Here is a 247,374-nt window from a genome sequence, read left to right on the forward strand (position 1 = left end):
GAGAAATAGTTGGGTAATATTTAAGCTGAGATCTCCCTCATGATAGAAGAGTCTGGGCATGATGAAGTTTGAAGGCAAGGCATTCCAAGCCAAAGGACCCGTCAATGCAAAGTCCCTGAGGTGCCTTGGTAGAAAGTGGAAATGGCCCCACCCACACAAGAAGGAACACGCTAGCTTACACGTGGTGTCTTGAGGTCTTGGTGTGGAGTCCGCTTTTGGGAGGACTTTTGTTTGCTTGTTTGTTTGTTTTATGAGGGCACCGGTGAGCCAAGAAGAACTTTGAAGAAGAGAAGGCCCAGCTGCGTTCTGCCACAGATTGGTGTCCCCGATCGGAAGTGTCCCACTGAAGGACGCAGCATCTGAGGAGGAAGGAGGGCGCTTCGGTGAAGTCCAGCCTGATTGGCCCGGAACACACTCCTTACAACACCTGGGGCTAATGCCCGGTTACTACAGCCTCGCTGTGGCCAGCAGGCGTGCGTGTATCATCAGGTACTGGCAGCCTTTGCCAAATGGTGGCTGCAATCTGCCAGCCGCAAGCACTTTCCCTCTCGCAGCCGACTGCAGCCCTGCTGAGTTAAATGGGGACTTGTGGTTCTTCCTCTTTTTAATCACAGGCCAGCCCTGCCTGCCAGATTTCTCCGAGGCCCAAACCCGTTTCCTTCCTCGCTCAGTTTCTTCTCGCCCCGCGGGCCCGCCCCAGTCCGGGTTCCCTGGGAGCCCTGCGCAGTCTTCTACTTATTTACATTTTTTCCTTCGAAGAGCAAAGGGCTCCCAGGCCATTGCTGCTGGGCCCACGATGAGACCCCGGGTTCTGCGCCCCTGGGGACCCGGATCCTCCCACCCAGGGGGGGGGGGGGGGGGAGAGACGACGACAAGCAGTTCCCACAGCTGGCGGGGGACTGCCGGAAGCTGACTGACCACTCCCAGGGGCCGGGCCATCCGCCCTTCCTTCCTGCTGAGGGCAGGCAGCGGCACTAGGTCCACCTGCCAGGGACCCAAGTGGCCAGGTCAGAAGGAGTCCAAACCTGGTGTAGCAGGTTCTCTAAGTCAGCAAGGTCAGTGACACAATAGTCGCCTTAATGTCAGCCAGGTGTGGTGAGTGACAGAACAGCATTTAGAGGCTGGGACCAGAGGATCAGTTCAAGGCCAGCCTTGGCTACCTAGGGAGTTGGAGGCCTTTCTGGGCTTCATGAGATACCTTCTCAAATCAAACAATACCAGTGGAAGTTAACGATCCAAGCCGTTCATATGAATACCAACAAACATTGACCAGATAAGACCTGGGGGGTGGCATGACAGGTAAAGTGCTTTGCGTGCAAGCATGAGGACCTGAATTCAAGGCCCGGCACCCAGGCAAGGACCACTGGAACTTGTAGGTCAGCCAGCATACCCCATCAAACTGGTAGTCTACTGAGATACTCTCCAAAAAAATGGGTAAAGTGAACAAAAACCAAAACAAGAAAAGCATCATGTGTGTCCAGTGCCTTTACAGCATCATGTGTGTATGTCCAGTGCCTTCACTCCCAGCACGTGGTCATAGAGACAAGCAGAACTCTGAATTTGAAGCCAGCTTGGTCTACATAGTGAATTCCAGGCTAGCCAAAGCCACATAGTGAGATCCTGTATCAAGAAAAATGAAGTGAGAAATAATAAATGCTTGACACACCCGCCCACGGGTCAAAGGCCCATTGCTTCCACCAGGGTGCTGCAGCCTTACCCTGCTTTTCACTTATTCTGAGGCGAGTTCTTATTCATTGATTTGCCTGGGCTAGCCTTAGACTTAGCCCAGGGAAGCCTTGAATGTTTAATCCTCCTGCCTCAGCCTCCTGAGTAGCTGAGTAGCTAGCTGTACTGCCAGGGTTGGCTTTGTTTTGGGGTTTTAAGACAGAGTTTTGACATATTGCCCAGGTGGCCTCAAATGTGTGATTCTCCAGCCTCCGCCTCTCCAGTACTAAGGGTTAATAAGTGTGACCCTCCAAACCCACCTGATACTTATCATTTTTTATTGATATTTATTGAGCTTTACATTTTTCTCTGCTCCCCTTCCTGCTTCTCCCCTCCCGTTTTCAATCCTCCCCCAAGGTCCCCATGCTCCCAATTTACTCAGGAGATCTTGTCTATTTCTACTGTCTACTTCCCATGTAGATTAGATCTATGTAGGTCTCTCTTAGTGTCTGCATTGTTGTCTAAGTTCTCTGGGATTGTGGTTTGAGGCTGGCTTTCTTTGCTTTATGTTTAAAAACCACCTATGAGTGAGTACATGTGATAATTGTCTTTCTGTGTCTGGGTTACCTCACTCAAAATAATGTTTTCTAGCTCCATCCATTTTCCTGCAAAATTCAAGCTGTCGTTATTTTTTTTTGCTGTGTAGTACTCCATTGTGTAAATGTACCACATTTTTCTTATCCATTCGTTGGTCGAGGGACATTTAGTTTGTTTCCAGGTTCTGACTATGACAAACAAAGCTGCTATGAACATAGTTGAGCACATGTCCTTGTGGTATGATTGAGCCATCCTTTGGGTATATACACAAAAGTGGTATTATTGGGTCTTGAAGAAGGTTGTTTTCTAATTTTCTGAGAAATTGCCACATTGACATCCAAAGGGGTTGTACCAGCTTTCATTCCCACCAGCAATACAGAAGTGTTCCCTTTTCCCCACAACTTCTCCAGCACAAGTTGTCATCAGTGTTTTTGATCTTGGCCATTCTTACAGGTGTAAGATGGAATCTCAGAGTTGTTTTGATTTGCATTTCTCTGATGCCTAAGGATGTTGAACATTTCCTTAAGTGTCTTTCAGCCATTTTAGATTCCTCTGTTGAGAGTTCTCTGTTTAGGTCTATACTCCATTTTTTAATTAGATTATGTGATCTTTTGGTGTTCAATTTCTTGAGTTCTTTTCTTTGTATATTTTGGGGTTAGTGAAGATCTTTTCCCATTCTGTAGGCTGTCATTTTGTCTTGTTGACCAAGTCCTTTGCTTTACAGAAGCATTGCAGTTTCAGGAGATTCCATTTTTTTTTTTGTTTGTTTGTTTTGTTTTGTTTTTCGAGACAGGGTTTCCCTGTAGTTTCTAGAGCCTGTCCTGGAACTAGCTCTTGTAGACCAGGCTGGCCTCGAACTCAGAGATCCGCCTGCCTCTGCCTCCCGAGTGCTGGGATTAAAGGCGTGCGCCACCGCCGCCTGGTGAGATTCCATTTATTAATTGTTTCTCTCAGTGTCTGCGCTGCTGGGGTTCTATTTAGGAAGTGGTCCCCTGTGCCAATACGTTCAAGTGTACTTCCCGCTTTCTCTTCTATAAGGTTCAGTGTGGCTGGCTTTATGTTGAGGTCTTTGATCCATTTGGACTTGAGTTTTGTGCATGGTGATAGATATGGGTCTATTTTCATTCTTCTACAGGTTGATATCCAGTTATGTCAGCACCACTTGTTAAATATGCTTTCTTTTTTCCATTTGATATTCTTTGCTTCTTTGTCAAAAATCAGGTGTTCGAAGATGTGTGCATTGATATCGGGTCTTCTGTTCATTTCCATTGGTCCTCCTGTCTGTTCTTATGCCAGTACCAGACTGTTTTCAGTACTGTAGCTCTGTAGTAGAGTTTGAAGTCAGGGATTGTGATGCCTCCAGAGATACTTATCATTTTTAATGTTAATTAAAATATGTAGCTCAACCTAGCTTGATGGCTCAGCACTCTGCAGGCAGAGGCAGGAGGATCCCCCTGAGGTCTAGGCCAGTCAGAGCTACACAGTGAGACTCTGGTACAGCTGGTGTGGTGGCACACACTTACAATGCCAGCAGTAGGCAGGCAGAGACAGCACTTCAGTGTGGGAATTCCAGCTGCTTCATGAAGAGGCCACAGGCCACCAGACAGCCTGTAGCAATGACAGGAGGATGCCATCTCGGGCCCTGAAAGAGGACCCACCAAAGACCATGTCAACAACCCCCACTTATATTTTTTGTTTTTGTTTTCTCAAGTTGTCTTGTTGTGTAGCCCAGGCTGTCCTCAAGCCCTTGATAATCCTCTTGCCTCAACTTCCCAAATATTAGTTTTTATAGGTGTAGGCTACCATGCCTGACTTCTAGCCCTTTTACAAATTAGTATTTATGGGCTGGAGAGATGGCTCAGAGGTTAAGAGCACTGGCTGCTCTTCCAGGGGTCCTGAGTTCAATTCCCAGAAACCACATGGTGGCTCCCAACCATCGGTAATGAGATCTGGCACCCTCCTCTGGAGTGCCAGATACATGGAGGCAAAATGTTGTATACATAATAAATAAATAAATAAATACATCTTTTTTAAAAATTAGTATTTATAAAGAGAAAAAAAATGAAAAGAAATTATATATGTATGATATTTTCAAAGAAAAAATTTTAAATATTAAGAAAATGTTTATGGGGATTGGAGAAGATGACTCAGCAGTTAAGAGCACTGGCTGTTCTTGTAGAGGACCTGGGTTCAGCACCTAGCATCCACATGGCCACTCATAACCTATAACTCCAATTGCAGAGGATCCGATACCCTTCTGGCTTCTGCAGGCACTACACACATGTGACGAACTTACTGAAAGCAAAAAACTAGTATACATGAAATAACAATTTCTTGAAAAATATTTATCTATTTATTTTGGGCTGGCGAGAAGGCTCAGCAGGGCAGGTGTTTGCTGTCAAGGCTGATGAGCTGAGTTCCATCTCTGATACTCACACAGTGGAAGGAGCCATTGGCTCTCATATGTTGTTCTCTGACCTCCACACAGTGCCGTGACACATTACCCCACATACATACTAAATAAATGTAAACGTGTGTGTGTGTGTGTGTGTATGTGTGTGTGTGTGTGTGTGTGTGTGTGTGTGTGGTGTGTTTAAGACAGGGTTTCTCTGTGTAGCTTTGGTTGTCCTGAAACTCACTTTGAAGACGAGGCTGTCCTCAAACTCAGAGAGATTCACCTGCCTCCTGAGTGTTGGGATTAAAGGTGTGTGCCACTGCTCTGCGTTAAATTTTTTAAAAGTAAAATTTAAGTGGTTTTTTTTTTTGCGACAGAGTGTAACTGTAGCCAAGCTGACCTGAAACTCCTGATCATCCTGTGTCAGCCTCCCCGGATGCTAGTGTTATGGGCGATGTCCAGTTTCTACTTTTAGACTTCAACCTCCTTTGTGACCTTGAGTCACAGCTGACCAAACTGGACCTGAATTATCAAAACTTTGAGACAGTGAAGGAGTGTTATCTAGGGAACCACAGGGGGTGGGGTGGGGTTGTTGTTACACAGCAGTTGCTAGCTATTACAGAGCTTAAGAATGTCCCAGAGGCGCTGATGAGATGGCTCAGAGGATAAGAGCACTGCCTGCTCTTCCAGAGGTCCTGAGTTCAATTCCCAGCAACCACGTGGTGGCTCACAACCATCTGTAATGAGATCTGGTGCCCTCTTCTGTCCCACAGATATACATGCAGGCAGAATATTGTATATATAATAAATAAATAAATCTTTTTTTAAAAAAAAAGGTCCCAGAGTGTTCATCTAAACTGTTCCCCATACAAAGGATTCAGCAAAGCTGGGGCCTCTTTCTACCAGGCACTCGAATCCCCCCGCCAACTGGATTTCTGAGCTGTAGGTCCGATCTGCTGAGGTCAGGGGCCTGGCACTATCTTTTCCCTCTGTTTCCTCTCTGGGGCTACGGTTCCCTTTTCTGTGCCCCTTTCATGTGAAAAACTGCCACCAGTCCTTGCTCAAGACAAGTATAGTCCGGCCTTGTGCTCAGAATTCTGTGTGCCCAGCCAAGGCCATGACTGCCATTTCATGCCTGTTCATTTGCCCTATGCAGATGAGGAGGGAGATTGGAGCCCCAGTGCTGGGACAAAGGTCATACAGCTGCTGAGGGACAGAAGCAGCCAGTCTAGACTCTTGACCAGAGTGTGACTTCGGAGCCCAGGGCTCCCTCACCTACTGTACCCAGCACCAGAAATAAAGACAGCTATAGGAGAAAAATGATGTGTTTATGTTTGTTTTGAGGCTGTCCTGCAACTCACTAGCCTAGGCTGGCTGTGAACTTGCAGCCTCCTGCCTGAGTTTCTGAGTTTTCAAGTATGGACCATCTCGTCTGGTTCATGTGGAAACGATTTTTAAGGGTTTTCCACAAACAGTTTGCTTGGGCAACAACCATAGGAGAAAGGGGCAACCCCGTTCCACTTGGCAAGGGAGGAAACTGAGGCACGGAGACGCAGGTGCCCTGGCCACGACCTACAGAGCGGTGGAATGGCCAGCAGGAACCTACTCCCCACTGGCCCCGAAAGGTTCTGGTCTTGGCTTCTGCCCAGTCTTGGCCAGCGCCCGGCCGGGTCGCAGGGAAGCGCAGCCACCCCCTTTTCCGCCAGCCCTGGGAATCTGGTTACTGGGGAAGTGACTCAGTGCCCTGAGGCCCCGCGAGGTTCATCCACTTCCAATCCTGATAATTAAAGGCCCTAATTGCTCCACAACTCCGAGACTCGGGTTGCCTCCTGGATCCACGCGCGCTTCCTGGGCTGGAGCCTGGCGATAGTGGCGGACACGAGGCTCGCGCGCCCCCTGCTGGTCACGGGCGGCCGCGCAGCTGCAGCCTGGGGCCCAGAGACTTGGTCCCCTCCAAGGAGGAGGACGAGGGGTTTCAAGCTGGCCTTTCTCCCTTAGTGGGCTGTTTTTTTTTTTTTTTTTAAAATCAATTATTTGGTACACTCCTCTCTTTTATTTTATTTTTTTTTGGAGGGGAAAGTGAAGGGATAGATCCCAGGGTCTCGCATGGGCTAGGCAAGAAGTCTACCACTGGGCTGTGCTCCCAGCGACTTAGGATCATCTAGCCTTCATTTCCTCATAAAAAAAAAAAAAAAAAAAGATAAAAAAAATCCAGGTGGTGGTGGCGCACACCTTTAATCCCAGCACTAGGCAGAGGCAGGCGGATCTCTGTGAGTTCGAGGCCAGCCTGGTCTACAAGAATAAGTTCCAGGACAGGTGCCAATGCTACACAGAGAAACCCTATCAAGAAAAATAAATAATTCTAAACTGAGCATGATGGTGTACAACTTTAATCCCTGCACTCAGGAGGTAAAGGGAGGTGGATCTCTGTGAGTCTGAGGCCAGCCTGGTCTACACAGTGAACCCAGCACAGCCCAGTGAGAACCTGCCAAAGCAGAGCAAAAGCACAGATGTGTAAATAACTCTACTTGATTGGGCTGTAGTGACAACTGAGTCAAAGATTTCATGTGGAAGTCTGTTGCACAGGAAATGCTCAATAGCAGCTATTATATTTTTAATAATATTTATTTATTTATTATATATACAATATTCTGTGTGTATGCCTGAAGGCCAGAAGAGGGCACCAGACCTCATTACAGATGGTTGTGAGCCACCATGTGGTTGCTGGGAATTGAACTCAGGACCTTTGGAAGAGCAGGCAATGCTCTTTTTTTAATTTATTTTTTTATTATGTATACAATATTCTGTGTGTATGCCTGCCGGCCAGAAGAGGACACCAGACCCCATTACAGATGGTTGTGAGCCACCATGTGGTTGCTGGGAATTGAACTCAGGACCTTTGGAAGAGCAGGCAATGCTCTTAACCGCTGAGCCATCTCTCCAGCCCCTGGCTATTATATTGTTATTATCAATTATCTGGCAGCAATTGAGTGTGCTCCCTGAATGCACCCTAAAACCCTCCATAGCTCCCTATTACTTCAGCCTCAGTAACCTCATCTTTCATCAGGAACCACAAAACACCTATGTCCTAGCCAAGGGACTTTGCTCCTGTCTCGTTCTCCCAGACGTTTTGCCATCCTTTCCATTCCCTTTCCCTTTCTTCTGCTCAGTAAACTCCTATACACCCTTCAATACCATCTGAAATGTGACCCCCGCCTAAAGATGGTCCTAGCTCCCTGGCAGTGTGGCTTTCCCTGACTGAGGGTCGCCTGTCTCTCATGCAGGACTCCTTCACTTGCTGTGTTCTCTCTCTGAGTCCTCAGGTTCCCAGGACGAGACTGGTACTTGGCACGGAGGCACACGTGGCCTCTGCAATCCCATTTGCGTTCTCTGGCATCACCCATGCTGTAGCAATATGTCATGTGTCACACGCCATCCCACTGTGTATCACCCTGGTATTGAGGCCTCGGGGTGCAGCCCAGTGCTACAGCGTTCCCCTTGTAAGAACAGGGCTTGGGTTCATCCTCAGCACTGCAGGAACAAACCACTATAGCGGTTGTGAATACACAGGTCAGTGTTGGAAGCTGGTGACCCTAAAGCCCAGGCTTGTGAAAGCAGCTTGGGGTCCGTGACCTCTGTAAGCTACAATCTCCTTATCTATAAAATGAGGGCGTGAACAGCACCTTCCTGTCCTGCACAGGGTCACTATGACTGCCGTGGAGCACCATGACCAGAAGCAAACTGAGGAGGGAGGGCTGATTGGCTTACATTTCTACATTTTAGTCCAACACTAAAAAACGTCAGAACAGGAACTCGAGCAGAGCAGGGACCTGGAGGCAGAGGCCATGAAGGGAGCTGCTTTCTGGCTTGCTCCTCGTGGCTTGCTCAGCTTTCACTTTCTTTCTTTCTTTCTCTTTCTTTCTTTCTTTCAATTTTTCTTCAGGTTTTTTGTTTGTTTGTTTGTTTTTTTGGAGGCAGGGTTTCTCTGTGTAACAGTCCTAGCTGTTTTGGACCTGACTTTATAGACCAATCTGGCCTCGAACTCACAGAGATCCACCTGCCTCTGCTTCCCAAGTGCTGGGACTAAAGGCATGCGCCACCACCGCCTGGCAGCCTGCCTTCTTATAGAACCCAGAACCACCAGCCCAGGGATGGCACCACCCACCATGGGCTGGGCCCTCCCACAATAATTACTAATTAAGAAAGTGCTCTACAGCTGGATCTCATGGAGACATTGTCTCAACTGTGGGTTACTCCTTTCAGATGACTCTAGCTCATATCAAGTCAACATAAACCTAGCAGGATGCCATCTCACACAGTGTTTGTGAGGATTTGGTGAACCCACTGCAAAGCTCTGACACAGGACATTCAAAAAAGGATGAATCTTAGCCCCGCCCCCTCCAGACTGGGTCTTCCTGTGTAGCTCTGGCTGTCCTCAAACTCATTCTGTAGACCAGGCTGACCTTGAACTCACAGAGATCACCTGCCTCTGCGTCCAGAGTGCTGGGATTAAAGGCATGCGCCACCACCGCCATGCTTATTTTTTTTTAAGATTTATTTTATCTCTGTGTGTGTGTGTGTGTATGTGTGTGTGTGTCTCCCTGGAGGCCAGAAGAGAATGGTGTATTCCCTGAAGCCGCGGTAATAGGGAGTTGTGTCTGTACTGGGTGTTATGGAGTCCCAGGTGGCAGCTGTAGGCAAGCAGCAAATGCTATGAAGTCCCAAATGGTGGTAGCAGGCCATGTCGCGGCAGACAGCAGGCCCTGCGAGCAGCCAGTCCCAGGCAGAGATGGCTGCCGGTCTTAGAGTGGTGGCTGGTCCCAGGCAGGGAGATACATGGCGGGCTGGCAGAAGACAGAGACATGGTGAGGTTGAATATTTATTCAGGGGAGTTATGAAGGGGGAAGGGGGAGGGGGAGAGAGAGAGAGAGAGAGAGACAGAGACAGAGAGAGACAGAGACAGAGAAGGGGAAGCAGAGAAGTGGGGAGAGGCAGAAGCGAAGCTGCCTCTCCGAGAGGAAGATGGAAAAGAGAATGAGCTCAGGCCGGAAGCTTAAGATCAGCCTGCCTCAGCGGATGGGGAGGGAATGGGCGTGGCTTGTCTCTTAAAGGGACAGGGACCAAAACCATAACATTCCCAGGTCTTCCTTATAATAAAAAGCAGATTAGACACCACAGTTTGAAGGAATTGGGGCGGCGAATTCTCAAGACTGCTTCCTGCTGATTGTGGGCGTCGTCTTTGGGGGGGAACCCGAGAGAAGGCTGGGTGCTGGTCCCATCCTGGCATAGCTGGTCTCTTTGCTTCTGACTGGTGTCTGTGGCATGGAAATGTCTGGTGTCTCTAAGGTATTGGCAGAACAAAGAACAAAGTTAAATTAAGGAAAAAATTTTTGGACCAGGGAATTGAGCAGGTATCTGACCTGTTTAAGATGGATTCCTTAATTTGGCTCCCTGGAACTCACAAGAACTCCTTGAATTTGTGAAGACAGAAGTTTTAGACAGATAATGACTGTAGCATAAAAGATAAAATTGATTTGAAATTTGTTTGGTGAGGTAATCTGGGTAAACCTCTCAGCTATCAAACTGTCAGAGATCTTTGAGAAGGATAAGATTTTACTTGAGTTACCGATTAAAAAATGACAGGGAACTTACTTGGTTGGCACCCAGAGCTTCTCTTTTTAGGTCCTCCACAGTCGCTGAAGGTTGCACTTGACCTTTGTTGGTTGGCGCAGGCCTGCCAGGCTCCAGAAGACCCTGTGGGCTAAGAAATCTGTAGGAAGACAGGCCTACCTTGACCTGAGCAGCTAGGCTGTCAATTCCAGCGATCCCGTCCACGTCTAGAGGTCTTTAGTTTAGATGAAAGGAAGTTTTGCCCAATGGTCAGCGCTCGGCAGTCACTGTGAACTGTAGAAGGATGTTGTTCTGTGCGTGTCTGTCTTCTTTGGAGGGAGCAGAGAGCTGCTGCTAGGAGCCAACCTATCTCTTTTTGTTATGAAAAGTTTTTAATAATTAAATATTTAAATATCACATTCCCCAGATCTCTGAGCAGTTGAGGGCTGGATTAAATATAGCTGTAGTATACTGGCTCTTAACAGGTAAGATCCAGACTTGTAAAGAGGCAGAAAGAATGTTAATGCCAGGATTGAAAATGGTAGAGAACAGCTTAAGGCATTTTTGTAAGAGACTTAAAAGTACATACCAGTTTAAAATATGAGACTTAGGATTTTGTTGTCTGAAATGAGATATAAAGAACAATTATTATATATAGATAGAAAGTTAACACTGGAGAACCAGACAGTTAGTACCTCAGTAAAGATGGTGGAACTTAGTCACCTGACCTAGCCCTCAGCCAAGATGGCTACAAAGTCACCTGACCCCAATCAACATGGCGGCACCCATGTGTTATATGAAAAAAGTTACAATTTTTGAGCTGTAAGGATTTTAAGCTTAATGAGAGGGACCGAAAGGCGTGATCTTCTCTATTGGTGAACCGCCGTGCCATAACACAAGCCACAGAGGGGAGCGAAAGGCTAGAAATGAAAAAACTGCACCATGCCATGGCTGGAATTGAAAAGTTCCGGGGAGCTGGTTGCTAACCAGAGCCAAAATCGTGAAAACCCGCGAAACAGCGCAAACACCCAAGACCACGTGGAAGAGCATCCTCTGTCCATAGGTGGGGTGCTATGGCCTAGCTGGATCTGGTCGGATGACCCAGAAACCAGGGAGGCTGGGGGGCCGACAAGAGAAAAGTAATTGAGGACCCCGGGCCCCCAGTCGAATGCACTGTACATAGAGTGTGCAGTGCTAATGTGTGGTCGGACTGACCTCCAGGATCAGTCCAAACACGATTCCAGTAAAGGAAAGCAACTGTAGCAGAACGGGGAGAGACTCACTGATTGAAGCAGCCAAGGTGGCAACAAAGTCACCTTATTCCAATCAAGATGGTGGAAAAGTCACTCAGTTAAGATGGCGGTGAAGTTACTTGACCTCAGTTAAGATGGTGGTGAGGTCACATGACCTCAGTCAAAATGGCAGCAGTCACATGCTGCATGAAAAAAGCCTTAATTTTTTAGGTCACTTTTTTGAAAAGAGACAGATAATTGTAAGGCATTAAAGCATGAGGCCAGAGTGATAGGTCTGGACGGCTTGGCTCCCATGGTCAAGCCCGTGAAAACACCCGCAAAAAACCGTGGCACTTCAAGCCTCACAAGGACCATACCCCGTTAGGCGAAATGCGTGCAGATGGTGCGAACATTCAAGACGCATGGGCAGGCGTCCGAGCCCATGCGTGGAATGCTAGGGGGCCTGGCTGAATCCTCAAATCAACAACGAGGACCGTTCCTCAGACAGGAGGAATGCAGCAAAGGGCAAGCCGCACCGTAGCAGCTGCAGCCGTCCCGGGGACGGAGAGGCCACGTGAAGAGACAGAAACAAAAGGAAGAAAAGAGAGAGAGAAGAACCAAGGACCCTGGGCGCGGGCGGAGTGAAAGGCTTTCGCCGTCTCAGGCATGGGCTAAGCCAAGAACGCAAGCCAGATTGAACGCTGGCGAAGGGGACCAGAGACGTCTCCCCAACCCTAGGAACAACCAACAAGTTGCCGAGAGCTCAGCAGCAACTAGTGTGTTGGTCAGGGTCGTTTGACTAGCTGGAAGAGGAAAAACTCACGATTAAAGCTGGTGTTGGCCGCAGAGCCACGTACAGGCAGATAGAGCGCACGTGATCGTAGTCCGTAGGGCCCCCAGTCCTCGGGTCCTCAACCGTGTCCCGGCATGGTCTGGAAGCTCCAGGCTGGCGCTATAGCCCGGCACTCCAGCCCCGAAATCCGGGAGAAGCGGCTGTAGGGTTTTCGGCACCAATGTTGTGTTCTTTTAAACATGCTACGGAGTCCCAGGCAGCAGCTGTAGGCAAGCAGCAAATGCTATAAAGTCCCAAATGGTGGTAGCAGGCCATGTGGTGGCAGACAGCGGGGCCCTGCGAGCAGACCAGTCCCAGGCAGAGATGGCTGCCCGTCCTGAGCAGTGGCTGGTCCCAGGCAGGGAGACTCATGGCGGGCGGTCAGAAGACAGAGACATGGTGAGGTTGAATATTTATTCAGGGGAGTTATGAAGGGGGAAGGGGGAGGGGGAGAGGGAGAGAGAGAGACAGAGACAGAGAGAGACAGAGAGACAGAGACAGAGAAGGGGAAGCAGAGAAGTGAGGAGAGAGGCAGAAGCGATGTCCTTCCATTTTTTGTTTGTCTTTTCCTCCATTTCTTTGAGGGAATTTTTCATTTCTTCTTTGAGGGCCTCAAACATTCTCCTAAAGTTATTTTTTAGATTATTTTCTTCTGCTTCATCTATATTTGGTTATTCAAGCCTTGCTGTTGTAGGGTCACTAGTTTTTACTGGTGTGTTGCTCTTTGTGGTGTTGCATGTGTTCTTACCTTGTTTACCCATCTTTTCCTCTGTATGGTGTAGTTAGGGATGTCTGTGACTTTGGTGATCAATCTTCCAGGTGCCAGTGGATCCAAGGCTCAGATGGTTGCTCCTTGTAGTGCAGTCACTGCCATGGTTGCAGTCACGCTGTTGGTCACTCGGTGTTCCTAGAGGTCGCTAGGTGCTCCCAGGGTTTGCTCTGTAATACCAGGGTTCAGTCGGGCATGCTTTCACAGAGATTGCTTGCTTGGGGCTCTTTCTTCAAGGTTGCTGCCTTGGGCCTGCTCTGGCAGAGGTCCTGGTTCAGGCCCACACCCTCAGAGGTCCCAGACTCACGCCTTGACCCACAGAGGTCTCTGGTTTCAGCCTACTCCCTCAGTGGTTGCTCCCTTGTACCTGCTTCTGTGGAGTTTGCTGTCTCAAGCTTCTGGATTTTTAAAAAAAAAAAAAAAAAACCAAAAAAAAAAAAAAAAACCAAACAAAAAACAGGATTTCTCTGTGTAGCCCTAGCTGTCCTGGGATTCATTCTGTAGACCAGGCTGGCCTCAAACTGACAGAGATCTGCCTGTCTCTGCCTCCCACGTCATGGCCACTTTTAAAAACTTCTTTTCTGAGAACCTGGGACAGAAGCTCTCTAAATGCTAAAGTCTCTGTGAATGTCTGAAAGGAAAGAAGGTACTGGACTCAGTACAAAGGGCTGGGGTTCGTCTGCTTCTTTGAAGAGGAAGTGGCCCAGTGAAGCCTCGGGAATCAGATGGGGGAGCCGCGTCTTGGAGGATGTGGGGAGTCTTCTGGAACAGTAGACAGGAAGAGGTCTGGGGCACAGTGTGTCCTGGAAGACAGGGAGGGCAGGTAGTGATGGTGGGAGAAGGGAGAAAGGGAACCCTGTGGAGGAGGTTGGAGGAGTGGCCAGGGCCAGCACAAGGAAGGCTTCGTGGCTGGCAGGGAGCACTCTGGATTTGGTTCTGAGGTGATGAGGAGCCATGACATGCCTTTGACTGAGAGAATGGCTGGATTTGTTCTGAGGCAAGTTTCAAAAGGAGCCCTGAGGCTGCTTAGAGGACCACGGAGCCAAGAGCCCAGGGGGCTCCAGGGAGGAGGAGGAGAGGTGAAAGGACCCGCTGCACTGAGGAGGAAAGGGCACTGAGACAGGGAAGTGGTGGCAGAGATGGGGTGTGCTGCACTGGAGACGCGGTTTGGAGGCAAAACCTTATCTGTGGCCACAGCCCAGTGTAGGTTCCCAAATTCCCCTTTCTGAGGTTTCTGATTCATAATCCTTTCCACCCATCTTCAGTCCTCGGCCACACACGTATTGGCTACTCATGGGTGGAGACAGCCGAAGGCCCCTCCATGGATGGGCAGATAAGCAACAAAGAGACGTTACTCAGTCACGAAAAGGATGGAGATGCCATCAGCTGCAGCACGAACTGCTCTGGAGCCCCGGAGAGCAAAATGCATGGAGAGAAACCAATGCCATGGGTCCTGCAAATCCACATGGGGAATCCACACAGAGGGGAAATTGGCTGAGGAATGGGGACTAAATCTCCTTTATCTGGTGGTGCTGGGAACTGAACCTGGGGCCTCAGGCATGCTAGACTGACTGGGACAGACTGACAGATGATGGACAGAAGACCGATTGACCACTGACTGATGACTGACTTCAGAACGCTGACAACGGATCCCTAGACTGACTGACAGCTGGGTGGGTGGGGACCGACGACTAAGTGACCGAGACTGAGGACTTCTGATGACAGATGTGACTGGACTGGCTGAGGACCTGCTGACCACTGAGAACTAATTGATGACTGACTGATCAACATCTGACTAGTGATTAATTAATCAAGAACTTCCCTTCTTCCCTTCCTCCCTCAGTGAGGCTGGGACTTCCCTCCCACCTGGAGATCTCACCAGGGCCTCATGCCAGTGTTCTCCACATCAGGCCTCTAGAGGTTTTCAGGGGCCTCTCTCATACTGAGGTCTGTTGGTATCAGTCTCAGTCTGTGGTGTGAGGTAGGGTGGCCTTTATTTTTCAAAATGGATCCCTGCTGGCTCCATGTCAGTTTGGTGACAGCTTCTCTAGACGGCCAGACTCTCCTGTTTTGTCCATTTCTCAGGCCCATTTCAAACCCTTTTCTGAGTCTCTCATTCTCCACATAGAAAGCCATCAGGAAAATGCGTGTATCTCTTAAAACCAGCCACAAAATTTTCCCACTGCCCATCTCTGCTGTCCCAGTGCCCTCCAAGGTGCCACCAGCATTTACTCATGCTTGTCCTCCAGCCCCTGAAGACCGCATCTCAGCTCAAAATCCCCCCCAGGCCAGGCATCATAGTGCCCGTCAATAATCCCCCCCCCCAAGTTGGGAGGAGGACAAGATGCTCTCTGTGAGTTCAAGGCCAACCGGATCTACTATATTAATTAAAAAAATATTTTTAAGACAGGGTCATGCTATGTAGTTATGGCTTTGCAGCCATCCTCCTGCCTCTTTCTTCCAACTGCTGGACTTACAAGTGTGTGCTACCTCACATGCCTGAAAGCAACGTTTTCCCCTAATTGCAGTGTTCTCTGCAATGCAGCCTGCGGCCTTAACTCTTTTTCCTCCCCTTGCACACTGGGCCTGTTGGACTTGCTGTTCGGGGGACTCTTCCCGCAGGTCTCCCGCTAGGTCGCTGCTCCTGAATGGCTGTTTCTGAGACTTTGTCTTAAGGCTGTCCTCCTGCTCTTGCCTATTCTCTTCCTCACACCACACATTTAGAATTGTTTGTTGATTGACTTCTGGCTACTTCTCTCTGGATCAGGCTGCACATAGTAGGTGCTGGTGAGCGGATCTGGACTGGAGCGGGGATCCCGGTCTGTCCTGTTTTTCTCTAGTCCTTAGGCTGGGAGGACCCGGGATAGGAAGGTAGAAGGAAGTGAGGAGGCCAGAAAGAATAGGAAGTAAAGAGTTCTGGAAGGTGGAACTGTGTTATTTTGGGAAGAGGAGGGGAAAAAGTAAAACTCCAGCAATTCCTATTTACTGAGAATGCCTGCAGCTGAATCACACCCTATAAATAAGTCACTTGTCTTTCTATTTTACGGACAAAATATGGAAGCCCATCGATGCTGAGCTTCTGTTTGGGAGAGCACACAAAGGTGTAGTGGTTCCGCGGACCTCTGGCTTTGTTACTTCTAGAACTTTCCCTTTTCACTTGGGCAAATGTAAATGTGCCTTGCACATTTACAACAGACCTGTTGACTTTGTCTGGAAACGCCATGGGTTAATTTTTTAAGGACAGGTTCTCCTTTTGGGAGTCCAGGCTAGTCTAGATCTGGACGTGTTGAGCAGACTGGCCTTGAACTCACAGAGATCCACCTGCCTCTGCCTGCACTGCGGTGGGATTAGAGGTCTGCATTAGCACACCCATCTCTTACATTTCTCTCTCTCTCTCTCTCTCTGTGTGTGTGTGTGTGTGTTCCTGTGTGAACACACTCGTGCCACCGTGCGCTAGTGGGAGTCAGTGCTCTGGAGCCTTCCATATTTTAGGTCTCAGAGATTGAGCTCAGGACCTCAGACTAGGCAGCAAGCGCCTTTACCTGCTGAGCCGTGCTCAAGCTTTGCGTCTTTAACATCTGAAGCTGCACTAGTTTTTCCTTGGCTGAGATCCTCCGTTTTTCTAGGACAGAACCCTGAATTCTCCAAGTGACTTCAGCACGGTCGGTCCCTTTAAGAGTGATTTCCACGCTCGCGAGTGGGGGCGTGGCGATCCCGGAGGCGGGGCCTGTGGGGGCTGGCCAATGGGAGGGCGTGTAGGGCTCGGGGGCGGGCCCCTCCAGGGCGGGCCGCTCAGGGTTAAAGGGGCGCCCGCAGGTCGCCGCAGCTCGACAGTGAGGAGACAAAGCGCTCCTTCGCCGCCGCTCCCCAAGCGGTTCCGGGCCATGGGACGGACAGACGAGCGCGCCAGTCCCTCTACCAGGTGAGACCCGGTGGGCGGGGACGGCGACGGGGACAGGATCTGCGCGGCCGTCGCACGGGACCCGCCCGCGGCCTCCATCGCGGTCTGGCCGCGCACCGCCCGGGCTTGAGGTTCTGCGGTAGTGCCTTGCCTCAGTTTCTCTCGAGTCCTAGCTCAGGAGCCAGCTATAACCCCACGGATAGGGGACTCATCACTTGTCTTATAATTTCTAATATTTATTTTTGTTTACGTGCGCGCGTGTGGAGGTCAGAGGACCACTTGCAGGAGTCTGTTCTTTGCTTCTACCATGTGGTTTCTGGTCATCGAATTCCCGTCAGAAGGCTTGGTGGCAAGCACCTTTATCCACTGAACTGGTTTGTTGTTTTTGAGACAGGGTCTTGAGACTATGTAGCTGTAGCAGGCCAGGAACTCTATATGTAGACCAGGCTGGCCTCTAACTCAGAGATCCGCCTCCTCTGCCTCCCGAGTGCTGGGATCAAAGGTGTACGCCACCATACCCGACATGTGTCGTTTTAATTTTGTTTTTAAACAGGGTCTTGCTCTGTAGCTCAGGCTGGCGTCTACCTTCCATGTGCTGGAATGACAGGTGTGAGCTACCACAGCTGGTGCTCTGCCTGCTTTAGAATGTTTCCCCTGTAGTTTGTCACAGAGTTTCCTTATTTTTATCTTCTGAGCCTCCTTGAAGCCCATTGAAGAAACTGAGGTCTTCCACCCTAGACCAACTTGGACAGGAATCTGGTTACTAGAGCATCATGCCTAGGTAGGCCCTGTTGATTCAGTAGTGTGGTGCCCTCAGCAGACTGAACTTGAGGGAGCTCAGGGTGGTTAGAAAATGGGGAGCAGTTGCTCCCTCCAGGGGAAGCTAAAACCTGTGTCTCAGCCTCTTTTTCTTTGCTCAGCTGGAGCAGGCAAGGGTCAGGGACTTGGCTGGGCTTTCTGTCTGCTAGGGCTAGCTAGGGTGGCCCCATCTGAGCAGTCAGGGTGGGTAGGTGATGGGCACTGGGCAAGTTATTGTCAGTCTTAGTGGGGTAGAATGACCCCAAGGTTAGTGCCCCACTTGGACTGTTTGCTCTGAGCCCTGTTCTTGAGGCAGGTCAATTTTCCCATCCATGAATGTGGATTGGGGACTACTCCTCGTCACAGCGCCCTCATCTTGACAAAGGTTTGCTTTGCACTGTAGGCTCCCAGGAGTACCTGCTACACACTGGGCTCTCACATCCAGACGGAAAAACCCTCCCTTCCTGGAGCAGGCATGAATGAGCCAGGTAATGGGCTGGGGTGCAGTAGAGTGCCTGGTGGTGTCTTGTAGTCTGAGGATGCCTCTCCCAGGCAGTGGTGAAGCCCGCCATGTGGTAGGGAACGGCACCCCAGGCAGAGAGTAACAGTTAGGGCAAAGGTCCTGATGCAGGAAAGTGTCTGGTGCATTTGGGGGACAGAAAGGCAGTCAGAGTGGCCGAGGTCTAGGGACAAAGGCAGGAGATTGGGAAAGGAGCTGAGATGGGGGGAGCTGAGAAGTGGGTAGAGGTTATGGGAGATAAGGGCCCCTTTGTGGGTCTAGGAGAGGGCCCTAGGGAGGTGATCTTACCTTGAAGTGGCAAGATAGGAAGGGGCAAAGGTGGAGGCAGGCGACAGCTGTAGAGGCTACTGCAGTGGTTCCAGCAAACAGAGATGGGGACCTAGACAACCATTGCTTTGGAAGACTGGGGTGACCTGGCCTCAGTGATTAGATGTGGAGGTGAGGGAGACACCAGGGGCCAGTCACTGAAACAGGATAGACCAGAGGGAGGCGAAGTACACTGTTAACAGCTGCCGTGGCAGACGGCCTGGTTCCCCGGGTCCTGATCTCATTGCCATAAACTTGACTTAGACACTTTTGCTCTCATTTTATAGATGAAGAACTAAAGGTCCAGAGAGGCTGACTGTGCGCACCGAGGTGGCCCAGCCTGGAGACTGAGCTGACTTGAACTGAGTGAGCAGGTTCGGGTGGGCACGACGGGTGTTTTGGGAGGGATTCATGAGTCACTTATGCAGAAACAGGCTTAGAGAGGGACAGCGGATATAAGAAGCCACACAGCACAAGGAGGCAGAGTGAGGATTAAACACACCAGAGCCTTCAGGGACTGATGGGAATAAGCAGGTCTCAGCCTCCAGCTCGGCAGGAAGCTGTCCCTGACTGCAGTGTGGGTGGCAGGAGGTGGCAGGAAAATAAGTATTTGTTTGGCAGCCGCTTCTCCCTCCACCTATCAGGTGGCACAGCCTGGCCCCACAGAGCCACCACCCAGGCAGAAGGGGTGGACACTGACTGAGTGCTTACTCAGCCCATGCTCTTTACTTACTCTTGAGAATTATGGCCGTGGCAGGGGCAGCAGGGCACAGGACCTCCTCCAAGACGCCACACTGGGCATCTGTGTGCCACCGCCCGCTAGGCCCTCCTGCCCACTGCTGCCCCCGTGTGCACTTTTTGGGAGGCCTATGTTAGAGTACCCTGCCCCTCCCTGTCAGTCTGGGCTGGGCTCCTATTTTCCCTAGACTATTTGCTGACAGCTGCTTGAGCACGCTGGGTGAGTTTTCCTCCACCTCCCACCCACTCTGGTCCCCATTCCTCACAGCAGTGGGGTTTCAGCACAGGGCCTTTGTGTTCACTCTCCCCTACCTGCCATGGTCTATGGCTCACCCTCTCACCTTCAGGGACCTCCTGGGGCCAACAAAGGCTCTAGCCAACTTGTTTTGTGACCTTGGCTTTGTGGTTGTTTCCTCAGTGTGCCTCTGTTTCCCCAACTGACAAGTGGAACCATAACACTAGCCTGGGCCCCCCAAGATCATTGCCTGCTGGAGCTAACTTGCATGGTATCAAGAGAGCTCAGAATGCTTAATGTTCTTTCCTGAATTAAGGGCAGCGGGAGGGCTCCGGTGGCCACGTGAGACTTGTGTTCGAGTCTTGTCTCCCTGTGCTCACTGGGTGGCTGGTGTGGGTGTGGTGGAAGGTGGCTGCTGGTGGCCTGGGAGTTGGTGATCTTAGGAGTAACATCAGCTCTGGTGCAGGGGACAAGCGCAGGCTTTGCGGCCATGAAGCTGAACGAGCGCAGCCTGGCCTTCTACGCAACGTGCGATGCGCCAGTGGACAATGCTGGCTACCTACACAAGCGTGGTGGACGCGGGGCGGGCTCCCACCGGCGCTGGTTCGTGCTTCGTGGCAACATGCTCTTCTACTTCGAGACAGAGACCAGCCGCGAGCCGCTGGGCGTCATCCTGCTCGAGGGGTGCACGGTGGAGCTGGTGGATGTCCGGGAGGAGTTTGCCTTCGCCGTGCACTTTGCCGGCGGTCGCTCTCGGCCCTACGTGCTGGCAGCTGATAGCCAGGCAGCCTTGGAGGGCTGGGTGAAGGCGCTGTCACGAGCTAGCTTCCACTACCTGCGCTTGGTGGTGCGTGAGTTGGAGCAGCAGCTGGCAGCCATGCGGGAGGGAAGCCCTGCCAATGCCTTGCCGGCCAACCCAAGCCCGGTCTCAAACCTGCGACCCAAGGAGAATGGCCGGGCAGTATGGAGTACGCTGCCTGAGCAACCCACTGCAGCCCCCCAGCGCCCACCGCTACCACCCCGTCGCAGGGCCTCTGCTTCCAATGGGCCCTTGGCATCATTTGCCCAGCTGCACGAGCAATATGGACTGGAGGTGCGGGCCCTCAGGAGCCAGTGGCGTGGAGGCCACACTGGCCTAGCTGACCTGGAGGTCTCCCGGCATCCTTCTGGTTCAGGTGGGCCTCATAGCCAGGACCAGCCCTAAGGGGCCTACTGGCTGTGAGGGAAGCCTGAGTACAGTACCACTTGGGCTCAAGACAGGCTTCCAGGGGACATAGGACATGTGACCCAGAAGACCTGACCTCTGGGCTCAGTGGCAGTTACTGCCAAGAACCTGGGACCTGAACATTCTATAAGAACTCAAGGAATTGGTTGCTAGAGAACCCTGCCCCAGGACAGCCCTGGAGTAGGCCACAGGCCCATGGGGCCCAAGGTCCATCTGGTGCCGGTCCTCACAGGGATCAGGAAGCCTGGGCCCAGTGGCTGCTGCCTGGGCTTCTCATGTGGGTCAGAAGCAGCAGGTAGAAGGTGGAGTTAAACGGGATAAATCCCCAAGGCCCTGGCCTGGAACCAACTGAGGCAGGACTTTGCCCGGCCTTGGCAGGCAGGGCCTCTTAGAGCCAACTAACCTCCAGTCCTGGGCTGTGGCCGAGCTTCCTCCCAGGTTCACCTCTGCCTGATTCCAGACAACCAGTGGGCCTCCCTGCTGGGTCTCTTCTCAGTGCTGGCTCTCTTCCAGAGTGTTGGGCGGGACAACCTGCCCCACCTGGGTCTTGTTTACAGTCCTCCTCAGTGCCCTGCCCTGGGGACTGGAGGACACTCACTCCAGTCTCTGCGTCAGATGGACAGATTTCACCCTGGCCCCACTCCTCTGTCCCGGGAGGCCCTGTGTTGGGGTTCTGTAGGTGATTCTGCCACCAGAGCCTCTTGGCTGCCTGCTGGCTCAGGCGCCAAGGGCTTGGCTGTGGGTTTTACTTTGAAGTATATAAGGTATTGCATTTGTCTTTCTTCCAGCAGTGAAGTTTAGTGTCCGCACCGCCCTCCCGTTACTGTTGACTGGAGGGAAGGGGTGGCATTGTCCCTAGGGAGTCCGGCCCTACCAGGAGACACACTGACGCCTAGCTGTCCCCTGAGCTCTGCTGTCTGCACAGGTGCCTCTGGGGACTTGGTCCCTATCTTTTTAACTCTCCCACTGGGTGGGGCTCAGGACTCCCTGGTGTGACCCAGCTGAGGCATAGACTCTAGTCTGGGGTGGGTTTACAAACGCTAAAGGTACAGGGCAGGAGGTGGGGAGGGGAGAGGTTCCCTTTTCTCCCAAAGCACAAAGGTGGTCCAGCTGACTCTAGGGCTAATAAGAGATTTTGCCTTGAACAGGGTACGAGGGCCAAAATAAAAGCTGGTCAAGGAATGGCTGCTTGTATTATTTTCCTCCCCACGGAATCCCAGTTGATATGCCTGGTGGACCCTAGAAGGGACATGAAGTGTCCTTCAGCCAGGCTGGAAGACAATGACCTCATCTTGTGAGGGGGGAAAAACGGAGGCCCAGTGAGGTTGCCAAGGCCACACAGCTCGAGTGTCAACTGAAGTATCAACCTCTGACCCTGTGGCTGGTGGTGCCTTTAGGAGGTACATGGAGGGCCACAGGCCATACAAAAAGATGGGCAGGTGATTGACATGTGTGGGGGCCCAAACTACCTGATGGTTAGGAGAGGGGCGGGTCCAAGCCTGATGATAGTGCACACCTGTCCCAGCATTCAAGGGTGAGGCAGGAAGCATGCTAGCTGCAGGCCAGCCTGGGCTACATAGTGAGACCCTGTCTGAACAGACCCTGGCCCTTCTTACTGGCCTGTTCCTGTTCCTGTTAGCTCAGGGGTGGACTACAAAAGATCCTGGCACTATGAAAATTGAGAGAAAGAGTCTGTAGTTGATTAGTAATGTGTTGTGTTTTTTCTTTTGGGGGTTTTTGTTTAATTTTTTTGAAACACAGTTTCTCTTTGTAGCCCTGGCTGTCTTGGAACTTGCTCTGTAGACCAAGCTGGCCTTGAACTCAGAATTCCACCTGCCTCTGCCTCCTGAGTGCTGGGATTAAAGGTGTGCTCAACAACGGCACAGTGGAATAAATATATATATGTGTGTATATATATATTTCACTTTATATGCATTGAGGTGAAAGTGTCAGATCCCCTGGAACCAGAGTTACCGACAGTTGTGAACTGCCATGTGGGTGCTGGGAATTGAACTCGGGTCCTCTGGAAGAAGTGCCAGTGCTCTTAACCACTGAGCCAGCCCTGGAAGATGGTTTTTGACTGTAACACTGTCTACAATGTTATGTGTACCTGCCCCTAAGACAGTAACACCTGTTGTTACTGCTGAGTCTCCACTTCATTGAGCTCATGGTGGCTTTACAAAGGAGAAGAGGCAGGCCCAGGGTGGCCCAACATGGTGGTTAAGGCCCAGGGTCTTAACCAGATGTAGACTCAGGATGTGCCTGCCACAGCTCTCCTTCAGCAGCCTAGAAAAATTAAGTACCTTCAGGAACATTTGGCTTCAGCGTGAACTGAGCAACCCACATAACTCATGTTTAAGTTTACAAAATAGAGCATCAAGGTGCCAGGTGGTGGTGCCCACGCCTTTAATACTGGTACTTGAGAGGCAGAGGCAGGTGGATCTCTGAGTTTGAGAATAAAGCTAGTTCCAGGACAGCCAGGGCTACACAGAGAAACCCTGTCTTGAAACCCCTCTCCCAAAAATAAGCATCAAGGTCGGGACCATGTGCAAGGGAGGGAGGCTGCCTCAAGAGGCAGGGTCACAGGTATGCCCTAACCAGAATATTCCTTGGAGTGGCAGGTGGCCTTGGGAGCAGTTAATCCATGTTAGGGTGACATGCAGGGTACAGATCTAGAGGCACTGTGTGGTCAGGAATATTCTAAGTTGCCACTAGGGATGGAGGACCACTCACTCGGGCTAGAGGTTACGGTTGTGCAACATCCACCCACCCCGAGTGACTAATCCACCTGGATCAGCCACACTGCTGTCATTTGACTGCCAAAGAATGGCCCCTTGACCCAGTTTTGGGCAATGAGATATGAGTGGGGTCACCCAGTGTCCATCAGAGAGCTGCTATGAAGAAAGTGACCAAGGTCGATAATGGGAATGTGGAGGGATTGGACCCCAGTGCATGGATAGTTCCTCAGATAAGACAGAACCACGGGGAGCTGGAGCAGTTAAGAGCACGGACTGCTCTTCCGGAGGTGCAGAGTCAATTCCCAGCACACACATGACAGCTCACAACTGTCTGTAACTCCTGTTTCATGGGATCTGATGCCCTCGTATAGACATACTTGCAGGCAAGAAACCCAAATTTACAGGAAAAAAAAAGACAGAACCACGATGTCACGCAGGGACTGAGAGGGTCTCGGTGTGCGTGTTTGCTCATTGCCGCACTATTTACCACAGCCACATGCAAGCGAACCTCAGACCCATTGGGATGGTGGTGTACTTGCGGTCCTGTGACCTCAACGGATGAAGATGGCTGTGATGTTCAGATTTAGGGTGAAGAGGGGCAGCCCCACTGGGTTGAGGCTGAGGACCGGGTGCCACTGAGGGTGAGCAGCTTCCAGCAGTACCTGTAGCCAGTGGGTTCTCTGGCCACAGGCATTTCACAGATGAAGAAATGGAACCCCAACTGGCTGCCTGGCTGTAAAGCTGGCATGTGGGTGCGCAGGCTGGCTCCCCAGTGGGTTAGCCCAGTCCTGCGGCTCTTGGGTCTTAGGGTGGTTTCAGCATCTGGGTGCTGTGAAGGCCTGGTTTCTTTTATTTTTTTAAGATTTTATTTTATTATGTATACAACATTCTGCCTCCATGTGTGCCTGCAGCCCAGAAGAGGATGCCAGATCTTATTACAGATGGTTGTCACCCACCATGTGGTTGCTGGGAATTGAACTCAGGTCCTCTGGAAGAACAGTTAATGCTCTTAACCACTGAGCCATCTCTCCAGCCTAGGGCCTGGTTTCTATAGCAACTAACACTACCAAGGCTGTAGAGAGCTGAACTGTAGAAAGACAGACCCAGCAGGAAGGTGGTGCACACCTTTGATCCCAGCACTCGGGACGTAGAGGCAGGTGGATCTCTGTGAGTTCTAGGTCAGCCTGGTCTACAGACTGAGTTCCAGGACAGCCAGGGCTACACAGAGAAACCCTGTCCCAAAACAAACAAAAGATGGATTCTGCCAGGGTGGGAATGGGAGAGGTTGAGACAGCCATTCACTTGGGTCCCTTAATGAATGGAAGGGACTAAACGAGAAGGGGGAGGGGTGAGTCAGGACAGGCAGGTGGACCACCTACCTAAAAGTGCAAATCCAAATGCAACACCCCTGTCTCAGGCCTGCTGTGGCTCCCCAGTACCCTCAAGAGTAGCATGCTTCCCATCATGCCCCATGGAGCTTCTCAGTCAGGTTTCTGTCTTCCTCCCATGCTCCCCTTCACCGCAGTGCAGGCTCCTCTGACCTCTTTTTGGTGGGTTCTTAGCCCCAGCATCTCCTCTACAGCCACCTCCCTCCAGACCCTGTCTATCTCTTGTCACCGTTCATTTGTCACGGTGTCCTCTTCACCATGCAGGATTCCTGGACCCCACACCTTTATGCTCTTTTGTACCCATCCAAACCTTCTTCCTCCAGCAAGGCCTCCAGTTTTCCTCAGTCCATCCCAATCCCTCTGCCCTCCCTCCTTCAGCTCAGAATTCTATAGTTTGGTGTTTTCCTTCAAGTTTCTACTTCAGGGCAAGGGACATCTGATGGAATGGCAAAACCCAAGCTGGTGACCCACAAAGGAACCTCAGTCCCCAGAGCTGACAGGGCACTGGCTTGTTTAGGGTCTCTTGTAGGGGCCCCAGAATGTGGATTTTTTTCTCTGTGTGTCTTTGGAGCCTGTCCAGGCACTCGCTCTGTAGACCAGGCTGGCCTCGAACTCACATAGATCCGCCTGCCTCTGCCTCCCGAGTGCTGGGATTAAAGGTGTGCACTACCACTGCCTGGTTCAGAATGTGGATTTTTGACTAGGTTTTTGTTTTGTTTTGAATTTTCAAGAAAGTGTTGCTGTGTTGTCAAGGTTGTAATCCCCCGCCTCTGCTTCTTGAGTAGCTAGGATAACAAGAGTACATCACCTTGTCCTATCAATCTCTCAACCTTCCTAAGAGTAGTGACCTGGGACCAGATGGTCAGTCCCCAGTAATTAAGGAAATGTATAGCCACCTCCACTTTACAACTTAGGGAGTTTCTGGCATTCCCTCATGTACACCAAGTTCTCAGAAGTGGGGTTGGCATGGAAACTAAGCAGTCTAGCTCCCTGACTCAGAGAGGCCTGGGCCAGCCTGCAAGGTCACCCTTTGTGGGGCAGCTCTGGTTATTGCTTCCCCACCCCGACCTGTGCTGTCTGGGAGCCGGCCTTTGGGATTCAGGCAAGTTCTCCTAGCCATGGTGGGGATAATGAGTCAGCCAGTCCTCCCGCAAGGAGCTGTGTGGAAACCAGGGGTTGTGGAAAGGTTTACCGATGAGCCATCTGAGGCACTGCATGTGGCTCTGGTTCATGGGTGAGTGATGGCTGAGGCACAAGGCAAGACACCCCCACCCCTACCTTCTGCTTCAGATGACAGTCACATGATTGTCAAGCTCCTGGTTCAGGCTCTGGACAGGTGTACCCATGTTCCACACAATTCCAAGACGCCACTCCAGAATGCACCATGAGTCACTGCTGCAACACCCTATTTTACAGATGTGGAAACTGAGGCCTGCATTACATATCTGGGAGTGGGCAGCACTGTGCCAGTCTGGGGAAAGCCCTTTTGGTACAGACCGATTCCCCACTCCATTTATAGACTGGTTGATGGTTGTGGTTTGTGGTCACAAGTATAAAAAAGCAAGGCTCAATCTTGACCCCTAGTCCCAGGCTCGAGTCCAACCACCCTTAGGCCCCTGGCCTTCCAGTCCCAGGCTGTCTTCAGAGCATCTGGGATCCTGCACTCAGATGCTACCGTAGCCACTCAGGCCGTGGGCAAGAGAGGCCACTCCTCAGCTGGCTGTTGTCACAACAGATGGTGGCCCAGTACAGCCAGAGTTTAGAGTTTTTAGAAGTTGGCATCTACAGAGCTTAAGGGATATACCCCGTATTTGACTGCTGGGACTCAACTGATAAATGGTATTTGTTGGGCGTGGTGGTGCATGCCTATAATCCCAGCACTACAAAGTGAGTCTGAGGGCCTGGATCACATGAGACTTAAAACCAAATCATGGAGCCAATGGTGGTGGCGCATGCCTTTAATCCCAGCACTCAGGAAGCAGAGGCAGGTGGATTTCTTGAGTTCCAGGCCAGCATGGTCTACATAGCAAGTTCCAGGTATCCAGGGCTATACAGTGAGACCTGTCTTGATAGATAATAAACAAATAAACAACCCAAAAAGCCTAAGCTTTAAATATGTGATTTTGAGCTGGTGAGGTAGCTCAAAATGATAAGGTAAAGACACTTATCATGCAAGCTCATGGCCCAAATTCAATTCCCTGAAACCCACAGAATCAACCCTGGCAAGCTGCTCTCTGATTGCCACACAGGTATACACACTCACACACCACACAAACCCTAATAATAGTAAAGAAATTAATCCTAACACTCAGGAGGCAGAGACAGGCAGATCGCTATGAGTTCTAGGCCAGCCTGGGCTACACAGTGAGACCTTGTCTTAAAAAACAAACACACCACCACCAAAACGCCGCAAAACAAAATTTTTTTAAAAAATTCCTAATTTTGTACAACACTTCTGAGAGCCGACTCTGCACCCACCTTGCACCCCAACTCCAGAACAGATGGGGACACCTGGGATTATTATACAATTCTGTATTTAGGGACGTGTTTACAGAAGGTGTCCCTTTATGTAAAATTTTAGACAAAGTTCATCAATATCTCATAGAAACAGTTCGTGTGTTTGTGTTGTCGTGTTTCAAACCGTTGTAGGATGTGAACCAGACAGATCTGTTTGCAGACCTGTGGGCTTCTGCACAACCAGGCTTCTGTGTTCAAAGGTCACACTGAATCCCGTCACACTAAAGCCACGGTGAATTCTTCTGAGTAGCATCGATGTGTGGCATGGATCACCTCAACATGTAGTTTCAAGACGAAAAGTGTCAGGGTCTCCCTGTGGGTGTGTGTGGCAATGGAGGTGGCAGAGGCCAAGACAGGCTTTGTTTGTCCCAGAATGGATTCCTCTGAAAACTTGACATGGTTTCCTAGTGTCAGAATATAAAAATACCCTCCTCTGGATAAGATAAAAATGTATACAGTGGAAAGCTTCTTGGTGCATAGCCAGGGCTGTGTGTGGAAAAGAGGTTTTCCAGGGCCTGTTTGATGTTGACTGTCTGCAGCCTGGCTGGGCGCACGAGAATTAGAAATTCCGGAACATTCTTTTTTCTTCCCCTTTCTGGTTGCCAACTTTTTGGTTCACATGATTTCAAGAGAGTCACTGCGCCGAAGAGTGGTTTGTCCCTCGAGCACTGAACGGCAACAGAGATGACCCCACGTTTATCATCGTCACCAGTGCAGCTTCCACAGCTTGGGGAGAAAGGAATAAAAGCAGCAGACTCAACCACTGACATGATATGGAGGCCACATATCTTTCTCCCTGGAAGCCACAGTCAGAATGCTGGGAGAAGGCTGCTTCTGAGTCAGGGGAGTCACATCTTTGATCCCAAGCAGGTCTTGCGTGGGGATGTGGTGGCCATGTTGTGGTGACTTTGGCCTTTCCAAGTTTCACAGACTCATGGACACATTCCAGGGATGCACTGACGTCAACTTGAGAAGATGGTGAGAAACTGAGTTGAGGTTTCTGGCTGAATGGATCTAGTTTTTGGAGCTGGTTGCTAAGCTTTGGGGGCTATGGTGGATCAACACTTTCCTTTTCTAGGAAAAAAGGCCTGGCTCAGACCGTAGGAGAAACCTTCCAAGTACGGGCACCAATCAGGATGGGAGTCAGGGTCACTCTGACATAAACAACTCTCTTTGAGTAACTCCCCCACACCGGCTTCCAAAGGTTCTGGAAACACTTTGTTTATACACAGGTTTCTAACTCGGGGCGTGGAGGCCTTTGTGAAACACTCCATTCGCTAAGGGCGACATTTTGACCAGCAACAGGATCTCCTGTGACATGGAGGCTGCACACAGGCCACCAGCATGGCCCACCCTCAGCAGCATGGAGGCCACCAGCATGGTCCAGCCTCAGCAGCATGGAGGCCACCAGCATGGTCCAGCCTCAGCAGCATGGAGGCCACCAGCATGGTCCAGCCTCAGCAGCATGGAGGCCACCAGCATGGTCCAGCCTCAGCAGCATGGAGGCCACCAGCATGGTCCAGCCTCAGCAGCATGGAGGCCACCAGCATGGCCCACCCTCAGCAGCATGGAGGCCACCAGCATGGCCCACCCTCAGCAACATGGAGGCCACCAGCATGGCCCACCCTCAGCAACATGGAGGCCACCAGCATGGTCCCACCCTCAGCAGCATGGAGGTTTTCACTTAGAGTCTTTTGGACTTTTTCTTTGCAAAACGCGGATTCTGGAAGGGCAGCAGCATCGTGCTGTGTCTCACAGACAGGCATTGGGGAAAAACACCAAGCCGCAGTCCAAGGGTTCTCTGAATTTGGTCCGTCTTAGAATGCTTCGTGATGGCTTTGAACAGTTGTCTTTTAATCTCATCTCATGGCAAAAAAAATGACACAGCTTCTGTGTCTGCTCCACAGCAGCAGTGACAGCATCTGATTTTATAACTCTTTAATATCAAAACAGCATCAGCTGGGAATAAATTCCAAGGATCCTTTATTAAAATAGCTAAAAGAGGTCTATAAATATTTCTTTATTTTTCTGAAAGAGTTTGGAGTTTTGGGGGCGAGAATGTGGTGTTGTTTTGGTCCTGCCTCCCGTGGGGGAGGGGACAAAGGCAGGATCCCAGTGCCTCCTATAAGCAGGGCTGGCAGCATCTGCTCACACGCGACTTCAGGTAACTAGTGTTACAACAATAAATGTAAACGGCTTAACATTGCTGTCCATATTTGCATGGCTGAGTTCTTGCCTCTCTGGCCCCACCCCATCTGGGAGAGAGAAGGAAGAGGGAAAGGTGACCACTGGGGTATGTCCCTCACCCCTGGTTCAGAATTCCCACTCCAAAGACTCTTCCCGGTTGGCAGCCCTCTCCAGTCGGTAGATAATACTGTTCAAGTTGGCCATTTTCTCATGCCGCCGCTGCAAGTTGGGATTCACCTTGGTGCTGGGGTGCAAAACTGCAGCTGTGTCAGCAGTGGGGCTGGCACTCGGCACTTTGGCAGGTGGGGCACCAGGGAGGGATGGGGAGATGGGGGCTGAGGATGAGGGAACAGGTGACACGCATGTCATGAGGTCTGGTGAAGAGATGGCAGAGGGAGAGTTCGGTGGCCCCTCCAGGCTGCAGCATGAGGATTCTGAGGTGGACTTGAAACTGAGGGGTTCTGAGTGAACCTGCTCCCCAACCTCCTTTTCTTGAGAGATGTGCAATGGGGGGCAGTCTGGGTTGGGCGTGTCTGGGAGTTTGTTATTCCCCAGAGGATGGGTATTCTCCTCTTTGGGGCTGCCTTGTCCTCTGTCTGGATCCCCTACATCCAGGGGCTGGCTGTCCTCGTCCTCCTCCTGCTTAATCCTCACCAGAGCCCTATCTGGGGCTGCTAGGGGTGCAGGGCTCCCAGATTCCTGCAGCTCCAGGCTCTTCATTGGGGGCTTTTGGTCCTCAGCCTCTGAGTCAGGGCTCTGCGGGGTGGGGTCTATGTGGGTGTGGCCTGGTGGCAGGACACTGGGACCCCCACTTGGGTCCAAGTCTGGGTCATCCTGTGTTCCTTCCACCAGCATCTCACGACGCATCCTGGACCTGTGGTAGAGACAAGGGTGAGGGTCTGGAGCTCGACAGGGGCTGCTGACCCCAGACTCAGCCCACAAGAGCAGCGACCACCCTGGGCAACACCTATGTCTACAGCTGTGCCTTCCAGTCCTGTTCTTTAGCAACATCCACTGTTCCTCCTTCCCACAGCTCACTGTAGACTGTCACACTGTGTAACTCAGCAGCTGATGGGGTAGTGCCTGCCTCCCTCCCTTTAGTACCTGGGACAGAGGAGGTGCTGAGCAAACACCAGGTAATTAATGTTTCTCTCTGCCGCTGTAACGAGACTTCTGTGTGTATGTGAGTGTGCACGGAGGCCAGAAGTCAACACTGGCTGATGTGTGGTTAGCTTTTATTGTCAAATTGACACAACCTGGAATTGACCCGCCTTGATTGGACTGTCCCATGCCGTGTTCGTGAGAGACTGTCTTGACTGTTATCTGATGTAGGAGGGTCCACTCCACTGTGGGTGGCATCCCTAGGATCTGCACTGTATTAAAAAAAAAAAACCTAGCTAAGCATGAGCTAGCAAGCCCCCATGTCAGCAGGCCAATACGCAGCTTCTCCTATAGGTTCTGCTTCAGTTCCTGCCTTGACCTCCCTCAATGATGGACCGTGAACTGAGGTGTCAGCAAAATGGCCCTTTCCTCCCCAAGACATTTTCAGTCAGTGTTCTGTCACAGCAATAAGAAAGGAAGAATAGGGAGGTAACTTCATCAATACACATACATCTTATTTTACCTTCAATGTCTTGGGGAGCCATGGGGGTCAGAGGTCGGCCTGGTGTCTTTTTCAATCACTCTTCACCTTAGCTTCTAAGACAGTCACTCTCTCAGTGAACTTGGTACTCACACTGGCTGGACTGATTGCCCATTGAGCCCAGGAGCTTCCTGTCTCTGCCTCCCCAGCTTTGGGATCGCAGGTGTTATGTGTCTTTTCTTTTTAAAATTTTAAATTACATATATTTATCCAGTGTGCGTGCATACACTCCAGAGTGTACGGATGTGTGAGAAGTCAGAGAACACCTTGGGGGACTTGGCACTCTCCTTTAGCCTTGTGGGTCCTGGGGATCAAGCTCAGGCTGTCAAAATCATCAGGAGGCTTGGGTGTCCTCTGAGCCCAGCTTGCTGGCCCAATGCATGGCTTTAAAAAGAGTGAGAGTTGGGGATCACAATCAGGTCTTCATGATGGTGCGGGCAAGCTCTCTTGTCAGCATCACCCGGCACCTTCTTTCTCGTGGTGCATTTGGAACCCAGGCCCCTACTTATGGAAAGCGTGGTTTTCTTCTTTTCTTTTCTTCCTTTTTTTGGAGACAGGGTCTCATTAAGCAGCCGTGGCTGGCTTGAAATTCACTACGTAGATCAGGTTGGCCTTGAACTCACAGAGATCGCTCTTTTTTTGTTTGTTTGTTTTTGGTTTTGGTTTTTCGAGACAGGGTTTCTCTGTAGCTTTGGAGCCTGTCCTGGAACTAGCTCTTGTAAACCAGGCTGGCCTTGAACTCACAGAGATCCGCCTGCCTCTGCCTCCCAAGTGCTGGGATTAAAGGCGTGCGCCACCACTGCCCAGCTGAGAGCACTCTTATTTGTTCTTCCAAACCCACCTCAAATCATCACGACCTCTTTGTTCAAGCTTTCTAGAGACAAGATGCCCTTTTCCCTAAGCACCTGCTCCTTCTCACCTTCTCTTTGCCATATTAATCAGGCTGAAGTGAAGTGACGTGGCCCATGACGTATATATGCTAATCAGGCTCAGGGAGGGTGGCTTTCAACCCCTGATCTCTGGGGCCCAGCTCACTGTGGATATGTTTTTAAAGAATGTGATGGATGATGTTAGAATGCTCAGTTCCTATGATAAATGAGCAGCAGAGATGGTGTCTCCATTGCCACTCCGAAGGGGAGGAGAGAAAGCTGTTAAAACCCATGTCTCCTGCTGTGCTATAGTATGGGTCTGCACTGGGTAGAAGCTCTGCGTAGGGTGCTCACTCCCACAGTTCCTGATTTGGCACTGGGGGCGGGGCAGGAGTGACACGTCTCATCTTGTAAAATCGTCACGAGACTCTGAGAGGTCAGTGACCTGCTGAAGGCCACACAACTAAGGTGTGTATGATGCCAACGTGCAGGCCGGGAACAGGTGAATGTGTATCTTGCCCGTTAACCTTTTTCCCTCTTGGGGATCTTGGGACAGCTCTCTGCCCCAGAACAGATGGATAGACCCTTCCATAGTGCCACATGGACCCTGGCGACACTTCTTGCTCAGAGAGTGGGTAGGATCTCAGACATGATCCTTACAGTCTCCACCAAGCCTCCTTCAGGGCGTTCTAGGCCTGCCTCAGGAAACCATGTGGCCTCGCCAAAGCCACAGCACTTGGGACCTCTGAGACCCAGACTGGAGGATGGAAAGGAGCTGTGCTTGGAGGAGCTACCACACCTGAGGCTGCAGTGGGGCAGGTGTTCCTTCGTTCTCACAAGTAAGAGAGACCACGAGATCCTAGTTAGCTCCAGCCGGAGGTGCCTCAGGTCTACTCCTGATCTATTCCTTCCTAGAGGCCACTCTGCACAGAGCGGGTGTGACATTAGGGTCACACTGTCAGTTATGGCTGTACCAGGCCTTTACATCAACACTGACAAGGGGATACACTGTAGTCTTGTTTACAGCTTACAACACGGGACTCAGGGGAGGGCTCAGGTCCCTCAGCTAGAGGTGACAGAGTTAGTGCATCTGGGAATCTAGAAACAGCTTTGCGATCCAGCGCAGCCCCCAGGCCCAGACAACCCTCAGGTGTTCCCATGAACCTCCTGGCCTTCCTTATGTCTGTGTCCTGTGACCCTCTGTGTTCCCATGACCTACTGGGTCCCTCTGTGTCTGTGTTCTCAGGGCCTTCTCTCTGCCAATCCGTGACTACCTGTAGTTGTGGAACCAGTTGATGACGGTATTGGTCTTGAGGTTGAGCTGGAATGACAGCAGCTCTATGGTCTGCTGGGAGGGATAGGGCTCCAGCTGGTAGGCCTTCCGCAGCACCTCCTTCTCGGCGGGTGCCAGCACTACGCGCGGCTTCTTGGCCTGCATGAGGCTCAGCTCCTGTGGCTGCTGATAGGGGCTGGGGCACTCGGAATGCGCTGCTGGTGACTCACTGTCCGAGCCTGTGCTGATGAGCCCATAGCGGCGCTTCAGATAGGCTGGAGAGAGAGGGGGCAGGGTGAGAGGCCATTGCCACTTGGCAGGGATGGTAGATCTACAGGGGCAGTGGCCAGCCAGCCCAGCAGAACCCTCCATGTCCCCACCCCTGTCCTGTTCCTGCTCCCTTGGCTCTGCAGAGAAGCGGCCTGTCTCCTATGCTATTGCTTGTGAGGTTGGCCGAGGTTAGGGGGTATTCTGTAATACAGCCACTCCAGAGGCCATGAGGGGGTGCTTGCAGTCAGAGGGCGCTCAAACCAGGGAGCTCTGTGGCTGGCAAGGCTGTTAGAAGTGCCACTAAGTTTCACAAGAGTTTGCTGTGTGAGGGGCCACTCTGAATAAGCCCTCTTACGGTAGGAGGCATGGTGACCTCACAACAAAACATCAGCAAAAGCTCTGCTGCTGTTTAGATCTAGAAGGTTCTCCAGAGGCAGCTGTGGTATGGTCCTTTACGCTGTGATTGGTTTAGTAAAAAGCTCAACAGTCAACAGCTAGGTAGGGTTTTCAGAGCAGAGAAAATGCTGGGAAGACGAAGGCAGAGTTGCCAGCCAGACATAGAGCAAACAGGATGGGTAATAGGAAGATGAGTTAATAAAGCCATGAGGCAGAAAGTAAACTAAGTTACAAGAGCTAGTTAGAAACAAGCCTAAGCTATCAGCCGAGCTTTCATAATTAATACTAAGTCTCTGTGTGGTTATTTGGGAACTGGCTGGCCATACAGAAAAAGACTCACTCTAAGAGGCTTAGGCCCACCTGAGCGATACTGGGAGGAGGAGTTGGGAACTTTTTAAAAATTAGTTAATTGGGGCTGGAGAGATGGCTCAGTGGTTAAGAGCATTGCCTGCTCTTCCAAAGGTCCTGAGTTCAATTCCCGGCAACCACATGGTGGCTCATAACCATTTGTAATATGATCTGGTGCCCTCTTCTGGCCTGCAAACATACATAGACAGAATATTGTATACATAATAAATAAATAAATATTTAAAAAAAAACAAAAAAATTAGTTAATTAATTTATTCATTCATTATGTATACAGTGTTCTGCCTGCATGTATGCCTGCAGGCCAGAAGAGGACACCAGATCTCATTACAGATGGTTGTGAGCCACCATGTGGTTGCTGGGAAATTGAACTCAGGACCTCTGGAAGAGCAGGCAATGCTCTTAACCGCTGAGCCATCTCCCCAGCCCCGAGGAGTTGGGAACTTTAAGCAGTGGGGTCTAGCTGGAGTCTCTAGGTCCTTGGAGGTGTATCTTATTTTGACTTGAGACAAGGTCTCACACAGTTCAGGCTGGCCTTGAACTCACTATGTAGCCCAGGATGACACTAAACTTCTGATCTTCCCACCTCCACCTCCTGGATGGTGCTGAAATTGTAGATGTGTGATACCATGCCTGGTTTAGGCAGTGTTGGCAAATGAATCCAGAGCCTCATAAGTGCTAGGTAAGCACCATCAGTGGTGACACTTTCCCAGCACGCCCTTGAAGGAACTACTGGGCCTGCTCTCTGCCCATAGGCTAGGTAAGGGGCAGAGGATGGAGCTCATCTAGAGGAGAGAGAGGCCTGACAGGGAACTGGGGACAGCATGCTGCTGAAGTTGGCAAGACCATGTGCCATCTCTGGATGTGTGGATGGCATGAGAGATGCCACATGTGATTTTGGTGGGGGATGTGGGTATCTGGATTGTTGCCAGATGGGGGTCTTCAGCGAATGGCAGGTACCTGGCTATCCAGCCACCCCGACCTGGTCTCACCTTTCTTCTCCAGCTTCTTCATGTCCCGCAGCTTTTCCACATTGTGCGGGTCGCTCAGCCACAGCTGCATGCGCACGAAGGGCTCCCGGCCCTTCAAGCTCAGCTTGTGCCAGGGTTTGGGCCTCGACAGCAGGTCTGACACGGAGCCCTGTGTCAGGCCCAGGATGCTCTCACCAAACAACCGCTGCCCTGGGGACAGGGCAGAGGGCAACTGTCACCTCAGGCCAGGCACAGGGAGCCACTCCCAGGAGAGTCAGAGGAGGAGAAGGCCAGGGAGGGTGGCTCAGCACTCTTTCTGCACAAGAGACTGGGGAGAGTTGGCACTGGGCAGTAACACAAAAACCAATTTTCTGTAGGATGGTTCTTCGTTCCCAGGGGACCGCCCCCCAACCTGCCAACACACACCCTGTATTGTACACAAGCTTGTACCCCACCCCCAGGATACCCTAGAGGATTCTATCCGAATTCCAAATGTGTCTGACCTCTGACCCATTAATACTACCCCCAGGATAAGCCTAGAGGGACACCTGCCAAAGGTCACCAGGGTTATAGACTGTTTTTGGTGGGACAGATGCCGGGATCAAACCACAGGCCCCATGCATGTCAGGCAAACTCTGTACTACCGTTTCTGCCACCCCTGTCCCTTTCTAGCTTCTTGTGTGTTCTAAAAATCTTGCTTGGTAGCTCAAACTTGTGATCCTCTTGCCCCAGGCTCTCAAGTACTGATGACTGGGATGAAGGACACACCTGGTTCCAACTGTCTTCCCGTGGAGGCCACAGATTAACCTTGGTCTTCCTCAATTGCTTTCTAAACCTCAGGTTTTGGAGACGGGATCTCTGACTGGCCCTGGAGCTCACCGTTTCCTGGCGTCTCTGCCCTAACGCTAACTCTGAGTTACAGGTGTGCATCATCGTGTCCAGGATTTTGTTCGTTTGTTTTTATTTTTTATTTATGTGTCTGGGTGTTTTGCTTGCATGTGTGTCTGCACAATACTGCCTGCTTGATACCCTAGGAGGTCCGAAGAGGGCACTGGATTCCCGGAACTGGAGTTGTAGCGGGTTGTGAGCTACACATGTGGGTGCTAGGAACTGAAAGAGCAGCCAGTGTCCTTAGCTACTGAACCATCTTTCCAGCCCCCACGCTTTTTTTGTTTGTTTTTTGTTTCTTTGTTTTTCAGACAGGGTTTCTCTGTGTAGCTCTGGCTGTCCTGAAACTCACTCTATAGACTGCTAGGCTGGCCTCAAACTCACAGAGATCCACCTGCCTGTCTCCCGAGTACTGCTAAAGGTGTGGGCCACACGCTGGGCCAGCCTTTTTTTTTTTTGTTGTTTTTGTTTTTGTTTTTCGAGACAGGGTTTCTCTGCAGCTTTTTTAGAGCCTGTCCTGGAACTAGCTCTTGTAGACCAGGCTGGCCTCGAACTCACAGAGATCCGCCTGCCTCTGCCTCCCGAGTGCTGGGATTAAAGGTGTGCGCCACCACCGCCCGGCTTGGGCCAGCCTTTGTTATTGACTTTTAACTTTTTTTTTGAGAAAAGGTCTCACACTGTAGCCCAGCCAGGCTTCGATCTTGTGGCTATCCTCCTGCCTCAGCCTCCTACAGTGCTAGGATTACTGAATAAGTACCGTGCTCAGTTCGTGTTGGGTATTGGGACAACACTATCTTTCTCTCATAATAAAAACGGTGGTGACAGTTGTTGGACTTGCATGTGTCCCTGGTGGGGTGCTGAGCTGGCATGCACCTCTGATGCAGAGGAGCGAGTCACCCTGCTCCCATGGGCAGGCATCATTATCAGTGCTCCAGGAAATGGAATTTTTTTTTCAAGACATGGCTGTCCTGGAACTCACTGTGTAGCCCAGGCTCAACTCAGAGATCCTGTCTGCCTCTGCCTCCCAAGTAGTGGGATTAAAGGCTTGAGCTGACTGGGGCTTCTTAAAGCCTGCCGCAAGGCAGTTTTGAGAGCCAAGCTGTGCCACCTCCCTTTTGTTCCTCAGCAGGAGTCTTGGTCGGAGCCATGCGTCTCCCATGAGGTCCTACATGCTCAGGGCTGGCTGGAAGCTCCGGGCTGGCCCTGAGGTCACTGGAGAACCCCAGTGACACTTTGCTCCAAGTCTAGGGCTGCGGGCAGCACCCCGGCCTCACCACGTACCTAGGTTGTTGTCAGTGAGGACCTCCTTGACCCTCTTGGTGATGGAGTATGTGTCCAGCTCTGGGGACATGGCCACCATCTCCTGGATGCCCCCTGCAGCCTGGCTGCCTGAGAAGGGCTTCCCACCCAGGGAGGAGCTGGCCCGACCCTCAGGCTGCTGATTCTCTTTGCTGCTTTCCAGAGACAGGCCCAGGGGCTCCTGGGAAGTCTTTTCAGGCTCCGTGGGGCTTGTGGGAGGTGATGGTGAGGACCTCGGCTCAGTGGGACTGGCTGTAGGCAAGAGACAGTGCGGTGGTCACTGCCACTGGGCATGGCTGGGCAGGATGGCTTGTCAGAGCTGAGACTGGAACCAAGGCATCTTGCAGCCACTATAGTGCATCCCAGGAAGGGACTGTCCAGGGGTCCTCATGCTACATAGCTTTTCCTTTTTCTGTCGGACTGGGAGTTAAACCAGGGCCTTGCACATCCTAGGCAAACACTCTACTGATGAACAGTAGTTCAACTCTTTTCAACAATTCCACTTGGAGATACAGGCCTTCATACATGGCTAAAACTGGCCTTGAGCTCACAATCCTCCTGTCTCCGCCCCAGAGTGCTGCTTGCCTGTCTGTCTGCAGCCTCTCTTGCCCATCAGTCTCTGCCAGATGTCTGTCTGTCACTTGCTTTGCCTGCCTGCCTGTCTACCAACAGCCTGTCCGCGTTTTGTAGCCACGAGTTGACAGGAGAGCTCTAGTCCGATGGCTCAAGTGAAACCGTCACCTGGGACTTGCGATTCTGTCACCTAACACTCGGTCCTGGTTTGTAGCCCTCTGGCAGTCCTGGTTATTTCTGTGACTCAAGGTATGGCTTCCCTGGATCCCCACCAACAGGTGAGATTATCAAATCTGGGCTCTGGTCCTGGGCCTTTTTGGTCTCTGGGGCAGGTAAGCCTTTCTGCCTGCAGCTACAAGTTCTGAAATGAGTGCCACGCACAGGGTGCCAGCAGCCTTGTACACTGGCCCTGTGACTCTAGGAAACTCTCTGAGCCTCCATTTTCTTCCCCTGCTAAGTTCAGGCTCCACCCTGCCGCTGCCCTCATTAATGACCAGTTGACTGGCCCAGGCCTGTGCTAGGACTGACTGAAGAGCAATACTGGGTCTTTAGGGAGCTGGTGAGTTTGATCCTGTCGGGGGAGGAAGTACAGGGCTCCAGTGGCTTTGTCTGTCCCAACTGCTCTAAATTCTTGGGCCCAAGCCTTCAGCACTTACTTCTGCTGGGTAGGACAGAGGAGGGCAAGCGGGTGTGGGTTAGGAACACGTGTCCCAGGTGACAGCACTGGGGGCTGTAGAATGGTGTGGAGGATGGAGAGGGGCAGAGGTGGGCCAGCAAGGCCCTGGTTTGGGGTAGAGCCTATGGAGGCCCTGTCCCCTGTACTCACCCTGTGTGGTGCTGGGCTGCTGGGGTGGGGCCTGTCCCTGGCCCAGCTGGTCCGATAACCACAGCTGCATGCGGATGAAGGGCTCTCGGCCCTTCTGTGTCAGTTTGCTCCATGGCTTCGGCCGTGACAGCATGTCACTCACGCTGCCCTGGGACAGTCCCAGGACCTACAGTGGAAGGCAGATTAGCAAATCCCGTATGTGGCCTTCCTGGCTGCTCCCAGGCCCTTCAGAACCTTCTCTCCACCCTCTGCACGGCCCTGTGTGCAGAACTCCCACGTGACCTTAAGGGCCACTGTCCCCTCCAGGATGCCACTTTGTGCCTCCCACTTAAGTCTTCTCTCCCAGCTCTGGTTTCATAACCCCTTCTTGAATCTCTGCTATTTAAACCTGAGGTTCCAGCACCAAGGACATTAAGGTACTGGACTGGGCTGAGTCCTTAATCTTCAGGGGCTGGACCATGGGACCTCAAGAGGAGTGTGGGAGGCAGGGGACTGGCTGTTACCTGGCTTAGTGTCCAGGGATGGCTAGATACCAGACAAATATCTGACTGGGCCCCTGAGGAGTGGCTTCCCACCCGGGTCACCCTCCAGACTACAGATCTTAGGGCCACGGTCTCAGTGGACCTTATTCTTGGGTCCCCAGGTCCCCTGTGGTCCACACCTTCTCCCCAAAGATGCGCTGGCAGATGCCATTCTTGGCCAGCTTCTCCTTGACCTGTCGGGTCAGCTCCAGTGTGTCTACCTCCCGGTACATGTATAGCTCGTACTGTTCAGGTGTCAGGGGTGGCACCGTGGGCTTGAGTGTGCGGGGCACATAGGCCGGGTAGTATGGCAGTCGCCCGCTGCCCACCTCCGGGACCCCGGCCTCAGCCTTGAGCTCTCCCACCCTGGGGGGCTCATCCTCGCCCATGGCTGCTTCGTCCTCAGGGGCGATGGCTGCCTCATCTCCACGGGACCAGGCTCTCCCGTTGGGCTGTCCAGAGTGGCTGGAGGAAGAGGAGGAGAGGGAGGGCGACACCGAGGCGTGTGGACGGCTGAGCAGGCCGCGGCCCGACGCCCAGTGGTGGTCAAAGTAGCCAGCATCACCGATCTCGGACTTCACCTTGCGGATGATCCGCTGCACAAATGCAGCCGGGGACAGGACAGCAAGCGGCGCCTGTGCACTGCTACTGCTGCTGTTACTGCTGCAGCTGCCACCGCCATCCTCCTGCTTCACACAGGCCAGGGCCCCATTCTGGCTCACGGTGGCCAGTGAGGGCCGCTCCGGAGGAGAGGGAGGCACAGAACGTCCCCTGGGTCCCGACTCCATCTCCAGCAGGGCCTGCTGCTGGGCTTGCATCTCACGGCGGGCTTGTTCCAGAATGTTCTTGATGGCGTCTTCCGAGGTGCTGGAGGAGGCTGTGCCGTTGGGGATGCTCACAGAAGCTGTGGAGTTCTTGGGCTCACCTGTGGGGAGGGTGACAGGGTGAACAAGGGCACATTATCAGACAAGTTGTGTTTATACCATATGAATGTGGGGGCAACCTCTGTGTCCAACAGTGGGGAACTGGCCAAGCAGTAGTGCTCTGGTGGAAGATTAGGCAAGCATCTAAAAAAAATCAGACTGATAGTAAAATCTTAGTACATACGGGAAAGGTGAAGATGGAGCCAAGACTGTGTCCAAGGCGAAGCCCAAACCTACACCTGCCTTTTATATATGCCATGAGCCCACCGTGTACAAGTTCAAGGTTAAGAAAGAGGTGGTAGGACAGCAGAAAGTAGCTCTTCCGAGTATTCCACAGCAAAATCATGGCACAAACCCAAATGTTCAAAGAGAAAAGACTGGATAGTGAGCGATAGGTGGACACAGTGGAACACAGCAGAGAAACGGGAGTTCCCCGCAAAGCCAGGCAGGAATCTTAGTGACACACCAGGACAGAAAACAAAGCTCTGGCAGATGACCTACAGGCTGGGCATGGTGGCGCACACCTTTAATCCCAGCGCTCAGAGGTCAGCCTGGTCTACAGACAGCCAGGGCTACACAGAGAAATCCTGTGTCAGATTAAAATTAAAAAAAAAAATTGATTGGAAGTTAACATGTCTCCAAGAAGCACCAAGCAAGTAAAGTAAACAACACGATTTAAGGAAAAATCTTATTGAATGGCAAACATAATGGACTGATAGGAAAAAAACCAGGTTGATAGCTATGGAGGGGAGGAGAGGAGAGGGGAGGGCCGGGCCACAGGCACACAGACTCTCTAAACTGGGTGGAGGCCATAGTTCCCAGAGGCTCAGTTGGCTACATGATTAAGCGAATGAACACATACAAGGAGAAGGCCACACAGGAAGTGAGCAGGACTCATCTGTGCCCTAGGAACAGCAATTGATCAGGACATGATCAGGTGCAGTGTCTGGGCCAGACAGGTCCCCACGACCTTCCTCTATGACCCTTCTATGCCATCTGCATTCTGGGGACCACCATACAGCCATTAATTTTTTTCTCAGTGAAAAGTGATAGAACAGTATTCAGTCACAGTCACAAGAGGAACACAGCACGGGTCCACGCTGTGACCTAGAAAACATTTCAAACAGGAAGGGATGACAACCCACATGACTTCAAAGAACCGTCCAACTCAGGCTGAGTCGGAGAGTGCAGCTCTTCGGGTTGGGAAGGCTTCCCCTCCCCTTCAGTTTTGAAGACAGGATCTCTCTGTGTAGCCCTGGCTGTCCTGGAACTCACTCTGATCACAGAGATCCATCTGTCTCTGCCTCCTGAGTGCTGGGATAAAAGGGATGCACCACCACCACCAAGCCAGCCTGTCCCTGTCATAAGCAGGTCGTATAAACGCCCCTCCCCCCATTGTGGACAATTCTTTTGGTTCTCTCAAAGACACCTGGAGCTAGCAGTGGGCCAAGAATCCCTCCTCCTTGGCGAGGGCTAGTACTCTCTACTTGGTTCTTTCCAGCTGTTTGGGGCTTGTGGAGGTAAGAGCATGAACATTTTCTCAATCCTGTTGCTAACTTTAACACTGCCAGTTAACACAGTTTAACAGTCTGTCACCCAGACTGACTGCTGTGGCCTTGCTGCTAAATCTCACCAACATCTGTAGCCATGTCTAACATGCAGTAGGAGCTATAAGATGTATCATGAGTGGCTCTGAGAATTAGATAGTGGGGCAGTGCAGACAGCCCACTGGGCATGTGCCCTCAGTTGGAGACACATTTTCCTTATACGGCTTTGCAGCCAGGACACTTGCACTGATCTTCCACCAGGGGGCAGGAGACACCGCACAGTGGGGTGGGAGCGCTGAGCCTAGCATCGCAGGCAGCCAAGGTTTATACTGAATGGTGTTAAGTGTGTAACTTGGGCCTGAGGGCAGAAGCCCCCTAAGTCAGTGGCAGGGACAGCCACATAGTCAGAGCTACTGACTGCAGAATCACAAGGAAGAGGAAGATTTCTTCCTTCCTTCCTTCCTTCCTTCCTTTCCTTTCCTTCTTTTTTCTTGTTTTTTTTTTTTTGAGACAGGGTTTCCTTTTGAAGCCCTGATTGTTCTGGAACTCGCTTTGTAGACCAGGCTGGCCTCGAACTCACAGAGATCTGCCTGCCTCTGCCTCCCAAGGGCTGGGATTAAAGGCATGTGCCACCACCTGGATGGAAGATGGTTGTGACTGTATTGCTCTGTCCACGTTCTGTGTACCTGCACTCCCCGCCACTGGTGAGCACTGACCTCACTTGGTCCCCACACAGCTTTCAGAAAAGTGGGCTAATACCATCCCTATCTTAAAGATGAAAGGACAGAGGCAGAGAGAGAGAGGCCAGGTTACTAGCCCAAGGTCACACAGCTAATCAGCTAATCACAGCAAAGCCAGAACTTGTGGCCAGTCCAATTATTCCGTACTCAGTACTGTAGGTCACAGTGGGAAGACAGAGCAATGGGTAGCACCCCAGCCCATCTGAGTAAGGTGGGGGCTTCCTGGAGGAGGTGACGCATCAGGAAGTGAATGGGAGCGGGATAAACATCCTGGGCAGGGTGTAGTGTTGGGTTCTATAGGAGTCTTGGGAGAGGTGTGGAGGGCATGAAGACTCTGGTCTGGAGGCCTTGCTAAACGGCTGGGATATCTTCTCGGGAGTAGTCGGGAGCTGCAGGAGATACCTGAACGGTGGCATGCCTGTGTTTGTGCTCCAGAAAGGTCCTTCTGGCCCTTGGAATGCTCTAGGGTGACAGATGGAGGAGGCCCTGCCTCCTGCTCAGAGCAGCCTTGAGGTGCAGACAAGGGTCAGAGGTCATTGGTTAAGGCCTACTCACCTCCCTTCTGAGACTCAATTTCCTTCTTGGCCTGCTCCAGGATACTCTTGATGGCGTCGTCTGAGCCCGTCTCAGGTGTGCGGATTCTCGGGGTGATGCTGCCTGGGGGAGGCATGAAGGTGGCGGCTGTGGGGCCTGTAGGTGGGGGGGTCAGGCCCCGGAGGTGGGCAGGAGGGTGTGGACCAGACTGTCCTTGGGAAAAGCAGGGCCACAGCTTACTCTATGGGACACACGGTTGATGGCACAGTGACTCTGAGCCTGGAACCCAGGGCCTTGGGAATGCTAAACCAGTGCTTAGTTAGCACTGAGCCATGTGCCCAGCCAGACTTCGGCTTAACAGTAACAGACCGTGATGATGACGGCAACAGCTAACGCTTTCCTTTTCTTTTTCTTTTTTTTAAGATGGAGTCTTTCTGTGCAGCTTTTGCTGTCCTGGAACTCACAGAGATCCACCTGCCTCTGTCTCCTAAGTGCTAAGATTAAAGGCGTGCACCTGACCAGTTTCCACTCCTTGAGCAGTTCTGCCATCCTGGCGTTCTGGATCCTTTAAGCCCCTCTCCAGAGAGCTGACAGATGGGGAAGTTGGGGAACTGGCCTAGAGCTTAGGCTGAGCTGCCCTGGGGTAAGTCTGGGGGAGTAAAAGTAAGGGGGTGGCCCAGTGAAGGAGGGAGTGAGGTCATACATCTTTCCCTCAAAAGGGAGAAATTGAGGCACAGGGCAGCAGCTCACCTACCCCGGGTTACACATGGCGCTGGACGGTGGTGGGGCTGCTTCATGGCTCACCTCGCTGCCGCACCTGGATGGTGCGCAGGGCCAGCACATTCTGCTCATCTGACAGGAACTGCTTCATCTTGATGAAGGGCTCCTTACCCTTCACCGTGAGCTTGCGCCAGGGCTTGGGCCGTGCCAGGATCTCACTCACCGAGCCTTGCGACAGTCCCAGCACATAGTGACCGAACACACGTTGGCCAATGTTGTGCTTCAGCAGCTGTTCCTTCACCTGGAAGGCGATCTCCGCCGTGTCCAGCTGCTCCTCCTCTGGCCCAGCCCCGTCCACAGGCTCCGGGGCCCCAGTGGGCTCAGGGCCGAGTGCTGAGGTGGCGGGAGCCGTTGGAGGCTTGGCACCACCATAGAAGGCAGGTGGGCATGCCAGCAGATTGCCTGCTTCCCCTTTGAAGGCAGCCGGGCCCATTATGTTCTTGGGCAGCAGTGGGTCCCCAGCCAGCCTCTCCCCAGATGCCAGGCTGGGGAAGGGGGACAGTGAGAAAGTCCTTGGCCCATCAGGACCCAGGCTGGAGCCCAGCAGGGGCTGCCCAGGGCTCGGGGACAGTGGGTCTTCCAGGCCTGGCGGAGGCGGAAGCTGAGGGTAGGGGGGCTCCGTGCCCAGTGAACCCTTGATAGAGTCATCCTCTGAGGGGTCCTCCTCTAGAACACCAGGAGGGATGCACAGACAGACAGAGGGACAAAGAGGCCGATGGTAAGGGAGAAGAGGGATATGCAGAGGCAAGAGAGATGGTTAGAGTGACAGAGAGCGAGAGGATAGAAATGGGTTCAGAGAGTGGGGACAGGAAATATGGGGTAGTAGAGGGACAGGGAGAAGGAAAGGCTATAGATCTCAGAGATAATAAACACCCACGCTGGCTGTTTCCCCTCCATTCTCAAATTCCACCTCCTTGGACCCCCTTCAAATGATGGTTTATGGGTGCCATCTGCTGCCATTGGGAAGATTACTCTAGCAAGCAGGGATGGGCTCACTGTCACACAGGTGTCCTATGATCACTCAGGCCACCAGCACTTTCAGTTTAGAAGTGAAGGGATGACTAATGACCCTGCTGTATTCTTGGGGAGGGTCACAAGGTTAAAAGGTCACTGAGCCACTTGTAGGAAGAAGGCAGTTTTAAGCTGTGCGCCATTCCTTGACGGCTGGCTGTGGGGTGGGGTACGGATACCTCCCTGTCCTGACTTCTTATTAAAGTCCAGCTGGACTCAGGGTCAAGGGAGATCAGGGGAGCCTTGGGATTCCCTAGCACTTTGGATATGAGGAAGCAGGTGTTCTTCATCTCCCGCACTTGGTCTTGGATCTCCTGCCTCATAGATAGCAGTGGCCCTGGGGAGGAGGTTAAACAGTCCAGGGGCATCCCTGCCCAGACCCCAGCCCAGGTGGCCCTCAGAGTGTCCCTTGTCCCCTACCAGGGCTGGCCAGCAGTGCCGGCTTCTCCATCAGGAACTTCTGGCTGGGAAAGAAGGTCTCCTTGGCCATGTGCAGTGGGTCGTCTGGCTTGGTCAGGGCCTGAGGAGACAGGAAGCAAGGCTGAGACGGCATGGTTGGTGCGGGCTCGGTGGCAGCTGGCTTCTGAGGACAGGGATGGAGGCAGGGACATGTACCTGCGGGAGGCTGCAGGTGCTGGAGGCCAGCTTCATGGCTCTCAGGATGCTGCCAGAGAAAGCAGAGAGGCCTGGGGTCAGCACCCCAGCAGGAGGGGAGGCCCCAAGTGCTACTAGACTCTCCCCAGGCAACCTTGGGTCTGTGGGTCTCAGGTAGCCCAGGCTAGCTTCAAACTCATTATGTAGCTGAGGCTGGCCTTGAAGTCCTGATCCTCCTGCCTCCACCTCTCAAGGGCTGGCATTACAGGTCTACAGTACTATCAACCTCTCTCCCCCTTTCTCCTAGCTTTCTCTTGCTTCCCACCCCTTCTTCTCCATTCCTTTGTGGTTCTAGGGAAGGGACCCAGGGCTTCTTGCATGCCTCACAAATCCTCTGCCATTGGGCTACCCAGCCTTGTGCGTTTAGCAAACATGGATGGAAATGATAGAATACATTGTTTTTCAGAAAGTGAAAATTGGATTTGCCTTGGGCCGTATGCTAAGCACCGAAGTAGCTCCACAGGAATGGAGGGATGTGCGGCCATGGGGCTAGGGTTCACAGGAGAAGAGAGGATGAAGTCACAGGAGGCTGAGCCTGGGTTCCATGGAGTACACTACCACAGTCATACTGGGGGCTTAGGCATCTGACCCTGGGGACATCAAGGGTCAACTGTCTACTGCAAACTATGACAAGGTGACTATCTCCATGTCTTCACGGAACAGGACGAGGCTAGTTTCTCTGGCAACGTGACACAGGCTAGAATCACTGGAGAGGGAACCTTAACTGAGAAAATGTCTCTGTGAGATTGGCCTATAGGCTATGGGGGTATTTCCTTGATTAGTGATTGATGTGGGAAGGAAAGCCCTTCTACAAGCAAAGTGGTCCTTGGTGCTCTAAGAAAGCAGGCTGAGCAAGCCATGGGGAGCAAGCCAGAAAGCAGCGTCCTCCATGGCCTTTGCTCCAGCTCCTGCTTCTTGCCCTGGCCTCCCCTGACGACGGCCTGGAATCTGTAAAGCTACAAGATGGCTGGCATTAGCCACAGCAGTAGACACCAAACTAAGACAACTAGTTTGCTTTGTTGAAGACCAGGCTGGGGTGACAGCCAGACCAGGCTGGGGTGACAGCCCCCTCCCCCGCCTCAGCCCCCTGAATACTAGGCTAACAGGTATGCATCACCATGCCTAGCTTGAACTGGACCAGTTTTGATGGGCCAAGTGCTAACTGGAGGAGATGTGGACACCGCAGTGGGAAGATGAGAGGGGAGGTCATGGGCTTTGCACGCAGTCCCGGCCAGCGCCGTTCAGCCCCATACCTCAGCTCTGTTTTAATCTCTTCATAGTCAGCCTGGGCCTCGAGCTTTTCTTGTAGTTTCTAGAAGACAAATGGGGTCAGTGACACTGGCCCCGTGCTCCCAGCCACCAACCCTGCCACCCTGGGACCTGCCTCTATGGCCTCAGATTTGGCTGCCAGTTGCCGCTCCAGCTCAGCGATCTGGTTGGCTGAGACCTCCTCCAGCTCCTGCAAGGAGTGTCGTAGCTGCTGTGCATCCTTCAGCAGCCTCAGGATCTCTCTGTCCTTGGAGGCCAGTGCTGCCTCCAGCCGGGGACCTGAGCACAACGCGAAGCTCACCTTCTCCTGGGGACGGAATGGGTAGTGAGCGGCTTTGAGAGGCTGAGCCAGGGCAATGCCGTCCCTGGTGGCCAAGTAGAAGGGAACATTCCGTCTGGTGATTCAACATCCCAGGCATCTCCTATCTCCTATGTATGGCCTGCACAGTTTCCTCTACATAAGCCATGCCCCATTCAAAAACTTTCTTGCCAAAGAACAACCGTGGCTGGGTGTCAGAGGCAGGAGGATGACCACAAGGTTCCAGGTCAGCTAAGCCTCTGTTGGTTAAGTAGGGGGCCTCAGTTTCATCTCTAGAGCATGTGAGAAAAGGCTGGGCGAGGCGGCCTCCTTGTGAAGCCCAGTGCTGGGCAGGTGGAGGCAGCTGGATCCCTGGAGCTCACTACCCAGCCAGCCTAGCCTAGTCCCTGTGGTCCAGGCCACTGAGAGAAATTATCTGAGACAGTAAGGTGGACAGCCTCCAGGAAACAGCATCCAAGTTTGTCCTCTGGCTTCAACACACACGGGAACATACACATACACATATATGCCCATATGTGTACATGTAAACGTACACACAAAGAAAGGAAAATAAGGGGAGGGGGGAGCTGAGCAAGGAGGAACTGTGGCAAAGGAAATTCCAAAACAGGTTTGAGTTGCCTGTCTCGGTCCTACCCCAAGGGAATTGACCCATCCAGGGAACCAGGGAGCCTCGGGGCTAGATCAAAGATACCCCAGGCACAGGCCACATTACTGTGGCATCTTCTATCTCCTAATTTGTTCCAGGCCTGTCACCCATCTAGAGTCTTGGAAACTGCCTCTGTGTCCTTATGACAAGGGACAGGGTGCTATCTGGGGGACCTGGGTCATGCTAGTCTCCGGCTCAGTTACACAATCTGAGAAGTACTTAGAAAAAAAAAAAAAAAAGAAAACCTTCCTGCACAAAAACAGCCCACCACTACTAATCCTGCTTTCTTCCTTGGAGATAAATGCCAATTAAAACAGGAAGCGGATGCCATTAATACATTAAATTAATTAGCATCAAGCGCCACTGTTGTGCTCAGAAAAACTGCCTCCCAAACCAGCCAGGCTCCCTGTGGCTGGCTAGCCATTTGCAGGCTCCAGGGGGGTTAATTAAGAACCACTGGTAACTCCTCCCCAGACAGCCACCAAAGCTCTGCCACTCTCTAGATAATGCTTCTCTGGGACAGTCACCTGGCAGGTCAACAAAGGCACTGTCTCCTGGGAGCCAGTCACATGTATCTTCTTGGAGTCTCACACGGACAGACAGACAGACAGACAGACACACACACACACACACACACACTGAACGTCTCACATCAAAGATCCACAGTCACTGATCCAAATCATCCCAGACACGCACACCACGTGGGTGCAAGAGGCCATGAACTCTGATGAGCAGAGCCACATGCTCATCATAGCAGTCAAAAGCATTGGCTGGTTCCCAGCACCTTCTGTGAGCCACACAGTCCTCTCCATAACGCTGTAAGGTAGGTGAGGATGGGGGAGGAAACTGAGGCACAGTCTGCACACACACTGTCACCGCTATAGACAGAAACGCTGTCCAGTATACACACTGAAGGAGTGTTCTGACATAGTGCCCACATGTTAAGGACGGCATGAACACCGCATGCAGAAACATGGGGAGGGGGCAGACCGGAGACGGCATAAGGTCAGAATGGTGGGTGGTGACTAAAACCTTTAGGCAGGCAATGACCCCAGAACCCTAGGAGGTGCTGGCCAGGGAAAAGGGTAAAGATGGGCTGACTTGTTCAGGGACCTCGAGGTAGATTCTTTATAGCATGTGGCTGGCAGAAGGGGCAGGACCCATGGGAGTCACCTGTAAGTTTTAGGACTTAAGGGCTAAGGGCTAACTAAGTACAAGCCCCAAGCCTTCTTCTAGTGCCTGATCAGGGCCATAAGGTCCTAAGCAGCCACCAACCAATACGAGACCGATGTTCAACAGTACCCCCTGGTGGCCACTAAATGCACTGCACTTCAATCACGTTGCCCAAATCTTGGCACACCTTGCAATGGGTGTGACTCTCTCTGACCTGTAAACAATTCTAGCATTCCCGGGCAAGATGAGGGAGGCATCAAGGTAGATACAAAGCTTTTCGTTAATCAAGAGTCGATGGAAGCTGAACCACTTAAAATGGTGGCTACAGCATTACCAGCATTACTGGTACAACAGGTTGCAAGTGACCATCTTAGGAGGCCAACCTTAACAATGCCAGCCCCCATGAGTCCCTGCTCACATCCACAGTGCCCTCTAGGGCCACCCACTTTTCCCATGGGCAGAGATGTGGCCTCCTCTAGTCTTTCCCTCTGCCACACTCCCTTCCGAGGTATAGCCTTACCCCACTGGGTCCCTGAGGGGAACAGCAAGCCAGGCGGATGGAGCTGTTGACTGAGGCCAGCTGCTCCCGTAGGCTTTCCACCTCCCGCTGGGCGGCCTCTGCTCTCTGGGGAGGGAAAAAGGGAGCAAGTGAGAGGCAAAAAGCGAAACCTGCACCATCCTGGGGCTCCCAGGATCTAGGTGCTCATGTTGTGGGTCCTGACCCAGGCCACAACCTAGGAAGCCACCACTGAGCTCGTGACTGGGCACCTTTCCTTTCCTGGTGAGATGGCATTATAGAGCAGAGGCTGCCAGGGGCATCTCTAGATGATGCTGGGGTGCCTGGGGTGCTGGGTGCCCAAAAGCAAGCATACTCCTTCTGCCCGTGGGGGGAAGGGCAGGAAGTGGCTGTCCTCACCCATTCCCAGGTGGCTCTAGACTGGGTCTAGATTGTGCCCAGAGGGGGCATCTGCAGAGGTGGCCTGGTTCACCGGTTGTGATAGGCCTCTGGGAGAGCCACTGGCCTTCTAAGGCCTCAGCTTCCCTTTTGCAAAATGGAGGTATTAAAAGCATCAGAGAAGGCTTGAGTGCTTAAAGACAGAGCAGGGTAATTTGCTAAAAGGAGTCTATGATAGAGCTTAACCCACTCTTGTAGTTACTTGGTTATTTATTCCAGAATCTTCTATAGCCTGGACTGGCTCTGAACTTGATATGTGGCTGAGTATGACCTTGAATTCCTGGTCCTCCTGTCTCTACAACAGGTGTATACCACTTTTCTAAAGCCCATGCCATTGGCCAAGATCTGAAAGTTTGGACACATGGCACTGGCTTCATTATCAGAAAACCAGACTGGTCCCTGCAAAAGGGGAGCGGGGAAATCAGTGTGACTCCATTTGCCATGTCTGGAAGGCACAGACCCCTTTCCCAGTAATCCCACTTTCGGGAACTGTGATACCCATTGGCTCATACATGTATGAGATGCTGTCTGCCTGAGGTTAATTGTGAACGCATTGGATGAGAGGAGGGGAAAGGTTGGCATTAACTATAAACAGTCATCCACAGTGGCCTGGGTAGAGCAGAGTCAGCAATCTATAACCCACTACCTGTTCTTATTAATAAAGCTTTATTGGCACACAGGCAGGCTCACTCATGGACACAATGTCCAAGCTTTCCTGCTGCAATGACAAAGTTGCCTCTGTGCGACACAAACTATGACTGAAGGAGCTAAAATATTTATTTCCTGATGTTTGAAACAAAACCTGCTGCCTGCCTCTGGGTTAGATGAGCGCATGCCAGTAGGCACAGGGCAGACTCCACCGGAGGCATAAGGAGCATGTGGGCTCATGTCCTAGACATGTGTTCACTTGTGAATGGGTAGCATCTCTGGAAGAAGCGCCCAGAAACTGGTCAGCAGGCTGCTGGGGAAAGGGGCACTGCTCCAGAATTTGCTGAGTTATCTCTCTCTCTCTCTCTCTCTCTCTCTCTCTCTCTCTCTCTCTCTCTCTCTTAAATTTTGAACCATGTGAGTGAATGAGCTAATTAAAAGTATGAGATAGGCTGGGCATGGTGGTGCTTTTAGGCCCAGAGACAGGCAGCTCTTGTGAGTTCAAGGTTTGCCTGGTCTTCCTAGTAACTTCCATGCCATTCAGGGCTACAATGAGACCCCGTCTCAGAAAACAAAAACAAAAACAAAAACAAAACAACAAAAACATGAACAAAAAACAAGCTGTGGTAGTACAAGCCTTTAATCCTAGCACTCAGGAGGCAGAGGCAGAGGGATCTCTGAATTTGAGGCCAGCCTGGTCTACAGAGTGAGTTCCAGGACAGCTAGGGCTTCACAGAGAAATCCTGCCTCAAAACACTGGAAAAAAAAAAGAAAAACCACTAAAAATACTATAAATATAAGTACTAACAATAGGGATCGTTTAATTATCATTAAAAACACACAAGAGCTGCCTAAGATGTGGCTCAGTTGGCAGTGCTTGCTCAGCACGCATGAAGCCACAGGCTCCAATCCCCAGCACAGGTTATATGAAACATAAATTTAATGTGGGGCACACACCTGTAATCCTAGCAGGAGGCGCAGGACTTCAAGGTCATTGTCAGCTACTCTGGCAGTTCAAGGCCAGCCTGAGACACAGCAGATCCCGCCTCAAACCAAACAGGAAGTCCAAGCAACCAACCACAGGAGCGGAGCTCAGGAAAGCCACTGTCACCACTGCCCTGGCCCTGCCTCCTGGGGGACACTGATCCCATGGTGGCTAGAGCTGAGGCTCACGAGGTGTGAGGAGTGTGCACTGTGCCCACAGGGACTGGCCTCCCAGCAAGCTCTGAAAGCCAGCCCCAAGGTGCCCAAGGTGTCCCCTCCCACAGGGCCTCCTGTAGTGCCCGGAGGAGAATTGCCACGTGTCTTGCCACAGGACAGCCAGCCTGCTCACCATGGGGATGTCCATGGATGAGGAGTTTGTAGGCCCTTCCTGGTCAGGCCTCAGCTGTGGCATTTCAGGGAGCCTGGCAAGCTGGGCTCACACATCTCCCAGCCAGCCCTTCTCCCTCAGTCCTGCCCCCTATCCACACCCACTGGAAGCTTGGGGGGCTTTCCGCTTACCTGGTTGGCTTTCTCCAGGTTCGTCATGATCAGGCCGACCTCATCTGCCCTAGACACAAAGGAAAGGAGCCCTGAGACTGGCTGGCAGCCTCCGCCTGTACCTCTGCCCCACAGTGCGGGCCATGGAGGCTGTGCTCCACACTCCCCACCAGAGTCAAAAACAGGCAGGGTGGAAAAGAATCCTGACTGCTGGGAATCGGGGACTGCGCCTCAAAACTCCTCTTGAAGGCAGCCCAGCCCCCACCACCCTCAGGGCCCCCATCTCTGGGGAGCCACCACCAGTGCTGCCCCCCACTGTACCTCTACTGAGCACCCTTCCCCCTAAGAGTCAGCTCCCCTACACAGTGGTACTACTTCTTCCACACTGAGGGCCAGGACAAGTCTGCCTAGCTGGGTGGGACTCTGGGATCTGGGGACACTGCTGGTCACACCTGTGTGCACAATGCTCTAGGCTTTCCCTGCACCGGCTGTCCCGACTGGGCCACACCTGCCTTCAATGCCCCTGCCTCAGCAAGCTCTTCCCTTGGAGACAGCAATCACAAGCTCAGCACAGCACCTGCACACGGCGAGTGCTCAATAGTAACTATGAATGGACGCCTCGTGGCTGTTACTGTCTGTGTGGGCTCTGACTAAAGACGGGGCAGCCTCGTGGCTGTTACTGTCTGTGTGGGCTCTCACTAAAGCTGGGGCAGCCTCGTGGCTGTTACTGTCTGTTGAGGCAGGAGTTCATGGTTCCCCCAGGGTCTCAGAGGGACAGCACCAGATAAAGAGTAGGCGCTTGATGCTTATGGAGTGAGCAATGTCTTAAACCTGAAGAAAGGCTTCCACTCTGAGTCATTGCAATGCTGTCACATGGCCTCCATGGGTCGGGTCGTACTGTGAAGCTGAGGAGTGGGGACAGCTCCCGGGTCAGGGGTTAGGGTGCCCAGTGGCCTCATTCAGGTGGGTCCAAGGGTGTCGTTCCTGTGGCGTGTGAGTGGGATGGGAAGCTGGGTTGGGTGCATGCCTGGGAATGAGGGACAGAGCCTCTCAGAGAGTGGAGAGTCAGAAAGAGGTTGCCTCTGTACGTGCGTGTGCGTGCGTGTGGTGTGAACAGGGGGAGAAGGCTCACTTACTTGGCCGCAGCCTCCTCATCGTATTTCCTCCTCAGCTCCAGCAGCTCCGTCTGTGTGGCCTTTAGCGCTGGGAGGGGTGAAGATCCGGTGAGGAGCAGAACTGGCCAGTTTTCCTCCCCCTCCCCTTCCCATACACGCTGGAAGGCAGTTTGGGTGGAAAGGGATTGAAGAGCTGGCAGCGGGGGACCCTCCTGTCTGGGGCAGATGAGGGCCTTTTAGAGCAGTGGGTTCTCAACCCGTGGATCATGACCCCTTTTGGGTCGCGGATGGCCTTTCACGGGGTCACGTATCAGATAATTACATTAAGATTCATTACAGTAGCAGAATTACAGCTTATGAAGTAGCAATGAGAATAATGTTATGGTTGGGGGTCACCACAACAGAGGAACTGTATTAAAGGTCCTGCAGCATTAGGAAGGCTGAGAACCACTGTGTTACAGCCTGAGAGGTCAGGGAGCAGAGACTTAGTGGGGCTGTCCACTGCCCTGCACTGCAGGCCTGGGTGGGGCCATTCAACCCTGAGGCCAGCCTTGCCAGCAAAGCCAGGAGCTTCAGTCTGTGACTGACACTGAAAGATTTCTAGAAAAGTCCAGTGGTTTTTTTGTTTGTTTGTTTGTTTTTGTCTTCTTTTTCTTTGTTTTGGTGTGTAGGGACAGTATTTCACAGTATGTCTAAGGCTGGTCTGGAACTCACTATGTAGCTCAGGCTAGCCTTAATCCTCCTGCCTCAGCTGCCTGCCAGTTACATGGAGAAATCTAAAGGGTAGGTTACTCACTCTGAGCCACCAGATCCTGCCTCGTGGCCCAGGGCAGTAGTCACCTTCCTGGCAACCTGGTTCCACCAGGTGCCCCCCACAACGTCTCTGCCACTGCCTCCAGGGCTCAGTGCTGTCAAAGAATCACCCCACTTGGTTCCATCCAAGCTTACGGCTTTGGGCTGTCCCCTGCTTAATGAGTTGTTCTCTATACCCTATTTCTGGCTTCCTTTCCATCTTGGAGCACACCCAACCCATCTCCCCAAGTTCATGGCTTGACCCCCACACTGTTTCCAGCCACCTGGTTTGAGGGCTGCCACCTGAGCCGGGTCATACCTGAATGTAACACCTTGATTTTCTCCTCTGCCTCCCCCAGCCTGGCTGCCAAGGTGATGTGGACTTCTTGGAGGCCCCTGCAGAGACAGGACTGCTCATGCTGGTTGCAGGAACCAACCTGGTCCCACCCTGAGCTATGCCCTCCCCACTGTCTGCACTTTATGAGGAATCCAGACCTGATTCATCTACTGCTCCCATAGTCTGCTCCGCTGCTACAGTCCCCTGTGGCTGGCACTGACGCCCTGGGCCTCAGTGTGTTGTCTGCTGGGGAATATTCCTTTATATCACTATGAGTGGTTTAATAAACAAGCTGACTGGTCAATAGCTGAACAGAATAAAGTTAGGTAGGAAAGCCAAACTGAGAATGATGGGATGAGGAAGGGTGGAGTCAGGAGTTGCCAGACAGATGCAGAGGGAGCAGGAGATAAACGTGCCATGCTGATAAAGGTCCTGCCATGTGGCAGAGCATAAATAAAGAATACCGTTAACTTAAAATGTAAGAGCTAGTTAGTAACAAGCCAGCTATTGATTGAGCATTTACAACTAGTATAAGCCTCTGTGTGGTAATCTGGAAGCAGCCCTGGGACAGGTAACCCTGTCTACGCTATCTACAAAGCAGAGCTCTTGATGGGCTCCACCACAGTGGGTGTTATGGGGCCTGCAATATCAGTCTGCTGCCTTCCTGGTTTTATTCCTGTTCCACGGGGTCATTTTGCTGCCTATGGCAGGAGCTTGGATGTTCAGCCCACTGAGGCCTCTCTCAGGTGGAGCAGCAGTGAGTCTGCTGGCAGTGAGTTGGGGAAGGGTGATACACACAGAGCTGGGGCCGACACTCCTAATGAGCCCTTGAACTCTGGTCACCTTCCTGCTCAGCCATTGTTGCTCCAGGCTTCTACCTCAGATCCTTCAAACAAAAATCCTCCCTGGGCCTGTCACACCCTTCCCATCTACCCCTACAGAAGTCTCACTGACTGACACCCTCCCCCACCATGCCCTCCTGGGGCTCTGGAAAGACCATCCCATCTTATGCCCTCCCTCTTGCTGGATTTTTCTTTACTGTTTTATCGACATGGCTTGTCTTTATTTCTTCCTCTTGTCCAGCTCAGAAGTGTGTATGTGTGTATATATATATATATATATATATATATATATATATATATATATATATATATATCTCCACCCTCTGGGTAAGACTAATGAATGTACCCAGACCAGCCCATTCCTCAGACAGGGTAACTGAGGCCTAAGAGTGATGAGGTAAGAGTCCTAGGGTCAGCCTCAGGGTCCTCACCCTTCCCCATCTCCCACCTGCCCTTGACTGCCCCAGGTGGGCTTCCTGGTGGCCCTCCCTCCCCATCCCTCTCTCCGTCCTTCCCTCCCTCCCTCCTCACTTCTGTCTCTCGGCCTCATCCTTCTGCAGCAAGGTGTCTGTCAGGAGGGTATGCTGGGGACCTGGCAGGTGGCTGCCGTTGGCTGGCGTGTGCCCAGTAGGACACGTCCCCTCGTTCTGCTCTGTGGAAGACAGGGAGGACCACACTCATCACTGAGATGCAGTCACAGAAGTTTCCCACAGGCCACATGGACCCCTGGGATCAGCCCCTCACTGGCTTTTGGGCTGGCATGCTCACAAAGTGAACTGACTGGTTTTTATGTCACTGTGACACCGGCTACAGTCATCGGAGAAGAGTAGGGAGCCTCAATTAAGAAAATACATCTATAATATAGGGTTGTAGACAGGCCAGTAGGGCATTTTCTTAACTAGTGATCAATGGGGTACGGACCACTCCATGGTGGATAGGGTCATCCTTGGGCTGGTGGTTCCCTGAGCAAGCCATGGGAAGCAAGCCAGTAAGTAGCACCCTCCATGGCCTCTGCATCAGCTCCTGCCTCCAGGTTCCAGTCCTGCTTGAGTTCCTGTCCTGACTTCCTTCAGTGATGAACAGTGTAAGCCAGATAAACCCTTTCCTTCCCAAACTGTTTATGGTTATGGGGTTTTGTTACAGTAATAGTGACCCTGGCTAAGACACAAAGACAAATTCCCGAAGTTCCAGCCTCAGACAGCACACTCAGGGGCCCCTTCTGACCAAAAGGAGTCATCTCCCTTATCACTGGCGTAAGGAACAAACAGCTACCTGTGGTGCCTATTAGCACACCAACACACTTGCTGGCCTTCGGCTCCCTCTGTGCCACAAGCACCTACAGCCCTCTCACCTCCTCCTCCTCCACTACCCTGCACTCCCCTCCCTCAGCTATGCTTTCTCTTGCCTGCACTCTTGCTCTCCCTCCCTCCCTCCCTCCCTCCCTCCCTCCCTCCCTCCCTCCCTCCCTCCCTCCCTCCCTCCCTCTCCCCTCCCCCCCTCCCTCTCCCCTCCCCTTTCTCTCTCTCCCTCCCTTTCTCTCTCTGCCTCCCTTCTTCCCTCTCTCCCTCCCTAGCTGTCCTGCTCTCCCAGATGCCTCTGGCTGTTCTCTCCCATATCTACAATACAAAACCTTCCACTTAATCATGCCATGGAGTGATCATGTTATCAGTTTATACAAGTTTTTTTTTTTTTTTTTTTTTTTTTTTTTTTTTTTTTTTTTTGAGACAGGGTCTGCATAGCTCAGGCTGGTTTTTGGTCTCAGCCTCCTGAGGGCTGGAATGTTCAGGCATGGCGGTCAGCACTGCTCTGACTGGATGCCATGAGTACAAGGTGACAGGGCCCCAGAGCACAGATTCTGAGCCCTGCTACCATAACCCACTCTCACCGGAGGCAGTGAAGCCCAGCTCCCGTCCCACGACCCAGGCTTGGCTGAAACTCCGACATCCAGGTTTGTCCCACCATGATCCCATGGTGGCATTGTCAGTACCTCTGATGCTGGGTGGCTCTGGGCACCTCTTCCACAAGATGTGCAGGTCTTGTAGGCGCTGCCCACTGGGGTCAAAGCTGGGGCGCTGCAGTCTGTCGTCCAGAGTCTGTGCCACCTCAAACGAAGGAACAGCGTCTGCAAAGAGAGAGAGAAGGGGGGAGGTGGGGGTCAGGGGATCAAGGCAGCCTTCCACAGAAAACCGGGGGAAGTATGTAATAACCACTCGGAGTCATTCTGACAGCTATGGAGAGGAGAGATAACTTCTTTTTTTCCATTTATTTTAAAGATTCAAAACATTTTAAAATTGTGTGTGTGTGCATGTGTGTGTGTGTGTGTGTGTGTGTGTAGGGGGTATGTGCACATGAGTGTGGGTGGCTTGAGGTGTCAGCAGCCCTGGAGTTGGAGTTACAGGTGGTTGTGAGCCACCTTACAAGGGTGCTGGAAAACAAACTTGGGTCCCTGCAACTGCTGGTTTGAATGAGAATGGCCCTCATAGGCTCCTATGTTTAAATGCTTGGCTCCTAGTTATAGGAACTATTTGGGAAGGATTAGAAGGTGCAGCCACGCTGAGGTTTGTCAGTGGGTGTGGGCTTTGAGGTTTCAAAAAAGCCTTTGCCAGGCCCAACCTTTTAATTTATTTATTATTTATTTTTGTTTTGTTTTGAGATGGGGCATCTCTATATATCCCTGGTTGTCCTGGAACTTAACTCTGTAAACCAGGCTGGCCTCAAACTCAGAGATTCACCTGCCTCTGCCTCCCAAGTGCTGGGATTAAAGGTACATGACACAGTACCCAGCTGCGGCCATATCTTATTCTCTGCCTGCTGCCTGTGGATAGAATATAACATTCTTAGTTCCTTCCCTAGCACCATGCCCGCAAGTTGTCATACATTTCTAAGGTTGGGAGGCCCCTCCAAGTCTTCTACAATACTTGTCCATTTGGGGAGCTTCTTCTCCCCTGCATAGTGTCTCAATCAGCATGTAACTGACTTCTGCTATTATGGGCGGACTCACAAAGCCCCCCCCCCCACTTGTCGCCACACATACAGAGTGACTACATGAGACAGCAAAACCGCGAGGGGAGCAAGCTGAGCAAGGACGCTCCGACCTGGGGGGACTTGGATCCCCCCTTTCCAGTCCCTTGCAGTCAAATGACTATCAGTTCTATGGCTCTTCCACTGCTCCTGGAGCCCCTCCCTGCCTGTCTCCAGTAAAGCTCTCTCTCACCCCTGGGTGGACACACCATGGGCTGTGACACTCCAGGACGTAAGCCTTGCCATCACACCCAATGCACCTGAGAGGTCAAGGGGAGAGACACCTTGCAGGGGACAGATCCCAGCACAGGAACGGCAACCACAGTTCTCAGTGCACCCCTAAGGCTTGCTTGGATCCAACCCATTGTCATATGAAAACAACAACAACAACAACAACCGAGGCTCGGGGAGTCAGGTGATGTGACACTGGGGTCAGGGTCTCTGGTGGGAGCTTACGAATGTGGCTGGACCCAGCGTGTGCAATTACGGCCTCAGCAGGTGCATGCAAGGCTCATGGATGTGGCCTGGACCACGGTACCCGAGGCCCTAGTTCCTTCTCATCCCAAGCCCCTTTCCCATTGACCCACACACTCGATTCTCAGGATTGTTGTGCAACTTTGACAAGCAGTTGTCCCCTTCTGTGCCTCACCATAGGAGGCAGCACCCAGGGGGCTCAACACAGCCCCCAAGACCTCATCAGACACAGAAACCCCAAATATTCCTTCTTCATGACACCCCAGCCCTCACCTCAGAGGCTATGCACAGGAGTGCCAGCAAGGACATGCTTCCCCCTTCCAGCACCTCAAATGCTACCTCTTCCGGGAAGGCCTCCACATTGAGCCCATCCTGACCCTGTGTCCCCTTCAAAGGTCCCAACACAGTCTCATTCCTCTCTAAGTCCACGTTTGCTATCCCTTGGTCCACACTGGAGTCACAACCATTTGCTTCTCCCTTCTCACTGAACCTGGCTGAAGCTTGGCAGTCTAGACAAGCACCATGCCTGCATGGGGATGCCTTCCCATCTGGCCGGAACAAGGTGGCTCCTTGTTTTATTCTTTGTCTCCTGTTTGTTGGGGTGGTAGAAGGCTGGACGATGCATGCATCGAGGTGAGCAGGTGTGAGGGACTTGGCAGTGGCTCTCCTCTGTCAGCACCCCCCCCCCCCACAACGCCTGTCATTAGGCCGGGCCTGCTCAGCGGGGTGTGCCATTATGCCTCCCCGGGCTGGTGTAATTATACATTGACATAATTAACCCAGCAAGCGCATTAGGCAGGCCGGCTAAAAATTCATCTCTAATTATTTGTTGTGTGCATGCTAACGAGCCCATCTGCACTGCCTTTGTACAACACGAACAAATTAATTTACAAGTCTAGATTTTTTAATAAGTTCAAGGAATTGCTTTCTATTGTGGCCTGGTTTTTGAGGAAGGAAGAAAAAAGGCGCTGGGCGTTTGCAGGGGTCAGGGAAGTTAGATAAACATGGGAGAGCAGTGGCAAAAGAGGCCATGGGGCAGGAAAGTTTCAGATTGGGGCCCAGAGGCCCAGAAGGCAGGCCAAAGGAGTGCACCAGGGCAGGAAAGGTGTCTGCCACCTGCTGTTCACAGAGACCAGGGGCTCTTCCTGAGTTCCTGGCTGATGTGTGTATCCCACCCTGGGAGTCTGGCCTCCACACAGGAGAGGTGGAAGGGATATGGGCTGGGAAGTTCTTACTTCCCAGGAGGCATTAAAGGGGAGATTCAAAAGAAGACAGAGAGCTGGCGACCTGGTGATGAGGCTTGTCAGCTCAACCTCTCTGGAGGCCACGGCAGGAGGATTGCAAGTTCAAGGACCACCAGGGTGACTAAGTAAAAGGAAGTCTGGGGATGTGGCTTGGCTGGTTTAATACTGGCCTCATGTGCATGGAGCCCAGGGTTTCAACACTGACTCCTCATAAATCAGGAGTGATGGCACACAACTCTAATCCCAGCACTCTGGAGATGGAGGCAGGAGGATGAGGCCAGCCTGGGCTGCATAACACCCTGTTCAAGGCCAGCCTGGGTTACATAAGACCCTGGCTACGGGGTGGGGTGGGGGGCTGGAGATGCAGCTCAGCAGTGGAGTGCTTGCCTAGTGGGTGCAAGGCTCTGGGTTTGACCCTCTGCACAACCTACTCAAATGGATAAAAGACAGGGAGGGAGAGATGGTGTGACTCAGGTTGGCCATGTGGCTCTGTGCAGTTACCACTGACCGAAGTCTGGAGGGTAGGAGTGTGGGAGCTGAGCAAGGCAAGGTGCTGGCTGCTCACGGGGGCTCAGGTGTCCTGGGGCCAGCCAGCCTACAGTGTGGAGTCCGGAGGTAGAGGGTGACCCCACATGCTGTCGTCGGTTCCTGGGAGAAATGGATCCAAGTCTCCTTGCTCTGAGATAACTCTGCTCTGGAACTCCTGAGACCACACAGAAGGCTCCCCTGGAGACAGGCTGGCTTGCTTCATTTGCCACTTAATGCCAACCCAGTGCTGTAACGGAGTTCTCCCAGCCACGTTGGGAGGTAAGCAATGTATCTTTGTTGTACAGATGGAGAAACTGAGGCATGAGGTACTACCCCTGAGTAAGGCAATGGGGGAGGGGATCCCCCCACAGTGGACCTCCAGGGCAGGCTGAGATCCCCAGTCTTCCAGCTGGTGGGTATGGAGGAACCCTAGAGCTCCCCAGGGAGCCTGCCACCCTCTTACTTGGTCACTTCCAGGACCTGTGATGAGGAGAGCAGTGAACTCAAGGCCATGGAAAGTGGCTTAGGGTCCCTTGAGCCTCAGTTTCCCTATAGGCAGTTGGAGATAGGAAGGGGACATACTACATGGGGTCAGCAAAGGACAGTCAGCTCATGGAGCCCCAGACAGTGCAGACCTCAGGTCCAGGCACTGCACTGTCATGGTTCCAGTTAGTGAGATTATTTTATGTCCCTTCTGCAACAGAGCACCTAAGAGGAGAGGTGGAGGGGGAACAGTGTCCGGCTCTCCGACTGAGTCCCCTCAAGGCCACAAGAGCCAAACTGCTCCCAGCAGTGACTGAGAACATTCAAGGCTGTCACACATACCCGCTCTGCAAGGGACCAGGTGCACGGGCCAAGCTCTCAGGTGGACGCTGTGCAGGAGGCGGTGCTTCTGCCCTGACCCTTAACTTGCAACCTCTAGAACCCTGCGCATATTCGTAATCCAGTCCTCCCTGGGGATCAGGTAACTCAGAGCTGAAAGTCGGGCACAGGTATGTGGGGGTGTGCACACTGGTCAGTACAGGGACTGCACCGAGCACTGTGGCAACTCAGGGCACGACACAGGCCAACACTCCTGTGGCTGAGTCCATGGGCAGTGGGAAGAATCACACGCACTATGTGCAATGTGGCTGAAGGGGGAACAAGATGGGAGGCCCCACACTGGTCCCAGTAGCTGTGGGTGGTGACCGCGGCAGGAGGGGAGACAGTCAGCCAGGTGCAGTCCTGGGAGGCAGGCCTTGAATTCTGACCTGCAGAGCTGTAGGGCACAAGCCTGTTGCAGCAGTAGCCACAAGCTCATGACTGTTGAGCCTGTACTAAATGCCAGGCATGGTTCTCCCTCCTGTCATACACTGCCAGGGCCTGCTGGGTACTACAGGAGCATCGAAGGAGAGGAGCCCTGGCCTCTGCAGTCGCCACTCAGATGGGACAGAGAGCCAAGAGACAGATGAGGCCATGACAGAGATGGGGCCCATGCCATCGAGAATGGACGTCTGGGGGAGACACTGAGCAGAGGCAGCATGGTGATGAAGCAGAATGTTCTAGTCAACAGGATATATCTGGAGAAACAGTCCAGGTCAGGCTGAGGAAGGGGGGGTACTCTCCGCTCCCCTAGCCTCTGGAGTCACCATCCCAGTAACAAGAGCTCAGTGGTTCCTCATAACTACAGTTCTCAGTCACAGATGAGGCCGTGGGGCTCAGAGGGGCCACTAGCACCCACGACAGTCCCCTCCACTTCCTTCTGCCTGGTTTAGTTTCCTGGGACACCAGGCTAAGGACACAGTGCTGGGCATTGCCTCCCCCAGTGGCTCTTGCAGCTAGGTCCCGTGTGGAGAGGATGGGGCTGCAGTCCTGGGGACACATGAGCTTTTTGATCAAACCTAGATGTCTCAAAAGCATAAGCTGGGAACCCCCAAATCCAAAGTATATGAACAAGCAAGGTTGTGGATAAGCTGAACTGTCTGGATTTCTACAAAGGGTGAGGGTGGCCCAGATGTGGACGGGGGCAGGTGAGGGTGGCCCAGATGTGGACGGGGACAGGTGAGAGTGAGTTTTGGGTGGCTAATAAAAGGGACGGAGGGCATTCTTATTGCGGGAGGACACCTGGCCTATTCCTCCTGGTGCTCATGGTGGGAGGACACAGGGAAAGATTTCTGGTCCTTCCCTCCTTTTGCATCCACACCAAAGTGACACACAGAGGAATTTTGGGGATGCTGAAGCCAGAAGGCCAGCCACAAGGCTGCTTAGAAACATATATGCAGAAGTATGCATGCGCCCTCCAAGCTCCCATCTGGGCTTGGGCGGTGCCTGTGTGGGTGGCACCAGAGTCCTAACTTTTCCTTAGCAGATGGGTTACAGCTCCCTCCCTCCACAACAGCCATAGGCCTACCCTGCCGGCTCCTTTCTCCCCACAGTGGCCTGAGCTGACCGGCTCAGAGGCCTCTGGAAACTGGGGAGGGGAGGGTCTTGAGGGTTCCCTCCCTGGCACTGGGTATTTTCAGTGGCAGCAGAAGCCACTATTAGCTGAGCAGCTACAAGCCAGGCACCTGAAATGCCATCCCCTTCAATACTTCTAAGATAGCAGGGAATGAGTTCATACGTCCAGAGGAAAACAGCAGCCAAGAAAGGGAGAGAGTTTCTCAAAGTCACCCGGTCACAAAACATGTCACAGTGCAAACACGGCTCCATGTGTGAAGCACACAGATGTCCCAGGAGGGCAGGAAGGGGTCCATCTTACTCAACACTGTGCCTCTGTGGCAAACAGCAGGTGCTCAATACTTGCCAAAGCAGTGGTGCAGGAGCCACGGCAGGCTGGGTGGTCTGCGCCACAGCCCCATAAAAGGGGTACCACTCTACATTTTATGTGTCGGGGAAACAGGCTGGGGAGGATCCAGGCATGGAGGGAGACACAGAACGGCAGAGGGATCCTGGCCCATCACTGTAGAGCGGAGCCCCCTTCTTCCTCTGTCGTCCCCCCCGCCCCTGCATTTGTAGCTCTTTGCTACCCTCAGCACTGGGGGATCACACAGGAGACACTGGGGCTCTGCTAGTGAGAGCAGCTGGTTTCCAGCAAGAGTCTCCCTATCCTCCTGGTCCAGCCCCCCAAAGGACTGGCAGTAAAGCCTCTTCCACAGTGTCCCCTCTTTCCCTGAATCTCCCATGGCCATTTTTCCGAAGTCCTTCGATTTACGAATGAATTCAGCAGCGAAGGTGGACATCAGAAACTGCCAGTCTTAGATTTCAGTTCTTCTCTGCTGTGTGCCCTCCAGTAAGAGACATGACCTCTCTGAGCCTACCTTGAAGGGGGTGTATGAGTGTGTGTGTGTGCCTTTGAGAGGCTAGCATAATGCCTGTCATACAGGCAGCACCCCGAAACAGCACCCTAGAAATGTCCTGGCAAGATGGCACCTCTGTCTTCCATTAGAGCTCAAATAAAGTGTTTCTCTGTGTTCTTATGACTCCCTACAGACACAAGCATGGGGGAGGGAAAGGGAGGGAGGGAGGGAAGGGGGGTGATACCGGGAGCAATAGTGGGCACCACTATTCCCGATTATACTAAAACCTCTTAGCCATGGCCATCACTAGATGGCGCTAGAATTAGTCATTTGGGACAAATCTCAAAACTAGCTATTTTACTTCCTGCTTCCATCGAACATATATTGTATACAGTTCAGATTTAAAATTTTAGAAGATCACAAAAATACTCAAAACCCCCTTCCAACATTCAGGCGAAAATGTGTTTAAAAATAGGACACAGAAAGAAAGATTTGGTAAGACTCTCTACTTTCTAGAAATCGTGATTTACACATCTGCTAGGTACCGTATATAAGAGAGGTTATGAACAAAGTTAAAAAGCAAAAATCAGTTTAGGAGAGAAAGTGCCAAGCATGTCTACCAGTACCAACACTCCCATCCCTAATATGCAAAGAGCATCTACACATCAACAATCCTAAAGTCCCGATATGCATGAAGGAATGACACAAATGGTCCATTTGCAAAATACAATGTCTGAGAACACAGAGTAAATAAGGAGGAGCTGTGCAGAACAACAAGGAGAAGCAGCCTCGTCTGTTCTGACCACAGGGTTTATGATCAAGACGTGGACTTTTCCTTCCTACATTCTGTTCTTCTCATCCAGAGAAACCTCGCACAACAGCACTGAGCCCTCGGCGCATGGGCAACGTGGGAAGGGGCTCAGGACACCCGAGAACAGCTACATAGGAGACAGAACCGCAGCCAAGTCTGGGGAAGGGGACCCGGAGGGCCTCTGTAGAGGTTCACATGGGGTGACACAGTGAAGTGACAAATGGCTCCTCAGTTTCCCTCCTTCCACTTGCTGTTATCTAGCTGCGTGTGTGTACAGCAGAGCTACTTTCTTTCTTCTTTTTTTTAGGCTTGGGAAGACACACGAAGAACCCTGAAACCTGGCCAAGTAGCTCCCTGTTGCTCAGACCAATAGCATCACCCACACGGTGTCCCCAGGGTCCCGGACAGGTGACAGCCCTGTGTGATCCACAGCAGACACTTGCAACCCTTGGACCCTGATGTCCACAGGCTATGGGATGTTCCTTAAAATCCCCTCACATGAAGCATCAAATCCTCATGCCAACTAACCAGAAGGTTCTGTGACCTCTTTTTTAAAGACATAGAGACCAGAGAGGGTGAGGCTCTGGGCAAAGGCCATGCAGCTCAATACACTGAGGACAGAGTCCTGATTATGTGCACTGCAGCCGAAACCTTCCCCCTCTCTTCCCCAAGCGGTCTCACCCCAAAAGGACACTGCAGGGCAAGGCACACAGCAGGGAAGTCTCAAGTCTTGCACCCAAGTTTTAGAAACCCAAAGAAAATACAAGAAGCCGTTTGGGCCACTCACCTGTCTTGCAGTGGGCTCAGTCGTGTGTCCACGTGTGCCCCTGGCCTCCCTGGCTCTCTCCTCCTCCTGTTCCCCTTTTCTTTTCCCTGTGTTCTAGTCACTGGGTCCCCAGGTTCTCCTGCTGAGGCTGGGCCGGGTCCCCCCACGACTTGGCTTGTGCACAGTGAAGACATGAGCTATCAACACGGCACGCTGAAGCCAAGGAGTTTAAATCAAGCCTTCCCTCACAACAATGACATTAATTACGCTTTTAACACATTTTACTGGTTTTTTTTCTCACTTCATGCCACATCTGTGCGAACAATATCCAAAAGATTTACGGTTTTCTTCCGTAATTACAGATACACGGACTGCGCACTTATCAAAATAGTTGCTGAGCAATCAGCCCGCGTCTCGCTGCCTGCCAAGGGCTCGTGCTGGCAGCAGCCAGTCATTCAGACGGAAATGTTGAATCAGGACTTGGGTGGGGGTAACTGCGACAAATAATTTGCCTGTCAAGACACAGACCAATGGGGAGTCGGTGCATCCCGGCTGCGTAGGGGTGTGAAGAGTGTGCCAGTTGAGTGTGTGTGCCTGCATGCTCAGAGTCCCCCCAAACCTCTACGTCTGACATTTTTGCTTCTCGTGTCTGTGGATAACATTTAATGAGCACAAAAATACGTCTTCTCGATTCCCTGAAGAAATCATTAAAACATTGTGTTATTCTTAAATGTCTCGAAAATGAATTAGTGCCCCTAAAGGGGCTGTTTGTGTGGTGCATCTCCATCCGTTAAGGCTCCTCGTTTTCTAACTCGGTGACAGCTGGGATATGGCACCCCCTCCCTCCCCTTCTTCAGGGGAGGATACCTGAGAAGGCATGGGGTCAGTGCTGGGCTCCCCAGCCTCCCCATGACCTCTGAGTACCCAGGCTTTGGGGACAGGTGTAAGAGGCAATGAGGATTTTTTTGGAAGGTTCCACACCAGTCTCAGGGGCTCATGTGGCTCTTGGCTGAGCCCACAACTGAGTCAAAACAGCCTGGGGTTCCAAAGATGAGGGTTCCATGGTGAATCTGAGAAGTGAAATATTGTTTCCTCTTACATGCATGCACACGTGTGCATGTATACTTGCATATCTGCCTGAGTGTGCATGCATGTGTGTGCCAGGTGGAGGTCAGAAGTCAGCCTCAGGTGTACTTCTGCTTTGTTTTTTGAGATAGGCCTCAGTGTCCTGGAGCTCCTCAAATAGGCTAGAGGCTGCCTGTTCCTGAACCCCCGGAATCGGCCTGGCTCTGGATTACCAGCTTTTACCACCACACCCAGGATGTCACGTGGTGCTAGAGATGAGACCCAGGCAAGCATCATACCAACTGAGCCACCTCCCCAACTCTTTCACTTTGTTGTTGAGACAGTCTCACTGTGTAGCCCAGGCTAGCCTCAGCCTTCTGAGCGCTAGAGTCACAGATGTGAACTACCACGCCCAATTTGAAGCCTCATGTCTGACCTGAGTCAGGATACTCCAAGTGTCAGAATGGCTGGTACCCCCTACAAGCTTAGCAAGGCAGTCTATTGGGGTGGTGAACTTGTGGCCCTGACATCTGCCGTGTGAGGGGAGGTATGGGCCAACACATGGGGAAGCAACAGGAATCATGTACTTTAAGCCAAACATCCTCAAAAGGGTCACCATGCCAAGACCCACAGCCAGACCAAGGCCAGCATTGCAGGCAGAGTACTGACCTCGGATGTGGAGACTTGCAGCAGCAGAAGGCTGCTGTGTTCATCTGAGGTGACGCTCGTCTCGTTGGAGGTTTGTTGTTTAAGGAAACCCTCCAGTAGCACACAGTTCACCTACAGAGCACCCTTGCCTTGCCTCCCTCAAGTTCTAGAATCTTCTCCACCCAGAAAGAAAGCCCATACCCCTCCCCTGGCCCCTGCAGTCTCACAGTGAATCTAGATGCCTGTTCTAGATGTTCCTTAGAGTGTAATCAGACATGGGCACAGCCGTCGGGTGGAGCACACTTCTGACAGACACGGGGCGGGGGTTGGCCCTAACCACTGTGAGCAGGTCAGTAGATCCTCCCCTGCTTTGCCCACGTTGTCTGGAAGGGGAATGCCCCCTCAGTACTGAGATTCTGAGGTTGGCCTTCGGAAAGGTGGCATTATCCCTCTATTGTCCCCTGCTGGCGGAGTCACCTGCGACTCTGGATGAGAAGACCCAGGCAGGCATCACGTCAAAGCTGCCCTCCAACTTGCAAGGCAGAAATCAGGAAGGAGCCATGAAGACACGTCATACCAGGTTGATTAAGTCTCTCTCTTTCTCCGTCTGTCTCTGTCTCTGTCTCTGTCTCTCTCACACACACACACCACACCACACCACACCTTCACCTGCACCCCACCCCACCCCACCCCAACCCCAGTCCAGGCCTTTCCCCAGACCCCAGCGCCAGGAAGCAACCGTGGTATCTGTGTCAGCACTCACCGTGCTCCTCAGTGGTAATTATTCAATTATGGAGTCCAAGAGCTTCTTACCTGGCGCTTCAATTAATTGCTTATAAACACTCAGGAGCTCTGCCTCTGCTTCCTGACTCCTCTTACTCAGGGACACCACCTTTGGGAAGAAGAGAAAGTGTCACGTGTAGCCATGGCCCTGAACCTGCAAGGGGACCAATACCTTCCTGTGCAAAGGGGGAGAGGAGGTTTGGCAGTTACAAGTTGAGGCTCCCATATTCTCAGAGTCTCCCATATTAAGGACTCTGAGCTCACAGCCAGCTGCACTATGCCCAGGCTGTGTGGCTGTCCTTCTCTGAGCCCAGTGGTGGGGTGGGAGCTAAATCATAACCTCACTTTCTAACCAGCCCAAAATATCTAAACATAGGGAAAGGCAACAATAGGTTATTAATACATTGGTTAGTAATCTTTACTCGAGGGCAATGCTGTTGAGTTCAAACTTAACCTGTTTTGGGAGAAAGGGGGACATGCTTGGCAAACATTGTGCAACTGCTAGTTCTTAGAAGACACTGACAGCTTCAACCAGCATCAGAGAGTAACAGAGTTGATACCAAAGTTCCTGGTATACTGATGTTGCTCAATAAATGCTTCCTGACTGGCTGAACACACAACAGCCAACCGAGTGGCGAGGAGCTAAGCTCACCTCGCCTTTCTCATGTTCTCATTCTGCCGATGAGACTTTGTGGAAGATGAGTGTCACCTGCATCATGTGGCCAGGTGACCTTGGCGGGCCGACAGCTGTGGAACTTCTGGGCTCAGGATCCTCTCGTTTCCCCACTTCGGACAGTGAAGTCCAGTGGCCCTGATCCTAGCTCTTGCTGGTCAGTTGCAATGCAGAGTCCTGGGCCTTCCATTCTGAGGTCAGTGCTGGGAGGCACCAACAGCAACCCCACATCTACAGGACCCTGGCTGGCTGGGTCACGGTGGGCGGCAGTGGGCCTTATGCTGCAGGCACCACACGTGTCCCTCCCAGTACCAACTCCCTGTGTGGCGGGTGGGAGTGTGGACTGTCTTCACTTCCCATAACTCTCAGCGAGGGAGTGAAAACGACAGGTTCAGACCTGTGGCTGAGGCCTTCCCTTAAACAGCCCTCAGAGCTCTTTCTGGCTCAAAGTCGGTGCCCAATATAAGCATTTTTCTCAGAGGGAGGCAGAGCAGGGTCTTATGTCATCCTGCCCAGCCTCCCGAACACTAAGGCTACAGGAGCGCGTCACTCGCTTAGTTTATGCAGCGCTTGCGATGAACTCAGACCTTCATGCATGCTCTTCACCAGCTGAGCCCCACCCCTAGCCCATCAGTGCCGTTTACCAAATAAACAAACTGAGTGTGCAGCACCAACCCTATTCCCCACCAAATGATGCCAGGGCTCTTTTGCTTCCCAATGGCGGAGGCCATTTCTGAGACAACCTGTCCAGAGAGGAGGATATCAGGGTTTCGAACCCCAGTTCTAGCATGGGCTAACTGAACTTAAGAACTCATGCCCCCATTTCCTCACTCACAAAGAGGGGGAATCTAATAACACAACCCCTCAAAGGGTCCTGGCATGCCTGAGGCCTCACAGATATGTTTACCACCAAGCGTGACCAATTTCTGCCTTGACTCTGCCAGTTCTGAGTTCTTGATTGTGTTCCTCTCTCTGGTGTTTCACAAAAACAACCTAAGAGAAAACCTATGCATACCAGTGCACCAAGGGAAAAACAATCTAAAAACCACATTTAATATAGAGGTTCTCACTGCCCAGTATGGCTGCCATGCTGCCCAATATGGTTGTCAAAGCCATGTGTGAGTCTGGATCACTTGAACCATGGGAAGTCTAAATCAAAACATATAACACATATGAAATACGTACAGGATTTCAAAGACTTAGCATAAAAACAGGATAGCATAGCTCACCACCATTTTAAAAATTGAGCTACACTCTGCTGTGATGACACGTGGACCCTTTATACCATTTAACAACGTGGTTCCCAGAAAGGGTCAGACTCTGCCTATGATCATTAGGTTTCTAGCTAATAGAGATGGGCCACAGAAGCCTTGTGGAATAGGGGGAGTTACGTTAGAGAAGTGGAGAGAAACGCGCGGTCAGTGTCAAACATGGACTTAAAAGGCCAGTGACTGCTGTAGTTTCACCCCATTGTTCTCCTGAGAAGAGACTCTGCTCTCCGACCTTCCAGGGTGACAGACAGTCTTTGATCCGCTCAACCAACATTCCAGGAGTACTGAGGACTAAGAATAGTCCTAACTGGTGGGGATGGACCTTCAGGCATTCCCCAGATGATTTGTTAATTACAACCACTAACTGTTGGAAGGAAGAGCATGGGCTGAGGTGGGGGACGGGACAGGCAGGAAGTGTGGGGAAACGTCATCACCCATCACAGGTGGCTTGCCCTCCTCCCAAGACTGACTATTCCAAGCAAAAGGGAGCCACAGCAGGGAGGTGGTGAAATACCCTGTATGTTGGGAGTGTTGGGGTGCAGTGAGTTTGAGAGTGTCCCCAAGAGGACGGCAATGACAGTAAAATGTTGAGGCCAACCACATATTCTCGCTTGTGAACATCCATCTTCAAAGACATGGCAAGTTACCAAGTTGCTGCCACCATTGTCTGACCGGGTAGGCAAGCAAACAGATGCCCTTTGTCCCTGAGAAGGCAAGAGTCCCAGGCGGCGGCGGTGTGTGTGTGTGTGTGTGTGTGTGTGTGTGTGTGTGTGTGTGTGTGTGGTTGGTTCGTAGGAATGGTGGTGGTCATTTTGACTCCTCTGGATGCTGCTGTGTCCCCAGGGTCCTGCAGCTGCTTGAGGCCAGAAGCTGTAGCACAGTTGACACAGCTCACGGAAGCCACAGAAGCAACACTTCATCACCCATCCTGTATGAAGAATATATACATATCATATATATCCAGACACTCTGGCTCCCAGTTGTCCACGCTGAACACGGTCCTGGCTGGGATTTGCAGGAGGGTGAGGATGTTTCCATGAATTATAAAAGCAGGTGTGGGGGAAAAGGGCCGGCTGAGTCCTTCACAGTTACCCCAGCCTCAGCCACGCTCTCCTTTCCCATCATGGTGTTCACCAGTTTGTAGTGGTGTCCCTATCTCTTTAGTGTCTTCCTATAATGTCCCCGAGAGGTGATCTGTCCAATACACTGACCACCATCCATGCACCATTGACCACTTAGATAGAAGTGGCCATTCGGTGCCATTAACCCACAGGCCTTGACCGGGGAGCTTAGCAGGAGAAAGGCTGTGTCCTGCTTGTGGCTATGCCTGGTCACAAGGAAGGGTGGAAGTAAAGTATCTAGACTGGGCTCGTGACAGCAGCAATCTGGAGGTCATGTGAGCAACACGGAGACAGTCGTGGCCAGCCACACCCTATAAAGTTCACTGTTAGAAACATCAATAGCACGCACGGTACTTACAAGGCCTGCTCTGCAGGAACCCGACAGGACCCTGGCAGTGAATCCAGGGGAGGAAGGGCCTGTTGCTACCATCTGTGTGGCTCTTGCCTGCTGGGGGTTAAAACCTAGCAAATTTGGGTTCCTGCAGTCTATGCTTCCCTATCTGGGTTTTACGAGGGCGCTAGAGATTTGAACTCAGCTGCTCACACTTCCATGTCAAATGTTCAAACCACTGAGTGGCCCCCCAGCCCTCGAAGGGCTTTCCTGATTTAGGTGCATTAATTCCCGCCGCCCAGGCAGGCAGACAGCATTGTCTCTGCACTCTTCCCACCGTGTGTCACTGTTCCCAGGCCTGATGCAAGGCCAGAGGGGGACTTCGGCTGGGGCGGGAGGAACCACGGGGAGTTTTATTACCACATTTATTAGCCAGGTTAAAACTAAAGCAGAGGGCCATGTTTTCAAATGTTGGCACTAAGAACACTTTCCAGGAAACACAATGTGGTCCCCAATGTGTTTATGCCAGGCTCTGGGGACCCAGCAAAATGTACCCCCATGTGGCTCAGCAGGCCTGGCTATGGTCACTATTAGCTACAGTATAATCACCAATTACTCTAGCTGGGAACTCCTGATTTCCTAACTAAATAGCTCAAGTTGGACTTTTCAACTCATGCAGGGGGGAATGCAGAGTTCCTCAGCTCTTCTTGTTCGTCCTACCATTTTGCATTCCCCAACCCCCATTCTGGGGTGGAAAAAAAATTCCCTGGACTCCGTATAATACTGCATTTAAATTGCCTGTCACTCAAAACAAAGGCGAACCGCTCATTTGTAATGCGCCAGCCACCTGAATGCTGCCGGTTTTCCTCCAAGCCTCCACGCATTGGAGCGCAAAGATCAGTTTTCTATTGTTAAAATTGTATAAGCCGGGGCTTTTTTTAGCAGCAAAATACACGATTGCACTCCTCTGCTGAGGGCTGCCGGCATAAAAGGGACAGGAGGCTTCCTTTAGTACCTGACAAATAAATTTTGCTTTGGGGGTAATAAAAAAAAAGAAAATAAGAGAAAAGAGAAGAGAAAGAAAAGGAAAGAAAGAAACTGTTCCTTGGCAGGAAGAAGGAGATGGGAATTCCTCAAAGCTGTGTCTAGATAGGAGGGTGGGATGCCTCCTGCTGTGCTAGGGTGTGGCCAAGGGTAGAGCAGGAGCCCTTGTCTAGGGTGCTGAGAGGAGTCCAAGACCTCCCGCCCTGTTTGGGTGCCCCTGTTGGGTGAACATGACTCAGTGGCATGGGCCTGCTGGCCCTGCCACCTTCACAGCTGAAGTGGCCACTTGGAGTGTGACCTCGCATCCCAGGAGGGTGAACTCACAAACCATTGCCACCAAGTTCCGGTTTATCTTCTTTCTCAGCCTTGGGCTAGACCTCTGTCCTCCGGATAGAATGATAATCATAATACCTTTATAGAGCAATTTTACAGAGCACAAAGAGCCTCCAAAGGCTCCGTGGGGCAGCCATGAGTGAGAGAGAGGTCCAGAGAGGCTGAGACAGTGGCTTGAAATATCACAGGAGGACTAAGGCAGAGATTGTCTTTGGACACAGAATTAGTTGTGTGACAGGGAATGGGGGCTGGAATTTGTGTGAACCCCTAGCAACCTAGGTGGGTGATGGTGGCTTCCATGTCAGGTGTGCTAGAACCATGGCCAGCTTACCTCTACCAAGTCTGTCCTTCAGCAGAGTGAGACATGCTTTCCTGCTGTCAGGAGCCTACCACAGTGCCAAGAGTGCCACACAGTGCCACGTAAGGCAGGGGGGCTCATCAGCGTGGCAACTGCCGTGAAAAGCTTCCAGTGAGTGGTGGGACATGTGGAAGTTTGGAAGTCCCAGTTCTAATTCTCTTTCAACATCAAACTGCTCTGATTTAAAAAAAAAAAAAAGTCGACAAACTAAAAGACCACATCTCAAGATTTTGTCATGCATTCGAAGTTTTGCTAAGACCTTGTCACGTGGACTTCCTTAACCTGGACCAGAGTCCCCATGTTAACAACTAGGGTTCAGAGAGCCGTGGAGCAAGCAGTGACAAGCCACACAGCAAGGGGCAGAGGTGGAAGTTGCAACTGGGCCCCAGAGCCCAAGCCCTTGCTTATCCTTACCTCCCCAAGGCCAGGCCCTAGCATGGACAAGCGTGAGATCATGTGGCACGTGGCAGCTGAGAAGGCCATGAAGGGTAGGCTGGAGCTGCCCTGCAATCCTATTTTCTTGGACACTCCAGTGTTTAAAAAATATTGGAGCTGTCAGAAGCCATCAAGCCAGACACTCCCGATTTGCACATTTGACTGTGGTATGTAAATGACACCCCAGAAAGGACCGGAGTATGCAAATGTGTGCATATAGAGGGAGCCAAACTGCCAGCTTCTCTGGGGAGCTGGAGGATCTGGCCACCCGGGACCCACGCTTCCATCAACAGCAGCCACCTGGAACCATCTGGGCCGTCTGTTCAGATGGCCGGAGCTGAAGTGCCCCCGTCCCAGGCCTGGAGCACCTGCCAGATTCATTTTAACCTCTGGTACGTAGCCCTGCACACGGTCCCTGCCTTGTTTTGCTGGCTGCCTCACACCCAAGCTACCTCCCTGAGGCAGGCGCAGCAAGCCACGTAATACTACAGGCCCCACCCAGAAATCCAGGCCCTGCCCACCCATCCCTCTGGGCCCCCAGATGACTCTGGAAGCCAAGTCCTGATGAGGTGGAAGGGTGGCTGGCTCGGTAGGAGGACAGTCAGGGCCAGGAGGGAGGACAGTCAGTCAGGGCCAGGCAGGAGGCCAGGAGCAAGCACGGGGCATGCATGCAGCTGGTGCTTAATACAAGTGTGACGATTCAAGGAAGGGCTAGGAAGAAAGTGGGCTTTGGAGTCAGGTCTGAGCTACCGAGACCTCAACCCCAACCCCCAGCTGTGTGGTTTCCTGGTACCTCAGTTTCCCCACTTACAGTGCAGTGACACGAAGGCTCGGCAGGTGTCCCCCCAGACTAATAGTTAAAGGACAGGTTTTATCTGCTGTTTCTTGTTGTCTGGCAGTGCTAAGAACGCAACCCAGGGCCTCTGCACATGCTAGACAAGGGCTCACCCTGGAGCCCCGCCACAGGCCCGCCACTCTTAAGTATAAGGTAATGTGGGCCAAGGCATCGCCAAAGGGCACCCGAGAGGTAGAAGTCGCCAGAACCTAGAGACAAAGGTGAGGGCACAGAGGCAGAGATGCTGGGTCACAGGTGCCCTCTGGCCTTGGGCTGTCCCTCGTGGGTTCCATATCACACCTCCTGGCCCACGCTAGCTGAGGGAAACCAAGCTCTCTCAGCTACATGTGCCATGGCCTTGCCCTGGAAAGCTGGCGTTGGGGGGGTGAGGAGGGTCCCCAGTAGCAGTGCTTTCTCCTCTCAATTCCATTCTGGCACATTCTCCAAAATGCCAGCCCAGAAAAGAGAAGCTAAAGGAACATGTGTGCCCTTTAAGGAACAGCGACCACGCAAATGCCATCAAAGTGCTGTCCTTCCCAGGCTTTTAAATATAGCCATGTCCTTTGGAAGGTCTCTGAGGAGTGGCTGCAGGAAGCCCTGAGGGAACCTCAGTCAGATGGGGGCACAGCTGAGGTGCCCAGCTCTAGCCAGAATAAATATTTTCAGCGCTTTAGCCCGTATACATTGGTCTCTATGGCGGCCACTGAGCTCCGCCCCATTCCTACAAAAAACGGTGTCCAAATGTAAAGGAGGCTGTGTTCTATTAAATCTTTCTCTATGAGGGCAGGCAGTGAGCTCAGAATTTAGCCCACAGTCTGTGATTTGCTTACACACATCTGCCTCACAGAGAAGGTTCTCCATTGTTTATTGGCTGTCGTGACACTATGATCCCAGGACTCAGGAAGTGGAGACAAGAGGATTAGGAGTTTAAGACTAACCTGGGCTACATCAGACCCTGTCAAATCAAAGGAATAAAGGAATAGCTCAATATCTGGTTTGGGTTGATGGTGTGAGGAACAGACAGAGGGTGGCCCAGCATCAGGGTGAGCAGGGCCTCTATAGACAGCAGGCAACATGGCACAGCTAGGTGGAATGTTTTGCTCAGTGCCCAGGATGGCATCTGGCATGTCGGAGAAGCCCAATAAATATTTGCCGAAATGAAGTTTTTGTCCAGCCAGAGACGGAAGCCCATGAGGGAAAACAGTCCCTCCTGTTGTCCCAATTGCAAGGTTTCCCCACCTTGTAGCTAACAGGGTGACTTCAGACCTGAAAGTCCCTTCCTCCCACTGTGAGAAGTCTGCTGCTGAGACTAATTACCACAAGGTGCAGAGGAAGGCCGAGGCGCCAATGCACCAGCAACATGGCAGAGGTGATGGGGAACTGTCTGGGGCTGACCAGAAACAGGACCTTGGGTTGGAGAAGCTGAGACAGGAGAAATGTGGAGAGGCTTCATCCAGTATCCAGTGCCATCTTGTTTGGAAATGAACTTGGTCAGTGGGCCAGAGCTCCTTGGTATGTGGGCCTTTCAAAGAGGCCATGTGTGCATGTATGTACACGTGTGTATGTGCATGTGTGTGCACGCGTGTGTGTGCATGTGCGTATATGTGCATAAGTGTGTGTATGTGCGCGTGTGTGAACCCAGCACTTGCAGAGGCCAGAAGTGTCAGATCCCCTGGTGCTGGAGTTACAGGCTGTTGTGAGCTGCCATATGGGTGCTGGGAACTGAGCCCACGTCCTCGGCAAGAGCAACATAGGTTTGTCACAGTTGAGCCATCTCCAGACCCCGGCTGGCCTTGAACTCACAGCAAACCTTCTCCTGCGTTGGGACTACAGGCCTGAGCCACTCCTGACAGGCCACCAGGGTGGCAGTCTCCAACCACCTGTCTGTCCAAGTTTCTGTGGTGGTCAGGTGACATCTCTCAGGTCTCTGAGATAGAATGTGCCTGTCACTCTTTGCAGACAGTGTCTCCTTCCTTTCTTTCCTGCAGGGAGGGACACCCCTAATGGCTTTAGGACGCGGCTGGAAGGAGGCGGAGGGGGGGGGGTAGCAGTGTGGCAAGGACGGACTTCATCAAAGACACTCATCCAATTGTTCAGGAGCTTCTATGCCAGGCAGACATAATCGATATGAGGCCGGGAGCCAGCTCTGCAGGCTTCCTCTTTCTTTCCGTGAGGTAACCGGGGCCGCCATGTTTACGCTAAGGTTGACTTCTGTTCTGGAGCCGATTGGATGAAACTGATGGGCTGCACAGGCCTCAAGCTGAGCCAGGGAGCTCAGCTCAGACTTGGATGATTAATGCTTCTTGCTCGATGTGAACCTGGTCCATCCAGAAGTGTCTGGAGGCTGAGGAAGCTGGCCTGGAGAGAGGCACCAGGAGGTCTTTGCCTTGTGCATGCTTTGTCCTGCCCTCGGGGAGCCTACCTCTGCTTTCTCACCCCTCAGGATTCTGGGTTCAAATCCCAGCTACCCCATCAGCTGTGGGACCAACTCAAGCCATCCCAGCCAACCTTCATCTGTAAAACAGGCAGCACAGAACCAATCGCCAAGACACCAAACACCAATGGGTGCATTTAACCATGGTGGATACTCTCTTAAGCGTGACAGCTGCCACTGGATGGGTTTCAGGGCACATGCTCACCCTCAGGGATCTCTGTTTCCTGGTTAAGATTGGACTCTGGCTGCGTCTGCCACTGACACCTCCCACCCCAGGTCACTGAGGGCAGGGCTGGAACCTGGGTGGAAGCAGAGCACCAGCAGAGAGGCCTCCCCTGACGGGCCAAGAGCAGTGATGGAGATGGTGACAATGTCTCCCCACAAATGACAAGGTGGGAAGGCGGAGGCGGGAAGGCGGAGGCAGGAAAAGATGTCCCCAAGACAAATGGCCATTTTCAGTTTGTTTCTGTGCTGTCCCTGGGACCAGCCGGTGAACCCTCCTGGGGCTGGATGAGGAAGGGTCTGGCCTGCTACTGCCTGTCACTGGCATCATTCATTTCTTTTTGTTTCCTGCTGAGGTACTGGCTCAAGGTGAGCGGCTGCATTGTGCTGCGGCTCCAAGGATTGATAGATTGCATTTCTTTGCCGGGTCCGTTTCATGCTTGGTGACTCCACAGCAAAGCAATTATCACCGTGGAATGCATAATGGTCTAATTAATAACTAATGTCAGCTTGGTCTCTGAGCCATGATTATACCTTAGCATGTCAACCCCCCCTTAAACATTTGGAGAGAAAAATATTATTATAATTGACTGGTTAGACTGTTAAAGTGTCCCTGCCCTGTGGACAGGGTGTGCAGTAGGAAGCATACAAGGCACGGAAGAAGGAAAGGACTATGCCCCCAGCTGTCTGTGTGACCCTACTCAATGCCTGGGCATCTCTGCCTGAAGAGGAGCCATTTTCCATGTGTGCATGTATGCATGCACACTATGTGTGTATGCTGTGCACACACATGTCACTTAGAGCTGCACTTCTCCTGCTCTATAATTCATCCTTAGGATCTGGCACATAGTGAGTGCTCAATAAATTATGGTGAAATGGCAGGGCAGCCAATCAGAAGCAGCTGTGTGGCTCTGGGCATGTCACTAACCCCTTTGTGTATTATAAAATGTTGACAATGACAGTCCCCAGCTTAGGTGGGTCACGGAAATAACTCGGAGCCACAGACCATTCAGAATGCTGCCTGGAACAGAAACACCAAGAACCGCATCTGCCAATCTAATCACATGTCAATCAATACTCACTTCATCAATGCTCCCCCAGCTCCTGCTGAGTGGGGACTATGAGGGACTGCGGAACACAGGAGTCTACAGTGTGTGTGTCTTCGGCATCTGGATAATTAAGCAAACAGGCACAGGGAAGAACTGTGCCACGCTCTGTGAAAGGGACAAGGAGTCTTAGTGGTTTCCCAGTAGGAGTGACATGTGACCAGAGCTCTGGAGGAGTTGCAGGTGTCAGGGGAGCCTAGCGGTGCATGAACTGTCTCTGAGGGGGAACTGTCATGGAGGGAGGTGCTGTGGGCGATTAGTGGGGACATCCTAGTCAGGCTGCTGAACACCCTCCCACCTGACCCAGAACCTCACAGCACCCAGGCTGGACGTCTTCCCTCTGGGGGTAATGCAGGTGGAGCAGGTGCAAAGGCCCCGAGGCAGAGAACAGGTGATCAAGAAGTATTTAAAAAGGGAAGGGGAGGGTGCAAAGAGGGTGAGCGGGGAAGATGCAGAGTTCTAAATGGATGCCAAGAGGACTGAATTCCATCCTAAAAGTTGCTGACGTTGTCAGAGGATTGTAATAGGGTATGGGGTGGGTTCTGTCAGCCCTGGAGTTTTTCAGGAGCTTGTGAAAAAAGAACCATGTGCTCAGGACAGAGGGTCACAGAATCTCATGCTAAGTCCATTTGGGTGGACGCTTGCAGGACACGTGGACATTTACATATGGAGTTGGGGAAGGAAAAGTATTTTTGGGGCAAAGGAACAGAATATGTAAAGGCTCAGAAGCCCAGCACTACCACCCTTCTCTGTCCCAAGTGGTTCTGGATGCTGGGGAAGTCTTTTAGACAACTAAAAAAATATCATCATCATCATCATCATCACCATCATCATCATCATCATCATCATCAGACAGGGGCTCATATAGCCCAGGCTAGCTTTGAGCTTATTGTGTAGCCAAGGCTGACCTTGAACTGACTAAAGAGCTTCAGACTCAGGAGAGGGGCAGGGAGAATCTTTCCTCCCCTTGACTCCTGATGCTGCAGTACCTGCTGAAGTAGCACAGACTGGCCTTAAATTCCTGATCCTCCTTCCTCAGCATCCTGAGCACTGGGATGACACCTGTGTCACTATGCCAGCTGGGCCCTTCTGGACCAAAGCCCACAGCAGTCCAGAGACCTCTTTGACTCTGGACTTTTGAGCTAACAGAACAGACAGAGATCCACACAGAGCCATCTGCACAGGCAGACCCGGATAAACTGAGGTGCAGGGTGCTCAGCCCACCTCACAGATCCACCTACCCCTGGCTCCCTAGTGCTGGGATTAAAGGTATGTGCTACCACCACCTGGCTCAGGACCCAGTTTTAAAGCCCTAGGAAGACTGCCCCAGGTAGTGAAAGTGGGGAGCTGGCACATGAGGTTGGGCAGTCCAGCCCCAAATTCTCCCTGTGGTGGTCCTGTCAGCCTTCCACCCCCACTGGCAGGGATAAAGAAGGTGGGGAAGCCACTTCCCAGAATGGGGGACTGAAGCTGGAGGTGAGTTGATGGGATCCGGGACCTTTCTTCTGGCTGTGTGACCTTGGGTAGGTTCCTCAGCTTCTCGGGACCCTATTCCTGATGCATAGGGCTGTAGAAAGGCTGGGCTATGATATGAGAATCTGGGGGCCTGGCTGGTGTTCCCCTTACTGAGGCACCCCAATGCAAGAAGGACCTGACTCCTGTGCCTGCACTTAAGGGCCAGGGTGCAGGCCCCATTCTGACTGTAACCCCAGGGGTCATTGGATCCAGGCCTTTGTGTTAGAAATGGGGCCTTTGGGGGTGTGATGTACGTGGCCCTGGCAGCACCGGCACCATCCGTCCGTTCCGGAGCCATGTTCCCTTTCACTGTAGTCATGGCCACTGCGATCTCGGACCTTCCCACTCTAGCCTTCCTTTGCTTTTGGGGGTGCTTGGGATGAACCCCCCCTCAGTCCCTGTGCCTCTCCTAATCCTCAGCTTGAACTACTGCAAATCCCAAGTCCCCACTCTACAAGAGAAGACATGCAGCCACACATCAGAAACAGGCGGGTGAGGGGCCAGGCCTGGCGGTTGGGCTCCGGGGTGCACCAGGAACATGGGGCCAAAAGGCTAATCACATGTGCAATGTGTACACATGTTCCCTGCACTCGTGAGCTGAGCTAGGGTGCTGGTGCTGCACGGCTCAGAGGCAGGACCTTGGGAAGTAACTGGATAAGGAGGGCTGGGATCTAGTCTGTGGATTCATCCATTGGCTGGCTCTCAGCTATCTGGTCTCTGAAAAGTGTAGCTTATTCCTGCTATTTTGTCTGTCTTTTTGTTTCCTGGCTGCCATGAGGTGAGCAGCTGTTCCACCATCCTCTTCTGGCACAATGTTGGCTCAGTTCAGAAAGGCAGGGCCACGGGGCCACAGACAGAGGCCTCTGAAACCCTGAGCCCCAGTAATCTTCCTCCCTGCTTTACTCGGGTAAAGTCACAGCGATGGGAAGCTTGACCCAGGGAGGCTGCATCTGGTACCCCATGGTATCCCTAGGGTCCCCAGGGGCCCGCTCAGTCTTTCATTATCCACTTAGGCTACAAGAACCTCAGTGAGCACTGCTGGACAACACTGGCCAATGTCTACCTCTCTCCCACAAGGCCACAGTGCCTCAGGAGCAGGAAACGGAACTTCAGGGACCAAGGGGATGGCACAGTCAGTAAAGTACTTCCTTGTAAGCAGGAGGACCCCAGTTTGATGTCAAGAACCCACCTCTAAAAAATAGAAATAGAAAAGAGAGCTGGGAGCACAGTTGTAACCCCAGTGTGGGGGAGGCCGGCCCTGCAGAGCTCAGATGTGCACCTGCTGGCCAGCCTGGGCTAAGGGGCAAGCCCAGTTAGCCAATCCCAGTGAGATTCTCCACATACACGCTCACATGTAGGCTCACACATACACACAGTAGCTGGCCACTCACCCTGGTATGCAGCAGGTGCCAAGTCAATGTTTGCTGAGTGAGGTCTGCATGGAGCTATGAAAAGCAGGGGCCTCCTCACAAGAGAAAAGGTGTTGAGAGCCACTGTGAGCAACAGGGAGAAGTCGGGGGAGCCTTCAGTGAGTTAGGGAAGGTATGTAGAATTCAGCAGGCAACAGGCTGAATAACCAGGTCCCAAGCATCATTATTTTGGTGACTCTTCCCTACCTCCCCGGGGGCACAGGTGCTGTGCTTGCCCCATTCTACAGCCAGGCAAAGTGAGGCTCAATCAGGAACCTGGTCACAAGCAGGGCCACCACATGAACTCAGGTCTGTATGACCCTGGGTTTATGCCCACTCTGTTCCATCCTGGGCACCAGGCATGGAAGGGACCTGAACTCTCGTGTACTTCAGCACCTAGCTCCATGTCTGGCATACAGCAGGCACTCGATAAGCACCGACTGAGCAGCTGAATGTGTGCCTGTGTGTTGGGCCACACAACCCCTGTTGAAGTGAGTGATCTGTGTTTCCAGTAGTTCCCCCCTCCCCACCCCTACCTCCGTCTGACTGAGGCGGCAGCTCAATGGATGTACACCCAGTGGCCTCGTCTGCCCGGCGCCAGGCCCGCCCGGTCCCAGAGCTCAGTCTATTAAAAGGCTTGTAAATTTTCATACACGAGCGTCTGGGCAGCAGGGTAGACTAATTGCTGTTAAATGTGCGGGAATGTTCCTGCCACGCGGCCAGAGTCATTGCTCTTCGTGGCTGGGCGCAGCCAGTTCCTTTGCCGGGTGGAAAGCTTACAACGTGCACACAAGGCCAAAAAGCAATTCGTGTCAAAAAAGGACCAATAATATAAAAATAAAGCACAAGAATTGGAGTTAAAGGGAATGCCATGTAAATATGTGGTTCACGTCCATGATTCCAAGATTAAAAAAAAATCAATCAATACCCTTCCTTAGATGATGTTATTTCTAATGAGAAGGACCCGTAATGGCTGCAAGTATCTGCTTAACTGGGGGGCAGGAACATTAATAATTTACTTGATAAGGCAGAGGGAGTGAATCAAAGAGGATGGCTGAGGGTTCTTAATTTGGTTGTAACTCGGCATCACAGCCCGAGGATGCTTTGGTGGGCTGACAGCAAATCCAGATGGACGTGTGGGTTAGTGGGAGCCTCGCCTCCAGCCGGCAAGACCGCCAAGGAGGCATGATGGGTCCTCAAGATGACACCACCTGAGAGGGCGGTCAGGGAGCGGGGAGGGTGTGGGCCATTTGCACCTGCCTCGTACTGCAGGTGACACTCCTGTCTGTTGAGAATTTAGTATCACAAAACTCAGTCCCAATTTAAACTCCCCATCTAGGCCTTCGCAGCAACTCTTGGTCCCCTGGATGTCGAGGAACCCAGGTAGCTCTCCAAATGAGGCTTGTAGTTCCCATCCGGAAGGCTATGGGTGGGGGGCTATGAGGACCTGGACAAGCACTTTGCCCTCTCTGAACCAGCTGAGATCTACAGAAGTGTACATACAATCTGGGCTGTGCCTTGCTCGCAGTGTTGAGCCATTGAGGCCATACTGGTTGCTGTCCCCGGCTGAGTCAGGTCTTGTATGCCGTGGCTGAGTCTCAGTTAGCTCACCAGAGGAACTGGGTGAGTGGCTCCCACACAGGACTTGTGGGAGGCACAAGTGTGGCATGGCCAGCCTCTTTTCTATAGTATATTCTCCCTGTATCAATATCAGTGTATTGAGCTCTCCATGAGCCTCAGGGGCAGCCATGATTCGGATCTTCATTTCAAAGCAGAGACCAGAGGGTAAATCTCTAGCACCCACAAGGTGGAAGGGGAGAAACCACGCCTGCAAATCCTCCCTTGGTTAGCACCCATGTGCTGTAACGCATAGGCACGCGCGCACGCGCGCACACAAACACACACACACACACACACACACGCGCACGTGCGCGTGCATGCGCAGACACACACACCAAATAAATATAGATAAATCAAATCTTTTGAAGGGGGAAGAGCAGGGACCAAGAGAAGTTAAGTGACTCTTGATCAAGGTCACACGGCCAAGAAAAAAATGGGGTTGCTCCTTTTATCTTCGGAATTAGCCACACTCCTAAACAAGCCCTTAGCAAAATCACTCACAGTTTGGCAGCATGTCTGGGCTCTTCTTGACACCTTAGGTCACAGGTGGTGGTGCTGAGCCTGCAGTCAACAGAGCTCAGACACCAGCTCTTGGCTTTGCTTCTTTAGGTAGCACTGTTTGACCTGGCTTCTCCCAACAGGGAGTGTGCTGGCCGGCAGGACATGTCAGGAGGTAGAACCACCAGGCAGGCTAAGGGCCACCTTGGTCTCTTGTGAAAGCAGGCTCAGGCCCAAAGAGATACAGATGTCTGGTTTGAGGGGGGCACTCCAGGGCATATGTGTATAGATAAGGGACATAATTAATGGCAGTACAAGTTCAGGGAGAGCGCACCAGGTCCCCTTTGGCTCTGGACAACTTCCCCCGGGTTGAACAAGGTGGCAGGATTTCCCCAGGGGTAGGGACAGTGTCTCACCAGCTCTGAGCCGTCTCCAGCCTCATGGGATCATAACACAAACACTGGACCATTCAAAGACATATGTAGAGGGCTATGTGGGGAGGTGGTTTGTCTTCCCTGGCAAGTCTTTGAGTGTATTGCAAAAATGTCTGCTGCTCCCATGCCAAGAGGGGTAGAGGTGATGACTGGATGTAGCCCTCCCAAGGGTGAAATCAGATGCTTTTAACACGCTACAGGTGAGAGTACATGTACGTGTGTGTGTGTGTGTGTGTGTGTTTGTGTGTGTGTGTGTGTAAGTACGTGTATCTGTGTGTGCATGTGGAGCCAGGAACAACTTGCAATGCCATTCCTCATCAGCTGCTGCACACCTTTTGACAGGGTCTCTCACTAGCCTAGAACTCACCTAGCAGGCCAGGCTGGCCAGTGAGTCCCAGAGCTCTGTCTCCACCTCCTCAGCACTGGGGAGTTACCATGACTAGCTGCTTTTTTTTCTTAAATGTGGGTTCTAGGGATCGAACCTGGATCCTTGCACTCCTAAGTCACGTTACCACCTTCCTTGGTCCACTGAGTGTTTGCCGAATGATAAAGGCCTGCAGGGACCCTGCCAGCCATCTGAACTGTCTCCTGGTACCAGTGGTGGTCACATGTGCTCCTCAGTTCCAGGGAGAAGGAGGGCACTGTTGGCTGCAGGCTGAGGTACATGATGCCTGCTATGTTGCATGCTAGTGACATGTCTGCCACCTGGCACTCAGTAACTCACTGACTCAGACACAGGAAATCACTCACCAAAGTCATATATGTCCCATTCAGGGACAGTCCCCAAACTTCTATGTTCCCACTCTGCTCAGAGAAACTGAAAGGGCTTCTGTCACTCCTCAGGCCACCCTGCAAAGAGGAAAATGCACGAGAGGGGCCTGCTGCGGTGGCCCTGAGGTCTAGGGGGCAAGCTGGTGCACATAACGCTTGGAACCGTCTCACCTCGAATTTAGCAAAAACAAAACTTTTAATTTAGATGTTTGTATCTCTCTGTCTCCAAGCAAAAATAACTCTAAGATAATGACTGTAATAAATGAAGGTAATTAATTGTGGTTTGTTCCTTTAGTGTCTAGTCAGCTTAATTTTACCTTTTCAACTAATAATGAGAAAATAATTTTTGTGCGTGGAGGGTTAATGACATGTAACTGTGAGAGCCGCTAATTGCATGTTGCAATCCATCCATCAGCGGCCCCATCTGCGTGGCTTGATTATGTTTGCTAAATTACTGCTTTGAATTATCTTTCATAAAAGCAACTTTTATAATTAGTGGGGCTTTCGGGCTGGCTCCCTTTCTCCGCGTGAGGATTTTCAAACTTCGGCCATTTCAGGCTGGTTCCCAGAAACCACCTTCCCTGGCTGGCATGTTTTCCTGGGAGGTGTGTGTATGGGGTGATCTAAATTGAGCAATCAAGGAAGCCTTGATTCATGGCGGTCCAAGTCCACTTCCTCCCTACCACACCTCCCATGCAGTCAGGAAAAGGATTTGGGGTGAGGGGACCCCCAACTCTGCATACACCAAGGCTGCTGGACTGGAAGGCAGGAATGGATCTGACCTTGATTTGGCTCTGTGGCTACTTCCCTCCCCATAGGGGTGAGGTGGGACCTACAGCCATGGCATTTTAGTGCAGTGACCACGAGGCAGGCAGGGGCTTGGGGAACATAGTCAAGATAAGTCCTGTAGGTGCGTGGCCAGAGAGATCCCTCAGAACAACTGTCTGCACACCGTACCACGTGCCTCCCAGCAGCTTCCTCTTCCTTTGGATTTGCAAGCTTGTTTTTGTGTCCGAGGAGGAGAGTTGAGGTTCAGAGAGGTCCTCCCCAGGGCCACACAGCTAAAGAAGCAGGGCTGAAACTCCAAGCCCACACTACCCATGAGGCTGTGCCTCGGGTCTGCTCACCACTTCTAACGTCCAAGTATTTCTTCTGCGGCAGAGGGAAGACATCATCTCTCCTCGCAGGCCAGGATGGCCTCCACTTTCCCAAGCACTGGGATTACAGGTGTGTGCCACCACTCCCAGTGGTCTCCAGGCTTTGAACACCTAAGGCACTATTCCAAACACTTCCTTGCACCCCCCTCGGCCTCAATCTTGTTGAGAGAGAAAATTATCACCAATTTGACAGAGGAGGACACAGAGGCACAGAGAGGCCAAGTAACTCACCTCAGGTCACACACACAGCCAGTAAGTGGTAGAGGCAGGGTTCCAAGCCCAGCTACATTCCTGTGACACTGAGACAGAGGGCCAGGTGGGCGTATCCCCCTCTTTTCTGCGGTCTCTCTCACTATCCATGTCCAAAACTACACAGGAGGACTGCAAGTCTCTTTATTCCCGTGGTACAGAGAGGGACATGCAGGTTCAGGCATCTAGAACCCTGCCCACACCAACATTCATGTACAAACAGCCGAGGCCTACATCTTATGTGGCTCTGAGCAAGAGATGGCTGAGGAGCTGAGGAGTGGGGAACAAGCAGGAGCCCCCCCCCTTCATCTCAAGGGCCGTGGGAGGGTTTTCTGGGTCCACCTGAGCTCAGGGGGAGTCCTTGCCCGTGGGGTATTAGAGACGGGGGCTCCCTTCCCCAGCCCAGCATGACCCCAGCATCTTCTCAGGCAGGCGAAGGGACAGTACCAGTGCTGTAGATGGTACATTTGACTGTCATGGGGTGGATGGGAGGTAGAGGCAGCCACTGCCAGATGGCTTCAAAGGCCGTGAGCAAGGCTGACTTCACCCAGAGAGTGGTGGGAGGTGGATGTGCTGGGTGGGCCGGTAGCCCCTGGGCCTTATCCACAGGATGCCTTACAGGGCAGTAGACCTCAGATTTCAGTCTGGGGAGGGGCAGCCTGCGGGGAGGGAAGCCTAGTGCACGTCGCCCCACCTCCCCAAGCGCTTGGCTACTGGCTCTTACCTCGGCTTGGAAGCTCTTCAGCACAGGAGCCACCATCTCTCTGATTCCCTGAAAAAGAGATGATGGAGGATCTGCACAGTGCAGGTGCTCCCCAGCCCACCCCAGCTCCTCTCACCATCGTGCTCTGTGAGGATCTGCACAGTGCAGGTGCTCCCCAGTCCACCCCAGCTCCTATCACCATCGTTCTCTGTGGAACCTGAACTGTGATTTTGTAAGGAACACACACACACACACATACACACACACACACACACACACACACACGCACGCACGCACGCACGCACACACGCTTATGTACACATATGCATATGTACACACACTAGATTCTGTCCATGCAGTGCTTTTTAGGGTCTTCAATGTCACAGAACTGGGCATTCTGGAGAGAGAGGCAGGATGGCTATTTCCTAAATGCACACCTATTTTTTTTTTAATGGTACTGGGGATGGAGCAAAGAATACCACATTCCACCCCTGAGCTACATCCCCAGCCATTAGCATTTTGAGATGGGGTCTTTCTATGTAGCTCAGGTTGGTTTGAACTCAAGAATTCCCTGCCTCAGCCTCCTGAATATTGCAATGATGGTACTCATGACATCCTTGGGCATAGCAAGGTTGGTCCTGTGGCCTAGTTCAGAAGGATGGGGGCTGAAGAGCTGGCCCTGATTCTCCACTCTCAGTGCTAGGTGGAAAAAGTCCTCCCCAAGAAGTCCCTTTGTCCTTCCGGGTGTGACATGGGACTGGCTGCTTTTTCCACACGGCCATCTCCCATGAACCTGCACCCTGTATTTCACCAAATGTCTGTCCTTCCTCACCAGAGCACGGAATGATCTCTAGAGATGTGGCTGTGGACCAGACCAATAACTTCACCAATGCTCTGAGCACACAGATGGGCTCAGCTCTACCCACCGATGTCCCAGTTTCTCAGACCCAAGGAGTGGTGTCTGGGGCTCCCCCAGCACTCAGCAAAGGTGAGTATCCCAAGGTGCTAACCCTGAAGCCTGTGAGTACCTCAGGGATCCACTGGGGATTCTTCCTCCTGCCACAATCAGTCAAAGTCACAAGGAAAACCCCATGGGAGCAGTAAAGAGGCGGGATGAATGGCACGGAAGCAGGAGGAGGAGGGCTGGAGGTTATGGAGAAACCCATAACCATGGCGACATGCCCTGCTGCTTCTCCCTCTGGTCCCAGCTAGCCCTCTACACCGACTTCTGTCTCTGGGCCTTCCTAGAGTAGCTGCTGGCTGGATGTAAGGTGGGCTTTTACGGGACACACAGACAGTGCCTGTGGCTTTTGTTTCAGGAGCCAGGTTGTCAGGCTGAGCGACGGCAGACTTAGAAGGCTCAAGGCCATAGTCTCAAGCCTGGCGCACAGAAGCAGGAAGCCACCAGGAGGAGGTGGTTGCACACCACAGCACTGATTAAAGAGGCTGGTTCTCGGGACTGCGGTTGAGCCTCGGGCAGCGGGTTGGATCTAAAAGCCTCAGAGAAAGCATGGGGAGCTAACACAAAGTTTAACTTAAGCCCGATTTTATAAAGGGGGTACCAAGGCCCACAGGGACTGGGCTACTCAAGGTGAAATGGCAAGCAGGTGATTCAGCTGCAAGTGGAGCCCAGGTCACAAGATGCCTTGTATAATAGGCTCTTTTCATTCTCAAGACCCCATATTCAGATGAGTTTAGGGGTTCACATCTGAGAGCCATGAGATGGGAAAGTAGATGGGTACTGGGTCAAGTCCTGCCAATGAATATGTAAGTCCAGGGGAGCTAGGCAGGACACACGCAGTAGGTGGACTGGCAGGACATACGCAGTAGGCAGACTGGACCCCCAAATGATGCTCTTAAATAAACTTATCACGACTCTCCCATCAGGAGGGATGAGCTCCCAACATGAGAGTTTTCAGAGCCATGACTATAATAGGAGTGGAAATTTATCCCTTCTAATTATGTAATTGCATAATTATGTAGCATTGAAAATTATGTAAGTCAAACTCACAGGCTGAAAACCTGGCCTGGATTTCCCTCCTCACCTGAGGGCTCCCGTGTGAAGCGATAGCCGAGGATGAGTTCACTATGCTGGGAGAGAGAGGATGAGACAGCTGGTCTGAAGGCCAGAGGAAGAAAGAAGGTGTGTGGGGCTACGAAGGCCGACAATGGATTCAGCTACGCTTCCCAGAGATGGGAGGGCCAGACGCACTCTTGATATGGGGAGAAAACTGTTTATAGACCACACTATGATGTTTAAAAGAGAAGTGTGGGCTGGGGATATGGCTCAGTTAGCAGAGTGCTTGCCTAGCGTGTACAAGGCTCCAGGTTATGCCCCAAGCATCACATAAATGGAGTGCAACAGCACACACCTGTAAGCCAGCACTTGGGAGATGGAGGAGAGAGACCAGAAATTCAGGGACATTCTCAGCTGTATGAGGAGTTGGAGGCTAGCCTGAGCTACGTGTAATCCCCACCTCAAAAGGACTCACTTGTGCTTGTTAAGAAGTCATGACAGCAAGAGACCCTGTCTGAGGCCTCTGCCTCTTTGCTACACACATCACACACAGCTTCCTAGATTTACCCTAGAAACAAGTTCTAGCTGGGCCTCATCCCAAAACTTGTCCTGAAGAAGCACAGTTGCTTATGACATGGTGGGATTCGACAGCTTCAGGTAAGGCCCAGCCCCTGTGCCCTGCCTCTCACACCCAAGGTCCGCCTCTACCACCAAGAGCCACAAGAGTCCCTGGAAGCCTCCCACCATGCTCCTGGGACATCTGCCAGCCCCACCTGCCATCCACGGTTCACCACACCCCAGCAGGTAAGCTGAGACAGGGACTGGCAGAAGCAGCAGCTGCTGGCTGGAACTTAGGTCTGGCCCTGAGTCTGTGGCCTGTACTCTCTGCGAGGGTCTCAGCTCTGTCAGTGACACAGGATCTAAGGGCTCCATTTTGCTGTTTATTCTTGCCAATTTTTAAATTTTATTTTATTTGTTTGTTTTCCGAGACAGAGTTTCTTTGTATAACAGCTCTGGCTGTCCTAGAACTCGCTCTGTAGACCAGGCTGCCCTTGAACTCATAGAGGTCCGCCTGCCTCTCTGCCTCCCGAGTGCTGGGATTAAAGGTGTACACCACCACCGTCCGGCTTAACTTATATATTTTTTAATTTGAGAAGCAACAGGGGTCCTGATAGCAGGGGGGAAATAAAATTCTCGCATTCAGCCTCAGAAAAGAATAAACACATGTCTGGGTCGGTCTGCTCCTTGGGGGAGAGGGAGTGGGTTTTCCATTGCTTGGGCATTTCTATCTGTGGACCAAGACTGGCGTCTGGAACCTTGATGGAAGAGGCGAGGGCCATGTGCACTGGTTGACAGTGAGGGTTTCAGAGCCCTGGCTATGTCTTCCAGGCCTAAGGGCAGGCAGAAGATGATCCAGACTTCAGGCCCAATTATCTTTGTCATCAAATGACCACCATCTCACCCAAGATCAGGGCTTAGACCGACAGCAAATCTGAGCCGCCTGGTGTCCTGGGAAAGAGTGATCTGGGTGGAGGCACTTGGGTGTCCCAACTCCAGTCAGTGCACTGGGGAGCCCTCTCTCCCCAGACTGTGAAGGCTGATGGGCAGGGGCTATGATTTATCTTTGTGGCTAATTAGCTTCTTTTCTTGTTAGTCACTTATGTTTACAGCTTTCACGATACAGTCTGAACAGAGAGGGAAGAAAGCAAGCTGCATTCCTTCGGAGGCAATGCTGTAATGGCAGGCACACTACCTCTGGCACATTTTTCTTAAATTCCTGGCGGAGTTCAATTAAACGTTTAAGAGAATGCTCGCTGCTTTCCTCCTGTGGTCCAGACAGCTCCAATGCGATGGAATTAAGCTCCTTCTGGAAGAGAGAGAGAGAGAGAGAGAGAGAGAGAGAGAGAGAGAGAGAGAGAGAGATTTGTCCTTTTCTCTTTGCTTTTGAATTATTGTAAACGCAGCACTCGGGACAAGTTTTTGTAATTCACAGGGCTGAGAAAAGGCTAGATATTGACTCCTGGCATGAATGAAAAAAGTTAAAAACAACAACAAAAACCCCCAAAACAAAAAAGAGGCATAAAACAACAACCACAAAAGACCCCCAGGACAATGTGGGCTATTCGGGTTTTTTTTTTTTTTTTTTTTTTTTTTTTTTTTTTTTTTGTCCTCCTAAGGAGCTGGGTCAAAGTTAAACTGAGGTTTTATCTCCTCCCAATCTCTCCCCACCCCAGCCCCACCTCTTAAATTTCCAAGGAGTGATGGCATAAGCCTGTCAGTAACTGAAGAAAACATCTCCAAAGCGTGTCAAAATAGCGGCGCGCGGCATATTGTATGGGCGCTTTCCCCCCGCGCGCGAGTGCTGCCGACAGCTTCCATACATCAGCGGCGGGCGCCGCTCCAACTGCTGCTTTCTCCCTTAAAGGCTCATAAATTCGCCTCTTACGATATAGATGGCTTTTTAATTCCAGTAGATTTTGAAAAAATGAAGGTGCTGAAGAGAAGCACGCTGACCTTGCGTGTACCCCACGGTAAATCACGGAAGGTTCCCAGAACCCTTGCCGACTGGAAAGAACCAGGTTGCCAGGTTGCAGGGGGGGTGGGGGAGCTGGCCTGACTGTGCACGTTCAGGAATTGGACCAGGGTTTGGACACATGAGACCAGGAATGGAGGGTGGGGAGGATGAGGGGGTCATGCATCATGGATGGGGCCTGCTCCTGGCATGTATGTGCTTGATCGTTTCTCTAGAAGCTTCCTTTGCAGGGGCTTTCACAGGAGGCGTTGTCAGGACTCATCTGCATAATTCAAGAAACGCTGTTTATGTGGCCTGCACGGCTGGCACTGACTTGAGACTTCTTTTTCTTTTTTTTTCTGGACGATAACTCGATGAACCCTCCTGCATACATCACCCGATTATATTTGCAGCAATCAAGCCCCATAATTTCCTAAATCCGGTGGTGCAATAAATTCCTGCAATCAGATTTATTAAAAAAAAGCGCACGCAGATGCGGGGAGCGCATTTCCAGGGCGAACTCTTTAATCCAACATATGTATGACGAAGTGCGGCAGCGTGCTGAAAGACCCTATTTGTCACCGCTAATACACATTCGTTTTGCACACACAATGAAACCCTTTCACTGCTAGATAATGAGATAAAAGTACTGTCAACCCACTGCAGAGCCTTTGTAAAAGCCGCTGGTGTCTGAAACGCCTGCTCGGTGGCAATTTACCATAGTGGGACAGACCTGGCCCCCCAAACCTGTAAGGACAGCCTCTAGGCCCTGGAGCTCTTGGAGGAATGACTTCAAGAAGGAATATCTATTTCTATATATAAAAAAGCTAACTTTGGGAGAAAATCATGACGGGAGGGGGACACCAACTGTTGCTGCTTAAAACCTGGGTGAGGGCGGTGGTGCTCTCCAAGGTGCTGAAACAGATTTCCACAGCAGCATGGGGCGGGGCCGCGTGGGGGCTACAAGCCTGAAAACCAGGAGGAATTCTGAGCTGGGTGAAGAATGGAATGGTGTGTGTGTGTGTGTGTGTGTGTGTGTGTGTGTGTGTGTGTGTGTGTGTGTGTGTGTCCCAACACTTGGTAAGGCCAAGAGGATGAGGCCCTCACTTGGCAAGGGAGAAAGAACTAGAACGTTAAGGTCCACTGAATGTCTTTTTTGCCCTGCCATAGACATAGGATGGAACTTGGGATGCACCACTGGCTTCTGGATTGTTCTGTATCTTACACTGTGAGTCTCATAAGCGCTTATTTATAAATATTTATAAGTTTTTGGAGTCCAGGCTGTCACTAAGTCACAATGCTCCTGCCTCAGCTGCCTGGGTGTTGGGATCACGGATGAGCCTTGGTAAATCTTCAGGGGGTAAGTTCCTATACTGGGGACCCAAACCTCTTCACACAGCCACTATTGGTACCAGTGCTTGGAGCTGGACTCCAAATTCTTCAACTAGGGGCTGGAGAGATGGCTCGGTAGACTAAGGGATTGCTGTGCAAACATGAGGACTGGAGTTCAGATCCACCAGGAAGCTAGGCAGGCACGATGGCCTGCTGGTAAGGGGAATCCCTATCCAAGACAGACTGTCCAAGTGTGTGAGCTTGGAGTTCAGAGAGACTATGCATCTGTAAACAAAGTGGGGAGTGACTGAGGACATATGTATGACCACACACATGCAAGCATGCATACATACATACAAGGATGCAACACACACACGTACCCACACACATGCCTAACACAGGTTATGAAAGGAAACATAGTGCAGGGGACATCTAGTTGCTAGGGTGTGGACCTCAGGGCCTTCCCTCTATCTGTACATCCCTGGTTGCTGGTGGGTGCAGATCTGACCGGCTGGGTGTCTGCTGCCTGTACCAGCCCCGGACCACTGCAAGCCCAGCTCTCCTGCCTAGTCCTGAAGGAGCAGATACAGTCACAGATATGTGGACCATGCTCCCCTCAACTCTGTCTCAGTTGGTGCTCATCCTTCTATCTTGAGTTCTTGCATTATTTCTACAGTAAATGTGCAAACAACAATGATCATGACAACAATAAATGCAATAATCATAACTACATTTATTGAGTGCTTGTGTGTTCTGGGCACCAAAATAGGCTCCTGCTGTTCATCACCCTATGCAATGAGCACAGTAACGAGTCTTGAGAGGACTCAGGCAGGGGCTAAGAGGCAAGTTACAGGAAGCTCTAATAACTGAGGTGGGGGAGGCTCCTTGGTGGGTTCTGAAGGCAAATTTTCAATGCCTTGCTTTTCAGCTGTCCTCGGCTCCCTTTCTCTATCAGCTGAGGGTGTTTGGGGGAGATTGTTTTAAATAATTCAAGATCATAAATGCACCCTGCCAGGAGTTCAATAAACACTGGCTGATATTCATCTCTTCCTTAGACACACCAGGGGTACAGAGGACACCATGCTAGGTCCAAATGTCCTAGGTTTTCACAAGTCAGTAAAAAATCTCTCTCTCTCTCTCTCTCTCTCTCTCTCTCTCTCTCTCTCTCTCTCTCTCTCTCTCTCTCTCTCACACACACACACACACACACACACACACACACAGGCAGGGTGCCGAGCAAAGACATTAAAACGGATCCTCTTATACTTTGAAAGAATGGACACTTGAAAATCAACAAACCAAGAGATGGAATTGACAACGGGCTTTTAAAATAAACACACTTAGAAAAGCCCATGGAACTATATTTATTTCAAGGGAACAGAAGAACTAGTCTCAGAAACATAAGCCAGCCTTGTTCTCAAGCCCGGCTTCAAAGACACCCTATGCCTGGCAAGCAGCAGCGCCAGCCACGCTTCAGCAAGACTATCCTGTCCAGCCCCAGCCGTGATCTACACAGTCCCAGACTTTGGGCCAGGCCCAGGCAGAGAGAAGACACATGCGATTAACCTAACTAGCCATCAGCAGCAGACAGACAGCCCGGAGCCCTGCGCAGACCATTCAAGTAATGATCCTCATAAACAGCCCATTTGCAACTAAAAAGAGATAATTTTAATGAGCTGGGAACAGATGATACATGCAGCTGAGGCCCGAGCCAGCAAGTAGGGAGAGGGGAAGCTGAGGTGGAGCTGCACCAGGGGTTCGCCACTGGGCCACACTTCCCCATGCCTACCCACTGCCTGGCGTGTGCCCCAGCTCTGGGATGGTCCTCCAGGGCCTCAGGTCAGAACATGCCCCTTGGCATAACTTTGACCACATGCTCCTCCACTTGAATTATCTTTGTTTTATATATAAAGAGTCCAGGTTGACCTCAAACACACCAGGGTGGCCTTGAACTATTTAACCTCCTTGTGCCTCATTCCTCGGTGCTTGAATTACAGGTGTGCAGCCCCACAGTTGGTCTGATTTCTATTTATTGTCAAGTGAATACCTGGGGTTACCTCTGGTTTGAGATTTGAGACAGGATGCTACTGTGTAGGCTAGGTTGGTCTCAAACTTTGGATCCTCCTGCCTCCGTCTCTGTCCAAAGTGTTGAGATTGCATGGACATGCCACTATGTCTGATTTAGTTCCTTTCCATCAAAGCACACATTGACTTTTAAGTTCGACACTACACTCAATGGACCTTTTTTTACACCACATATCTGCTGTACAGCTTAAGACAGGACATTTGTGTTTCTAGCACCTCAACCCTCACCCCAGCCTCAGGAGCTGCTCAAAGTGACCGTTATTCTAAGCCTGGCATCACAGCTTGCCTGTCCCTGGTCTTTAAATAATGACACTCCTCTTAGTTCACTGACTGATGCTGTAGAGATGGCTTGGTGGATAGAGTGCTTGCTTCAATACACACAAACATACACACACACACACACACACACGAGGACCTGAGTTCAGATCTCCAGCAGCTGGTAAAGAGTTAGGCATTAAGGCTATGTTCTTCTGTAACCCACTTACCAGCTGGGAGCAGGGGGCAGAGACAGGTGGATCCTGGGAGCTCATGGCCAACTTGTCTAGCCAAATCAAAGAACTCCAGGTTCAGTGAGGGACCATGTCTCAAACCACATGACATAAAACCAATGGGGCCATACAATAAAATTAGCCAGTGTCACTGTCTTCCAAGGAAAGGCTAGGGAGTTCGGGAGGGGACCTCAGATAACCAACTGGGCCTGCATAGCAGTACCTGTAAAATGCCTGGTGCAAAGGAGGCATTCGGTTATCTGCAGCCGACATGTGAGCAGAGTAAACAAGAGATGTGCCTTCTCAACAGCAGCCCTCCGTTAATCTTTGGGACAGAAGAATGTCCACTCTGCGTGATAGGTCCATGGAGCCAGGGGAAGGTGGACCCAGGAACTGCAGGGAAGGAGCAATCCTGAGGGTTGCTCAGAGAGGGGAGTGTTGCTTGCAGAGGAGCCTTGGATGACCCAGGATGGAGGGCACACGATGGCCTGCCACCAGCAAGGAGACAGAAAGACAGATGGCCTCACGGCCCACTGAGATGGATAGCTGCACGGGCTGAGACAGACTGGCTTACTAGAGCCATCCATCACTTCCTGCGCTGTATGTAAATTTCCAGCACCAAGATGTATTGGGCCAATTATCTGGGGCCGGGGTGAGGGGTGGAGCCTGCGAGCAGCTCTCTGAGCCAGGATGTCCTCACTGAATTCCAGCAGTGCAGGTGACAGTTCAGAGTGAGACCAAACCCCAAAGCCTGGGTGTGAACAGAGGACTGACCCACTGTGACTGCTGTAAGGCAGATAGTCGCCCTCACTAGCACAGGTCACCTGGTCCTCAGTGTTGAGAGGGCAGTGGATTTCCAGGAACGTGCTGAGGGCATGAATGAACTGTCTTGCAATGCAGATGACGTATGGGATCTGCAAGAACTCAAACTGTCTGTCCATCTCTCTGTCAACCTGTACATCCATCACCTATAATCTAGTCACCATCTATTATCCACCTACTTAACCATCCATCTTTCCACCTATCCAATATCTACCCATCAATCATCTGTCCATCTATTCATGCACCTATCCCCCATCTACCATCTGCTTACCTAGCTGTCTATCCACCTTCCTAGACAACATCCAGCTATCCGTCCATCCGTCCATCCTCCATCATTCACATATCCATCTTCACCCACCCAGCATCCATCCATGCATCCCCCGTCATGCATCCATCTGTCTTTCCACCCATCTACCATTTACCCATCCAGTCAGCTGTCCTCCATCCTCCATCCTCCATCCTCCATCCTCCACTCACTCATTCACTTGACAACTATTTTTGGTTTCTCCAACAGTGTCAAGGACAGGCCCAGGTCCTGACCATGTGGCACGCCTTGTCATACAGGGCGTGAAGACAATGAGAGCATCTTAAGTCGTGCATCAGCACCCATGACTCTGGCTTCCAGAGGTCCAAAGAAGGCTTGCAGTCTTAGGAAGCCCCAAGCTGACAGTTGGGGATGGGGGTGGGGTAGACAGGAAATCACGTGTTGCTAGCTGGCTGGTGGACAGAAGTCATGTGTTGTTGGTTGGTTTCTACTCTTTTGACTTTTTGGAGGTGCCATGCCAGGCCTTTGCTAGGCTTGTTTCTAGTCAGCTTTCTTATCTCAAACTAACCTAGCTACCTTTCTGCTCTGAGTTTTTACCTTTCTTACTTCTAATTTACTCCCACTCTTACTCCATGTCCTGTTGTGTAGCTGGGGTGACTGGCCCCCAAAGTCCTTCTCCTTCTTTTCTCTTCCTTCTTTCTTCCAGATTTCTCCTCATATTTCTCCTCTCTGCCTGCCAGCCCTACCCATTTCTCTCCTGCCTCACTACGGGCCGTTCAGCTCTTTATTAAAAGACCATTAGGTGTTTTAGACAGGCTCAGTAACACAGCTTCACGGAGTTAAACAAATGCAACATAAACAAAAGTCACACCTTAAAGTAATATTCTACAGCAGTCATGGTTTGCCAGTAGGCTGGTGGGCAGCCCTATGCCTCTCAGCAGCTGGGATTCAACCGTGAGGAGTCAGCCTCGTCTCCTTTTGGGGTGTCAGGAGCACTGCGACCCGGGAACTGCTGGGTACTCTGGAATCTAAGGGTACCTGGGGTTAAGATTGGTATCTGGGGGAGGCCATTGCCAGACCAGAGATTCTGGAAGCAGGTGAGGTCACCTGCCATGTCCTTGGTGCCATCTGTGACAAATCTGCAAGTTTGTTGGCTTGATGAAATAATTTTTATCCAGTTTTTCTGGTCTGCTCCTTAAAGTGCCCCATTTGGCTCCCACTGCCCTCTACCCCATCCCTTCCCTGTCTGGCAGCCACGAGGCCATCAACCCCCCCCACACACAAACACTGTACTTTTTTCCTGTTCTAAACCCTCCCCTGGCTCACTGCTCTGGCCACACTGGTCCTGCCTGGCTCCTGAGGATGTCAAGCACAATTCTGCTGTAGGATTTGCAGTTGCAGGTCATCGGCTTGCAATGCTATGCTCTCAGAAGGCCTAGGGGTTTCCCAACACCTTCTTGGAGTCTCAGCTATTACAAAAACCTACCCCACCTCCTCCTTAGAAGAGCAGAGGGGACTCCCTTGCCTGAACCCTCTGCTTTTTCTCTGCACACCCTTTGCCATCCACACATTTAGGTGTTTTTTCCTCTGGCCACTTACAACCTATGCTACACTCAGAATTCTCCAGCATCTACCATGGTGACAAGACCAACTGCTCAGATCACTACCGCACACCGAATGCCCAGTGCCTGTGAGGCGCCCGCTACTTGCAGGGTGAGCGAATGTCTGAGTAAAAGGACAAACGAAAGAAGTGAGACCCACGGGACTTGACTGCCCCCCCCCCCCCCCCAGCAGTTGCTCCCCTCAGAACCGCAGACACTTCCCAGGCGTCATTCAGGAAAGCAGCCTGATCCTGCCACTGCAGGACCCGGAGGTAGCTGTCCTGGAGGGAGGGCGCCAATCAGACCCCTAATCACCTGGCACCAGCACATCCGATGGCATCCTCCTGCCTTGATTACTGCTCGCTGCTCCCAAGCAGCCCTGCGGAAGTGCCCCGCCCCTGGGCATCAGGGGAAGAGAGTCCCACTCTGAGGGCATCAGGGCTCCGGGCTGGTATGGGGGTGAGCTGGCTGGGCAACCCTGTCCCTTCCTCTGTCAAAAGAAGAGCTGGGGAAGGTGACAGCAGCAAACATTCACTTACTCTTTCATTGTCCCACCTCCTCACCTCTCATTCACCGATTCCTTTGTTCTCACATCCACTTACCCAATCCATCCATCCATCCATCCATCCACTCATTCATTCATTCATTCATTCACTCACTCACCATTCACCAAGCACCTCCTATGCCCTGGACACTTGCTAGGGCTTCAGGTGGTGGCCCTGCATCCCTCATGGGAACCTACGTTCCTCCTGAGAGGGTGCTTTCCGGGCCTCACCACCTCACCTGCCAAGAGGTCTGTGTTCCTAATAAGTGTTGGTGCAGCCAGAGAAAAGGAGCCCCTCGAGATCATGCCATTGCCCCAAGTCCACAGTGAGGGGCAGGCCAGACAGAGCTCCGCACTGACCGCTCTTCTACGCATCATCGTATCGTCTAGGATGCCTGTTTTGAGGACGAGGGTGGGAAGAAAATTTATCAAGCACTCTCTCTAAGCCAGGCTTTCCCAAGGGCCTCTTAAGGGCCATGGGCAGCGGACGGTGCGACCTGAGAGGGAGGATGGAAGCCCAGGCTGCTGGGAATGTCAGGGAGGGGCTCCAGGAACTGGGTCAGGAAGTCAGGGAAAAATCAAAGGCAGCTGGCCATGCACTGGGAAGGGGCCCTTGTTCTATGAGACAGACCTGCTCTGAGAGGCAGGGTGGGTGGGGACCAGGTCTTCACCCAGCCTGGCTAGTTCAGGGAGACGGCAGATTCATGATCCAGTGCAGTTTCAGGCAGAGGCTTAGGAGTGTGAATGGAGTCAAATCCTGTCTCCAGCTCCTCCAGCTGCCTAAGCCTCAGTTTCCTGGTCTGTGAAATGGGGAGCATTCTAGGTAGATGTCACTTTAACTGGAGAGATGGAGTCTGGGTGTTAGGTTTCAGAGGTTGGCCTATAGAGCAGGGCAGGACCATGAGATGGCAAACCTGGGTTCAAATCCCACCTGCCTTACAGCCAGTTGTTCTCAGTCTCTGCATGAGGATACTAGTAACACAGAGGAACCCAGCCACTCTTAACTACTCCCAAGATGCCAGAAACCACCACCACCCTCCCGCCTTTGTCCAAGCTGCTACCCCCCAGCAAAGGCTATTTCCAGGCCGCTACCTCCTCTCTTGGTGCCCACCCCTGTATGGCAGACGGAGCTAGCTGCTCAGACCTCAACTGGTTCTCTCCTCTCTCCAGCTTAAGCTTCACCCACTTGCCACAGTCTCAGGCTAAGTCAGTCCTCTCCAGGGCTCACTGGGGTCTGGTCACTGCTCACGGCTCTGACCTTATGGAGAGCTTTAAAAAAACCCAGAGTTTTAACGTGAGAAGGAAGAGAAGAGGGAGGGAAGGTTCTGGGTGGAGGGATGAAACCTGGGGGACTCCAGACAGGCCTGAGCAGGCATGCTGGTCCACCCTGGTGGTTTGGGCCTGGGAGTTTGCTCAGCTGTGAAGTCAGTACCTCTTAGCCAGACCTGGGGACGAGACAATGGCAGGACAAGATGGAAGCTGCTGTGTCCCCAAGCACAGACCACAACTGCTAGGGCTTAAAAAACAGCAGGTACCCCAAGCGTGAGTCCCTGAGCACAGCCCCTCTCTGCTGTCTCTTCCTTCTGACTCTCATTCCTCATCCTTCCTTCAGTGAGCCACAGGAAGCAGAGTTCCCTGACGAGGTGGGTCTTGGAAACCTGAAACCCAGGCTAGAGAGGCAGCTCGGTGGTTAAGAGCACTTGCTCCTCTTGCAAAGGACCAGAGTTCAGTTCCCAGCACCCACACGGTCATTCACAACAGCCTGTAAGTCCAGCTCCATGGAATCCAACACACCCTTCCAACCTCTGTGGGCCATACTCATAGGCAGACAAACATATAGTTGTTGGATGGCGTAGTCTCTCTGCAGAGTGAGATGTTGCTCTGCAACCACGGGGTGAACACTGGTAACATGGTGCTCAGGGATGGAACGAGGGCTGGAGCCCCCTCTCTGTTCTATGGCTGGGGAAGGCAAATCTTCAAGGCAGGAAAAAGCCTGTGGCTGGGCTAGGCCGGGCTGGATAGAAAAGGCCTTTTGGGTGATGGTAATGTTCCAGACACATACCATAAAGGCGTTGCAACTCCATAAACACCCATTTGTATTTTAATAAAGCAAGCTTGCCTGAAGTTCAGAGAGAAAAACAGCCGCCCTGGTCAGCCTTACAGACCAGGCAGTGGTGACACACACCTTTAATCCCAGTAGCCACACTAGTGTACCATAGAAACCGGGTGGTAGTGGCACATGCCTTGAATCCCAGCACTAGAGAGGAATATAAGACGGGAGGAGACAGCTCTCACACACAGTCTCATTCTGAGATTCCTGAAGGCAGGACTGCCATTTCAGACTGAGGTAGAGGTAAGAACCAGTGGCTGGATGTTTTGTTTTTCTGACCTTCAGGTTGAACCCCAATATCTGCCTCTGGGTTTTTATTAATTGTGGTACAAAGATACATCAGGCTGCCTGCACATAGTAGGTCAATTTCACCTAAGTTACACCTCAATAAAGCTGTTCAAAACAGCCCACAAGAAGCCAGAAGGGAGGGCCAGCTTCATTCAGCGATCAACTCAGGTTCTTTAAAGTTTGTACAAGATTTCTTCCTACACCTCTCCTTGTGCAGGCCCATGCTGAGCTACTGTGATGATCATGGACATTGTAGTCACACTTTCAGGTCTCTGTCTGTCACTAGCATTTTTGTGTCACAGGGGTGACAATGAGGACTCCAAGGAGGTGCTTCTGGGCTCAGGGTCGCAGTGTGGGAATGGGGTTCGGGTGGCACTCCTGCCTCGGCTTTGGGCGCTGAGCGCATTCGGTGATGCTAGAGGCAGCTCTGAGAAGGGATCCCATCCCTGTCCTTCACTCTTGGCTCTTCTGGAGGTCGTTTCCAGGTGGTTCCCAGTCTAAAGCGGTGTTTTGTGCTCCCACCCCTACCCTACCCCGTCCCATCAGTCAGAAACTTAGGATGCAGATTCTGTCAGCCAACATGCCAGGCATCTTTCTAAAAATAACTCAAATAGGCAAAGCCGCTTTTGAGCAAGGGAACAGGCAGGGGTGGGGGAGGTAAAGATTTTAAAGGCAGGTTTAGGTGGTGTGCATATGTGTGTATATGATGTGTGGTGTGTGTGCTGTGAATGTGTGTGCTGTACACATGCATACATGTGAGTGTGTATGTGTGTGTTGTATGTATATGTATATGTGTGTGTGAGTGTGTGTGGTATACACAGGGCAGAGGGCAGAGGCCAGCTGTGGATGTCCTCCCTCAGGAATCCATATACCTTGTTTTGTTTTAAGAAGGGGTCTCAACCTGAACTCAGAGCTCACCAGCAAGCTAGGCGCTCAGAGAGCACCAGCCCATCCCTAACCACCCCCCCCCACGCCGCTGCCACCTAGGGCACTGATGACAAGTGTGCCCGCAGTGTAGTGTGCCACCACACCTGGCTCTTGGCTTGATTCTTGGGGCTTGTTCAGAAAGAATTTTAAGGAACCAGCCAACTCTTCAGTCTGACCTTCTCTTCCTTTCTTCCTGTTTGAAGAAATGTATTTATTTATGTATCTTTTAGGTTTGAGCTCTCTGTCTGCATGTACACCTGTACACCAGGGCATCAGATATTACAGATGGTTGTGAGCCACCACGTAGGTGCTGGGAATTGAGTCCAGGACCTCTGGAAGAACAACCAGTGCTCTTAACTGCTGAACCAAAATTACTATTATTATTATTTGGTTTTTCAAGACAGGGTTTCTCTGTGGCTTTGGAGCCTGTCCTGGAACTAGCTCTTGTAGACCAGGTTGACCTTGAACTCACAGAGATCCACCTGCCTCTGTCTCCTGAGTGCTGGGATTAAAGGCGTGTGTCACCACCATTGCCCGACTCAAAATTATTTTTTTAACAGCTTCAAACTAAATTTATAAAAAGGCCTTGTGTGGAAGAAGCAAGGCTGGAATCTGTGGCTGCCGAGGTTCTAGGACTCCTTGGGGTGCACATGGATGGCACTGTGTAGTCTCTGGAGTATCAGAACAGAAAGGCAGGAGAGGGATCCAAGGGGACAGAACTGGCTTTTCATGGCTGCTGGTGGTGGAGGAGCTGGCTGGGGTGGGGCTCAAGAGGATACAACCAAGCCTGGGTTTTCCCGCCATCTTTAGGCCAAGGCCCTGTACATACCAAGTGTCTTCACCAGTGAAGACTTCATGCAGGGAAATTCAGAAACCACACTCATCCACACACACATTTTTGGGTTTTGGTTTTTGAGGCAAGATCTCAGCCTCAAAAGGTCCCCAGGCAGGTCTTGAACTTGCTAAGTAGCCCAGGATGTCCCTGAACTGTTCAGACTCCTCCACCATCTCCCAAGTGCTGGGGTGGCAGACTTACATCATCATCTCCAGCTCACATGCGGCTGGGAACGGAAGCCAGGGCTGCGCGCATGCTAGAGTTCTACCAAACGTGCTTCAAGCACACTTCTATGTGACGGCCACAGGGGACATCTAAGGAGGGTCCACCTGTCCCCTGCAGACCTCCAGAGCTCAGAGAACAAGAGTCCAGTTGATGATACCATCATAAAAGATAGGGACCCGCGGTAAGGGGGAACATTGTCCTCCTACTGTGGGAGCTCAGCTCCGGCCTAGTGATATCCCACAGGCCAGGAGTGGGCAGCTACCTCCACTCCAAGTTCCAAATACTTACTTTTTATATAAAAACCTCCCAATTTTAACGATTGGCAACTGGTTCAGGACAAAACTCACAACCTTGCAGTTTGTACCAAACAGACTCGCTGGGGCTTTGCACCTGGCCCGACGGTTGCAGCGTGCTCTGTTAATTAGGTGCAGAGTGATGTGTCTGTGGTGTGCAAACCTACACCACAAGAACCCCAGGAAGGGGGCCCTGTCGCTACCCTCTCCTTAGAGACACGTACAGGAGGGCATGCAGAGGTTCACCCAGCCAACATGCTGGGGCTGGCTGTAGGGGTTTGCTTTAGCCACGAGGAAAACACTAAAGAGGTGTCCGCGGGGTGGTGTGTCCATGCGGTGGTGTGTCCGTGCTGTTGGAGGGGACCAGAGACCCCAAGCTGTCTACTCTATCCTGGAATTGTTCCGTTATTCTGAGGGACCTGCAGGGATACCACACTGCTCCCCACGAGCCTCGCTTAGACCCTGATACTTCTGTGAAAGGCAGATGCCAGGCGGCATGGCAGGGATGAGTATGGCCATTTGCAGGAGCTCTGCCCCATCCCAGGCTGGGAGTGGTTGGGACGGAACTCACTACCATCCCCCACCCCAGCCAGCAGATGTGCAGCCAGTACAATAGGAGAAAATAGAAAGAGATTCAGAATTTGTTCTCAAAAGATATTCAAATGAGTTAATCAAGGGGCTTATATCAGTGCTTCTCCTCACCAGTCAGCAGCCGACCCTGCTAACAGGAGCTGCTCTTAAGGCCCACACCAGTGTGCTTAAAGACGTTCTGGAAATTTCCTAATTATTTTAAATTGTTCTGCTATACAAAACACCTTGGGGCCGCTCAGTCCACGATGGCTGAGCCTGGGTTGCCTGTGCCAGCCTCGGGATGTGTGGAAGTGCCATGGGGCCCACGATTTGAGTGGGTGGCCTGGTTCAAGTGACCCCCAGACAACCTCAATCCCATTCTTCATGAGTGGATGCCAGACAGCATTCCCTCCTGGCCACTAGGGCGCTGGCCCCGAACTGCCAACCCGTAAAGATCCGGGTCTCACTGCCTTGGCACACACACACTGTACCCATTCTTCACAGGCCACGGCACAAACTGCCCTCAAAGCTTTCTGGGCTTTACACGCTTAAAAGTGACAGAGAACCCCAAGGAGCTTCGTGCATGGAGATGATTCAGTTTGATGGCTCCCTCGCTCAAAATCAAGACAGCAAAGCATTTGTCCCATCACCGATGACATCACCACAGCTGGAGCAACATCTAGAAAGTTCTGCCATGTGTTCACACTGTTGAATATGGTCAGGTGTGGTGGTGAATGCGGTAATCCCAAGCACTTGTGAGGTGGAGGCAGGAGGATCAGAAGTTGGCTATTTCAAGAGTTTTAAGCCAGTCTGAGCTACAGAATAAGACTCTGCTTCAAAACAGCAAAATCAGCCAGGCATGGTTGGTGCACACCTTTAATCCCAGCACTCAGGAGGCAGAGGCAGGTGGATCTCTGTGAGTTTCAAGGTCATCCCGGTCTACAAAGCAAGTTCCAAGACAGGCAGGGCTGTTACACAGAGAAACCTGTCTCGAAGAAAGAAAATCAAGCAAACAAAAACAGCCAACATCATCCCCACGTTCTCAGGTCACTACTCACATCCATGCCCTAGGAAATAACTGTCAAATTAAAAGTAGGGCTACAAGGATGGCTCATCAGGTAAAGGAGTTTGCTGCCAACCTGATGACCTACATTCAATCCTCTGGACCCGCATAGTAGAAGGGTCTGACTCCAAGTTCTCCTCTGACCTACACATACAGAGACACAAACAAACGAACAAATGCAATAAAAAATAAATCAAACAAAGCCGGGCAGTGGTGGCGCAGGCCTTTAATCCCAGCACTTGGGAGGCAGAGGCAGGTGGATCTCTGTGAGCTCGAGACCAGTCTGGTCTACAGAGCGAGTTCTAGGACAGGTTCCAAAGCTACACAGAGATACTCTGTCTCCAAAAATCCAAAACAAAAACAAAAAACAAAAACAAAATCCCACAACAACAATAACAAAAAGCAAACAAACCTATGAGGTGACATTTGAGCGCAAAGGCCAGGCAAGGTAGAAGGGGCATGCACCTGACTTGATAAAGGATTGTGTCCAGAGTCAAAAACTCCTAAAGATTCAAAGAAAGACAAACCAATAGAAGGATGGAGAGGATGGTGTGGCATAGCCGGAAACAGCAGGTCAGACGCCTACCCCAAGATGCAAGACAACACAACCACCAAACACGCCATTGTCAAATCAGGGTGGTGGTGCAGAGCTGGGAAGCGATGCAGGGAGACTGTTGTGAGTTTGAGGCCAGCCTGGGCGACATAGCAAGTAGCCAGGCCAGCCAGAATAACAAGACAAAGCCAAGGAAACAGCAGACAGTAGCAAGTGTTGGCAAGTTCATGGAAAAACCCAAACCTCAGACACCGTGGGAGGGGTTCCAGTTGGTGTCTGTCAGAGCCTCGCGCACCTCCCTACACTGCAACAGTCCCCTGCGGCACACGAATCCCAGAGTAATCTGTCGACCCACACGGAGCCGCCTCGGGCATACAGGATGGCTGTGGGCCAGCAGCTGGGAAACCACCAAGAATTCTTGAGGAATGAAGACTTAGGCCCCGCCAGGCCCCAGAGCCAGGCTCTGTGGTTCACCCAGCTCTCCATATAATTCGTGAATGTGATCAAGATGGAGAGGAATGTATCATCAAGGCACCGCTCCCAACAGCTCCCAACTGGAAGCAACTCAGATGTCCATTAACACAGAGGGCCAAGAGCCCCACAGGGCGGCCCTTACAGCCTCAGGCTCATGTGAACGACAAGAAGCAACAGATTGATCTCACAGAGGCCAAAGGGCACACACTGAAGATCCCGGTCAGGGCTGGAGTTCTACTGTGACGGTGGATGGGGATGAGGATAGGAACGCTTTGCGTTGAGAGGACATGACTGTCTTTGGATGTCAGCCCCAGTCCCAAGGCCATTTGCTGTGATAAGCCTTGGACCCCTGTGCTTTTCTTAATGAGCGGGGGGGGGGGGGGGGGGAGGAGGCACAGTCATCTTCCCTGCCCCCAATTCCCACCACAGAAGCATGGATTAGATTCTGTCACTCCTCGGCCTAAAACTCAGTCACAAGAAGAGAGTGACTTCCCACAGCTCTTGAGAATGAAGCCCTGAGTCTTGCGCAGGCGGGGTCAAGTCTGTATCCTCTCCTCACTCTGTTCCCATTGCCCTTAGTTCTTGGTCACCCCAGGGCCTTTGATGCCCCTCATTGGTCTGCCAGGCCGCCCCAGCCTTCTATGTGACAGCATCCCTGGTCCTTCCTCCCTCCTGGCCTGGCGAGGGTCGGGGAGGGGGAGGACTTCGACATCTGCTCTCCATTACGTCTGCTTGTTTCTCACAGTCTCTGCTATTCCAGGCTGAGGCAGGGTCATCTGTGTCTCTTCTAGTGCCCCCATCTACACCAACACTTGGTGCACACAGAAAATGTGCCTACCCCCTCACCTCTCCCCTGTACTTCCCGGTCCTCTCCACCTCCATGCCTCTCCTCTTCTGTATTCCTGATGCAGGGAACACACTGTGCTAAGTAAACCTAACAGCTGAGGTCAAATACTCATTAGGTACAGTGCATGAAGTAGGTGCTAAATAAATGTTTGCCAGAACAAGTTTGGAGGTGGGCTCAAGAACCAAGAGATGTATTTGTCACGTTCTCCTGAGCCCCCTGGATGCTCAGCTGCCTTTGATTCCAATGGCTGAGCAACCGTCTGGCTGGCCCACTTGCAGTTTTGAAAATACGCCCTTGAGGGACATCAGAAAGTGAGCCGGAAGGGTCAAGTTCAAAATCAAAGCAACTCAGTGAAAGCATCCAATCGATGGGTCTGGCTGTCGGAGGCAGGAGATAATGTCTGCATCAGCTGTCAGCCCTGCCTCTCATACACATGGGTCAGGGAGGCTTAGGTGGGGTCTGGGACCACCTCGGGAACCTCAGACGCCCAGAGACCCTTGACGTCAGGCCTGGAAACAGTAGACTGGACAAGTTGATGTTTCAGCCAGGCAAAGTGGTGCAGACCTCCCAGCACCCAGGAGGATTCTGAGTTCAAGGCTAGCCTGAAACACTTAGCAAATCCTGTTCCAAAAGAAAAATAAATCCTGGCTGGTGGGATGACTAGGTGGGCCAGGGTAACAACTGCACAAGCGTGAAGACACAAGTTCAAATCCTAGTACCCAAGTGACGTCCATGAGACTGTCACCCCAACCTAGCCCCCAGTTCAGGGCTCAAGGCTCATGTTGTCTTTCTCTGTCTGCTGCCAGCCCCACTCTATCTCTGCCTCACACTGCGTCACCAACACACAGACAGACAGAGGTACGAGAGGCTGCACTATCAGAGTCCAGTAGAGCCAGAGGCTGCACCAGGGCTCAGCATACCTGGCTTGTTTTGCCTGGAGACTCAGTGTCACAGGTGTCACAGATGACTCAGGGGAAGACCCTGAAACCCCAGTGATGGGGTCAGGACACCTGCCCTGTCCACCTCCTAGAGGGACCTTGAAATGGACCAAGTCTCTCCTGCCTGCCAAGAGACTGCCAAGGCCACCAGGAGCCAATATGAGTGGAGCCAGGACAGTGACCGTCATGCGCAGAGAGCATCCAGGAGTCAAATCACCAAAGCTCACTGATGCCACTGATTAAGCAACCAGAGGCATGGCAATGGCACAGCTGAGTCAGTGGTACCCAGCCAGTAAATGGCCTGTGTGTACACCCACATCTGAAGCCAAGAATTTATGTTCGTTCCCTTGCGTGGGTTTTTAAGAATAAAAACTTGCTTTTTAAAAAGCCATCAGCAGAGGACAGTCACTGAGACAGAAGGCCTCAGCACAAGAGCATCCCCCCCACAGGTGCTTATCACCACTGACTACTCAGAGATGCCCACAGCACCTCAGCTGCCACATAGCCCTCTCCTCTCTTCTCCTGCAATGGGTGTCACCCATGTCAGCTTACTCAAAGAGCCCCCTGCATAAGTCTAGCTCACCTGTGCCTTCACATCCACACACAAGGCATCACTCCCCTCTCTTACGTATACAGAGAATTCTGTGTAGAGGGCTTTACCATGTATACTCAGCTCCCAATCAACATTAGACAGTTCGAATGCCCAAATCATAGACACTACGGTTAGTCTGACTCCCTCATGCACTGACAGGTTATTTTTGCTGTAGTTTTTGTATGCTTATGAGTATGTACGTTCGAGTGTCTACAAGTGAATGTGTGTTTGTATATGTGTGTATACATGTGTGTGTGTGTGTACACGCCAGAGGTCATTCTCAAGTACCATTCCTCAGGAGCTGTTCATTATTCTGTGGAGACAGAATGGCCAGTGAGCTCCAGGAATCCACCAGTCCCTCCTCCCTCATGCTGGCATTAAAGTATGCACGGCCATGCCTGGCCTTTCGTGTGGTGCGGGAACTCAGGCTCTCAGGCTGAAGCACTTCTCTGACTGAGTCGTCTCCGCAGACCCCCTTAGGTCATTTTAAATCCCCCCTCACTCCTGCACCTAGCTTATTTACAACTCTCCTTCATGGACACACGCTGCTCCAAATCCTCGATTGAGGGACACATGTCACTACCAGCCCTTGCTCTTCCTGTCGATATCTGTCACCAGTACCTCTAGACAACCATTTTGGTATTCACGAATGGGTGTGACACAAAGGTGGGCCTGTCATGGGGCAGGGTTGCTTGTCAGTGTGACAGTTGCTGCTGGCTTCTCCCCTAACGGCCCTGTTTTTGCCATCACTGCCTCCAACCAGGAGGGGCCATCTCTTACCGGTCATGTCAAAGTATGTCTTATACATGGGACAGAACGAGTATGTGAGGAGAAGGGACACAGACAAATCTTTGCCAGGTGACAATGGGTTGGGCAGCTACTTGCTCAGTGACTTCAGAGAGGCTGTCACTCCTGTTGGTCCTAGCCTGGAATGATCCCGAGCCATAAGCCTGTGTTAGTCACTGTCCTCCAGGGGGCACCAAACTAAAGGTGGGCACATGGATGTGTATCTGCTCCTTGTGACCCCAGTCACCTGGACAGGGAGATGTCCACAGAAGTCTGATCATGTACCGGAGGTCAGAGAGAATGAGGTGGGCTCAGGGTTCCACCCAAGGCCAATGTGACCTCAGTTCATCAGCATGTCAGCACATTGGTGTCTGGCTTTCAGTCAGGTGACCTTGAGTTCGTGCAGGGCCTCCTGGAGAAGCACCCTGAAGGGTCCTGGCATGGAAACTTCTGAGTGAGACCAAGCTAGCTGCTCCCAGTGTCGAGATGGATGAAACAGGTGCAGTCTCAGAGGTCCCCATTCCAGACCTACGTGCAAAGATAGCCCGGCTATCCTTGGCTATTCAGGAGCTCAGCTGAGTCTCCACTGGAGGCTCCTGCACTATCCATGCAACCCTTCCTCCTCCGTCGGGTGAGATCTTCAACTCCAGAATCAGATGATTCTTGGTCTTCTTTGCTACACAGCCTTGAGCAGGCCCCCAGGTGTCTCCGGGCCTCAGAGTCTGCATGGCAGTCCACCGGACAGGTAACCGGGCAGCTAGGAGGAGGGAGATATGTGGAGACAGCTGGCCTGGGACCTGCCACAGTATCTGCTATACAAGGAACAGCTGTTTTTCTGGACAACCTTGACCTGTGATCCTGAGGTGACCTCCAGTGCCCCCACACCTGCTTGCCCGCAGGATCCTTCCAGGGCAGTGGAAGAGCTGCACTGGCCTAATGATGTCTTTCTGAGCTCGGGCTATCTGATCTCAGGGTCCAAGCCTTGGCCCCTCCTTCTGTATTACCAACAACAAATGTTCTAAAATTAGACCAAGGCTGCCAATTCCGAGTGGAGCTGGCTTTTGGGAACTGAGAGGCCTTGGCACTGTCACCTGAGTGTTCTCTCCATCCAACCGAGTAATGAATTGTCAGTCACCCGATGGGCTCAGCTTTACAGCTGCGCCCCTGTCAAGGACTCTGAGGCTAATGGATCCAAGAACACAGATCAACCGGAGGGTGCCAGGATGATGAATGGGCTCATCGAGAGCCAGGATGCTGGCCGCTAGGCCGGGCAACGGGGGGGCGGTACCTAATTTGCTTGTACCCACAATATACTAAAGCCTGTTCTGCCAGTGTGGAGAGGGCCCCACCTGCAGTCCCTGTGTGGAATGCATTAATCCCAGGGTCCCCAGCCTCTAGGAGTTGCATCCCTGGCTAGGAACAGGGAACCTCCCCCCACTCACGGGACATGCCTTTGATGTCCTGAGCTGGCTTCAAGTACCAGCCTGGCCTCCTGCCGTGTGTGTGTGTGTGTGTGTGTGTGTGTGTGTGTGTTGGGGAATAGTGGGGGGCGGGGAGGTCAATGGCAGGCATTTCCTTAATCATTCTCTATCTTCATCAGCTGCAGCCCCTCCTGTCTTTGCATACACCTGACCTCAAAGGGCTGGGGTTTCAGAAACATGCTGCCACACTTAGCTTTTACATGGGAATACACACTAAGAGTTTCACACCTGTGAAGCAGGCTCTTTACCCACAGAGCCACAGAGCTCCTTACTGCTGTTGGCTTCTGCTGTTGTTCATTTGTATTTGTTTTTGTTTGTTTGTTTTTGACACAGGATGTAGCTATTCAGCCCAGGCTGGTCTTGAATTTGTGAGCCTTCTGCCTCCAAAGCACCCCCCACCTCCATTGAATATCTTTCTATTTCACTATTCCTCCTCCCCCACAGCCAGGTCTCACATTTCCCAGGCTGACCCTGAACCCACTAGGTGGCTGATGACCTTGAACTCCTGATCCTCCTAACTCCACTTCCAGAGTGCCAGGACAAGAGGCGTGCATCACTATGGCCGGCCCCTTTGCACACTTTTAAATAGGCATCCTTACACACCTTCCGTGGATTCCCCTCTCCCAGGTTGTCACCTCTCCCCGCCACGAGATAATCCAGTGTGCACGTCGGGTAGCCACCTGCTTCTCCATCAGATCCCAAAGACCTTGTTCTGCCGACCAAATATCTCACCCAGCTGTAGATATCATGAGGAAACGGCAAACAAAGAGAGAGATTTAATAACTGGAAACAGGAGTGAGGCTGCAGAGAGTTTAATTTTTTTTTGTATTTGCATCTAATTGCAATCAACAGACTTCTGAGCCAGTGACAGGCTCAGCAAAATTGCTGCTGAGAGAACAGAATCTTTGTCTAAAAATAATCAGACATTCTGCGCACCGCTGTTTGTTATAGCGGTAATCGATGCTGGAGGCTTTGAATTCCATCAATTTATAGATCGGCGCAGGCCTGCCCAGGCGGAGGGGGCGGTGCACGGCGGGGCTCGGCCAGCACCAGGCGGTGTGTGATTAAGATAAGCCCTGGTTCCTTTCATACATTCCTTAGTGGGGGCTCATTCTCCGGCAGGCGGAGACGTTCACCGCAGTTAAAGATCACTGCAGCTTCTCAGACGCCAAATTTGAGGGGATTGATCAATAAATCAAATCAGGCCGATCGATTGGCCAATCAGGAGAGTCTAGCCGGTGCATTATCGCCGGCGCCTTCCAAGCCAGAGCTTTTCACGGCTTCCATCAAAACAGCCTGGCCCTGGCCGGGCGCCAGTGGCTGGCCTGTCTCATAGCCGAGGCCGCGGAGAGGGGCTGCCTGCCCAGCGGGAGAGCAGTAAATTTCTCATCAAACAGCCTATGGAGGAGCAGAGCGAACATCTGTTGTGGGGCAGTTGTGCGGCTCTGACAGACCGTCCCAACGGCAGCTTCCCCGGGCACACGGCCCCGGTGGAATGTACCACTGGTTACTTCCAGCAGGTAATTTAAGGACACTTTTGCATTCTTCTCGCGGCTGCTTCCCGAGCTCTGTAAAGCCGATTTCGGCATAGTCGATAATAAAGACTGTCCGGGGACCCTGCAGGATGACGGCGCTTTCATGATTCCCATTATGTTGCAATGTAACTTCATTAAAGGCTGTTTATTCCTTCTAAGCACGGGGAGGGCCTCTTGCAGCCCACCAAGGTGGAGCCAGGAGGTGATCTCTACAGAGAGGGTTCCAGGCCGGCTGTCTTCTCTCAACAATGGTAGGGAGCCTCACCCACTTGCCTTCCTGCTCTGAGGCAGGGTGATGGCTTGGTCTCTGTCCCTTCCCACACACACTCTGATCCCTCAGCCAGGTGAGGACCAGATGATCCCAAGTGTACATACAGAGACAGCTAGGCCTCCAGGCAGGAGCTGAGACCTCAGGACCCCCAGACTCTCACAGACCCTTTGTTCTGCCATTTAAAAAGTTTCAGAAACAGTGGGGCTGTGCCAGTTAGAGCCAGTGTTCTCTTCGCCTTTCTGTATTGACATTAATCAAACTAAATTGTCACTTGGCCTCTTGTGAAGCCCAGATATCAGACACAAAGGCTTCTTGTCAGAGAGCTGCGGGCTTCAGGGCAGTTAGAGGGAGCCCTCGGTCTACCTCTGCCCCTTCCTTAGGAACAGGCTGTTCACAATGAACCAGAATGATGGTGGCTGACAGAAACCTTTTGCCTTTGAGAACCAGGCAGGTGACAGGGTCTTTTGGGACCCCCAGGAGAGCCAGGCCCCAGTGACACCATAAAGTCCTGCAATTGCCATTCTCACGTTGAGGATTATGAAACAGAGTCAATGGAACGTTTCCTGGGTCACACGGCGAGCAAACAGAGCTTGGTGCTTGCTGAGTCTCCGCTCTGGCACCTCATGTCTGTTTCATCATTTATCTTCCACTTCTCCACCGCCGTGGGTGTCGGTATTAGGTCCAGGTGAGGCTCAGGCTCAGAGGGGGAAGGAGATTTTAAGTTGTGAGGGCTGGGGCTGGTTGACTCTGTTGGCAGGCATGCTTCTCCCTGTTTAGAGCCCGGGTGGGCTTCTGCATAGGTATGAATAAAGATGGTCCCTTCCTCTCCTAGGGCTCCCACCATTGTCTGGGACCAGGGCTCTCCACACAGACCTTTCTGTCCATGAACCACCCAGTGAGGAGCAGAAGGCCGGGCATGGTCTGCCAGGCCTGTGTCAGCTCTTCTCAGCTGCACTCTGCCCTGTGGTGACCTCTGTCCCTGGGGTCCCGAGGCAGCATAGCACGTGGATCCCCCCTGAGCCTGATAAACACTGGCCACACCCTGCCATGACTCTCTGATCCCCTGGTCCTGATTCCTATATTCCTATTGGAGGCCCGATCACCAGCATCCTCAGGACAGCATGGATGCCCACGCCCCACAGGCTCATCCTGGTCTCTTTTACCTTCTACTAACCTCATTGCAACACTGGTACCACAGGTGCCTGGACTCTAGTTGTTGAACCAACAAAATGAAGGAGCCTGATCCTCCTGGTGTCCCAAAGATCATGGGACCCATCCTGTTACCATCATAAGGAAGTATCTTTGAATTCATAGTTCAGAGTTACACTCTAAATGTGGGAAGATGAGCAAGAGAGGAAGACAGGGATGGAGAGATGGGGGGATGGAGGGGCGGAGGGGTGGAGAGATAGAGGGACAGGGGAAGGAGGGATGGAGGGATGAAGATGGAGGGATGGAGAGGTGGGGGATGGAAAGGTAGAGGGATGGGGGATGGAGGAGCGGAGGGGTGGAGAGATGGGGATGGAGGGACAGGGGAAGGAGGGATGAAGATGGAGGGATGGAGGGATGAAGACAGAGGGATGGGGGAGGGAAGAAAAGCAGAAGAGCAGGGTCTTGCCTCCATCGTTACAAAGCTGACAGGGAAGCTGGCCCTGTCGAGTCAAGAGCAAGTTTGCCTGTCACCCTGATACAGATCCGCCCAGGGTCCCTTTCACGGAGACTACAGAATATTAGATTTATCTCACACTCCAGCCAAGATGTACTGCCCAGATTTCAGGGCAAGATTTATTACACTGGCTGACTTTTAAAATGAAAGAGAATCTTCCAGCTAAAGCGAGTTCTGCTAACCACTGAGGATAGCAGCCAGAGGCGGTCTTCGAGTCCTCACTCACCCAGGCTCTGCGGGTTCCATTCAAGCCTATGGGTGACCTTGAAGGAATGTCCTTCACTCTTTGCTTGTGTGTCTGTCTGCAATGATCACAAGCCGGCTGCACCTTACCCTGGCCTCTGCATGCTAAGCACTCTGCATAGAGTGGGTCTGTTTTGTTTTTCTTAAACTTATCTTTGCATATATTTTAGCAGATATACAAAAGAGAAAATGATAGTTATTCACGGGATACCAGGGGGCGATTCTTTGAATGGAGGCTATATAATATTCCTGTAAAACAGGAATATTTTTATCCCATTATATGGATGCAGAAACTAAGGCTCTGAGAGATAAGTGATCACTTTGACAGGCGGAGGCAAAGTCTGCTAATCCAGAGCTGGCTGGCTGCTCTCCAAGGGATCTCTCTGAGGACACATGAAAATCCTACAAAGAGTCTACCCTGTGCCCTCTATCCTCATGGTTCCTGAGACTGTCCTCAGGACTCAGCAGGCTGAGCTAACGGGGCACATGTGGCTTGGCTCCCAAGAATGTGCTAGATATCCTGGAAGCATAAGCCACAGGGACACTGGCATGCCAGAGGAAACGGGCATGAAGGTACCTGGCCAGAGGAGCCCCCAGTTGAGTGATTCTGCCCTGACAGGACCCACCCCCACTAGCTGGTGATATCTAGAGCAGGAACAACCATCCTAGCAGACAGTGAATGACCAGTTTCTGTGGACAGGAAAATGGAACCTGAGACAAGTGGCTGGAACTTACTTTTCCCATGCTAACCTGCCACTGTACCTTATCCCCAGGACAAGAGCAATGGTCACTGAGACTCCTTCCAGAACCTTCTTCAAGTGGACCATCTCATTTAACCCCGCCAAGAGTACTAAGACAAATGCTGGTTGTCTTGGCTTTATACAGCAGGACCCCGAGGTTTTAAGAGAAAAACACATGTTCATGGCTACAAGGCTGGCAAGGAAGAGTCAAGATTCGAACCTGTGTCTGCTCCACCCACCACTCACAGATTCTTCCCCCAAGTCTCAAAGCATGGCTGCCACATTTGTGTGTGAGCACACGGCCACCAGAGACCAGGTTGAGTGTGGTTCCTCAGTCTCCGACCACCTTTGAGTGTTTGAGGCAGGGTCTCTCACTGGCTCAGCTCCCAGCTGGGATGACAATGGTATACCAGTACACCTGGCCCTTCACATGGGTTCTGGGGATCAAACTCAGTACCTCACGCTTGTGAGGCAAGCACTGACTTATCTTGCCGGGTCCCAACTTCCACCATTTTAAATTTTAAATTAAACCCAAGGGAGAGTGTCCTGGCCACTAGAACCCGCCAAAACATAGTGCAGATCTCATTCCAAGATAGGACTCAGCACGAGGCCCCACATTCAGCAGTTCAGCACCCCATTTCCCCTGTATCATCCTTCATTTTTTTTTCCACCTGTGAAGAGACTGTCCTGACTAGAAATGGCATCTGTCCCCCACAGGAATGCCAGTAAAAGGAAACTATTCATGGGCCCTCATGGTAATTGGTGCCATTTGGTGTGAGAGGGTGGACCTGCTTTCTGTAAACGTCACTAGTGCATCCATCTGGACAACTCTTGCTGCATGCCTAACGTGACAGCGCTGCTGTGACACCAAGTCCAGGGCCAGGCCCACAGCTCCCGGGGGGGCCAGGGCCGGGCCCACAGCTCTCGGGGGGGGGAGGGGGTGGACCCTGCTGCTCACCTCAGCGGCCAGTTGATAAGCACGCCCTTAAGTCAGGCATCACCTGCACCTGTGACATTCCTGCTTCTCCTTTGACTAGGAAGCTTCAAAAGCATCAAGTAGAAGTTTAAGAAAATATGGGGGAGGGTTGGGGGGGCTGGGGCACAAAATCCAACACTAGTCTTTGAGGTTTAATAGTCAATAAATGTGTCAATTTTACATGCAGAGGCAAATGGGCCTTTATTGAGGAATTGGTAAATTTCCTCGGAAGATGCGAATGCATTTTAGCCTTCAAGGGGTCCCAGCTGACTGGAAATGGAATGTGATTTGTGATAAAACTCAGCTGCTCTTATAAAAGACGTTAAATAAATGCTGCCGTTTCACCGGGGATATACAAAATTGATTGCATTATAGACTGATTCCAGGATGCGTGTCCCCATACGGCCCCTTTGGCTTGCATGTGTGCACACGTGTGTGTGTGTGAGGTGCATGTGTGTGTGGGGGGGTTGCTTGTAGAGGGGTTAGGTTGGATGACACTGCTTCTCCTTACCCCATGGCAGGTTTTCTGGCACCCCTGCCCCATGCTTGGATTGCAGCTGAACCCTGAGAAACTGTTGCTATCTGGCAATTTCAAACTCCCCAAAACAGCAACTTCTTCCAAGGCTTTGGAACGCTTTTTGGCAAGCTGGCCACGGACCTGGGGACTATAGCTGACCTTACTTAGTGGCCTGCTAAGTGCTCACAGGGCACCGGCATCAGAGGCCAAGTGGGAGCCTTTGATTTTCCCATAGCCAGGTCAGGAGAGCTTAAGACAAACCCTTGCCTTTTCTGAACCTCAGCCTTCCTCATCTGAAAAATGGGTACAAACCCACCCTTTCCCCTCAGAGTGAGTGTTAGGTAGAGTCTCCGAGTCTTTGATCAATCACTGGTAGTGTGCGACCGCCAGGTGCTCCAGAATCACCTCCGGTTCATGGTTCATGCAGCCCAGCCCTCAAGCATTTTGCCTACAATAGAGGCTGAGGTCCCAGGATAAAACCAAGCATCAGGAAGTGGGAGTTGACGTAAATACTCAGGTGCTTGAGCGCCACCGTTTGCTCCGTGTACTGATCTGGGCCAGATGCCTGCAGCAGCCTCTCTTGAGGGTCCCTGGCTCCTTCAACTGCCCAACCCCTCAGACCCCATCAGCAGCCAGAAGAGACATTCCGGATGCTGCTCCTTCCCTGCTCAGAACTTCTCCTGACCCTCATCCATTTCCATCCAAAACCAGCCTGTGGGGTTAGCACCCTGTGGGATGATGCCCCGTGAGACCCTTCAGTGCTCTCTCTGCTGCCCCCTCTCTGCTCAGAGTCTCTAAGCTCCAGCAGGCTCCAGACACTTTGCACTGCAGGAGGCCTTCTCACCTCAGGCTTGGGCCTCTCCTGCTCCGCTGGCCAGGAGCACCAGAGTCACTGCAGAACTTCTAAGAAAGGCAGGCGGCTCCTGTCAACTCAAGACTGGGAGAAGAAGGGACCCTGCAGGCAGAACTGCCAAGTGACTAGTGCATGCTTGGGAAGCAATGACCTCACTGTCCGCTCCCCAGCCAAGGTCCAGATGGGAGGGGAAGGAGGAAGGGGACCCCCCACCCCAGCAGGCAAGGAATTGCTGGCAGGAAATCTTCCACTAGCATGAAGTCTGCAAGCCTGGGCCACCCACCCTGAGGGATCCTGGGAGCTGTTGGCTATGCTAACCTGTGACTTGGGCAGGTCGCTAGGCTCTTCTTGGAGCAAAAGTTGGAGGTGTAACAGCTCCTTTTCCTGTAACTTGGGTGCGGTGCTCTCTTGATGCTGACATCTGGTTCCCTGCATCCCATCTCACTCAGTTTTCCAAAGGGGATCAGTTCTGAAGATATGAACTGTGACTGCCAATCTATCTTGGAGGAAAGATGTGGGCTCCTTTGGAACAAGGAAAGCCCATGGATTATAAGTGCAGGGGTCTGGGCAACTTGGGGTTCAGATTCCTCTCCTCTGCAGGGACCATGGTGGGTGGGAATCTCTGCTCAAGATGGAGACACTGAGCCCCTCCCAAGGCCCCAAACAAAGCCATTATCATAGGATATGCAAGGAGCCTGCTGGGGTGCTATCCATGACACCCAGATGCCTAGAGCCACAGGCTTGTTCAAAGGCCTGACAGTTGTATCCCACTAATGGGTGTCTTGTTCTTGCAGCCCGCTGATTTTTTAAATAAACCTAAATTCCAATAATTGCTTAATGTTTATTTTTATTTAGTTCTGGCTCAGATGTGCTGCATTGTGCCGACAGGAATTGATATTGGATCCCTGGTGAGGTTTATTAAAATCAAAGTGAGTGCACGCAAACACACACACACACACACACACACACACACACACACACACACACATCAATGTGTGCCCCTTGCTTGTCCAACAGAGGTGGGGGGGATGATATGTGGAGTAGAAAATATCAAATACCCTCAGTTAAGGTGTCTTTTCCCTGGCTCCATCTCATAGTAGCCAAAAGGGATCATCATTATCAGGGACCTGTTTGGAGTTCGGGAAGTGACAGAGGTAGGTCACTTGTGCCTGGGCCTCCCTGCTCCTGGAGATCTCTGAAGTCACATGCCTGTCTAACGGGGCCACTCTGGAAACCCACAAAGCCATTAGCCACCTGTGTGCATCCAGGACATGCAGCCCAGGTCCCCTGCACAACCTGGAATCCACAATGAGAGAGTCACTCCCTGATGGGTTCTGGACTAGAGATACCCTTAATCTGCATCAGCTTCCCTTGGAAGCTTACAGGGCAACCTATGTGGCATCCGGTACTTGCTATGCTTCAAGCTTGCCTGGCCTGGTGCTTTGAAATGTGTGGACAGCCTGACTCCCAATGTAGTGACAGCATGAAGGTTGTACCTGCTCAAGACAGACTCGCCTTCTTGTTTGGCTCTGGATCTTTTGGGTTAATCCAGATTTTCCTCCTGTCGTGATGGGAGGTATCACAGATGGGACAGGTGGAGCATCCACTGAGTATGTCTCCTAGGATAGCTTCAGATTTTTAGGGATCACTGGGACCTACCAATTAAGTGTCTACGCACAGAATCACCAGTGTGACCTGAGGGTCAGACTTGTATGAAGGACAAACTCCAAGAAGCTCCTTCTACATGCTGCATTCTGTCTGTTAAAAAGAGGGCTGCCTGGGCTCAGCTGTAAGAGGCTACGCCCGCAGCCCCAAAGAGGGCTGCCCCAGCCTCTCTACCTCCTTCACCACCCCAAGGTCTTGGCACTCCTTGACTCTGCTCCCTCCTCTACTCTTATTATAAACATCTGGGTCAGAGCTACTGATCCCAGAGCCTGACCCTTCTGGTCCTACCCGTCTGACCATCCATCCATCCATCTTGGCCTAGGTCAAGTTGTTGCTGCTGAGAGACAGGCTCCTACTTATTGGTGGGTGACCATCCACCCCTTTCTTGTCTGCTGAGAGACAGGCTCCTACTCACTGGTGGGTGACCATCTACCACTTTCTTGTCTGGAGTAAAAGACTAGATCCAGCCAGGTGCCTCCGCCTCGGGCACAGAGGCATGCTGGGAAGGCTTCAGGCTTCATCACTCAAAGCTGGCTGGCATCTGGCCACTTCTTGGCTTTGGTCACAGGTATGTCATCTGCCCCAGGAAGCTGCAGGGCATTTAAGCTCCTAACACACTTGCCTAAGGGATGTGCTGACATTTCCATGAGTCCCTTTGCCACCTCAGGGGGTTGCCACTGCTGCCCCCACTCTATGGTGATGAACCCCAGGTCTGTATGGAGGTGGCTGGGTCTGCACTGGGACTCATGTCTATGTTTTATGAACCTCTGGTGAGTAGCAGTAACAGGCCCAGCTTTCCTGGAGGTCATCCCCACGCGTGACAGCCCACCCTGACCCACACCACCAGGCCCACCAGAAACTCCATAGCCCCTATGTAATTGTCTCTAATTGTGGTTCCCCCACCACACAGCACGCTCTGCTCCGCTATTAGCTAATGAGTAAATAATATTCTGTTCTAAATCCGAAAGCGCTATTAGATAGCAGAGGGGGACTAATGGGAGCCTTAAAGACCCCCTTAATCACACGTTAACGTGATGTGAGGCAGGCTGCACAGCCTGGATGCCAGCTGCCCTCCACTGCCTGCCTCTTCTTGGCCCTCCGAGGACACTTGCAGGCAGGGGACAGTCAGCTGGCCTGGTGCCGCCTGAGAACACCTAAGATGTCTGCCATCTTTGAGCTGATAGAAGTGGCCTCTGTTTTCCTGGGGTGGTGGGGAAGGGCCATTTGTTTCCTGGGGTCACTTGACAAATGACCACCAGACAGATGCCTTGTGACAAGAGGATGCAGCTCTCTCATGGTTCTGGAGGTCACACCTCCAAAGCACAGGTCCACCTCCTTCTTTGCCTCCCCTAGTGCATAATGGCTCTGCTGGCCTGGGTGTCCCTAGACTTGGAGCTGAGTCATCTCTGCCTCTGTCGCCCATGGCTTCACCATGTCTGGTTTTCATATAGCTTTCTCACCAGGGCACCCGCTGTGGCAGTTAGAGTCACCCAAATCCTGTGAGCTCAGCTTCACCAATGACCTCTGCAGAGACCCTATTCTCAGACAAGGGTCTGAAATGAATTTGAGGGAGACAACATCAAACAGGGGAGCACATAGGTGTGGTGCTGACAGGTGTGTGTCTATGTCAGAGGTCGCTGTGAAGTGTGCTCCTTAGCCACTCTCAATCTAAATCTCATTTTGTCAGCCAGGCTCATCAACTTGGCAAGATAGGCTGGTCAGTGCTCCTGGGATCCCCAGCTCTGCCTCCCCAGGGTTATGCTAATAGGCAGGCTCAGCTTTTTTTCTGGGGTGCTAGGGCTCGAACCCAGGTCCTCATCCTTGACTGCTGGTACTTAACCAGCTCCCAGGCCCGGTGTTGACCTTAATCCTCGAGTCTCATGGAGTTCCTCACAGTTTTGGAAAGACTTCTCCTGTGGACCCATCCCATCACATTAGTGGCAGGACTTTCTAAGTAGCCACCTCCATGGGCTTGCAATGTTTATTTCCCAGGATACAATGCGGGAGCCTTCCCGGATTAGTCACTTCCGAATCACATTAGAGGAAGCACTGGCCTTCACGCTGCACCCCAATACCCCAACATGACAGGGACTGACAGGGACTTGCTAATGCAATATGACACTCTGCACCCAGGCATGGCAGCGGAGGTCTGGGATGATTGGCGCTGGGGTCAGCAGAAGCCATGTGTCCACTGTGAGCAGAGCCAGGCAGGCCAACGTGGGCCACATGCCCACTGAGTGAGGCCTGGAAGAGGGGGCAGATTTAGGGCATCTCTCTTTCCAACAGCCTTGGCCACGAAGAACATTTTGCCCCTGCTTTTAAATGTCCCAGAGGCCCTGGCTTTCGCAATGACAGAGGATAAGCAGGGAAGGTGACCCAGCCACCTTCCACAATCCTCTGTGACTGGGAGCCTGTGATCACAGTGACAGTGAGTGTGGGGTTGAGTTTGGGGCATGGAGAGTGGCAGAATCTGAGCTGGATCATGCGGGCAACACACGAGGCCTGAGCTGGCTTGAGTTCAAGCCTTGGCACTGTCACATCGTGGTTGGGGCATCTCGGGCACATAATTAAATCACTCCGTGTCTCCATTTGCTGCAAGGGGGAAGAGGATTCTACCCGACAGACTTGTGATGGCTCTCAGATACAGCACCAGGAACATAGTAACCCTACCTTACGATGCACAAATGGTCAGCCCCTCCTGGCCTTCACCTATGTGTCACCGTGAGCTTTGACAACAAGAAAACACTGTGATGCAAGGAACCCATAAGACAGGAGACCAGAAGGCCCTGGCCAGGACCAGGAGGCAGAGGTCACAACACAAGATCTGTTTCACTGCCAGTGAGAGCTGCTGTGATGGGCAGGGACAGCGCTCCCATGTATATGGGATGTGGGAGCTTGGGTGCCCATGCTCCTCTGCTCTGCACGCCACTGGGCCCACCTCTCTGGAACTAGGTTTCCAGGCCCCTGCCACACTGCCCCAATCCACTCTCGAGCCTCTGACACATCCTCCTTTCTGGACATGTTCAGTTCTATCTCCTGCCCCAGGGCCGCAGGGATGCAATGGGCTGGGCTGTGAGGACAGATGTGAGGTGTGAATTCTGCCTGGTGCTGTCCTCTTCTAGCTGAGTGACTCAGGACAAAGCCTTTCTTCTCCTTGGGCCTCAGTTTCTCTTTTGGTAAAAAGGACATCACGGTCCCAGCCCGTGGAAGAGCGGCTGTGACTGAGGAATGGCACCCAGTGGGCACTTGGCACAGCTGGGCAGGGCCAGCTTCACACAGGCCCGCCATTGGCTGCAGAGACCCTGTCACTTTGCCGAGCCTCAGTTTCTTCATTGGTGGCACAGATACACCTGCAAGGCTCCAGCCTGAGGACACTGGAGCTTTTGCTGAGCTGGTTGGTGTTTGGCCTGGAGGCGGGGCTTTTGTGGCAGCCTTTGCTGGGCTCATGGGAAAATACTTCAGACATGATGTGTCCTTACTTTCTGAAAGAAGGGGACAGACCCAGATAGGAAGCTGCTCCCAACCATTCCCACAGAGGTTACCTGGCCTTCTGGTGCTTGCATGCTGGGGGAGCCACCCCAACTCAGCTCTGCTGGGGACTCGTGGCGACTAAGTCCCAGGTTCTCCCTTTCTCCTGGGTGTCTGTGTCTCTGGGGCTTGACAAGTGCTGCAGGCTGGGGGAAAGTGGCCATGTACACTCCCCATGGTGACTGTGGGCCAGCACAGTCCCCAGAGCTGGTTCCCTCCAGGCTCACTGGGGCCCTGCTGTCCCTGTGGAGGTCAGGGGCATCTCATTTCTGCTCCCCTGCCATCCACGTCTACACTGCCTGGTCCCAGCCTGGGAAAGATTTTCACTTCTGCTCATTCCATTCCCCATTACGTCACCCACCAGTGCACCCACCAGCCATTTCCAGAGCTGAGCCTGGGTCACCCTCAGCTACAATGCAGATACCCTGAGTCCACTTAGCACTGCTCCAGAGGGACCCCTGAGAATACGATTGGATCCCATTGCTGCGCCATCTCCCTAGGCACCAAGATGATAGCTGTGTGTAACTAAGAGGCACTCTCTGCCTCCGAGGTGTCCTGCGCCCATCTCTGACACACTTGCCTGCCCCACCACGGAGACTCCATTCTTAGAACACACTAGAGTCAAGGAGACAGCACCCCAATCCCCTTTGTGCCTGATGGATGGGGAAGCAAGGTCACACTGGCACGGCCATCCACCATGTCCTACGAACCAGTGAGGATTACAGGCGCTCCTGATTTGCTGGGGGTGTGCCCCAACAAGTCCGTTGTGAGTTGAAGATGTTGTAAGGAGAAATGGCATTTAATACACTTACGGCCATCCCAGCTGAGTGATGGTGTGCTGCCCGGCTGCTCCTTTTGTGACAGAGAAATTGCCAGGGAGCCACCCTCGTTACTACTGCCCAGCATCCAGGGAGACAATTCCCAAATTCAAAGTCTAAAGTCTGGTTTTTTCTTTCTTTCTTTTTGGTTTTTTTTTTCTTTTTTTTTGGTTTTTCAAGACAAGGTTTTTCTGTGTAGCCCTGGCTGTCCTGGAACTCGCTCTGCAGATCCACCTGTCTCTGCCTTCGGAGTGATGGGATTAAAGGCCTGCGCCTTTACTGCCTGGCTTTGAAGTTTGGTTTCTTATCTGTGTGTATGTGTACGATTTATACGTTTGTATGCATGTGTGTGTGTAGGACACAGGTTGATACGGTGTTTCCGTCTATAATTCTGTTAGTTTCTAAAGCAGGGGTCTCACTACACCTGGAGCTCACTGACTGGCCGCACTGTCCCAGCCTCCCCAGCACATGGGACTTCCTTGAAGCACACTGCCATGCTTGGCTTTCCGTGGGTTCTGGGGACCCAAACCCGGTCTTCAAGAGTTCACAGCAAGCATTTTATCTGCTGTCCATGTCTCCAGCCCCTGGAGTCTGGCTTCCACCCAACACTGTCGGTCCATCCTATGTTGTCAGTGTAAGCAAGGCAAGCGGCCGTGTGTGCACTGGCAAGGGGAGGAGGCTGGAAGCCGAGCCTGCTCACGAGCGCTCATCTGAAATGCTCCATTTAAAGCCACACGTATGTTGCTTATAGAATAAAGCTTACGTTCAAAAATGGCCTTCCCAGATGTTCTCCAATCTGGCTCAGCATCAGGTCCTTTGGGAAATGCCTCTAAAGTCCTGGCAAGAAATGTGGCTTGGGTGCCAGTGCCTCCCTGGGGAGGAAGGGAGGAGTCTGTAGGGTCCCAGGCCCCTATAGGATTCATGCCAGGACCCCTGTCTCCAAAGTCATCCTACCCACCTATCTGTGAAGAAGGAAATGCTCTCTGTTCTGAGCTGCGAGGGGTTTCTGAAGCCATGCACTGCCTGTGATGGCCCAGACAGTGTCATGGCGTACATTCTTGACACTTTTTTTTCCAGAGCAGTGGTTCTCAACCTTCCTAATGCTGCGACCCTTTAATACAGTTCCTCATGTTGTGGCGACCCCAACCATAAAATTATTTTCTTTTTTTAAAAAATATTTATTTATTATGTATACAACATTCTGCCTCCATGTATGCCTGCACGCCAGAAGAGGGCACCAGACCTCTTTACAGATGGTTGTGAGCCACCATGTGGTTGCTGGGAATTGAACTCAGGACCTTTGGAAGAGCAGGCAATGCTCTTAACCTCTGAGCCATCTCTCCAGCCCCCCATAAAATTATTTTCATTGCTACTTCCTAACGATAATTTTGCTACTCCTACAAATTGTAATGTAAATATCTGTGTTTTCCGATGATCTTCTGTAACCCCTGTGAAAGGGGTCACTCACAAAGGACCTTCCAAAGGATTGTGACCCACATATTGAGAATCACTGTTGTAGATATTGCTAGAGGCAGGGCAGAGTTATCAAGGTCAAACATTCCTCCCATGTCCCGTCTTCCCAGTGTTTCCACCACAACTCCTGGGGGCCCAGTGTGCCCTGCCTTCTTTAAGAAGATGGAGTTTAGGGGAAGCAACAGCAACAAAGGCAGATGCTTCTGCATAGCTAGGGATGACCTTGAACTCCTGACCCATCTGCCTCCAGCCCACAGGCAGGCCTGCTGGGATTGAGCCCAGGACTGTGTGTGTGCTAGGTGAGCACTCCACCCACTGAGCCACGCATCCTCAGCTCAGAGGTACTTCTGGATTGCTGCTACAGCCGCACCCGGCGGGTCTTCCCCAGCTGTGAAGAAAGGGAAAGGAGATTGTACCCAGCCTCATGCCTGTTTTCACCTGACTTCATTGAAAACTACTTGCTATTCCCTGCTCCACTGTTGAGGCCTGTCTTGCCTGGGCTCTCAGACCATCCTGATGACATCATTCAGAACCAAGCAGGTCCTTTACACAGCTCTCCGGGGTCTGGCCATCTTTCTGCACCTTCTGAGGACTCTGTTTGCCTGAACTGATTCCTGGCAATCTCAGGCAGAGACAAAGCGAGATCTTCACACTGTGTGCAGCCCATCCATTGGCTCATTGATGCCCGTTGTGAACAGCAGACGACTATCCCTATCAAAATAGCCACAGCCACTGCTAAAGCCACCAAATACTACCCCTAGGTGACCCTTTATCTTCCTCCCTCTCTCCCAGCAACCAACAAATGCCTCACAAGACAGATAATGCAAATACATGGCATGCATATGGCCATCACTTTTCCTATGCCCATGGTAGGCATTACTAATAGAATGCCATACACAGCAAACTCATCCATGAATCCGGCCTATCTATTCTTCAGTCTTCTTTGTTCAGACACCTGCAGTAACCAGCCTCACTATGCAGCCCTGGCTATCTTGGAAATATAGGTAGAACATGAGACCATAGTGATTCACCTGCCTCTGCCTCCCAAGTGCTGGGATTAAAGGCGTGCACCACAATGCCGGATGCTTTAGTTCTTTAAACATACCACATCCTAGCTCCTCTCCTATGGGGACCGTGCCACTAGCTTCCCTTTACACATATCAGAGGGTGCCAGCTGTACCCTGTGTCATGATGTTCAGCCTTATCACCCATCACTTCTCCCAACTAGAGCCTGGTTCCTTTAAGTGAGGGGGTCAGCACTGGCATGAAGGTCATGTCCCCACAGCCCAGCTGCACACTGCTCATGGATTCGATAAGGCTCTTTGCTGACCCAGACCATGATCTAAGAATCTCCAACCAGACTGGGGCAATGGCTTAGTGAATACAGTGCCTGCCATGCAAACGTGAGGACCCACACCAAGAGACAAGCATGAGTCATGTGCATGTAAACCCAGCACCGGAAGGCAGAGGCACACAGATCCCTGACATTTGCTGATCTACCCAGCTGAGTCAGCAGGTACCATATCCCAGTGAGAGACTGTCTCAAAACAGGTGGGCAGTGACTGAGGAATGACCCGAGGCTGGTCTCTGGCCTACCCACACATGCACATACGCACGCATGCATGCACATATACATATGTGTGCACACACAAAAGGAAGATAAATCCTTAGAGCAGTGTCAGGAAAGCTGTCCCCAGGTTATCTGTGGAGCCTGATCATCTTACAGTGCCTCCCACCTCCTGTTGTGAGTGAACAGAGACCCAAATGTGAACACGCCACTTTCTACTCTAAACCAGCTCTCTTCTGCTGTACGGACAACTTTTGAGTCCTTCAGCCAGCGACCTGAGCCAGGGGGTTGAATTCTGAGTCTAGTGGGTCTGCCGTGAGACCTCAGGGAGTCTGTCTGTAAGGAATGTCTTCTGTGTTTGGGAAAGTATAATGACAAGGCTAGACCACAGAGAACAATGCTCAGGAGATCCAGCCTGGGGCTGCCATTCTAGAACATTCTGTTCCTTTTGCATCTGATGGCTAGAAACAAGTTAAAAGAAAAAAAAAATCCAACCTGGACATTCCTGGAAGGCCAGCTGGAGAAAGTGCTGAAGTGGAGGGTGAGCTCTGATGTGGGAGCTCTGTCAGGTGTGCCTCATGCTCACTGACCAGCATCCCTGCACTGACGGCAGCCAGCAAGAGGCAATCATTTGTGCAGCTTCTGCTGGGAGTCTTGGGGAACAAAGGCAAGGGTAGGGGCAGGAGAATAATTAGTGCTATTAATTATGGCCTCAGCTCTGCCTATATTTCTGCCCTGAGATTAGCTAGACATTAATTTGATGCCTCTGGTAAGATCTTACATGCACGCCCACATATGTTGGGGGCAGAATGAATTCCATCCTCCGTGGGGACCAGGAGGCTGGAGCAGAGAGAGGGTTGTTAGTTACAAAGAGTGGAGAAGGAAACCAGGTCACCTGTGGTTGTTGTTGCTGTTCCTTCTTTCTATCCCTCTTATCGCTGCTCTAGGCGGGACATGTTCCCGTCTAATCTGATGTGCTATGAAAGTCACTAATGTGATTATCCTTTTATATCATATTAGAGAAAATGAGCACTAATTCAATACCAAATGCTAATCCACGAGACCCTCAAAATGCTGACAGGCTGCAAAACCCTGGCCAGGTGGAACTTTCGGGAACATGTGTCTTCACGTGGTAAAGTGTTCAGATTAGCAAGTGGGGCAGCCAGAGTAATTGGGGTACACCAGCCCATCTGCAGTAGATAGGCACAGCTCCCACAAGAACGCAGATCCCTGTCACCTGGAGGAGGGGACTTCTGATGGCCTGAGGCAGCACTCTGATGACAAGAGACCCGAGGCCATGCAGAATAAAAGAAAAAAAGTTTTGTGTTTATGCATTCATATGTGTTCCCACGTGTATGCATATGCCATAATGCATTTGTAGAGGTCAGAAGACAACCTTTGGGAATCAACTCTCTCCACCACGTGGGTGCTGAGAATCAAACTCTTGTCATCAAGCTTAATGGCAGATACCCTTACCTATTGGGTCACCTCACCAACCCCCACTTTTATAATGATCATCATTGGCATTGGCATCAGTGGCATTGGCAAATGAGTGACAGGCTGCTTCTATACTTGAGTCAGGGCTGGAAATGACTTCTGAGTAGAAAGGCCACTCAGCATCACAGCCCAGAGGAACCTAGGAGATGCTCCCAGTACTGGACACTTGTCTGGGGATGGACACCATGCCTTTCTTATACCCCTTCACCCACTGCAGGCAAAGCAAGGCTAGGCTGTAGAGCCAGGCCAGGCTATGCAGGCAGCTAGACAGCAAAGAGCCCAGGACCAGACCAGTACTACATATTCTCTTATGTTAACCTAGAGGTGAGTTTGGGGAGTATTTGCTCTTATTTCCACAGATAAACAATTATTCCACCTTCCTGCTTGCCTATACCTCACAGAAAAGAAAAAAAAAACTGGGATCCGAACTTGAGTCTCAAAACCTTAGGGCTGTGCTGTAGAGAGCCCCCAGGCCCCCAAAACTGAGGCCACAGTGTCCCCCGACTCCTTCCTCCCAAACTCATGGCCACAGCCTCCCCCAACCTCACACCCTGTCATGGGCTCCACCTGCTGACCCAGCAGCCCTCAGAAAGGCATCTCAGTCACCTCTTAGCAGGATGCACCCCATAATCTCTGTGGGCACCCGCAGCCTCCCCATCTTGGCAACACCCAGAAACATCCAGTGGATGCCTTCAGAAATAACATGCTGTGATCCCTGCTTCTGGGGCATGGGTAAATAATTCTTCTGAGTCAAGGTTACAAAGATCAAAAAGGCTGGCCTTCCTCGAGGAGGGGTACATAAAAAGGCAGCTCTGATTACATCGTGCTGGCGCCAAGCAGAGGGCGGAGCCAGGCTGCTTGCTGATAGCTGAGATCAGATGGCTAAACACGCACCAACTGCATTTGAAGGTCCTGCCACTCCGGGACAGATGTGACCAGCATCAGAGAGCAGATAGACACACTCACACCCAGCCACTTGCTATGGCAGTTTTCTAGTTTCTTTTGCTTGGCCACAATCACACCCCTGCTATCCCTCTAATTAGAATGTGAAAGGCTGAACGATGACCTTCATTTCCACGACTTTTAAGACCTCAGGATGTGATCTTATTTGGAGACAGGGTCTGGACTGGACAGACTAATCAAGCTCCAATAAGGTCACTGGTATGGGTCTGTCTGATAAGACTTCCAACCTATTTTGTTTCCTAAAGGTTTCACTGTGTAGCCCTGGCTGTCCTGAAACTCACTCTGTAGACCAGGCTGGCCTTGAACTCACAGAGATCCGACTGCCTCTGCCTACCGAGTGCTGGGATTAAAGGCATGCACCCCTACACCAGGCTTGAGACTTTGGTCCTTAAGAAAAGAGGGTATTTTGGACATGAGGGCATGTAGGAAGAACATAGTAAAAATACAAAGGAAGACACCTGTGCCGGAGAAAAGGGAAGGGGAGGCCTCGAAGGAACCACTTGGAGGGGATTGAGGGGAGAAACACTCTTGTGAACAAGTCAGGTTGTAGTGTTGTCATGGTGGCCCTGTTTCTGAGAATGTAGGATGGGACTTTAGGCAAGCAGGTCCCTGAAGGGCAAGGGAAAGGGACACCTGTGCCAACCTCCTATGGTAGTCACCCAGCAAAGACATCCCAGCTCAGGCCCCTCTGCCTCTACCAACGGCTTTTAGGACCCCACCCACCTTGCCTGTCCCTTTGTCTTTATCTCTACCTGAGAAGGTATCCTCCCCAGTTCCCAGCTGTCAGCCTTCTTCCCTGCCTATAGCATGGCCATGCCCAGCTTCAGTGATCCATCCCAGGCAGGCAGGCCTTTTGCACTGCCTCCCCCATCTTGAACTGCATTTGTCGGCTGACTGGACAAAAAAAAAAAATCTTGCTTTAACAGCAGAGCCCTGCCCGGGAACAGACACGGCAAACAGGTGGCTCAGGCAGCCTATGCCCACAGACATACTGTATTTAGTTTGGCCTGGATGGTGTATATGTTTGAATTTTTCTTTAAAAACGAGGGATTTTGCATACAAATTCGGAGGTCTAGCTTGCTCCTACTGTCCCTGGACTGGAGCCTAAGGATGTGACTGGAGATAGAGGCTGCCCCTCCCCTTCTGAGGATACGTATTTCTATGTGTTCCACGAGCTCAGCTCCTCATATCCAGACACTGCCCGGGGTCATTGTGGGGCTTAATCCACCACTTCTTCTATGTGTAATATGTGTACGTGAGCATACATGTGTGCCTGTGCATGTGGAGGTCAGGGGTCATGTCTCTATCACTCTCCATCTTATTTTTTGAGGCAGGATCTCTCATTAGCTTGAAGTTCACAGATGCAGTTAGGCTGGCTGACCAATAGGCTTCATGGGGTTGCTGGTCCCCCACCTCCTCAGTGCTGTGATTGCAAGTGAGTGCCACCATGCCTAGCTCTTTTAAAATGTGGGTACTAGGGACCCAAACTCAGGCTCTCATACTTGTAAGCCAAGCACTTTGCCAACTGTGTCCGTTTCCCAGGCTCCTCGGGTCTCTGTCACTTGACTCAAGGTGTGCGTGCCAGTCCCTCACCCTGCAAACCTGCTACCACCTCCTCCAGAGACCCCTGTGAATATTCAAGGCATGCTTAAACAGACGACAACAGAAGGGCCGGCAGCCACTTGCAAGTGGCCCATCAGCATGCATGGGCCTTGCCAGCTCTATGCAAAGCTCCATGCACCGTGTCAGCCAGCGGGGGGGGGGGGGGGGGTGGGGGTGGGGGTGGGGGGGACTTCCCCACCCCCCTGACCCATCCGGCTGGCATGGCTCCTTGTTGGGCCCCTTGGTGACAGACACCACCCAACCTCTAGGTGCCAACAACACCTTCTACTCTCACTGAGATGGAGCCAAGCCCCAGCCCTCCACCCCAGGGGTCCACCGACCTTCCACCTTCCACGGGTCGAAGGCACCCGGTACCCGTTGTCCTCCCCAACCCAGACGCAAACCAGTGAATTCCCCCTGTCAGGGCTGTATATCACTTTGAGATATATACCATATTAGCAGAAAGAACTGAATTATATAGCATTCACGATGCAATTAAACACTTCACTAGGAATCAATGTAAAACTGATGAGGCCTGAAAGTAGTGCATATGGCTTAGAACATTATAAAACATTACCTTCACTCAAATCCTTTTCAGTAGCGATTTAAATCTTCTTACAGTTACCGCTGCCAATGTTAAACCATCTACTGATTCATCGCAGCCCATGGTAACGAATGAATTTTTTTTTAAAAAAAAAAATTTATTCAACTACTAAATTACCCATGAAACCGGAATAGCTGACAGAAGTAATCTGAATTATTATTAGCTCAGCGAGCATTCCGCATTAGCCAATTTAAACCCCCGGCGCTCGGGCAGGAACCAGTTAGTACAGCCAGGGTGTGAAATGACGGTCATAGCTCTTCATTTGCACTGCTGCTTACATTCAAATACATCAAAGGTCAAGAGATAGAAATCACGCAGGACTGCAAACATGGGAGAGGCGTCTGTCTGTCTGCCCACTGACCCGGTCAGTGTAACTAAAAATAAAACAACAACAATGAAAACATCCAGGTGGAATTTCAGCTGAAAGAGCGTTCAGAACGGAGGTGTGCAAGTCTGGGTGTGGGCTCTTTTCCTCCCCCCAGGACTGCGAGATGACTAACTAGCCAATTAACTCCTGAATGAATGAAAAAAACTGAAAAAAAGTTCTCACCCTATGACCCAGACACCTGCTTGCCAGAAAGATGCTAAAATTCCATTCCCCTCCTCCATCTCCATACCACCACCCACAAGGTCTGTCCTGAGGCTCAGTGGATCTGGAAGGAGCTGGAAGTCACCAAGAGTTGGCCTTCTGCTTCCTGATGGGACAGAAGCAGGGCAGACGCTGGTCTTTGCTCCTCAGCTGCCTTCCTGCCTTCCATATCCCTCCCACCCTACAAAAGCCCCAGGGAAAATGGCAGACAGCAGCCCAATGTTCCTCTGGAGAACACAGCAGGACTGGGGACGCCACGCAGCCTCACCCTCTGCAGTTTCCACAGGACAGGCACCCGTGAGAGTTCTGAAGTCTCCTGCTTTGGAGGAAGACCTTTCTTTCTTTCTTTCTTTCTTTCTTTCTTTCTTTCTTTCTTTCTTTCTTTCTCTCTCTCTCTCTCTCTCTCTCTCTCTCTCTCTCTCCCTTCTTTCCTTCCTTTTTTGCCACTAAGTTATTACATGTTCTCATAAAATATATTCAAATAATAGAGACAAATGTAAGAAAGCAGACACTGGGCCTCGCTGCTCTGCCTTTGGCCACAGAGAAACAGCTAAGTACCTACTGTGCACGTCAGCCACCATGTAAGCCCACCAATAGGATTTTCCATCAAAATGGGCTCACGTACTTTCTGCTTTATGGAGTCAACAGGACTCTGGGGTTTGTCACAGAAATGCCCTGGGGTGGGGGCCAAACATTGGCACACACTAAACAAGGATTTGTTTTGTTTCTAGAAACTTGCCAATGAGCACCATTAAGGCTCCAAATATATACATATAGCACATGCCAAAAATGGGCATTCAACATAGCCCATGGTCCCCAGGGTGAGAGGGTAATGGGGGCTGGGGCGCTCTGGAGCCCTTCCAAAGGCAAAGGAAAGCACTGTGGACCAAGTGGCCATGGATGCTGCAGCCAGTCCTCCACAGCACAGACTGTCCCCACAACAACGGTGTGGAACGAACGTCCCAGCCAAAGAAACAACAAAACATAACCCTGGTTTAATCAAAGTCTAGGTTAGGGTGAGGGGGAGCGGTGGAGAGAACAGGTCTCAGACACAGGGACCAGTACAGCAGCCAGCAAGCGCTGCAGCTTTGGACAAATGCTTTACCCTCTCTGAACCTTGGTACTGTGATGGACTGGGAGTGAATGCCCTTGCCTGTGTAGTAAGGGGACCTATTTCTTAGGTCCATCTGGAAGACTGCTTCATATCACTTGACCGCAGTCGAGGGCTGCAGCACTCAAGGTGGGTGCTTCTCTAGCATGTGGAAGGTCCCCGCTTCCATCCCAGCAAGAATAAAAAGGACAGGCAGACACAGTGTGGCTCAGTACCAGAAGGGGACTGATTCTAAGCAATAGCAACAAGGATGGTAAGTCACACACAGCACCAGGTCCACACTGCACCACTCTGAGGACCTGGCTCTGTGGGCTCAGCACAGCACACCACACTATGCAGCCACCACCACTATCATCTGTCCCCGGACCTGTTATCTGTGGCGTCCTTATACGCCATTCCTCTGTGAGTCTGTGTCCTCACTGCCTTTTCTAGGGAAAGAAGACACTTTGGATTGGAGCTACCCCATGTCACTGATCTCATGTGAATCTTGTCACCCCTTTAAGATCCAGCCCAGATGAGGTACTGAGAGTCAGGACGTGAACACCTGAGCTGGAGGAAGTGATGTCGTCCCGGTTCTCTTGCCACTTTGAGTGGTTGGTTATAGAGGATGAACTAATTCTCCCTCTGCATCTTTGGCTTCCTCTTTTAGTGTTTTCCTGGCCTGCAGACGTGAGCCTGGAGGAGAAGCAGCCACTGCATGTGGATAAGGACCGCACAGCTGACTGCAGTGGGGATGGGCAGGCACTCAGTTGTGCTGTAAACCTAACGCTACCCTAAAAGATAAGTGAATGTGCCAGCTGACGTCAGACACTCTTTCCTGAGCTTCCTGTTCCAAGCAGCCAAACGTGGTGTCTACAGAGGCTCCAGCAAGGGGCAGCTATGGTCAGAGCAGGTGAACACACCCTCAGCTGCTCCTGGCAAAGCACAGGGAAAGCACTGTATAAGCACTGAGCCTTGAGAGCATGAAGCCCAAGGAGCTGAGAGCTTCTGTCTGAGGCCCCTGCACGGTGCAGCTATCTGAGACAGATGACACCTGGGAGTTAGGAAAGGGCAGAAGCAGTGGCCGAATGTAGACAGTGAGTGAGCAGGCCCAGCCAGAGCCACAGATGGCTCTTGAGGATGTGTGTGTGTGGGTGCGGTCCACGAGGCTGCTCAGCTAGACCCTTCACTGAGCATCCATCAGGTGCCATCTGTGTCCCAGATACTGTTGTGTGTATCTCTGGGAAGGGGTAGAGATGGAGACATTCACCCTAGCTCCAGGAACCTCCTAGCTAGCAGCAGGGAGCCATAGGGAAGAGAGCTCAGAGAAGGGCTGGCTGCTCAGGGGAGGCAGGTCCAAGAGGGCTTCTCAGGGTCAGTGGCCTTAAGTCCTGGGCAAATGGACTCTACTGGAGAAAAAGGCCCAGCCACCAAATAATAATAATAATAATAATAATAATAATAATAATAATAATAATAATAATAATAATAATGCAAAGGAGGTGAGGGAAGGACAACCAGCAGCCACACTGCACATGCTGGACAGGCAACTGCTGCCTGGCACCAATACCTCAGGGAAGAGCAGTGGCCCCACGCAGAAAGGAGGCGTTGTCTCTTTAAGTGAGCATGGCACTGTATCATCCTTTCTCTTCCTATTTTGGGTTTTATTAGCAAAGCAGTGCGATGTTTATACTAGCGGGTATTACATTTGCCAGAACAATTACAGTATGACAAATGGTTCGTCAACGTAATCCATCAAGCTCGCCCAGACAGGAATCCTTTACCCTGCGCTGCCATTAATTCTACGACCCGTCTCTGGGGTCCTGGGTCCCGTTGCCATGACGACGAGGATGACGCCTGATGAGACTGCCAGGCCTGGGGAGGGGCTCTGGATGTGCTGGAACTTGACCTCCAGCACCGCACAGGAGTCTGGGTAGATGGGGAAGCTAGAGTGGGATTGGGACCATACAGAGCACCTCGGGACACCTTCCCTCCCTCCTTGGGACGGGGCTCCTCATGTGCCCTCCCTGTCACCGGTCCGGGAAGCATGTGCAAGCAGGAAGGGTTGCACTGGCAATAGCGACCATGGGAGTCGAGGAACTGGGTGGTGGGGGCTCCGGGCACAGAGACAAAAGTGATCACGCGACACTCAGTGTTTTCGGAAGGGGAATGGGAGCAGACAATCATAGCTCAGGTCACCAACGTACACAGAAGGCCAGAAGACTTGAGTCCACAGCAGCTTCCTGGGCACACAGCAATGGCACAGCAGGATAGAGAGCTCGTATCTGTTCTCACGGCATAACTGAGCCCATCTTCTTCCCCGGCCATGACCACCACAGTGGGTCCACATATCCTCAGCCACGGCTCTTTCCTTCCAGTCGGAAGCTAACAGCTTTAGAAGGCAGAACTGGTGATTGACAGTTCTCATCCAACCTGATGACTGCTATTAGCCAAAAAAGCCTGACCAGTGCTTCCAAGAGTCCATGGCCCCTCACAGAGACGGCACAGGGGCCCCACACAGGCCCTGCCTTCTGCCTCCCTGACAGATCAATCTGGCCGCAGTCCAAGGACCCAGCAGACAGTCGGGTCTGCCTCACCTGCTTTATTAAACCATTACCAGAACCATCTTATTCCCATTTATAATGTTCAATACATGGTCTGAAGATTTCTCTAAGGCAGTAATTAGATAGCATAGCAGATATAGGGGGATTTTTCAGCCGGGCGATACTTCATGCCACCGTACCTTTATAATATTCCACCTGGCTTCAGAGATAGCGAGCTGGGGGAGCCAGTAGAGGCGATGCCACTGCTTTCTGGACGCCTGGCTGAACTCAATAAGGGACTGGCCTGGTGCATGCCTTCTCATTCGACAGTCGGGTGGAGATCTGAGAGTCTGCGCAAGGATTTATCGGGAAGTCCTTGTGCCTGTCCATCCCACCCCATTCAAGTGCCCCCTGCCACCACTGCTGTCAACATTTACTGGGAACACCATCTGAAACTAGAACTTGACATTGGGGGGGGGTGTACCAGGACTTGGGGACTCTAGGCTTTGAGGTAGCCCAGAACTGTCACTCACTGGGTGTGTGACTTAAGAGGTTGTGTCACCTCTCTGCATCTTAGTGTCCCTTCCCTGTAACGTGGGTTGGTGCTGGCTTCTTGGAGGCTAAGGTGGTCCAGGACAGTATGGGGACAGCTAGGAAAGGCCAGTCCTTCCTACCGTCATTTCATTCTGCCCAAGGACACGGTGCTGCGCCCACTTCAGAGACAGGAAACCTGTGGCTGGGAGGAAGGTTCTCTCCCTCCACTACCACAGGGTTCTTTCAAGCACTAAGGGAGACATCCCTACCGTGTGTGTGTGTGTGTGTGTGTGTGTGTGTGTGTGTGTGTGCGCGCGCGCATGTGCAATGGAGCCAAAACCTGAGCCCTTAATCAGCCCCTAAGGAGAAATAGAATGTAATTATAATTGCAGGGCTGTGAAAAAAGCTGAGGATGAAAGCACTAACCATGCAAGCAAGAGGACCAGAGTTCTGATCCCCACGAGAAAGGCTGGTAGACAACACACAGAAGATAGAGAAGAACTCTCAGAGAATGCTGGTTGGCTAGGCAAGCGAGCTCTGGGTTCACGTGAGAGATCATTCCTCAGTGTATACAGTGGAGAGTCATCAAAGGAGACTTGAACATCAGCCTTGAGCCTCTACATACACACATGCATGTGCGCATACACACACACACAAACGTGCACATGCATCTGCACACACAAACTCACATGTACGGAACATAAGTGAATAAATATCTTAATTCTAAGGTTTGGGGTCACCCCCTCACATGCTGCTTCCTTGCATCCTTTGAAGGGACACTGGAAAATAAGAGTAGAGAGCTGAGTCATGTAGGAGTCATGTGAGTCAGAGTCACCTGGGAGTCACCACAGATTCCCCCACTTACTGTTCCCATGTAGAAAAAGCCAGAGAAATGTCATACTAGCAACACCATAATGAGATACAATATTGCTTTTTTGAGGGGGAAACTGAGGTTCAGAGAGGTGGTGGAAACTGCCAAGGTCACACAGCTTTGGAGGTCACACGAGGACTCTGATGGGCTCGAGGAGGCTCCCGTACTCTGATCACAAAGAAAAGCCCCAGCTCACCCTGCTTCTACAGACACCTCGGCCTGGCTGGGACAGGCTACCTTGACCTGCTGTGAGTGTCAATCACACCCATGGGCTGGAAGAATGACAGGAGGAAGAAAGCTGGCTGTAGCCACTAGAACACACCTTTAATCCCAACACTCGAGAGATAGAAACAGACGGGTCTCTGAGTTCAAGGCCAGCCTGGTCCACATAGCAAGTTCCAGGGCGGCCAGGGCTACACAGAGAAACCTTGTCTCAAGGGAAAAAAAGAGAAAGAAAAAGAAAAAAGCTGGCCATGAGGCCAAAAGCCGAGAGCTTCAAAGCCTTAGTGCATGTGGGAAGTGAAGTCACCCGCATGTCTATCCACATTGAAAGGAACTGGGGTCTTCATCTGCAAGGTGATAGACACAGCAAGCCCTGATAGAGGACAGTGGGCCCAGGAGACCAATGATGGGTGGCGCACAAGCAGCCATCTTGGAAGTGTGAGGTCAGTGTGGGGAATCTGGTAGGATGGGGTGTGAAATGGGTTTTTTGTGCGTTTGGCCTTTTGAGGAGACAGCTACTTCTCTAAAGGAGGTGGAAGAGGGAGGCAAGACAAAGGTAGCTATAGAAGGTTTGTGGTCCCAATGGGGTCCCGCATGGGGTCATGAGACACACCTGGGGTAGGAAGGGACCCAGAATCTTAATAAGCAAGGGGCAGATGGGATTCATGACTCTTCCTGCATGGTGATCAGGATCTAAGTCCCTAGAGACAAGCTGGGTCTCCTTGCTAACATTTGATGGGGGGCGGGGGTTGACAGGCATGGGAAGATTCCTTCTGACACTCAAAGTCATATTATGGCTGTGAAACCCTGAGGGGGACCCTGTGGGCAGCTAAGGGAGGGTAGTGTGAGACTTGGCAGGTTAGGTGGCCTGGAGGAGACCCTGTGGTGTCATTCCCTACGGAGTTGTGACCCTCTGCCGCCCTCCACCCGCTCCCCCAGCTGTCCCCCTCCCATCAGCTCCCCAGCACCCTGGTGGTGGGTGGAACGGTGACACCTTGTCAAACAGGCATTTCATAAATGCAAATCTCTCTTAATTTGAATTTAATTATCAATGAAGTGAGCGATTCCCAGATCACGTCTTCCCGTCAGAAACTGGCAGATACATCTGTGCACGGGCCGAGGCTGGCATCTGCTGGTGCTTGTGCCAAATCCCTCCCGGTGGTGGTAGGCTCAGAGCGGCCACATTAAGGGTGGGGAGCTAGCAGAGCGGGGGTCCTGACAGCTGGAGACCCCATCGCAGTAGACTAGGCTATATCGCCTATTGCATGGCTTGTCAACAGCCACATTCCACAAACTCCACAGCAGGGCGGTACCCAGGCGATCAGATGGTTAGTGAGCATCAGGGATGTGAGATTTCATCCCTCCATCATTTCTAAACAGCCTGGAGAGAAGGTTCTAGTAAAAAAATTATTGAGCACTTAATTTGATGTTCAACACTATGCACCTCTATTTGTAATTGTACTCCATCCACACAAAGCAACTTCAAGTCTGACTTAACAGAAGTAAGCTCAGATACCCGAGCCCTGAGGACCTCCTTACCATACACTAAGTGGGGCTGCTGGAAGAAAAGAGAGAGCTACCAGAGTGAGGACCACCCCCCCAAAAGCCACATTTGGGATCAGGGGACCTCAGCCATCCTCTTGGGTGTGTATGTATAGGGGGCTGATCCCGAAAACTCAAGGGACAGGACCTATGCTTTAAAACTCACATTAATAATGAAAGCCAGGAGGTTTCATTCAATGCATACCTTGAATCCCAGCATTTGGGAGGCAGAGGCAGAGGCAGGCAGATCTCTGTGAGTTCCAAGTCAGCCTGGTCTACAGAGAGAGTACAGGTTCCAAAACTACACAGAAAAACCCTGCTCAACAAAACACAAAACAAGAAAAGAAATGGAAAGACGAAAAGAAAATTGGAGCTGAGGAGATGGCCGAGTTGGAGAAAGCCTTTCTGGAAGCTGAAGGACGGGAGTTCAGATCTCCAGAACACGTGTAGAAAGTCAAGCGCCTCAGTGCCTGTCTGCCGCCCTAGGGCATGAGGAGGCAGAGACAGGCTGGTCCCTGGGGTTTGCTGACTAGCCAGAACAGCCTACTTGGTGAGCTCCAGGTCCGTGAGTGGGTCCTGGGGATGCCACCTGACATCAACCTCTGGCCTCCACATGCATGTGCACACGTGTGAGTGCACCCACAAGCACACCAAAGATAAAACCCAGCGGAGGTGGGCATGTCCCCAGTACTTTACAGGAATGAGCTCAGGGTGGGGAGAGGCAGGAGCCTCGTTTCCCACTTAAGAGTGTGGGAATTCCAAAAGTACAGCTGTACCAGTCAGGCAGGAAAAAGACAGAAACCTCTAAATCTACAGAGTAGAAAATCAAAACTGCTGGCCAGTGAGGATCCCATCACCATCCACAGACAAGCCGAGCTTTGGCTCAAACGCTCCAGGTGTGTCTGCTATTCAGAAGAGGGTAGTGGCCAGCCTCCAGCTGTGTGATGGGGCAATGAGGGCTATTTTATTATTCTTTATAGATAACTTTCTCTATTATAAAGGAAAAAACAAAAATCTGGACTCTTTGTTTGTTTGAGGTAGGGTTCCACTCTGTTGCCCCAGCCGGCTTTGAACTCCTGACCCTTCTGCCTCGACCTCCAGAGAGCCAGGATGACAGCTACTTTCTCATGCCTGGTTCAGCATTTACCTTTCTAGTCCCCAAGAAGAACCCGACAGAAGGCAGCTCACACTCTTGCTGGGTGACCTTGGGTGAGCCTCACAGCCTCTCAGAGCTTAGCATGCCTATTAGCAAACAGATGGGCTGTTATTCAAAAGCTATGAGTTACCACAGGCAAAGGGCTGGCCCAGGCTTGAAAACGTGGGCGCATTCAGAATCCCAGAGGCCCCAGCCTTGACCTCAAACCCTCAGGAGGCCTCAGTGTGGTTGAGAACTCTGTGTGTCACCCAGTCAGGCCTGACACAAGAGTCACCCAGATGCTCCTCAATGCACCTGGTGCAACATCTGGTACGATGGTGGTACCCCAAATCTGTTACATAGATGAATTTTCCTGGTACTCAAGTAAAAAGTCTGCTGTGCAAAGACACAGCTAAATGGCTGCCTTGCAAGAAGATCCAACAAGCTCAACCTGGGGCAGCCTGAGAGGTCTAGCCACACTCAAAGATTACCAGCCATGAACAGTCTGGGGGGACTTTCCCTAAAAAGGAAAGCACAGTGTGGCCACACCAGAAGGCAATTCCACACCCCCAAAGAATCCAAAGCAGGAGTTCAAGCAAATGCTGTCTCTACGTCCCCACATCACTAATCATAACAGCCTTACCAAAGGACACAGCTCAAACGCCAGCCATGGCAGAGGCAGAAAACGAGATCCACCTGCGGATGCCGTGGACTATTAGTCAATCGTGAAAAGGCATGGGGTACCGAAGCTGTTACAGCACTAAGAAGTCCTGAAAGCACAACCCAAAGGAAAAGAGACTGGTGCAAGAGGTCAGATGCTACAGAGGTCCCCGCCAGATGTCGTCAGGAGGCAGTCCTCAGTGACAACAGAACAGGCCGGAGAGGGACTGGTATCGCATGTGAGCCTTCCCTTGAGGACAGTTGGTTAACAGTCAGGAGAGGAGTGGCCATCACATGACACCGAGTGTACCAACAGCCTCTGGCTATCTGCTTTGAAATGGTTAATTTTATGTCATATAAGCTGGCTAACTAGAGTACACGGATGTATCCTCCCTGCCCCCACCTCCGCATCAGTTTTGAAACTGACTACACAGGCTGCAATCCTGGTTCTGACTCTGGCTAGCCATATGATCTCACTCTCAGTTTCCTTATCTGTCCAGCGGGACCAGCGAGAGTCCTTTTCGCATTAGTGAAGTGTGAGGGAGTGAAATACAGAAACTGCATGAAACCAGGCTCAGCAAGTCAGCTATTTGTGGTGCCCTGGTTCCGGCACGATTAGGCACACACAGGGATCCTGGGGACCCGCTAGACTTGGCTAGGACCAAATGATCCCACAGCTGCCTCCGACGTGATGGTAGATTTTCCTGCTACCCATATATGAAGCACAACAAAGACCATTGCGCATCAAGCCCATTGTGTGCCCTCCCCAGGCTTTTGCAACTACCTCCCTTTCCAAATCATCAGTGTGATAGCCACACCCCAGGGCTGCACAATGCAGGACCGGATGGCGTTAAAGCATTCCCTGTGTCAAGTTCACGGGTGTACACAGTGACTTGAGTCTCCCTCTCAAATGTCTGTAGCTGTGAGGCCCTAGCTAGTCCTGTCTCTCTCTGGAAGATATTTATTGCTTGTGTAAATTGCCAGTGTCCCCCTGGGGGCTTCACTTTCTTTTCCTCCCCAGAAGATCCCAGACTGTGGGGTGGGGGGAGCCCAGCCTGGCAGACGCCAGAGGAGCAGGCTCCTTTCAGCGGCCTTAATTATCTGTATGGCTTTCCCAAACAACAAAAGAAAAGGAAACATCTTGACCCCACCGCCTGCCAATATTTAAGGCACCGGGAGAGGGCCCGCATTCCTTTCATCCGCGCCTCCCAGCACCAATCTGCTGATGAAACGGGCCCTCCCGCCCGGCGTCTTAAGACAGCGAACTCTGCAGCTTGATTAATTCTCCCATCTCAGGAAAGAGCCAAGTATACTCCAGAGTGTTGACTCGATTTTCTTCTATAAAAACAGCCTCGCGAGAAATTACAACCGCTTAGCCCATCCCTGTTCCAAGAAGCTACTTGTAAAACTATTCCTCCTCCATGAGGGGTGTGTGTCCTGCTGGACCTGGGGGCGGGGAGAAGGCAGACAGTGGCAGATGACCTCAAACAGTTGCTCTGTGTGTCCACTTGGGGCTGCTGAGACGTCTTTGCCAGGAGCCCCGAAAGCCTGATGCTTCTCACCCCTATCGTTAATTTAAAATAAAGAGAACGACTCTCGCGGCTGGGGAATGGCTCAGTCGGTGAAGTGCATAAGGACCTGGGTTCGGATCCCTAGGGCCCATGTAAAAAGCGAGTGTGTCACGTGTATGCATGTAAACCAAAAGTTGATAGACCTCAGGTGTCTTGCTCAATCACTCTCCATCCTATTTTTTGAGTCAGGGTCTCTCACTGAAGCCACAGGTCAGACCCACTGAACAGACTGGCTGACCAGCAAGACTCAGGGACCCTCCTGTCTCTGCCTCCTCTGTGCTAGGATGGCATGCATCACTGAGCATAGCTTTTTACATGGGCCCTAGGGATCCGAACCCAGGTCCTCTCGTATGCGCAGCAAGTACTTCACCGACTGAGCCTCTCCCCAGCTCCAAGAGTCATTCTCTTTATTTTAAATTAATGTTAGGGGCGAGAAGCATCAGGCTTTCAGAGCTCCTGGCAAAGACGTCTCAGCAGCCCCAAGTGGACAGGCCTGGAATCTTCTCCTACAGTTCTATTTAGACGGCAGAGCTCTATCTGATCTGTGAAATCCAAACCTCCGAGGACACATGTTGCTGTGGGGGCCTGAAAGATCTGGTTCAGCAGGAATGGAACTCAGCCTGACGCTCTGGCCAGAGTCAGAACCTGGAGAAACCAAGCATTTCAAAGGGCAGGCAGATCTAAGAGGCCGGCCTGGTCTACAAAGTGAGTTCTAGGAGAGCTAGGATAGTTAGAAAAACCTCGTCTTGGAAAAAAAAATCTCCGGACAGGTAAGGGACAGTCTAGACAAAAGCTGGGAAACTCTGGCTTGTGAGCCAAATCCAGCTCATCCGATAATGTGAATCAAAATCATCCATATTCTTTCTTGCACACTGCCTTTGCTGTGGCAGAGTTGAGTAGCCGTGACAGAGACCATATGGCCCACGATGGAAAAAATATCTACAGGATCTGTGATTTAGTTTTCCATGGTTTCATCTAACTGAGATCACTGCTGTTCAAAAATAAAGGTAAAATTCCAGAAATAAACAGTTCATGAGTTTCGAATTATATATTACTCTAGTATTGCATGAAAGGTCACATGCTCATGCTCTGTCCCAGCCAGGAAGTGGTATCAGAACTCTTCTGGCATATACCTACACTATATGTGTGACTCTCCCACCCGCCATGTGCCTGGTAACCGTCTCAGTTTTCAGACGACTGTTGCTAGAACGGCAGTGTTGTGTCAAGGAACCCTTACGCCCTAACCCAGTGGACATGCATGTGCACTGACGGCAGGATATATGTATGCACGTGGACATGTGTGTGCACTGGCAGCAGGAGATGTGCATGCACATGAACATGTGTGTGCACTGACGGCAGGATATATGTATGCACGTGGACATGTGTGTGCACTGGCAGCAGGAGATGTGCATGCACATGAACATGTGTGTGCACTGACGGCAGGATATATGTATGCACGTGGACATGTGTGTGCACTGGCAGCAGGAGATGTGCATGCACATGAACATGTGTGTGCACTGACGGCAGGATATATGTATGCACGTGGACATGTGTGTGCACTGGCAGCAGGAGATGTGCATGCACATGAACATGTGTGTGCACTGACGGCAGGAGGTGTGCACTTTCCTCCAGGGCTCTCCACATCACTTTTGAGATGGAGTCTCTCGTGGAACCTGTAGCCTGCCAATTCAGCTAGCCTGCTCAGTAAGCCCCACAGACCTTCCTGTCTCTCTGCCTGCCCGCCCTCAGCACTGGGATTTTAGGCCCACAACCCTGTACCTGCTTTTTATGTGGATGCTGAGCTCAAATGCAGGTCCCTCGTGCTCTACTGGCTGGGCCACTGCCTGCTTTCATGGTTTCAGGGGATGGTGTCACAAAAATCTTACTTTATTGTTAGTTTATCCTGTCATGCCTGAATTATAAAAACTAAACTTCATTCCAGGTTTGTATACATGGAAAAAACACAGCCTATACGGGGTTAATACTACCTGAGGTTTTGAACAGCTCCTGCTGGCCTCAACTGTGTCCCTTTGGATAAAGCAGGTTACTAAACTCTGACGTATTTGTATCACTTAACTCTCTAAGAGACTGTGTATTTAATATGTCCATATCCTAAGTGTGTAAGGTCTTAGGCATGTGAGCGTAGGTGCCCACAGATGCTGGAAGTATTGGATCCCCTAGAACAGGAGTCACGGGTGGTTGTTAGCACCTAAGGCACTGGGAACCGAACTCCAGTCCTCTGCAAGCACAGCCCAGGCTCTTAACTGCTAAATCATTTAATGTTTACTTATGTCTGGGTTGAGTGATGGATTTGAAAAGTCTTGGCTCAGATGGGCAGTGGTGGCGCACGTCTTTAATCTCAGCACTCAGGAGGCAGAGGCCAACCTGGTCTACACAGCAAGTTTCAGGGCTACACAGAGAAACCCTGTCTAGAAACACCAAAAGAGAAGTCTTGGCCTTTGCTGAGCTGACTCACCCAAGCAGGCATGGTACAGGGCTCACTTCAGCAACTCAGAGCTAAGGATTGTGAGGAGCTCACGCAAGAGAGACCCAGTAGGGATGGCTGATAATCCCCACTGCCCAAATGGAATAGGGACTTCTCCTGCTGGAGACTATGGGCAAGAAGATAAGCGACAGCTGGGGATTAACTCAATATTCTCCATCAGTAAATGGGTTAATACTTTATAGATTCTGTAGCCAAAATGGCTCAGGTTCAAACACTGTGTCTACCACTTCCTAGCTGTGTGACTTTGGGAAAGTAACTTTACCTCTCTGAGCCTCTATTTTCTATCTGTAAAATGGGAATTATTCCAGCACCTTGGATGGGGCTAAGCATGCTGTTCTGGCAAACGGCACAGAGCACGTAGCACAGTGTCCGATATGTTTACCGGTATTCTTCTCAGGGTTGCTGTGGAATCAGATGACATATTCTTTTACCAGTGCACATGGCAGATGTGAATATCTCTACAGAGCTTCGGGTCTCTGCCTCTACTGCCTCCTTGGGGCTGAGTGACGCCACGTGACCAGAAACACAGACGTGAAGCACGAATGAAGAGTGTTATGGTTGGCATGAGACTGTAGAAGTCTCCAGACTTCTAGCATGGTGACCGCTGTATCAGAGCTGGCAGCAGCTGCTCCATCACTGTGGGTCTCTAAGTGACCGTGGTGAGTGACACCCACGAATGAGGGACACACTATGTGGCATGAACTCACCAAAGCACATATAGGCTCTTTCCTCACCATGGCATGATACAGCCTGTATGGAATGATAGGTGCTGGTTCTGAGAACTAGAGTCATTAGAGGGGAACGAGCCTCAATTAAGGAGATGTCTCCATGAGATCCAGTTCTAAGGCATTTTCTCAATTAGTGACCAATGGGGGAGGGCCCAGCCCATGGTGGGTGGTACCATCCCTGGACTATTGGTCCTGGGTTCTTTAAGAAAGCAGATTAAGCAAGGCAGGGTAAGCAAACTAGTAAGCAACACCCTTCACGGCCTCTGCATCAGCTCCTGCCTCCAGGTTCCTGCCCTAAGTAAACCCTTTCCTCCCAACTTGCTTTTTGACCATGTTGTTTTATCGCAGCAGTAGAAGCCCAAGACAGGTGACTTGACTCAGCACCTTCCGTTATGTTCCCCTAGACCACACCCGGCATCCAGTGTCCCCATCTCTGCTGAGAGCCATTTGAGAGCTCCAGGAAATGAGGGCTTCTGGAAGCATCATGGTCCAGCCTACCTACCTGGTGAACATGAGTCGACACAGAAACTACACAAGTGTATTTCCACCTGTGATGCCCCTGCCTCAGCCTACAGAGTGTCAGGGTCACATGGATGTGTTGGCTCCCCCAGCCTCTCCCGATTGGACAGTCGCTACCAGCTGAAGCCCTTCTTAACCTTTGACCTCAGTTCCTCAAATGTATTTGTTCGCCCTCCAGATATCTGAATATCCACCTATCAGAGTCCAGGGGCTAAGCAAACAAACACAACAGAGAGTTTTACTTCCTCAAGCAATGTTGTTGGGAAACCATGGGTTGAAACTAACCTTCTACATGAGAATCCAGCAGGCTGGTCCAAAGCAGCAAGATGGAGTCCCTCATGCTATGTACCACAGAATCAAATGAACACAGTAGCAGACACCACATGGACCAGTGACCCTGAAAACAGGAGCTTCCAGCAATCACTAGGAGCTAGTCCAGTCACCTGAGTCAGCTTGAGAAGGAAGCTTGTCTGCTGTGACTCTCACAAGAGTCACACAGTGTGGCCTGATACGGGCCAACCCACTGCGGCCCCATGGCTTCCTTGTCAGTATCTCAACCGGCTAGTTGCACAATAACCAGGTGTCCTGCTATGCCCTGGGCCTGAGGCGACACGGTTCTCTGTGGATTCAGGTGTCATTTTTTCTCCATTTAAATATTTTTAAATGATTAATTCATTTTTATTTTATGTGCATTAGTGTTTTGCCTGCATGTATGTCTATGTGGAGGTGTCAGATCCCCTGGAGCTATAGTTACAGACAGTTGTGAGCAGCCATGTGGGTACTGGAAATTGAACCTGGAAAAACAGAGAATGCTCTTAACCTCTGAGTCACCTCTCCAGTCCCTTATGAAGAGAGGTATTATTTTGGTTCTAGAATCACAAATAAGAGCCAATTGAATCCATCACCAAAGACAGTAGGGCTGGTATCAGAGAAGTTTCCTGGTTACAGCTGAAGCAGCAGGCTGGGCAGCAGTCTCGATTTGCTGATCTGTGTTTTGGGGAGAACAAGGGTCATTGCTGCCTCTGCTTTTCCAGGCTGTTCGGCAACTAACATGGGATTGAGTAGAACAGGAGATACCAACTCCGACAGGGTGAATGTTGCTGCGTGACATCTTCCTCCCACGGCTCCTAGGGAGCCCCACTCAAGTTTCTTCTCAGTCTTAGTTAACTTAGGCAATCAGCTCAGAGGGCCCCCCGGTATCCTCCTCCAGGGCTCCCACACAGCACCCCACCTTCCCAATCCCCCTGCCTCTCTCTGAATCCCCACATTCTGCAGCCCATGCTGGCAGCCTGGCCACCTCCAGTCTTCTGAGAAAGTTCTTCCTACAGTTCTTCCTACAGTCTTCCTTACAGTCCTTGCCCAGGGGACTTCATTAACACCCGGCCTCCATATCGACTCAGGATCAAAAGCACAATGAAATCTATCTAGTCCAGTCATGTCCACAACACGACGCCCGATGTTGTGGTTCTTCAGGACGGGGGGAGGGGGGGGGGATCGCTTGTCTGCCATACCTGTCGACATCTTGTAGACTCAGCTTTTCCCACTCACCAGGGGAACCTAATTTGATCAAGACCACGGCTTGTTTTTCCAATGCTCTAAGCGACACTGGAAAATGGTACTTTTTTTTTTAACCAAAGAAATTAAAGGTCTGCATTATCACCACCGCCTACAATGAGACCAGCAAGATGACTCTCCGCATAAAGGTGCTTGCTGCCACACCTGACAGCCCAAGTTAGAACCCCATGGTGGACAAAGAGAACCAACTCCTGCTAGCTGTCTTCTGACCTTCATACACGGGCATACACAGATACAGTCACGCACACACATATACACACATACGTACAATAAACCCACAAATGTAAAAACTACAATTACACACTGCCTGGCGTTTGATCACGGACTCTCAAGGTGCAACACATGGCAGCTGGGGCTGAATACGAAGCACAAGGCCACACAGGGGTTGGAGAGGACTCAGTTACTCATTTGCATCAGACACTACGGAATAGTACTGTGAATGACATAACCAGCAAGGCACAGGTGCACGGCAGAGGATGAGAAGGGACTTTAGCCTTCATTCGTTCATGCACTCACTCATTCATAAATAGTCATGGGAAACTCCCAGGGTTCGAGTCCATGAACCAGAGAGAGCTGGTCCCTCTGTCCTTCAGGAGCTTATGGTTTTCTGGAGGTGACAGATGTAAAACGTCACGACATGAAGAATTAGTGCCAGGAAGAGGGGGTCCCGGAGGGCGGAGCAGAGGAAGAATCTACGCAGGCACTCCAGTGGACTAAGACAGGAGCTGGGATGAGACGGGTAGAAGAGGGAGAGCCGCGCATCCGCATTCATGGAAGTGGGCCTCCTTCACTTCTGCTTTCTCCAGAGTCGTGAGTCCACACAGTCTGCCCCTGTCAGCCCCCTCGGGCCGCTCTGGTTGGTCGGTAGAAGAAGCAAAAAAGCCAATTTCTGAATTCATATGAAAATGCAAAGGACGCAGACTATTGAGTGAAGTGTTGAAATGGGAGAGCGAAGCTGAAGGCATCAACTCATGCCCGACCCTCCGTGAAGCTCCAGGGTGCTACCTGGTGCCTGCCGGGGGGGGGGGGGGGGGGGGCAGGCTTCTCCGTAGGAAGCAACAACCCATACACAGAGGCTTCCTTCACCTTGGAAGAGAGAAACCAAGGCACACAGGGTTGAAGGTGTATGTCCAGGGGCTGCACAGAGATGGCCTAAGAGCACTGACGACCCTTGCAAAGGAGCTGGGCTCCATTCCCGGCACCCACAAGGCAGCTCACGTGCAACTGCAACTCTGGCACCAAGAGACCCGACGCCCCTTCCAGCCTCTACAGAAGTGGGGCACAGGCACACATGCAGGCACACATGCACCAAGAGATCCGACGCCCCTTCCAGCCTCTACAGAAGTGGGCACAGGCACACATGCAGGCACACATGCACCAAGAGACCCGACGCCCCATCCAGCCTCTACAGAAGTGGGCACAGGCACACATGCAGGCAAAACACATTGAAAAAATTAAAAACGATCCTTAGGCTGGAAGTCCACCTAAGATATGACAAGGACCCTCAAACCTTCCTCACACCACAGCCGCAGAGAACTTGAGGCATGCGACAGACTCAAACAGAAAAGGGGGAGGGCTTGAATACAAAGGGTGACACAAGGGAATGGGGGTGTCAAAGGTCACAGTTTATGAAAACAATGAGTGACAGCGTGTGACAATCCAACCACCCCAGTGTCAAAGCCCTGATTAGACATTCCCGCCACTTGCTGGGGAGAGCCTGAGTTGGGTGTTCAAACCCCAAGTTCCTCCCCAGTTCCCACCTAGAACTGACCACTCTTCAGCCGCCCTCACTGCCTGCCCCCTCCACCATCCCGCCCACAGGCTTCCATCAAGTTCCGAACCAGCTCCTTTATGCCCCAGGACCTTGGTTGATGCTGTTCCCCTTACCTATGAGGATTTCATTTCCCTCCATCCCTGGCAAGCTCCATCCTTCCAAATGTGCCTCACACATCATCTCCTTGAGAGATGACCCAAAACACCAAGCACTGTGGCCGGGACTGCAGACTTGCTGAGCTCAGCCAGGTGAACAATTGTTGCTACCCAACACCTCAGTGCCTAAGGACATGGGGCCACAGCCATGCTACATCTTAGAACCAAGTGGCCTTAGGGCCACCTGGCAAGACGGATGGGGTAAAGACACTTGCAGCCAAGCGCGCTGACCTGAGGTTAATTCCCGAGACCCAACTGACAGAGAGAGAGAACTGACTTCCGTATGCTGTCTTCTGACCTCGATACACGTGTACACATGCAAGCACACAGGGGCACATACATGCTCATACGCATGCATGCATACACACAAATAAAATATAATAAATATTAAAGTAGGGGCAGAAGAGATAGCTCAGTGGTTTAGAACACCTAGTGATCTTACAGAATTCCTGAGTTCAGTTCCCTGCACCCACATTGGGTGGTTCACAAGCACCTATAACTAGATCCAGGATATTGGATGCTCTTCTGGCCCCATGAAAACTGGCACTCACATACACATATGTGTGCATGTGCACGCACACATGTGTACACATACACCTAATTTTTAAAAACTAAAATAAGCCTTTAAAATACTGTACGGGGGGCTGGAGAGACGGCTCAGTGGTTAAGAGCACTGGCTGCTCTTCCGAAGGTCCTGAGTTCAATTCCCAGCAACCACATGGTGGCTCACAACCATCCGTAATGAGATCTGGTGCCCTCTTCTGGCATATGGACGTACAAGGAGGCCTAATGTTGTATACATGATAAATATATACATAAATAAATATTATTAAAAAATAAAATAAAATACTGTACGGAACAGACAGAAGACACGAGAGAACCTGTGCAGCTGAAACCCACGGGCTTCCTCAACATGGTTTCTTTTAACCTTCAGAGGTGGCAAGATGTTTCTCAGGGCCCAGAAGAGAAGAGAGCACAGACTGTAAGTGCGGTGGGGAGCTCCTGGGGCCCTTTAGGTCTCTGCAGTCCTGAGGTCCCACCTCCACAGGGGGAGAAGTGGTTCCTTTCCCCGCACAGGCAGATCCCAGAGCCCTGCTATCCCAGCATGCTGCCTCCCAGAGCGCGTGCAGGCCTTGATTTTGCAAGGCAGAAATAAAAGGTAGTTTTTGTGCTGCAGCCGGCATTGATCTTGGCGCAGTCAGAGGCAGCTTCCTTAATTCCAGAAGCTCCCATCTTCTGCACCAGGCTGAGCTCCTTCACGATCTGAAGCAAGGGAGAGCTCTGAATTATAACATTCCCTTCCTCCCTTCGTTCTTCCAGATAATGAACCACACCCACTCACAGCCTCCTCTCACAAGGACAGAGGCTTCCTGGTTCCTGGGAGAGATCCACAGGCCAGTCACCAACCTTGGCTGCCCCAGGCAACTCCAGAATGCCTGCTGCCTTTACCTTGCAGATGAACTGTCCCTCCCAGGCTTTTTGTTTTGTTTTGAGACAGGGTCTCAGGTAGCCCGGGCTGGCCTCAAGTGCACTATGTAGTCAGGGATGATTCCGAACTTCTGAGTCCCTGCAGAATTCCAGAGTGACACCGTGAGATTACAAGTGTGTACTACCACAGCTGGCTGTGTTGGGCTGAGGCCTCACACATGTTAGACAAGCCCCCCATGAACTGAGCCACATCTCTGGCCCCCAGTTAGGTTCTTCTTAAGCCATCTTTGAAAAGCGAAGACTGGAGAGGGACGCCAGAGGCAGGAGCTCTCAGAAGTGGACTAAAGGGGAGCCCTGAAAGCCCACCTTCCTTTGGATGCTTCAGAAGGTGGAAGGCTCCCTTTTTCTCAAAGTCAGGGGAACAGGTGTGGGCACCAGGTTGCCCTTTCGGGACTCAGCCAGGTGAATGGGCAAAGTCTTCTGCCTGACATGGCATCCTCACAGCCCTGGAACCTGTTAGGTACCTCTCTGCCTCACTGTGCCCTGCTGATGGGAACCTGCATTGGGAGGCTATCCCGGTGCTGGTCAGCAGGGGCATGAATAAGGCTGAAGCGCAGTGGGGCCAGGTGGCTTCAGAAAAGAGCCAGCAGAAAATAAGTGAGGTGCCCGGAGCCACCAAGGTCCCAGGACAAACCATCCTAAGCCAGCTGCCAACCAGGGTCAGTGGATGGCCCAGCAGTGACGTCTCAACAAGGTTCACAAAACCCCAAACCAGTAAGTCCTCGGGGCTTACAGACCCACGGCATCAGCCTCACCTGGGGACTTTCCAAGGTGGCAGTTTCAAGACACTCGGGCCTGCTCAACTCCCAGTTGCCAGGGGAGTTCCCATAAGGTCCCTCCTTACACAGGTCCCAGCTGAGGACACTGGGACCCCTCCACCCCTGCACTGAGCCCCAGGTGCCAACAACCTTGTCTTTTGAGAGAAGGTCTCTCATGCACTTGGAACTCACCAAGCAGGCCAGGCTGACCAGACATCAGAGCTGGCACTGCACACACACACACACACACACACACACACACACACACACACACACACACACACACACACACACACACACACACCACCTTTACACATCCACTTATATGGGTTCAAGGGCCCACGTTCAGGTCTCCACCTCTGAAGAGAGATGCTTTCCCCGCTGCGCCATTTCCCCAGACCCACGCAGGCCGTGGAAATAAGAGACACACACAGCTTAGCGTCTTAAGGAATGGCAGGACAATTGACACCCAGTGGCTCAGTCTCCATCCTCCCTCCCTCCCTCAACTCCAGGGAAAAGGATTTTAGTTAGGAGGAATCTAGGGCCGGGTCCCCACCATCCTGCATGCCTCCCCACCATGCTCCTCAGCCATCCTGATAAACACAGTGCGGATTTCACGCACTAGATCCCACCCAGCCCCGATTGTCATTTCGGGACTTGCGCCGTTTTAATGAATGCCAAAACTGTTTTCTCACTTGATAGATCCTGACAAGACCAACAATCGCAGATCAGAGAGAAACTTCTTGCTTTTCAACAAAGGTTAATAAATAGTGGCAGCATTAAGTCTGGTCTGATTAAGTATGCTGAGAGATATTATTGCCGTTTGCAACGCAAAATCATTATTGGATTAAGCACAGCATATAAAAATGAAATGTGAGTTGTAATCTCAAACAGAGAGCATGGGCTGCTCGTGTGGAGGTGGGGTGGCATACTGGGGCCTGTATTAATTTTTAAGTCGCTTTGGTGAAGAGATATTACATGTCATTTTTTCTGGTCTGAGTTTGGTCAGGGGAGAAGAGGCCCCTTAGATACAGAAAGGCAGAAACAGTGAGCAGCCCCTTGGGCTGAACGGTACCAGAAAGGGATGCACAGTAAGAGTCACACATGACCAAAGGACCACAGGTGAGGGCCTGACTCACGTGGTACCTTGAGCTCTCAGGTCTTCTCTGGGGAAAAGGCCAGGCCCAAGTCAGAAGTGGGAGGTAGGGAGATGGCCCAGCATGTCCTGGGGAAGATGACAGAGGAGGGGAGTGGAGGTGAAGAACTGGACTGGTGGGACACAGCCTGGGCCACAGTGAGGAAAGAGACAGGACCCAAGTGTCAATCTCCCACTTGCCGCACCCTGACTCTGTCCCCTGAGGTCCACTGTGACTGTGGCCCCGAACTGCTGCAAGAATGAACCCATGGAGCCTGGAACAGTGTGTCCTTCCAGAGAGCAGAGAAGGTCCCAAGGCCACCTGCAAGCTCAGAGGGTCCGGAGCCAAGAGGTAAGGACCCCAAGTGCCAGAGAGGGTGTGACAACCAGAGCATGGGTGCAGACAGTGACAGTAGAAGTGGCCGGCCCCACACATTCCCATCCCAGGGCTGCTGGCAAAGTTTTTAAACATTTCCTTGAACATCTTTGCAGAAGGTCGGCAAAGCAGGACACTCAATGGTGGGTGACGGGGAGGAGGCAAGTGCCTGCCCTTCCTTCTGAACACTCTTCCCTTGTTTCTGCAGGAGCTGATGGGCACTGAGGGCCACTATCTCCATAGAGAAATGTCCCAGAGCCAAGAGCAAGAGGTGGCACTGGTGAATGAGTTTGTAGACTCAGCAGAGGCTGCTGAAGGGGACTAAAGGCACAGGATAGGGACTTCAACAGTGAACAGCTCACAGTGACAACTACGAGCTTTTAATGTCAGATCTGGGGCACCTACCGATGCCACACCAAGTGGCCACTGCCAGGGGTTCTCACCAAAGTATTGAGCCAACCGAGCACTTGCCCAGACGTGTGAACAGGAGCTCACAGGAGACCCCGGGGGAACCTGCTCAGTCACCTCCAATGGAGGGAGCTCCCGTGGGGTGAACAGGCTGGCTTCTGTGGAGGGAGAAAGAATGAGAGGAAAAGCTGGCATAGTCTCACACCTGTCACCTCAGGGTCTGGGCTCACAGTATCTTAGGACATACACACAGGGAGTCTGATGCCAGCCTGGGCTACACTGAGACCTTGTCTCAAATTTTAGAAGGAGGCACAGAGGCCAGTGACGTGCCTGTCATACGAGCATGGGGGACCTGGTTCTAACGTTCAGCATCTGTATTCAACAAACACACTTGTAGTCCCAGTACTGGCGAGGCAGAGGTGGGCAGGGCAGATCGCAGAGTCTCATGGGCCAGCCTAGGCTACCTGGCAAACTCCCAGCAGATGAGAGGCCATGACTCAAAAAAACCAAGGTGAACACCAGCTGAGGAAAGACTCCTGGTCTTCACAAGTACATGGGACCTAAAGACACATACATGAATGGCTGGGCGGGGGAAGGGGAGAACACGAACAGAGAAAGAGAGTTTGGGAGCAGGGGAAGGAGGATATAATGAAGTCAGAAGCCTCAAATACGTAAAACATGAATAAATAACTGAAAAGATAAACAGCTGGAAGGGGAGAGAAAGATCATCAACTCATCAATATAAAGGGATATGGGAACCAGAAAATTGCCGTGTGGCACACCACAGTCACTGTTTGAGGCAAGGGGTATCTGGGACGCTAAAATCAGTGGGGTCACTTCTGAGCAAGCCTCCAAATGTTTCCCCCCATGAGAGACTTACTGACCACATATGGAGAAGGACTAACCCTTCAGGGGAGAAGCCAGTTGATATCAAGTCAGTTTCAGTCATCGTGGGGACGGGTTGACAGGGTGCCAAGACGACACTGTCTCCCTCCTCCAACATTGATGCCCAAAATACACAAGCTACAGCCACAGAGGACAGCCAGCCTCCAGAGCAAAAAGGTCAGTGCACACCCAAAGGGTCAGGGTTTTAAAGGACCAAGCCTGGGGGCTGGGAGGGTGCCCGCCCTAGCATGCAAGGACCCTGAGCTGATCCCGCACTCTCCGCGTAAATCAGGGGTGGAGGTAACTAGATGGAGTAGAAACAGACTCTGGACTGGGGATATGGGAGTCAGCGGAGCCCTACTGGGGTTGGACAGGGACCGAATGTCCGGGTGGCTCTCAGTCACCCTTGGTTCTGTGATGAGGTGGAACCCAAACACACAGAGACTCTGGGGAATTCCTGTCTCAATTCTTTTGGACATTCTGTGAATGTTTTTGGCAGCCATTTCACCATCAAGAGTTAAGAAGTGACTTCTTGCCAGGCCCTGACCTTCCCTTCCTGTGTGCTCTGGCCTTCCAAGGCAGACCTACTCCTGCATGGGTGACTGCAGCAGCCCCTGCAACCCTGGAGGCTTCTGGCCTTGTTCAGGTGAGGCCCAGCGCAGGGGACAACAAAATACAGCTGCAGAAAAGAATTGTGAGTGATACTTGTATGAAAACTGCCCCGCTCGGTCAGGCGGGAGCCCTGGGGAGCAGGAGTGTGTCCCACTGTCACAGAGGAGACCTGGGAAATCAGACCCAGGGCCCAGTGAGGGGCCTGCAGGCCAGGACAGAGGGGTTCACCAGGTCCAACCCTGGGCACTATCAATGGGTTGTGGTTTCCATGGCATGATAAGCTGCCACTCGGCACTGTGTGGCGCATGGGGCTGGTGCCCACGGGAGGATGGTGGTGGTGCAGCTGTCACCGTAGCTTGTCCACTGACCATTTCACAAGGTTGGCTGACACAGAAAAGCTCCACAACTTACAGTCACTTCTTTACTTCTCCCTGACCCCGGCTGTGCCATCCCTCTCCTCCTGGACGCAGTGGACAGTCGTTGTCCCCCTGTATCTCCTGAGACTTCTATGCATCCCTATCTATTCATGTCTGACACAACACCATGTCTTCTGCACCACCCCTTTCGGTCACATGATGTCATTCAAAAGCCTCCTCCTGGAAGTCCTCTAGTCCCCAAGCCCTCTCCTCTGGTGTCCCATAGACTATACCAGTCTAGCAGCAACTCAAACTCCTTACTGGGCTGGGGGGATAAAGCCTGCTGGCAGACCTCTTGTCTAGCAAGGGAGAGGCCTCAGGCCCACCCGCAGCACCACACACACGAATAAAAGCTCTTGGGGTGAGTCACCAGTGCCATGGCTGCAGTCAGAATCCCTCCGTCCCCTGCATGGCCCACTCAGTAGGCACAAGTGCTCGCCCAACATGCAGATGGGGAAACTGAGTCACAGGGAGGCAAAGCCATTGGCACCTCATCACTTTGATGGGAGGAGACAAGGGCAAGCTCCTGCTGGATCCAGAATCCTTCCCCTCTGTGATGACAGCCATTGAGGAAGCCACCTGGCTACTCACAGCTCTGGTCAGCTGGGGAGGGGAGAACATGCAGCTTCCTGCTCATCTCCTCTCCAGCCCAGTCCCGAATTTCAAACCATCCCCCTCTGCTGAGTCACCACCTCCTCAGCCCTCGCAGGGAGGAGAATCAATACCCATCGCCTATCAACTCAAACGAACTGGAGAGGGGCCCCCAAGGCCACCGGAGAGGGGGTTCCCAAGGCCACTGGAGAGGGGGCCCCCAAGGCCACCGAAGAGGGCCCCCCCAAGGCCACCAGAGAGGGGGCACCCAAGGCCACTGGAGAGGGGCCCCCAAGGCCACACCATCGCTCAGGACCTCAGACTTCACCTCACTGTAGCTAAAACAACATTTCCTTTCAATTACCCCCAATATTTCTGAGGTGCTGGACAGAAAGAAGGGGGCATGCCTCTTTGCACCTGAACCCTCAGTGTGGCCCTGAGGCTATCTGGGGACAATGCTGAATCACTGGGTTGAGCAGCTAAGGGCAGAAGCTGGAGGAGGAGAAAGGTCACAGAATGTCAGGTTGGGAGGAGCAGAGAGCTGTAAGCAAAGCCAGGGTGGCACTGACACCCCTTACACTGTCCCGCACTACTGCAGGGCTGCCGTCCCCCAAGACCGGGTCCCAGCAGGAGACCCAAGGTTTGGAGTAGGGGCCAGCCTGGGAGGTCAGGTGAGCGCCCTACTCTTTGTCCTTGGGTGTGTCTCCCAAGGCTCACCCAGGACACTCTCCTCCATTAAGCAGAAATGGAGTTTAGCGCTGTCTTTGCACCTGGTAACCGGCAGCCACGCTGGGGTCCACAGCACTGCGTTCAGTTCCTTCCTCAGACATAAATAAATGTGAACATTATAGACGAGGAAGCAGAGGCTTAGAGAGGTTAAGGAAGTTGTCTCACATCACACAGCCTGAAGAACAAGAGATGGGATTTCAGCCTGGGAAAGATGAGGACCCATCTATAAATGAGGGGTTCAGAAAGATGGTTCAGGGGTTTTGTTTAGGATGCCCTTGAGCCTCCCCAGGAGGCTGGCTTCTAAACGAAGCCTTTCCCAAGGCTTGAAACCCATTGACTGCCAGGAGCTCCTTCAGCACCACTGTATTTTTATGCCGTGGGGTTGGGATCAAATGGGGAGCTGTGGACTATCAGAGACCCTGGCCTGTGAAGGAGCACCATGCGGCCAGGGTACAATGGAGCTAGGTGCCAGGTGTGGAACAAGACCTCATCGTGCCCATGAAAGACTAAAGATGCAACCACAAGGGCTAGGCGCTAACAGTCATGCAGCCCACGGCGGGACTTGTGGGAGAAGGATGCACAGGTGCTCCGAGCCACTCACCACCCTGGCAGAGTCTCACCAGTGTGACACCCGAGTCACTTACTGTACCTACTAAGGAAGAGCAACACTCTAGCCTTAGGAGTAGGCAGGCAGGGAGAAAGCTGCCTGTCGAGACAACCATATCTCAGAAGCTAGATAGAGACACGGGAGGCCATGCCTGGAATGTTCGGGTATCCTGGTCTGTAGTAGTGGGTGCCCCCTGAGTGCACCTTACACAGATCTATAGAGTTGAATCATGACAGGAGAGAGCAGCTGTGGGTCTCCCTCACCGTGACCTAGTTCCAGAGAAACCCACAGGGGTTCTACGCACTAAACCAGCTCTCTGTCGCTGACACAGGCCCCCTTGCATCAGGTAGAGCCCAGAAGATCTCACTCACTGGATGAATGAGGGTCCTGCAGCTGACAGCTACTAGGAGTGGTACCTTCCAACCCCCACCCCTGGCTTCTAACCCACACCCTGGTCTTGGCCTTTCATGACATCTCTATCTCCGGCCATCATACCTGCAGTTTGGTGACCAACTCTAAAGGACTTCTGCACCACCGCAGCCTGCGGGGTGGGGGAGGGGAGGACACAGATCCCCATTATAACCCTATGATTAGCTGCCAGGCTGGGCCTGAATCCAGCAACTCCCTTGGCCACAGTAGGAGCTCACCATGTCACCCACCAGGTTAAATGAGTAAAGCAGGGCCAGCAAGAGGGCTCAGTGGGCACAGGTGCCTACCACCAAGATTCACAGCCTGCATTTGATCCCTGGGGACCCACAGGGTGGCAGGAGAGAACTGACTCCCAAAAGCTGTCCTCTGACCTCCACATATGTCCTGTGATATGTGCACATGCTTGCATATACACATCCGATTTTTAAACACTAAAAAAATAAAATGTAAGCAGCTAGAGAGGGAGCCAGAGAGGTTAAGCACTTGGCTCAAGGTCACCCAGCACTTAGAGAAGCCAGGACTTTAACAGCAACCTGGATGCCAGGATTAAGTGGAAACGGCTTTGGGGAGTCTGTGGCTTTGCCACCCACCCAGGCCATGCACGGTGCTGTGAGCCTAAGCACTCCACAGTAGCGGCAGAGCCAGCTGACTCTGGGCATTGTACCAGGCAACACCACACCACCCTCCCCTCTGAGGCCTGCCACCACCATTCACATGTCAGCTCTGCAGGGAGCACATGTCAGCTCTGCAGGGAGCACACGACAGTCTGGGTGGCCGCAACTGCTGCAAGCCAGAAGGTGGTTGAACCAAGGCCGAGTGAGCACTGCCAGGGTCCCTTCTGTGAGTTGCTCCTGCCCCTGGCTGCAGCCCAGGGTGGTTTCGGCCAAGTGTGTACCCACTGTGCTGGTTTGCTGGAAAGAGGAGGACAGATTGGCCCACCCACAGGGACACCGCCCTTCACCCCCATGCCATACTGCCGGTGCCTATATCCTAGCCCAGGCAGGGCTGCAGAGAAGAGGCCTCCGCACCGAGTGAACAATGAAAGCATGGAAGTGCTTTCAGGCTGGGGATGTCTTAATCTGCATTCCACTGTTCCAGAAATAACAACAATAGTGCCTGCTCTGTAACCTTTCAGGTAAAATGAGGAGACACCCTCACAGTATCACCAAGACGTAGGTACAGTTAATAATGCTACTTATTTAAGTAAGGTAAAGAAACTGAGGCACGGATAGAATGACCTGGCTAGAACACACAACGTACCAGCTGGCCATGTAGACCTGTACTATCAAGAAAGGTCTTCTTAGTAACAAACAAGAAACAGCCACCAGCCCCAGCACTGTGCCAACTCCATTTTACAGCCGAAGCAGTGAGACTCAGAGAGGCTAACTGATATGCTCAAGGCCACACAGCATTGGAAGGCAGACTGGATATAGTACCACCCAGAGGCTGGGTTCGCTGCACCTTGCAAAGTGCCTGACTTCTGCTTTGTGACATTCCCTCTCCCATCCAGCCACCTGCTCTGCAGAAGGTAGGCTCTATTGTGGGCAGACCCACGCAGGGGAAAGGTTCCCTCAGCTGGGAGGCCCTGGGTGGCCACCAGGCTCCCTGAAGGGTAAAAGCGTATGGAGGTTTTATCCCAAAGAGGACTGAGCCATCCTGATGCTCTCCAGGGCTGGAGACGCCTTCTCTGAAGATGCTGCTGGGAAAGCCTGGGGACAGGGCAGTCCTTGTCAGCCACAGGGCCACAGCACCCACAATACCACAGACAGCAAGCAGGGCCGGGTGGAGGAACAGAGTCACAGCTCCATCCAGGACCAGCTGGGCAGTCTGCCTCTCCCCCTCAGCCTGCACCAGCTTTCAAGGCCAGGCAGGTCCATGGCATCCTTGCTCTGGCAGGAGCCAAAAGCGTGCCACGTGCACATACACATGCAGCTCACATGTGTCCAACATGCTCACGTGTGCCCAACCATCACTCACTCAGAACGCTCACACACTGCGCACCCATACCCTGTGCATACACACATGTTCTAAGGCACTTGTACATACCCCTTGTATATGCACACAGTGTATGCTCACACACGTCCATTTGCTGAAGCACACACAACATATCTGCAGCCACAGGAAACCACGATTACAGACTTGGGTCTCCCCAAGGCCACACAGGGTGCAGAGTGTAAACCCGCATGTAGCCACACCCATGGCTACCTCCTGAACACACATGCACAGGGACAAAGACCCCCCACGCCTTCTTACATGCAGGTGATTCTCAAAGCCATGACCTGGGGGAGAAAACCATGAAGTCACACATCCACTCCCCTACCACACACAGTAGGCAGAACACGGACAGACACAAGGACATTGTCTTGAATCCTGCGCACCCCAAACCCTCCTGCACTCACCCTGGGCAGCTCTGTCCTCTCGAGAGCCACCGATACAGCAATGTCCAGTGACAGCCGGTGACAGCAGGGATGGGCAGCGTGAGCCCCTCCAAGAGCGAGCTGAGCGAGGGCCGTCAGCAGCCTCAGCACATGCAAAGAATGTGCAAAAATAAATGCGAAAGGCTGCTAGCGGCCCTTCCCACAGGACTCAGAGCTGACGCAGGTTCTGCTCCGCAACAAACATCTTCCTTCTAATTTTAAAGGCAGTGGTGTTACCTCTTTGGCTCTTGAGACAGCTAGATACCACCTCACCCCCTGCACTGACCACCAGCAGAGCCAGGCATCGAAGGGACACCGAAGGACTGTGTCCCAGGCTCCAGCCCTGGGACCCGCTAGTCACCTACATTGTTCCTGCAGGCCCCACTAAAGTGGTCAGGGCAATCAGAAGTCCCAAATCTACAGCGATACCCCAACTTTCCCCACGATCACATCTCAGTAAGCTGGATCCCTGTGGCCCCAGCCCTGCTTTCCACATTAGCACCACACACACTGGCTTTCAAGTGGCAAGACCTGACAGTGGGAGGTGGGATGAAAAGTGGGGCTCCATTACCCACCCACAAAGCACCCTACTTGCAAACCATCTCACTTCACACCCCCTATTGGGCCTAATCTGAGCCCAGGAACAGCTCAGATGAGAAAGGAGACCACGCAGGGCCTGAGAGAGCAGAGTGAGCTATGTGAATGAGCCCCTAGCAAAGAACACAAAATGCTAGTTTAGCTAGGGCCTTGCTCCAACCCTGGGGGACCCAGGCCCTCTGGGCTGTGACTCTGGCCTTTGCTCCAGTTGCCTTCTCCCATCGAAACATACTCAGGGGCTGGAGAGATGGCTCAGAGGTTAAGAGCATTGCCTGCTCTTCCAAAGGTCCTGAGTTCAATTCCCAGCAACCACATGGTGGCTCACAACCATCTGTAATGAGGTCTGGTGCCCTCTTCTGGCCTGCAGTCATACACACAGACAGAATATTGTATACATAATAAATAAATAAATAAATAAATAAATAAAAAGAAACATAGTCACCTCTAAGCCTTCATGTCACTTTGTACCCCAGCGGGGGGCCCGAGATCCTGTGTCCAGCAGGACAGCCTAGCTCCCACCTTCACTGGGACGCGGAACACAGTCTGCTGTCCCCATCCAGGCAGCTGGTCTCGGACCTCCAGGCTAGCCAAGCACCTACCCACAGCTCTTGGGCCTCCCAGCTCCCAGCTCAAGTCAGCTTCCTCTACCTGCCTCATTCTGGGTCTATCCGATCCTGGGATTCCTTGAGGGCAGCCTGCAGTAAACCACTGATCTGGGAAGTTGATGGACAAATGAGCCAACAATCTGGGCAACAACAGCCCAGAGCTTAGGTCTTCCTCCCACAGATGCCAGAGAGAATAGAAAAGATAGAAGCAAGGACACACTAACAGGAGGACAGTGACACAGGCTTTGGGCTTCTACCTGTCCTGCTAAGGGCTACCAGGTCAGACCCTAGTGGAAAAACAGGTGGGCAATGGAAACACCAGTGGACATCTCTCTTTGGTTCCGACAATATTCTGGGGACTCTCAGTCTCCAGGCTTAGGATCCTGGACACAGGCCTGGCCCTCTAGAGCAGCTCCTCCCAGGTTTCTCCCTGCAGTCCTGCTCTCTGTGGTGGCGTGAAAGCTCTCTGCAAAAAGGTCAAGTGCACAGGCCACCATGGCGGTAGCTCATGCCACAACACAGCTCCTGAAACTAACTCACCAGACGCCCAACCCTGGGTACAAACTACACAAGAAAGGGAGTCCCCTCAGCCCTAACACACGTTCACCTGAACCCCAACAAAATCATAAAGAGCCTGCACTGTTCCTGGCACCCAGTGAAGTTCCTGGGCGTCATACAGCCCCAAGCCTGTGCCTGGACAAGCCTGTGCATATGGCTCCTGTGGCTGCTTCCAGTTTGGCCCTGGATGCAGTTGAGTGTGGGATCCCCAGCCTGTGCTGAGATGGGCGGGCTTCCCCATTATCCCTGTCGCAGCAGCCCATCTCAGTTATCGGGCACCCCCCATGCATCCTAGACACATTCATAAGCATTCGTTACCGCTGCCATGATTAATATAATTTTTAAGCTCTCCCACTGCTGCTGGTGCCCTGTGCCTGTCTCCCATATTAGTTTGTCTTTAATAAATAAAGCCAAAAAGAGAGATCCAAGCGTCTTTGTTTTCTCCCTAGTGCCCCAGGCTGAGTGGGAAGGAGAGGGAAGGGCTGGAGAGCAGTGTGGGAAGAGGGGGGCAGGAAAGGAGGTAGAAGGGAGGTGGGTGGTGAAACTGAGAATCTAAGACCCTTGGGCCCAGCCCATAATAATGTGGATCTCACCACATAGCTATCCCTGGGGCTCAGGTGGCACACACAGCTGAGGACCCTACAGTAACCTCCTGGGCGTATCAGGAGAACTCTGCCAGGGAAGTCAAGATGGGTTCTGATGAGAAGGCACAAGGGAGGGTCTACTTTTCAGATTCCCACATGGATAGCAGCAGCCTGGGGCCTGGCCTCCATCATTCAAGCATGGAGGCCACTGGGACAGATGCCCAGGACAGCAGTGGTGGGGGGTAGAGAGCCAAGGTCAGAAGCTACAGAATGAAGATTGGTTCATCTCCACCTTGCCCATGCTGAAAGGCTCTGTCTTAGCCCCTAGAAGTCACAAGGGTATGAACCAGGCACCCAATGATGCTTTGCTCCCTGGGCCGTTCCTGCTGTTCCCACTGATGGGGAGCCCAGGGACACTAACCTTCCTTCAACTGGCACTCACTCACGGAACTCTGTGCTCAGGATAAGCCGTGCCCCAGGTACTCCCACCGGGCCCCAGATGCATCTAAGACCCTACAGGAAGAAATTCAGCCTGACAGAGGGCTGCTGAGCCACCCTCACTCCCAGGCTCCACTCTGGCTCTCTCCAGGCCAGATCTGGGGCCAGTAATCTGACCAAGAATGTACAGAGTCCACTGGTCCAAAGTATCCCCAACTGTGGCTTTAAGATATTGGGAGGGAGGGAGGCATAAAACTCAGGAGGCAGAAGCAGGCAAATCTCTTTGAGTTTGGGGACAGCCTGGTCTACATAGTGAGTTCCAGGATAGCCAGAGCTACAAAGTCAGACTTTTTCTAAGGAAAAAACAAAACAAGCCAGGCGGTGGGGATACATGCCTTTAATCCTAGCACTCAGGAGGCAGAGGCAGGCAGATCTCTTGTGAGTTCAAGGCCAGGCTGAACTCACAGCCTGAGTTCCAGGACTGGCTCCATAGCTACTGAGAAACCCTGTGTTGAAAAAAACAAATAAGCAAGCAAACAAAAAACAAACAAACAAACAAAAAACCCAAAACCAAAAAGATACTGGGAGGGGCATAACAGAGTAACAGTGCCCAAACACAGTAGACGGGAGCTATGAGCCTCCTGAGGCCACTGTGAGTGAAGTGTGGGACCTCACAATGAGCAAGGCCATGACTACAGAACAGCCCTGAACGTTCCTCCCTGGGAGCCTTTCATGACAACCCAGGTGGACAGGGCACTTGGCAAATGAGAAAACGAATGTAAAACAGGGACTCATGGATCCTCACCTCATTTCAAAGACCAAGATCAAACAAGACAAAACCAAACCCCTGAGAGGGCAGGCCGCCGGCCTGGGAACACACAGCTGGTGACTGACCAGAGCTTAATCCCAAATTCCTCTGAGCTTTGTGCTCTTGAATACAGCCATCTTCTCCCCCAAAAAACCAACAGTGACTCATTCAACAAAGGCTGTCCCTGAGAAATGTCTGAGGACAAGAGAGGACTCTCAGCAAGGATCCATTGCTCACAAGGTGCTGCGGGCCACAGAAACAACTTAGGTAGCTGTTTCTACCCCACAGCCAAACAAACCTATCCAAACTTCTGGTCCCACAGACAAATCAGACACACACCACAGAACCCCACCATCCTGTCATTGCTTTGGATGGTGGCACTACTAGAAGCCCCGAGGAAAGACACACATCTCACATCCAGGTTCCCAGCACCCCTCCCTGCTCAAACAATGACCCTCATCTAGACTCTCCTGGCTGTAGATGACAGGGCAGCGGCCAGGAACCAGTCTCCCCATTTCTCCCTGTCCCCATAGCTCTGCTGGGCCTGATGACTCCTCTCACCAAGCTTCCTCTGTGATGTGGAGGATCAAGGCTCCCGTGGTGATGCCGTTGGCCACCCCATCCATCAGTGGCCAATACTGATGGAACCCAAGGCCACCGAGGAAGCCCGTCTCTGTGCCGTCCCCTCCCGGCGGGGGCCCTGTAAGATACACACCAGTTGAGGCTCAACCCTGCAGGCACAGGGTTGGCAGCCTCAGGCTCGAGATGGGCACAAAGGTCCAGCCAAGCTCCCATTTCACCAGGCACAATTTGGACTCCACAAAATAGAAGCTCTATGGCCACAGCCAGAGCAATGATCAATTGTTAAGTCACTGGTAAGAATAAGGAAGATGGACACCTCATGGGAAGCTTCCCTCTGAGTCTTAGGAGAGAAGATATGGACAAAAAGCCCCTTTGCCCAAAAACTAACAGTGGGGACTTGTTTCCTAGAAGCGTAGGCATCTGTCCCAGAAGTTTCTAGCCTAGGACTTGCTCGCTGTCCCTGCCGAGCTAATAACTTCAGCATCTTAGGCAATGGGGTTATTTTTATTTTCTCAAAGTGGGTTTTTCCCCCCACTACTTTTAGAAGTGGCAGACGAGGCCTGTCTATTATAAAATATTTGCTGCAAACACACGCGCGCTCACCGCCGCCCCAGGCTCACCACCCCACACACAGTTCCCATTCGTGTAAAGATCTCAAGTCGTGGTGTGAGGGAGGAACAAGAAAGCTGAGACTGCCAGAGTGCGCAGGAGTTCTTGTCACCTCTGAGGTTTGCAGTGGTTCCACTGCAGAGGAGGGATCTCATGACTCCACTAGAGGAATGGTAAACTGAGGCACGGAGGCACCTAAGGAAGGGAGACATGCATTTGAATTGTGATTCTGCCCCTGGTTGGCTGGGTGGCCTTGCACAGTGGGTTTTACCCTGCCTGTGCCTCAGTTACACTGTCTGTAAAATGGGATAGCAACCAGCTCCCCCTCACAGAACCCCTGCAAAGAGGAGCCTCAGAGTCCCCACTGTGACTTTATCAATAAAGAGCTTGGCTCAGTCCTGTTGGCCCATTCTTGGCAAATCACTGGCTGCGTCCCAGGAGTGGGGCTGAGCTCCTGAAACCAGTGGCTGTCACTAGGGTCATGCTTCTCCAAGTCCCACATTCTTTGTCTCAACAGTGAGGCCCTTGGATGCACCTACCCCTAGCATGAAACAATGGGTTTAAGACCTTCATTGCCTGGAAAGGGGGAAGCACAACCCAGACTGCCATCCCCACCTTACTGAGCAGAAAGCTGAGGCTGGCAAAGGTGGCATGAACTCCACCCCTCAAGAGGCGGGGGTCTCCTGGGGCGCAGCAAGGCCCCATCATGGTACACAGCCTATTTGTGGCTTCACCTGAAGCTGTGGAGACAGTCACACATGGCCAACACAAAGCCTGGAGTCCCCAAACTCCAAGCATAGATGATACTCTCACCCCAAATGTCTCCTGATGATGCTGGGGTTGGGTTGAAGCATGACACCCCCCACACACACCCAATTCATATCCTCTCAGAATCCCAAAACATGGCCCCAGATCTAAGACTTTGGGAGATTCGTCGAGTCAAGTGAAGGTGGCATACGGGGCTAGGGTGACCCCACTCCCACAGCTAGTTCCTCCAAATGTGGGGGGAAAGAGAAGTACGTGACTGACAGAGGGGTACCAGGGGTGCCAGGAAGGGGAGACGCAGGGCAGCCTGTGCAGCGAGGCCCTGCCTCCATGACCAGGGCTGAAGAACAGGGACACCTCCCTGGAGCCCATGGAAGGAATGTGGCCTAACACTGCTCTGCCAACCATTGCCTCCAGATCTCTAGAAGGTCTCAGGGAAAGTGGGCATGGGGGCTGTGCACTGGCTGAGGTGGCCCACCTGAACTCTCAATGTCCCTGCTGCATTTCTTCCCAGACTCAGGTCTCCATAGCAGGACCTTGACCTTGGTTAGCCTGGTGCTAGCTGTTGGCTCCAGGCCTTCCTGGAAAGGAGCGTGAGTCACATCCCTTCTCTGTCACCCTGAGGTGTGACTACCTCTCCTGCAACCTGAATAAAAGGGCCAAATAGGGCCAGCTGCCCCCGCCTAGGCCATCCTCTCTAATCCTCTCTAAGCAACCTTCTGCTGGCTCTGGGCGGGGGGAGGGAGGGGAGTGTGCACACATGTCATGTATGGCGTGTGTGCGTGTGCGTGTGTGTGTGTGTGTCATAGGACAGCCTCGGGCATCATCTTCAGGAATGACACCCCTCTTTTGGAACAGGGCCTCTCACCAGCCTAGAGCTCACTGCTTCAGCTACACTGGCTAGTCAAAGACCCCCAGGGATTCTGGATACTCCAGCTCCCCAGCACTGGGCTATAGGTGCGTGCTCCGCCACATCCACTTTGTTTGTGGGTGCTGGGGATCTGAACTCAGGTCTTAAGCCCTCTGACTCAGTACCTCACGAACCCTTTAGATGCTTTCTTCTTTAATTCATTCCTCCTCTGAGAGGAGGCTGTTCAGGGTGGAGAAGAGGGGGTCAGTGCCCAGGGCTCAGCCTGGTGGCCTACAGACTAGATCTCAGCTCAGCTAGAATTCCTGCGGAGTCCGGATCCCGGGTCACTGTACAGGGATGGGGGACTCCGAGAATACAGTAGAGTGAGACAAACCAAACAGTCACTGTTGTCCTATCCCAGGGTGCTGGGGCTAGGGGAGAACAGCTCCAGTTCCCCCTCAAGCCTCAGTTTCCCCACTTATAAACAAACATAACAACATCCAACTAAGTAAAGCAACGTCCTTGGGTGAGGTGAGGCCAAGGGCTCACACAGGCCTACCACAGTCTAACCAAGGGCTCACACAGGCCTACCACAGCTAACCAAGGGTTCACACAGGCCTAGCACAGTCTAACCAAGGGCTCACACAGGCCTACCACAGCTAACCAAGGGCTCATACAGGCCTACCACAGCTAACCAAGGGCTCACACAGGCCTACCACAGCTAACCAAGGGCTCACACAGGCCTACCACAGCTAACCAAGGGCTCACACAGGCCTACCACAGCTAACCAAGGGCTCACACAGGCCTAGCACAGTCTAACCAAGGGCTCACACAGGCCTAGCACAGTCTAACCAAGGGCTCACATGTGCATACCATACTCTAACCATGGATGCACACAGGCATATCACAATCTAACCAAAAGCTCACTTGGGCGTACCACAGTCTAGCCAACAGCTCATTTGTATGCACCAGAGTCTAACCACAAGTTCATGTGGGCATACCATAATTAAACACAGGCTCACACAGGTTGTACCACAGTCTAGCCAAAGATTCACATGGGCATATCATAGTTAGCCATAGGCTCAGGCAGACTTACTGCAGTCTAACCCAGTTCACAGGAGCATACCATAATATAACCATGGGCTCACTTTAAACCAGCTGGCTTCTTTTCTCTCTCAGGCTCTTGGGTATAAAGCTGCCAAGGACGGGTTTGTGCCAACTTAAGTTTCCATTTCTCTGAAATATTGCCCTTGGTTCTTAGACATGACCACCCCTGCTCCAGGCATGTTTGTTCTTAATATTCATTCAAAAAAATTACTAAGCTCCAACTATGTCCAAGTGCTGCTCTAGGCAAAGGAATGTCAAATCCATGTGTCCTCCTTCCCCGACCTGTGCTAACACAGGACCTAATGACTGGGTGGATGGTGCATGGCAAAGCCCATGAATGCTAAGACATGCCGGTCAGAGGAGGCAGTGTGTGCCTTCTCCCGAGGAACAACGCCCTGTCTAGCTCAACACTATCACCCACAGCAGTGGAAAGAAATTCACCAGGTTGGAAGCACCAACTTCACAGCCAGGCACCAACAGGAAGCGTCACTGTGTCCCCATCATGCCAAGAGCTTCACAAGCAGCGTCACTTCTGACCCTCCGAAGCCACCAAGGCCCCCAGAGAGAACAGTCCCATTCCCATTTCACAGAAGATGATGCAAGGGGTCCCAGAGACCACGGGATGTGCACAGCAGGCTATGAGGCTTCAAAGACGGAGGGCAGTAGCTAGAACAGAGCCCTCCTCCTCCCTTGCCCACACTCCTCCACCTGTAATGTCAAGCATCTTTCTCTCTCCACTCTACAGGCTTCATTAAAAGCCCCGGGCAGTGACTGTTTCCAATATCAATCAGACAGTTCCTCATTAACTATGAAAGATCTAATGTTGATCACCTCAATCAATATGTTCCAAGCTCTCATCAGTAAGAGAAAGAAATCATCAGGTCAGCCGAACATGCTCCCTTTGATCAAAATGTTTCCCCTGCTGGACACACCCCAGGTCAAGTAGTCCCAGGCATCAGTGGCCTCTGCACTTCACCCATCCATGAAACCAGCATGGTCTTTAGCCCCACCCTCTGGCACTCCCCATGAAGGGAATATAGCTTGACACACAGCCAAGGTTTCTGTCAAGAATGGAAGGCATGCCCTCCCTTAACAACAGGGTTTGGTGGCTGGTGGAAGTGGCAATCACCAAGGCCATTGCTGTGAGTCCTAAGTGTGGCTGCCATGCTGTCTCAAGGACCAGGAACTAGACTGCAGGCCAGACTGCACATGAACCAGATGCCTCCTGCAGCCTACATGGCCACATGGCCATTCCTGGGGCTCATACTAGCCACACAGCTTCCAGTCAAGACTGAACTCAGAGAAGGTTCTTGGGCAGCCATCACCCGTGGGAAATCCACTCAGTCCCAACTGGAACAAGATCTCTCAACTCCACGTGTTAAGGAGACTCTGACCTCAAATAAACAATCTAGTACCTGGTGAAGACTGAACCACACACTGGGGAAGGAAGCAAGGGCGTGAACAGAATACAGATAAGGGGTGCTTCAACTAACATGGTCAGGGACTGGACTCTCCGGGGACCAGCTGGGAGAAGGCAGTGGTGTGTAAAAAGGTCCCACTGCACAAACAAACCCAGGCTCTGTCCAAAACAAAAGCATGCAAGGTGTTTCTTTGGTTGAGCCCCTTCACCCTCTCTGCCCACTGGCTTCCCCTCTGATGTTCTCTAACTTTCACCCTGCAGAGAAGGCCGGGGCAGCCTTTCCAACCCTCCTCTAGACTCCTCAGCATGCTCCAGACCTGGGCTGGTAGCTGTTTAACAACAGGCACCCTGTAGAGATCCCTGACCTCTGCCCATCACTGTGGTGTCAACATTCCCAGGCTATCCCTGATGAATAAGAAACAGGGAGGTCATGTGAGAATAGCCCTGGCTTATTCTTCCCTTCTTTGGGGACTTCATTTTCCATTTTTATTAGTGGGAGACATCTCCAAATGCTACCTCTCAGCTAGGAAGTAAGAAGAGAAAGGGACCGTGAGTCTCCCAGTGCCCTTCAAGGGCATGCCCAGTCATCTCACTTCCTCCCACGAGGCCACACCTCTTAAAGGTTTGGCCAACTCCCAACACTGTCTCAGGCTGAGGATGGAGTCCAGAGGGCATTCAGGCCTGCACTGTGGTGGCCACCCAGGTGCCTGATCTGTGCCTTTATTCTAACTCCCCTTCTCTGAAGGCAGCTCCAGTAGGTAGGGAAGCTCGCTGTGTGCTTGGTGCAGGGTCTAACACAGTGGTTCTCAACCTGTGGGTCGTGATCTTTTCACCAGGGTTGCATACTAGACACCTCACATATCAGATCTTTACATCACAATTCATAACAGCAGCAAAACTACAGTTATGCAGTAGCAACAAAATGATGTTATGGCTGGGGTCACCACAACATGAGGAACTGTATTAAAAGGTTGCAGCTTTAGGAAAGTTGAGAACCACTGGTATAGACCAACAGGCGCTGAGGACACAGAACAGAGGGTAAAGGACCTGCCACACAAGAATGGGGACCTGAGTTCCATCCCCAACCCTTGTGTAAAAAGCCAGACATGGTGAATCATGTATCACAGTTCTGGGGACACGAGACAAGTGGTCCCTGGTGTGCCATGGCCAGCCAGCTTAGCTTAATTGGCAAGCCCAGGGTTCAGCAAGAGACCCTGTCTCAATAAGAGAGAGAGAGAGAGAGAGAGAGAGAGAGAGAGAGAGAGAGAGAGAGAGAGAGAGAGAGAAGAAAGGCAAAGAACAGTTTAGGAAGACACCCAACTTTGATCTCTGCCCTCCTCGTGCACATACACACATGTACATGAACACATACACACACACATAGACACAGAAATTAACAGGATGACTAGATGCTAAGAGAAGGAGAGAATCAGGGGCAGGCTGGGCTGTGGAGAATGTGAGGGGTGCGAACGCAAGGGAATGGAGGGCACCCAAGGCTGTGCAAGGCCTTGGTGAACGGGACAGTGTGCCTTTATTTCTTCCAACCTTGGTGAGAGGCCCTGGAAGGTTTCTGAGCAAAGAGACAGTGGATGGAGAGGAGATTGAGGGGGTCAGGAGCTGGGAGCTGGGAGCTGTTGCGGGTTGTCCAAGTCACCCCAGTGGCTAGAAAAGGGAGGGACAAAGACATATAGGAGGCACACTGGGGAAAGACCGTCAGGCCTCCGAGCATACGGGCTAGACTCCCAGCATCCCCAAGTCCCAACACCCAGGAGGGTGCACCCCCGCAGGAGGGACCCCAGGGTGGCTGGGTGAGATTCAGGAACCATGGGCCACATGCCAACATCGAGACCTGACTCATTCCCCCCAGGAGGCACAGCAAAGAAGTCTGCAAGGCCCCTCGCCACAGCCTGCTTTTAAAATAGAAGCTTTCCTGTGAGACTGCAAGTAACCACCACCCAGAGTCCTTAAAACGTTCACAGGTGCTTAAAATGCTATACAATCAAGTTCACGAAAATATAAAGTGTAAGCGTTAAGCTACTTTAATGCCCTAATTAAAACAGGCCGTTTCTGTGGGGCCTCTGTTTACTATTTCCGTAATAGCCCCTTGCCTGTTCACAGGGAGAAAGGAAAAAGAAATTCTTTTTAAACTGGCCTTAAAAAGAGGGAGGAAAAAAAAAGAAAAGAAAAAGCTTGCTCTCTCAGGCAATCTCCCACACACCCACAGGTTGAGAACTCTGGCAGGAAGGGTATATAGGCCCTCTGTCCCCTGGTGACCCAGGGTTCCCTCCCCCAGGGACCAACTCTTCCACCAGGACTCAGATGCTGCTGTCTATGGCAAGCCACCCCCCCCCCCAAAGCCACCTAGGATGAGTAAGTTCTCTGGGTCCCAAGTGGCTCATCCTGAAGCTGCCTCTTTTCCCAGCTTCCCTGCCAGTCTCAGGGCCCCCAACATACTGCCCCCTGTGTCCTTTATTGTGGAGGGTACACAGGTGATCATACATGCCCAGAGCACAGTTAGCTGGGCCCTATTACCAGAGTACAATCCCATGAGTGCTGGGCTGGCCTCCCGGGTGTGCACACAGCATGTGTCCACTGAACGTCACAGGGAACGTCCTTTTCTTCTCAGCCTCACATCTGTCCCATTCATTTGAACTCAAGAGTCATTATGCCTCTCAGAGGGACTAGACCCAGGGCCTTCCTCTGGGGAGAAGCTCCCAGGAATGGAGGACTGAGGGAGGGTGGGGAGGGGCTCCATGCTCCAGGCCACTCAACCCTCAGAAAGGGTGGCCTTGTTTTGGAAAAAGCCAGACACATGGTCACCAGCAGGTGGAGGTCTGCGACTCTGTTGGTCTCTTCCTGCCCTGTCACAGTTGCCCAAGATGCAGCCTCCACACAGTGGATACCACGGCATCTGCGGTCAACCTGACCACCATAGGGTCCTAGCCTCACCCTGCCCTGCCACTCCTACCTCTGTGTTTTTAGGGGCCAGACCTACCCCTCCTGTGTCTGGGAAGCCCCTCATGATGGGAGTCTCGGGGGAGTGGACTTAAGCTGAGGTTACCATGGTGGACTGGGTCAGGTCCTCTGGACACCACAGTGTAGCGTGAATTCTAATTGGTTTTAATAATAAAAACCCTAAGTCAGAAAAAGAAATAAATGCTGAAAGATCAGAGAAGCAGAGCAGCCAGGTACTAGTTCTTACCTCTGCCGAATCCTCAGACTGAATGAGCGATTCTGTCTCTAGGAATCCTCAGATTGAATGTCCTGAGTTCCTGTCTCCTCCCCTTTATATTCCTCTCTCTGCCCAGCCATATCACTCCTGTGCTGGGATTAAAGGTGTGTGATCCCAAGTATTGGTGTCAAAGGTGTGATCTCTGTTTCTCTTTTAGACTGAATTAATTTCATGTAGCCCAGGGTGGCCTTGAACTGACAGAGATTCATCTGCCTCTGCTTCCCAAGTGCTGGGATTGAAGCTGTGTGCCACCATTGCCTGGCCTCCATGGCTAACTAGTGTGGCTAGCTATGTAGTCTGATCTTTAGGCAAGCTTTATTTGTTACAGCACAAAGTATCACCACAGCACAGCTTTGGCTGAGGTTCCTACCAAGGGCAGCCTAGCTTTCCAGCCTACAAAAATGGTTACCAACAGCTCCCTGAGCCTCCCACCCCCTCCCCGTGTACTGAAGAATCACGGCTCGAGCAGTAGGCAGAGAACTCAGAATCTGCATCAGCTGACAGTAACCAATGTCTAGGTGAGAGCTCAGTATCCGACAGAGGAGGAAACCACACAGCTCATGAGCTCCAGGCAGTCAGGTGACCAGGAATGTACCTGAGCTTGCTGCTCAGATGACATCGACTCCTCTTGTTCCTTCCCCGCACAGGAACTTAACCATGTGTCTACTGTGTGCCAGATACTTGTGTGCTTGGCACACAATGGCATGCAAAAGAGACAAAGTCCCCGCCTTCCCAGAGCTGGCATTTTAATGAGAGGAATCAATCAAAAAGGTCTACACTTAATCGCACTGAGAGTGGTGGAGAGTAAAGACAGCCCAGCAGTGTCTTGTGCACAAGTGCTTTGGGGATGGCTACTAGACAAATGGGGGCTGTATGAGAAGGATAGGACAAGAGGCTCACAGGCCCTGCGACAGGTGTGATGGTCCTGTCAGTCCCATTGTACATGTGAGAAACAGAGGCCCAGAAATCCTGTTCAGGTCACCAGGTGTGCAAGTGGCAGGCCAGAACCAAAACCCAGGGCTTCTAACACTACTAACTCATCTGGCTCTGCTGAGGTCTCTCTAGGAATGGGTCACCAACCCATATCAAGCTTGGATTAAGAGGTTATGAGAGGGAGGAGTCTTACCCAGGATACTCCAGAGGCAACCAAGTTCATGACTTCCCCCAGGTACTATGAGGAGGATGAGCCCCACAGGAAGACAGTGGCTGCCACCCACATGACACAGCTGTATGATCACAGCTGCAGGCAGGTGACCCAAACAGGGGGAGCAACTCCAGTCCCAGCTCTGAATGCCACTGCTGGTCCCCAGGTGCATGCCAAGGTATAGCCCCAAATGACAGCATAAGCCTCGGTACACAGAGCAAAACAGGCTACCCAAGAACCCTCCCAGGGACTCCCACTGTCTGCAGTTCCTGTTGAGTTCTTCTAGAAGGTTCTATAGAGAAAATTGCTTTAATTTGCTTGTTTGTCTATCAGAGGCCCTCAGCTTGTAAAAGGCATGCTGAGAGACACAAACCCAACCTCACATTCTCAGCCCCTGATCCCAGCTCTTGAGTTTGGGGGAAGACCCAAGGCCTCATCTACAGTGAAGTGCTAAGTCTCACTAAGGGCCCTCTGCCCCCATGGACCAAGGACACTACAGGCAGGACTGGCCTCAACACCATCTCCTCCTCAGTCCCTTGACCAGGGACCAAACCTGCCAGATCCATCCCTCACCTTCCCAGGCTGTCCCCGGTTGAACTTGATCTTACCAATTCTAGTGCTTGTTGAGTGAATAAATAAGATGACCCAGCGTGACACACCCTGGTCTGCCAGCATCTGTCTTCGGCAAATTTGGCACACTTGTTCACTGATGGTATTTTCAGACCCTCGCAGGGTAGGGCCAGTGAACCCAGCAACCCCCCACCACTGCAATTTCCCTCTGCCTGTCCACCTCGCTTCCCCCCCATACACACAGCCAGAGCTAGCTCTCTGTCTCCTCTTCCTCCCATGACGTTACATTAAGCAAAATTTCTTCATTGGCAAATAAATGCTCTCTCCATCAATAAGCACGATGACTAAATCAAACTGTTAGCTGTCATTCTTATCTCTTAAACAGACCCATGGATTTCCCAAGTAATCAGAAAGGGAATCAAACGCTGCCATTTGAGGTCAGAGATAACCCGGTCAATTTCTGCCAGGAGGGGGGAGTGGGGTGGGCATTTATGCACTGGCCCCCCAAAAAACAAACACTCCTGTAAATAAAGCCGGCCTCCATCCTGTCTGCACAATGCGCTGCTTATTGAGTGAGTCAGGTGTTTGGCTGATTAAAAATTGATCCATTTCAAAATCTAATCAACAGAATAGGATTCTTTCATACGTTATCGGGAGAGCTGCTGACATCGAAAACCAAACCTGTTATTAACCCATGAACTCCAGTGACCTGCTCCCTGCCGCTCCCAGCAACTGTAAATTATTCAGTGGTCCAGGACCCAGGGGCCGCTGAGCCTGATGGATTTAGACCAGGGCATCGGTCCAGGACTTTGGGTCGATGGCATGGCCTCACCAATCCCCGGAGGCCAGGGTTCAAGACACATGGGGGCTGCATGTCACGACTGTGAATACATTACTGGCATCCGCTGGGGCCTGGCCTGGGCTGTGCCTTTGACTAAAAAGCCTCTCTCAACAGGGAAGGCAGGCTGGACGGGGCCTCTGGGGATACAAGGCTTGGGGGAGGCCATTCCTGATTCCCAGGATGAGCGAAGATTTCCCTTGAACTACAGAAATGAATAAAGATGGGGGTGGCATTTGGCAGAAGAGGCCCAGCAATGCTACCTACTCCAGATGTTTGCCTCCGCATACAAAGGAAGGCTCTTTGGGATGCTGGCCAGAGGTGTCCAGAGCCTGCTGCTATGTGCAGTAGGGCCCTGGGCCTTCTCACCAATTTCTATGCTCTCTGACCTTGAATTAGAGCTCTTCTGAGAGCCAAATCTTACCAAAGCAAGATCCAAGAAAGGTCTTCCATCACCTCCTCTCTCTCTTCCCCTTCTTCTTCCTGCTCCCTCTCTACCTCCCCCATACACAGTTTACATTCTGCTGAGCAAGGAGAGGGACTCTCAGGGCAACAAGGCCACCGGAATTTGATACTGCAACTTCAAGGCCTGCGTCTAACAGCTGACCCAATGGGAAGGATAAATATGGGAGGGGAAAATGGATGCGTCTTCAGCGGGGCTTGGGAGTGGGGGTAGGCCTGGAGACTGGGAGAAGAGCCCAGGGGAGCCCAGTTGCTCCCTGACCCGGGCCTCTGGGAGAAGCAAGGCAGAGTGAGATGTAACTGAACAGCCTGAATCTTGCCTCTGCTGTGTCCGGCTGTGTGAGTCAGAGCAGGGGCACAAACTCTCTAAGTTTCGGCTTTCTCATAGGTTCAATGGAGTAAGGAAACAGCCGGTTCTCCAGGCCATAGTTCAGGATGGAAAGGGACAGGACAATGGCGGGTGCTGAGGTTACTGCCACAGCACAGACCCCTAGAGTCCTTGACATGGTCACCTGCACACCCAGCTGGATCCACCCCACCTCCTCCTTGGAGCTGATCTTTGTAACAATGACCCCCACTTGTGCTTCAGGGCACGAGACCCCAGAGGTCCTTCACCATATGTGACTGAGTTTGAGGATCAAGTCCAGGGTTCAAAATCCAGCTCATCCACTTACCGGCTGTGTGACTGTGGAAAAAAGGGACCTGACCTGTCGGTGCTTTGGCCTCACATAGGTCACCACCATGCTGTCTGGCACACAGCAAGCCCTCGACCCCAGCCCAGACATCAGGCTCCTCAGTGCTGAGGCCTACAAGGTCATGGCACGCTCTTCCCCTGTCCAGAGAAATACTGAGCATCAGCAAGCACTTGGATAAACACACAGAAGCTAAAGCATCACAGATACGTCTTCAACACATACACTCAAAACAATGGCACCAAGAGCACCCCAAGGACTTCCGTGTCACTAACCACCGAGATGCCTGAGCATCTGCGAGCCGCTAAGAGACGAAGCCTGCCACAGACCCTTCAGGACCTGAGAATCTGTTTCACCTAGTTCTATCTGCAGCAGCCTGACCCAGACAGAATCTGCCTCAGGGTCACCGACCACATCATGAGCCTTTACGGGGCTATCACCACACCTGGTCCAGCAGGAGACAGCTCCAGGGTCAGGGCCTGTGACAAGATGGCACTCCCTCTACACAAAACCCAGTCTGACCAGACCCGAGACAGAGGGGTCCCATGAGAATGGGAGGAATGAGCTAATGAATCCCTGAAGCTCCAGGACAGAAGGGATAGGGTGGAAGAGACACCAGTGGGGGTTTAAGGACCAGACTCTCAGTCGGGCTAACCTTACCTGGACAGAGGGTCTCAGGAGGCCTCAGGCTTGGAGTGGGGGGGGGGGTGCCGCGTCCTCGATGTCAATAAACAGCACTGGCCAGTCCCTAGAAATGAGCTGGCCCGACCCTGATAGCTTCTGGCCACCAGCTCTGTTTACTCTCTGCCTGTTGTCCTCGTGACAGGCCTTCCAAGAACTGCGATCAATGTGAGCCTGGCTGCCCGCAGCCTGGCTCCCTGCAGCCCGGCTCACTGCTGCCGAGGATGTACCATGCTAGGATGTACCCAGTCTGGCTTCCGCGTCTGCTGGGATGACAAGCAGAGAGAACCAGCCTGCATGTCCACAGCCGAAAGCAGGGCACAGCGCACACAGGACCGTCTTGGTGCCAGTGAACCCACAAGTGACCCTGACTCACTCGCCTAAAGAATTCACCCTGCAGCCTGGTCAGCAAGCACCTGGCTGGGCCAGTGGACTGAGAAACCTGGGGTGTGGAGCAATGTCACGTGCTCCTCATAACACAGCCCATGGGAGTTAAATGAGAACCACAGCTGGGCCAGGACACAGCCCTCCAGGATGGAGCCTGGCGCCTGGACAAAATACTACAGGTGAGGGGTTTGTCTGATCTAATACAAATAAGCCAAATCCCATCCTGTACTAAGGGGGCTGAGGCAGAAGGACTTTAAGGACAGCCTGACTTATACAGCAAGACACTGTCTCAAAAACAAAAATGAAATATAAATAAATAAAAAGCAAACCCCCCAGGTTGTCCAGCTAAATAAATACACCATGGTAAGTCAGACAAAAGACACATTGATTTTTTTTTTGTGTTAAATGTATCTCAAATATTTTGTTGGACATACTTGCAGTAAGAATTATTTATTCTGCCAAGTGGTGGTGGTGGTGGTGGTGGTGCACACCTTTAATCCCAGCACTCAGGAGGCAGAGGCAGGGGGATCTCTGAGTTCACGATTAGTCTGATCTACAAGCAACTTTCAGGACAGCCAGACTACACAGAGAAACTCTGTCTCGAAAAAAAAGAATTATTTATCCAATATTCCAATTTAACTGAGCATCCTCTAAATAATAATAATAATAATAATAATAATAATAATAATAATAATTGGTAATTATCTTACAGATTTGTTGATTTATTATAAAATCTGGCACCAAAACTGAACACCATTCCCAGCCTCTGACCAAAGGCTCCACAGCACAACACCCGTACCCTCTAGGTCAACACCTCACTTGCCCTAGGAAGCCCTGTTCCAACATGCCAAATGTATGTAGGTCAACTCAGGCAATTGTGGGGGGTGAGGAAGGGCTGAAGAAATTGAGGCACAGAGAGGGAACGACACCTAGCTAAAAAGTCACACAGTCAGAATCAGAGCAGCGTCTACACGGACAGAGGAAGTCAGATCCCTGCGATGAAGGGGTTTGACCAAGAGCACTTGCTGCATAAACGTAAGGACCTGAGTCTGTATCCCAGCACCACATAGGAGTGGGTGTGGTCACACGTGTGTGTCTGTAGTAGTCTCATTCTGCCGCTGCAATAAAAGACTTGACCAAAAGCAACTTAGGGGAGGAACAGGTGTATTGTATCTTGAAGGTTCAATCTATCATTGAGGGAAGCCAAAGCCAGGACCCTGAAGCAGAAACCATAAAAGAACACCATTTACTGGCTCATTTGCAAGGTGATACTTAGCTACCTTCACCCTGCCTAGGGATAGCAACACCCACAGTGGACTGTGCCCCCCCCCCCGTATCAATCATCCATCAAGACAATCCTTCCCAGACATGGCCACAGGCCAGTGTCACCCCTTGGATGACTCTGAGTTGAGTCAACTTGAAACTGAAGCTCACTAGGACAGCACCTATACCCCCAGTGCTGGGGATGTGTGGGTGCTGAGACAGGAGGATAGCAGTAGCTTGCTAGCTAGCAACCTAACTCTAGGGTCAGTGAGAGACACTGCCTCAAGGGATAAGGCAGAGAGTGATGCTGCAGCACACCTGATGTCCTCTTCGGGCACCTGCACGTCCACATATATCACCCACACATGCACACTTAAATTAGTTAGATAGAAAATAAATGTGTTAAAAGGAACTAGAGGCCACACTTAGTTGGCAGCGGTGGCATCCTATTTTGAAACCATTACCAGTGTCTCCAGCCATATCTACCCACATGCTGCCTAGAGCCAGCCAGGTTTCCCGATACACCAGGGTTTCTCCCTAGAGATACTTCCGTCTGTCCTGACAGAGGGATCCCCAGACACCTGGTATGGATCCCACAAGCCCCCAGGGCCAATGGTGCGATTGGAGGAACTGGGATCTCCATCCAGGAAAGTTTTGTGTACCTCTACGTTAAGAGACATCATGCGCCAGGCGGTGGTGGCGCACGCCTTTAATCCCAGCACTCGGGAGGCAGAGGCAGGCGGATCTCTGTGAGTTCGAGGCCAGCCTGGTCTACAAGAGCTAGTTCCAAGACAGGCTCTAAAAAAAAAAAAAAGCTGCAGAGAAACCCTGTCTCGAAAAACAAAACAAAACAAAAAAAAAAAAAAGAGACATTATGCACCTGTTCTAGATAGCCCTGCTAAGGGAGTCTCAGACTGGAAGTCACTCAAATGCCCCTTGGTAGCCAAAAGAGAGTCACCTGCAATCCCAGGACTTGGGAGGCTAAGGCAGGAGGATCACTGTGAGTTCCAAGTCAAGCCGGGCTACAGAGTGAGACCCTGTCTCAAAAAAAAAAAAATCAACTAACCAACAAGGAGCCTGGATGGGTAGATGGTGGTGTCCCTGCACACAAAGCAGAAAACACTGAATCTTCAAAATTACACACAGGAAGGGGAAGAGGGAAACTCTGGAACACTCATGCATGGAGTGGAGGACCTAACTAGAATGGCAGAGATATTCCATGATCATGGACAGCCAAACTCAACACCACCAACTTGGTTTGCAGACCCAATGAACTGTCAATCAAAAGCCAAAGTTTCACGAAGAGACAAAAGGCCCAGAAAGGCTCATGCACATCAGACTTCCCGCCGTTAAAGAGCTGCAGTGATAAAGTCAGCATGGCAGAGGAAGGTCAGTATGAATGCAACAGACGGAGCTTTGATGAGGGAGAAGTGGTATTAGCCATTGGAAAGTCAGCACCAGTGAACAGTCCCCAGCCACACACAGGAACAGGCCAGGCCAAGACCTGCCAGTCTTCACCCCAGTAAACTCAGAATGGATAGAGCAGTGTACTGTACTGTACAGGAGCCATCTCAGCTTCCTAGATAGGAACAGGAAGTTACCCGGATGACCAGGGATGCAGTGGTGATGATCCAGACCCAATGCAAAGACATGATCAATGAAAGAAATGGTTGTCAAACTTGACTTCATTAAATTAAGAAGTTCGAGGGCTGAAGAGATGGCTCCTCAGGATGTTCTTGCAGAAAGCCCAAGTTTGGTTCCCAGTACCCACAATGGGCAGCTGTAACTCTAGCTCCAGGAGATCTAACGCCCTCTCCAGGCCTCCATGGCCACTGCACTCATGTGCATATACTCACATAGACACACAAATGAAAGTAAATCAAAATTTGAAAACAAATAATGAAAACTACAATTTTCTGCTTTGCAAAGGCCATGCCAAAAGAAGAGACCTGGGGCTGGAGAGATGGCTCAGTGGTTAAGAGCACTGGCTGCTCTTCCAGAGGTCCTGAGTTCAATTCCCAGCAATCACATGGTGGCTCTCAACCATCAGTAATGAGATCTGGTGCCCTCTTCTGGCATTCAGGCAAAATACTGTGTAATAAATAAATAAATCAGAGAGAGAGAGAGAGAGAGAGAGAGAGAGAGAGAGAGAGAGAGAGAGAGAGAGAGAAAACAATTGTAAGACCCATCTGATAAAAGGAGGTGGAGCTTCATGGGGGGAGAGGGGACAGTGCAGGCCTTATGGGTTATGGCTTGACCCCAGGTGTATGTGAGAAGCTATCTCAAGCTCTCAGTCTACCGAGGCCTCATCTTCCCGCCCAGTGCTGGACTGTCGTTCCCCCCAATGACAGACTATATCTCCTGAGCTGTGACCCAGAAGAATTCCTTCATCCCTTAAGGCATTTCTGTCACAGAGACAAGAAAAGTTATGGTCACTATACCTGACAGCTCTAGCTGTAGATGGGAACACTGAGTCTTAGGGAGGTGACGGGATTGACTCTGTAAGGACAGCAGTGTCAGGATTTGAACCCAGATCAAGTCCAACTCCAGAGCCACGTTCAAAACCCCAAGATTTCTCTTCCCACCCACAGGTAAGCATGGGGACAGAGCCAGCACCCTACCTCCTCGGGGCTCTGCCTAGAGGTACCAGACCCACACGACCACACAGATCACGGGGGAGGGGAGTGTGAGGGTGGAGCAGGTAGGCAACAAAGCCACAGCCTCGGGTCCTTGCTGGTGCCCATGGCTAATGCCAGCGGCTCCGCCAGCCTCCTCCTTTCACCTCTGTAAAGAACGGATGTGGCTTCAGGCCCCCTGATTCCCGGAGGTTGGGCAGAAGGCTTTCTGAGGGGGGAGGGGTGGAGGGAAAGAAGAAGAAGTGGCGGCTCACAGGGGCAGGCATCTTCAGTCACTAAGGTGACACCTGACACTTCTCACCATGGAGCTCGCTGACAAGCACCTTCAAAGGACAGCAGTGGGCCAGCTTGCTGGCTTTTGTCCCCATGTCACTCATACACAGAAATGATTTTTCCTGCGCACTGCAAGTTATTTTGGTTTGAAACAGCCAAACCCAGCGTAAACCCAAGAGAGAGAGAAAAGAGATGAGGAGCAAAGAGTCACCGGCAGAACGAGACTCAGGCGTGTGGGCAAAAGCAGCATGAGAAACGACCTTGATCATGAGGTCACACAGGGAGAATGGACTGAGTGGCAAAAGGTGAGATGGACTCAGAGAGACACTACCAATGGGGTGTCTTCAGGCCACTTTTACACCCAGAACGCCACAGCTGTTATGCTAGAGGGGTGAAGGGAAGTTTCAGGGAGCCCTTAGGTGTGACATTGTGACACTGTGCCAAAGCTCTGCCAGGGACCTGGACACAAACACTAGAGACACTGCACCGAAGTCCCTGGAGGCCAGAAGAGCTGCGATATGGCGTGACTCCCCCACCCCACCTCTGTCCCCCGTCATCAACACCCTAAACAATACAGCACACCAGGACAGACAGCAGCCACCTCTGTCCCCCGTCATCAACACCCTAAACAATACAGCACACCAGGACAGACAGCAGCCACCTCTGTCCCCTGTCATCAACACCCTAAACAATACAGCACACCAGGACAGACAGCAGCCACCTCTGTCCCCTGTCATCAACACCCTAAACAATACAGCACACCAGGACAGACAGCAGCCATGTATGTTCCCTTCTCACCACTGTAGAAATTCTGATGGAATGGCTAAGAGTTTCCAGAATCTTCCATGACATATTGGGGCAGGGAAGGAAATTGTGTTTCTGGCTACAGATGATATTGATTTAACTTGCAAAAGCTTTAATACATAAAGAGCCCTGGTATACTCCTGTGGCCATGCTATAGAGACAAGACTCAACCCCACTTGGTCACCTCCAAGAAGGTGGCTTTCAGTATGTCTTCACAGAATGGGCCCTGGCTCTTCATTTTCATTCCTTCAGAAACTCAACAAGAGAGACTCCCCCCCCACCCCCTGCCGCCAAGGCAACTGGAAAATACCATGAAAGCTTCTGATTGTCCCAATTTGAGTCATGTGACTTCCTCTTGCAGGAATGGCCACAGAATTGATGGATATGTAGAATGTATGATGGCCACTCTAGGAGTAGAGGCGGAGGACACAACAGGCTTATCTGCCACTTGCTGGCCCCTGCCTACTAACTGGCCCAAAACTACGTAACAACCTGCCCACTTCACCAGGTAGATGTCCCCAAGTCTGTTGTCCAGGAAGCTGCCTCACAAGGCTAGGCCAGTCACAAACAGGACCACACACTGAGAGCTCTGCAGGTCCCCCATGAGTGGTCAACCCCACCATCCCATCCCATCCCATCCTGCAGGAGGACAAGCTGGGGCTCAGAGAGGCACGGGGGCTATGTGGGGAATGCACAGCTTGTTCAGTCAGAGATGGAGTCAAACCTGATGCCAGTGGACTCAACACCCCCTGCTCTAAACCCCACATATTGATCACCATGACCCTGGGGAAAACCCTTGAAGGGGGAATCAAGCTCCTAGAGAGGCAGGAGACTTCTCTGATGAAACAGGAAGTGGCCAGCACACTGTGAGTCCACACTCATGTGTAGTCAAGCTCTACGTTCACAAGGATTTGGGACCCTTAGTGGTGCAGTGGAATCACATGGGTGACCTGTGTGGCTTGAGACTTCGAGGTCTTGCCCCAGGGATGCTGACTTAGTAGGTTTGGAAAGGCCCCGAATGAACTGGTTCCCAAACAGCAAAGATGCTGCAGGTCCAAGAACCTTTAATCCCAGCATGGGAAGGGGCAGGAGAAGGGGGAGCATAGGCAGGCAGATCTCCAAATTCAAAGCCAGCCTGGTTTACAGAGTGAGTTCCAGGACAGCCAGAGCTACACAGATAAACCCTGTCTCAAAAAACAGAACAAAACTCGGTCAGGAAATTAATGAACAACAACAACAAGATGTGGTTTTCATTTAGTAATACCCCGGACATTTAGTAAAAGCAAACAGAAAGTCTCTCGAGCACAAGGGTGAATGACCTCGGCTTCATCTCCCAGGCTCCTCCTTCCCAGCACTCATTGGCTCAACCAGCACCTGTTTACATATGCTTTCGGACAGGGCAGAGTCTAGCGGTTGCGTAAGAAGATGGTATACAGGTAACAAAACGAACAGTATTTACCCTCTGGCTGAGTTCTGGCACGTGGGTCCATCCAGGTGGCAGAATTCACCAGGAGACAATCATATCTACAATGAACTTTCTTCTTTTCTTTGTTTGCTTTTATTTTTTTTCCAAGACAGGGTTTCTCTGTGTAGCCCTAGCTGTCCTGGAACTCGCTCTCTAGACCTGGCTGGTCTCACTCACAGAGATCAGCCTGCCTCTGCCTCCCGATGCTGGGATTAAAGACATGTGCCACTACTGTCCAGCAAAAATGAATTTCCAACCCAAAATTATAACCCACAACAAGAGCAGATCCCAGACCAGGAGCCTCTGAAAACAGGCCGATTCTCCACGGGCTCTGCTGGCTACTTTCTCATTGCTACGACAGAAGTTTAGGGAAGAGAAGACTGATTCCGCTCACAGGTGTCCTTCATGGCGACTGGCAGGCTGAGTCTTCACCTCCTGCCATCTAGGTGGGACCAGAAGTGGAAGGAGGAGGAAGGGGAGTAGGGCTAATAAACCTTCACCCCCACCCATTTTCTCCTATGAGGCTTCACCTCTTAAAAGTTTAACAACCTCCTGGGACAGCCAGCCACGAGGGACCAAGTGTTGGAACATGTGAGACTGGGAAGGGTGGGGTGTTTGCCGTCTAAATCAGAACAGATGCTAAAAGCAACCCTGGGGCAGAATCTGTGCTTGGAGGTCAGTTCTTCCCTCTAGAAACGGCAATGACAGTAACAGTTAACACCTACTGTGTACCAGGCATAGGGCCCGAAGCATTCATCGCTCAGGCTGGAGAGGTGCCTCAGAGGAACTAGGTAGCATTCTCACCGCGCACATGGTGGCTCAAGCTGTTGGGAACTCCAGCTCTAGGGACTCTGGCAACTCTCTTCTGACCTCGGCAGGCGGCAGGCACACAGACGGTGCACATACACGTGCATGTAAACCACTCATACACATAGCATAGGAGTTAGACATTTTTAAAGACTTGCTGAGCAGAGATGGGTCTTTCCACTTGTCCAGTTTCACAGAAAAATCTAAGCCCTGTCAGGACGAGTGGGGTGCTGCAGTGGGACACCCTGAGTTTGTCTGTACCCACAGAGACCCCAAGTCACAGGAGCGACTGAGGCCAAGGAGGTGTGGAGTGTTACAATGAATGAGCAAATGGCCAGCCATCCAGGTCAGAACCAACCATGTGTCTATGTAAGCCCAGCACAGGAGAGACAGCCTGTGCTGGCAGGGCCTGGAGAGTCAGCATACTTCATGCATATACGCCTGCATAAGTGTTTGCTACTGTGGGTTGGATGCCTCAAGCAATGGTGGATTTTTAAAAATCTTTCCTTCTTCCACAAACCCCTAGGTAAATAATAAATGGCAGAAAGAAACACAAAGTATATATTTGAATGAGAAGAAGCCACCCTACCCCTCCCCATCTGCCTGGGCAGGAGACATGCCGCATACCTGTCCCTGGGTCTGCTGTGCCCTTCAGCTTCCCAGATGTCGTAAGAGTCACGGACAAGAGGACAACAGTGTCCTTGACTGGCCCCTTTTCCCACCCCAGGCTGTGAGCCTCAGCACCCTGTAGCCCACATCTTCCTCCATCACCCTAACTTCTTCAGACTTTGTCTGTCCAGGATACAGACTTCAGCAGAGCTGGAAACCAGCTCCATCAGAGGCAGAGACGTGGTGGCGCACGCCTTTAATCCCAGCACTCAGGAAGCAGAGGCAGGTGAATCCCTGTGAGTTCTAGGCCAGCCTGGTCTACAAGAGCTAGTTCCAGGACAGCTAGGATTGTTACACAGGGAAACCCTGTCTCGAAAAACCAACAAAACAAAACAAAACAAAACAAAACAGCTCCATCAGAACCAGGCTGTCCATCCTCCCAGTCATACATGGCTGCTCATAGGCCTCCCACTGGGACCCAGTCACACCAAACTCCCTGTTCTTCCCTCCATAAAACTACAGGCATGTCCCCCTCACCCCAAGACCTTTGCTTCCCTGGTACTTGGCAGTCTGCCTAACACTGAGGAGATGCAAAGCAAAGCTTGCTGGCCCATCACCAGGTGAAGGAATGAAGTCATCCCTGCCTAGCCCCTCCCACTCTGCTTCCTCCAGGCTGAGCCGGGCATGCAGCTTCTCCCATCTTTCACATATGACGTCACTTTATCTACTTCCAGGTACTGTATTCATGAGCCCCAGATAAATATTTAATCACAATAAAATAAGCGGGCCTGTCTGCTGGAATGGCCTTGTACGCCCACTCCTCTGACTTAGCTGTGACATATATGTGCATAATACAGGTGGGGCTCCCTTTGGGGGCTTCCTTATGTGCAATGCAAAGCCCCCAAAGAAATGCACACACCACCCCAGGCAGAAAAGCTGTGACCATTCCTGAGGCAGGTGAATGCCCACTGCACCCTGGGGGACATAATGGGAGCCACTCATCCGGCCGCCATGCAGCTAACTTACAAAGTACCTCCTGTATGCTAGCCTGTGTAAAATTCACTCCACTGTCTCCAGTCAAAGACCCATTTCCTAGGAGAGGAAACAGGTCCAGAGTGGCATACACCTGTCCTTAGACCAAGCTGTTGACCACGAGGCCTCCAGCCCTCCTGACAGAACAAGACAAGGACACTAGGAGTGGACATCTAAAAGCAAAGTTTCAAAGAGGTCTTAGCCCTGCCTGGGGAGGGGGACAGGGAAAGGGGACCACCAGGGCTATGTACACAAAACCAAGGACAGCCAGAGTTGCTCAGTGAAAGACTGGACCAGAACTGATGGCCTCACGGAACTGGACCAGAACTGATGGCCAAGTACCAGGGAAGCAAAGGTCTTGGGGTGAGGGGGACATGCCTGTAGTTTTATGGAGAGAAGAACAGGGAGTTTGGTGTGACTGGGTCCCAGTGGGAGGCCTATGAGCAGCCATGTATGACTGGGAGGATGGACAGCCTGGTTCTGATGGAGCTGTTTTGTTTTGTTTTGTTGGTTTTTTGAGACAGGGTTTCCCTGTGTAACAATCCTAGCTGTCCTGGAACTAGCTCTTGTAGACCAGGCTGGCCTAGAACTCACAGGGAATAAGAAGTGGACAGGACCACAGAGAACTGTCCTTCGGACCTGTCCAGGGTCACACTCCCTTCTCCACATCCAAGTCCTGTAACAATGTACTTCTTTCCCTTGCAGTTGGACGATTTCTCCTAAATCCTTCCACAGTGTGCCTCGTTCTCTGCCCCAAATCCCAGAAATCTTCCTGAGCTCTTCTTTGTCCCCAACGACCAAAACAGGAGTAAAAATAGACCAGAGAAGAGGAGGCGCAGGCTGCACCATGCCAACATCCTGGGGTTGTGTGTGTGCACGTACACCCATGTGTGGATGCATGTGCTTGTGTGTGTATTGTGTGTGCACATGCATGTGCACGGACACAGATTTGGAAGGGCAGGAGAGCTCAAAAGGGCTAGCAGTCATCTGCCCCATCTTACAGATGGGGAAAACTGAGGCAAAAGCAAGGTGGCCTTTCTGGAAACAAATGTGCCAGGGGTCAGCATTTCAAGGTCCTGGCTCTCTCTATCACATCCCCTACCCCAGAACCCCCGTGACCTGATTAAGGGTAGTTAGGGTTTCCTGTCTCTTTTGCCAACAGCAAGCTCAGAGTAGGGCAGACTGTACATTTTGGGAACAGGTCCCAATTCCAGAATGGAAATGGGTCTTCCCTCCCTCCCTGCAGAGGAACTGCCTCTAGAGCTAGCTGGCAGGGGTGGGAAGCATCACTTATAAGGATACAGTGAAATGTCCCCTAGGGCCTCACCCTCTTGACCATCCTCCATCTTGCATGGTACCCGAGATTTGAGAATCATTCTGTCTTGGTGTCTGTCGCTGCCTTTGTGTATGTGTGTCCCCCACACCCTCACTGTTTGTTTGTGTGTCTCTGCCTTTGTCTCTCCTCTTCCCTCCCCAGTCGAGGGGGGTGGGGCAAAAAATATCCCAAGACCCCAATTTAAAGTAAAGTTGATGCTGCCGGCTCCCCTTCCCCACAGCTTCATAATCAAACTTGTGAGGGCGGACAGGCGGGAGCGAGCAGCGAAGATCCTCGGAGAGGGTACAATCAGACAATTTTTAAGATCATGGAGCATTAGACCGGTCCCAACTGGGTTTACTAATCAAACAGCCAAATCCTTCATAACCAGCCAATCCCTACAGGGCAATTAAATCCTTCCCCTTTAAAACACTTGCCACACTGTCTGGGGACAGAAAGAAAAATTTGCAAAATTCATTTGATAAATTAGCTAGGGAAAAAAAAGAAAAGAGGGAATCAAGCTTTGTTCTTTTCATTTTTTTTAATTATGGAATTCACAATGCCTGAATAATGTTTAATAAGAACTATGAAAATTCCTAACAGTATTACAACACAACACAAAAGAATTAACCTGGTTACCGTGAAAAATTGCATATTTAATTAAGAACAGAGAGTTCAAAACTATCCAGAGACTTTCAAAGTGCGGTTGCCTGAGGGGCCAAATTACATGCTTCCAGGGCTGCTAACGGAGTTAGTGCGTTCAGTCATTACCCAGGCGTCCCCATTAAGTGACTCTGGGCAGATGACATCAAATTCATTTCAAAAGCACCAGGAACTGAAGCACTCACTTGAGCAGTTGAAGGGAAAGCAACTACCCTGCTGGTGCAATCAGACCCCTTGTTGATAAAGGCAATAATTAAAGAATAATGTTAATTAGCTGCTTTTATTTGAAGAGAAGTGTGGTAGTTGGAGGGCTTCCAGGCTGTTGAGGTGGGAGTCGTGCTTTCTCTCAAAGAAGGGGGGGGGGCGCTGTGGAGTGGGGAGCATGAAGCCCACAGGAAAAGAGATGTGGCTGAGAAAAGTCCAAGGCAGGGCCAAGCACGGCCCAAAGCTTCAGGAGGGGCCAGCCAGACCGGTGAGGCCTGGGTCCCCACGTGCGAACTGGACAGTCGCCCCAAGGTGCTCAGGGGGCAGCTCAGAGACTCAGGACTTCACTACTGCCACCATGGCAGACTCGGGCAGAACCGGCCTCCTTGGCCACACCCTGACACATCCACTCAACCCCTACTTCCCGTCACACCCATTCCCCTCACACAGTCTCCTGTCACACCCATTCCCCTCACACAGTCTCCTGTCACACTCATTCCCCTCACACAGTCTCCTGTCACACCCATTCTCCTCACACACTCTCCTGTCACACCCATTCCCCTCAGTCTCCTGTCACACCCATTCCCCTCACACACTCTCCTGTCACACTCATTCCCCTCACACAGTCTCCTGTCACACCCATTCTCCTCACACACTCTCCTGTCACACCCATTCCCCTCAGTCTCCTGTCACACCCATTCCCCTCACACACTCTCCTGTCACACTCATTCCCCTCACACAGTCTCCTGTCACACCCATTCCCCTCACACACTCTCCTGTCACACTCATTCCCCTCACACAGTCTCCTGTCACACCCATTCTCCTCACACACTCTCCTGTCACACTCATTCCCCTCACACAGTCTCCTGTCACACCCATTCCCCTCACACACTCTCCTGTCACACCCATTCCCCTCACAGTCTCCTGTCACACCTATTCCCCTCACACACTCTCCTGTCACACCCATTCCCCTCACACACTCTCCTGTCACACTCATTCCCCTCACACAGTCTCCTGTCACACTCATTCCCCTCACACTCTCCTGTCACACTCACTTCCCTTACACATTCTCCTGTCACACTTCCTATTTGGCCATTTCTCGTCACATCCACTCACAGACTTTCCTGTTACACTCCCTACTTGGCTACTTCCTGTCACTTCCAGTCATTCCACACAACCTATAACACACTCACCGTCTCCCCAACCACTTTCTGTCACACCTGCACCTGAATGATATGAATCATCTCTTCCCTTTCCACAGAAAACAACTTCTCCCAAGATGGCAGCTACCATATCTCTCCCTTCCCAGGTTCTTCATGGAGCATGGCTGACATGCCTGTCATTGAGGAGTGGAGTCTAGACCTCTCTCCCTTTGGACGGCTGACCATTGCTGGAGGCAAAGCTGACAGAAGTGAGAACCAATGTCCAAGCCTAATGACCAAAGCCAAGTTTCCATCTTTTCTCTGGAAACCTGGGCACTGCACAGTGGGGAGAAACCACCATTCATGCCACATGGTGGCACTCCTGCGGGCAGCTGAGCCAGCTGAGCCAGCTGACGCCCAGCTGTCAAGAGTGGTGACGGCCACTTCAACTGGGCTCTGCCTGACTGACAGACCCTGTGAGCCCTATAGTCATGACCCCCACAAGACTTGCATGTCTTGTTACACGGCAATGACTGACTGATACATCTACACATATGCATGATCTGCCTCACTCCACACTCTCCTGCTTCACAGACCAGCTTGAGAAACACCGTTTCCAAAGAAAGCCATAACCCACCTCCACCGCACTACAGGAAGGGCCCAGCACACTGCAGGGTCGAGGCAAAGAGCCTGAAAGCAGTGTGTGGAGGCCACACACTTCCCAGCGCTATGGTCCCTGGGGAAGAAGCAGGCTCAACTAAGGCCACTCACCTGCAGGACTCAGGCTGGCCCTATCCGCCCAGGGCATCGTCTGGATGGGATGTCAGGGGGCATCTGAGGAAGAAGGAGGGGGTCTGCCTTCCTTGGGATCCCCACCTTGGCAGCTAGGCTGATAGTGGCAACTGGGCCTTTGTCCCTCCTGCTACCCACATTCCAGAAGCCTCTGCAGAGCCCTGCACGGCTCCGAAGGATTCTTTTCCAGAGCTGAGCCTCTCAAAGTAGGCCACGGGCCGTGGGACCAACTCCCTCAATCATGGAGACTGTGGAGGACTTCCTCTGAGGGACAGGCTGGCTTGGAGAGGCGCCAGGCTACTGGCCTGAGGGACGAGGTCCAGTGACCTCAGCTGGTGAGGGACAGGAAATGGTCATGCGTGTCCTCTGGTTCCTTCTATAGGGACCTGCACATCCTAAGCCTACGGCTTATGTGGGGAGCATTTGCGGTAACTCTGGCCCTGGCTCCTGCAGGCCGCCCACGCTCATCAGCCAGCACACAAACTAGCTTTAGAAGGGAGAGGCAGCTGGAGGCACAGTGGCCCCTTCCCAGTGACACCAATAACAGGCAGGTAAGCCTGAGTGTGCAGACACTGCTCAGACTGCCTGGCTCTGTTGTGCGGCATGGGACAAGTCGCTGAAAATGGGAGATTAACAAGGCCCACATCATAGTGTCACTGTGGGAATAAAATCACTTAAGTGGGGGTTCTGAAGAAGCACTGAGGATCTAACTGATCATTATATCTGAACAAAGAAAACAAAAGCTAAGTATTTGGGGGCTGGCAAGACGGCTCAGAGGGTGCTTGCCACTAAGCCTCATGACCCAAGTTCAATTCCCAGGACCCACATGGCAGAATACAAGAACTGACCTCTCGCAAGCTGTCTTCTGACCTCTGCAGGCACACTGTAGCACATGTGTGCACACACACACACAAATAAAGGTTATTAAAATATATATTTAATATACACTTTTTCAAATACTAAACTTGTCAGCATGTCTTTCATCTGTGGTGATATGCCTGCCCATTTTCCAGACAGTCTACAGTGAAGCCAAGAAAAGCAAAACCACCTTCACTCAGTTCCAGAACTGGCCACAGCGGATCCCCCAGAGAGTGTGACATCAGGGGCCACACAAGCTACAAGAGAAGCCAAGCTGGAAGGAGCCTGGGGTCTACGGGGGAGGTGGGCTTAGCCAGCAGCCCACCATTTTTGGATACCTTTTCATCACTGTGACCAAACCGACAAGAAACCTGAGAGTGAAGGGATCTGTTTCAGCTCATGGGTTCCAAGGGCTCTGCTGGCTGTATGCACACAGAACACCACAGTTGTGGGAACACAGGGCAGAAGAGCTTCACTGTGGACAGGGAATGACACCTACAAGGACCAGTCCCTGGTGACCCAATTTTGTAAGCGCCCAAAGGGAAAGGATGGTTCAACAGGGTTCTAGTGGGAGAGGGGGTGGTGGGGAGGGGGCATCAATATGCCAGGGGAGTGGGGCAGGGGATCTTCCAGAGGCCTGAGGCTAGAGAGAAGAAAGTACAAGAAATAATTGTTCAAGATCAGGTACAGAAGAGGGGCCTGGGCTGGAGTGTGGATCAGAGGGGCCGGGGCTGGAGTGTGGAGTGTGGCTCAGAGGGGCAGGGGCTGGAGTGTGGCTCAGTGTTAAAACACTGGCCTAGCATGTGCAAGAATGAGGACATTAATCAAACAGTGGTAAACCTGAGCCCTAATCGGATGAGTTAAAATGAATATGTCAAACTCTTGTGTAACTGCAAAGAAAACCAATGCTACATTAGAAAATACTCAAGAAAACAGTAAAAGAATGGAGGACCAGGGGGCTGGAGAGATGGCTCAGTGGTTAAGAGCACTGGCTGCTCTTCCAGAGGTCCTGAGTTCAATTCCCAGCAATCACATGGTGGCTCACAACCATCTGTAGTGAGATCTGGTGCCCTCTTCTGGCCTGCAGGCAGACATACAGGCAGAACACTGTATACATAATAAATAAATCCTTTTTTAAAAAAAGGAACAAAACAGACATCAGACACCTAAAAGACCAGACTAACCTCAAACTCAGAACTCCACCTGCCTCTGCTACAGCTGGTTCTTACCTGATCTATAAACACCCCACTGTATGAGCATGGTGGGGAGCCAAAGTCCAGAAGACAAGTCAGGCAAGCAAAGTCCAGGGGAAGTGACAGGGCCTCTGTCCAGCTGCCAATGGTGGCGAAGGGAGTAGATAATGGAGGTGAACCCCTTGGTAGAGTGACAGCCTGACAGGTGGAGGGTGGGAGACAGGGAGCCAACGGTTTATGTCCTGTGGATCTCAGTGGTCCTCAGGTGGAGGCCCAGGGGAGAAGAGTTCAATCTGATCATCTGGACCCAGAGACATCTTTGCCACACACGGTCAAAAGGTGTCCATAGTGGTTGGAGAGACGGCTTAGTGGCTGAGAGAGCTGCTCTTGCAGAGGACCTAGGTTCGGTTCCCAGCACCCACAGAAGGATGTGGATGATGTTTTATGAGGCTACAGCTCACAACCACCTGTCACTCTTTTGGTCCCCACAGGCACCAGGTACCTCCATGGTCTATATTCACACATGCAAGACAGACATACAGATAAAGTTAAGTAAATACGGGTACAATAAAATTTTACAATGTTGATAAGAGCAGAAGTTGGAAGCTGTGTAAAGAAGCTGGTAGGGCTGGGTGGAGAGCAGATAACTAGGGGACACGGCAAGTCACCAAGGGGACAAAGTGAAGAGACACTGAGAAGGGCCGGAGAGGGATCATCAAACTTAAAGGCCAACAGAGAGCAGTGAGCCTCAAAAACAAACCAAGAAGTGACATCAGGAGGTGGGAAGGGAAGAGGAGGACATGGCGGAGGTTGGGGGGAGGGGGGGCTGTGAGGAGGTGGCAGCTAGAAGTAGTTGCAGGGTGGGTGGAAGAGTTGGGGACAGAAACGGAAATGCAGATGACATTCTGGAAGGTGGTTAAATAGCAGGAGCAGTTGGCCTCTCGGCCTCTCGGATTTCCTGGAGACAAAGAAATGGGGCTACCCCCCACATTCTTATGCTGTCACTTCTTCCCTGTGACCAAACACCTAATGGGCACCTTGAAGGAGGAAAGGCTACTCTGGATGACAGAGCACAGTCCAGTGTCACGGTGGCAGGCAGGGGAAGGACTGGACTTCCTCACATCTCTGGGGAAGTGGGCAGGACAAACAGACATAAGCCCAATGCCCCTAATGGCCCGCTTCCTCCAGAGGGCCCCAACTCACAAAGGGTGCCCAGATTCCCTAAAGGGAGCCGCCAGCTGGCAACCAACTCTTCAAACACAGGAGCCCTTGGAGGACATTTCTCATTCAAATCCTCACACCTGCGGTCAGATGTTGCCCGCCCTCCCGAGGGCAGGAAGTTGCTTGTGGCTGTGAGCTCTCTTCTGCCTGCATTTTGCCCAATCAACTCCTTCTCACGGCTTGAGCATCACCTACACAGGGCGGCCCCCATCACCAGCCATCCTGAGTGGACAGGCATCCCCATCTGACTTGGACACTTCTCTTCCCTCCATTTCCACATCTCTGCTTCCTCCTCCGTTTGGCACCTACAGACCCCAGCAGGCTCCAGGGCCTGCTCACAGCATCCAGTGAAAACACAGCTAGCCATTTACTTGATGAGTGACAGACGCTGAGCAAACACTACGGCCAGACAGCCTGGGATGGAGCCCTGGGTGATCCTGGGCTTATGGACCACTCTGGAGCTCAGAAACTGCATCTATAGTCTAGGGTAACTACACTGTCAGCCCCCAAAGACAGTGAAGATCAAATGAGAAAACGGGGTGCTGATGGGAGGGGATGAAGCAAAGCCCGGAAGGAAGGGGAAGACATCAATTCTTGGGGGCCAAGTTCACCGGTAGCCTGTGCTGCTGCTACGGGCTCAGCTCGGAAAGGATGGGGATGGAGTAAACTGTTAAATGAAAATCTGAAAAACTTTTTAATACAGTCTACAAGTCCGTCTCCTTCCTTCTTTATCAACGGCACGATTTATTGAGCGGGGAGGCCATATTGACTAAATAAATCTTGATAACGACCACCACAGGAATCAATAGCTGCTTATTATCAGTCCAGTCCGGAGTTTCATCTTGTGGAACACAGGCCACAGGACTGGGGGTGCCAAGCCACCCCACACTGGTGGGAAGGTGGGCTGGATGGCAGGGAGCACTTACTATCCATCCAGACTAGGGAATGTTCTAAAGAAGTGGTTCTCAGCCTTCCTTTAATACAGTTCCTCGTGTTGTGATGACCTGCAGTCATAAAATTATTTTCGTTGCTACTTCATAACTGCATGAATCTTACTGTTATGAATCATAATGTTTTCTCTTGGTCTTAGGTGACCCTCCCAAGGGGTCGTGACCCACAGGTTAAGACCACTAGTCTGTAGTCACTGACTAAACTACTGCCCAGGCTGCTCTGGGCTGGGGCCAGGATCATTTCCTAGAGTTGTTTGAAGAGGCTGGGGAGACGGCACAGTGCTTGCCTGGGGCACATAGCTCTGGGCTCCATTCCCCAGCACCACATAAACCAGGGTGGTGCACACATCTGTAATTCCCACACTGGGGAGGAAGAGCAGGACTTAAAGGTCATCCTTGGCAGCAAGTTTGAAACCAGCCTAGGCTACAGGAGACTGTTTTGAAAAGGAGGGGGAAGAGAGAGAGGGAAGGAAGGATGGAGGGAGGAGAAAGGCAAGTGCAGGGAGTACAGTTGGGCTCAGCCCTGCAAGGCACCCCTCGTCACTCACAGAGACTGGCAGGTCCTGGGTTACAGCCCTGACAATGTCACCTGTGGGAAATATGGCACTGGATTGAGCGATAAAATGAGAATCGACGGGGGCTTTGGATCACAGAGCAAGGTGAGCCAAGGCTTGAATAAAGACGCAAGACACACCAAACCACATGGGCACCCCAAGGGCATGCTCTGACCTCCCCAACCCTCATCTCCCAGCTTCTGGCTCTCAGTGGACCAAGCAGGAAGAAGCTGATTATGCTGGGCTAGAGGAGGCCATGGGGCACCATACCTACGTCACCCGAACTTAAGTGCCTCCTCCCACCAGATATCAGAGCGGTCACCTCCACCCAGAGACTTGGTTCTCTGAAGTGGACTGAGAGAGGCCCCAAAGTGAGAGAGACAGACAGGAACAAACTGGCTCCAGGCCATGGTCGAGGGCCTCTGTGTCTTGTCTCACATCCCGAGAAGAGGGGGGTAGACCTGATACCCATCCTACAGATAAGGAAACTGAGACAGAGAGGTCGCCCAGCACCTCCTGCTCAGGTCCAAGGGTCGCTCACACCAGCTGCCTCTCCAGAATGGACTCTGACTTTAGACTGGAGTCACTGTCCGCACTCTCAGCTCCTCTCTGATCCTGATCCCTGAGTGGCGTCTCAGTGGCATCTGGTGAGAGATGCCACCTACCTATGTCCTGTCACCATGACAGCTGTCCCTAAGTGCTTTGAGTCTTCTATGACTGAGGCTGGCAAACCATCGCAGGTGGCCCACAGCCACTAGAAATTAATTCATAGCCACATTAATTAGAAGGGGGCTGGAATTGGGGTCACCAGTTTCTAAAGCAAGAAGCACAGAGCTAAAGATAAACCAGGCTCACCACTGGCCTGAGGCCGAATGGTTTCCATTAGCTCGAGTGCTCCAGAGTGACTCCCTGAGGGGAGGGGAGAAGGAAGAAGGAACAAATGAATGAATGAATGATCAAATCAGTGGGAGCAGCTAAGGAGTATTTCAGAAAGGATGATGGGGTTCTCTCTAAATGGGGGCTACAGAAGCAGGGGTCAGCGAACCAGAGGAAGAGCTCTGGGAAGGACGGGTCGGACAGTCAGGGCAAAGGACTGTGGTTGGAATGGGCTGGGTGCTGCCAAGAAACAGTGAGGATGCCACAGAGGCACGAAGGCAGGAGGCAAGAGAGAGACGTTTTGGGCGGATGTACAGAGTTAGAGCACCATGACAGCTCCCTTGGATATCTTAGAGGGTGTTTCCCCACATTGGGAGCCCTAGGTATGTGACCTCACTTTCTGTCTGCTGCCTCCAAGAAGCACACACGAAGATGGGGTGCATAGCAAAGAAAATGCACTGGGCCTGTCCCAGCTCCTCTGTGTGCTGCGTCCCACTGTGGAGGCTGAGCAGTAAAGACGTGTCACCTTCACTGGGCACTCCACAAAACATTCCCTTGCAACCCTGACCAACAAAGCCACCAACATGCCCACTTGCGGGTGGGAAAACCAAACCTCAAGAGAGAAAGTAGGACACACGGCTAGCAAGTGGTGGAGCTGGGATTTGAACCCTGGCAGTGCCATGCACAGTTATGAGACTGAAAGGGGAGGTGGGTGAAGCAGGTTAACTAGTTACAAAATAAAGTTCCCAAGGCGTTTCCTGTGTTTGACAGTGCAGCAACTGTCCTCTGGGAGAGGAGGGGGGCACAGGGGCAGGAGGTTCCTACAGCACAGCAGGAACCTGAGGCCCCACCTCCTGGCTGCTCCAGTTCTATGCTATATGCAGCTCTCTGCGCACGGGGCCTTTGCACACACTGTTCCCACTTTGAGGAGTGTTCCCTGACCGTGGCCCTCAGATCCCTGCTTGAAAAGTCATTGTTTCCAGAAAGCCAGGTACAGATGACTTCTTGGTCATATTCCAACATCTGGTGACAAGCTCAGTGTCCAGATGTGTGTGTTCACCTTGCCTGTGCCTGTCACCTCGCAGCTTCCGGCACCCAACCTTCCTCCTTCCTGCTAACATCTATGTAATATCTATACCCTCTAACCACATAGTTTACAAGTTATTTTAATTATATTGTTATACTATTATTTATATAATTACTAATTATCGTTATTAGTGTCCCCATGAGTGGTAAACACACATCTACAGAGTAAAACAACAGCAGTTATAAATTCCAGCTCTCTCTAGCATTTCTGTGTGCTGGGTTCCCAGCATTGCGTTTACTACCGCCGCTATCCGCACTTTATATATGAGAAGCCATGGCTCAGAGAGGTGAAGCAACTCAGCCCAAGCCACACAGCTGGTAAACAGCAGACAGAAGATTTGAGCCTTCAACACAGCCTACCAACACAGGTACAGAGTTGCTCATGCAGGACAACAGCTATCAAATGACAAGCTGCTGAGTAGCGACCCTTTCAGGGGTCCCTGCCCAGGGAGATGATCATCTCTCTGGTTTCCCCAGCCACAGCACCCACACCTAAGCAGCCAACTGTTCTAGCCAATCCAGCAGAGCGGCTCCCAGGGACCCATTGGTCCTGTCCAGTTTGAGTGACAGTGGCTCACACAGTCTTAAGCACTGCTGGGCTCCAGGCACCCTGGGCAGACAACCAACTCAGAGCAGAATGCCCGGGGATTGATTTTCTTCTGCCTTTCTTTTTAATGACAAACGTATATCCGGGAACTGCAGTTTGGTTTTCCTAGAGGATGGCAGAGACAGAGTGGGGGTGGGGAAGGGTCTTGAGCAGGCAGCCTTGGACCACTTTTGGAGGCGACTAGATACTTGACTCTACCATACCAATCTCTCTCCACGGGAAGGAGCCTTGGGGTCCCTAGAGTTTTTTCTGACTCAAGGCACCTGTTAAAACAGCCACAACCAGGACAAGGTAAGCTTGATAGCCAGTGATCTTGGCCCTCTAGTTGTCCTGACCTCTGTGGACCACCGATCCTTTGCGCTTTTGCACCGGCTGTTCCCTCAGCTGGGAACACCCTTCCCGGCACTAGAGCCCCTCATCTACAAGGGAACCGAAGCAGTTGTATTTCTGAGTTAAAATCTCCCATGTTCTAAACACCAACAGCTTTCACAAGAAAGCATGCACTTCTCAGTTCATCCACACAGACAGACAGTCAGACACATCTGTGGGCCACGCAGGGTTCCATGCTACAACCTCTGTCGCTTATGCAGGCATCTGCATGATATGAGGAGAGCATACTGCAACGCCCAAAAAGCCTCGAGACAGCCTGCCAAGCCGGCAGGTTCTGGCTGCTGCCCCACACCCTCTAAAACACCTAAGAAGGAACAAGCACTTACAAAGCATGGTCGCACGCCCCACGCTCTGCTGAACAACGCCGTACTCCACGTGGTAGGGGAATACTAACAGTCCCACTGAAAGAGAAAGGCACAGATAGGCTAGTCACTGCTCAAGGTCACACAGCTGGCAGGTGACAGGGAGAAGGGAAGCCAAGAGGCAGGGCATCTATCAAAATCCTGGACAGTCAGGCTTCCATCTTTTTTTTTTTTTTTTTTTTTTTGTATACAATATTCTGTCTGTGTGTATGCCTGCAGGCCAGAAGAGGGCACCAGACCCCATTAAAGATGGTTGTGAGCCACCATGTGGTTGCTGGGAATTGAACTCAGGACCTTTGGAAGAGCGGGAGGTGCTCTTAACCTCTGAGCCATCTCTCCAGCCCCCCAGGTTTCCATCTTAAAGCAGAGGAAACACATTTTTTCTTGAAAAGGGAAAATCCAGGAATGGCTCACCTATATGGGATATATTTCACAACCAGGAGATGAGGGGGTAACCACAGACCCCAGGCCAATCCATGGATATCATTACCTACTTTTGTGAATAAAGTTTTATTGACCTAGGACAACTTATTGACTAAGGCTAGCCACACCTCTTTGTTCTTATTGGCTACAGCCAGTCACACCCATTCACTTTCATTGGCTAAGGCTTCAGCACACTACGGAGGCAGATTTGGATGATAAACCAGAAACCTCAAAGTATGTGATTGTCCTGAGCCTTTGTGGAAGACAGTTACAACATCTGATGGCAGACAACTACTTCTTAGGATGCACAGAGCCACCACATCCCCAGAAAGTTCTGAGGTCAACCCTTGAGAAAATGCATGGTCCCCAGAAAGCCTGGATACACCTTTGCATTAAAACACACACACAAAGGTGGTGGTGGTACACGCCTTTAATCCCAGCACTCAGGAGGCAGAGGTAGGTGGGTCTCTGTGAGTTCCAAGCCAGCCTGGTCTACAAGAGCTAGTACCAGGACAGGTTCCAAAGCTACAGAGAAACCCTGTCTCGAAAAACAAACAAACAAGTAAACAAAAAAAAAAAGTCAGAATCCCAGCACTCGGGAGGCAGAGGCAGGCGGATCTCTGTGAGTTCGAGGCCAGCCTGGTCTACAAGAGCTAGTTCCAGGACAGGCACCAAAGCCACAGAGAAACCCTGTCTCGAAAAACAAAAAAAAAAAAAAAAAAAAAAAAGTCAGGCTGGGGAGATGGCTCAGAGGGTAAAATAAAAACCCTGGAAAGGAGCCGGGCGGTGGTGGCGCACGCCTTTAATCCCAGCACTCGGGAGGCAGAGACAGGTGAATCTCTGAGTTCGAGGCCAGCCTGGTCTACAAGAGTTAGTTCCAGGACAGGCTCTAGAAACTACAAGGAAACCCTGTCTCGAAAAAAACCAAAAAAAAAAAAAACCCTGGAAAGGCTTGAAGCACTAGGCACATTCACAACCAGAATCAAAGAGCACAAACACATGTACTATCGTTGCTAGCTTCCTATGCTCTTATACAACCCAGGGCCAAGGCAGGGAATGGTGCTGCACGCTTCCAGACTGGGGTCTCCCAAATCCATTTAGACGATCCCCCACAGACATACAGACATACCACAGGCTAACCCAGTCTAGACAATCCCTCACTACACTCTTCCAGGAGACTCGAGGCCATGTCTGTCAACCGTCAGAACTAACCATCACATCCTAAACCAAAAAATAGGGTGGCCAGTGCCTGAGGGAGATACCTGATGTCAACCACCAGCCTCCATGCGCACCCACATGCACCTGCACACACCCACACGCACCTGCACACACACCCACATGCACCTGCACACACATACACACGCACCTGCACACACATGAACACACGCACCTGCACATGCACACACATGCACCTGCACACAGACACGCACCCACACACACCTGCACACACACCCACACGCACATGCATACACACACACCTGCACATACACCCACACCTGCACCTACACACACACGCACCTGCACACGCACCCACATGCACCTGCACACACACTAACATGCACCTGCACACACACTCACATGCACCTGCACACACACACACGCACCTGCACACGCACCCATATGCACCTGTACACACACACACACCTGCACACACACATACCCACATGCACCTGCACACACACACACGCACCCACACACACCTGCACACACACCCACATGCACCTGCACACACACCTACATGCAGAAATAAAGTAAAACGGGAAAGGTCAGACTTATTGTTTATGGGGAGAGCGGTGACAATTAGAGACTGGGGGTAACAAAAGTCACAGGAGGGCAAGGACAAGGTTCCAAACAAGGGAAATGCGTGTGCAAAGGCCATGGGGTAGGGGTGGGTTCTTGTGATGGAAGAGCAGAATGAGTAAGGGACAGAAATGGAGGGGTGGAGGGGTGGGGTCAGGTCACATGGTATTCATCAGAACAAAGGGATTAAAGGCTTAACGCATGCATCAGAGGAAACTATCATTTTATGAAGCACTTCAAACTATCTTTGCCAGGGAGTCAGGGAGACTCAGCATACAGTGAACTCCACCCTAAGAATTTCTTGTCTCAGAATAAAATTACTTAAAGGACCAGCAGCCCCAGCCATCACCACCAACACCAGTCACAGCAGGGCTGAAGCTGGGCTAAACCATAGAATGTGACACTGAGTGGCCCTTCCTCTCTCTCTACCTCAGCCCACACAGTGGCTCAGTCTTCTGGGAGACCCGGGGTGCTGGGTCATCTCCCCCACCATAGAGACAGGCCCCCAGGCCAGGATCAAAAGCAGGCCAGTACAGGGTTGCCTGGGTCCTAGCACTTGGAAAGCTGAGGCAGGAGGATCCATAGTTTGAGGCAAGCCTGGGCTACTCAGCCCTGTCTCAAAGAAAAAGAGAAAAGAAAAAGCACAGGTAGGAAAGGTGAGCCTCACCTGTACCAAGTCACGGCTTCATGGGCCCACGTGAGCCTTACCCATACCAAGCCACCGCTTCATGGCCCACCTGAGCCTCACCTGTACTAAGCCCTCTCTCACTGCCAGGTGACCGGGAACTGGCTAGCCGTTGCTCCCCTTGCAGAAAATGGCATACAAACCCACAGTTTCTAGGCAGCCCCTGACTGCCATCAACCAGACCCAAACTTAGACCAGCCAAGGTGTTCACGTGTAAAACACCATCTGCCGGAAGAAAGGTTACCTCGCAGAATGTCAAGTTTGAAGATAGAATTCTCTTTTAATGGGCAAGTTAAAAGAAAAAGAAAGACGGGGGTGGGGAAAGCCAATTATTCTATTTGTGTATATACTGGTACGACCTCCACCCCCATGCAGCCAGGTCTGTGTGGGCCACCTAGACACCAAAGTGCTCAGCCAGCTCCTCATACTGTCTCAATCTCCTAAAGGAAATCCTAAGATACCCCCAACACACACACAACCTGGACTGGGGGCGGGGGCTGCTCTGCTCCTACCCAGCACTCCAACAGAGAGCCCATCTTTCTGACCAGGTGAGAAACCAGAACTGGGGGAGGGGAGGTACCCAGAAATGATGGCTGGGCTCCTTAATACATAAACATCTGCTTCGAGCTATTTCTGAGAAAAGGAGGTCTCGGGATGCAGGAAGGCAGACGGAATGGCTCACCAGCCAGCTGGACTTAATGAACACATACAGGACAGTAGCTTGGGCTCTACCTTCTCAACCTTGAGATGTTTCTAGAGAAAGTTTCCCTGATCCCACCTGTACCTGCCCCCTCCCCTCAGTGTCCCCACATGCTGGCCTGGCATGGCACACCGAGCCCTTCCTGCCTCCTCCCTGCTCTGACAGACAGCAACTCAACACTGTCAGAGTTTCCAAAGTTAGGACTCACCAAGGCTGATGGCTTATTTACCGCCGTCATGGGGAGAAAGAGGATTTGACACGTGTGAAATGATAGCACATTTAGGTGAGTCAAGCTGTCACGGGCTCTAATGAATGTCTAAGCACTTCACAGCTGATGTGTAAAATCTACCTGCTTCTGAACATCACAGAGTTATAATATTTTAATTATATCAACACTCTTTTCTGGACTTTGAGCACAGAACAATATTCCACAAAGCAATACCTGGCCTCCAGCCATTCTAGAAGTTTCTCTAATACACCTCTAAAAGGCCCAGTCTTGCTGGCTCATCCTGAGGGTTCGGCAGATTCCTCAGAGTGGGACAGCATTTTCCTACCCAAGTCTCCTGGGAGGGGCCACCAACCCCACTCTCTCCTCTCCCACAAACACAGCTGTGCAGAGGAACTCTATCCCCTCATTCAAACTGGGAGCCCCTAACCACTTAGCTTAAGCAACTCTCTTTGCAGGGAGAGGAAAGATGTTCTGGGGGCCAGGACCCAGAACGTCATCTCAAAGGGAGAGAAGAGGTAAAGGAAAACAGAAAAGAAAACCATGAACCCATGAATCGGGTTACAACGACAATACACAGAAAAGCCATAAAATAAGCCCGCATTAGTGATGCTCACCATAAAACCATCCTATAACCAAATGAAATATGCCAGCATTAACTCAGGATGGGATTTTATTTCTTCTTATTTCTGGGCTGCTACAAGCAAAGAAGGGGGAAAGAAGGAGAGTGGGGGAGGGGACTGAGGAGTGCCAAGGTGGGATACTCAGGTCCTTGAGCGCTGCTCCCCCCCCCCCCCCCCCCCCGGGTTGACTGACTTCCACCCCACCAAGCCAGCCCCAGCATGTTCCCTCCACCACACTCAGAGAATGTGCTGGAACAAATAACAAATAATGACTAACTGGACAGCTTCCATGTTTAATATATATATATATATATATATATATATATTTCACAAGGCTGAGAGCCCAGCTGGCACAAGGTCACCTTTCTTGTCCCGAATGGGACGGTGTCAGCTTTGTGGTCCAGCCTGGGGACATGGGCTGCTTTTACTGGCTCAATCACTTAAGACTTAGGAATCAAGCTGCAAGGAACCAGGCAACTTGAAAGCCCAGGATACAAGACTCACAGTCCTCCCAGGCCACCAGCCCTGGGTAAGGGAGACCCCCTGCTCTGAGCCCGCATAGATCCACAGTTCCTACCTGTATGTCAAAATAAGCTGCAGAAGTTTCCTCTCCTCTGTGGAGGATGAAAAATGAAGATGAAGCGAGCGTGGAGGAGGAGTCATTAGCAGGATTTACCCGAAAGGGTCCCTGGGCAAAGGGCTCAGAGAGGGAAACCCGAAAGACCCTGGGCTTTGCCCACTGTGCAAGGGAGCACAGAAGATTCTGAGACTGGGGAAGGAGTGGGCAGTTGTGCTGGCCTGGGCCTGGGTAGCTGCATGCTGGAACTGCCACAGTCATAGCTCTGAGCTCTAGAACTATGCAGCCTTTGCAAACTCCCTGAGGGACATCTCCTCCTCTTTATATCGATTCAGATGAGCCCCCCCATCCCTGGGAGTCTGATTGTACCAGACGTACAGCCATTGTCTTAATGAGTTCCCCCCAGACACACACCCTTGCACATCCCCTATTGGGGGAGAGGTCTTGGTGCGGCACCTGGACAGGCCTATTACCACCCCCTCACAGCTCAAATATCCTTTTCTATCTCAGTGTGTTCTAAGAACCTAACAAAAGGCTTGCAGCCCCTAGGGAGTCAGCTGGAACCAAAACTGGGGTGACCTTCCACAAAAGACTCCCCACCAAGACTAGGAGCGGGGAGCAGCAAGCATCAACACCCCCAGCTCAGAAATCAATACGGGAAGCCGCACCCAGCTCTCAGCCCCAGGTCAGCTTCTCTCCCATCAAGCCTGAAACCCAGGCTCCCCGATGGAAAGCGAGTTATCTAATGAGAATTGTGTTAACTGGCATTCCCGCCGACCAGGGCGAATACCGGCGCTGTAAACCACACCGTGGCAATTCTCTCCAGCAGAATAACAATAGCACCCGGCAAGGGCTTCCGCCGGCCCAGCTGCTCACTCCCCTCTCGTCTGCCGCGTTCTTGTCATTCCTTATGTTACAGAACATCAATCATAAATAAAGACGCTGTCCCCCAGCCTGCCCGGGTCTCATTTACAAACATTAGCAGGGAATACGATTACCATTGGCCTTCGTGCCAAGCCCAATGTGGCTACCCAACTCTCTCTCCCTCTCATTCCTTCTCTTCCCACCCCCCACCAAAGGCCACTTTAGCATCTTTTAAATCAGCAAGCACAGCTAACAACCCTGCCCATCTCAGCCGGCCACCAAACTGTAACCTCAACTCGGGCGCGGACCAGGAATTGTACGGTTCTCGCAGTTATTAACTGCATGCCTGAGTGCCCCGATTTTCTCTCCGGCTCAATGGCTTTGCGGGAGGAGGGAAGCGAGAAGTGGGGACAGAGAAGAGGGGGCTGGAGCCACTTATCAGAGGCAACTTAACGAGATCTGCCGGCAGATTAAAAGGATAAAGTGCCCTCCCCGCTTGTATTTATTTGTTTAAATAAAATCTCCAGACATGCTGCCCCGTCTTCTGAGAATGTCACTGGCCAGGCAGAATGCTCTCAGAGCGCGATTATCCCTACGCCTTTCCCCGCCCCTAGTCATCGCCGCACCTGCCGCGACTCTGTCCGACTGCAGGGCGGGCAATGAGGAGCCTCTGCGGGCATACTGAGCTCCCAGGTGTGTCTCCAGTTGGGGTACTGTGAGACAACCCCCCAACCCTGGGCCTCAGAAAGATGGCAGCAAACATCCCAACCCCGAGGCACCCGGAGCCCGCGCACCAGGAACAGCGGAAAAAGTGCTGGGGCTGCGAAAAGCGTTGCCCCAGGGAAGGAGAGGGGGTCCAAGGGAACCCGGGAGACCCGAGGCAGGGAGAGCAGGGTGCGGAAGCCGGCGAGATAGAGCCTCAAGCCTGGGCCGCGGGTGCAAAAGTTCCCAGGGGCCGCAGCCCGCGCACCTGCTCCGCCCCGCGGCAGGTGCGCAAAGTTGCGCGCGCTCGGGCCTGGGGCTCCAGGCCCGGGGACTGGGATGGGGGGGAAGGTGGAGGTGGGGGTGAGCAAGCGGGGGAAGGGAGCAAGATGAGGGAGCAAGCAAGGGGAGGGAGGGGTAGGAAAGCAACGCAGGAGGGGGTGGCAAGGCAGAGGTGGAAAGGAGGGAGGCAGAAAGCAGGCAGAGGGAGGGAAAACGGACGGAGGGGGTTAGCAAACTGAGGGAGGAGGAAAGCAAGACGCAGAGACTAACCCGCAGGGATCTGCCCGGGAGGAGCACAGAGCGTCCGGGCTGCAGCAGCCGGTGGCGGCGGCGGCGGTGGCTGGGCGGCTGCGCAGCCGCGTCCCGCTCCCCGCGCTGCCTGCGCTCTCCGTGCTCCCCGCGCTCCTCCCGCTCCCCGCGCTCCTCCCGCCCCGGAGGCTCCCACGTCCCGGCGGCCGGCCGATCGAGTCGGCGGCGAACAAAGGCAAGCTGGCCCGCTCACCTGCAGCCGCCGCAGGTCTAGGCGCCGTCTTGAGCGCGGCCCCCTGGTCGCCCGTGCCGCCCTGGCCGGCCTCGGCCCCCGGGCCCCCCGCGGTCCCCCCTCGGCCGCCATCTTGGGGGCGGGCGCGCGGCCGGGGATGCGGCTGCCGCCAACACCCGGGCTGGACCCCGGGAGCGCGGCCCGGCTCCGCGCGCACGCACTTGACTTTGGCTTCTCGCAAACTTATCGACAGCGCCGCGCGCGCGGATCGATGCGCAGGGGGCGGCGGGAGCGCGGAGGGGCCGCGGGCGACGGGGACCGGAAAGAACAAAGTGGGCGCTCTGCAGCGCGTGGGGCCGGTCTCCGCGTGGCTTCGCGCGAGGGGAGCACGGAGCACACGCGCGCCGGGCCGGCCAAGGTCCCCCGCGCGACACACGCTTCTGTGCGCTGCGGGTGGCGGCCGCCAGGGGGCATCCCGGAGCCGTGGGAAAGTCTTCTGGCGCCTAGCACTGTGCTCGCCCACACCGGAGCCTTCGACCAGAGTCGTGGTCCCTGCTGGGGACCCAGGACCCTGAGTGTCTGTGCTTTGAGTCTTCAGAGTAGGACTTTGGTCATTATTATTTAGCGGGCGTAGCGCACCCCACAACTTTACCATGCAAGGCCCTGATGTGGAGTGATCATTGCTGCAGGGTGTTCTTAGAGAAACCTTTGCAAAAAAAAAAAAAAAAAAAAAAAAAAGCCTTTCCCAAAAGACTCTTGGATCGGCTGAGGGCTCCAGACCTGCTACAGGGGCTCCGGACTTCTTACCACTGTGTGGGAGTCATGTAAACATTACTGTGGTCAACCCACCAGGGGACCCCCAGCCCTGCAGCATGGCGTTCCTGTGCATTCGTTGTCTTTGGAGAATTGATCTTTAGCACAGGGAGGGGAGATCCTAGCCTTTTATAGTTCAGACCCTGGACCTGACAAGGAGTCATCTTTCACATTTTCCTCTCCCTTTCTGTGTCTACGAACCCCCAAACCTCTACCTACATCTCACCCTCCAGAAGGGACTCAGAATCCCATCACACCTGGAGACACCAATCCCCAAAACTCCTCCTGGCCCTGTGCAGCTACCCCACACATCACCCCCATTTACTTCCCCTTCCAAAAGAAGAGCCACAGTCCCCCCCACCCACCCCCCACACTTCTCTGTCAAAAGACCAGCTTTTATGGACAGCTAGCCGAAATTATATTCTCTTTTTATGACCCAGCTTGGACTCTTGGCATCACTCTTGGTCTGGGACAATAGATCAATACAGTGGGCTATAAAAAAGATGAAGTTTAGAAGAGTTGTAAAGGACAGAGAATCATGATGGATATTTTTGATGATTTTCCAATATTTGTGTCTCCGAGCACGTGCTTCGAGGCAATTAAAGTTTTTAATGTAATGTAAATAACTGTTTCTTAAATGCTTCGGGAGAAGGTGTGATCGCCCCCAGCCATCACTCGGGCTGTGTGTGATTTAAAGGAAGATACAGTATTTCTCTTACTGTCCTCATACATTTTTCTGTGATGGCTGGGCAAATACATTAGCTCAGGAGTTGAAAAGACTCCTCAGACGAAAAGCGGAGCTTTCCCAGAGAAGAAACGAATTAGGCCGAGTTAGCAATTCCGAGTGGCCCATTTCCCTGCCAGATTAAATTGCACGTGACATGTGGTTTATTTCCTCTCTCGATAACTCTGCCTTCAAATTACAGCTCTCATTCTGCAAAATGAATTTAGGCAAATTTCATAACTAATGCGTTGCAATTTTTTAAAATGGCTACAATTTCTTCTTGGGTGTCTATACAGCTTGCAGCTTCCATGTCTTTGAGTCTGTTCTTTTAAAACCTGTAATAGAGAATTTAAAAAAAAAACTAGAGATTGTGAGACCTTTTCAAAGCACATTTAACAAACAGAGCTTCTGATGAAAGAGTATTTTAACATATGTCTGACTTTGCCTCCATGGGACACACTGCTATGGTGAGACTCCTGGTACGTTGTACCGAGAAAGACTCCTGCCTGTGTGGGATTCCTGCCCAAAGTGCAGTCTAAATTTAATTGTGAAGAAATATCACACAATCCCAAATAGAGGGGGGAAATTCTCCAAAATAAATGGACTGCTACCTTCAAAAAGATGTCAGTGTCCAAACAAACAGAAAGGCACTGCACACACATTCCAGGCTGGAGGCTGCCAAAGCCATTTGACAACATGATTACAAGGGGTGACCAGGGGTTTTCTTTGTCTCCAAAGGCCATCAACTGGACTCAATGGCAAATTTGGCCCAAAGTCAACAGATAACATATTGTATTAACGTTAACAGTCTGATTTGGATCCTTGCCTGTGTCCCGTGTAACCAAATAGTTTTGTTTTTAGAAAACACACAGAAGTGGTTAGGAGAGAAAAGGGAGAAGCCATGCCTGTGCCTAACTCAAACCTTGCAAACAAGACAAGACCTTCCCATTTCTCTCTCTGCAGAGCCTGAGACCTGGACAATACACACGCTACCATTTGAGGGTTTTGTCTTCTGCACGTGTTGTTCACATTTCCTTGAGATGTTTTGGGGAATCTAAAATTAGGCTAAAATTAAAAGTCAGAACTACAGACACAAAATCAAGATCTGGTTTTGTTTCAACCATTTGGCGCCACATAAAGATTCTGCCAACAAGTTTTCTTCCTTCCTCACTAAGTCAGGCTGCACCTTTGACCAAGCAGGAAATTGCCACGGCAAACATGCTTACCCAGGAGCAGCACGGAAATCCAATAATTCAGATTGTTTTAAGTCTGTGATATTTTTAAATGACTTAATACAGCCAAGTCTCTGAAGAATTCCGACCACTTTAATGGCGGCAACTTGCAGTCCCACTGAGGAACAGGCTGCTACATAAATACCAAGCGATCGTGTCTTTCTGTCTCCGTTGAAACATATTAGCTTTGTTTAGCGGCTTATTGCTTTATTCACAAAATAAATTTCAGCCGTCTCTCTCCCGGCCACGTTCTGAGCACATCGCCAGCCTTCGCCTTATTAGATATGGGGGCTCCCATTCCAGCCACATCTGTAATGGTCTCTGGCTCAGCAATAATGAATTAAGCAGTTAGGTCTTTACCCCTAAATAGAGTTAGCTCTAGGAAGTGATATTATGGGTGGTCCATAAAAGCCAGGAAATTCAGACTTTCTCAGCAGACAAATGACCTTGGACAAGACAATACAATTTTAAATATTATCATGATAAAATGCTTTCCACGTTTTTGGGTTGGTTTTTGTTTGTTTGTTTGTTTGTTTTTAACGAGAGAAACTTAAGCAGGTCCTGATGAATTCTGGACTCCCAGTGCCAACCACTCTCCCAGATGAATGTTAGGAAATTACAACAGGAACAGAGAAGCCCTTCTTGGGCAGCCCATCCGGAAAGAAGCAGCAGCAGCCAGGGTCCTTGGAGAAATTCATAAACTGTACAAGAATCCCTGGGAAGAGGCTGGCAGGTCCTCAGCCCCGCACATAATGATATTCGAGATCTCGGCATCAAAAATGAAACAAAAGGAAAATGCCCTTTGAGAGCCTGGCGTCGCCCATCGCAGCTGCCTGGCAAGGAGTGAGGCAAGCCTTGGAATTAATCTGTAAGTGTGAACACCATGAGAGAGTCGGGGAGAGGGGACACAGCCTGGCAACCGCCTGCAGACAGAGGCTCAGGGAGGCTGCCACATGGTCAAGTCCTCCTCCTGGCCTCTGTCCTGACTGGCCGCAAGGACCAAGGGCAGCAATTCCTTCTACCCAATGTTGGCAGCCGCCGCCCTATAAAGTGGCTACTGGTTGCCAACACTTCACAAATAAATGTCAGTTGCTCTGAAGGCGGAGTGGCTAGACTGGATGTTGAGTCTAGCTGTGTCACCCGAGGCTTAGAGACCTGGACAACCCAGTGTACCTTTGTGACTTCTTTTCCTCGTGGGTGCCAGTACGATAATGTTCCCACGATGGGACAAGGATGTGCGTGAAGCACTGAGAATGCGCAGAGTCCCCTCGCCCGTGGTGTGATTGGCGCTCCCAGACTGCAGGTGGGGTGCATAAGGTCCTGAAGTGGCAAGTTTCAGTTTACCATTAGTTCAGGGGCCAGAATAAGGACAGATGCCTAGCTTGTCCACAGTGATCTACGATTGACGGGTAGGAAGAATGGGCCACAGAGTTCCGATAGGGCCTCAGTCAAGCGCCAATTCCCCATGAGCCATCAGAACTATTGAGGAACACCAGTAGTGAGACAGAGTCTCCGGGCCCAGCTCTCCTCTAAAGCCAACATTACTTAAATAAACAATTGCATTGTCTGTGTGTTGAGTATTCCCTTTTAGTTCTCCTCCCCAATTCGCTCTACACCTGCTGACCTCAGTGGACTACAACTCCCAGGCGCCCTTGCTGTCTGACTACCATTGGATTGACCAATGGTATGCCTGTTAGGAGATCAAAGGGAGGAAAGAGAGGAAGTTGGGGCTAGTGGTTCCTAGTCTTCCTCCCGGGGGGCCCTCAAATTTGAGCACCTCCTATGGAACTGCCCCTCTCCAGTCCTCACTGGCCCCAAGATCTGCTCCCTAGTCCTCCCGTTCAGGTCTGGGTTATGTGGCTTCCCTTTTTACTGACACCCAAGCTCTCAACATTGCCCTACCCACAACTCCTTAGGTGCAGGGGGCACTCTCCAAGGCCCGCAGGCGATCCCTGACACCTCAGATCATACACTGTGTCTTTCTTATGCACACTTATCTATGAGGAACCCTAATTTATCCATTTCACGTGAAGAGTTTAGCCATAGCATAAGACAGTGAACTCTTTTGACCATAGGTAACAGACAGCCAGATCACGGTAAGTGGGTAACTGGTTCCCCGCCTCAACAGACACACCCTACAAAACACCCTGGTTGAGTGGACAAAGGAATATTGTTCTATCCTGGAAGAAGGCAAGGGTGATTTATTTGTGTGCTGAGGGCTGTGTCCAGATGTCTGTGAAATATCACCGATCAGGACAGATGCCTGCAAATTTGGAGCAGGATTGTGGACATTCCCAGCTTATGTTACACTGTGCTTCCCAGAGGGACGCCAAGGAGAAGACATCAAACAGCCACCAAAAATAAAAATTAGAGCCCCTTAAATTCCACACCATCTTAAAATTTGTGTAATTGAATGTATGGGGACGTGTACATGCAAGCTTATTGCCTATATGAGCATGTGGAGGATTGAATGTGTAGGCATATTGAGGTGAGAACTCAAACCTCAGACACCACCCCCTGTAATTTTGAATCAAGATCTGTCGTTGGGACATGGAGCTGGTCAGTTTGTCCAGGCCTCCCATATGCTAGACCAAGTAATTTACTACTGAGCCACAACCCAGCCTTAATTACTTAAAAATACATTTTTAAAAAAACTTGTTACCAATCTATTTATTTGGGGAGGGGTGGGCACATGACACAGAAGACATCTGGAGAGCAGAAGACAACTCACAGGGCCAGAGAGATGGCTCAGCAGTTAAGAGCACTGGCTGCTCTTCCAGAAGACACGGGTTCAATTCTCATCACCCACATGGCAGCTCACAACTGTCTGTAACTCCAGTTCCAGGGCTTATGACACTCTCACACAAACATACAAGCAGGCCAAACACCAACAAAAATAAAAATAATTATACATATAATATATACTACATGCACACATATATACACACACTTTTTTTTTAAAGACAACTTGCAGGAGTTAGTTCTCTCTTTCCACCATGTGGGTCTGAGGGATTGAACTCAGGGCCTTTACCAGCTGAGTCATCTCACTGCCTTCCATAATTACCTTTTATCTTTTATGAGTATAACTTAGTTTTTTCAAGAGAAATCTTCATTTGGTTGGAGTGGGGAGATTGTGCTTTCCCTAGGGACCCTGCCCAGCACCCATGCCACAGTGCATCAGAGCCTGCTGGCCCATCTATAAGATAGCTGAGCAGAAAGCCACTGTAGTCACAGCCTGACACTGTCCAGGGTAAAGGTCTTTCTTTCCCTCCTCAACTGTGTCCATAAATTCAGGCTGTTCCGTCTGAAACCGCAGCTAGGCCTCTCCTGAAACCTGACACTTGAAATATCGTGAAGTCACAGGGTCGAGAGCGGCTGGGGCTCATCTGAAGACTACAGGGGTGAGAGAACTTTCCCATCAGATCCCGACTGTCACCTCGTCGAGATGACAGAGAAGAGGAGTAGGACAGAATGAGAAGCCAGGACGAATTCACTCACATGGAGTAGATACACAAGAATAGGTGGGAAAAGTTGGTCCTAGAAACCAGAAAGGAAAAGACACACATCAGAGGATTCTGGGGCCAGCAGGCTAAGCCACATAGGAGGGAAAACCCCAATTCAATTAGACCCCTACCTCACACCACACACAAGGATTAGCTTCAAGGAGATGCTTTAGCATACCATGGTTTGATTTTATCTCTTCACTAATTCATTCATTGGAGACGGGAATCTCATATTGCCCAGGCTACCCTCAAACTCACTAGGTAGCTGAGGATAGCCGTGACTTCTAGTCCTCTGCCTCCACTTCCCTGTTGCTGAGATTACACCTTCACATTGTGGATTTGAAGGGAAAAAACTCAACCTAGCATACCCTAGGCAAGCAATCTATCCCAGTGCTTCATCCTCAGTCTCTTTGGTTTCCAATGTTGTGGTAGGTATTGGGGCATAAGAATCTGGGATTCTACCCACAGATGGCTTTGTAATCAGAAACAGGGACTAAGTGTTTATTACTCCTCCAGAGGGCCAGGGTTTTGTTCCCAGCTCCCATACTGGACAGTTACAACTACCTATAATTTCAATTCTAGAGCTCTGATGCCCTCTTCTGGACTCCATGGGCACTGCATTCACATGTGCATACCCACACTTACGTTTAAATAGAAATGGTAAGTCTATTTGGGAAAAAAAAGAGCTAGCAGGTGAGGAATGCAGGATACCCATTGTAAATGGAGACCATTCATATCGTTCCTGGCCGCCCAGATCCGAATATCACACAGAAACTATATAACTATTAGCTCAGGCTTCTTTTTTTTTTTTTTGGTTTTTCGAGACAGAGTTTCTCTGTGGCTTTGGAGCCTGTCCTGGAACTAGCTCTTGTAGACCAGGCTGGCCTCGAACTCACAGAGATCCGTCTGCCTCTGCCTCCCGAGTGCTGGATTAAAGGCGTGCGCCATTATTAACCAACTCTTACATCTTAATTAATCCATTTCTATTAATCTGTGTACAGCATGAGGCTGTGGCTTACTGGTAAGGGGCATGGTGTCTCTCTGACTCTGCGCTCTCTCTCTCTCTCTCTCCTCCCTCCCTCCCTCCCTCCCTCCCTCCCTCCCTCCCCCTCCCTCTCTCTCTCTCTCTCTCTTCTCTCTCTCTCTCTCATCCTCTCGTCTCCTCGTCTCTCTCTCTCCTCTCTCTCTCTCTCTCTCTGTTTTGATTTCCCGCCTGGCTTTTACTCTGCTAAGCCATTAGCCCAAACAGCTTTATTCATCAACCAATAAAAGCAACACATATACAGAAGGACATTCCATATCAACCCATCTGGCCCCTGCCTCAAAGATTTCAGCTTCTGGCCTGCAAGACCTCTGACCCTCTGTCAGCCTGCAGGGTGGCATGGACCTGCCATGTCCTCTGAAACCCAAATCTTCAGCACCTCTACCATCTCCCCACCAAAAAAAAAAAAAAGAAAAGAAAAGAAAAACCTGGATGAGGAACGCAGGGCTACTCAGCCTCATGGGGAATGGAGGGGAAATCTTACTCTGTATCCCAGATTGCCTTCCAACCTGCCATCTTCCTGCCTCAGCCTGACTCCTGAGTGCTGGATGAAAAGCAAGCACCACCATTCCCAGCTCCTCATCTCTGTTTTTAATTTCTCTACCTCCAACCACACGCGCCTTCTCTCCGCTGTTTTCCCAGCTCCTCCCCCTTCCCCTGGTTCTCTTCCTCTCTCCTGCAACATGTGTGTGGGGGCAGGGGTCCTCGCCATTAACTGAGGTACCAGCCGTGAGTCAAAATTCCGTGGTTGCTTTGGTAAAATGACAGTGACTCTCACCTTAGTCTCTGTCCCTTCCGCTTATCACTATTACAGGCTCACGGTGCTTGCTGTGCATTGTGGTGGTAGCAGGATTTGCCTTGATCCTCACAGTAGAGGTGGCTATGCCCATTTTGCAGGTCAATAAACTGAGGCTCAATGAGGTGGAAGAGCTCATCAGGACGAGAGGAACATGGTTTGGAAGCTGGGTGGGAGGCACACTCGCAGCCAAGATAAGTACGGCTTTCGGGCAGTGGCAGCCAATGGAACGGAAGAGGGGAGGCTGTGACCCAGGCAGTCAGTTCCCAAGTCACCTCTCTGTTAGTCTCCTGGGAACTTTTACTTTCTCTGCACATGGTACCCAAAACCTCAAAGTGATGCCACCTCACCACAGGACAGAAAAAGAACCTCAGAGCCAGCTGGCTTATGGTCCACATTCTTCCATTCCTTGCCCGAGGCTAGCCAGCCTACCACCTCACAGTTCTACCTAGCAGTGCTGGGAGGTCAGCACTGTCCTCTCTTTCCCTTTCTAGCCCAGGAAATGGCTCAGAGAGGGTAAGTAACTTGCTCAAGTCACCCAGCTTGGAGGCAAACAGAGCTGGGTAGAATCCTGTTGTGACCGAGGCTGGGGTCAAGTTCTCAGCTTTTGGTGGCACCCCCATTTCCTTTCTCTGGTGCCTTTGATTACTTCCTGGGGTGCTGATCCCTTTCCCAGCTGGGAATAAAATCCTTTCTGTATCCATTGTCTGGTGCTTCCCTTGTTGAATTCAGCAAGTTCTGAAAGAAGATTCTAGAAGCTCTCCTCCTTCCCACTCCAAAGACCTTCAAAGAGCTTAATTTTGAAGGAGCACCACCCCCATCAGCACCTGACTTGGGGTACTGTAGAATGTTTTATGCAGACAGCACCCCAAAAGGCCAGCTGTCATATCCCTGAGGCCTCCAAACTTCCTAGGAAGGAGACCCAGGTTCAGGTCTGACCTCTACCACATACCACACGCTCTCCGGTCATCTCCGCACATACATGCATACAGCGCATACTTGGGCTACCTGTATTCACGCCGTATGTATGCCCCTCTGCACACATGGACAACGGTTACAGGTTTGCAATGCATGTACATGACTCTTGAAAGTTAAAATCAGCTTCTCAGAGACACACCCATCTGCACATCTGAGTTCCACAGCCTTGTGAGCATACAAGGCATGTCCTGGAAGTGAAGGGGGAGTGGGGAGGGGGGGAGCTTTCCAGGAACTTCACAGTACCTGGCTTTGCCACAAGCCCCATCTGGTGGACACTGTTTGTAAATTCCAACTGTGCTCCAACCCAGTGCCCCCTTGACCTCACAGAGTATGCTGGGCATTCCCACGGCTGGCATGTAACAGCTGGAAGGGTATTTGGGGGAACCCCTACATATTGAAGGACTGCCCTCTCTCCTATTCCCTTCCCTGGGCAGCAGTACTGAAAGATCTCAGGCGGGGAGGTATAGCCGGCTTCTCCTACATGGCCTCTCTGCCCCGCTCTAAATCTGGGTTAAGTACAAACATGCATTTGGGAAAGCGTGTGACATTATGACACAGACTGCAAAGTAACTGCAGCTTAGGGTGGCCTTGAGCCAGAGCTGGCCTCAGACCCAAGTTCAAGGACAACGTGGATCTCAGTTCCACACCTTCCTGGATGTATAAGCCAAGCTAGTGACAAACCTGTTGCCTCTTCCCACTGTCAATGGGTCCAGATTCCTAAGGGGGCAGTCGAAGAGACAATCAGAACCACATGGAAGCCACGCCCACTTCCTGTCCCGGCATCTCTCCAGGATGGCCTCCAGTGACCAAGAAAAAGACTAAATCCAGAGAGACCTGACTCTGAAATCCAGTTCAAGTTCTGGCTCAGCCACTTCTTAGGTGTGAACTTGGACAGTCACTCCACTTTCTGGAGTCCCCGTTTCCCTGTTTGCACCGTGGGAACCTCTTCCGCTGTGTTAAGAGAAATGTGTGCAGAGTCCACCACGAGTGGGTAGCTGTTCTCAGAGCAGCCAGTGGAGCAGGCTTCAGTGCAGGGAGCTTAGGGACCCTCAGGAGCCCGAGCCAATCATTGGAATTAATTATGATCTCAGATATCGCTCTAAGTACTAACTAGCTCACTAGCTTCACAGCCCCACGAGGACTGAACCCACCTCCCAGATGGGAACACTGAGGCACAGGGATGATGTCACTGACCCAGGGACTTCGAACAGGAATGGTGAATCCAGACAAGACAATCCAGAGCTGACTGGCTTTCTCCAAGTCCCTGTTTCCCACTGAACTGTCTTGGGCACCACAGAGGAGGTCCAGAAGCCTCCTGAGAATCTGAAGCCTGTGTTTAGACATGGACTAGGGTGCCTCACAGCCATGCTCTTCCTTCCGGTGCCTGAGGAGGACAAGCCATACAATGCCCCCACCCTATGGCTGTCGGGTTGAGAGCGCCTCAGGGAGGTGGGCCAGCATGCCGTGATCAGACACCTGCTAAGCTGTAAGGTGAAGGGAGATGGGGTACAGACAAGAGAAAACAGTAAAGAGAGAGGCGGGGCCGGGGAGCTCCTCCATCTATTTAAAAGGTGCGCGCTGGGCTGCCCAGTGTGACTGAGTCAAGTGTGAATCCTGAATCCACGGTTGGCGGCTGTGCGGTCTCTGCAGACACTCAGCCTCTTTGGCCCTCACCGCCTTTCTTCAGAGAACAGAACAGACAATGCAGCCTGCAGGGGAAGGCAATGTCACCACCGCCTTTAATCATCCCCGATTCTGCTTTGGCCACCCCACTGCGGGTGAGCCCAAGCCCATGCACCTACTTCTGCAATAGCCACCTCACCGCCAGCACCACTCCAGCGTGGGTCTGACCATGTGACCTACTCTAACCAAAGAAACAAGGCAGTAGCCTTGGCTTCCTCTCTCACCCTAACAGGACCCACCTGGTGACATTCTCAGGTGTTGCAGGCTGCCTTCCTAATGACTCCACCTGTGTTCTAGGGGCTCAGCGGCTATCCGGAGGCACCATACTGTGTGGCTGTGGGTGAGCTTCCCAGGACTGAGCACTTCAGAGGCCTCATTCTATAAACAGCTGGGTGAAATCTTAGGGGAGGTGGATCCATAACTGGGAAGTAGGGGGAGGGCTCCCTGAAAGGGAGGCTCTCTGGGACCCGTCATTCCATAGGATATCAGTAAGACACTGAGGAGAATCCCATGGCCTCCCCCAAGCTTCCTGCAGCTGTGTTCTGTCTGCTGTTACCATCTGGAATTCTTTCTAGTTGTTCAGCAAACTGGTGCTTAACACAAGAGACTCACTCAAATGTCCCCAGAGAGGCCCTGTAACAAGACCACCTGCTGAGTTCCATGGAACACCGTTGGGTGGGCAATTCACACAAGAGGACATTCTACTGACCAATAAATCGGAACAGTGCTGCTGAGCCTTAGCAGGCATGGGGGGGGGTCAAAACAAAACGAGGTGGCTCAGCGGGAAAGGCACTACCATCAAGACACAGAACCTGAACTCATGTGGTAGAAGGGGAGAACCAACTCCTCAAATTATCCTCTCACCTCCACAGGCACCGTGGCATACATGCAAGTGACCCCCACAACACGGAAAGAAATGATAAAGAAATGACTTGACGCTCACCACACTGGCCAAATGCCAACCACTAAGTGTCAACAAGGGTGTGAAGAAACTGGGAGCCTTCCTACGGCACGGTCAGGTGAAACTGGTACAAAAAAGGCATCTTGGGATCTATCCCCCAAAATATGTGCACAGTGTAATCTGAATGCCATGAGTACCCTTTGGAGAAATGAGACCATTTCAGCCCATCTTCAAGGGAAGTCAGGCTGGCGCTAGAAGCTGAAACCACCAGAAGGCTGCTCAGTGGCTCACCCCAGGCTCACACCCAATAGCCTTCTCATACAGCCCAGGCCCACCGGTGAAAGGATGTCACCTGCCCACAGTGAGCTGGACCCCCTCCATCAATCAGTGGAGCCAGAAATGCCCACAGAAACAGCCACAGGCCAACCTGATGGCGGCAGTTCTTCAGTTTATCTCTCTCTTCCTGTCAAAGTTCACAGCGGGAGCTAACTATGACAGCATTTGTGAAATCCCTGTTCAAGGAGAGAAGGGCGGGAGAGGAAAAAGACAAGACAGAGGGAAAGATGAGAAAGGAAGGCAAGAAGTATCTGGGTCTGCAGTGAAGGCAGGGAGGCCATGGATGGGGCTGCCTTGGTGACTGTTGAGACTGGCTGGGTACATAGAGGGAACAGCTTGGCCAGAGTGGCTGCAGGGAGGGCTTCGTCCTTCCTCAGTACCCCTGTCCCTTGGGGTCAGCTAAGGATAAGTAAATATCTGGTCACTATGCCCTGTTTCCTGTCACACAGCTCACTCGCTGGCTGAAGCCAGTCTCTGTCGAGCCCAGAACAGTGAGGGAGGCAATGATATGTCTGATGAAGGGTGGGGCAGAGCACCAACTCTGGTGTCTCCCTCAGCAGTGTGTGTGTGTGTGTGTGTGTGTGTGTGTGTGTGTGTGTTCATGCATGAAAGCCAGATGCAGGAGTCAGTTCTTTCCCACCACCATGTGATCCAACTCCGGTGATTAGACTTGGTGGCAAACACCTTTACCTGCTGAGGCCATCTCACTGGCCCCACAGTTGGTCTTAAAGCCCCGCATACTCTATAACATCACGAACAATGTTCTGCTAATTGTGACTTTGTGAAGGATGGATTGAAGATTTGGGTTTGTAGGGTTTTTTTTTTTTTTTTCTGACACAGAGACTCATGTAGCCCATGCGGCCCCAAGCTCACTATGTGGTTAAAGGTGGCCTTGAACTCCTTACCTTCTTGCCTTGGATTATAGGAATGTCTGACCAATCATGACTTGGGGTGGAGGGGGGACTTAGCCCAGAGCACTTAGCTTCCCTCCCAGGTCATGCTGGATCCCCCTCCCGGAGAAAAGCTGGTCTGTGAGTGGGAAGATTCTGGATGCCACGCTCGCAGCATTCTGGGCTTGTCTGGCCTTCAACGTGCGATTCTGAGAGTTGGAGCGAGAAGAAGAGCGCTCAGAATGGCACGCGGGTGTGAAGCCGGCTGTCCGTGCCAGCTATTTGCCTGTATTTAAAACACATATGGGTGATATTTTAAATATCTTTGCTATGTGACTGCAAACATTGCAGTTGCTACTTCATGGACGTGGGTTTTTATGCAAACCCGGGATGGAGAGGCTGGGTGTGTTGTCCCTCACCAGCTCTGTGGGAGAGCGGGCCCTGTGTGTGGCGGGCCAGGCCCCACCTGTGAGCTCAGGGGCTGTGGGTAACTCATGCTTTCTCGGGACACATCATCGCCAACTTCCTCCTTAGAGTGATACAGACACCTCCCCACTCAGGCCTGGGTCAACTGAGTCATCCCAAGTCCTTGCCCCAGGAACTGGTCTGGGCAAGCACCTTTACCCAGTAGCCACCCCCACATCTGTCTTTTCATTTTAGATAGGCCCTCAAGTACCCAGGATTACCTTGAACTCATCACGTAGTGTAGAATAACCTTGAAGATGACCTTGCCTCCACCTCCAGGGTACTGGGGTCACAGGCCTGTGTCATAACATTGTTTCAGTCATGAGGACAGAGGTTGTTCCCATCTCAGGATCCCTCAGGTAGGCAGATCCCAAGGACTGATGGGGAACTGAGCACACAGCACCAGGTTGCCAGGGTCCCATCTCTAAGCTCTGATGTACTCACAGCAAAGCAAGGTGATCACAGGGGACCCTGGGGGACAACAGCACTATCAGAATTGTAGGTCTCAGGAGAGGACCGGTGCAGTTGAATCTTAGATGTCCCTTAAGCTTGTGTGCCCCAGCAGGCTGCTTTCAGAGGCCTCTGAGAAGGACAAGATCCTGAGGGCTCCAACTTCCACCTTGAATTGGTTTAAATCTGTTGAGGGACACAGCTTGCCAGACCTTAGTGTGGGGCTGTGTCACATGGTCAAGGTCTCTCTGCATGGTGGCTGCCAGGTGGGTGAGCAGCTCTTCTTCCTCATGCTCCCCACCTGCGGATCTTCCTCACCGCAGACCTGGAAACAGCCGGCGAAGGCCAAGAATCCACCTTGCCCTCCTTAAGGTGATGTCCTCGGGTGAATTTCCCCACTGTACAAAAAGATGACACAAAAGATCAGTACCAAGAGTGGGTGCTCCCCCTCAGGAGACTTCTCCTGAAGAGTGGGTGCCTCCCCCTCAGGAGACTTCTCCTGGAAGAGTGGGTGCTCCCCCTCAGGAGACTTCTCCTGGAAGAGTGGGTGCTCTCCCTCATGAGACTTCTCCTGGAAGAGTGGGTGCTCTCCCTCAGGAGACTTCTCCTGGAAGAGTGGGGTGCTCTTCCCTCAGGAGACTTCTCCTGGAGAGAGTGGGTGAGCTCCCTCAGGAGACTTCTCCTGGAAGCCCTGTCCAGACCATTTTTTCCACGAACCTCATTGGCCAGCATCATGTCACAGGTCCATTTCTGGTGACTTCTCCTACCCTTAGCCCAGAGGCTTGGAGCAGAGGAGTTCCCAATGGTTAGAGCTGTGGCTGCTCTCGCTGAGGAGCGGGGTTCGATTCCAAGCACCCACATGGTAGCTCACAACTGTCCTGCAACTCTAGTCCCAGGGAATCTGACACCCTCTGGCCTGAGAGTGAGAGAACCAGCATAGGACCAAACTAGGCATCTGAATGTGGGGTGAGAGTTGTATGTCTGGAGCAGACTGTGGGGTCACTGGCAGTGAGACCAGGATTTATCCTACTGCTCATACTTGCTTTTTGAAACCTATTCTCTTTGGAGGGACACCTTGCTCAGCCTAAATATAGTAGGGAGGGCCTTGGTCCTGCCTCAAAGCAACGTGCCTTACCCTCTCTGATACAAGGGGATAGTGGCATTCAAAGGTTACTCCAGGCCCCCTCCCCAAGTTATAGAAACAGAAGAGGCAGAGTGATCAGCCTACACGCTGATCAGGGAGCTCCAGGGACAAAGTTCTCATGAGGTTTTCATCCACACTAGGGTGACTCTCTGGCCATGCAGCTGTCTTTAAGTGACCCCCACACACACTTAAGTGAGGAGTGGATGGTAGTGGGGAGAAAGTGGGAGGGAATGGGAGGAAGGGAACAAATGTCCTCCTCTCTAAGAATGAGCACCAATGACAGACAGCTTAGGAAGCAGATGAGTTTATTGGGGTTCCCTATAGCAGCATGGGTCACTTAAAGGCAGCTGCATGGCCAGAGAGTCAACCTAGTATGGATGAAACCTCATGAGAGCTTCGTCCCCATAGCTCCATGGTAGAGGCAGCCACTCTGCCTCTTCTGTTTCTATAACTTGGGGAGGGGGCCTGTGAGTTAACCTTCGAATGCCACTATCCCTTGTGGGGGTCCCCACTCTCATAACATCATCAAACGTAAATTTTTGTCTTCCAAAGGTGTCGTGGGGGTGACCTTAGCTGGGAGAGGAGAGGGGTGCCTTTAATCTCAGCTGTGGCCTTGGCTACAGAAAATGCAAATAAGTCAGAGATGGGGGGTGGGGGTGGGAGCAGAGGAAGGGAGTTGAGGGTGGGTGTTGCAGGGACTCCTGGGTCAGCTGGTACAGTGGCTCTGAGCATCTTGCTTGGGTCCTCTGCTGTGAGATCTAGGGCAAGTGTCCCACCCTTCTAGACAGGTCATTCCTGTTTCTAAATGTCCTCTTGGTTGCTGACCAGTTGATATCCTCCAGGCTTCTTCCTGTAGCCACCCTGCTGTGATGTAGAATGGGCCTGGCTTGGGTCTAGGCTACCATTTTGATGACTAGCTCAGGCTCAGTCATGTGATCTAACCTGGAACTAATGAGTTTCTTCTCTATTAGTTATATATTTATTTAGACAGAGCCTTGCTATGTACTCTGATGTCCTAAAACTCACTCTGTAGACCAGGCTGCCTCAAATCACAGATCCACCTGCCTCTTCCTCCTGGGTGCTGGGATCAAAGATTGCTATACCATACCTGGCTTCCGCAGGATTGGCCTGCCTGCCTGCCTGCCTTCCTTCCTTCCTTCCTTCCTTCTTCTTCCCTCCCTCCCTCCCTCCCTCCCTCCCTCCCTCCCTCTGTCCCTCCCTCCCTCCTTCCTTCCCTCTGTCTCCCTCTGTCCTTCCTTCCTTCCTTCTTTCCTTCCTTCCTTCCTTTCTCCCTTCCTTCTTTCCTTCCTCCTTTCTTTCTTAAAAAACATCTTTTCTTCTCATTTTACACAGCAGCATTTGGGGTCCAGGACAGACTCAGAGCTTGACACAAAGCATTAAGCCATGAACAACACCTCCTTCTAGCTTTTCTGTAACTTTGAGATCATTTTCATTGGAGAAAAAAAATGGCTCCAAGTTCCCCATGATCTCCATGGCACATTCTTTCCTCTCTCCATCTGTCCCTGGAGATGAACGACGTGGAAACTGCAGAACTGGGGCAGCATCTTTCCCAGCATCCTTCCAGGCACAGCAGGAGAGAGATGACAGACAGCTAAAGGGCTCGGGGGTCAAGGAGGACCCTGTGGAACCACGAGCCAGCTAGTCCTGTGCATGCTTCCCAGAGGCAGAGTGGTCTATCTGAGGTCACACGGCTGGAAAATGGAGCCTCACAGGAAACGCCAGGACAGCAGCCTTGCACCTCTGCGTGTGACAGTACCTCAGGAATACATCTAGCTATTAATGTAATTTAGGGTAGATTCTACCAATGCCAACAGGAAAGATGTGTGTTCACTCTCAATGAGCATGAACTTTTTACGTAGGAATCTGGATCTTGGCTGGGAGACACAAAACAGTCAGCAAGAATCCAAACCCCCTGTATTGTTCACGTTCTGTGCCACTCAGCCTCCTGATGGTATCTTATGTCATGATCAAGAAATGGCTGCCATGTGGCCGGGTGGTGGTGCACACCTTTAATCCCAGGACTCGGAGGCAGAGGCAGGCAGATCTCTGTGAGTTCGAGGCCAGCCTGGTCTACAAGAGCTAGTTCCAGGACAGGCTCCAAAGCCACAGAGAAACCCTGTCTCGAAAAAAACAAAACAAAAAAACAAAATGGCTGCCATAACCCCAGGTGTCAACTATTTATACCAGAGTCCTATGCAACAAAGGCCAAAGGCACGGTGAGGCTAAAGAAAGCTATACAGACACCTTCCTTTTCTAAAAAAAAAAAAAAAAAAAAAAAAAAAAAGATCTTTTTAAGAGAAGTCACCTTTCTCAGAGGAGTCTAACAGACCTCTGTCCAAACCCTAGATGTACCATTTTATCTCCATAAGCCTCAGTTTCCCCATCCAGGAAAGGGGACAGTAGCTTCCTCTCCAGGCATGAGAATGAACTCACCTAGTCCTGAGCTCTCGGCAGGTGCTTCACTGGGCGGCAGAGTTGCTTTCTCCGTCCTTCAGTGAGCCCTTCCTGCCCGGGGCTACACCTGTTCTCGGTCTTCTACTGGATTTATACAGGAAGGGCCCAGTCAGGGGATCTGGAGTGTGGGTGAAGAGTACCTACCTGTTCCCGGGTACCCCCCTGGAGTACTCTCTACAGACAACCCAACAGCCAACAGCCCCTCCCTGCCCGCTTCTCTCCACCTCGGGTAACAGCTATGCCTGATGGGATGGACTAAGCCGGAAACCCCCGGACCTTCACCTCTGCGCTATCATCCCTAGAGGGGCAGGGCCTCGCCCTATCCGAAGAGGACCTTACGTGCATACAATAAAAATTCATTTAAGCCGGGTGGTGGTGGCTCACACCTGTAATCCCAGCACTCAGGAGGCAAGAGGCAGGTGGATCTCTGTGAGTTCTAGGCCAGCCTGGTCTACAGAGTGAGTTCCAGGACAGCCAGGGCTCACACAGTGAAACCCTGTCTCTAAACAACAAAACAAAAAAATAGTTTTTAAAAAGGCTTCAATACTGAAGACAAGGGGTGGTAGAAGAATCGGGGTGCGCCCTGGAAGGAGTGAAAGGAGAAAACACTGTGATCAAACAAGCATTCTCAAAAACTTTACAAAGTAAAAAACTAAAATGGGGAGATGGCTTGGTGGGTAAACACTTTGCTGCACAAGCATGAGGACTGAATTCAAATCCCCGGCACCCACAGAAAGCCAATCTAGTCACCCAGTGCTCCTCAGGAGATGGAAGGTGGAGATAGGAGAGGCAGCCTAGGGTTCACGGAGGCCAGCAACAGAGACACCCACACCAGGGACTGTGGCAGGAATGCACACACAGAAATAATAACATTCAATTAAAATCAGTTGTCTACTTGGTCAAAAGTGATTCACCTCCCATTCTGAATCAGGGAATTAATTCAGAATCTTCAGGTTTGTACGCGGTAATGATTTTGAGAAAGTCCCCATCTTGCGTGGCCTCATGGCCCGAGCTCTCAGCACCCTCACTCATGTGGCAACTTCTGGCCGCTGTATTGATCTTGGTGGGTGTATATCATTTGCCTGTAAGTACCCATGTCTGTTGTAGTTAATATACAATGGATTAATTTAAAATGCATTAGTTTAATAAAAATGCATAAGATAGAATAGAATTGCATTAGCTTCAATAAAAAATTCAATTTCATAAATATTATCTCGTGTTAAAATGCATTGATTTCCAGGAAAATATATGGGTCAGAGGTAATTTACATCGGCTGGGTTGGAAAACTGGGTCCTACACACAGGCTGTTTTAGTCAAACGTGTCCGAGTGTGTAGAGAACTGGTCAGGCCAGAATAAACCATGGTCAATGTTACCAGCCTCTGTTCTCCTTGGTGAGTGTGTGTCTCACACAATGCTAAGGAGTGACACAGTCTATCTGAAAGCAGGCAGGTGGTAAGCCCAAAGAACATTCTAGAATTCTGTGTGAGGGGCAGGCATCAGTAGCAGCCACATTCTCTTAGTAGTGGTAACAGGAAGCTTGAGTAAGACTGGAGGTAACTTCTCCACCTGTCTGAGCAATGACAGGGACCACCTCAGACAAGAAAACCTCTTCCTTTGTTACCAGTGGGCTATGCCAGGCAAGCTGGAAGGGAGCCTGGGATGGGGGACACCCAGGAATTGAAACCAGAAGTTCAGGATGAGTGGAACACAGGGTCCCAGCTAGGGATCTATGTTCAAAACAGTTCCGGGGTTCAAATCCCAAACCTCGGCACTTATCCCATGTGATCCCCTGGCCTCACTGACTTAGAGTGCCCTCTGCTGATTACCCAGGGCAGAGAGACGCTAAGTGCTTCTGGGCACACTGACTGTTCCAGGTCACACAAGCTATCAGGTGTCAGAGTTTGAGTTGGATATTTATGTGGGCCACAGCCCCTGCCCTCAGCCACCACCCTGTTTGCGGCAGCAGAGCTGGGACGGCGTGCAGGCCTCCTCAGAGCCTTCAAATGAGCCTAGACTCGTCCAGGGGAGAAGGCAGAGGGCTCCTCAGGGCTTGGGAAGGAAGTAACGAGGGTGCACGGTCACCTGCCAATCCACCTCTCCCATGGATGCTAGGCGTCTTTATGTCTGGAGACTGAAGAGTCATCTTAGAGAAGGAGCACCAAAAGAACACAGAGCCGAAAGCATCGCACAAGACATGGAGGTATTTTTTGAGCACCACTTTGGAGGGGGACCCCTACTTTGGTCTGATGCATGCTCCTGAGGACAAGAGTTGGTTAGGTGCCCAGTGGAGTGGGTAACACCATAGAGGCCATCCATCCATGCCGCAGATTCCTGGGGTCTTTGTCGTGTTTCTGGCATTCATAGCCCCCACCGACTTCTTTAATAATGTGTGTCATTGTAATCCCCACTCTTACTCTGCCTTCAGAAGGAACAAGAACCAGGTGTGGTGGTGTGTTGGTGGTGTTGGAGGGGGACTGCACACAAGGGATTGTGCAGAGATGAACATGGGAATTAAAAAAAACTTTAATATTTATATATTTATTTTTAGTTTGTGTTCTATTTCTGCAAAGAAAAACTGGCGTTTCGTTTTATAGTACTGTAAGCTGCCTTGTCCTATACGTCTATTACAGTTTAAAAAAACATGAGTCCATTTACAGCATAGTACCAAAACTGAGTGATAATTATGTGGATGGCTGGCACACACGGCTGTCTGCTAGGAAGGCCAGCACCCTGGGCTGTCTTGGAGACATAGGACGGCGTGAGATGTGGTCCCACCGAGCAGAGCAAACATTGTGAAAGGAGCCCGAGCTGAGTTGTCGCTGGAAAGGGGGAGCCTGGGCTCTCCAGGGCTCTGGGGCCTCTTCTGCATGGTCTGCGTGGGTAGTCTCCTGTACTGTAACAAAATGCCTGAAGCTGGACCCAAGGGCTGCGGCTGCCTCTGTGAGCCCTCGGGCGAGTAGGCCAATCTCTCTAGCCTGATCCCTCAGCAGTAAAATGGAACTAAAACTTTGTCTTCTACTCCTGCCTGCCCTGAGACTGAAGTAAGAACAGATGTAGGTCAGCCATGTGCTGAAGTTCCTTCCTTCCTTCCTCCATCTATCCCTCTTCCACCTTTGAAATTGTGCTTTCTTTCACTAATTTATCTGTACCTCTTTGAGACAGGTTCCCACTCTGCTGTCCAGGCTAGCCTGGGACTCCTGGGATCAAGGGTTCTCTGGGCTCAACCCCCCAAGTGTCAGGCCCACAGAGTGCACACTTGGCATCTCTGGGTTGTAGGTGGGTATTATGGTCAACCTTGCTCAGGGCTACGGTGGCCCAGCAGCTCCTTCCATGGCTGATTCATAAACACAGTCAGGAGTGTGGGCACAAGGATGCCACGGTTAACCGTTTTGGGTGTCCACTAGGGGATCCAGACAGTGTGCCCTACAGAGAAGGGACACATTGTATTTATTTATCTATTTATTACTGAGCTTCCTTCTCCAGGCTTCTGTTCTCCAGGCCAGGCCTGGCTTCATGACCTGGCTTGCTATAGTGTCACACCCTCCCAGGGACCCTTCCCTGACCCAGAGGGTCTCTCCTGTAACCACAGTCGTTAGACTAACAATGGCTCTGGATCAAGGAATCAAGAGCAGCCACCTCACTGGCCACCCCCACACCAGGACACCCACTCAGATGGCACTTGCTGCAGGGCCTTCTCACCCTCCCCGGAGTGGACCAGGAGGTTCTAGGCCTCCGTTACTTCAAGTGTGGCCCGGTTTCTGGTTCCAGCTGCCCGGCGGTCTGCCTGCTCTCTCCAGAGGACCTGGGCCCACAGCCTGAAATAGAGATTTCCTGCGGCTGCGCATTTTGTCTGCCCAGACACTCACTTCTGCCTTCCGCCACCGGACGCATCGGCTCGCTCGCAGGCTAAAAATACCCCTGACATTTGCGAGGGTCTGCAAGGACCAGCCCGACTCCCTGTAAAGGAGTTTCTCCCTAAGACACAGACCCACGACGCCCCGCTGGCTCCCCCACTCCTGGCCCACCCACTCCCCAACCCCCTCCTGAAGGCCAGGAGGTGGTGCCCCAGTCATGCTACCCCAGTGCCATGCAGCACCCCATATGACGGCGTACCTGTCCCCTGAAGATGGGATTAAGGTTACACCAAAGTCACAGGACAGGCCTGACCCAGCAAAACTGGGGGCATTAGAAGCATCGGGAGCCTCCCTTCCTATACTTGTCCCCAGAGGCCACATCCTTCAGCCAGGAGGTCACCACACCACATGCCAGCAGGCCCTGCCGTGACCTTGAACTTGACGCAAGCAGAACCGGAAGAAAGCACATTTCTGCTCCTCCCCACCCAGCCAGTGACAAGTCACAGGCACAACCCAATACTGGCTATGCCACAGACCAGGGATGCTGTCCTCCATGCAACCTGGTCCACAGTAGGTGCCCAGTTAATGCTGATGAACGATGTCTGAGTCTTAGGAGATTCGCTGCCTGCCTGGTTGGTCCCTGTGCCTCCATCTTCCCACCTGTGAAATGGAAGCAGCCACAGAACTCAGATACTCTCAGGCTGCTGGGAGTAGACTTTGGCCGTGAAACCTACAACTAGTGGACCATTGTTAGGTGATGGCTGACTTCTTCCCTGTCATGAATCAAGTTCTCCTCATCGAGTAGCTTCTCTCTCGTGGTGACAAGACGGCTGCCAGAAACTCAAGCTTTTACCCCATCCGTCAGCCCGGCTGTGAGTCCTGACAGAAAACTCAAGCTTTTACCCCGTCAGTCAGCCCGGCTGTGAGTCCTGCCAGAAACTCAAGCTTTTACCCCATCCGTCAGCCCGGCTGTGAGTCCTGACTTCTCCACTCATTCACGGGGCTCTAGAGGTGGGCTACCCTTACTAGCCAATCTTAGGTCATCTCAGAACCAGTTACAGCTCCAGAAATACGGCAAGCCCTGATTGGCTGGGCCTGGGTATGGAGAACCAATCACTGTGTGGAGAGGCCCGAGGGGTGTGATGTTGTCGCCCAAGGTCTGTAGTGAGGGTAGAAGGTGTGGCTCCCAGTCCTGAGGGATACTGGAAAGGCAGGTGTCCCCAGGGCATCCTCTGCTCAAGTTTTTTTTTTTTTTTTTTTTTTGGGGGGGGTTGTTTTGTGGGGGTTTTTCTGTTTTGTTTTTGGTGGGGTTTTTGGTTTGGTTTGGTTTGGTTTGGGTTTGGTTTTTGTTTTGTTTTGGTTGGTTTGGGTTTTTGGTTTTTCGAGACAGGGTTTCTCTTTGTTTCTCTGGCTATCCTGAGACTCACTCTGTAGACCAGGCTGGCCTTGAACTCACAGAGATCTGCCTGCCTTTGCCTCTCAAGTGCTGGGATTAAAATTTTGACTGTATTGTGGCTTTTACTGGGCAGGCATATGTGGGCGGGGGGGGGGGGGGGGGGGGGGAGGGGGGGGGGTGGGGGGGGGGGGGGGGGGGGTGGGGGAGGGTGGGGGTGGGTAGGGGGGGGGGATGGGGGGGGGGGGGGGGGGAGGGGGAGGTGGGGTGGGGTTGGTGGGGGTGTGATGGGGTGGGTGAGGGGGGAGTGGGGGTGGTGGGGGGGTGGGGTGTATGGGGGTGTGTGTATGTGGGGGTGGGTATGGGGGGGGGGTTGGGATGGTGAGTGTGGGTGTGGGGTGGTGTGGATGTGGGGTAGGTGTATGGGTGGGGGGGGAAGGATGTATGGGGGAGGGGTGTGTGTATGTGGGGTGTGGTGTAGGTGTGTGTGGTGAGGTGTATGGTGTGTATGTGGTATGGTATATGTGTATGTGTGGTGTATGTATGTGTGTGTGGTGTATGTATGTGTGTGGTGTGTGTATGTGGTGTGTGTGATATGTGTGGTTTGTGTGTTTGTATGTGATGTGTGTTTTGTGGGGGTCTGTGTATGTTGGGTGGTGTGGTATGTGTGTATGTGTGTGGTGTGTGTGTATGTGTGTGGTATGTGTGTGTATGTGCAGTGTGTGTATGTGGTGTGGTATTATGAAGTGTGTTTTGTGTAGTATCATTTAAGGACACACATCAGAACTCCCATTTTTTGGAACCTCTTGGTTCCAAGGACTCTGGTCCCTGCAGGCCACACTGTTGCAGGACCACACTTCCTGGCTCAGCTCCCATCTCCCCTCCCCACCCGAGTCCTCCAGCTGGGCTTTCCACCCACACCCAGGACAGCAACTCGCATGGCAGAGTCCGTGGCTCAGGCTCAGCTCAGTGCAAATACAAAGAATTCGGGATCGCCATCTGAGAAGAGGGTACGGTCCTAAATAAGAAGATACATGAAAAGCAAACGGAGACCCGGGCAGAGCCCATCTCCTGCAGCCAGGATTGACGACTTCTCGCAGCCCGCCCAGCAGCCCGGCTGTGTGCACCGACCGCAACCACGAACTGGGCTGGAGGAGGGGCGCAGGCCCATCATAAATATAATATTAAGATGATGCCCGGAATTAATGGGACTCACGTCCTAATAAATATCATCGGCTGGTGAGGAGTTTCGGGACTGCCGGTGGGAGATATATTTTGGTAAAATATGGTTTTTGTATGGGTAGGTGCTGGGGCGAGGGGTGCACGGGACATAAATCTGCTCTGAGAAGTATCCTTTATGATTCTTCATTTCTCACAAAGCTCCGAAAGCCTGAGTAAGATCCGTATTCACTGTTCCTGGAAGCACCCGGGTTTCTGTTGGGGGAAGACTGCCTGCGGAGCTCACATTCTAGAATGTTCTATAGACTGAGTTTATGTCCCAGGTATTGGAGTTTGGAGAACAGGAAACGACCCTGGTGGCCGAGTGGCAGGAGTCAGGAAGGGGGCAGGAGTCAGGAAGGGGGCGGGGTCCAGGCTGGACCCAGTGCACAGAAATGGGCGTCTGGCCTGTGGCCTGAAGGAGGGAGTGTGGCTCAGGACCAGAATTGCTCCGTGAGCCTGCGCTGCCCCCAGGGGCATATTCTGGTGAGGTAGAGAGATGCTGTGAGCCCAGTATTTTCCTGTTAAGGGCAAATTTGCAGAGATTGGGGGAATTGGGTGCAGTGTGGAGTAAACACACCAAGTCTGCAGTACAACACAGCTGAGGTCCCCAAACAGGCTTTAATGGCGTCAGCACATGAGTTAAAACACAAGCCCGCTGTCTGTGAACACTGGCAAGTGAAAGATTGCGCCTGCAGGGTTTGTTTGGGTTGTTTTGTTTTCTTTTTCTCCCTAGTTGCTGAAACTAATAATATCTCATTTTGTTAACCAGAAAAGATCTTTTTAAAATGGCTTTTAAAAGGTTTGTACTAACCCTATTTTTCTGTGACTTCCTCTTGCCCTCAAGGTCAAGTTCAAACTCTTTGGCTGGCTACCAAGGCCCAGGGGGCTGCCACTGCCGGTCGTTCTGCCTTGGGGCCCCCTGCTCCCCTCAAGGATGGGAATTCCTAGGAAAAGCCAGACCTACTTTGACTCTGAGCCTTCTGGCTTGCTGTTCCCTCAGCCTGGAACACTCTCCACTGCTGAGAGCTGGCTCGGTTCACGGGCAGACACCAGGAAAGCTGGTCCTGCGTGTATCTCAGTGTGCCTTACCTCCTCCCCCACAGGTCCCGTACGTAGGCTGTGTCACTTACATGGTGCACATAAGGTCCCTGGTAGTCTGCGTGGCGCTGGGGCTATGACATTTACCACATATGCAGCCCTGACAGAATCTTCACTTCCCCCTGAAACGTCACAGCCCGCCTCCATCCTCTGCGCTGCTCTCAACCTTCCCAGCTCCCACAGAACAACCCAGAGAGCACAGGAACACACATGATGGCTTTTCCAGGCTAGAAGACCCACAGTCCTCCCCGAGAACAGCAATGCTGTTCTCTGCTGCCAATTCCTGCCCTACCTTGCTTCTCTATTTCTGGGACAGAGCACAGACTAAAAACAATTTGGTGAGGAATGGGTTTATTTCAGCTTTCACATCCAAGGAACAGACAGACCATCACTGAAGATCAAAGTAGAAACCTGGGGGCAGGAACTGAAGCAGAGGCCATGGAGCAAGGCTACTCACTGGCTTGTTCAGTTACCTTCCATTGTAACACAGGCCCAGCTGCCCAGGGGTGGCACTGCCCATATAGGCTGGGCCCTCCTACATCAATTAACAAATTACAGCTGGGCAGTGGTGGCACACACCTTTAATCTCAGCACTCGGGAGGGAGGCAGAGACAGGCGGATCTCTGATCGAAAGCCCCAGCCACAGACCTACGACTGAGGCTTGTGAAAGCGGCTAGTGAGAGACAAAACAAAAGTGTATTTTCATTTCACTCATTTACATTTAAATGACCACGGTGGGGGCTGGACAGGTGGCTTAGCAGCGAAGAGCACTTGCTTTGTCTGTGCGGAGACCTGAGTTCAAATGCCAAGTGAGAAAACAAGGCAGAGACACCTGACACCCCAGTACTGTGGAGGGCAAAGGCATGAGGATGGCAGGAGCTGGCTAGCAACCAGCCTAGCTCTGGGTTCAAGGAGAGATCCTGTCTCAGGGGAATAAAGCAGAGAGCGTTGTTCCGTAGGATGGGGCACCCACCGAGCACGCACACTCTCCTGGCTAGTTTTGTGACGTTATCTGAGAAGAGGGAGCCTCAGGTGAGAAAATGCATCCATAAGATCCAGCTGTAAGGCATTTTCTCAGTGATTGATGGGGGGAGGCCCTGCCCACTGTGGGTGGTGCCACCTCGGGCTGGTGGTCCTGGTTACTGTAAGAAAGCAGACTGAGTAAATCATGGGAAGCAAGCCAGTAAGTAGCACCCGTCCATGGCCTCTGCACCAGCTCCTGCCTTCAGGTTCCTGCCCTGCTTGAGTTCCTGTCCTGACTTCCCTCAGTGATGAACAACAGTGTGGAAAAGTAAGCTAGATAAACCCTTTCCTCCCCAGCTTACTTTCTCATCATGGTCTCATCCCAGCAATAGTAAACCTAACTAAGACACACATATACAGTGAAAATATAAACTAGGAGCTGAAGAGCTGGCTCAATGCTTAAGAGCACTTGTTCTTCTAGAATAGCTAGGTTTGATTCCCAGCACCCACAGGGTGGCTTACAACTATCTGCAACTCCTGTTTCAGGGGCTCTTCCGCCCCCTCTGGCCCCCTCAGGTACTGCACATGTACAGTGTACAGACATAACATAAGCAAACACCCAGACACACATAAAAACACAAAAATAGAAACCAGCCACAGTGACTGTGTAGGCCATTCCAGGATGAACGCTTTCTCTGTGACTGCCAGCCTCAAGCAGACATTCTCCTGGACTCCTGTAAGAGATGCTTTCCTATCCTGTCTAGCAGCAGGGACATTTCCTGATAGCACAGGGAGTATTGCTGGCCTCTCTCCATAACATCAGAGTCCGGGTCTCCCCTCCTTATCTCTGAAGTGCCTGTGTTTTACATGAAAAAGCGTTTCTAATTAGTAGGTCGGCCCCTCTTGAGTTTGATAAAAGCGGAGGAGAAAGAGATTTGATTAACCCAAGATCTTTTCAATTTGGCGGGTTCCACATGACTGAGGCCTGTGGCAGCCACCTAGTTGAGCTGCTGCATCTGATTGCATTCTTTCCTTTGTGCCCCATGGGTGCCTCTGAAACTGGAGGGGTGGGGGGACCAGGGCTCAGAGGCCAGCACAGCCACCATAGCAATCACGTGGCCCACCCAGGAAGGGAAAGCAACAAAGGCTCCCACCATCCTTAAATAAGATCATGTGTTCAGCCTGAGATGGAGGCAGAAGGTTTGGGCTGAGCAGGGGTAGAACTACCTAGAAGGTCAGGGTCAGAGGGGACAGTCTATCATAGTCATGGCCTAATATATGTGATGGTCTGGTGTCTCCTTCGTACATGTGTGTGCATGTGTATGTACACACGCATATGGAGCCCAGGGCTCAACCTTTGGCAGTGTTCCTCAAAAGTCACCTACCATGTTTTGAGTGTGTGTGTGTATGTGTGTGTGTGTGTGTGTGTGAGAGAGAGAGAGAGAGAGAGAGAGAGAGAGAGAGAGAGAGAGAGTACAGTAGCCACAGCTTGTGTGTGATGGTAGGAGCACAAGCAAGGGTGTGGGTCCTCCACCTTTACCTCTCTTGTTCATTCCTGTGTCCACCAGGCGGCTGGTCCACAAGCCTTGGGGAAGTCCTGTGTCTGCCTCCCAGCTCACTGCAGAAACACCGAGCTTAGACCCTCACTGCTGCGTCCGGCTTTCATGTGGGCTCCAGGGGTCTGAACTAACGTCTTTATGGTTTAGGTTGGCACTGTGTCAGAATGCGGTCCAGGAATGGGGTCGTGTGATAAAAATTCTGGGTGCTTGTGAGAACACGCCAAGAAAACAAGAGTCCCGTCAGCCCAGTGTCTACAGAACACAAAACTGTTCTCAGAATGTGTTTGCGTGCTTCTCCCAGGTGTCGTGGAGAGGGGTGGGTCCATTACCTGCTGCCATTTCTCAATTGTTTACACTGTCCTTTATGCTTCTCTATGGGAAAACGTATTTTTGCCATGTGTAACTTGTCCTTGCAATTGTATATGGCTTAACTCAGAAGGACTTTACTCATGTGACCTTTAACCCTCAGAGAATAAACTGTCTGAGGCTCAAAAGTTCAAGACCATCCTTGACCAGCTAGCAAATCGGAGGCCACCCTAAGCTACATGAGACCCTTTGGAAACTCAAAGGAGGCCAGCCTAAGCTACATGAGATTCTTTGGAAACTCAAAGAACTTTTTCTCTGATGTTTGTTGTTAGGTCTCCACATCATCTCTGTCTGATTGTCCAGGTTACGTCAGCTGATTCAGCCACCTCATATAGTAGCTGGGCTTCTTCAGCTAAGGCCATGGTCCTCAACCCTCCTAGTGCTGCGCCCCTTTAATACAGTTCCTCATGCTGTGGTGACCCCAACTAGAAAATTATGTTTGTAGCTGCTTCATAACTGTACTTTTGCTGCTGCTATGATCATAATGTAATGATCTGTTTCCCCGAAAGCCTTAGGTGACCCCTGTAAAAGGGTTGTTTGGTCCTCAGAAGCACCATGACCCACAGTTTGAGAACTGCTGATCTGAGACTTTTTGTTCATTCCTTCTTCTAAAAAGTCCCCGGTATTTGTTTCCAGTGTCCCACCACCTGGTCAAAGGATGAGGAAGTTAAAAAATGTAATAGTGGCCACACCGTGTGGCCCTGGCCCAGGTAAAGCAATTCATAAGCAGTGGCACAGGACTCAGTTGCCATGGCTGTAAATTCACAAGCATGCCACAGAAACAGAAGGAAAGAACCCAGGTCCAAAGCAGACAGAGCAAGGACAGGAAGATAAGGAAGAGGGAGAAGGCCTCAAACACAGGTCCGGCAGTGCCCTCACTGACTGTAATTATTTACTCCATGACTTTTTTTAATGTGCGTGAATGTTTGCCTATATGTGTGTTTATGTGCCATGTGCATGCAGGGACCACAGTGGCCAGAAGAAGGTATCAGATCCCCCAGAGCTCACTCACAATTGTGAGCTGCCATGTGAGTACTGGGAATCAAACCCAATGAGCATTACTGCTCAGCCATCCCTCCAGCATCTACCAGCTTTCTTTCTTTTTACTTTACTGAGACCAGAACTTGAGACCTGGCTGCACAGTGGGCAAGTGCTCCGCTCCTGAGCTCCATCCTCAGCCCTTCAATCTCGTTTTGCTATAGAAAGGAGCTAAGTTGCTGAGGCAGACCTGGTTCCTGGGGTTGCCAAGACACTGGTGCTTGGGTCTATGTAACCCCTGGGCCACCAGATCTCATCCCACACTATCCCAGCCAAGCACAGGCCCCCAACCTGGGAGTGAATTCAGCAACCCAGCAGTGGTCATGCCAGTAATTCCTCACCTAGAACACAGGAGCCAAAGAAAACTCCAGAAGGGCAGACTGAAAAATCTCCTCTTTCTGTGTGTGCACAGATGCACATGGGAGAGAAGAACCACATATGTGTGTGTGCATGTGTGTGTTTGTGTGCATGTGTGCACATGTGTATGTGTACATGTGTGCATGTTACTGGGACTTGAACCCAGGTCCTCTGCAAGAACAGCAAGCCCCCTTCACCACTGAGGTCTCTCTCCAGACCATGCCCCTCCTTTAGATGTAGGTGTTGAGGATGGACTAGGTCTCAACGCCTCTGTGGCGCGCACTTAGCCAGCTGAGCCATTCCCCAACTCCAGCTCTTCCTTGGGGACAAGGGTGTTGGTTTTTCAAGACAGGGTTTCTCTCTTTTAGCCCTGGCTGTCCTAGAATTTGCTTTGTAGACCAGGCTGGCCTCGAACTCACAGAGATCCGCCTGCCTCTGCCTTCTGAGTGCTGGGCGTGCGCCACCACCGCCTGACCACTCTTGCCTCTTTCAGCACACTGCAGGAGTCCAGCAGACCCCCTGAGAATGACGACTCCCGGTGTAAATGAAAGTGGCCTGTGATCAGGGTCCACCAGATGCCCAGGAAAACCTTAGAGTGTAGACCCAAACGCAGACCTTCCTGAAGCTCCCTAAGGAGCTGGTTTGACCTAGACTCCTATACTGGGGTCCCTGGTTCTCCAGGATTCTCGGTGGCCTCCCAGGCACCGAGAGTTCAGAGGCCTACATTGTCAGTCTGCGAGCTGAAGGCTGAGCAGCAAGGCAGACACGGCATCACAGACGCGTGAATTATACATGGCCATCTGGGGAGGGTGGCCCAGAGCCAGCCCAGCCCGTGGGCATATGGAGTCATATGTTCTTAGTAGCAGAGCCCAACGCTGGCACCTGGCCACCTCTCCACCTCCATGCCAGGCAACTTCCATTTCTGTGATGGTGGCCGGAGCTTGGAGCCAGGACACATGGCTCTGTGGGCTGGGACTCTTGGAGGGGGCGGGGTCAGTGGCTCAGTTGTTTCTCTCTCTCTCTTTTTTTTTTTTTGGTTTTTCAAGACAGGGTTTCTCTGCAGCTTTGGAGCCTGTCCTGGACCTAGCTCTTGTAGACCAGGCTGGCCTCGAACTCACAGAGATCCGCCTGCCTCTGCCTCCCGAGTGCTGGGATAAAGGCGTGCGCCACCACCGCCCGGCTCAGTTGTTTCTCCAAGTTCATCAATAACCCCTTTCCTAAAATGGATGTGGTGACTCAACATCTGTAATCTCCGCACTCTGGAGGCTGAGGCAGGAGGATTGCCATGAGTTCAAACCGAACAAAGTTACAATGAGTTCCTGGCTATCCTTGGCTGCATAAAAAGACTGTCCTAAAAAAAAAAAAACCCACAAGTCTCTTTTCTACCTTGCACTCAGCACTTGATTCAGAATATAGATAGAAAATGATGAAACTTTAGGGCCAGGTATGGTGGGATTAACTGCCAAGCCCAGTCTGTCTGTCTGTCTGTCTGTCTGCCTGCCTGTCTCTCTCTACCTGCAGCTTACACATCTGAAATGAGCTCTCAGCTACTGCCCCAGGACTATGATGCCATGACTGCCTGCCAACCAGCATGCCCCACTGCCCGCTGTGATGGTCATGGATTCACCCTCTGAAACTGCAAGGAAATCCTCGGCTAAATACTTCTTTCCTAAGTTGCCTTGGTCATAGGTGTCTGCTCTCAGCAATGGAACAATAACCAAGACTTCCTTAGCAGCCAGCCTGCAACCCCCACCTCAGAATTTGATAAGCAGCTCTCATGGGCCTGGATGAACCACCATCCATGCATCACCATTTTGTCCTCTAAAATCCCCAGAGAAACTTCTGGAAAGACAAAACAAGGAAATGCATTCAGTAACAGTGGGACAGGAGAGACTTTCCAAGTCAGCCATAAAGAACTTTTGTTTTCATACAGGGGTCTTCCTCACCCTGAGACATCGACATTTCTGAGGTGGTCTTCAGAATTCTGCCATGCTGCTATACAGAGGCGATGTCTGTGATGTGTAAGAGGATGGAGCAGGGCAAGTGTGGCTTAAAGGATGGCTCCTGGTGACCAATGGGCTGTGTGACACCGCCACCTGGCGGAGAAGCTCTGACTAGCCATGCAGACTACCTCAGCCTTCAGGAGAGCCGCCTGCAGCCTGCAGCACCACTGCTGGTCCAGCATGAGACCAGCAGCCCATGGCACCCCCTGCTGGGAGAGCTTCAGGGTCGCCGAACACAAGGTGTAGTGGCCCAAGACGGTGGAACTTGAAGACTAAATTATTTCTTTCCCTCAGCCTCTCTAGTGACAAGTTAAAATTCCCAAGTGAGAAGACATCACATTTTTTACCTGATCTCTTTTTAAATTAATTTCATTTTGTGTATGAGTGGGTTTTTTTTCTCATGCATCACATGTGTGACTGGTGCCCAAGGAAGTCAGAAGAGGACATCAGATACCCTGGGGCTGGAGTTATGGACAGCTGTGAGCCTCCACGTAGGTGTTAGGAATTGACAAGCATTCTTAACTGCTGAGCCATCTCTCCAGCCCCTGTTACCTGATTCAAAGCTCACTCTAAAACTATATGCTGTGGATAGGCAGGGAGGCGCACGGGAAACTGAGGACCTCCTCGCACGTAGGCAGCTGGTTTTCAGTTTTGTAGAGAAATAATTGCCTTCGATGTACTGTGCTCAAAGCATCAGGCTTCCCTATGTAAAAGTAAACATGAAAAAAAAGATTTCTTACTCACATTGGCTCTCCCTACAAAATTACCTTGAAACGGTTGATAGACAAAGGTAAAACCAGAAGCAAAACATCTCAGAGGCAACACAGGAGACTGTGCTGATGGTTTGTTTATGATCTAACAAATTAAGCTTTCCTGAAGATCAGAGTGCAAAGCTAGCCACACTGGTCAGCCGTACAGACCAGGCAGTGGAGGTGCATACCTTTAATTCCAGCACTAGAGAGGAATATAAGGCAGGATGAGACAGGAACTCAATCTCTTTTCAGTCTGAAGATTTCACAGAGGTAAGAGCTCTCTAGTGGCTGACTGCTTTGCTTTTCTGATCTTCAGCTTGAACCCCAGTATCTGCCTCTGGGTTTTTATCATTCACGCTACAGGAGACCATCTTCACAGCTCAAGCGTGGGAAAGACTTGTGGCAGAGAACACTGAATCCCAGCTTGTAAAAGAAAAGAATCCTGGTGCAAATTGATTTTAAAAACTCTCAAAACTCACTATTAAAAAGGAACTCTATTGCATCATAAACAGCCAAGCTGATGCAAGGCGTGTGATTCATGTCTGTGCCGAGGCACAGTATTTACTTATGGACTGTGGTCACCCTAGCCATGGGATGTAGGAGGAGCAAGCCACGTTCTGCCACACGGCTAGATTAACCCCTGAAACAACCACACAGAAATTGTATTAATTAAATTACTGCCTGGCTCATTAGCTCTAGCCTCTTACTGGCTAACTCTCACATCTTGATTAACCCATTTCTATTAAATCTGTGTATCACCACGTGATTGTGGCTTACAGACAAGAGTCTAACCTACATCCATCTCAGGCCAGATATTCATGCCTGTCTGTCCTTCTTCCCAGCATTCTGTTCTGTTTACTCTACCTATCTAATTGCTGCCCTATCAAAAGGCCAAGGCAGTGTCTTTATTCAACCAATGAAAGCAACACATAGACAGAAAAACCTCCTACACCACATACACACATACATACATATATACATACAGTACATAAATAAATAAATCTCTAAAAAAATTAAAAACAACCAAGCCATGTCCTGGGAGTTCCCTGAAGCCTCACAGGCCCGCTGTAGTGACACCAGGCCCCTCGGCTTTGATAGTGAGCAGCCCTCCCTGCCAGCATTTACATCCCAGGAGATAATAAGCAGTGAGTAGCACCCGCAAGGCCCTAGCTTCCATTCCCAGGACCCAAAACAACAACCAAAAGACAAGGAAGAAACAGACAGCAAATAAAAGGTCCCACGCTATTGGGACACAGGACATTCCCTAACACCCGAGCTGGGTGATGGCCACAGGGAGGGTCCTCCAGGTCCCCAGGACAGGACAGCTCAGCGCCGATTGACATGGAATGACTGTCTTGTCAGGTTACTGAGAAAGAAATGTTTACAGGAGTGCCACACTTGGTTTTGTAAAAAGGAAGAAAGAGAAGAAAGGCTGTCTCTCATTTGTGTAAAACAAAAAAGGAAGGAGGGAGCGAAGGAAAGAAAGAAAAAGGGGGGGGAGAAGGAAGAAGGAAGGGGGTGGGGAGTGGGGAGTAGGGGTGGATGGATGGGAAGATGGACCATCAAACAAGTAGATGGTCTTTCTAGTGGAGACTCAGATCCATTCTCCCATCCCAGGCCGGCAGCAGCGCAGAGCCTGGTGCAGTGCCTCCCCCTGCCGGCCGGCTACGGAACTGCCTCTCTGCAGGCAGGCCAGGGAGCCTGCAGGAATGTCCCGGGTTCCCAAAGGCAGAGCCTGCTGTCTGGAGTACCAGGTTCGGGACAGAGAAGACCCCGAGCCGCAGATCGCCTTTCCCGACGGTAGATCTTGCCTTGAGAAACATCAGCTGGCATTCAAGTACAGCTCCCCCCGGATCTTTCTGGAAATTCTCCAGTTTCCCACAGGTCTTTCAAGCTTTATATTTAAGCATGTTCTAGTTGACTTCCTGCTGTTGTCATAAACTCCATAACCAAAAGGTAACATGAGAAGAGAAGGACGCATTGCGCCTGACGGGTTACAGTGTGTAGCCGCTAGAAGCCAAGCCAGGCAGGAGCTCGAGGCACGGACCACGGAGGAAGCTGCACACTGACTTGCTCGCCATGGCTTGCTCAGGTAGCTTTCTTATATAACCCAGGACCACCTGCTTGGGGTGGCACCGCCCACAGTGGGTCCCCTTCCCCATCAATCAGCAATCAAGAAAATACCTCACAGACGTGCCCCCAGGCTAATCCAATGGGGGCAGTTTTTCGAGTCAGCGCCTCTTCCTACTTGTCAGGTTGACAACCAAGACACCACCCTTCATACAGGTCTACTGCATTCAAATCTCCCCACAAAATCAGAACTTCTAGCCCAGTTTTTACTGACTTTATTTTCTAATAAGGGATACAAAAATATACCTATATCCGAAGCTTCTAGAAGGACCCCTTGTTCTTGCCTGTCTTGTATCACAGCCCAAACTTTTGTTGTTGTTGTTGTTGTTGCTTTGTTTTGTTTTTTGGGGTATTTTTTTTTCGAGACAGGGTTTCTCTGTAGCTTTGGAGCCTGTCCTGGAACTAGCTCTTATAGTCCAGGCTGGCCTCGAACTCACAGAGCTCCACCTGCCTCTGCTTCCCGAGTGCTGGGATTAAATTAAAGGCGTGTGCCACCACTGCCAGGCTCTTTTAAAGATTTATTTATTTGTTATCTATCTTCATGCACACCTTAATGACAGAAGAGGGCACCAGATCCCACTATAGATATTGTGAGCCACCGTGTGGGTGCTGGGATTTGAACTCATGTCCTCTGGAAGAGCAGCCAGTACTCTTAACCATGAGCCATCTCTCCAGCCCTCACACCCAAATTTGACCTTGACCTCCCACCTGGCCTTATATTTCAGAGCTGGATCTCTAAGAACATCTTTGTTGAGCCCAGTTTTGTCCAGGGGATGTCCACAGAGTACCCTGTGGGCATGAGGTGATTGTAGTTGTACACATTAACAAGGGACTTGATCTTTGACCTCTTTGGTGATTTTCTTCTTGCCCACGCAGCTGTGACTTTTCAAGAATGGCAGTTGATTCCAACCACCAGAGCATGGCTACCAGGCCAGCCTGAGGTGCTGTCATCACTATTCTTGATGATAATGGCTTTGTATCCAAAGCGGCATCTGGCCAGGACCAGCACCGCTCTCCCTGGTTTCATGAGCTTTTATCCATTTCAACAGCAAGGAGCAGGCGGCCAGCAGAGGGAGCGAAGCCCATTTCAAGCACTCGTCCATACTGCTAAGCCACCCTGGCTTCAGGGCTCCCAGCTTTAGATTTTCCCGAGCATGTACTCTGCCACCTGACACAAGGGGGGGGGGGGCACTGGTGAGAACACGAGGAACTCTCAGCACTAATGGAGTTCTGGTGGGAGACAGATGCTCTCAAAAATAAAGTCAAGACCTGAGGAAACAAACTCCACTGGGAGCAGAAGCCAGAAGCAAATTCAGTCCCAGAAGCCAACCCAGTCCTGGGACTGGAGGATCAGGATTGAGTCAGCAACCAGATCCAGAGTCAGCGATCTCCACCATAACAGGTTCAACTCCAAGGCAGGTACTTCTGCAGGAGGGGATCCAGACCAGAATTTACAGAAACAGGGCAAAGCCGGCAACCTAGGCCAAAGTAGGCCTGAGACAGGAAACAGCCAGTAAGCAGAGCAGGGCACAGAAGCGCTGAGCTATCTCCAGGAACACCGAGTAACCAATGGGGTAACTAGAACGGTGACACTGACTGTACCACGAGGAACAACCATCTGAGCTTTGGATTCACTGACACCTAGAATATTATTCAACAGAATCTCAGACAGCCCCAACCACACCTATTAGAGGAAAAGATGAGTAGAAAAGGTAAAACACATGCAACATCACAAAGAGCAACACAACACCAGTAAAACCTAAAGACCTTACAACAGCAAGACCTGAACAACCAAATATGGATGAGCCAGAAGAAAATGACCTAAAAAATAACTTCAAGAGAATGTTTGAAACTTTTAAAGATGAAATGAGAAATTCCCTTAAAGAAATTGAGCAAAACACAAACAAAAAATTGGAAGACATCAGCAAATCACTTAAAGAAAACCACGAAAAGAAATCAAGCATATAAAAGAAACTATTCAGGAATTGAAAACTGAAATAGAAACAATAAAGAAAACACAAGCAGAAGGAATTATAGAAACAGAAATCATGAGAAAAAGGTCAGGAACCACAAATGCAAGCATGAACAGCAGAATACAAGAAATGGAAGAGAGAATCTCAAGAGCTGAAGATACAATAGAGGAAATAGACTCATTGGTTAAAGAAAACATTAAATATAACAAAAGCTTAACACAAAATATCCAGGAAATATGGGACAGTATGAAAAGACCAAATCTTAGAATAATAGGTATAGAAGAAGGAGAAGTTCAACTCAAAGGCACAGAAAATTTATTAACAAAATCATAGAAGAAAACTTTCCCTACCTAAAGAAAGATATGCCTATGAAGATACAAGAAGCTTACAGAACACCAAATAGACTGGCTCCAAAAAAAGTCCTCTTGCCAAATAATTAAACACTAAATATACAGAGTAAAGAAAGAATATTAAGATCTGCAAAGGAAAAAGGCCAAGAAACATATAAAGGCAGACCTATCAGAATTACACCTGACTTCTCAATGAAGACAATGAAAGCCAGAAGGTCATGGTCAGGCATTATACAGACATTAAGAGACCACAGATGCCAGCCCATACTACCATACCCAGCAAAACTGTTAATCACCATAGAAGGACAAAACAAGATATTCCATGACAAATCTAGATTTCACCAATACCTAGCCACAAACCCAGCCCTACACAAAATACTAGAAGGAAAACTCCAACCCAAGGAAGATGGGTACACCAACAAAAACACAGACAATTGATGATCTTATAACAGTAAATCCCAAAGAAGAAAAAAACCGTACAAATTAACATCACCAACGATGAAAACTAAATTGACAGGAGACAGCAATCACTGCTCATCAATATCCCTTAATGTAAATGGACTCAACTCACCTATAAGAAGGCACAGGCTAACAGATTGGATACAAAAACAGAATCTATCCATCCTTCTTCTGCATACAAGAAATACATCTCAACCTCAACAACAGACATCGTCTCAGAGTAAAGGGTTGGAAAAAATATGCCAATCAAATGGACCTAAGAAACAAGCGGGTGTAGCTATCCTAATATCTAACAAAATAGACTTCAAGCTAAAATCAGTCAAAAGAGACAAAGAAGATCATTTCATATTAGTTACAGGAAAAAATCCATCAAGAGGAAATTTCAATACTGAATATCTATGCCCCAAATACAAGGGCACCCTCACATGTGAAAGAAACACTTCTAAAGCTTAAATCATACATTAAACCCCACACATTAATAGTGGGAGACTTCACCACTCCCCTCTCATCAATGGACAGGTCAATCAGACAAAAAAAAATGAACAGAGAAATAAGAGAACTAACAGATGTTATGACTCAAATGGACTTAACAGACATCTATAGAACATTCCATCCAAACAGAAAAGAATATACCTTCTTCTCAGCACCTCATGGAACCTTCTTAAAAATTGACCACATACTCGGTCAGGTCATGTTTCAAAAATCTGTACTCCACAAAATTGGAAAACTTAAAGGAAATAGACAACTTTCTAGATAAATATCACTTATCAAAATTAAATCAAGACCAAATAAGCAAATTAAACAGACCTATAACTGCTGAAGAAGTAAAAACAGTCATCAAAAGTCTCCCAATCAAAAAAAGCTCAGGGGGCTGGAGAGATGGCTCAGTGGTTAAGAGCATTGCCTGCTCTTCCAAAGGTCCTGAGTTCAATTCCCAGCAACCACATGGTGGCTCACAACCATCTGTAATGAGATCTGGTGCCCTCTTCAGGCCTGCAAGCATACACACAGACAGAACATTGTATACATAATAAATAAATAAATAAATAATTTTTTTAAAAAAGCTCAGGACCAGAAGGTTTCAGCTTAGAATTCTACAAGACTTTTAAAGAAGAACTAATACCAATACTCATCAATTTATTCCACACAATAGAAACAGAAGGAACATTGCCAAGCACTTTTTATGAGGCTACAATTACCCTGATACCCAAACCATAGAAAGACAATAAATACTAAAAAAGAGAATTATACATCTATCTCACTCATGAACATTGATGCAAAAAATACTAAATAAAATACTGGAAAATTGAATCCAAGAACACATCAGAACCATCATCCACCATGATCAAGTTGGCTTCATCCCAGAGATGCAGAGATGGTTCAACATATGAAAATATGTCAACATAATCCACCATATAAACAAGCTGAAAAATAAAAGCCACATGATCATCTCATTAGATGCTGAAAAAGCATTTGATGTTGTAATCCCTTCATGATGAAGGTGTTGAAAAGAGCAGTGATACAAGGAACATACATAAACATAATTAAGGTAATATACAGCAAGCCAACAGCCAACATCAAACTAAATGGAGAAACCCCCAGCGATTCCACTGAAATCAGGAACAAGACAAGGCTGTCCACTCTCTCCATATCTATTCATTATAGTTCTTGAGGTCCTAGCTAGAGCAATAAGACACCAAAGGAGATCAAGGGGATACAAATTGGAAAAGAAGTCAAACTCTCCCTGTTTACTGATGATATGATAGTTTACATAAGTGATCCCAAAAATTTTAGCAAGGAACTTCTATAACTCATAAATACTTTCAGCAATGTAGCAGGATACAAGATTAACTAAAAAAAAAATCAGTAGCCTTCCTGTACACAGATGATAAATGGGCTGGGGAAGAAATCAGAGAATCAACACCCTTCACAATAGCCACAAATAGCATAAAATATCTCAGAGTAACCCTAACCAAACAAGTGGAAAGATCTCCCACGCTCTTGGGTAGGCAGAATTAACATAGTAAAAATGGCAATCTTACCAAAAGCAATCTATAGATTCAACGCAATGCCCATTAAAATCCCAGCAAAATTCTTCAAAGACCTCAAAAGAATGGTACTCAACTTCATATGGAAAAGCAAAAAACCCAGGATAGCCAAAACAATCCTGTACAATAAAAGAACTTCTGGAGGCATCACAATCCCTGACTTCAAACTCTACTACAGAGCTACTGTACTGAAAACAGCCTGGTATTGGCATAAGAACAGACAGGAGGAATAATGGAACCAAACAGAAGACCCAGCTATCAATCCATATATCTTCGAACACCTGATTTTTGACAAGGAAGCAAAAAATATCAAATGGAAAAAAACAAAGCATATTTAACAAGTGGTGCTGGCATAACTGGATATCAACATGTGGAAGAATGAAAATAGATCCATATCTATCACCATGCACAAAAGTCAAGTCCAAATGGATCAAAAACCTCAACATAAAGCCAGATACACTGAACCTTATAGAAGAGAAAGTGGGAAGTACACTTGAACACATTGGCACAGGGAACCACTTCCTAAGTAGAACCCTAGTAGTACAGACACTGAGAGAAACAATTAATAAATGGGACCTCCTGAAACCGAAAAGCTTCTGTAAAGCAAAGGACACAGTCAACAAGACAAAACTACAGCCTACAGAATGGGAAAAGATCTTCACTAACTCAACATCAGACGGAGGTCTGATCTCCAAAAGATACAAAGAACTCAAGAAATTGGTCATCAAAAGATCACATAATCCAATAAAAAAAATGGAGTACAGACCTAAACAGAGAACTCTCAAAAGAGGAATCTAAAATGGCTGAAAGACACTTAAGGAAATGTTCAACATCCTTAGTCATCAGAGAAATACAAATCAAAACAACTCTGAGATTCCATCTTACACCTGTAAGAATGGTCAAGATCAAAAACACTGATGACAATTTATGCTGGAGAGGTTGTGGGGAAAAGGGAACACTTCTGCATTGCTGGTGGGAATGCAAGCTGGTACAACCCCTTTGGATGTCAGTGTGGTGATTTCTCAGAAAATTAGGAAACAACCTTCCTCAAGACCCAATAATAACACTTTTGGGTATATATCCAAAAGATGCTCAATCGTGCCACAAGGACATGTGCTCAACTATGTTCACAGCAGCTTTGTTTGTCATAGCCAGAACCTGGAAACAACCTAAATGCCCCTCGACCAAAGAATGGATAAGGAAAATGTGGTACATTTACACAATGAAGTACTACACAGCAGAAAAAATAACAACATCTTGAATTTTGCAGAAAATGGATGGAGCTAGAAAACATCATATTGAGTGAGGTAACCCAGACACAGAAAGACAATTATCACATGTACTCACTCATAGGTGGTTTTTAAACATAAAGCAAAGAAAGCCAACCTACAAACCACAATCCCAGAGAACTTAGACAACAATGCGGACACTAAGAGAGACTTACATAGATCTAATCTACATGGGAAGTAGAAAGTAGAAAAAGACAAGATCTCCTGAGTTAATTGGGAGCATGGGGACCTTGGGGGAAGGTTGAAGGGAGGAGAGGAGAAGCAGGAGGGGAGAAGAGAAAAATGTAGAGCTCATAAATATCAATCAATCAATCAATCAATAAAGTCCCAAATCCTTCCCTAGGTGAGGACTGAGAGCAGGAACGGGGTGGGGCGGTCAGAAAAAAGGAACGGAGGCCAACTTCAACCCAGGGCAGGAATCACCTGGGTTCTTCCACCACGGCCATCGCCTCCACCATTGTCACCCACTGCCACCGCCATCACTGCCACCTCCACCAACACCATTGCAGCTGGAACCAGGGGCTCTTTAGCCAAGAGGAAACACAACAAGAAAGGCTGGAAGCTTCTCGAGTTTCAGTCATGGCAAAGACCCTCCCTAGAGAGGAGTCATTTGTCCATTTTAGTGGTTGCTTGTTCTGTGGAATCCAACCCAACCCAGGGTCCTGGGTTTGAATTCCTACGCTGCCATCTTCCTGGTCTCCTGGTTACTGTAAGGACTTAGCAGGCTTTGTTAAAATACCACCTTTGATATGAGAGTCAAGAGAAACACTACCCGAGCTGGGCAGTGGTGGCACAAACCTTTAATCCCAGCACCTGGAGGCAGAGGCAGGCGGGTCTCTGTGAGTTTGAGGCTAACATGGGTTACAAAGTGAGTTTCAGAACATCCAGGACTACACAGAGAAACCTGTCTTGAAAACAATAAATAAGTAAATAAAATATCGCCTTTATACACGAGGGCCAGGCAAACAGCATCCTTGCCTACCCAGCTCCATGTCTCGTCCCTCAGGCACCACAACACCTGTTGTTCTTTGGGGGTTTTGTTTGATTGTTGAATTATTTTTACATTTATTTATTTATGAGCATGTGTTGTGAGATATTTGATCACACCTGGTGAGAAGATGTCTGTTTTACCTCACCTGCCTAAGGCAACCATCTGATGGTTTAACAAAGAGGTGAATGGCCAATAACTAGCAGAAGAGGATAGGTGGGGCCTCTGGGGAGAGAGAGGAACTCTGGGAAGAATCTGAGAGGGGGGCGGTTTACAAGTGAGATGTGGAAAAAAATCAGACATATGGAACTGAGGATAGGTAATAACCCACGTAGCTTATGTAGATTAATATAAATGGGTTAATTGAAGTTTTAAGAGCTAGTTGGGACACAAGGCTAAGACTTCATAATTAATAAAAAGTCTCCGTCAGGAGCTGAACAGTCCAAAGAAAGTCTGATTACAAGTGTGTGTGTGTGCGTGTGTGTGTGTGTGTGTGTCTGTGTGTTGTGTGTGTCTGTGAGTGTTGTGTGTGTGAGACTGTGTATGTGTGTCTCTGTGTCTATGTGTGTCTGTGTGTGTGTGTCTGTGTGTGTGAGACTGTGTGTGTGTGTCTCTGTGTCTATGTGTGTCTCTGTGTGTGTGTGTGTCTGTGTGTATGTGAGACCACACACACACAGAAGTCAGAGGACAGGACAGCTGTGGGAATCTGTGTCTGTGTGTGTGAGACTGTGTGTGTGTGTCTCTGTGTCTATGTGTGTGTCTCTGTGTGTGTGTGTCTGTGTCTGTGTCTGTGTGTCTGTGTGTGTCTGTGTGAGTGTCTGTGTGTGTGAGACTGTGTATGTGTGTCTCTGTGTCTATGTGTGTCTCTGTGTGTGTGTGTCTGTGTGTATGTGAGACCACACACACAGAAGTCAGAGGACAGGACAGCTGTGGGAATCTCTTCTCTCCCTCCACCATGTCACTATGTAGGTTCCGGGACTAAACTTAGTTGTCAGGCTTGGCAGCGAGCCCCTTACCTATTGAGCCCTCTTGACAGTCTCTCCTTGTTTTTTGAGACAGGGTCTCTCATAGGGACCTGGGGCTCACAGTTCAGCTAGGTAAGTCTCAGAGAGCCTCCTGTCTCCAACCGCAGGAATGGGATGCTGGTGCTAACACAGCATCACCCCTGACTTTTCTGTGGTTTGTGGGAATGAACTCTGGTCTTCATGTTTGTAAGCCAAACATTTTCCT

At 51.3% G+C, this 247,374-nt stretch overlaps 2 protein-coding genes across 18 annotated transcripts; one reads left to right on the top strand and one right to left on the bottom strand.

The window, feature by feature from the left end:
- The first annotated feature begins 16,891 nt into the window (after window positions 1-16,891).
- Pheta1 (PH domain containing endocytic trafficking adaptor 1) lies at window positions 16,892-22,005 on the top strand. 5 transcript variants are annotated; one of them, XM_038345526.1, is made up of 5 exons: window positions 16,892-17,022; window positions 18,203-18,287; window positions 18,913-18,999; window positions 19,782-19,869; window positions 20,065-22,005. In XM_038345526.1, exons 4-5 carry the CDS (start codon window positions 19,867-19,869, stop codon window positions 20,800-20,802), a joined length of 741 nt encoding a protein of 246 aa, XP_038201454.1. In that variant the 5' UTR covers window positions 16,892-17,022; window positions 18,203-18,287; window positions 18,913-18,999; window positions 19,782-19,866; the 3' UTR covers window positions 20,803-22,005. The 5 variants fall into 5 exon arrangements, with proteins under 5 accessions (XP_038201454.1, XP_038201455.1, XP_038201457.1 ...); XM_038345527.1 differs by having other exon boundaries at window positions 18,913-18,991; XM_038345528.1 differs by lacking the exon at window positions 16,892-17,022 and adding an exon at window positions 17,504-17,782.
- Window positions 22,006-29,432: 7,427 nt separating this feature from the next.
- On the bottom strand, window positions 29,433-205,007 carry Cux2 (cut like homeobox 2). 13 transcript variants are annotated; one of them, XM_038344895.1, is made up of 24 exons: window positions 175,998-176,442; window positions 175,320-175,477; window positions 90,219-90,329; window positions 86,470-86,517; window positions 84,319-84,417; window positions 67,960-68,038; window positions 57,302-57,436; window positions 55,846-55,966; window positions 54,455-54,531; window positions 53,365-53,431; window positions 52,250-52,298; window positions 49,664-49,768; window positions 47,121-47,312; window positions 46,990-47,048; window positions 45,698-45,746; window positions 45,503-45,623; window positions 44,096-44,737; window positions 43,313-43,414; window positions 39,688-40,472; window positions 39,027-39,192; window positions 37,610-37,879; window positions 35,462-35,650; window positions 33,439-33,712; window positions 29,433-30,527 (listed from the first exon to the last, which is right to left on the bottom strand). In XM_038344895.1, exons 2-24 carry the CDS (start codon window positions 175,428-175,430, stop codon window positions 29,780-29,782), a joined length of 4,599 nt encoding a protein of 1,532 aa, XP_038200823.1. In that variant the 5' UTR covers window positions 175,431-175,477; window positions 175,998-176,442; the 3' UTR covers window positions 29,433-29,779. The 13 variants fall into 13 exon arrangements, with proteins under 13 accessions (XP_038200823.1, XP_038200824.1, XP_038200821.1 ...); XM_038344896.1 differs by having other exon boundaries at window positions 45,503-45,602; window positions 90,219-90,332; XM_038344893.1 differs by having other exon boundaries at window positions 90,219-90,332.
- Window positions 205,008-247,374: the final 42,367 nt, after the last annotated feature.

Source organism: Arvicola amphibius, chromosome 10 (genome assembly GCF_903992535.2).
Source record: "Arvicola amphibius chromosome 10, mArvAmp1.2, whole genome shotgun sequence".
Classification (NCBI taxonomy): Eukaryota; Metazoa; Chordata; class Mammalia; order Rodentia; family Cricetidae; genus Arvicola; species Arvicola amphibius.

Bases quoted from the DNA above. Each gene is read 5' to 3' on its own strand.
- Cux2 (XM_038344894.1), bottom strand. From the start codon at position 205,002: ATGGCGGCCGAGGGGGGACCGCGGGGGGCCCGGGGGCCGAGGCCGGCC. The intron at 57,437-67,959 runs GTAAGAAGCTCT...CTCTCTTTGCAG, and splicing joins GCAATTAATTGAAGCGCCAG to ACGCTGTTCCTTCGTTTGAG. The intron at 43,415-44,095 runs GTGAGCCATGAA...TGCCTCCCCCAG, and splicing joins CATCCAGGTGCGGCAGCGAG to GCAGCATCACCCCGAGAATC.